The sequence below is a fragment of the Mauremys mutica genome, chromosome 4, assembly GCF_020497125.1.
Source record: "Mauremys mutica isolate MM-2020 ecotype Southern chromosome 4, ASM2049712v1, whole genome shotgun sequence".
NCBI lineage: Eukaryota > Metazoa > Chordata > Testudines > Geoemydidae > Mauremys > Mauremys mutica.
This window is the reverse complement of record NC_059075.1, coordinates 105673041-105961398: the sequence shown is the minus strand read 5'-3', so window position 1 is coordinate 105961398 and position 288358 is coordinate 105673041. Positions and strand designations below refer to the sequence as shown.

Genomic DNA, 288358 nt, shown 5'->3' with positions numbered 1-288358 from the left:
ACGAATGCAGAATATTCAGCAGAGATCCCAGCACAAATCCAACAGCAGAGATTTATATCATTTGGACTTGCACACAGGCAAGGAGAAAACTATGTCCAATTCAAGGGGTTTGTTAATTACATGACTGGCATATATACCTGTTGCTCTGCAGAAAAAAAAAGAATAAGAGCAGTACAATGGGTCTGGGGCCCCTAGGCACTACTAGCGTAACCTTATATACATCATCCACTTTCCCCATAGCCATGGGACTATACTTGTACTTTCAGGACTCAAAGGTCATTATTTCTGAGACCAGGAACCAGACTAAACTATGGGAAATATGTGACAATTAGGACTGTGGTTTCTGTCATAGCAACTTTCAGAAAAAGTCCTGAGGTGACTCATGGAAAAGTTAAGGAAACATAGTGTAATAAAAAGCAGTCACACAAGCCATGCTTGGTTCCCCAAATATAGCTTCATCATCATTGTTGTTTTATTTGTACTACAGTAGCATCTCGAAGAGTCATCCATTGTTGTGAGGCGCTGAACACAAAGAGAGGAAGAGACAGAACTTGTCCTAGGGAGCTAACATTTGAATAGACAAAACAGAGAAAGGAAGCATTATTATCCCCATTTTATTGATGGGAAACTGAGGCAGAGAGTGATTAAGTGATTTCCCCAAGGTCACTTGGGAAGTTTGTGGCAGAGCCAGAAATTGAACTCAGATTTCCTGAGTCCCAGCCCAGGATCTTAATAGTTTTTATTTTTCCCTTATGCTGTAAATAACACAAGTCCATCTACTATGGTACACTTTGTACATTGGAGCTGCTGTAATGGAGTTACTCTGTAAACAGAAACTGGCTCTCTAAGATAAAAAAAAAAGTCCTTTATCTCACAGGTGAGCGGAAACAACATCCCCAAGAGTGCACTGGTGTGGTCTTCTGTCAGAATTGGTCAGAGCCACCACTGACCTCATTGTCAGTACTTAGATGACTCACCAAAGTGTTGACATTGAGCTGTTGCTCTGTCAATCTCCCTTGTGAACCAGCTCTCAATGAACTCTATTAAGTTGTTATGATCACTCCTATCCTCATCCTCCTCCATAGGCCCTCAACACTTTTACAGGCAAAAGTCCCCAAATGTCTCAAGTCATGGCATGGCTCCAATGAGAGCTGTGAGAAAATCCAGGCTTATTTATAACACAAATATCAATATATACTTGCAACTAAAATGCATGTCCCTTGCAATTTACAGTGTAAATAGAAAGGAACAGAGTATTCAGGGTATTGAACTGGTGGTTACGCTTTACCTTCTCTAGGCTCTGTTTAAGCAAAAAAAAAAAAAAAAGATTTTCTTGCTTCCTCTTTGCCGAAGGTCACACAAGGCAGAGAGAACTGGCTTCATATTCAGTCAGCTAAAATCAGCAAGAGTTTAGCAAGAAATCCAGTGTCTGCAATTAGTCTTTTAGGAACCATGACTTGTATATGGCCTCACAGTAATGCAAGAATAAGCTTTCCTTCCCCATCACCTACATTTGCTGTATCACTGTGGGGTTACTGGATTAGCAAAGAAACCTGTAAATGAGGTTTGACATTTTCTGCAGAGTACTTATTTGGCTTGGCAGACGGGGGATGGGGGGGGGCGGGGAATCACAAGATAGAAGGAAGATGTCACTGCAAAGTGGATTCCCCTCAAGGTGGCCCATAAATCTTGCAGCGGATTAGTTTCCTTCTTGCTTGACTCCCCAAATGAAGGAATCTCACATTTCAGTAGCTAGTAGTGTGGAAAAGTCTTAGCAAAGGTCTGAAATCCTCACTTGAGCCCTGATCCAACGAATCCCTTAAGCACATAGTTAATTTTAAGCACATAAGGTTGAAGTCAGTGGAACTACTCATGCACTTAAAGTTAAACACATTTAAGTGCTTTGTTGGACTGGGGCCTTGAGGTATTCAAGAAAGCAGGAATCAGCCCCTCTGGCCTTGCCAACACTAGGGTTTTGCTACAAATTTCACACTATTGAAGTTCAGCTCCAGTGGAGAGGTAGCAATGGTGAGTTGTGTTTTGTTGTTGTACTTCTTGACAAAAAAGAGTATCTAGGACAAAATTTTCCAAAGCTGGACACCCATGGGAGGTTTCTGAGGTGTGTGGGTGGCCAATCTGCCCCACTACTGGTGGCATTTTCAAAATGGCCTAAGTAACTTGGGAGTCCAACTGCCATTGACTTTTAGGAACTTTTGAAAGAAGATCCCACCTCTAAATCCAAATATAAGTGGCTTGATTTTCAAAGATGCTGAGCACTTGCTACCCTTGTTGAATTCAGTGGAATATGTGGGTGCTCAGCACTTCTGAAAAATCAGGTCATTTCTATTTAGATGCCTAAATATGGATTAAAGATCCTAACTTTAGGCAGTCTGCTTTGAAAATGTTATTCCAAATATAGACACTTGCTCTAAAACATAGCTTAAACAGACTGTCCTTATTCCCATAATTAAAATGTTTGTAATACTCATTTATTTCTCTCCAGCTACAACAAGCAATGGCGTCTGAAAATGAGGACATGATTTTTCAAAAATGTAGATAAATTATCTACATTTTAGTTCTGAACCTTTTTGCAACCCCAACAATTTGGCTTTTCATGAAATGGCCAGTTTTGTCTTGTATGAAACACACACAAATCAGTGTTCTCGGGTTTTTTAACTCTGTCCAATGAAAATTTCTGAAGGTTTTTTTCCATTCAAAAACAGAACCATATATGCTTCATGCTCCCCTACCCACAGCTGTTAAAAGATATGTAAAAAAAAGTTATTAAACTTCCTCCTTCCTCCTGTTTTGCAATAACGGTTCAGAAGCATGTACAGATCATGATCATGAAAACAGTTCACTGCCAAATTGCTAATAAATCCTCATAACTGATAGGTTAACCTAAGTTTCCTGATTTTTTTTTCTTTCCATTCAGAGTATATTTGCATGCCCAGCTGAAGTGCCTTGCCTACCTACCCACTCTGAAATTTATACCCAGAAAGTACACATTGCCCATGCAAAATAGAAAAGGCTTTTTCTACCCTCTCTTTTTCCTGCCTAGTGCTCTCACTGGTTACTGAAAGTTGTTCAAGACTTTGATTGCTCAGAGTGCTCTGAAAGAACTTTTATTAACAACAGAGGCTAGTAGGTCAAGGCAGCACATAAACAAGAGGTTTTTTCTTTTAAAATCAGGGTCACTAAACAAAGGGAACTATTTATTGATCTTCTAAATTATAACAGAAGGCACTCAGTTTTCAGTAGCTTCAGAACAAAAAAAAAAATGATGCCTGGCTCCCTTTATGCATAACTCTAAAGAATATTATAGCTCATATGAAAACAGAAAATTTTATCAATATTATTAATAAACATTATCTTCACTTAATGAAAATACACAACCTCACAAGCTAATAGGAAGAGACTTCAGAACATCCAAACAGTAACTGGATTGTTTAATGATATATTGCAGGGGAATGAGATTCCAGATTCACAGAAAGGAGCAAAAATTGTGGTCATTCCTAAAGAAGGAAAAGATCTTACCAATTGTGCAAACAGACCTATTTCTTTAATTAACATCGATGCTAAATTTTAAGCCAAAGTGCTAGAAAACAGATTGAATAACGCCTTCCCAAATACTTTCACCCTGACCAGTCTGGGTTCCTTGCTGGAAAGCATGAATCTGACCATATCAGAAAAGCTCAGAATTTGATCTATAATGTTAATTCTAGTAATTCTTCCTGTGCACTGCTTTCTTTGGATGCTGGGAAAGCCTTTGGCCAGCTGGAGTTGGAGTACCTCCGACAGATTTTGGTAAGATTTGGTTTTGGAAATCAGTAGATGTATTGGCCCCATATACTCATCCTCAAGCATCTGCTTTGGTTAATGGCCTTCAATCCCCTCCTTTTAATTTGTCTACAGAGTACAAGACAGGGTTGCCCCTTATCTCCCCTGTTGTTTGCTTTGGCAATGGAGCCATTTACAATAAATGTGAAAAACAGCCCCTTGTTAAAGGGCATCAAAATGTCTTCTGGATGAGAACACAAAATAGCTTTGTATGCTGACGAGGTCTTATTAAATTTGCAGAACCCAGAAGTCTCATTAAAATGATAGAACAATTGACTTCGGAATTAGGACATTTATCAGGCTTCAAAATAAACTAAGATAAATCTGAAATTTTAGGAATTAATGTTCCTGAATGGGTCACACCAAACTGTCGTCAGTTACAAACATTTAAATGGGTAAAGGAATCTTTAAAATATTTAGGAAGAAACATTGTGAAGCAACACAAATCTTTTTAAGGCAAATTACTCTCCGCTGTAAAATAAAACAATAGAAGACTTGGAAAAATGAAACAAATATGAAATTTCTTGGGTAGGTAGGGTAGCCTTGGTCAAAATAAACGTACTCCCAAAGTTATTTTTGTTTCAATGCATCCCTATTGGTACCCCTGACATGACATTAAAGACATGGCAGAGTGTGTTATTAAAATGTGTATGGAAACATAAAAGACAAAGGGTGAGGTCTAAAATTCTCTATAGATCTACAAAGTGGGGTGGACTAGCTTTCCCTAATTTGGCTTATTATTAGACTACTCTAAAGTCCATGCGGGTTTTATACAGATTATATCACCTGTTACTGAAATGAGGCCTCCTTTAAGGTCCAACATAGAAGCTGTTTACCAATGCAGAGACATAGATCAGGAGATGTGGAAGAATACCAAATCCACTGCAGGTGTGATTTAGTTAGGGAGAATGTAATAATTACCCAAGTTGGAAATTCCCAATTTAGACAAATGTTAACTATTCATGAGATATGGCATAAGATCTTTTGTTATGCAGGAAGTCAGACTAGATGATGAAAACGGTCCCTTCTGCCCTTAAAAATCTATGAATCTTTAATGACCATAAGTCGTTAGTGTGACCAAATGCACCCTGTACTCCCACCCTACACACTATTGTAATACTCTTTGTACAAAATATGCCTTGTTAGGTATCATTTGAAAACACTGATCAATAGTGTTATGGTGAAATGGGTGTAACAACTTTATATATAAAATTATAAACATAAGCTGAAATTAGGTCTGAAATGTGTTTACCGGACAAGACTGGGTAAACGAGTTTCACAAAGACAAAGGACAAGCTGATGCCTCTAGCCATGCATCATCAAAGTTGACAGGCAATCACCTATCAAGTGGCCATTCTTCAGCAAGGAACAGGAGCAGGAACAAACAGATCTGCATCTTCGCAAACAGCAGCATGACATTTCTTAGACCACAAGACTCCATGGCTCCAACGTCACAGCAGGCATTAACTTTATCTAGGGGTAACCCTCAGGAAAATGCATTTCAAAAGGGGGGTTGGACTATAAAATGAGGGGCAAAAAAACTCCAAGGTATCTCTCCCTATCCATCGCTCTCTCTTTCACCTAAGAAAAAAAGAAACAAACTTTGGGAGCAAATCCAGGCCTGAGAATTTGGTCAGCAGTGTTACTTGGAACATGCGGTAAGGGGCTTCACCTTGAACCAAGTCTAGTTTAAGTACTAGAAATTGTTTTATCTTTATTTCTCTTGTAACCATTTCTGACTTCAGTGCCTTATACTTGTACTCTCTTAAAACCTCTCTTTGTAGTTAAAGAAACTTGTTTTATTCTTTTATCAAAACTAATCCAGTGTTGTGTTTCAACTGAACTATGTGGGTAATTCCATTTTAAAGCATCTAACTGTTGGGTACTGAGGAGCAATGGAACTAAAATATCTGAGCTGTCCGGGAGAGAGCTGGACAGTTCAGAACACATTTTGGTGGGAAATTCAGAACTGGAAGTGTGATGGGGTCACCTTCCAAGTGTGACTGGACAATGCTGACAGGTTGCAGTTACACACAGACGCTCAGGTTGTGACCGGCATGCTGTTTGTGAGGGGCCCAGGCAGGGAGCTACAGCAATAAAGCATTATGAGGCCCCCCCCGTTGAAAGGCAGGTGGTGACACAGCACCTCACTGGTCTGCATTGCACATCAGAATATCATATTTAAGACTTTGGTTTTCTCTCTGTTGTGGAAGAGTATATCTCCAAGACCACACATGGAAAACTAAATATTAATTAGATCGGGGGTGGGGGAGAACCCTCACTTCTCAAAAGTCTGTCAGACTTGTAAAGCCAGATTCACTTGATTAAAGTCAAAATAATTTTAAAACCAAGTAAATGGATAGGCTTAACATTCAGTGCACTGAAGGGAAAATTCCACCACAAGCTCTGTGCTTAGACCAGTGTCATTTGCCTCTCACACTCTTTCCTGCATCACTACTGTTTGGTCACCCTAAGAGAATCTGATAGCAAGTGTGAAAAATCAGGACAGGGGGCTGAGGGGCAGTGGTAATAGGAGCCCATATAAAAAAAGCCCCAACTATCAGGACTGTCCCTATAAAATTGGGACATCTGGTCACCCTAGAGTCTTGACAGATTCTCAGGGAAGAGATTTTTTGTGCTTGAGCTAAATGGGCACAAATGACACTGTAAGCTCTGGGCTTGGTTAGTTTCCTACTCTAGCTGTACTATTTCTAGCACAGCAAGAGGAGGAAGGAATAGTAAGACCTTTGTGGCATGCAGTAGTATATCACAACCTTTATTGCTTGGAGCCTGGCACCCCCAAGCATGTTTCAGTTGATAAGGCAATCACGAGGCATTCATCCTGATCTGAATAAGGTATTTAATCTTAGGAGCATTGAATCCCAAGTACTAAATTAAATTTCCTGCCAGCCCAAAGGCTGCAGTTTTGATACTTTGTGCTGCATTATACATGCTTTCCTTTCATAGCAAGAGATATATTCCCTATAAACATTCTGTCTAAACTTGACCAGCATGAGGAATAGTCCCAGCTGAAAGAACTGGGCTCAGCACATGGAACCACCAGCAGCCAACAGTGATTACAGTTTCACAGAATACAATTTGTTTACCAGTTAAAAAACCCCAACAACCTAGGAAATGGGGAGCACACAGAACCCCTGCCTGGGGGGAGACTGGGGTGTTGCAGGATGACCCTGACCTAGTGGGGGATAGGAAGGGGCACACAGGAAGGTTGGGGGAGGAAGAGGTCAGAAAAGTGTGGCAAGGCACTTCCTTCACCTTGCTGGGCTCAGCATGTTCCCCTCTAGCAATGTGGGAACAGGGAGCTTGGAGTAAGTCAGTCCCACTCCAGAGAGTTTTTATTCCTCACTGGGGTTTTATTTTCCAATATCTACAAGGTGGGCCTCAGGGGATGCCCAAGCAGTACTCCTCAGACAAACCAAAACAAAGAAACAAACCTGTAACACAACAAGGGAATACCTTTCCCTGCCCCTTCTTTGGGGGTTGTCCTATTATGTGGGTTCCAGTTCTTCCCCAAACACTGTTCACTCAGTTGTGTCCTCCACAGAAAGGAGCTCAGCCATCCCACCCCAAAGATGCTTCTTTTCCCTGCTGCAGCTTGTCTCTCACCTCTCCTCCTTCTCTTGCCCCAGCCTGGAGGAAGGGGTTAAAGGTCTCAGGCAGCCCTTAATTGGACTCAGGTGTCCTTAACTGACCTGAGGCAATCCCTTCTCAGCTCATCCGGAAAAGAATCTTTAGCATTCTAGGGCTAATATACCTGCCTTCTCCAAGTCTGGTGGCTGTCCGCTCTGACTTTGTCACAAATGGAGGTATTCACAAGAAGCCCCTGGTGAGCTCTGCTCATACAAGCTACAAAGTGTGCGCTAACCTAGTTAAAGACTGTACTAATGCATACACACAAGAGGCCAAATTAAGGTTGCATGAACATCATAAATCTGGCTTTTCCTAATTTTCAAGTGCTTGATTTCACAACCTAAATAACATTCTCTTAACATCATTTTTGTGTAATTATTCATGTTACAGTACACCTCCAGGCCTCCTCTGAGATTTGGGCCCCATTGTTCTAAATAATAAATACAGAGAAAGAAACATTCCTTGCCCCAAAGAACTTACTGTCAGAAGAGACAAATCACAAGAAAGGAAACAGAGGTGAAGTGACTTGCCCAAAGTCACACTGCAGTTCAGTGACACAGTTGGGATAAAACCCATTTCTCCTAGAGCAATGCCCTATCCACTAGACCCTGTTGTCTATCTCTTCAATACTGCACCTATATTATCTTTTCATGAAAACAAGTACTATGAGAGCTTTCTCAGGGAAAGTGTGTGACTGGGACTGGGAAGTACCCAGAACAGGATGGCTATTTAAGAAGTGACCCACAGCATGAAATAACTGGACAACCACAGTTCTAAGTTAACATTACTCTGCTTTGGTCTCGTTTTCTATTAATCTGTTCTTCAGAGCATATCATCTCGCACACCGTGTAACTTCAGGGCTTTGTTCTCTGTTTGGAAGGGATCACATATACCGGTAGCTTAAAATTTCAGTTGTAATTTAAAGAGACTTCCACTCTCCACACTGTGGATTTTGGGAACGTTTCTGCTCAGCTACCTATTCACGCTGAAAAGTGCTTGTCTATCATCTTCTCTTTTTGGTGCTTTATTTGGTAAAAAACGGTTTTGTCAATGGATCTACTGTTAAGTTGTTTAGCGTGGGGGAGAACTATATTCTTCACTCACTTCTCTTTCACACACACACATACACACACACACACACACACACACACACACACACACAGCTACCACTACCCCTGTAGATGAGGGGACAAAAAAGAGCCATCACTAGGCACTCTGTCAAAAGGATACTTGGCTGTTCATACACAAGGGGCAAAGAAGATGCACATGTGTTGTAATGATAGCCTGAGATAGGAGTGACCTGAGCAACTTCATTCTACACCTAACTGCAGGGCAGAATAGCCACTCTTAACTTGCACTCCTATTCAGCAAAGTGCATAAGCATGTGATTAAAGCTGAGCCCATATGTAAGGGCTTTCCTGAATTAGGCCTTAAGGAATAGACCCTACTAGGTGTGGAGAATCCTCAGTTCCCACTGATGCCTCATTTCAGTAATTACGACTGAAAAAACGGATAGTTATAGATCTCAGTTCTGAGCTTTTATGCCTGGATTCAAGAAGATCCCAGCAACATGGGTCAACTAAAGCTAGTCAAACTTTTTTTGCAATAAATAAATAAATTCTGATGCGCAATGGCCTTATTTAAAAAATGAAACTTTTCATATACACACACCAAAAAGAACATTGTTGTGTATTTGGTAGTCATGGGTTTTGTTACTATGGCAACTGAGTTAGACTATTAAGGGATAGCTCAGCCGGTTTCAACCGGCTGAGTGAGCTCTCTATGTCTGTAAATAAAATGGAGGTTTTGGTTAGCTGTCTGCTCTCTGGCCTCAAGTGATTGCTTCCTACACCGGCTGCCCCAAGGACATAACACTGGCGACGAGGATGGGATCCTGGTGCTGCTCCAGTAACAGAAGGAAGTAGAAGTCAAGGTAAAGACCAAACAAAGAAAAAAAGCTGCTTGTTTGCACTGACTGTGAAAGTGAAACTAAAAATCATGGCTACTCTGACCAGGCCCCTGGAGCCTTTTGATGATAATACAGAGCAGTGGCATGTGTATACTGAGCGTTTTGAGCTTTTTGGTATTGCAAATGACATTACAGAAGCGAAGAAGGTGCCAATATTCTTAACTGTTGTAGGGGCTAAAACCTACTCTCTGCTACGCAGCTTACTACACCCTGTTAAGCCTGAGACTAAATCTTACAGTGACATTGTGGAAATCCTGGGGTCTCATTTCTCCCCAAAACCACTGGTAATTGCTGAAAGATATAGGTTCCACAAAAGAGACCAAAAGGAAGATGAAACAGTTGTACAATTTGTAGCCATTTTAAAAAAGCTAGCAGAACACTGTGAATTTAAAGAGATGTTAAATGATGCCCTGCGTGACAGGTTAGTGTGTGGCCTCTGCAGTGAAGCTATACGGAAGCGCCTACTGACAGAGGCTCAGCTTACATTACAGAAGGCTGTTGATATTGCTGTCTCCATGGAACTGGCTACAAGGGAGGCACAATACATCGGTGCACCCCCTAGGGTGCAAAAAGTGTCACAAGAACCGACCCACAAAACTGTGCAGAGTCAAGAATGTTACCGCTGTGGTAAGCCAGGCATCGGAATGCTGGTGTAAGGACCTGGTGTGTCGACACTGTGGCAAAAAGGGACACATTGAGTGTGCCTGTAAACAAAAGAAAAAGAGGCCTGTGGTCTGGCCGACAAAAAGAGGAACCTTGCATACCCTAGAGCAGACCCAGGATGATCAAGGTGACACTGCCTCACAAGAGGAAGTGCCACTGCATGTTTTGTCTTTGGCAGCGGGCTCACATGAATACTGGGTAACCCCCTTATTGGAGGGCAAACCTATACGCATGGAACTAGACACCGGTGCAGCTGTCTCGCTGGTTCCTGAGACTGTGTATAAGGAAAAGCTACAGCATCTTCCGCTTAAGGCAACAAAAACTGTTCTGAAGACGTATACAGGTGAAGCTGTGCCCATGTTGGGCACTATTGATGTTAAGGTGGAGCTCAATGGACGGGCGGCTAAATTGCCACTGTTTGTGGTGAGAGGTAACTACCCAGCCTTAATGGGTAGGTCTTGGCTTGGGAAGATTCAGCTGAACTGGGCAGAAGTGCACCGGATGACTAAAGAAGAAACCAGTCTAACCCCTATACTAAGAAAACATGCTGCTGTTTTTGGAGATGATTTGGGAAGTATGAAGGGAATCACTGTGACATTGAACATTAAACCTGGCCGTCCACCAAAATATCTGAAAGCCCGAACTGTGCCATATGCCATCAGGCCAAAAGTTGAAGCAGACCTGGAGCGCCTGGTCACCAATGGAGTCCTAATACCAGTTACCCATAGCTCATGGGCCACTCCTATCGTTCCAATAGTGAAGAAAGATGGCTCTCTCCGGATTTGCGGTGATTTTAAAGTCACTGTCAACCCAGTGTTGTGTGCAGAGCAATACCCGCTTCCCCGCATCGATGACCTCTTCGCAGGCCTGGCTGGGGGACAAAAGTTCAGTAAGATTGATCTGAGTCAAGCATATTTACAGATGCATGTCGATGAAAAGTCCCAAGAGCTGTTGACTATTGTGACTCATAAGGGGCTTTATCGATACTGTCGCCTACCCTTCGGAATCACATCGGCTCCCGCCCTGTTCCAGAGGGCTACGGACCAGATCTTGTGTGGCTTGTCAGGAGTTCAGTGCTATCTGGATGATATCCTGGTCACTGGAAGAAATGAAGAGGATCACTTAAAGAATTTAGAGGCTACCCTACAAAGACTGGAAGAGTACGAGTTCGCAAAGACAAGTGTGAATTCTTCAAGCCCTCTGTTGAATATTTGGGACACATCATCGATTCTGCAGGTCTTCATAAGGCCCCTGCAAAAGTTAAAGCTATTGTGGAGGCTCCCCCACCTCGAAATGTAAGCCAGCTGCACTCATTTCTAGGACTACTGAACTATTATGGAAAGTTCATCTCACAGTTAGCCACACTGCTAAAACCACTTCATGAGCTCCTTGGGCAGAACAAGGCCTGGAAGTGGACTGAAGCCTGTGATGTTGCATTTAACAAAGCTAAGGATGCATTGTTAAATTCTGAAGTTCTAACGCACTTTGATCCATCCTTACCCCTGCAATTGGCCTGCGATGCTTCCCCTTATGGAGTGGGAGCGGTCGTGTCACACATTATGCCTTCGGGAGAAGAAAGACCTATTGCTTTTGCTTCACGCACTCTAAGCAAAGCAGAAACTAACTACTCCCAAATCGAACGTGAGGCATTAGGAATTGTTTTTGGAATTAGGAAGTTTCATCAGTACCTGTTTGGGCGAAAGTTTACTCTTCTTACAGACCATCGACCTCTGACATCAATTTTTGGACCCTACACAGGCATTCCCCATTAGCTGCTAGTCGTATGCAACGTTGGGCATTGATACTTTCTGCACACACATATGAAATCAAATATCGGAAATCCACTCTGCACGGCAATGCAGATGGCCTCTCAAGGTTGCCTTTACCGGTCAAACATCAAGATAGTGCCCAAAAGGAAATCTTCTACTTTGAACAGGTGGAGAATACACCCATCACTGCTACTCAGATAAAGAAGGCAACCCGCGTTGACCCAGTATTATCCCAAGTTATGGACCTGGTGATGCATGGAAAATCTCGACAAACCTCTCCGGTCACTGTGGAATAGTGCGCATGAAGGAAATTGCACGAAGCTATTTTTGGTGGCCTAGATTGGACAGTGCTATTGAAGAGAAGGCAAAAGCTTGTATGTCATGTCAGGGTGTAAGAAATGCACCCCAGTTGGCACCCCTACACCCATGGGACTGGCCTGAAAACCCGTGGCAACGTATTCACATTGACTTTGCTGGCCCCCTTAAAGGAAGCATGTTCTTGGTGGCAGTAGATGCCCATTCTAAATGGCCAGAAGTCTCTATAATGCAGTCCACTACTGCAGAGAGTACTATTCAAAAACTACGAGGACTCTTTAGTCGTTTTGGTCTGCCAGAACAACTTGTGAGCGACAATGGACCGCAGTTCGTCTCTCAGGAGTTTCAAAATTTTATGAAGGCAAATGGGATACACCACATCACGTCAGCACCATATCATCCGTCCACCAACGGATTAGCTGAAAGATTTGTGCAGACAATGAAAAACGTTTTGAAATCAGCAAAGGGACAACACTCCATTCAAAAGCGTCTGGATACCTTCTTACTTTCCTATAGAAACACACCTCATGCTACGACCCAGGCTTCCCCAGCCTTTCTAATGATGGGACGACAGCTGCGCACTTGCTTTGATCTGCTGAAACCTTCTGAACCCAGACAAACTGTGCAACATCAGCAGCAATATCAAGTCATCAGACGGGCACCCAGAGCAAAAGACCGAACCTTTAGCCCAGGACAGCCAGTTTTGGCTCGGAATTATACTTCCAGAGCTAAATGGGTCCCGGCCACAGTCATCACTCAAACAGGACCTGTTTCCTATACAGTCCAGACTGCAGAGAATCTTACCTGGCGGCGACATGTAGATCAGCTGTTGCCAGGTCATGCCAATCTTCAGGACGCATCTGCAGTTGAGGGGTCTGACTTCACCCCTCCTGGCGAGACACCGAATCATGAGTCACCTGTTCCTGACTGTTCTCCTCCATTACCGCCGGCAGCTGAGATACCCCTTTGCCCAGCACGAGCTGATACCACCTCCTCACCTATTCGTGCTGCGGACCCTGAGCCCCTAGTACTTTCGGGTGCAACAACACCAGAAGTTCGCCGTAATCCACCTAGAGACAGAAGGCCTCCTCATCGGCTGGATCTTTAGTTAGGGCGAACCCACGGTTATGGGGCAAAATAATCCACAGGGTTTAGCCGGGAATGGAGGCAGTCTACCCTCCTTCTCTAGTTTAGTGTGTGTTTTATTTTGGGGATGTTCTTATTAGGGGGGGAGGAATATGTTGTGTATTTGGTAGTCATGGGTTTTGTTACTATGGCAACTGAGTTAGACTATTAAGGGATAGCTCAGCCAGTTTCAACCGGCTGAGTGAGCTCTCTGTGTCTGTAAATAAAATGGAGGTTTTGGTTAGCTGTCTGCTCTCTGGCCTCAAGTGATTGCTTCCTACACCGGCTGCCCCAAGGACATAACAAACATAACATAAGAACATAAGAACATAAGAAAGGCCGTACCGGGTCAGATCAAAGGTCCATCTAGCCCAGTATCTGTCTACCGACAGTGGCCAATGCCAGGTGCCCCAGAGGGAGTGAATCTAACAGGCAATGATCAAGTGATCTCTCTCCTGCCATCCATCTCCATCCTCTGACGAACAGAGGCTAGGGACACCATTCTTACCCATTCTGGCTAATAGCCATTTATGGACTTAGCCACCATGAATTTATCCAGTCCCCTTTTAAACATTGTTATAGTCCTAGCCTTCACAACCTCCTCAGGTAAGGAGTTCCACAAGTTGACTGTGCGCTGCGTGAAGAAGAACTTCCTTTTATTTGTTTTAAACCTGCTGCCTATTAATTTCATTTGGTGACCCCTAGTTCTTGTATTATGGGAATAAGTAAATAACTTTTCCTTATCCACTTTCTCAACATCACTCATGATTTTATATACCTCTATCATGTCCCCCCTTAGTCTTCTCTTTTCCAAGCTGAAGAGTCCTAGCCTCTTTAATCTTTCCTCGTATGGGACCCTCTCTAAACCCCTAATCATTTTAGTTGCCCTTTTCTGAACCTTTTCTAGTGCTAGAATATCTTTTTTGAGGTGAGGAGACCACATCTGTACACAGTATTCGAGATGTGGGCGTACCATGGATTTATATAAGGGCAATAATATATTCTCAGTCTTATTCTCTATCCCCTTTTTAATGATTCCTAACATCCTGTTTGCTTTTTTGACCGCCTCTGCACACTGCGTGGACATCTTCAGAGAACTATCCACGATGACGCCAAGATCTTTTTCCTGACTCATTGTAGCTAAATTAGCCCCCATCATGTTGTATGTATAGTTGGGGTTATTTTTTCCAATGTGCATTACTTTACATTTATCCACATTAAATTTCATTTGCCATTTTGTTGCCCAATCACTTAGTTTTGTGAGATCTTTTTGAAGTTCTTCACAATCTGCTTTGGTCTTAACTATCTTGAGAAGTTTAGTATCATCTGCAAACTTGGCCACCTCACTGTTTACCCCTTTCTCCAGATCATTTATGAATAAATTGAATAGGATTGGTCCGAGGACTGACCCTTGGGGAACACCACTAGTTACCCCTCTCCATTCTGAGAATTTACCATTAATTCCTACCCTTTGTTCCCTGTCCTTTAACCAGTTCTCAATCCATGAAAGGACCTTCCCTTTTATCCCATGACAGCTTAATTTACGTAAGAGCCTTTGGTGAGGGACCTTGTCAAAGGCTTTCTGGAAATCCAAGTACACTATGTCCACCGGAACCCCCTTGTCCACATGTTTGTTGACCCCTTCAAATAATTCTAATAGATTAGTAAGACACGATTTCCCTTTACAGAAACCATGTTGACTATTGCTCAAGAGTTTATGTTTTTCTATGTGTCTGACAATTTTAGTCTTTACTATTGTTTCAACTAATTTGCCCGGTACCGATGTTAGACTTACCGGTCTGTAATTGCCGGGATCACCCCTAGAGCCCTTTTTAAATATTGGCGTTACATTAGCTAACTTCCAGTCACTGGGTACCGAAGCCGATTTAAAGGACAGGTTACAAACCTTAGTTAATAGTTCCGCAACTTCACATTTGAGTTCTTTCAGAACTCTTGGGTGAATGTCATCTGGTCCCGGTGACTTGTTAATGTTGAGTTTATCAATTAATTCCAAAACCTCCTCTAGTGACACTTCAATCTGTGACAGTTCCTCAGATTTGTCTCCTACAAAAGCCAGCTGAGGTTTGGGAATCTCCCTAACATCCTCAGCCGTGAAGACTGAAGCAAAGAATCCATTTAGTTTCTCCGCAATGACTTGATTGTCTTTAAGCGCTCCTTTTGTATTTTGATCATCAAGGGGCCCCACTGGTTGTTTAGCAGGCTTCCTGCTTCTGATGTACTTAAAAAACATTTTGTTATTACCTTTGGAGTTTTTGGCTAGCCGTTCTTCAAACTCCTCTTTGGCTTTTCTTATTACACTCTTCCACTTGAGTTGGCAGTGTTTGTGCTCCTTTCTATTTGCCTCACTAGGATTTGACTTCCACTTTTTAAAGGAAGTCTCTCTCTCACTGCTTCTTTTACATGGTTGTTAAGCCACGGGGGCTCTTTTTTAGTTCTTTTACTGTTTTTCTTAATTTGGGGTATACATTGAAGTTGGGCCTCTATTATGGTGTCTTTAAAAAGGGCCCATGCAACTTGCAGGGATTTCACTTTAGTCACTGTACCTTTTAACTTTTGTCTAACTAACCCCCTCATTTTTGTATAGTTCCCCCTTTTGAAATTAAATGCCACAGTGTTGGGCAGTTGTGTTCTTCCCACCACAGGGATGTTGAATGCTATTGTATTATGGTCACTATTTCCAAGCAGTCCTGCTATAGTTACCTCTTGGACCAGCTCCTGTGCTCCACTCAGGATTAAATCTAGAGTTGCCTCTCCCCTTGTGGGTTCCCATACCAGCTGCTCCATGAAGCAGTCTTTTAAAGTATCGAGAAATTTTATCTCTGCATTTCGTCCTGAAGTGAAATGTTCCCAGTCAATATGGGGATAATTGAAATCCCCCACTATTATTGTGTTCTTAATTTTGATAGCCTCTCTAATTTCCCTTAGCATTTCATCATCACTATTACTGTCCTGGTCAGGTGGTCGATAATAGATCCCTAATATTATATTTTTACTAGAGCATGAAATTTCTATCCATAGAGACTCTATGGAACATGTGGATTCGCTTACGATTTTTACTTCATTTGAATCTACACTTTCTTTCACACATAGTGCCACTCCTCCCCCTGCATGACCTGTTCTGTCCTTCCGATATATTTTGTACCCCGGAATGATTGTGTCCCATTGGTTGCTCTCAGTCCACCAGGTTTCTGTGATGCCTATTATATCTATATCCTCCTTTATCACAAGGCACTCTAGTTTACCCATCTTATTATTTAGACTTCTGGCATTTGTGTACAAGCACTTTAAAAACTTGTCCCTGTTTATTAGCCTGCCTTTTTCTGATGTGCCAGATTCTTTTTATGTGACTGTTTATCATCTGATCTGGCCCTTACATTATACTTTTCAGTCCTCTGCTCCTGACTATAACCTGGAGATTCTCTATCATCAGACTCTCCCCTAAGAGAAGTCTGTGTCTGATCCACACGCTTCTCTGCAGCAGTCGGCTTTCCCCCATCGCCTAGTTTAAAAACTGCTCTACAACCTTTTTAATGTTTAGTGCCAGCAGTCTGGTTCCACTTTGGTTTAGGTGGAGCCCATCTCTCCTGTATAGGCTCCTCCCATCCCAGAAGTTTCCCCAGTTCCTACACCATCCTGAACCCCTCCTCTCTACACCATCGTCTCATCCACGCATTGAGACTCTGAAGCTCTGCCTGCCTACCTGGCCCTGCGCGTGGAACTGGGAGCATTTCTGAAAATGCCACCATAGAGGTCCTGGATTTCAGTCTCTTCCCTAGCAGCCTAAATTTGGCTTCCAGGACATCTCTCCTACCCTTCCCTATGTCATTGGTACCTACATGTACCACGACCACCGGCTCCTCCCCAGCACTACACATAAGTCTATCTAGATGCCTCGAGAGATCCGCAACCTTCGCACCAGGCAGGCAAGTCACCATACGGTTCTCCCGGTCATCACAGACCCAGCTATCTACATTTCTAATAATCAAATCTCCCATTACTAACACCTGCCTTTTCCTAGAAACTGGAGTTCCCTCCCCCGGAGAGGCAACCTCAGTGCGAGAGGCAACCCCAGCACCATCTGGAAGGAGGGTCCCAACTATGGGAAGGTTTCCCTCTGCTCCCATTGACTGCTCTGCTTCTCTGGGCCTTTCTTCCTCCTCAACAGCACAGGAGCTGTCTGAGCGGAGGTGGGACAATTCTACAGTGTCCCGGAAAGCCTCATCAACATAACTCTCTGCCTCTCTTAGCTCCTCCAGTTCCGCCACCCTGGCCTCCAAAGTCCGTACATGGTCTCTGAGGGCCAGGAGCTCCTTGCACCGACTGCACACATATGCCACCCGCCCACAGGGCAGGTAATCATACATGCTACACTCAGTGCAATAAACTGGATAGCCCCCACCCTGCTGCTGGGCTTCTGCCTGCATTGTCTCCTAGTTAATGTAAGGGTGGTTTAAAGAAAGAGGTTTTGAATGTAGTTTGGTTTATAGGTTTTAGGGGGGGCCCACAGGGAAGGGGTTACGGCCGGCGAGGGACTCCCGCTCCCTTCCCACTCCCCTTCTAAACTCCCTTGCGAAACTCCCTGTTAGCAGCCCCTGGTCGCTTGTGCGCAGCTTTATAAAGCCCTGGCCTGAGTGAATGCCCTGCCCACTGATTAAGGCTCAGCCAATTACCAGAGGCTTCGAGCTTTCAAACCTGCCTCCAACTGCCAGCCAGAGCACACGGTCCCTCAAACAAACAAACAGACAAACAGACTGACAAACACAAGCTCAGCACACAGCAAGTAACCCCCAAACACAAACAAACACACACTACAGACAGTCACTTACCCCACAGATGCAGTATTAGCTCCTCCTTCACCTGGAGAACTCCCTTGTGAAGCTCCCTGGTCGCTTGTGCGCGGCTTTATAAAGCCCCGGCCTGAGTGAATGCCCCGCCCACTGATTAAGACTCAGCCAATTACCAGAGGCTTCGAGCTTTCAAAAAAGTCAACTTTAACATAATATTGTGTTTTTCAGGCAAGTTTCCACGGCGTTTTTGTTAATTTTGTAAATAAAATTTTAATTGAAATTGTGTATGAAATAATTAGCAAGATTTTTTAACCTGTTTTTTTGCTAAATGAAAATGTCCAATAATGATTTCGAACATGATTTTGATAAAACATTTGATTAAAAAAATCAATGCAATTGTCATGGAAGCATTAGGAAGGAAGAGAAAGGGGGTCCATTTAGAGCCTATGAAATGAAAACTGTTTCAGAATTTTGAAATTTCCCCCTAAACTGGTTTTGACCAGCTTTAGTCACAACTCTGTTCTATCCCAGCTCTTCTCAATGGACATAGTCTGTCTTGCATCAGCTGGAAATTGTATCATTGACTTACAGGCAAGTAACAGCATCAGAAGCTTGCCTTTTTTCTATTTAAATCAACTCAAAAATCTTTTACAGGTTAAGGTCTCTTCTCAGTTACAGCACTGCAACCTCTCCAGAAGGAAAGTTTGTCCCACAACCCTTAATTCTGTCTATTTCCCAGTGTCCCAACCTCTATCTAGCCTTCCCATTGATCATGGTAACAGAACATTCTGTTGGAAGAAGAGCACAAGTTGATATCAAAAGGAATTGACTAGAGTTTGGCAGAAAATCCCCTTTCCTAATCCGGTAGTGTGTTCCACAGTTACCACACAGCTCAAAATTTATTTTTATTAACACTGGAGAAGTTCATCTGATGACTTGCAAACAACAGAAAGCCCTAATGAGGACAAGAATACCATTTTAAAAAATCAGGCTACTGATAAGTCTAAAATATTTTTTGCTTGGAACAAATATTTGTTTAACCACCTCTTAGTAATTATGTTGATAGCGTTCCAAGGATTTATCATTTCAGTGTGGTGGGGAATTGTAATAATCCTTTCCCATCTACTTTGGGAACTTTTACTTTCAAGCACCAAAGATGATGCAATTTGGTGCCTTTCTGAGCTGCATTATCCATTTATCACAGTATTACTACTGTGCAAGCTATGAACATCAATAACATATGGCAAACGTAATGCAACACAACCTGCAATTGGAGATCTGCCTTTGTTAGAGATGTCACAGAAAAACAAGCAGAACTTCTCCAAAGAATGGCAACTGCCCCCTCTGTACCAGTGGGCATACGTTTCTGAATCACTGATACTTGTGTGGTTCTTTGCAGTAGGTATGCAGAGCATTTGATTTTGTTTATCTATGCAGGCAGTCATCAGAAAGGGTTGGTTAAAAGTTTTCCAGTGACACTTTTTTCCAACAAAAAAAGTGGGGGTTTTTTACTAAACAAAAATATTCACAGAAAATGTTCCTTCCTTGAAAATGTTTTGATTTTTCCTTTGAAAACCATTTTTTTCAGCTTTCAGTAGCTTTTGGCCAAAAATGTTTTGGGTTTGAGGTTTTTGTTATTTCATTGAAAAGTTGAAATTTTCTGTCAGGGGTTGTGAATGAGTTCCTCCTTCAGCTCCTGGAACTGGAAGCCCATGTTGGTAAGCCCTCTGGATGAATTAACCAGCATATATAGAGTATCTTCACTAAGCATCTTTATTATTGTTTATACTCCAGGTATATCATAACATAACAACAGTTATATAGAACTTCATCTTTTTGTGCTCCCTGGCTCAGCTTTTTATACAGCTTGTTTGCCTCTCAGAGCTATCTAAGTGGTGAGCTAATTGCCTTATTAGTTCATCATGCTCTCTACAGGTGTAAGTGATCTCTTCTACTCTTCCAAACCCAAACTACCTTAGTCCCTCCTACTCTAACTACACCCAGTGCCTTGAGTGTTCTAAGGGTACGTCTACACACCAGTTAAACACCCACCACTGGTTTGGGTCAGCTGACTCAGGCTGCAGGACTGTACAATTGGTGTGTAGATGTTTGGGCTCAGACTAAAGCCCAAGTTCTAGGACCTTAGTGGGGGGAGGGCCTCAGAGGGGTGGGTTCCAGCCCAAGCCTGAACATCTACACAACAATTTTTAGCCCCATGAGCCCAAGTCAGCTGACCCAAGACAGCCGCAACCAGGCCACAGGTCTTTTACTCCCATGTAGATGTACCCTAACTGACCAGCGTGTTTGCTTCCAAAGGGCTCAATTTGTAGTTGCTAACAGCAGCCTGTCACAGGGGGGAAAACCTACTTTTTGGGTAAATCTATATAAATACTCCAACGTATACCATGCTGCCTCCCTATTTTCTGCTATAAGGGATTCTTTGGGCAAAAAACAGAGATTGGAGTAGGAAATTATGAGTTGCAATAAATATATGAACATGACAACATGTGTGTGGCTGCAGAAAAGGCATGATTTGCTTTTCAGGTAAGGGAGCTTCTGCCTTTGTTCTCCCTATCAATCCAGGGTCTGCTAGAGAGGAATAACCCCAGGATATTTCATGGATAGCAGTGTCCTTATAGTGGAAATTCTGCTTCTAGTTACAATGAAACAACTACATTGATTTTAGCTGAGTTACATCAGTGCAACTCAGAACAGAATTTGGCCCACCAACTTTATACAACAAAATTTGGCATGATATATAATACAGTGTGAGAAGGTGATAAACTGCTAATCACAATTAAAACTGAAGCTTATAGTGTGATGGTAGAAGGTGAAGGGAAATTTGATGGAGGACACTGTGAAAAGGGACTGAGCAGACTCTTGAATTATTTTTTTCACTTTGAACAGATAAATGCTTGAATAAAACTCTGTAGCTGCACTAGGATTTTCTTCACAATATATCTTGGAACTTAGCATTTATAAAAGAATGAAATATATAGGAGCAACATTCTCTCATAAAAACCTTAAGCTGCCTAGTTTTGTAATATACTGATAAAAGGTACACTGCAGGATGTTTATATAAGAGAAATAACACAAATGTTTGAATTTGACTCATACTGAATATTATCATGATTGTGGAGGAAGCTCAAAGTTTCATTTCACAAGGGATAACTGATGCAGCCAAAAACCCATCTATTATGTAATAGTTAAAAAAAATAACTACTAGCCTCCTAGTTATTCCCAGAGTGTCCATCTAGATTATTCTCACCAGATGTCTGAAGGTGTGGTGTGCTTCTTAAGCCTAACCAGGAATGTTCAGCATACTGTAGAAACTGCAAGTGAAGACAGTACTACTGCGACAGTGCAAGCAAAGAGGGATGGAGCACATTGGAGTACTGGTCCTACTAGCCAGCACTGCAAAGGAAGTATGGCCTTCTGGTTATGGGTGTGGTTTAAAGCCTGTAGATTCAAATCCTTAATGTGTTATTGATTCTTTATGTGACCTTGGGCAAGCTGTTTTCTGTTCCCTGCTTGATCCAGGCACAGATTCTGTACCAATATAACTATTTTGGTCAAGGGTATTTTTTTAATCAAATAGTTATATCAGTACAATCCCCCCTAGTATGGTTGCACTTATACTGGTATAAAAGTGCCCTACACTGGTATAATTTATTCCTCTTCCCATATATAAATAAGCTGTACTTATAAAGGTATGACACCTTTATATTGCTATAACTGTGTCCACTCTAGGGTGGGGTGTTCCACCTTAACTATGCCAATATAGTTAAAGTGGTACAACTTTTATGCATAGAAAAGGACTGACTCTGTAAAACAAACACCACAAAATCCATTTTGAATTCTAAATCCACAAGTTGCATTCCTCTGCCTGAAAAAAGGATAGATGAGTAGCAGGAGAGTTAATATCAGGAAATAATAATAACACTAATACTTTGCTAATTACTCTTTTCCTCTGCACTCGATTGAGAGAGAGATATGACTGCAGTTCACTAAAAAAATAAACTCCAACAATTTATGTTAAGAATAAGAGGATACATCTGTTTCCTTTCTTCTCCAGATCAACTCACACTCGTCATCAGAGATTTGCTGTATTGAAACTTGAATTTCTTAAGATAAAAGCTGAGGGTCACTATGTTTTACACAATGAAGCTGAAGAATATGTATAACAACATTTAATTATGGCATCTTTGAATGTGACAATGCAAAAGGATTTCCAAATGTGGAAACTCCTAATGACAAAGAAACACAATTAAACGTCACTGCAACTGAGATACTGGGGCATTGGCTATCCAAAAAGTTCCTTTTTCCTCTAACACTAAAGTAAAAAGACAAGTGTACTGTGTATTTAATTAGCCTCTACATTGACATTTTACTTCAGTGAAACTATATTGATTTACAGCAGCAGAGGAGCCAGCCCCAGGAATCAAAGTTCAACTTCTACACCAGCAAGTCTTTTTTATATTTGGGGGTTGGGAGAGATTTATTATGATAAAGAAAAAAGAAATATTAGGGATCATTTAAAATGCCTATTTTTCACAGCAGACATACCTCCTCTCTATTAAATGTGTTGCAAGAACAACTAGAAAGGGGCATGCCTATCCCATCTGACAACTTATTACTTTTATTTTAATATTATTTAACGGTAATGCCTGAAGATGTAGGTGCTGTACATACACATAGTTAGAGACAGGCCCTGTACCAAAGAACTTACAGTCTAAAACAGAAAAGCTAGACAGATCCAAGATCACACAGGATGTATCTGACAGAGCAAAGAATGCGTCCAGATCTCCTGGTCCCCAATCCAGTTCCATAATACCATCCTTTCTCTCCTGTTTAATTATATTTGTAATTCTGTTCATGCAGTAAGAAAAAGAAAAGCACAGGATTCATCATTAGCAAAGTACGCACACCCCTTTAGTGATCTGCATTGATGCACATCAGGACTGTACAGACGTTGCAAATAGAATGAGAATATACCAGTTCAATTCGGGTGGAGTGCTAGCTGAAGCGGCCTTCAGTGTTCTATGGCACATACTATGCTACAGACTATAGAGATTTTGCAAAATAACAACAGCACGAGTGACCACTTTTCTTCAAAGAGAGTTGCTTTCTGTACAAGGCCTCATGTAATCTGTTCTGTAAGCAGTCACTTTTTTGATTCAGGAAAATCGTTGATCCAGTGAAGGACTGGTCTCTGATAGCTATCAGCAATGGGTGGCATTCACAAAGGCATTTTTTATATATATATGGAGATATACCTATCTCACAGAACTGGAAGGGACTCCAAAAGGTCAATGAGTCCAGCCCCCTGCCTTCATTAGCAAGGCCATGTACTAATTTTGCCCCAGATCCCTAAGTGACCCCCTGAAAGGCTGAACTCACAATGCTGGATCTAGTAAGCCAATGCTCAAACTGCTGAGCTCTTTCTCCACCCTGAGCTAGGCATCTAAATACCTTCCTGCAGTCCACCCTACATGTTTACTTTTTAGCTAGATACCGTTAAAATCATATAATAGACATTGGACTCTTTTTGGCCAGCTTTATCTACAAGAGGCAGAAAGCTTTGGCTCACATAGAAGAAGGTCCTGAAATATGCCATTCTTGGTTTCACAGTCCTTGTTCCAAAATATATTTGTTCCTGTGCGTTCCTAGGAAGGATAACAACGTGAAATGGCATGTTGGCTGGATCACTATTCGTTCGACATCTCCCTAATCCTGGCTACAGACCTTATGCATCTTTCTTTTGTTTCCCCGCCTCACAAAATGCTGTTTCTGTGGTGGTTGTGTAATACCGACAGATGCCCGTCATCAGTGGGTGGGACTGAACCTGGGACTTCTGGAGTTTAGTGCCTCAGCCTCTACTGCATGAGCTAAAAGCTAACTAAGTGTTAGCTAAACCTGTAAAGCAAACTCATTAATTGCTTTCTCTCTCTTTCTTTATGTGGTCTCAGTGCCACTAGATGGGACAGAACACCACACCCAGGAGGTGTAGGGGTTACAGTTGCACCTCTGAAAGAAGTAGAAGTATTTTTGGCAAACACAGTCCTCCTTCAGGGCTCAATCCTTCAAGGTGCGGAGCCCTCTGGCCTCAATCCAGCAAAGCATTTAAGCTTCTGATTAACTTCTCCATGTATTAACTTCAGTGGGACTGCTCCCATGCTTCAAGCTAAGATTATTAAAAAATACATTTCGGATCCTCTTCTTTGTTTTATTTTTTTTCCCTTCTGTTTTTTGAGTCTTTGGGTTCACATTTTCCAGTTTTTCTCCACAATCACAAGGGCTGGAAACTTACTCTTCGTTTCTGAATGAATGCTGAGGTTCCCATGCAAGCCTATCTCCATGAGCTGGGGCTTTTAAGAAAAACACCATATATTGCAAGACTCACAATGAAATCATGAGAATTGGCAACACTGTTGTAAGGAGTGCAAGAGCCTGGGTCTTCATCCAGCATAGCACTCAAGCACATGCTTAACTTTAAGCCTGTGAGTAGTCTCATTGAAACCAGTGGTATGACTCACCTGCAGAAATGCTTACCTGCATCAAATTGGGTCCCAGCACATGCTTCTATAAATATCACTTCCCATTAACTGACTGACAAAGGCTAATTCTGAGATTGAAACATCCCCTTTCCCAGATACCATATCATGTAACCTGGACCAAATATGCCTTATGCCCTGGCTTTAACCTCAGAGCCTTGTCTCCTTAATATCTTGACCCTTACAAAAACGCATTCCACCATACTGGGTTGTGTTTGCCTAATGACTTTTTTAGGAGGATTTCTGTGAAAAACTTTGGATCCACTATGTATTGTAGTGAGTTTATATCACACAACATGCATACTTATTTGTTAAAATGCTTCACTTTCCACTGAATGGGAAGATCAGTAATAATTTGTTCCTGCTGAAGTTTAGAACTCCAGACCCACAGTGTGCAAACATAAATAGAACTAGAGATAGCCAGCAGTGGGATAACTGGCTTCCCTAAACTACCTGTGGATACCTCAAGTACAGTATGTGAGGCTGCCAACTTTTATATCATTCCCAGCATGTCTTCTTCCATTTGAATGATGAGACATCACTGCCTCCATTCTGAATCACTGGTAAGTTCTCTACCATTCTATGACAGACTCTCAGGTCAGGAATTAGTCAAGCAGAGCAGTTTAAATTCCTGATCATTCCACAACAGCTAAACACAGAGCCAGGTTAAAATGCTAGTCCAAAGGGTGGCTGAACCACCGTTAGTATTAATGACTACTACGTAGCAGCAGCCCACCAAACATTAGACATTGTGTTGTTAATGTTGCTGGGTCACATTGCAACCTAGACTCATCACATCCTAACACAATGTCAAAACAGCAGGTTATTTTTGTGCATGCAGTTAGAACATAGTAAAACTGTCATCTCTCTCTCTCCCCCGCCCCCAGTTGAACTTGGACAGCAGAGTCTTGTTACTATTTGCTTCATTCAGTCAATTCAATATTTTTTTCACCCCTCTATAGCTGGCATTAACATGCTGATATTCTTCAGGCAGAGCAGCGTTAGATGAGGCTTGGCCTCCAGGCAAGGGTCTTCCCATTCCACCTGGAATAGCAAATATGGTATAGTAAGGATCCCTAGAGAGAGGGAAGGAGAACGTGAAGGGCTGTTTGAGAGGGTAGGTTAAAGGATGGTGTGGCATCTTAAAGCTAAGAGAAGGGAACAAGTTTAGTAGACCCTGGGAAGTTAAGACAGTTCAATGTCTAGCTTTGTTACTGTAGATGGGAAAAGCCTGGAACGATTAAAAAGTGCACAAAAATATCCAGTTTAGGGGCAAATTGTGCCCCTTTCTGCCAGCATACAAGACCCTTAAATTGACAGAGCTGCCATGGGGGCAGGCCACAGAGAAGCTATGTAGAGGGACTCCAGATACATGTGCAATTTGACACTATTCTGCATCACCTCTGTCCATATTAGGCAGCTGCAAGAGGGAGGAAGGGCAAGTGCTTCTCCCACAGTTCTGCAAACTACACAGATCTACCGCCTCAGTGTCCCCCGCCCTCCATAAGAGCACATAGTAGACCAAGACCACGCCTGTAATCCAAAAATTGTAGTGTATATTGATGCTCTGTCAACTGGCTCCAAGTTGGAGGGTAGGATTCCATCACTACCAAGCCCTGAACAGTAGTACGTCCCCCACACAAAGCCCATGTACTCAGGCTTTGCAAAGGGTGAGAATTTTTCCCCCAAGGTTTTATAATTATGATTTAGAAGAAAAAATGCAAGGAGTGACACACAGATTTTTGACAGCATGATTCTGGGTGTTTATTCTTGTCCTTTCAGTTAAAGTGATGCAATTAATGAAAGCCCAGCCAGTCCCAGTTTGCCAAACATGGGGAGACAAAATTACATCAGCTGAAGCATGTAAAAGAGCAACAGAAAATCAAAACTACTCCACAGTGTCTGTAATCTAGTGATGCCATGGTGACAGCTTTGAATTGTTTTGTAATATGTGAATTATTCATAGGCCTACAGTCTGATGTATAGGTCATACCACTACACTGATTTTTATTTTATAAATGTTTAACAGATGAATCCTTTGAATCAAGAAAACGAGACCAGGCTAAGAGAGATTTTGGCTTGTTTTGGGGTGGGTTTTTTCTAAAAAAAAGTCTGCTGCCATAATTTTGGCTATTAAAATAGGTATTAATTGTGCAGTTATTAATGTTATTGTTCGGCCTGCACTGAACTCTAGATTATGTTAAATTAAAGGAATTCCTGTTCCATGGTGTTGTTTTTGGCTGGTCCACTATTATGGGTTTAACTTCACATGATGCATTTTCTTTAGTGCAAATTTCCTTCAATTCATCAGCAGAGATGCGAGCTGCTCTGCTAAGTGCTTGAGGCATTTTTTTGGATGAGGTTATGAATGTGCCAACAATAAATTAACAGAATGTCATGGATATCCTCTCAAAAATAGTTCTTACTGGGTTTTTTTTTATCCCATTTCCCCCTGCAAGACTATGTCTTTCCAACTGTGCAGGACTGGTGTCTGGAGCCGCCTACTTATATACGATCCTAGACTGCTGCAGACCAACCCAAGCCAGGCAACAATGATCTAATTATATGACAGAATAGAGGCCCTAGGCAGCTGAGATTCAGAAGCCAACCTGTACTTAGTGGTTAACATATACTCTATTCCTGGCTCTCTCATAGACTTGCTGAGTGACCCTGGGCCACTCATGTAACTTCTCTGTATTTCAGTTTTCTTATCTTTAAAATGGAGGGGATAACAATACTTACCAGACAGGGGTTGTTTTGAGCTTTAACTCACTGAGGGAAAGTGGTCTTATGATTAAGGCACTGGACTGAGCCTCCCAAGACTGAGTTCAGGTCCTGACTGGGTTACAGACTTCCTGTATGACCTTAGACAAGTTGCTTAGACTCTCTGAGCTTTAGTTCCCCCCACCTCTGTGTAACCCTTCTGCCAGGTGAAGCCAGCTGCAACCAGGGCAGGGTTCAGTATCTAGGGGTTCCTTTTCAACAATACAACACAAAACCGGCTCAAGCGCCCACCCAGTCACCTGGGACAATTACACACCACTCCCTAGGCGCCTCTAAGAGGCAATACTTCCTCTCTTGCAAGACAGAATCTGAGTGTAGGAAAATCTTTTAATTAAAAGAGGGAAGTAACTCAGCATTAATTTGGGGAAACACCACAACTAGGGGACATAAACACAAACCATGAGCAAAAGAGTAAGTAAGCTGGGCAGTGTCCTTTTCCCCTCAGGGTCTTAAGTCCAGCAACCCAAAAGTCCCTTTAATGTTCCCATTCCTTCTCTGGACCCCACTCACAGTTGCTGCCCTCGGCCAGTGCAGCCCCAGAGTTCAGAGGTTCATCCGCAGAGTTCACCTCCCACCCTGTTTGGAAGGCAGGGTGGTGATGGTAAGGAGGCACCTTACACGCTGCACTGCTTGGGCTCTCACTCATCACCACAATGGCCGATTGCCACATGTCTTCAGGGCTCTGCTCTGGCCCTCTCCACCAGCTTCTCTGTTGGCCATGCATCTCCACCACCCACCCTGCTAGCTGCTCACCAAGATGTCTTCAGGGCTCCCTCCACACTTAACACAGCTCTCAGTGATTTCAGCTGTCACTGATTTCAGCTGTTAGTGGGGGAGGGGGTGGCTCACTGCTGGTGCACACTGGACAGTTTCCTGCAATAGAGACACTATCCCAAAGTATATCTAATACTTAGACCTAGATGTCAGTGATTTCAGCTCTGCAGCATGTAACAAGACTCTCAATTGAGTCTAAATTAGCTCTTTTATTATACCATGGAGAGAGGAAGGGTCAAACAGTGTCTAGGACCCTTAAAGAGGGCCCATACCACCAAGTACCCATACCCACCCTCTCTCAACTCATTGGACTTTGGAACCCATGTCCCCTGCTTAGTGAGTGCTGTTCAGTTGAGGGTGAGTCCCTCCATTGGGGTATGCCAGGTACAGTTCTTCTGCCCTCAGTTCACACAACAAGGATAGCAACCATTTATTACTCCTACCCCAATAACAAGGAGACTGGGGATCCAACAGCAGCCAGAAGTGATTTGGGCAAGCAGTCCCATCCTGCTGAGCACCTAGGCAGCATTGGTGCGTCCATGCAAACGAGATCACCTTCTGAAGGCTTTTTCTACAGCTCACCACTAGATGTCAGGGGAGAGCTCATCCAGATTCTGCTTACATCTGTAAAACATGGATAATAGTACTTCCTTACCTCAAATGGGTGATGTTCATGAACTTATCCTCAAATTTATGAGGTGCTCAGTGACATCAATTACTATGGAAGTATCTAGATAGCTAGATTTGTGAAGTGCTTTGAGATCCTCAGAGGGAAGCTGTAAACTATTATGCACTATTTTTATGAAGGTTCTGTTTTCCCCTTATGTAACTTGCTCATCCCTGCAAACTTGTCTTGAATCACTAGGATTCTCTTCCATCTGACAAAGATAAATTGTCTTGGTTACAGATGAAAAGATGTCTGCTTTCCTATTTTTGGAAGAGACTCCTCACTCAAAATTTTCAAATGCTGGTGTCTAAAGTCAGGCTCCTAAAGCCATAATTAGATACCTAAATAAAACTGGCTGGATTTTCAGAAGTGTCAAGCACCTACAAATAATACTGAATTCAATAGATCTATATAATCAACACTTTTGAAATTCAGGTTACATATTTACCTGTTAAATATGGATTTCAGATCCTAACTTTAGCCTTTCAGCTCCTAACAGATTAACCCTTTGATACCTATATGCCAAGAGTTTACAAGAAACCTCAGAGATTACTAGGATGCTGTAAACTTCAGGGTCAATAGCACCAGAAAGATGACACTAAATCAGGGATGTATGTAAGATGATATGACACAATGAGTGACACTCCGATCCATATATAGCATATATCATTCCTAGGCCACTAAAGAGGATAAAACAAAGTCCACTGCTGTCCATTGGATTAAATTAAGTTTTTCAGATACAGCCATAAATTTGAACAAGATGCCTCTTAAAAATAAATCTAGATGAACTAACTTTAGTGGTTGCATAGTTGTGAGATAACTCAGCAACTCACCTGTAGAGTTGTGGAGCCTAATAGAGACAGGACATTGCTAAGGTTTATGAAATCCAGGCAAGGTCAAGAACACACAGCAGGATTGGAAACAAATATGACCTTTAAGAATTAGCTATCTGGAAGAGTCAGCTACATCTCAGTAATAAAGTAGGCCTACCATGTATGTAGACAGAGGAGAAATAGTAGGTAATAGTAGGTGGGTAACACTGTAAACCCATTAATATGAGTAATTACAAGTAAAATACTGGAAGAAGATACTTTACTTGAATAATGTTTCCATTCTGGACAACACTGTTTTCATTAAGAGTCAGGAATGTTCTACTGTCCAAAAACTTGAAAAAGGGATTTTTGCGGCCTGACCCCATTCCCCCTGAAGCCAATGCAAGTCTTTCTATTGACTTCAGCTGGAGTTGGATCCTGCCCCTTGGGAGAAGATTGCACTCCATATGTTTTATGAAAATATGCTTATGAATGTGAATATAATATAACTGGAATATGCTTCATGCAAAAGGTCTCTTGTAAGGTATCATTACAAAGGTTATAACCTACTGAATATATTCATCCTATTTGTATGAATGTATCATTCTTGTATCTAAACCTAGAAATATGAAGTTTAACTCTGAGGTCCTATCGTAATTATGCAAAGTGTGGGCCATTAATGGTTGTTTAGAATCTTGATGGCTCCCATTGACTAGGACAATTGGTTGTAAATGGTTTATTTACCCGCAAGTCTTCTTGTTTATGTGTGGGCCAGTTCGTGGGTAATGAAGAATGAGGTCTTACAGTGACATGTGACCACATCACATAATACTAGAATCCATCTTAAATCAGGTACTTTTCCATTTAGAAGGAGGGGTGGGGACCCAGAGAGACAAAAGATTCCTGCCTTGTGCCAAAGCTGTAAAAAGGGGTAGAGCAGGACAAAGAGGGTCCCAGTCATGAGAAAATCCCTGCTTACCACCTAAGATGTCTGCTGGAACTAACAAAGACTGTACCAGGGGAAAGGATTGGGCCCAGACTAGGAAGGAGTCTAGTCTGTGAAAGAAGTTTATTAGAACATCTCTGAGGGTGAGATATTACCAGTAATCAGTTTCTTAATGTATTAGGCTTAGACTTGCATGTTTTGCTTTATTTTACTTGGTGACTTACTTTGTTCTGTCTGTTATTACTTGAAACCTCTTAAATCCTACTTTTTATACTTAATAAAATCACTTTTGTTTACTAGTAAACCCAGAGTAAGTGATTAATACCTGGGGGAGCAAACATATCTCTCTATCAGTGATATAGAGGGCAAACAATTAATGAGTTTACCCTGTATAAGCTTTATACAGAGTAAAACGGATTTATTTGGGGTTTGGATCCCATTGAGAACTGGGTGTCTGGGTGCTGGAGATAGGTAACCTGCTGCGCGGTTTTCAGTTAAAGCCTGCAGCTTTGGGGGCATGGTTCAGACCCAGGGTCTGTGTTGCAGAGGAGTAGTGTGTCTGGCTCAACAAGGCAGGATTCTGGAGTCCCAAGCTGGCAGGGAAAACAGGCTCAGAGGTAATTTCAGCACATCAGGTGACAGTCCCAAGGGAGTCTCTGTGTCGAAACTCATCACAGTCGCTGTCAGTAAAAGCCTTAAGAAGTGTGGAGAAAGGATGAAGGGAGGTAAAGGTGCTAGACGTACAAATGGAATAGATACCATGATGGATGACAGCTGAGTGCTGTATTGCTGCTACAGGTCCCTCGCAGTGACTCCATTCTGCCATCTCCGTGGAAATGCTAGAGCAGTTGCTGCTGAGATCCAGTGAGAATGAAGGGGTAAATAAAAGGGAGGATCTCAAACCCTTCCCCACTGTCACTTCTCTCGGGATTGACTCAAGATTTGAGTAGTGGGCATGAAGTAAGAGGTTCCAGCTCAGCAAATACCAGAGCAGGCAGAATTCTCTCACTGAGAGAAAGGGCGAAATCTAGGAATAAGCTTATCAGTAAAGCTAGTGTGTGCATGTGTTTTCATGCTGGGGATAGAAAATTTCACATGAAAAAATTTCATTTCCCCCCCCCCCTTTTTTTCCTTCAGATTTTGAAATTGCTGACCAAGCGGTACGGGTAGGTGGAGAAATGACATTAAACCAAAACTTTTCACAAGCTTTTTAGAATGTTTTTACTTTTCAAATTTTGATGACATTTCTAAATTCAAAAAGTTTCTACTGGCTCTACTTAGTGTGCAATCAGAAAAGTCTGGCATTACACAGAGAAATCCTGTCTGACCTATATGGAGTTATTAAAAATGTGCAGAGATAAAGCTGTGAAAAAAAATAGGATTGAGCTAAAGGGAGCTCATTATTTTACTTAGACTGGAAGTTCTTTGGCAGAAGGGGCCATGTTTTTATTCTGTGTTTGTACAGCACCTAGCACAATGGGCCCCTAGTCCATGATGTGGGCTCCTAGGTGCTTCCACAATACAGGTAGATAGATAGATAAATAGTTGTGTCTGAATACAAAAAAGGAGATAAACATAATAAACAGACCAATATAACTCACCCACAGGCGTCGACTCCGTGGGTGCTCTGGGGCTGGAGCCTCCACCAGGAAAAATTAGTGGGTGCGCCACACCCACCAGCAGCCAAGCTCCCCCCTCTTCACCTCCTTCTTCCCCCTCCCCCGCTCCTCCACATGCCACATCCCTGGTCCTCCTCCTCTCTCCCTCCCAGAGCTTCCTGCCCCTTGCCACTTAACAGCTGTTTGGTGGTGCTTAGGACTTTCTGGGAGGGAGGAGGAGGGGCAGGGACGAAGTGTGCTCAGGGGAGGAGGTGGAGAAGAGGCAGGCCAGGGGCGGGGACTTGGGGGAAGGGGTGGAATGGGGGCAGGAAGAGGGCGGGGTTGGGGTAGGAAAAGGCGGGGGGGCAGGGACTTTGGGGAAGAGGTGGAATGGGGGTGGGGCGAAGGCGGTGCAGAGGCGGGGTCAGGGGTGGAGGGGGGTCGAGCACCCACCGGGCAGAGGGGAAGTCAGCGCCTATGCTCTCACCCCTATTAATTCTTAGACAAAAATCCTTAGTTGTCATAAATAGAGCTGACTGAAAAATGGGGAATTTTCACAAGGTTTTTTCCACCTTGTTTTTGGGTGAGATTTTTTCATAAAATTTAACACAAATTAATCAAAATGCTACTGAAAATCTTACTTAATAATAATAATACATCATGAATAGCCAGCTTTGAAGAAACACATACATTAGCAAGGCCCATAAATTGCAGCTTTGAATCAGTTACAGGGCAAGAAAAAACAGTTAGGTGGGAAGAACATCATAGATATATAATTATCTTCTACAATGAAGTCCATAAAACAATTGCACTCCATTGTTCCATTTAATGTGACAATAACAGGAATATAAAAGCTTGAAATTCCCCTTTTATATGTTTAACCTCTGACAAAAAGGTTAAACACTTTTTACTTAGAGCTACAGTTTCCTGAGTCACATCAGGAAGTGCAAGAACTATACAACTCCAGATTAATGTCTTTGTTTGCTGACAGACTAATTGTAGAATGCATTGCCATCTGAACCAGAAAACTAAAATGAGCATTTCTTGGAATTTCGGCCCCAGAGTGGGTCAGCAATAGGTTCTGTGATCATCTGCACCTGTAGGAGAGGATAGAGATGCTGAAGGGAACTGTAACTCAACAATAAAGAAGCTCTTAATAGTGAAAAACAGTCCTCTTTGATTTCAAGCAGCTGAGATCCATTTTATGTCGATCAATGTTAGTTATTACAATTCCCCTGGCAAGGTAACAAGAAAGTTCTCAAAACAGAAAATGGAATATCTGTGAAAGTTTTCCTTTATTTTCCATTTTCAGGCCAGATCCTCAGCTGGCGTCAACAAGCATAGTTCCATTGACGTGGCTGATTACCACCAGGTAAGGATTTGGCCCATTACTACCTTAGGGTATGTCTATACACCATTTTGGAATGAGCCTCCCAGCCTAGGCTGACAGACTTGGGCAGGCAGGGCTCGCACTAGCGCTCTAAAAATAGCTGTTCAGACAGCACTTTGAAGTTAAAGGTTCAGGCGGGTAGAGCCTGATCTCCTGCCCAAGCTACAACTTCAAAGCACTGCCTATACAGCTATTTATAGAGCACTAGCATGAGCCCCTTTAGCCTGAGTCTGTTGACTCCAGCCCAAAATGCTGCCTAGACATACCCTTATTCGATTAGCGCTGATGTTCAGAAGTGCTGAGCACCCACAGTTGAAGTCAACTGGAGCTCCAGACACTCAGCACCTTTGAAAATGAGTTGCAGGGAAAAAGGAGATTTGGGAGTGATTGTACCTGGCCAAGATCCCTGCTACACAGGGGCAGTGAATAGTCTGTACAATCCAGTACAGACTGGGACAGTGCTAGTGTGCCTCCTATATGCTCCATTTGGGACAATGTGTGGACAAGGTGCCTGGAGGAAGCCGTCCCTGTGCTCCCTTGAGTACTGACGCACAGGGAAGGCTGCCACCTGTGAAGCCAACAGCTCAGTTTGATTCCCTTCTAAGTACAGTAATGGCACTGGCTAGTCTGAAAGCTAACAAGATGACAGCCAAGTTGGTATGGCTGCAGGCCTCACATCATATGGTGGTGCTGATGTAACATATGAACTGTGTCATGACACTGCAAGGGAAAAAGCCTGTGCTGAGGGAATTGTTATATAACGATGAAGCCAAATAAGATAATAAATCTAATCCTTGGATGTGATCTATCCAATATGTCTAAAGAATGAAAATACCTTATTATCCATAATTTCTAAGGCCCAGTGTAACCACCATTACACATGTGGAATAAATATTTCACTCCATAACTAGTCTCACTGAAATCAGAGAGACTGCAGTTAAAGTAAAGTAAGGGTTACAGAATCCAGCTCTGATTTAGTAAACATTTTCCTCCAATACAACAGAATCTGTGTTTGAAGAATGTCTGAAAAATAATAACCATGATTTCTGTGAGCTAAGCATTGGATTTAAAAATGGGAGTGGTGATTAATGAAAGGATTGAAACAGCTTGCACACTTTGAACTACTGAAAGGACCGAGCTGTAAAATTCAGATTCAGATTTCAACACCGCCCTCCCAACACATTAAAAAAATTTAAAAAACACATTCAAACAGTGAGTTTTATGTCAGATTCATCTCTAAAATTTACTACAGCAGTTGTAATAGATATATTGGATTTTCTGCAGAACACTCTGTGTTGCTACCAGCCACCAGGTATAATTAGTATAATAAATACTAATAATTAGTATAATTAATACTAATAATGTACATTATCTTGCCTTGTTAAAGTGATTATACTCCAGACTCTTGCATATATTTTATTTATATAAAATGACACATTTACTAATTCTAGCAACTGTATAACATTCTGTACTTGCTATTAGTCCTATTTGTGGGATTGCCTTTTGTTTTAAAGCCAAGATGTTGTTCTGGTGGATTATTTCAATGTGGGGGTAATTGACGCAGCATTAGTCTGCAAAGCAGATATTTTTGTTTGTTTAAGACAATAGGAATAGCTTGTTGTAGCGGAGTGATTACCCGCTCCTGCCCTTTGGGGCTTAAAACAGCCCAGAAGAGGGCTGGGGCTGGGGCAAGAAGCCTGGGCTGATTGGGGGAAAGCAGGCCCAGCTGTGGCCAGGTCCCAATCAAGAGCTCAGCTGGCCTCTATAACAGGCAGTGAGCCAGAAGCCCAGACAGTCTCCCTCTGCCTATAGAGGGAGAAGGGCCTGGCTGCAGGGAGCTAGACATAGGGTACTGGAGTGGAGCAGGGCTGGGGAAAGGCAGAGGAGCTGGGGAGCTCCTGCCTGGAAAGCCCCAGGCTGTGGCCTAGCATAAGGCCAAAAGGTACTGGGGGTGGCAGGGGTCAGCCAAGGGGTAGGCAAAGGCAGCATGTCCAAACCCCTTTGCCTATGATGAGTGGCTGATACTGCAGTCTGCCCCAGGGCGTGGGGTTAGATGGTGACTGGGCAGTAGCCATATTCTGAGGTGAAGTGGGGGTAGTGGGTTGGGGGTTCCCCAGGGAGGGGAGACCCAGATTGGTGGGGGTCTGCCAGGGGGCAGCACCCAAGTTAAAAGGGCACCGGGGTCCAGGGAGGGACATAGGCCAAGAGGACAGGTGGATCACTGGCCTGCAGAGGGCACTCCTGGCTGGAAAAGAGCTAATTCCCAGGAGGCGCCGCAGGGGTGAGTCCGCTCGTCTACACTTGTAAATTGTCAGAATGAACACTACTTCACCCCTGGCCCATCTATATAAATGAAAGTCCCCGTGCACCTTCTGGAGATCCTCTGTTGTGGGGAAGGGTACAACTGGAAGGATCCCTTGACCAATACGCCCAACAGAGGTCGCAATAAAACAGTGGTGGATATTCCAGCCTACTGGCTAGAATAGCATTCATGCTAAATGCACTTGTGTGCTCACCCAACTAGGGGTCAGAAACAATAGCCTGTAGCCTGTTTCTCCTCAAGTCAGGAGTAACTCGACTAAAGTCAATGGAGCCATCTCAATGGCTGGAAGTTAAAGCCATTCAAATTAGAATTAAATTACACATTTTTATAAGGGAGAGTGATTAAGCATTGGAACAAAGTACCAAGGGAACTGGTGGATTCTCTATTTCTTCATGTCTTCAAATCAAGACTGTATGCCTTTCTGGAGGATGTGTTTTAATCAAACACAAATTATTGGGCTCATTACATTGGTAGCTGGATGAAGTTCTATGGCCTGTGTTATATAGGAAGTCAGACTTCATGCTCTAATGGTCCTTTCTGACTTTACCTATGAATCAATCAAAACTGAGAGGAGATACCCTACAGTACTGTTTCTCTTCTGTGATTGGATGAGTGCACAAGTTCTTTTGATACAAAAACTTGCAACAAATGACTGGAATTCACTCTCCACAAACACTTTTTGCCAGTAAAACTCAAATCACTTCAATGTTCACATAACACACACACACACGCAATAAGATTTGATCAGTAGGTGCAAGAGGGAAAAGTGAGGGGTGATTAACATAAGAATGACCATACTGGGTGAGACCAATATTCATCCTGGTTTACGACAGTGGCCAAAGCCAGGCGCTTCAGAGGAAATGAACAGAACAGGCAATCGTTGAGTGATCCATCCTCCATGAATGTCTCTTTTCTTTTTTGAACCCCATTGTAGTTTTGGTCTTCACAACATCCCATGGCAATGAAGTCCACAGGTTGATTGTGTGTTGTGTGAAAGAGTACTTTTGTTTGTTTAAACCTGCTGCCTGTTGATTTCATTGGGTGACTCCTTGGTACTTTTTTATGTGAAGGGGTAAATAACTCTTTTTCTCCATGCCATTCATGATTTTATAGACCTCTGTCATATCCCCCCCTTAGTCATCTCTTTTCCAAGCTGAAAAGTTCCACTCTTTTAAATTTCTCTCATATGGAAGTTATTCCATACCCTTAATCATTTACCTTTTCCAATTCTAAAATATCTTTTTTGAGATGGGCAACCAGAACTGCATGTAGTATTCAAGGTATGGGCATTCCATGGATTTCTATAGTTGCATTATGATATTTTCTGTCTTATAGTTTATCCTTTTCCTAATGGTTCCTAACATTCTGTTAGCTTTTTTGGCTGCTGCTGCACATTGAGTGGATGTTTTCAGAGAACAATCCACAATGACACTAAGATAGAATGGTAACGGCTAATTAAGCTCCCATAATTTTGTATGCATAGTTCGGATTATGTTTTCCAACGTGCATTACTTTGCATTTATCAATATTGAATTTCATCTGCTATTTGTTGCCCAATCACCAGTTTAGTGAGATCTCTTTGTAACTCGTCAGTCTGCTTTGGACTTAACTGCCTTGCATAGTTTTGTATTGTCTGCAAATTTTGCTACCTCACTGTTTACCCGTTTTTCCAAATTCATTTGTACATGATCTCTTTCAGACATCAGGGCTGTGAGCTCATGTGTGACACAATTTTACACACACACAGACACAAACACCTTCCCAAATAAACTTTGAAGGGTCTGCATAGTTCTCTCTGTTGTCCTGTGAAGAAAATCCACACATTTACCACTAGTGAATTATGGCCTTTGATATGAGATTATTCTTTGAAGCTGTACTTATTCTACTGTAATAAGTGATATGCAAAATTGGATGATTTCTTGATGTTGGTTTGGAAAACTTCATCTGTTGGGTTTTGTAAAACCAGATCAGGTCTTGGATCTCATTTTATCCAATTTTAGGGAGGATAGGGGTTTCAAGCACATGGTTTTGATTTACAGGGGGGCAAAAAAGACTTCATTTTGATTTTGCTAAACCTTGTTCCTCTGCATTTTGTTTTGCAAAACCAGAACTGAAATGGTTCAGACCCAGACCCAAATGCATCAAGGCAGGGAAGTTTGGATAAGTGGTTTAGATTTTGACCAATCTCTAGTTATATTCCAGCAATAATGAACACACCACTAACCATAAAGTTCAGTAGTACATCAAGTAATCCTGATAACCTGCATAAAAGGGCTAAGATGTGTTACTTCCAAACATGACATTTTATTTTTGGTGTTTCATCATTATTCATTCACTATTCTATTCAATGAAGTTGATCTCAATTAATATATTTGACATTCATTTGGCTCTCTCTGTAGTTCAATTAAAATTGTGTTATAATTGACAATTGTTGTAACTAATTGAAACAATACTGCCTTTTTCAATCACATACCATATTCATTACAGAAAACATTAAATAGATTTTGTGTCTGTTCATTATTACATAAAATCCATGGAACAGAAGAGGGATTCCCTCTTTCTCTTGAAATAAGAGGGGGTTTCCCCCCTGCAGTTTGAATACATGGGGTGGCTTAGGAGTGTTATGAATTTAATGCATTTATAAGTGCTCACCTCCAAATGACACTCCTACTCTCATCTCCATTTTATGTGCTTTGAATGCCGAAATGGTGTCTGTCAGGTGACCTCCCTTTCTTCTTCTCAAACAAAATGTGTTTTGCATTGTATTTAATCAATAACTAAAATGCAACTACCTCCCCATTTTATCAACCTATTTTTTTGCATTTCTTTTCATGGAACATGACTCTTAAGCTCCAATTTCCAAAACATCTTATTTGATAAGATGTTGACCTGTACTGAACTTAGATTTCTAAATTCTCTGGTGCAGGACCTGTGATCTGGTCAACTGTCTACTGAGGCACATTAAAAGGAACAAACAATGCCTAGGTATTTCAGTTCAACTGAACCTCTAAGCTGTGTTTTCCTGGAAAAATATATTACAAAACAGTAACAAATACAGCTGCCTGGTTTTTGTTATGGCTCGGGAGGCAGGAAATATACCTGAAATTAGTTCAACCCACAGGATTCAAATTCTGAAGGAACAGAGACTGGTACTGGAAACTACCAAAAACGATATTATAGTATCTGTCCACTTTTCACTGCCTCCATGTTATCATCTTAGGGCCAGCTTCTACTCTCTGTTACATCAATGTAGATTCAGAGTAACACCATTGATTTCAGATGAGTTACTTTGGATTTATGCCCAGGTGTATCAGATCAGAACATGGGCTTTAGTCAAAAACAGAAATGTTTTGGACTGGGAGTCAGGATACCTGGGTTTTATTCCCAGCTCTGCCACTGACCTGCTGGATGACCCTGGGCAAGTCACATCACTTCTCTGTGCCTCAGCTTTCCCCCTCCCTTTGTTTGTCTTGTGTATTCAAGCCCTGATTTTGGAAAACATCACTATTCAGGACAATACTTAGCACATGCTTAACTTTAAATATATGCTTAAATCTCACTGAAATCCCGAGCACGGATGGAATTATGCCTGCGTGTAAGTGGTTTCCCGAAATAGGACCTATGACTGTAAACGTTTTGAGCCAAGGACTGTTTCTCACTATGAGAGTATCCAGTGCTTGGAGCAAAAGGGTCCCAGTCTCCGGTGGGCTTTGAAGTGCTACTGTCATACCAATAAATATAATAATTAATGCATGAGTCTGGTTACACTTTCAAAAACTCTCATCCAGCAGAAAGACTCCTGCTCACTAAATTGGTTCAACACCCGAATCAGCTAACATTTTGATGGTGCATTTGCATCCTTCACAAGCTTTTTCTTTTCAAAGCCTTTCCTGCCATTTTGCAGATTCAGTTCCACAACAGAGGTGAGAATGCTGCCTCCCTGATGCAGGCTTGCAGACATTGTGTGCACTTTGGATTTTAACATGTAAATTCCCAGAGAAGAAGTGTTGAAAATAAAACCCAGAAATCATTAGGGAATAAAGCTCAGTAAATGTCATATTGATTTAGTTGGCAATTTTCAAACAAACAGACATTCACACCGTGTTCTGACTATACGTGAAAGATTAGTAAGTTAGTTTGTTTGCTTAAGATGCAGTTGAATAAGTATGGTATTACTATTTATATTTTTCATATAGTATCCCCTGTCCAATCAAAACGAATTATTTGCAACTCTTAACTTGGATACTATATCATTCCGTCATCCAACAGTGAACAAAACAGCAGCCAGATAGATATCACAGAGAATAATGCCTCTTTGGGTGAAAGGATGGTGACATCTGCTGAAATGCAGTGGTACTGCAATTCCCCTTGCCCTACTGTATGCAGATTGAATTTTCAAGCTAAGGACAAATGGTAAAACAATAAATATATGAGTACCGTAACTCCTGGTATTGGTCCTTCCTCTCTGTAGCCCTGTACAACCTCGTACATTCATTTACACCAGTGTAGAGTGCAAAATGCTACTGAATCAGAATGATAGCTTTTCAAAAACACTCTGCATCAGCACATAAGAGTACAAATGGTGCAGGGCAATGACAAATCTGACCCATTCCGTGTAAATGAATAGAGAGCATTGGTTGGAAGGAGCAGACATCTTCTCTTCCGTAAAATCCCAACTTTCTTTTAAGCAAGTTTCAGGAAACTCATATTGTTATATCAGGCACTACATTTACCAACCAAACAAGAGATATAAAAAGGGCAGCATAATATATGGTCTACCTTTTCCTTGCTATCATCAGCTCTTGACATGCAGAATCAGACTGGAATAAACTGGAAAAAAGCAACACTCAGAACCCAAAATCACTGGAACCTGGCAGTTCATCATCACTCTCCTCCAAAAACTTCCAACAAGCTGAAGCAGGACAAAACACAGCTGTACGCGGAGGGTAATACAACATGAGACTGTATATCTTACCTCTGTGGTTTTATCTGAAGCAGATGTATTTGCCTGCATTCAAACCTATTTACCTGCTCCAATCTCTCAAGCAAGTATTTGTATCCTTCAATAAAAATTTGTCTTTGTCCTTACAAAGAGAAATCTTAAATTCTATGTAATAATTAGAGTCAATACAAACAAAGAATACAATACAAACAAAGAAAGTTAGCTCCCTAGGTTTTGGGAATCAGGTTTTCCTATCATTATTATTATTTGTAGTTATTTTCTAGAGGCCCGAACCAGTGCCCTACACATATATAATAAGAGACGATCTCCATCTAGAAGAGCTTACAGTCTAACTAGACAAGGCAAAGGATGGGTGAAAGGGGCTATTACATCCCCATTTTACAGATGGGGAACTGAGGCACAGAGAGGTTAAGTAATTTGCTCTAGTCATACAAGATGTGTATGTCAGAGCATGAAATTTAACTCAGTTCTCTCAAGCCCCTCCACTGCCTTAATCACAAAACCATCTTTCTCTAACCCAGTGAAAGCAATTTCGAGTTTCTGACAGATCATTTAATACAGTGGGCCTCTAAAGGCATGTCTATACTGCAATTAAACACCCATGGCTGGCCCAGGTCAGCTGATTCGGGCCCGTGGGGCTGTAAAATTGCTCTGTAGATGCTGGGGCTCGGGCTGGAACCTGGACTTTAGGACCCCACAAGGGGGAAGGATCCCAGAATCCGGGCTCCAGCCCAACTCCTAATGTTCACACTGCAATTTTTAATCCCACAAGCCTGAGGCAACTGACCTGGGCCAGCCACAGGTCTTGCATTCCAGTGTAAACATACCTTAATTAACAAGACTAGACTGTGCCCCCTCCAGAGAGGCCATTCCATGAACCAGGCAGAAGAGGCTGCTGTAAAACAACTGGAGGCACTTCTTCCTCTTGCTAGTAAGAGGAAGACTGGGAAAGTGGGTTTATTGTTTTCTAAATGTGTATTTTGGAATGGTTACTTATGCAGATTTAAAAGTCCATTTGTGACTGTTCAGTGCCAGTCCTGGGATTCACAATCCCTGCTGTCAAATATTTACAGTGTTCTTTAGATCTAGTGCCTTGAAGAGAGATATGTAGGAGATGAGGGGAGAACAGGCCTAGCTGTCTTTTTTATGGTGTATTTAATTTATTTATATTAATATAAACAGACAGAAAAGATACTCATTCAAAGCTCTAGGCACCTTTGACCAGCAGCAACCTCCACTGCATGCAGCAGCAACAAATTAGACCTTACAGCAGAAGGCGGGAAAAAGGAGGAAAATAACCAGCCCTCCAGAAAAAAATTAACCATTAAGAAATATCCACCTTCTCCAAAGCCTCCGGAATAGCTGAGTGTGATTGAATGTCAGCAAATCTGGGCTACTTTGGAGCAAGGTAGAGCAGGATCAAAAGGCAAGGAGATGTCATGGTGACCACCCTGCCAGCAGCTTCCTACCTATTCAGATGGTCCTTTCCTTTGCATTTGCTAATATATATCTAGTCTAGTGGTTATTTCAGCTGAGTCTTGAGCACTCAGGAAATCTGCATGGGGAGCTTTCAGAAAATCTGACTACCAAATGCTCAAGCAACTTGAATAGCCAAACATCAGCTTAAAAAAAAACCAGGACACTACATTCCCTCTTCTATCCTTAGATGAGCAACCATAAGGCTCTTGGCACCTGCCTGCGCTACTGAATATTATTGGTTTAGTGTGCAGACACTGCCCTTTCCTGCTTTCCATTCCACTTCTGCAACATTCAAGCACGGAATGTGAACATTTGTTTTACTGTCACTTTAAAAACAGTGACCAAATCCCTGTCCTTCCTCCCATCTCTGTTCAAGGCTTTTCTAACTATTCATGTGCAATTCAGGAGAGGTTACTGTACCCTCATCCCTCCTCTCCCATCCCTCACCCAGCAGGCCATGGCTGCCTCATGACAGGGTTCCTGAAGTGCCTTGAGTGACTTTGAGTGGCGGATGTGACATTAAGGCCTGGTCCACACTAAAAAGTTAGATTGGCCCAGCTATGTCGCTCAGGAGTGTGAAAAATCCACCACCCTGAATGACATAGTTAAGTCAACCTAACCCCAGTGTAGACAGTGCTAAGTCAATGGAAGAATTCTTCTGTTGCCCTAGCTACCACCTCTCAGGGAGGTGGATTAACTACAATGACAGGAGAACCCTCCTGTCGCTTTAGTGTATGTCCACACGGTGCAGCATTTCTAGTGACAACGTAGCCTTAGATATAGGCAGAACAGCAGTGAGGTTTGGAAAACTCCATTGGCTGGGTACCTTGCTGAGGACTGAGCACCCAGACAGTGTGGTCACCCCATGTCACAATATACAGAATGACAGGCCTTCTTGAAATTGCTCAGGTCCCAGCTTTGCCTCCCTTCCTTTACCAAAGAACACAACCTTTCTGGACCTTATCTAGCACCCGGGGACATCTATAAGCTAAACAATGTGCTGCAGGTAAATAGATACTACCCACATTCTGCCTTCAAATTTCCCCTGGTTTTCTGCCAAAACCAGCTGCCAAATGCTCTGTGCAGTCACAGGAGGTCCTTGGAAATCTCCCTGCATGTGACTTGGCCAAGGTTATCCAGGAAAGGCCATTTACTCATGCAGGCAGAGGTTTGTACAATTCACTCACCCCTGTGTCTGTGGGAGCACCTGTTCAGGGAAGTAACTCACTGCAGAAGAGGGCAAGCTGGCGTACTCCATAGACTACATGTTGACTAAGTGCAGTGTGTCCCCCGCTCATGGATAGTCCATATATAATAGATAACAGCCTACTACTGATAACAGCTAACAGAATTGCTCCTTTTATTCCAAAAGGAAAGGCTCATGGTTTGGAGTTGAAGGTCCAGGATTCTATACCTGCTGACAATATAAATTTCTGGAATCCATGTGACTTGGGTGGTGAGTCTTCCGGAGAGCAAATGATAGAACTCAAAACTTTTGGACCTGTACTTTAACCGTCCTTCCACTCCTGAGAAATGACCATTTCCTCCGTATAGCGCTGCATTTATTTTAATAATATTCTTTTACATTTTGTATTTTTTTACTTTATTCTGTCACTCATTCTGTGGGGTCCCTCATTGATTTCACTAGCAACTATGCCATATAAGAGTCCAAGGAATTGCTCAGATCGTCTGATGCTATGTGATCTGAGCATTGCTCCTACCCTTTGATACAGTAACATGTGATCATGATGTATTTTGAAAATCTGCTGTTGCATAGACCTACCCCAGAGTAGTTAATCATTTTCATCATTACATGATGAAGCTACTTGATTAGAGCTGCCGGGAATTTTCCATCAAAATGCATTTTCAATGGAAAATGCAGTTTCTATAACATTGAAAGTTCCCTCAACAAATTTTGATTTTACCAAAATGTTTCAATTGTCTATCAGGAAAACCAAAACGGAATATTTTGTTTTGGGTCAACCCAAATTGAAACATTTCAGTTTGTTGAACCAAATCTAATTGTTTTGTTGCTTCAAGTCACTTCAACATTAATTTGTTCTCTTGAGCAGTGCCTCATGGAAGTTACAGCTTGCATGCCTCATGCACCCATTCTCTTCTGTGCAGTGGGCTCTTTGGCTGGATTACTTCTCCCAGGACTCACAATGGTCTTGTTGCTAGTTGAACCAACATGATGCATCATGGGAAATGTAGTCCAGCACCTGCATTACAACTCCCATGAGGCACTGCAGCAGCTCAGGGTGACATTAATTAATATCAAACTAAGACAAAACAAAATCTTATGATTTGGTTCAATTGACATTACCAAACCAATATTTATTGGAAATTTCCATTCTACAAAAAAATTCAGTATTTTGACTTTTCATCCTGATTTTAGATTAAAACAAATTTTTAAGTATTGGAAGTTCACATGGGATGCAAATTCCGATTTTTGACAAGCTCTGTTACTGAGTTCTGGAGAGTGGGACTGAGTTCTAAGTATAAATAAGCAAACCAGAGTTAAGTATTGTTATCTCAATTTACAGATGGGGAAACTGAGGTACACAGAGGTTAATCTATTACCTGCCCTAGGACAGTCAGCAAGTAATTGTCAGAGCCAGGACTAGAAGCCAGGAGTTCTGACTCCCTGTCCAATGCTGTAACAATTAGATGATGACGCCACCCATGATAGGAACCATATAATAGGGCTAGGTGGGTGTTGGAACATTTGTAACTGGAGACAACTGAGCTAACAGTTTACAGTCTGTGTAATCAGAATATTTTAAAAAATACTTTTTCCAGCCCACACAGGAGAACTGTATTGCGCCATACTCCTACAACACATTGTATTGTATTTCTTCTTGTTAATACTGTGTCAACAGTTTGTATAACACTCCTACTAACACATCCTTAAGTTAGAAGTAGGAAGTGAGTAATAATGCAATCAAGTGCATCTCTTGTGTTATTTTTGTGTGTGCATGTAATACATTAGTGACATGTGTGACTGCTCTGAATCAATAAGAGAGATTAGATTGCTTGACTGCTGAGCAACATTACACAGAAATTAAAAAGTTGCCCTTTTGTTGCCGTCTTGCTTTCAGAGATATTTGTGTCAATAAATATAGGTTTCTGCACTTTATAAGCGAGCAAAGACCTATAGCATTGAAATTACAACTAGGGGAGCAAAACACATTGCAAACTTGTCAACCTTAGCAGAACTACTTTAAAGTACAAATTGACGCCTGCTTCACTGTTGCATTGAGTGGGCTCTTCTTCTGAGGCTGTGTAGAAATGAGAACTAGGGAAGGGATCTTTCAAATGATGGTTTAGAAAACAAACCAAAACGCTTAACCCTTCTGCTTCCCAAAAGCTAAATCTCCTCAATGATCATTTGAACACACCCAGCTACAACTGACTACATGAGGTGCATGACAGGGGATAATCAAGCCCTTAGGTAGGTCTAGCCTGGAATCAAAGACCAAAAGCATGGCTGCAGCTGGCCCAAGTCAACTGACTCAGGCTCGCCAGGCCCAGGCTGTGGGGCTAAAAATTGCTCTGTAGATTTTCAGGCTCAGGCTGGAGCCTGCGCTTTGGGACCCTCCCCCTTTGCAGGGTCCCAGAGTTTGGGCTCCATCCTGAACCCAACGTCTCCACAGCAATTCTACAGCCCCACAGCCTGAACCAGCTGACTTGGGCCAGATGCAGGTGTTAATTGCCGTGTAGATGTACCCTAAGAATCAACACAGCAAAAGAAATCCTGCAGCAGTGAGTCTCAGAGCCTGGGTCAACTGACCTGGGATCATGAGGCTTGCACAATGGGCTAAAAATAGCAGTGTTGATGATCAGGATAAGCTGGATCCTGGGCTCTGAAACCCGGGGAGAGGGGAGGGTCTCAGAGCCTGGGCTTCAGCCCGAGCTTGAATGTCAATGCTGTTATTTTTAGCCCCGCAACCCGAGCCCTTCAAGCCCAAGTCAGTTGACCTGGGCTCTGAGGCTACGCCCACGCAGCAATTACACACCCGCTGCTGGCCTGGTTCAGCTGACTTGGGCTCGGAGTGCAAGGCTGTAAAATTGCTGTGTAGACATTGGGGACTGGGCTGAAGCCCCAGCTCTGGGACCTCATGTGGGGGGAGGATCTCAGAACTTGGCTCCAGCCTGAGGCCAAACATCTACACAGCAATTTTTAGCCTTGCAGCCTGAGCTCCTGTCAGCTGACCCAATCCAGCCATGGCCGTGCCCCGGGGCTTTTATTCCAGTGTAGACGTACCTGAGACACTGCTAACGGGTTTTTTTGGCTGTGTAGACAGACCCTTAGAGCCAAATTCACTCCAGCTGTAAGTGGACACAGCTCTAATCAACTTCAAAAGGAGCTGCCCCTGCTTATATGCCCAGAATTCCCATGGTAAAATCATGAAAGCTGGCAACACTGCTTTGGACTTTGGCACACGGAGAGCTCTGAGTAATGGGAAAACTGCTTTATCTGTCTAGGTTCCCATGTGGCATTCATCACTACAGTATCTGAGCACCACACACATATTAATGTATATATCCACGCAACACCTCTGTTAGGCAAAGCATCATCACCTTTCTATATCTGCAGAAATGAGACAGAGATATTAAGTGACTTGCTTATGGTAACACAGCAATGCTGTGGCACTACGGGGAGCTCAAGCCAAGTTCCAGCATCCCAGTCAAGTGCCTTCACTAAAAAGAGATTTCCTTTCCTATTAGTGGTGGAAGGAAAAGTCTAACAAAGGCACCGAATATAAAATAGCCAGTTGCAGGATACTGTAGCTTTCTGCAGTGACATGAAACATATAATGATCCACATGATGAAAATTAAATGAGAACATGGCCAGATGCGGCTGTTTTATGTATGCTTCTGAATGTGCTTCCACTTGAGAAATTTAAAAAGGATAACGAGGAGTCCGGTGGCACCTTAAAGACTAACAGATTTATTTGGGCATAAGCTTTTGTGGGTAAAAAACCCACTTCTTCAGATGCATGGCATGAAAATTACAGATACAGGCATAGATATACTGGCACATGAAGAGAAGGGAGAAAAGACCAATTCAATCAGGGTGGATGTGGTCCACTTACAATAATTCATGAGGAGATGTTAATACCAAGTGATGGAAAATTGGTTTTGTAGTGAGCAAGCCACTCCCAGTCCCTATTCAAGCCCAAATTGAAGGTGTTAAGTTTGCAAATGAATTGTAGCTCTGCAGTTTCTCTTTGAAGTCTGGTTTTGAAGTGCTTTTGTTGAAATATGGCTACTTTTAAGTCTGTTATAGAATGTCCAGGGAGACTGAAGTGTTCTCCTTCTGGCTTTTGTATGTTACCATTCCTGATGTCTGATTTGTGTCCATTTATTCTTTTACGTAGAGACTGTCCGGTTTGGCCAATGTACATGGCAGAGGGGCATTGCTGGCACATGATGGCATATATCACATTAGTAGATGTGCAAGTGAATTAGCCTCTGATGATGTGGTTGGGTCCAATGATGGTGTTTCTAGAGTAGATATGGGGACAGAGGAGGCAACGGGGTTTGTCACAGGGATTGGTTCCTGGGTTAGTGTTTCTGTGGTGTGGTATGTAGTTGCTGGTGAGTATTTGCTTCAGGTTGGGGGGCTTTCTGTTAGCGAGGACTGGTCTGCCTCCCAAGGTCTGTGAGAGTGAGGGATCGTTTTCCAGGATAGGTTGTAGATCTTTGATGATGTGCTGGAGAGGTTTTAGCTGGGGCTGTATATGATGGCTAGTGATGTTCTGTTAAAAAGAATAAGTACACATGCCGATGTTCCAGCTGGGTTCTCCCCACCTCTGCAGCTTTTGAAATATCTGCAGCCTTCCTTTGTCAGATTGTTGTGTGCTCAGCAGATTAGAATGCATTTGCATTTTTGAGTACTGTATGTTAGATGCTTCTGTGATTGAGTAAAGATGCAGCAACATTGCTTAAAAGTTACTTAGAAAGGGGAACAAAGTAGGTTTATGATGTATGAAAAAGCCTGGATAATGGTAAAGGGTTTAAACTTTTCATTTGTTTTATCTCTAGAAATATCAAGAATATAAACTCGGGCCTTTCCAGTTTTTGCAGCCATTCTCCTTGGTGAACCCACAGAACTGGAGTGAGAGCTTTCTTAGCACGTAAGGGGTGAAGGACTGAACTGAAACCATTTTTTTCTCCCAACAGTTTATCAAGCAGTAAAAATTGCTTCCACTCGCAATTAAACAAGTTCCACTTCCCTGGAATAGTCCTTCTTTGGAATATGGTTTATTTGCCACCTGACAAAGTGGGAATTTATTGTAATACTTCTATGATTCCTGTGTCCTTCAGTTTGCACTGCCACTCTGCAGGGGTAGGGGGAAGAAGAGTTAAGTCTGATCTTGGGGGCAGCACAAAACATGAGATGCGGGGTGTCACCTTGCAGTCTGGGCTGCTATTAATAGGGCCTTTAAAGAGCTGGCTGGAACCTTCTGTAAGAGACTCATACCAGTGCAGAATCACAGAGAGACAATGGAAAGCCCCAATGACCAGAACGTTTACACCTGCCAAACAATGATGAAGAGGAATGAGGATTTCCCCCCACCTCTGAACAAGGAAGCTGAACAGAGACCCCAGCTCAAGAATAAAGGCATGATAGCAGGGGATAGTGTGGGCTTCTGGAGGAAGCTGGCTCTACTTTCTCCTGAGTAGATAAAAAAAAAGGAGAGAGAGAGAGAGAGTGTCTGAGATGGAATCCATTACAGCGTCTCTGGCTCATGCTCCGGCTTGGGCAGAATAGATTATGGCCTAACTTTTGCCTCTCTTTGCTAACTCAAGGACGTCCAGTTTCTGTATGCCCGGTGACTAACAAATTGTTAAGGCTGCTTGTGTCACTGCAAATATTCACTGAGAGCACTGCGCTCTACAGGGGTATAGTACAAGCCTCCTGCGGGGTTCTGGCCTGGCTGGATTCACTGCAGGGAGCCATGGAGAGAAACAGGCTTTGCTGGTGCCCAAAGGCCTAGTCTTGGGGTTTGTCTACACAGCAAATAAAAACCTGCAGCTGGTCCATGCGAACTGACTCGGGTTTGCGGGGCTGTTTCATTGCTGTGTAGATTTCCAGGCTCAGTCTGGCACCCAGGCTCTAGGACCGTGTGGGGTGGGAGGGTCCCAGAGCCCAGGCTCCAGCCCGAGCCCGGAAATCTACACAGCAATGAAACAGCCCTGCAGCCCGAGCCCTATGAGCCCGAGTCGGCTGGCACAGGCCAGCTGCAGGGTTTTTTTTTGCTGTGTTGACATACCTTTGGAGGCCAAGGGCCTGCCCTGTGTGAACGTTTAGGGTTTGGCACCCCAAAGGGTTCACTTCCAAGGGACTGGTTACAGGCTGCAGCATAGACCAGACCCTGTGAATCTGTGACACCACCATTAACAACCCTCACGCTTGTTTTCTGCTTTGTTCTGTCTGCATGATTTTATGACTGCCACTGGGTCAGCAGGGATCCTGCTGCAAGGCGCCAACTGAGACACGGTCAGTCTGTAGCCGGCCAGTCGCCGGCTGCCCCTGGGCTACTTCCTACCTGCCCGGGGTTTGGTACATCTGGCCTCCACAGGTCCTCGGGCTCCTCGGGGTAAACAGCCAAAGTTAGTCCCAGCAACACCTCATTTGTGTTCGTCTCCTCTGGAGGCAGGGCAAGCCAGAGCGCAGGTTCCACTCCTGGGTGCCGCAGCAAGGCAGAGGTGTTCGTCTCCTCCACTCACTCTGGGCCACCTGAGCTGCTGAGCCTTCCTTTTATACTTCCAGCCCCATCCTGGTACTTCCAGCAAAGGGGCGGAGTGGGTTTGGCTCCACTCACCAAGGGGAGTGTAGCGCTCCCTTGCTCTCCAGTCTGGAGGGAGTCCCCTCTGCCTCACTACAGGGACCCAGCTATTACCATTCTGGAACAGTCCAATGGTCCACCTAGTCCCAAATCCAGTATCCAGCTGTGGCATATACAGGACACTTCAAAGGAAAGCAATACATGAAATAAAAACAACTCCCCTGTGCCACTCCCCTCCAGTCCCATAATGCACTTGGTTATGCAAAACTTTCTGTCTGACCCCATCTGGTGATCAGGCTGTACCCTGAAGCATGAAGATTAAAAGCCTCATAACTTTTACCTAGAATAACTGCAGCTAATATTCTTCTTAGGCCTTGTCTACACTGCAAGACTATTGCGAATCTACTTAAGTCGAATTTGTGGATTCGACCTTATGAAGTCGAATTTGTGTATCCACAGTAAATACACTAATTCGAATTTCTGAGTCCACAGTAACGGGGCTGGCATCGACTTTGGAAGCGGTGCACTGTGGGAAGCTATCCCACAGTTCCCGCAGTCCCCGCTGCCCATTGGAATGCTGGGTAGAGCTCCCAATGCCTGCTGGGGGAAAAATGTGTCGAGGGTGGTTTTGGGTAACTGTTGTCATTGAACCGTCAATCACGCCCTCCCTCCCTGAAAGCTCCGGCGGGAAATCTGTTCGCGCCCTTCTCTTGTCAGTTACAGCGCGTACGCCACAGCACTGCGAGCATGGAGCCCGCTGCGATCATCGCTGTACTTATGGCCGTTGTCAACTCCTCGCACCTTATCGTCCACCTCTTCCACAGTCAGCTGCTGAGAAATCGTGCGAGGAGGCTCCGGCAGTGCGGTGAGGACAGGAATTCACAGAGTGGCGCAGACCTCTCACAAAGCAGGGTACGCCGCGCCGTGGAGATCATGGTGGCAATGGGTCAAGTTCATGGTGTGGAACGGCGATTCTGGGCCCGGGAAACAAGCACGGACTGGTGGGACCGCATAGTGCTGCAGGTCTGGGATGAATCACAGTGGCTGCGGAACTTCAGGATGCGTAAGGGCACTTTCCTTGAACTCTGTGACTTGCTGTCCCCTGCCCTGAAGCGCCAGGACACCCGGATGCGAGCAGCCCTGAGTGTGCAGAAGCGAGTGGCCATAGCCCTCTGGAAACTTGCAACGCCAGACAGCTACCGGTCAGTAGTGAACCACTTTGGCGTGGGCAAATCTACCGTGGGGGTTGCTGTGATTGAAGTAGCCCACGCAATCGTTGAGCAACTTCTCTCAAAGGTAGTGACTCTCGGAAACGTCCAGGACATCATAGATGGCTTCGCCGCGATGGGATTCCCAAACTGCGGTGGGGCTATAGATGGGACTCACATCCCTATCCTGGCACCAGCCCACCAGGCCAGCGAGTACATTAACCGAAAGGGCTACTTTTCAATGGTGCTGCAAGCACTGGTAGACCATAGGGGACGTTTTACCAACATCTTCGTTGGGTGGGCGGGCAAGGTTCATGACGCGCGTGTGTTCAGGAACTCTGGTCTGTTTAAACGCCTCCAGGCAGGTACTTTCTTCCCGGACCACAAAATAATGGTTGGGGATGTGCAGATGCCTATAGTGATCCTCGGGGACCCAGCCTACCCGCTAATGCCCTGGCTCATGAAGCCCTATACAGGCGCCTTGGACAGAGAGAAGGAACTCTTCAACTACCGGCTGAGCAAGTGCGGAATGGTGGTGGAGTGTGCTTTCGGACGTCTCAAGGGGAGATGGCGGAGCTTACTGACTCGCTCGGACATCAGCGAAAAGAATATCCCCGTAGTTATTGCTGCTTGCTGTGTGCTACACAATCTCTGTGAGAGCAAGGGCGAGACCTTTTTGTCCGGATGGGAGGTTGAGGCAAATCACCTGGCTGCAGTTTATGCTCAGCCAGACACCCGTGCCGAGAGAATATCCCAGCGGGAAGCGCTGTGTATCCGGGAGGCTTTGAAAGCAAGTTTCCTCGGAGAGCAGGGTAACCTATGACTCTCCACTTGCTTTCAAGAGAAACTGACCCTGGGCCTGTGTCTGTATGTGTCGATTTCGATCTGCGGTTACATACCCCGTTCTCAAAGTTTCCCCCACTTCCAAAGCACGTTTTAAAGCAAATTAATTGTTACACTCATTATTAATAAATCTTTGTTTTACTTTGCATTTCTGTTCAGGTGTTGAAACATGGACGCATACTGTGCTGGGCACGGTGTGCACTGATGTACAGACCGCTTGTTCCATAGAGGAATGACATCCTCCTGCTCCTACATAGGTCTCTGGGGTGGGGGACGGTTGCAAGTGGTTGTGCATGAAGGGGAGGGATTGCAGGAAGGGGTGGGTTTGCAGGAAGGGGCGAGTGGTGCCTTCTTTGGATAGGGGTTTGGATGACGGCATTGGGCTGCGGGTTTGGGCGTAGGAAGGGGTGAGGGGTGTGGGGGAAGGGTGAGTATCTGTCCGTGGATGAGGGCTCTTGTTGGGGCTCAGGGCAGCGGAGAGGATCGTTGCTACGGTGGAAGTTCATGGTAAGGGCAGCGTGCCTTAACATTAAGGGGGTGGCAGGCGCTAGGACCCTGGACAAGCATACACATCACAGAATGACCCGGGGCAGCATACACCACACAGAGTGACCCTGGTGCCTACTGACTGCAGTGTGTGTGTGCCCTGCAGTTGATCATGGCCCCAAGTCTGTACCCTGGTAGTGTAGGCTATACCGTGCAATTATAAATCCCCTCCCCACCCCCATACACAAAAAAATCCTCTGACACGAAAGACGTGACCGAAACAGTGAATAACAGCAAACAGCTTTTAATAATCTAATATACAGTGGGGGGATGAAACTTGGATTTGGGACTGGGTGAGCCTGTAAGGGAAGCACTTCTACAAATTTATAGCGTGAGAGGTGTGTGGTACATTAGCGCTATGCAGTGGTGCAGTGACAGTTCTCACGGCCCCTACCGCCCCTCCGTCTTGTACTTTTGGGTGGGGGGGGGCAGGACTTCTTGGCGGGGGAGGGCGGTTGCAGATACACTGCAGGGGGGCTCTGTCCTCCTGCCTGCGGTCCTGCAGAACATCAACAAGGCGCCGGAGCGTGTCCGTTTGCTCCCTCATTAGCCCAAGCAGCGTTTGAGTCGCCTGCTGGTCTTCCTGCCGCCACCTGTCCTCCCGTTCGATGTGTGTGCGATGCTGTTGACATAGGGTCTCCCTCCACTGTCTCTGCTCTGCCGCCTCGGCTCTGGAGCAGGCCATCAGTTCCGCGAACATCTCGTCCCTAGTCTTTTTCTTTCGCCGCCTAATCTGCGCCAGCCTCTGCGAGGGGGATGCCGGGGCAGTCCGGGAAAGAGCCGCAGCTGTGTGATGGGAAAAGTAACTGATTTCCTTGAACAGATACATGTTTGCGAACAGTGAACACAGTCTAGTCAGTTTCTCTGAACAAGACCATACAGGGCAACAAGTCTCATGAGATCTCGGGACAAGTTCGAGATTTCGGAATATGCTCTCATTGGCTGCGGCATTGCACAGGAGAGCGGACAAGTGGGGAGAGACAGCTGAATCTGTCTAGCAGACAGTCCTGGTAAGCCTTACAGTACATTCTGCTTATCAGTTAATGGATAGCTGTGCCCTCCTGTTAAAGGCAATCTGGAAATCATATACTCTGACCCTTTTCCAGCCACTCCCGCCAGTGCACGGGAAAGATCAATGTATGCTTTTCCTATGTGGCCTACAACACGTGGCTGTTAAGCGAGGGTCATTGTTATGCAAAGTAAAAGTCAACCATTCACAACAGTAACAATACACTAATTGCCCTAATTAGATGCAGCATTTCATGAACGAGATCACCCTGATGCGGGTCCCTCGGAGTCACAAAGAGCGGATGCTAAGGGAAGCCCTGCAGAGACCAGGACCATATGCGGCCATGCTTGTGGAGGCGATGATTCCCATCTACATAAGGATGTCCTGGCGCGGAAGAGTGTGCTTCCACGGAGCACCCAAAAGGCACCTCTCCCCAGGAACCTCCTGCGGAGGCTTTTCGAGGACCTAAATGAGACCTTTCTTGAATTGTCCCTGGAGGATTATTGTTCAATCCCTATATGTGTGGACCTACTTTTCATATAGTTTTTCATTGAAAATTTTATATATAGTATTTCTATTTTTTTATACCTGTTTTATAAAAAATAAATGTTTACATGTTTATAGCACTTACCGCCTGATCCTTCCCCTGATTCAGAGTCCGGGTTAACGTCCGGGGAGGGTTGGTAGGGGATCTCTGTGAGGGTGATGAAGAGCTCCTGGCTGTCAGGGAAAGCGGTATTGTGTTCGCTGTCGCCTGCGCCGTCCTCCACAGACCCTTCCTCATCTTCCCCATCGGCGAACATCGAGGAGGAACTGTCCAGGTTCACTATGCCATCCACTGAGTCCACGGTCACTGGTGGGGCAGTGGTGGCAGACCCACCTAGAATGGCATGCAGTGCCTCGTAGAAGCGGCGTGTCTGGGGCTGTGCTCCGGAGCGTCCGTTTGCCGCTCTGACTTTTTGGTAGCCTTGTCTCAGGTCCTTGATTTTCACGCGGCACTGCATTGCATCCCGGCTGTATCCTTTCTCTATCATTGCTTTGGAGACCTTCTCGAAGGTCTTTGCATTCCGCTTGCTGGAGCGCAGCTCCGACAGCACAGACTCCTCGCCCCACACCGATCAGATCCAGGACTTCCCGGTCTGTCCATGCTGGGGACCTCTTTCTATTCTTGGATTGGCCGGACTCCTCTGCTGGAGAGCTCTGCATCGTTGCAGGTGCTGCGGAGCTCGCCCCGATGTCCAGCCAGGACGTCAGGTTCAAAGTGCCCAGACAGGAAAATGAATTCAAATTTTCCCGGGTCATTTCCTGTGTGGCTAGTCAGAGAATCCAAGCTCCGACTGCTGTCCAGAGCGTCAACAGAGTGGTGCACTGTGGGATAGCTCCCGGAGCTACTAAGTTCGATTTGCATCCACACCTAGCCTAATTCGAGCTAGCCATGTCGAATTTAGCGTTACTCCACCTGTCGGGGTGGAGTACCGAATTCGAACTAAAGAGCCCTCTAGTTCGAATTAAATGGCTTCCTGGTGTGGACGGTTGAGCGGTTAGTTCGAATTAACGCTGCTAAATTCGAATTAAAGTCCTAATGTAGACCAGGCCTTATTCATACATGTCTAAATTTTAATCCTGCCTTTGAATTCATGTGCCCTCAGTCCATGACAACCAATTCCTCATTTTATTTTGATTAGTAAGTCTTATTAGTGGGTTGTAGTCATGTAGAGCCTTTCTTTATGGAATGAGGGTAAAGCACAAATGTCAGGTTAAATTCTGTACCGATTAACTTGACCAGCCCACTCAAAGTCCCTGTATTTGGCTCAGGGTTTTATAGCATATAATAAGAGTTGCAGGGTTTAAGCTACATATTGTGCAGTTCAAGTAAATGGTAGTTTTGAAAATAACAAAAGAAGAATTTCAAACCAGGGTATCAGTACAGTAAAAACAGTATAGTTCTACCAGAGAACATTATCCCGTGAAACGTTTGCTGTGTTCTTCATGAATATTTTATTGGCCACACTTAAGTAATCTTCTTTTTGTCCACTACTCTATAATATCCAAGCAGTAAGTAATATAATTATTCTATGATTCTGTCCATGGTACCATAAAAATCTGTTCTCTTTCTTGCAATATACTATGTATAAACTTTACTGAATGTAACATTTTGTTCACGCAGACATATTAAATTCAATGACAATCTGCTCTGTTAAAGAAAGGAAATGCTGTTATAACAGTGACCTACTGTACTAACATTGGTTGGTCTGAGTTCTGCTCCTGACCTTCACTTCTGAACTAACATTCTACATGTTTTTAATCTTAAACCAAAATAAGTCATAGTATATTATGGATATTTGTGCCAGGAAGGTTTTGTATAATCTTTAATAATAACTGAAAAGTAAAGATACTTGTATACATAATGAGGACTGAGGAAATGAAGAAATGCGCCCTGCAGAATGAGTGAAGTATTGTATCATGTATTCTTTGAATAGCACAGTGAGAAAGTGATCAGTTACCATACAGTCTGTGAGTTGTACCACTGCATTTTAGGCCAGGTAGTGGAGAAATGATACAACTGCATTAGTAAACATTTGACTGGGCTATGGCAAAGGTAAGCAATAGTTATCTTTTGAATCCCCTATTACTCTTCTATTGTTTATTGTTATTATTTTGTAAATAAGCAGAACATGAATTCATAAGCATCTGTAAACAAGAAGTCAGTATAACTTTTGAGCATGTCTTGGAAAACTGGGCTTTGACACCACGGTCACAAAGAAAGGGCACTCCTGCTGTTGGCAGTTCAATAATGCTGAGTGACAATGAGACTGTGACAGAATAGCAACCAACAGAATTCAAAGGGAAAGATCTAAGACAGTTTCAGGTGCCAGACAGAAACAGGCTGGAGAACTTATGCCAATCTTTTCTTACTATGTACAACATATAGGTCTTCAGTTTCTTGATCAATTAAATGCTTTATTGCAAATACAGGACTCCAAATATATTTGTGTCACTCACCCTGCCACACTAACTCATATGTATACAATAGCCTAAATTATGCACTGGCTTTCTCTCCCTGCAACCCCACTGATGCCAGAGCAAAATTTGATCTTCTTTCTATTTACTGGGGGCATTTAAGAGACACCAAGACATTGCCAAAACTGGGAGAATTCTATTCCACAGAAAATAAGCTATTACAATAAGTTCAGTGTATTGTGTTGACCCCAGAGCCCCAATCAGATCAGCTCCCCTGTCATTGGCAATGGCATTCTACTTGCCAGAAACTGATCCCATTGGAAGCAGTGTTGTCTCTATACTTGGTACTGTCCCACTACATTTGATAGTGGAAGCTGAGGTCAGTGAGTGATCCACAATACTGAACTCTATTTATCTGTCCAAGCCATGTGGACTGCTTGAGTAACATCACTGGAGAGGCTCTTTCCCAAATGAGTGACTATTGCACCCTTGAATCCATGCTTTTGTACAATTCTGGCTTCTATAGGAATGATCTGATTTTTATAAAAATATTGCTGTACTGGATTTATAGACCAAATGAACATGATGCCTCTTGCTCCAAGAGGCACTTACATTTTGGTTCCAGGGGTGGTTTTTGAAATTCATTATTTTTTCCATCCTGAACTAGGAAGAGAAGACTAATGCTTTTGGATACTGGATGGTTATAACCAGGAAAGCATCTCCAGCTATGCCCAGATGTTTAAGACTCAGCTGTCTGACGTGTCTATGGAATCTGCCTCATAGCAATGCATATTTCAAAATTGTTGTTTACTAATATTTGCAAGAATACAGCAGATGTGAAAAATCAGCTAGGGTGCAGTGAACATTACAGAAGGGCATCTGATTGCTTCTCTACAAAGGAAGCATTTGTTAGAAACACCTCTAGCTATTTGCTGGCATGGACATTGTTTATAATACAGAGGTCTTTTCCATAGTGACAGCCTTTCCATTATAACTGTGATTTTGACCCCTCGACCTCCTCTCTTAAATGTTCATGATTGCTAGCAGACAACAAATTTGATTGTATGGAGAAAGCTGGCAGAGGAATTATTTTTTGCCAAATCCTATCTAATTTGGCTATTTCTTTTTAAAATCTGGGGAATATAACAGGATACAGAGGCCCTGTAAGCCTAAAAGGGGCCAGAAGACTCTGTTCCAGAAACACTGGAATGAACAAAGGGACAGTAAATGGCCAAAGCCAGAAGAGAGGAAGCAGTCCCGGGGAATTAGTAGTTGGATGGGGAAAACCCAGGACATTGTCCCTTTAAGGGCCGAGGATCAGGAGCCCTGCTGTAGGGTGAGGCAGAAGTGCCCTCTCTCCCTGCCAATTGGGAGGAGCTCTCTGAAGGACAGCAGTATAAATGCTGCCTTCTCCAGCAGAAATGGGGAAAGTGTGTCCTGTCCTGTCCTGAGTTTGATTTGGGCTGAATGCTGGTATCTTGCTGAAGATGGTGAGGTGGGCTGAAGGAGCAGGATGGGTGGAGGCTGCAGCTGGCCCCAACTGCTAGCTGAACTTTGAAATTAACAAAGGAGACAGGGAAGTGAGAAGAGAAAGTTGCCATCGGCTCTGGAGGAGGAGCAGCAGAGGATGCGTAATGGTCTTAGATCATGGGGGGGAAAAGATTAGCTATATCAGGATTTGAAGAAGAAATGCATAGAAATGAAAACAAAAACAGGATAAAAGTCAACATTTTATATTTATCAAATCAGTGACAGAAGATGGGAAAATAGGAGATATTAGCCCCCTGAAAATGGCAGAATGGATAAAGTGAAGTGTTGGTGGCATGCAATGAGCTAAGAGAATGCAAGGTGGAGATCTACTGACAGAATGTACATACAAGAACCAAGCTGAAGCATTTTCTTAAAACTGTAACCTTAGAGAATATTGCAGTTACTTGTGAAGTGCCTGAATTCCTGATGGAAGCAAGAGAGGTTATGTATAGAGTGCTGCTAGGATTGTCTAAGGATGATATTTTAAAAAATGTAGGAAAATATATTGTTTGTTAAACATGTACGTTGTAGCAGAAAGGGAGAAAACCAGACATCTATGGCTGTACATATAAAACTTAGACATGGGACACTTCTTGATAGGATCCACATGGGGTATCAATCTTTGTGGGCTAAACTATATATTGCCCCCTTGTGAGGTACTATAACTCTCAAAGGTATGGACCTGTGGCAGTCATTTGTAAGAGAACAATGAGGTAGAGTAAACATGTTGGAAATCACTCATATGAGAACTGTGTAGAAGGAACAGAACCTAAATACAGCAATTGTAGGAGAAACCAGAATTCAGCATATAAAGGATGTGCAGTAGCAGAATGAGCTAGAGAAATACAAAAAAATAAAATTATTCAAAAAAAATTAACTGTGAAGGCTACCAAAAGGTACCCACTGAAGAAAATAGAAAAAGACAAAATACTCAAGTAAGAGAAAAGTACAGGGGCAGGAGAACACATCTCTGCTCAGGAAGGAGAATATGAGAGGAATGGGAGATAATGTATTGCTTGTGGGTAAAAAAGAAGTTTATAGTGTTCCTTATAGATGTATTTATCTGCCCCTTGCAGATGGGGGAAAAAAACTTGAAAGGATCAAAATCATAGCAAAAGTAGCAGAAAAATATTTAAAAATAGACAACTTCTCAATAGTCTACATTCACACAATTTTAAATGAAGGACACGATACAGCTTAAATAACATGGTCTTAATGATCATTAGCTGGAATGTGCATATTTTAATAATGCATGGACAGGAATTTAAGAAAGCCTTCTTTGAAATGGGAAAAAAGCCTGATGTAATATGCAGGGCCGGTGCAACCATTTAGGTGACCTAGGCGGTCGCCTAGGGCACTGGGATTTGGGGGGCACCATTTTCTTCGTCAGCGACCGTGGCGGCTGGATCTTCAGCCGCTCTGGTTGCCGCCGGCATTTAGGCGGAGGGAGCTGGGGCAGAGGAGCGCGGGGAGGGCCGCCTGCAGCAAGTAAGGGTGGGGGGCGGCACGCAGGGGAACTCCCCGCCCCAGCTCACCCCTGCCCTGCCTCCTCCCCGAGCACACCGTCGCTGCTTCACTTCTCCCACCTCCCAGGCTTGCGGCGCCTAAGCTGATTGGCGCTGCAAGCCTGGGAGGCGGGAGAAGTGAAGCAGCCATGACATGCTCGGGGAGGAGGCGGGGCAGGGGTGAGCTGCTTCACTTCTCCCGCCCCCCAGGCTTGCGGCGCCAATCAGCTTAGGCGCCGCAAGCCTGGGAGGCGGGAGAAGTGAAGCAGCCATGGCGTGCTCGGGGTGCTCGTGCTTGTGCACAGAGCAGGGATGAGCTGGGGCACGGGGGTGCCTCAGGGCGGAGGGTGGGGGGTGGGGAGCTGCTGCAAGGGGGTCACCTCAGGGTGGAGGGGGGAGCTGCCGTGGGGGGGGTGCCTCAGGGCGGGGGCACGGGGGGGGGCGCGCAAGGTGGAAGTTTCGCCTAGGGCGCGAAACATCCTTGCATCGGTCCTGGTAATATGTATGCAAGAAACATAGATTATAAGGAAACTTGTGTTCAATCTACTGAATACAATATATGCCAGAGGAATTGAGAGGCTACCGGGCGGTGGGAGGGACTGCATATTTATAAAAGAGGGACTTAGTTATGTCAAAATGAATGTGCAGATTCTACATTTTGACTATAAAGCTACTGAGATTCCCATGCAGAACATACCCATACATACAGATAAATAATGTTTATAATCCATATAAAAATAGTTATTTTAGAATTAGAAAAACTAGTTAATGTCAAAAAAACCATTCATAATTTGCTGAGACTTTAACAGTCACAATGAGCTCTGGGGAAGTAAGAAAACTAACCTAAACGGTAAATGTTTAGAATAATGTATTGATATGCATAACTTGAATATAGGAGCATCTCTTAGATTTAATTGAGTGGATGGATCCTTTTCTGTTTTGGATTTGGGAATTGCAACAAATAATATAACTAGTAAATGCATCTGGGAAATTCATAACGAAGATGGAATGGGAAGTGATCACCTCCCTATGCTTATTGAGTAATGAGGCAGAGGAAATGTGAAAAAAAACAAAACAAATTTCTAGCTTGAATTTTTGGCCTTTTCAAGAGTGAATGTGATGTGTATTTGTATAGTAACTACACAAATGGAAACTTAGGAGAATTCAATAATAACGTAATAATAAAAGGAATTACAGCAACAGCTGATGTGGCCATATACAAAACTGCCCCCAATTTACAAATCCTGATCTCTCATGGAATGAGGATTGAAAATTAGCAATCAAGAAAAGAAATAAGGCATACAAGCAAGCAAAATACATAATGAGTAATAAAGACTTAATGAGTTATAAAATATGTAAGTAAGGTGATGGCACAAAGTATTATTAAAAAAAACAATAAAAGGAAGTTGGAGAAATTTCTGTGGGAAATTTAACAAAGATTCAAAGCTTTCAGAAATATAGCAGCAAATTCAAAGAATGAATGGAATTTGAAGGAAAAGTAAATGTATACCTGGTCTTATCATAAACAATGAAACTGAGGTCTCCAACTTACGGTAGGCAGACATTTTAGCAAAAGAACAGTAGTGATATTAATCAAAGCAATGAGTTTTGTGAGGGGAAAATGGAGGTTTATTGAGGAAAACTGTGAAGTATTAAATGGCTGGACAGAATATACTGATGATGTGTTAAACAAAAATTTTAGTGTGCAGGAGCTTATTGCAGACTTTAGAAGGAGGAAAAATACAGATCCAGGTAAAGATAATATAAGTTGAAACATTTCATTACACTTGTCAGAAGGAAGTCCAAAGATTATATATATATGAAAAAGGACTTCTGCCCATAGAATGGAAACAACCACTGGTGATACCAATAAGGAAACCAGGCAAGCTATATACAAGACCTAATGCTTATGAGGCCTATTGCCCACACACCTTGTGTAGGGAAAATCATGAAAAAAATCATAAATGTAAGACTACTGGAATACTTGGAGGAAAATGATATAATAACTGAGGTACAAAGTGGTTTCAGAAAAGGAAGATGGACAATTGGCCACCTAGTGAGACTAGAAATGGAGGCACAACAAGCATAAGGACTAAGAATTTTATTATAACTGTCCTCCTGGACATTGAACAAGCATATGACATGCTATGGAGGGAAGGCCTCCTATATAAACTAGCCAAAATTGAAATAAAAGGGAGAATGTTTTGGGCGATAAGGGACTTTTAAAGCGACACAGCTACTGTAGGCAAGTCAAAATGGAAAAACTTTATCAAAAACTTACGTACTTACAAATGGAACACTCTACAGAGGAGAATTATTAGCCCTCCTTTGTTTTCCATTATGATAAATCATCTTCCAGTGTGCAGACAGGAATAGGTATGACTGTGCTATATGGACTAAGCATAAAAGACTTAAAGTAGCCAAGGAAAAGACAAATGAGACACTCTAGAGAATTTCCAAGTGGGGAAATGATTGGGGATTTAAATTCTTACTTGCAAAAACTAAGGGAATGCTTTTAATCAGGATGAAAATTATGGAAGACTGACACATTTCTTTATGGTGGAAAAATTCAGATAGTTCAAAAGTTTATGTTCCCAGGAGTAGTGTTTGATAATAAGTTAACTTGGACAGGTCAAATAGATACCGTCATACAAAAGTGTACAAGGAAGATGAACTTACCTAAAAGTGTAGCTGGAAACAAATGAGGTGCAGATAAGAAGGTATTGATGGTGACATATAGATCATTGATAAAACCAGTTTTAGACTATGGATACCAAGCCTTTGGTTCAAAAACAAACAACTTTAGAAACTGCTCCAGGCCCAAGCTCTGCATTTGGCATGTGGTGCAAAGATAACACCAGTGTGTGTTCTGCAACTAGCCATTGGAGGAGCACCTATTAAACTATTAAATCTAATCTTTTTGGCAAAGGTAAAAGGGAATCATGAAAACAGAAGTATACAACAGATTTATGAGACTTGCTGGGAGTTTAGTGGACAAAAGATATATGGATTGCCACGGACTTCCTCATACTTTCAGGGTCAAAAAATGGGTAAAGGACATACGTAAAAAGAAGAAAAAATTGTTAGTTCTCTCAATTTAAGTCATGGGAAATAAAATTACAGATGGACAGTTATTTCCCCACTTGTGGATTTGGAATTATATGAAAAAAACAAGGGAAGGGGAAAAAAACACATTAAACTAAATGAAATTTCTGAATTTATGAGAAATGGGGCCAGCTTTACCAAGTCTATACAGACAGATCAAAAGATGACAGCACACGTAGACTGGGAACAGCTTTCTGTGTTCCTAGTCTTGGAATCCAGAAATATAAAAGGCTATCGAATTATGTGACTATTATGATGGCTGAACTAACAGGGATAAGGTTGGCACTAACATGGCTAAGAGATGTGTGACCAGCTGCAGCTGTAATTTTATCTGATTCCTTGTCAGGTATTATGACAATCATAACAAGGACTTAGGAAAGCAGAAATTACATAATAAGTAAAATAATGTTCCTAACTATGGAAATAATGCATGCAGGTATCTGTGTAATAACTGCATGGATTCCAGCACATATCAGAATATCTGGAAATGAGAGGGCTGACACAGCAGCAAAACAAGCTCTAAAAAACGAGGAGGTGGATATTGAGATACTCTTAAGTAGAGAAGAATTTAAAAGTGTGGTCACGAAGGACAAAAGTTTTAAGATGTATGCTCAAAAATAAAAAATTAATATTCTACTCCACAGTCATGACAGAAAAAGTGAAGCAGGCATTTTTAGAGTGTTAGCAGGTCATTGTGCCTTAAATAAGTTAAACTTACTAAAAAGACATGAAGACGGGCTGTATAATGTGTGCAAACCAAAGAAACTGTTGATTCTGTTCTATGGCATTAAGGGTAATATTCTATGGAATGAAAGTTTCTTTATGAAAAATTGAATCGGCTTGGAATCAAAGATTTTTCCCTAAAGGGATTAGTGAGAATGTCAAAGAAATGGAATACTGAGAAAAACAAAAAAACAAAAACCTGACTGTTTCCTTATGGAAAGTAGACTGAGTGAAAGGATATTTATAACAAACAAAACACTTGGCTAAAAATGAGTGAAGAAAGGGGCGGTCATAGTCTGTATGATGAGGCTGCTGTAGCAAAAAACAAGCATAGGCAAAGAACGGCTGGATATGCTGACAGGTGAAGGAAGCCAAAGCTCCAAATAGAAAGGGCTGGGTCTAGTGGCTCTGTGAAGAGCAGACTGGAACACAAGAGCTCTGTATCAGGTAGAAGAGACAGAGCTGAGTATGAATAGTTGTTTATGGTGATGGACTTTATTTGTGGGACTTTGAGAATAATTTTTAACTGTTTCTATGATTAAACTGGCCCCAGCTGTGCGTTGGGGGGAGGCTAGCCACAAGAGAGACTGCATGTGGGTTGTAAAGGGCCCCGAAGTAGTGAAGAAGAGAACAGGTAGGTTGCTGTGGGACCACTTCTGGCCTTGTGGAGATGCTCAGAAGGCAGTTGCCTGGTTACGGGGCACTATGAAAAAATTTGCAAGGTTGACACTTCCAAACTTGGGCCTAGAAAGCAGCACCTAAATCCCCAGGCACCCTAATAGAAGTGATCTCACAGATGCCAATGAAATGCGAGGGCGTTCAGCACATCCTAACTCTGGCAATCTTCATTTAGATGCCTAAAATGGATTAAGGGGCTGCACTCTAACCACCAGGGATGAAGTCAGTGGTAAAACGTCCATTTTCACCTGTATTTTTGGCTGGCTTGATGAGTTTTTGAAGCCTTTTTTGTTTTTGTTTGTTTGTTTGTTTGTTTGTTTGTTTGTTTGTTTGGTGTGGTCATATTGTATCTACAAAAGGAGAAAGAGCTGACATTTTCAGTGTGATTTATGGTTTGAAATGATATATTTGCACATCTTCTGTAATAACAAGCTCATACTGCTCAGTTAGGATTGAGGCCCTGTTGTGCTAGGTACCGTACAAAACACATAGGATGATATAGTCCTCACCCCGGGAGATTACAATATAATTAAAAGCAAAATATGTCAAGTGACATTAACAAACAGGAGGAAAAAAAGCAGAAGGAAGCACAATAGAAGTGATAAGATCAAACAGTTACATAGGTTAACAGTGCATATAACTTGAATGTTTTGAATCAGTTAAATGGCATTATCTTTTAAAAAGAACAGGAGTACTTGTGGCACCTTAGAGACTAACAAATGTATTTGAGCATAAGCTTTCAGGGACTACAGCTCACTTCATCGGATGCATAGAATGGAACATATAGTAAGGAGATATATATACACATACAGAGAACATGAAAAGGTGGAGTTTCCCTACCAACTCTAAGAGGCTAATTAATTAAGATGAGTAATTATTCATGTTCTCTGTATGTGTATATATATCTCCTTACTATATGTTCCATTCTATGCATCCGATGAAGTGGGCGGTAGCCCATGAAAGCTGATGATCAAATAAATTTGTTAGTCTCTAAGGTGCTACAAGTACTCCTATTCTTTTTGCGGATACCGACTAACACGTCTGCTACTCTGAAACCTGTCATTATCTTTTAAATCGTCTATCAAACCTTAACTCCCTAATAATCCCTCTTCCATCATCTCCCTACCCCAAAAAATGTGTGTGTTGGTGGGGAGGGGAAATGACGTTGGGCTCATTGGCCAATTTTTTCAAAAGTATCTAGTGATTTTAGTTGTCTTGAGTTCTGAGTACCTGGCTTGAGACACGTTAAATGAGTCTGATGTTCATACCGTGCTGAGCATCTGCCCTCAGAAAATCAGACTTCCTTTAAGAAGTCTCAAGTTGGACACCTAAATATTGAGGCACCCTAGATCACTAGTACTTTTGAAAATGCAGGTGGTGATTTTTTTATTTATTTGTTTGTTCTCCAACCTAGTCTACACAGACTACCACTAACTCCTCTACCTATTATCAGCTTAAAAATATAAATGATTTTTACATCATGTGTCCTCCCTCAGCATACACATCCTTTCCCCGGGATGCCTGTCAATAGGGACCCAAGGGTTCTCCCATTCTCTCTTGTTATCCAGGGTTGTGTCCCTGCAAGTGTCAGATAACAGGGCTAGAAAGTCCACTGACTCACCAATGAAATAACAAAAGCACCGTTTTGATTTCCCCTGAGCAGCCTAATGCAGCATACTAGGATTTTTGCATCTGGGAAGCATCCTAAGGGCTGAAATCAAGAGCCATCTTCCATGCCTTCCTCCTCTGAAGGTGAGAGACCCCGTGGTGACTTTTAAAGCTTTAATGGCTTTATTTTCCACTTCTGCACAGATTGAGGTTTTTATCCCACATGAAAATTAAAACTTTTAAAGTTTCAGAAACAACCACAAGATCTTCAGCCTTTTGGAGTCTGTGCTCATCCCAAAAAGCTGCTGGCAGTGACAGAAGCTGAGAAAGGGGAAAGCTCAGGGATATACACTATATGTTGACAGGGACAGTACTGTAAACAGTAATTATGAGCTGAAATGCTCTTTCTTTCAAAATGTCCTCTCTCAAGGTGAACTGTGAAACAGAAACAAATGCTGGTTGGTTTTTTCCATTTACAGCTCTCTTATGCTGGGTAAAGATGTCACCTCATCAACTTCTTTAAAAGTTTTTTTCCTCCTGTTTTTTTTTTTAATGTTTGAAATATAAGGAATATCATGGTAACCATGGTATCCTCATGACATCATGGTTACCATGAGAACAAAGCTGGAATAGTGTCATCAGACTTCCTTCCCCCAGATATGTGTTGTGTTTTATATTTAATAGAGATAGCCAAACCCCTCGGCCAGCCTGCGGAAAGCAGCCCTGCTTCACTTCATCGGTAATGTCAGGAACATGTTTGTAGCTTATAACGGTAAACTTCCTTCTGTTGCTTCTTTCCACGTTAGCACAATTAGTTTTGGACTAGCGTTAAGGTACCATCTCCATTACAAATGATACTGTGAAATACCCAGCTGAGGAGACAACCATGTTGTAAGAGAGTCCCCGGAGACACCTGTAGATGTGATGCAGATGGGAGCCACTTGGCAGCATAGGTTTTGACACTGTTTGTAAAATGATGGTTTGGTGTGCACTTGCCAGGCAAACCCTGTTTAAAAGCAGTTTGACTAATCCAGCTTCCTTGCCAATGAGCATGATTCCTCCAAACCAAAGGCCCCAACCTGCAATGAGTGCTGCACAGGCTGAGCTCTGACCCTTCACATAGCTCCATTGACGGGAAGGGGGCTCCATGGGAGTGCAGAGACCCACCTGCACAGAGGTCATTGCGGGATCAGAGTCTATGTGCAGCAGTGGGCACTGAGACCTGAGAGTGCTGGGGCTAAAGCTGCACATGATTAATCTTCATGTTCTTTTTACAGCACTCTGTATTCAAAATAAAAAGCTGGTGGGAGGAAAGAGGAAGAAGTTCCATGTGGTCTGGTTGCTGTGAATGCCAGAGCGACACACTCCCCTGAGTACATCAGTATTGCAGGGCAAACGCTGCCGTCACCAGAATTGTGCCCTTTATTGTCTCTTTAGTTTATGTAATATCCAAAAGCAGGTACCAGCTATTTTAATAGCAAAGGATTTTACTTTATTACAATAGTCAGATATTACTCATTTCATTATAGATAGCAATAAGCAAACTGTAAACTCCCAACCACTAGTTTAAGTAGCTTTTCCCCCTTACAGACCTACAAAGTTCAAGTTCCCTCCTCCCAACACAATCCTTTAATTTTATATTTAACCTGAAGCAAATATGATACACTAGGTTTTAATAATCAAGCATTTAGATAATTGAATGGATGTATATGGCATTGAGAAGGGAATGATTTTTTCAGATCTAGTAGAAAAATAAAACATTTACAAAATTAACAAGCACATCCATAAGTGTTTTAAGTCTCACCCATGCACTTTTATACCTAAAAGCAGCAAAGAGTCCTGTGGCATCCGACGAAGTGGGTATTCACCCACAAAAGCTCATGCTCCAAAACGTCTGTTAATCTATAAGGTGCCACAGGACTCTTTGCTGCTTTTACAGATCCAGACTAACACGGCTACCCCTCTGATACTTTTATACCTAGGGGCTATCTTCACACCTTGTCTCTGTAGTTTTCATGGCATTTATATGCATCATATGAAGACGTATTTTCTCTTACAAATTCAGTTTGTTTTTGCCTCATACAACCTACTGTGGGTCTCCCTTCCTTTCCTTGTCTTGGCATAGGTGCCAATATGAGAATGGCAGTGCAGAAAAGGAAGACAGGCCAGATCCTCAACTGGTGTAATTTATCATAACTATTCACTTCTTTGAAACTACCCTGATTTACATCTGCTGAGGTTTTGGCCCAATGTGTAACAATGAAGAGTGAGGTCATGGGGGAAGATATGGGGGGTACTAGAAGCCACAGACAAAGTTTCATACAACAGCAACATTATTACACTTTCTTCAGCACTTTATTTAACACAACACAAGTCTTCCACACACTCCATTAATCCGTTCCTGAAAGCCAGTATCTCTCTGCCTGGCCTCTACCTAAAGTCTCTCACTTCTAAGGCTTCTATCTCTGCAGGTATTTCCTACCAGATCTTCTACCTGCCTGGGGCAGAAAGCTCGCCCTGCATCCTTCTCTTGACCCCACATCTCCCCAGGGCCAGTGCAAGGATGTTTTGCGCCCTAGGCAAAACTTCCACCTTGCGCCCTCCTCCGTTCCCGAGCCCCCGCCCTGAGGCACCCCCCCGCGGCAGAGTGGGGAAAAGGTAGGTGGAAGATGCCATTGCCTTTAGTCTGCTAGCTTTCCCCTGGGACCTCCCATTGGAGGTGAGCCAGAGATGTGGCCCTCTGATCACCCATGGGCCTGTGGAAGCATGCACTCACTGCAATTACACCCCTACCTGGCCAGGCATAACGTAGCAGCTCTTTCCTGTCTAGCATCTCCTACCAAAGGTCACTGCAGTCCCACCATGGTCTGCCTCTTCTCATGACTCAGCCCTCCAGCCAGGTCACATTTTAGTTCTGCCTCGTCTAGAGCAATAAAGAGTCCAACAAGTAAGAGTTGGAATGTGCTGACAAAAGGTCTTCAGCCTCAACTCCAGGCACTGTGGTCCTCATGCAGGGGTGAAAGTGAGCCGGTACAGGCCGGTACTCCGTACTGGTAAGAACCCTCACCGGCCCATACCCAGCCCACATTAAAGCGCTGCCGCGGCAGTGCTTTAATTTCCCTGCCCCTTTTGCCTCCCCTGTTGGAGGCCCTGCCGGGAATGTGCAGTAATTTTTGTTGTCAGTAGGAGGTCATGGTGCAGTGAACTTTGAGAACCCCTGATATATACTACTAATGCCCCACAGAGATTCCCAGCAAAGAACATCTAGCATATCGGGCCCAGAATTTCCTTTAACATTGGCTGAACCTCAAACAGACTCACATTTTAGAGTCAGTCCAAGTTGTTTTCATGCCATATTAGATATTGAACAATATGGAAGCTCCTGTGGGAGAACATTAATAGGAATAATTTATTAAGTGAAGATTCTAAACAGGGTACAAGTAGTGCATTATACACCAGTATCAGCTGTCCCGCTCAAGAAGGTTATTTAAGTTGGGACATTATTGGAGTAGTCCACTAGTAAAAGCCCATGCCTTTCTTATCATCTATGAGTCCAGTTTCACCCCCTATATCAAATCCTGACTCATGCTGCAGATACCAACTAGCAATTCATTCTTCAGTGGGAAAATCACTAGGATTGTACCGACTGCCAGAATCCTGTGTCACAAAGTCACTCTCTGACTCAGAGCAAGGTCTACAACAGCTGTGGCAGTGATATGTACTGTAGGTGAGTCATACTGAAATGTTAGCATGAACATAAGAACCTTATAACACCCGGACAGTATTACATTGACCCATCTACATTATAGTGAAGCATTTGTCATGTTATAGTAAAGGGCTTGTCAACATTTTATGATGTACTTTGATAATGACTACGTACTGCAAAACTTTAAAAACTAATGATAATAATATATTACTTTAGCATATGTCATTATATGAATCCCTAATTGCTTTATAAACTATGGATCAGAACCTTGGCTGATGTAAATTATTTGGTGTATATTGACTTCAGTGGAGCTAAGCTGATTTACACCAGCTGAGAATCTGGCGCTATATGACTACAGGGAGGAATCAGTTTACACACCACTGAATGCGGCTACCTCTGGGGTGCAATGTGGAAGATCACTCAACAACATTATATGAGCGTTTGGAAGAAAAAAATGCTATCTTCAATTTAAACTGTAGGAGAGATACAGGTAAATAACATTACTAGTGTTTCCATTCAAGGATTCCAAATAAGTATTATTCATAAATAAAAATGCTAAATTTTAACCCTAGGGTGCTTTACAAATATTACCTATACCTCATGGGCCAGATCCTTTGTTGGTTTAAATTAGTGTAGCTCTCTTGACTTCAATGGACCACACCCATCGAAGTCATAGCCCCAAAACACCCCTAACATCCCTAAACCTAGGTAAATAAGTGATATGCCTGAGTCAGAATCCTACACTATGCATGCCAAAGCTTTGGGGAAGTTCTGATCTGCAAGTTAGTCTTTAGCAAGCATTGTTACTTATATCCTTTTCAGAAATGGCTGAATGAAGAAATACAATAGTTAAGTGGCTGCCTAGGGTCACAAAACAAGTACAGGAGGTCACCAGTATACCGCTCCCCCTTATCCGTCATTTCACTTATTCATTGCTTATCAATAGGAGAACATGTTCCGATTCACGTTGGTCCCGATCCATGTATCCGTCGTTTGCAACTTACTTTCTTCACTTTTTGCATTGCTTTTCTGTGGAGCTTAGAACCCACTGGCAGCCAGCGCCCCCTTCCCCCTCCAACGCCTCCCGTCCTCTGGCAGCCATCAACTCTTCCCCCTCCCTCCCAGCGTCTCCTGCCTGCCACAGTCAGCTGTTCAGCGGCGTGCAGGAGGCACTGGGAGGGAGGGGGAGGAGCAGGGACGGGGCGCACTCAGAGGAGGGGGCGGAACTGGGTGGAAAGAGATGGGGCGGGGGTGGAGGGGGGCAGGAAGAGACAGGGTGAGGGTGGAGGAGGGGCGGGAAGAGGTGGGGCAGGCCGTGAGTACAGTACTGTACAGTATGGTACTACCCATCATGAGTGGAAAACAAATTCAAAGTGTTAAGAGTGGGCCTGTGTTTAAGAGGCAACGTAAAAGTGTAACATTAGAAGTGAAATTAGATGTTATAAAGCATATTGAAAGAGGTGAGTGTGCAGCCAATATTGCTCATATTCTCAGCTTGCCTGCTATGGCGGTACGCACAATTTTTAAGAGTGCTGATTGAATTCGTGAAAGCGCTAGGAGTGCTATGAAATTGTCATAGATGAAGACAACAAAACACAGAAGCAGTACAGTGGAGAAAATGGAATGTTTGCTGGCTGATAGGATTGATGACCTCCATCAAAAGAAAACTCCTGTGACTTTAAGCTTGATTCAGGAGAAGGCCAAAAGCCTGTATAACAATTTAAAGGAAAGAGAGGGAGATAGCTCAACAGCAGAAAAGGAGATCTTTAGTGCTAGTCATGGGTGGTTCCACAGTTTCCAGAAGTGTGCCAATCTACATAATGTAAAACTCACAGGAGAAGCAGCTACTCTCCAAAACAAGCTTTTAATGTAGATAAGATGGGTCTTTATTGGAAGAAGATGCCAATGAAGAATTATATTTCTCATGATGAGAAGCCTCTAAAGACCGCTTAACCCTTCTGCTTGGGGGAAATGCAGAAGGCAATTACAAGTTGAGTCATAGAATATGAGGGTTGGAAGAGACCTCAGGAGGTCATCTAGTCCAACCCCAAGACAGATTTTTGCCCTAGATCCTTAAATGGCCCTCTCAAGGATTGAGCTAACAACCCTGGGTTTATTAGCAAGCCAATGCTCAAACCACTGAGCTATCCCTTCCCCTGCCTGTCTAGCACAGTGAAAACCCAAGAGCAATGAGGGGCTAAGTCAAGTCTTGTCTCTCCATAATTTGGAAGTTGAACATTGCCTGGATGACATGCAATATTTTCCGTGAGTGATTTGTAGACCACACTGTTCCTGAATTTAAGGGTAACTGTCAGAAGGAAAATTTGGCCTTTAAGATTCTCCTTCTGCTGGATAATGCAAGTGCCCACAAAGTGTACTATGAAGCTCTCTGCCTGAATGTCAAGATCCTATTTTTGCCACCAAACACCACACCATTGCTGCAGCCTATGGACCAGGGTGTATTGGCCACATTCACGGCTTATTACCTATGGAGGATGTTCTCCATGCTGATTAAGGAGATAGCAGGTGAAGGAAAGTCCAATGTAAAGGAGTTTTGGAAGTCCTACAACATCCTGAATGGCGTAGAAAACATTGACATGTTGTGAGAAGAGGTCACTTCATAATATATGAATGGCATTCAGCACCATGCATGGCAGATGCTGTGCACAGCTTTGTGGGATTTGATGCCGTTCCTGCTCTCTGGCAAGAAATTGTCAAGTTGGAGAAGAATGTTGGCTTCGAGGAGGTAGAGAAGAAAGATGTAGAGGAGTTGTTGGAGTCTCACACTGAGCAACTGACAAATGAGGAACTGATTGAGCTGGACCAACAACGGATATCCGAAGAAAGCAAGGATGACGACGACAATGTGGGGCAGGAATCCAGGAGTCCGACGACAAAGAATCTCTCCCGTGTCTTTGGATTGCTGTATGAGATGATGGAACTCATACAGACCACTGATCCTTTTCGTGAACAGTCTGCCAAAGTCTCCAGGGCTCTCAATGATGCAGTGACTTGCTACAGAGAGATCTATCATTCAAAGATTCATGCAGGAGAGCAGACATCGATAAAATATTTTTTTAGGACTTCTGCAACTGAAAAGCCAGCTACGGAAAAGCCAGCCCAAGAAAACTCAGCCGCAACCCTACCTAAGGTACTGTATGCCTAATTGACACTGTTTTATATTATTTATTAAAATGTTCTGTGTTTGAATGGTGTTTGTAGGGTTCTACCTTATTTTATTCAATGTTTTATGTATAAAATTTGTACTGTATAACCTGTCATTGTAAAAAGGCACACTGTTTAGGTGAAAAGAGCATTGTCATAGGCAAGTGTGGCAACATTGTGAACTCATCCCCCCCCCCATTCCATTATTTCTTATGGGGGAAAATTCCCTGGTATCCATCGTTCTGGTATCTGTGGCCCTTTTCAAGAACGTAACCCTGACATATACTAGGGACCCTCTGTAAATCTCAAAGATGGAGAAAGAACCCCATCCTCATGGCCTATGCTATAACGTCTAGATAAAACTTCCGGATCAGATATTATGGGCCAGATCCTCAGCTGGTATTAAATGATGTAGCTCCATTGAAGCTAAGCAGATTTACATCAGACGAGGATCTGGTCCTGGGTGTTTATCTTAGACTTGGATCCTGCAATAGATACTGCATTGGTGGGCAGCTGTACTATGCAGAACCTCATAGACTTCAGTAAGGCTCACAACACAGCACTCCACTATTTCATTCGTTCGCAGAACAGGGGCCTTAATGTGTAACGTTTGTTTCTGTCTGTGTACCTGTAATCTTTTTGTCCATAGTGTATGTGTAACTGGTGTCTAATATTTGTGAATATGTCTGTCTCCCTCTGTGTTTGTATCTTTCTCTCTCTCTCTGCCAGTAATGTATGCATGTCTCTCTTTGTGTGAGTGTGTGTAATTTACATCAGGTATCTTTATATTATCTACATTTGTCTGTCTGTGTGTGTAACATGTCTGCGTTGTGTGTTATGTATGCATTTGTCTACGTGTATGTGCCGGCCTGTGTATGTGCTGAACCAGGACACACTACTGCAGTAGAGGCTGTTGCTGCTGGAAAGGGGGAGCTCCAGATGCTCTGGCTCCCTAGGGGGCTGGAGTCTTTTTCTCTCTGGCCGCCCCCTGCTCCTGGGCGCTCCTGCAGCTTGAATATTTCATTCATGCTTTCTCCTTCGCCATCTCTCTCTCCGATTCAGGGAAAACGTGTGTGGGCGGCCTTTGAAAGGCTCCCTGTCAATCAAGGCGGTGAGCTGAAAAGAAAGCGAGCGAGAGAGATGGGGGGAGAACAGCTTTAATGGGGGTGGTGGGCGGCTGTTGTTGCTGCTGCCGCCAGCCTTGCAGCTCTTCCCAGGGGCATCTGCATAGACAGGGGGAGTGATTCCTGCACCACAAACCTGCTCTGGGTGGGGGGGGGCACCACCCCACATTCATCACCTGCTGCGAAACCACCTCAAACAAGGAAGGGAGAAAACTTCCCTTTAGCGGGTGCTCTGGCTAGCTAACCCCCAGGCCCCCTGGCTGGCTGTCATTGTCCTCCATAGGGGAAGGTAGCTTTGCAGCATGCAGGGTGGGTTGGAGAGCTTTGCACGGTGTGCTGGGGCTTTGCAGGCTGTCGAGGGGCTTGGGGCGCCCTGGGTAGTGGGGTGGAGCTCTGCAGAGTCAGCATTGGGGTGCTTTGCAGTAGGTAGAGGGGCTGCAGTGTGTAGGGAGGCTTCCCAGTGTTGAAAGGGCTTTTGATTGTGTAGGGGGCTGGGGGTTCTTTGCAGCATGTAGTGGGGTTATGGAGCCTTATCCTGTGGCGGGCGGGGGGTGCTTTGTACTTTGTAGTGGGGTGGGGCTATACAGTGGGGCTTTAAAATGTGGAGTGTGGGTGCGTGGGTGCCTTGAAGCGTCTAAGGGGCTGGGGAAGTTTTGCATTGGGGGGATGGGGTCGGGGAGGAGGGGGGGACGAGTCAGCGTTTGGGGGCTGTGCAGGCTCGGGGGTTGCAATGGGGGGTGGAGCTCCGCCGTGTTAGGGGGACTGGCCGCGCGCGGCAGGGTGGGGGGCTTCGCCGCCTGCATGGAGCCGGGGAGGACGGGAGGAGGGGGCTGTGCGGTGTGCAGGACACACACATGCCCTCACGTCGCCTTCCTCTGCCTGCTGGGCTGCGCGCTCCTGCCGCGTGAGTGAGGGGGGCTCTTTCTTTGTGCGCCCTGCGTACCTGAGCGGGGCGGGAGGGAGGGATGGAGCCAGGTGGGGGGCGGCAGGAGGGGGCTGGGGGGCAGCATGCATAGCCGCGGCAGCGCTGCGGGGAGCTCTGGAGCAAGGCGGCGTGGGGCTGGGGGGGGGGGGAGAGGCAAGAGGAGGCTGGTTGTGCAGCGCGGCGGTGGCGGCTCCCAGGAGCGACGGGACCAGCTTGCGCTCGATGGTTAGAGCGAGGGGCAGGATCGGGCTGCACGGGTTGGTTCGGTTCGTGCGCGTTCGTCCGGGGTGTGTGTGTGTGTGTGTGTGGCCGCCCAGCTCCCCTGCATGCCTTTCCCCCCGCCGCGTCCCGGCTCCATCTCGCCCTGCTGGCTGCTCCTGCTGCTGCACGGGGAGCGATGCACCAGCAGCCTCGGCTCCAGGGAGGGCTAGGAACCTGGAGTGGGGGTGCGTTTGCTTCATCTTGGAGGGTGAACAGCCGCTAAATAAATAAACCCCGTTGGTGTTGGGGGGAAGAGAAACCCGGGGATGCAGGGCAGTTGCTCCGATTTCCATGCTTCTGGCTGTAAATCTGCAAGCAGCATTAAAGGCGGCCGTATAGATTCCGAGTGATCGATAAGACCCATTTTCTCCATCTCTGTTTACATCCCCTAGGCACGAATACCTAGGGGAGTCCGGTCTCCCCCCCCCCCCCGCCACCCCCGACCTTTCCAGCTGCGAGCAGGAGCTAGGCTATTGTTGCGATGTGTTGAGGGGTGGTGGTGGTTGGGAGTATTTTCAATAGAAAAATCAAAAGCAATGCGTTAAAAATACAAAACAAACCCAGGATAATCTAGTTGTTTAACGGATCTTGCTGGTTGAACAAAATGCAGCTGGCAGGACCCAGGGTTTGGGGGAAATTGGTTTCGAATCACGTACGGGGTGGTTAACCTGATAACTACTCACTGCAGTAAAATATTAACAATAGCAACAGCTTTGCGATGCTTTCCTGGAATAATGCTGCCTTTCGAGCTGATGTGACAGCCAACGCCATGGTAGACTATCACTTTCTACTAGATGGCAGTGCTGAGAGCAGGATAGTTAATGTAGGTCGGGGTCTCAAACTCAGTTTACCTTAGGGCCAGTGCCAGTCCTCAGATCCTCCCAGTGGGCCAATGTCACTCATGCTCCCAGAAAACGCCCCCCCAAAACTCCGCCCCACACCTGCCTAAGGCTCCAGGATGGAGTTTGGGTGAGGGAGGAGGTCTGGAGTAGGGGATTGGGGTGCAGGCTCTGGGAGGGAGTTTGGGTGGGGGAGGGGGTCAGGTGCAGGCTCTGGGATGGAGTTTGGGAGCTGGGTGTGTGGGGGGGGATGGGGTGCAGGCTCTGGGAGGGAGTTTGGGGGCAGGAGGGAGTATGTGGGATGGGGCTGCGGTGCTTACCTGGGGCTTCAAGGCGGGGTGGGCTGGGGGGCCTCCGTGCGCTTCTGCCCCCAGGCGCCCCCCCCACCTGCAGTGTCCCATTGGCCGCAGGGGTGCTCGGGGCGGGGGTGGGGCAGTGCATGGAGGCACAGCCCTGCCCTGCCCCTGGGCAACAGGGAGGAGCTGGCAGCCACTGGAGCAAGCAGGCAGACGCCACTCAGCTCCGCTGCGATGTCGGGGCCCCTGAGGGGGGAGCACCTGGGCCCCGGCAGGTGGGGCCAAGGGAGAGATCTGGTCCCAAAACTGCTGGAGCCCCGCGGGCCACATTGGGGAGGCTCGCGGGCCGCAGATGGCCCATGGACCAGGAGTTTGAGACCCCTGATGTAGGTAATGAAGTCCTGGGAAGCTGGGGACTTTTGTGCAACTGCAGGTCTGTGAGGTGGTTTGTTTGGAAGGGTTTTGGTGGCACAGAGCAGAGAGTGGAACAAAACAATGACTGTGTGTAGCCAGTTTGTTGGCTTGTTTACAGTTAAACAGTTATCTTAGAATATATATCTCCTCTTTCTGTGAAGGGGTAATTCTTACATTGCATTTGGGAAAGAAGAACAACTCAATATTTTAGGTCTCTGGCATTACACGATTATTACTACATTAAATTCCTTACATTGATTTCAGTAGAGCGATTCCGATTGACAGCAGCTGAGGATCTAGGCCCTTTGCATGTGTTAGATTAATAAACAATAGATTTCAAAGAAGTGTGTGAGCAATACCCTCTCTTTGTTTCATGTTAGCCATGTGTAGTGGGACAGCATTTGTTGGTGTGAGCTCTGCATTCAGATCAAACAGTTTGAGAAAATATTTCTTGCATGAATCATACATTAATGGTTACATTCAGATCTCTAATACCCACAGAGGTATCATAGACTAAAGCAGGAATTGTGCATATATAACTTAAGGCAGAATTTTGTCCTTTGTTATAATATTTGAATAAAAAAATTAACTTTTCCTACACTTGTTTTCTGATGACCCATTATGAATGCAGAGACGAGCATAGAGTGCAGCACTTTAAAATATATTTGTATCAGAACACTGGGACTAAAAGGTTTATACACTTCTACCCCAATATAACGCTGTCCTCGGGAGCCAAAAAATCTACCGTGTTATATTGAACTTGCTTTGATCCACCAGAGTGTGCAGCCTCACCCTCCCGGAGTGCTGCTTTACCGAATTTATAGCTGAATTTGTGTTATGTCGGGGTAGAGATGTAGTTAGGGTCACTTCCACTTATGCTTCAGGGGTCTGATTGTGCTCCAATTGCAATCAGTGGGCATTTGCCATTGACTTACTTGGGGGCCAGATTGGAACCCACAACCCTGATGCTCCAAACACATATGCACCTGATAAGTGCCACTCATTTCAATAAGTCTAAACATATAAGCAAAGTCAAGCATTAGGATCCCAAGTGTGCAACTTTGTTTTGCTAAAATGAAATATGAGTCATCTTTTTCAGTACTGATCTTTTGTTGATATCCACTGTCCAGGCTGAATAAAGCATTACTGCCAGTAATTTAGGGTCTAAACTTTTAAAGAGTGTTCATTCCTTTGTTACAATGTGTTCTGCAAGCTAGATGTCATTCGGGTGAAGCAAGAAAGTGTATTAGCCTTTAAACAGCTGCCACACACATTCATGGATACACTATTAGTCTAAAATGAAACATATATATTCTCCATCTAATTAAAATAAAGCCATATCCTTCGCTAAAATGTCACTGGTGCACTTTATTCTACTTTCTTTGAGCCCAATCCCTTATATTTCCATAAGACAAGGGCTACTTTGTTGGACAGAATTTAAAAAAAAAATACAAAGAAATAAAAGAAAGCCAGTCTTCATGTTTCTTAACTTTGCAAAGTGCCAGAGCTCGGTTGCTTGCCAAAAGGAGGGTTAAGCGCTAGCTATGGAAGACGCCTGTGGAGGGTTTGTACCACCCCTGCATGCTATCCTCCATGTATCATCTACTCCTGCAGGAGTGTTGCTATGACTATATACATGTGTTTTCAGTAGCATCTAAAGGCCCTTAGGGAGAGCTGTACCCCACTGTGCAAGGCACTGTACGGGCACATGTTAAGAGAGAGCCTGGCCCTAAATAATTTACAACCTACACAGACAGGACACAGGAAGTATGTTTATCCCCATTTTTACAAATGGGGTCTGAGGCGAAGAGAGGGGTGATTTGCGTGAGGTCCCATAAAAAATTCTGTGTGGCGTCAGCAATTCTACGCCTGAATCAGAGTCCAGTGCCTCAGCCACAAGATCAACCTTCCTCCCTGTTGACTTCTTGTCATGCCCATCCCTCCTTACAAAACTTTAGCATGGGCAGAAAGGGGCAGTGCTGGTGATATTTTGAAGTTCAGCACACAGATCCAAGTAGCTGCATCTTGTACACCAGGCAGAAATTGTCCTTAGACAATGTGCATGTTGGCAAAGCACCAGTACAGCCACTGATACAAGTAAATACAACTGGGGGCCTCAATAGATCTATTAGAAATACCTTAGCTAGGTACATACTGCTATGTTACAATTGGCAGAAAATATACTGGCTCATTGATTACAGGCAGCAGTCCAACAGTCCATAAGCTTCTTTCTCATATCCACTTCAGCAGCAATGCGCTGCTTTTACACCTAAGTCCTAGAGCTATGCATGACAAGAAAGAAGAGAATGGTGGTTATGTGTATGCGTCACTTGACTGTATGCCTCCAAGTTCCTGTGCCATAGCTTTGTAGTGTATAGGAGCTGTTTTTCCAGACTGGGAGCTGCAGTAAGTTCTCAGGATAACTTGCACTGCTGTGCAGCTGTTTCGCCAGTAGGGAATAGGGCATAGTTGCTCTGGGGCGTGGCCCAGTTCCTTTCAACACCTGAATGACAACTCTTTGTTCTCCATGGTGTGGAGCAGTTTGAGGATGTGTAAATGACAATGAATTGCAGTATGCCATGTGCATGTGAGTCGTGCCATCCCTAGGGATCTGCAGCATATTCCTGTGCAAAATCATGTACCAAGAGGGGCCCTTAATAATTAACTTGTATTAATCTCTTGAACTCATTTAAGTCATTCAGTTTTATTTGAAAATGCTTGTTTACTGCATATGCCTTATCTCAGTCTTGAAATGTAAGAGACTTTTATTTTTAATTTGATGTTTCCCTCTCTCAAACTGTTATTTGTGAAATCAGTTGTTCCTGAACTAGAGTTAATTAATCTTATCAATCGAGAATAGAATTTCATATCATAATATAGTGCACTTTCCAGGCAGATCCTGCACTGTGAAGAACTACACATACTGGAGGCTTACAATCATGAATAAGAAACCTCCTACCCATGATTTTGATTTATAACATCTCAAGGGATCAAAATAAATGTATTCCCTTCAGTCTTTGTTTATTAAATAGCATGTACAATGAGCAAAATTTGCTCTGAAAATGCAGGCCTTAATCCTCCACTACTCTCTTCTGCATTGCTGGGGAGGTGCAAAGCAGTCATAAAGCTGAGTTAAAACTACTCGCGCAGGCTTCTCTTTGAGTAAGGGGATTCTTGGGACGCTTTAGAGCTGTCATAGTGACTCCAAGACACACTCCCAGGCTGAGGCAACTTGAAACTGAGGTGAGTGGCACAGGTTCGGTGCATCTGCACAGGGACTCGGAGGCATCACAGGGTTGTAGCTACAACCGTTCAAACATTTCTACTATAAGTAGACCTCAGTGCAACACCTTACACGATTTGCAAGCCTTCAAATTAAGAATAAAAACAGTGGGTGTTTTGCTTGTTTGTCTCTGGCAAAGTTACTGAAATATTCACTGTGTAGATTGCTAGTTTGTGCAATCTTTCCTTACAATGTCCGTTCTTCAACTGTTTAAGAATTCTGCAGTAGATTTAGTTTTGTTTTACTCGGCGGAATTAAGACAACAACTCAGTAAGTCTAAGATCATATTGAATGGAATAGTAGACTCAAAAAGAAGCAACATATGGGCCATCTGACTTGCTATTTTCAGGGCCTGATCCAAAGCCTGTAGAAGTCACTGGAAAAAAAAATCCTCTCCTTGGCTAAAATAGAAACTTCTGTTCCAAAGTAAGTGTCCACACAGAGACTTGCACCAAACTAACGACATTGGTTTTAGAAAGCCAGTTTAATTTAGTTAAATCATTGCAAGATTTGTGTTACACTAGTTCACAAAATTCAAGAACTGGTCTAATTGGCCTATAGGGCAGATTGCAATTCCTGACAAATTTAATTCTCATTTACACTAAGGCCCCTTTCTGTCCAAAGGGGGCTTAATGTAAATAAGAATAAAACTGATACAGATGTGGGGCTTTAGCTGTGCAACTTCTTTTAGGATTAAGATGAGCAGTATTACTCTTACTGTAGACAATAAAAGGTCCAATGCTCCCAATTGACATGCAACAAGCTTTTTAAGCAATAAGACACAACAGGCAGTGCATTTTTGGATGATTATAGCATACGTCCATTGGTATTTGTAAGGCACAAGGCTGAAGGTCAAGGAGCTTTAATCACCTGGGAAGTGCTATAATTGCCTTTGAATGCAGTGTCTGGGATGGCTTGCTTCCATTATAAAATGGAATTTAGACATTTATGCAAAAATGGGTAAAGAAAAGAGAAATGCGAATTTACTGTGTATCTAGACCTGGAGGTGAATGACATTGACAAACTGTCCGAAATTCCATTGTGTGTCAAAACTTAGAGGTTTCCTAATCATTTGATCATGGAGAAAGTCAAGCCTTGTCTATACTAGGGACATGCGATAAGTTATACTAGTTAGAAACGTAAAGAAAAGGGGAAAAAATCAATTTTTCTTCATTATAACAAATGCTTGTTCCTGCCACTCTCCCCATTTGTACTGTCTTTTAAAGGGAGAAACCACTACTTTAAAGTTATGTCAGGTTGGAGGAGGAAGGTGAGTGTTGCTTTTTGCTGGTAGCTTAGCTCCTTTTAGTCTGAATCTCTCTCTTCTTAGGACAAATGTACATGGAGAAAAGAGAAAAGGATGGCAAGAGACAGGAAGATACAACTTCTGTCTGAGGCTTTAGGTGCATTGGAAGACAGGCACAGCATGGGACTCAATTAGCCACTCGTGGACTTTGGCTTCATTCCCCTGGCTGTAGAAAGTGTTTGGCTAAGTTGCTCTGATTTTCCTCTAGCCAGTCTGTTGGAGGCAAGTATTGAGGAGGCCAAGGTGCTCAGCATTGCTTTTGACTTGCCAAACTGGTCACAGCAAGCTGTTACAAGGCTATATTTGTCCTGGTTTGCTGCACTGGACTTTTATTCATCTTGAAAACTCGGGTCTGTTGCTGTATCAGTTTTGTATCTTCAGCATAAGTGTGAAAGATGTCCATTCTTTGATTCCTTTAGTCCAAACAAACCACAGCCCACCCCACTCTTTTTGTCCCACTCTGTTCTTTGTTTCAACAACCCATTTGACGTAAGATTGTATATAGTTTAAAATGACCTTCCTTCCACCTACTTTGGATGATTTGAAATGTTAACCAATAGTAGGGTTTAGAAAAACAATAAAACAAAACCAACCAAACAACAAAAGGAAATAAAAAACCCCAGTGCAACTCTTAATGTCAGTAGGCTAAAATTTGCCCTGGTTTATACTCCTGTGCCACCACTTGGCTTAATGGATCCAGGTGTGTGCATCTGAATGTTTGGAGATACTGGTTGACTGGAGATAATTGAGGCTTGGATTAAGGGGGTACAGTTGAAATGAATTAGTTAGATTAATGTAGTATATAGAAGAGGGTGCAAGAACTCCCCTTGCCAGGCCTAACCCTCACAGCATAACTTCCACTTAAAGTCAACGTAGTGGTTTCCTGTTTTATTTAGCCTCTCATCCTACTATGTAGGCTCTCTTTACTTCTCCTTTGTATTCTGCTTAGCTTCGCTCACACTCTGCCACTGCTTTTTGTTTGTGGCTGTGATGTGGGAGTCAAACTTGTCCCTTTCTTAACCTGTGGTACACTCAGTATAAGTCGTCATTTTGTTGCTGGAATTTGATTTTAGGTTTGAAGTGTTTCCATTTTACAAGATATTTGAAATCCCTTACAGCAAGGTACATGCAGGTGGAAGCATAGGTGCTTGTGGTGCTGCTGCATTCCCTGGCTTGTTTCCATCATATACAGGATTTACAGTTTAGTTCAATGGCTCTCAGCACCCCCACTATACAAATTGTTCCAGCATCCCCAAGTGGAAGTCAAACAAACCGGTAACTGACTCTTCCTCTAGGCCTATTTCAGTGGAACACGACATGAGGAAGGTACCAGACTAGTTGCCCTCATCAAGCCCCAATTTGCATTAAGCAACAGTTTTGTTTGTTTTAAATGTGTTGATTCAAAATCAAATAAGGATAGCAACGTGAAAAAGGGTCCGTTTTCCTTGACAATTTGTGCAGGTGTAATCTGCTGTCTTTCAGAAGTTTGGTAATCTGTTCTTTGCCATGCCAACTGCAGGATTTTTGGGGCAGGGACTGTCTTTTTTATATGTATGTAAAGGGCTTGCCACATTGGGGCCCTGATCCTGAGCTGAGGCCTGTACATGCCACTGCATTACAAATACATAATAATGTCTAGAAAAGGTAACAGTATTGTGAGTCACTGAGAAAGTACCGTGCAGTCTCACCCACTGCAGAGTACTCATTGGGTTAGAATAGTACAGTACTTGTTTTTTGCAGCACATTTGTCCCAGTTCAGACTTACGTTCCCATAATGATATGCAGGATGCAGCCAAATCCTGTCCCTGTGATTTTGAGTAACTCTTACAAGACCTGATATAGCAGTAATTTGCCCATTACATTTAATATTCTAAATGGAGTGAATTCTGGCATTAACACATTTGTTTTTGTATTCATCTTAGGTTAATTTACTTCTGATAGAAGGATCATTGCTAGCCTGATCTCAGACATTTCTAGTGTACCCATCACTATAGCATTTAGATAGTATGTATACACCCTTATTTATCCTCACCAAAAAATTTACACAGACACAGATATATACATTACCAGGAACTCCTGGTTCTGAAACAGGCTCACCCTAAGGGCATGAACAACACTCTTGCAATATGGATTGATTCTGGTCTGTTGCACAGCAGAAGCCAACCAGCACTTTCAGAATAGCCAAGTTAGTCATTGCACTGTAACAAAACTCAAGGCATTTTTCCAAAGGCAAGTGAGAATGTGCTTTGGGGCTGGCACAGCACATGGGGCTGGTACCCCTAGAACATAGTGGAAGTGCACATCCTTTTTATGGTCTAATACTCATGCAAACGCTGTACTCTGACATACCACAGGATCTGTGATTTGTTTTGAAAGCTACTATTAAAACTACTAGTGAGTGATGTGAAGTGCATATAATGCATCTTCAGAACACATTACCGTTTACAGACAACCTCTTTAGGTCTAACTGCTGCACATGGCCTTGCCCTGGAATTGTGCTGGTATCACTGGTATATACAGCCAGTAGGCTATTTAAACAAGGTGATGCAGACTGTAGTCCCTTTTGATACTCTGGTACACCACACTGGTACAGACCAGTCTAAATCTCATTGCCTATTACCTCCGCTCAAGTGTGTCCTTTATATGTCATTAGATTTACACTAGCACTCTCAGTTTGGCCCATGGACTTCTAATAGATCAACTTTCACTGAAAGCACTAAATAGCATTCACAACTCGGATGACAACAAGTCAGCAGTTTGGTGCAAGCTAAGACCATTTAAGTAATGGATAGAAGATAATTTCCCTGAAGTCCCAGAGCCTGGTGCTGCAAGCATAAGATGCTACTATAGCATTGTCTGAAATAGTAAGTCTTAGAATAACAACAAGATGTCCTCATATTTCCACAAGTAAAGGTATTAGATTTGAGGAAAAAAATTGATATTAGGCCAGATGCAGCTCTTATCACCTGTGCAATGCCATTGGGCTAAATTGCAGCCAGTTACACTAGTGTTAATACAGAGTAACTAAGTCAGCTTTGGTGGGCCAGATTCTGATCTTATTTATACTGATGCAGTTAGACAAACTGCCTTAAAAAAGTTCTAGGTTTACACTGGTTTGCCTAAGATCAGAATCTGGACCACTATTTTAAACATGTATTACATCTTAGGAAAAATAGTAAAAAAGCAAGCTAAGATACATGGATTTTTAAGGTTAACAATATAACAGGGGTTTGTTTCACCAGGGCAAAGAAATTCCCCTTTACAAAAAGTGAAACTTCAGGTGCAACAGATGTGTGTTGGGGCACGGGGTGGAATTGCAATTTCCCATAGTTACTAAACTGCCCATATCATGAAGAAACTATGTCAACTGTCACCCTGATCCTGCAGGCTGCTCCATGTGGATGATCGCTGCACAGTCAGATGTTAACATCAGTGGGGCTCTTTGCAGGCACCGGGAGCAGTTTGCAAGATTGGGGGCCTATGCCAACTGAAAAAGAAAACAGCTTACTGCAGGGTTGTAACTCATGTTAAATATAGAGTACAAAAATAACACCACACATGGCAGATTGCTAAGTGTTAAAGGAAAAAAATCAATGTTAAATACTTTCCACTGAACGTTCAACGTAGGTAGTGGGTTTAGAGTCAACCATTTTTAAAAGTGCAAGAATTACATCTCGGGCTTCCATTTCCTTTCATCTTCATCTTAGGGTTTATACACTAGACTCAACCATGAGGTGTGAATGCAGAAAAAAACTTTACAAAGCATGTTTCGATTTGTAAGTCAGCAAAGACCAAAATCCTCCCATTCTAGTCATAAGTGCCTATTACCCCAAGAGAGGCAGGAAGACAGATATATCTTGCTGGGAAACTTAGGCCTTGTCTACACAGGAATATTTACCAGCAAAACTATACCAGTATAATTATAATAATACAACTCCCTGTGGTGACACTGAGTTACTGTGATATATATTGTTATAGCAGTAAATTTCCTTGCGTAGATAAGCCCATAAATAGAATCTCCTCCTCAGATGGGGCAGTCATGTCTAAATCGAGAGAAGAACTGCAGGAGAGTCCAGCAGTAATACCAAATACTAGTATGAGAAAAAGGACCACCAAGACACAAATATCTTGTAAGAGGCATGTACATTGTACTTTGTTAAACAAGATACAAGAAATTTGGGGACCAAATCTCCACTGCTTTGTATGATGTATATTCATTTAACCATTTTGCACAACTGTAAAATACTCTCCAGTCAGAATGGTTGCAGTTTGCACAGATATGAATACACCTTGTGTTGTCAATGCAGTGGAGAAGCAGGCCCATAATATTTGCACATCCCTAGTGTGTAAAATTGAAATCAGCAGACTTAGAGCAAGGTAACATAAGAACCTGGCTTCATGTTTTGCATTTCCTTTTTCTGGATGCCAACCCCTCTATTCAACTTCAGGGGATCAAAATCAGAAGTGATGTGAATGGTAGTGTAAGTTACATGTCACTAAGGGTTAGAGATCCATCCTGCAAATGGATGTGTGAACTGCAAGATGTTCTGCTGGGTGCAGAATCTAGCCTTAAGTCAGCATGAATGTAAATTTGTTTTTAAATAAATGTTGAACGAGTAGAAGTGAGGGGCATGCAGAGGGATGTTGCAGGAGAAGCCACCAATGGGAGGCTGAAAGGAGATGTGGACTAACAGTGAATTTTTAAATAGAGCTGTTTAAAGATTAGAAAGTGATTTGCAGCTTTTGGCAAAGTCAAAAAGCATTTTTGTCCTATTCTTTAATAACTGTCCAGTATTTCTATTTGTTGCAGAATTCTTTTAAACAATTCTTTTTTTTTAAATGAAGTATTCGACTCCCCTTTACATTTCATAAATAAGAGTCCTAAAGTAAGATATATATACATATATATATATATTTGGAAAATCCCACTATGTGACTATGCTGACCCATCAAAACACTCACAGGTGGGGGGCACAACAACCCAAAACACAAGCGGAACCCTAAACTTTTAGCAGGGCAACCGACTGATTTTTTTTTTATTAAAAAAAATCATGTTTTTTAAAGTTTGACAACTTTTTAAAAAGTTTAAAGGTTTAATTAAAAAAAATTTGTTTTAAAAAGAGACCATATGTTGATTGACATTTTTCATCTGAAGTATTTGATTAACTCCAGTTATCGTATACCTTCTTGCACCTTCTGTTTGGGAGTTCTTGTTGCTGTAATCCCTCTTTTGCTTCTAAGCATGTTCCAGACACCAACTTAGAGCCTATCCTGCAAAGACCTATGCATGTGCTTAATTGTAAGCACACAAAATAGTTTCATTCAAGCCAATGGGACAGTCACATTGCTAGAATTAAGCAGATTTGTGTAGGATCAGGGCTGTAGTTGCTTATTGTACACTTGCTTACATCAGTCTTATTCACTTCTGAACTGGGCCCAAGTATATGGAAAGCCTTCTGTTACAAGTTATAGGTATTTGTCTTACCTCTGTGGTTTTAAGTGAGTTTATGCCTCAGTAGAAACTCTTCTGGGCTGCAGAATAGAGTAACTTGGAGCCACAACTTAGAAAGTGTCTCACATTTTTATCAACTTCCTGGTCACGAAGGGAGGGCCAGTCCAGCAAACACAAAACAAATTCTAAAAGGCTGCTGGAAACTTTGAGAGCCTTGAGCTGCTATCCCTGTTATTGATGCCAGGGGTTCGTTTTCTCCTTTCTGTGTGGAAGGAGAGCCATCCAGGTCTGATTTCTTACAGCAGTAGGACATCAGGCTTTTCAAACAATACATCATCTCTTCTCTAAAACAGCAGCCAGATATTCTCAACCAGTGGAGTGGCAGGACAGAGTATCTCTACAGATTCCTGGAAGGCAGTTTCCTGTGCCTTCTCTGTCTGCGAATGCCAAACAGAGACAGGGGAAGCCAAAATCAATCCATCTCACAGTATTCCTGACTCCAGCTAGAGCTGTTAGTAAATTTTCATAAGCATTTCAGTTCTTTCCCACCACCAATTGTGACACCAATGCCTTGCTTAGATATTTTAAACCAATGGGGCAGGGGCAAGACTGAGGCATGGTCTACACAACAAAGTCAAGTCGACGTAAACTGCCTTGTGTCGATCTAATTGTGCACGGGTCTACGCTTAAATTAGTCTCCTACTGATGTAAGTGAACCACTACAGCAACACAGTAACAGTACTATGATGTTGCACTCTGTATGCTTTATAAAAAATATGTTTATAAGTGTGAATATAATGTAACTGGAATATGCTTTGTGCAAAAGGTCTCTTGTAAGGTATCATTACAAAGCTTATAATCTAGTGAGTGTGGTCATCCTATTTGTATGAATGTATCATTCTTGTATCTGAAGCTAGAAATATAAAGTATTACTCTGAGGTCCTATTGTAATTATACAAAGTGGGGGCCATTAATGTTGGCTTGGAATCTTGATGGCTCCCATTAACTAGGACAATTGGTTGTAAATGGCTCTGTTTATTTGTAAGCCTTCCTGTATACCTATGTGCCAGTGAGTGGGTAATGAGGTCTTACAGTGACATGTGATCATATCACTTGAACTGGAATCCATCTTAAATCTTGTGCTTTTCCATTTAGAAGGAGGGGTGGGAACCCAGAGAGAGAGAGAAAGGATCCCCACCTTGTGCCAAAGATACAAAAGGGGATGGAACAGAACAAATGCTTCCAGTAATGAGAAATCCCCTAGTTACCACCTGAGCTGGAACTAACAAAGATTTTACCAGGGGAAAGGATTGGGCCCAGACTAGGAAGAAGTCTAATTTGTGAAAGAAGCTTGTTGGAACATCTCTAAGGCTGAGATTTACCTGTATTCAGTTTCTTAATGTATTAGGCTTAGACTTGCGTATTTTGTTTTATTTTGCTTAGTAACTTACTTTGTCTGTTATTATTTGGAACCACTTAAATCCTACTTTTTATACTTAATAAAATCACTTTTGTTTATTAATTAATCCAGAGTAAGTGATACCTGGGGGAGCAAACAGTTTTGCATATCTCTCTATCAGTGTTATAGAGGGTGAACAATTTATGAGTTTATAAGCGTTATACACAGTAAAACGGATTTATTTGGGGTTTAGATCCCATTGGGAACTGGGTATCTGGGTGCTGGAGATAAGTGACCTGCTGAGCAGTTTTTGGTTCAGGTCTGCAGCTTTGGTGGCGTGGACGAGACCTGGGTCTGTGTTTGCAGCTGACTAGCATGTCTGGCTCAACAAGGCAGGGTTCTGGAGTCCCAAGCTGGCAGGGGAAATGGACTCAGAGGCCAATTTGGCACATCAGGTGACAGCCCCAATGGGATCTCTGTGACCGAACCCGTCACAACTACCTCCCCAAGTGGCACTAAGCCGTGGTTGGTGTACTAAGGTTGACGCAGTGCAAGTGTAGACACTGTGTTACTTATGTTGAGCCTAACAGGCTTCAAGCAGCTGTCCCACAATGTCCAGTACTGACCGCTGTGGTCACAATTGTGAACTCCACTGCTCAGGGCTCATAGATATCAGAAGTCCCACACACCCACACACACTACTTTAAATCCCTATAAAAATTTTAAATGCCTTTTCTTGATTGTCCAGCTTGGCGAGCACATCTAGCAGTTCTTGTTTGTTGTGTGCAACTGCCTAACTGACCATGCTGGCTACACAGTTCACATGTGCTCTGACGTGGAGTAGAGAGGAGATACTGGATCTCCTGGGCCTATGGAGAGAAGAGTCTGTGCAAGTACAATATGGAGCAGCTGTAGAAACATGGACATTTACGAGCAGATTGCACGGGGGATGCAGGAGAAGGGGTACAACAGGGACCAGCAGCAGGGCTGCTTGAAAGCAAAGGGACTTCATCTGGCATATCAGAAGGCCAGGCAGCCAGTGCTGAGCCACAGACCTGCTGCTTTTACAAAGAGTGGCATGCCATACTTGGCGAAGACCCTACTACCACCCCGCAGAGGGCCATGGTGATGTGAACAGTGAGAACAAGTAGGAGGTGAAGGAGGAGGAGGAGAGCCTGCATCCAGGAGGTCCAAATATGCTGTGAGCCAGGACCTGTTTGAGACTCCACCGCAGTCCAGTCGGTCAAGCATAGGCAAGCCCGATGCAGTGGAAGGACCCTCGGGTAAGTGTGTAAATGTATTTCCCATTAGAGTGATGGTGCCCCCAACTTAACAGGTCACAGCTTTCGACTTTTCATTAATTTACTTGTACTAGAGGAGGTGGTGGTACAACTAAGAGAAGTAGCATTATCTGCCTTTCATTCTGCTGTACACTTAGGTAAGGGAGGGCGGGGCGTGCAGAACACTTTGTTTATGTACACTGGGATGTCCCTTGAATCCTCCTGGAAGATCTTAATGAAACTTTCATGGAGGTACTCTGCAATCCTCTCCTAAAGGTTTGGAGGGATGGCTGCCTTATTTCTTCCTCAGTGGTAGGACGCTTTCCCACTCAAGTCAGTGTTAACTTCAGCAGGCACCACTGCAGTAAACAGGCTAGCAGCATACACGCCTGCGTGGCTTTGGGACATCATCAGCAACTGTGCTCTCTCTGTCTTTATTACCCTGAGGAGTGAGATATCAGCTAAAATCACCACTGCCTGTGGAAGTGGTGCCAGCATTCAGAGCCATTGTCCTGTGCTCATAGTTTCAGGCAACCTAGCAATTTCTTCCTCATTTCCCTCACCCCTGGGTGGGCTATACTCACCACGGCTGGAGCTGTGAGTGGTGCCATGCACAAGCCGTCCGAAGCAGAAGTGTCAATAAGTATGTCTAGTTTAAAACTTAAGGGGAGCAAGGGAAGGGAGTTCTGAATCTTAACTTTCACTTTCCATTGTGACCATACTGACACTGACACCTGTGTTTATCTGCAGCTTCTGCGGCCTTGCGGGGTTTCCCCTCAACACCTGTGGAATGCCTGAGCCAGATAAGGAGGAGAAGGAAGAGGACTTGGGATGACATGTTCAATGAGATCCTGCAAGCCAGAGCTGCATCAGACTATGAGCAAAGGGCCTGGAGGGTAAACACTGCAGATAGGATGGAAAAGGAAAGAGCAGAGAGGACAAAGTCCCAGCAGGAAAAGAAGTGGGAGATGCATCAGGACATAATGGGGCTTCTCCCGCAGCAAACACAGATGCTGCAGACTCTTATGGACCTATAGGTTCAACAATCATTGGCTCGCCTCCCTTTGCAGTCGATAGAGAACTTCTTTGCAGCACCTCCTTACACCCCCCATAACATTCCACATAGCATCAGGGCCACTGCACTACCCCTACCACTCCACTCCAGGGGACATTATGGACAACAACAACAACTTCTCATACACCGACCTGTGAAAACCATGGTTGCTGTATGTATAGGTAAAATGGACATGAATGTTCTTTCCCCTTGTCAAGTTCTGTTCCATTAATATATTAAATTTTTAATATATTTGCTTTTGAATAGCATGGATTTTTCTGAACTGGTTTTATTAGTGAATAAATTCTATTATTTGGAAAATAATTCATCTTTATTAGTTCACAACATATGCTGCAGAGTGCCTACCAATTCTGCAAGCACCCACATACTTGTTACTGTACGGTGTGACACAACTCATAGGATCAGTGACAAACAGTGTAATAATCATAAATGTGCAGCAAGCACCTCAAAATTAATAGGTGCATTGTCAGTGTTATATTCATAGATTTACACCAAGCACCACACAATTCGTGACAGCCCCCAAAACAGCAAGGCCCTGTAAAGCACAGTACACCACAACACATTACTGTGACTCACACTTAAAGTGCTCTTTCAAAGCCTCCCTGAGCTATATAGCTCTGCATTGAGCTTTTCTAATAGCCCTTGTGTCTGGCTGTTCAAACTCAGCAGACAGCTGCTCCACCTCCACCCTGCATCCTGTCAAAAATCTTTCCCCCTTTGCTCCACAGATATTGTGCAGAACACAGCAGACAGATATAACCATTGGGATGTTTTATAATTGAGATCCAAATCTTGTGAGTAAACAACGCCAGCATCCCTTCTGTCTACCAAAAACTCATTCAATTGTCATTCAGCACTACTTGCTGACCCGGTAGTTGAATCTTTCCTTGGTGCTGCCAATGTGACTGGTGTACAGCTTCATGAGCCAGGGGAGCAAAGGCTAGGCTGGGTCCCCCAGGATCACTGTTGGCATTTCAACATTGCCAAGGGTAATCTTCTGGTCAGGAAAGAAAGTCCCTGATTGTATCTTTCTGTACAGTCCTGTGTTTTTAAAGATGCGAACGTCATGCACCTTCCTTGGTGATTTGCCAATGCTTGCATAACCATAGAAAAGCAGTCCTTTCTGTTGAAGTACTTTCTGGCAAGGTGGTCAGGTGCCAAAATAGGGATATGCATGCCATCTGTTGCTACACCACAGTTTGGGAACCCCACTGTTGCAGACCCATCCACTATGTTGAGCATGTTGGTGAGAGTTACAGTCCTGTGTAGCACGAGATGATTAATGTCCTGAATATTTGCATGACAACAGCCCTCACAGTGGATTTTCCAACTCCAAAATGATTTCCCACTAACTGGTAGCAATCTGGTGTTGCAAGTTTCTACCATGCAATCACCACTTGCTTCTTCAGTGTCAGTGCAGCTCTCATTGTGTTGTCCCTGTGCTGGAGGGCTGGCAAGCTTGGCACACAGATCCAGGAATGTGGCCTTGCACATCATCCCAAGCCTGCATTACAATGCGACCCCACGATCAGTGCTCATTTCTCAGGCCCTGAAGAGGCGCTCCACCATCTGCAGATTTGTGAACACCACCAACAACCTTGAATTGTTTCTCACTGTGTCCCACAGCAGTCTGTCATCCACGGAATTGTCACGTTTGGTTCTTCTTATGGCTCTGCAAACACTGGAGGTCCTGTGCTTGCAGTGCTTACAGCAGTAATGCAGATCTGTGCAGGCTCCATTCTTCTGTCATAGATGGTGGACAGCAAGGAGGGCAGCACGGGTTCGTGCAATTTTTCCAAAAGATGCAAAAATTATGGACTATAGATGACATTCTGGGATGAAGACCATTACATGCTAGGAAGTTGAGCCCTTGCTTCCAGTCACTCCTGCATGACTCATTTCTGCTCTATCATGAATTGCTAAAACGTCCCAAAAGACACTGCTATGGACGGTTGCACACTGGGATATGTACTGGACTGTGCATCGACCCAAGCTCTCCTGGTAAGTATGCCCAGCGCCAACACAAGAAGCCAAGTAAGCATGCGCACGAGCAATATACCAACTGTGGTGGCTTTGTGCTGACATAACTTGTGCCACCCAAATTTTGTAGAGTAGCATGGCCTGAGTATATGTCATCACTGCAGAGCTAACTCAGGCATTGCCCCTAATCCCTCTCCTGTCCACACACAAAAACCTCTCACCTGAGTTTGCAAGGAGGAGACAGGCTAAACCACATGGGTGCTGCTAGTCCTCCAGTGCCTTCCCATAGTTCCCCGTGTGTGCTCAGAAGGATATACAAGTTCTACCACAGGCCACTGGGAAAGAATCATGGAGTGGCTTGTCTTATTGCAGCACAAAGAAACATGGGATGTGCCCCCAGAAGTCCTTGCAGCACACATGGGTGAAGACACAATAACTCAGTTAGGGCTTTGCAGTGCAGCTGCTCATCCCTGGGGCAGGCTAACCTGGGTGCTTGGACCCGCTGCCAATCATTTGAGTTAACTCTGCACTGAAGGCATACCTGAATTGGATTATAGACTAGGATGTTATATTACAAGCACAGGACAGAGGTAAATCTTTTCCAAAGGTTGCCACCCTACTTGAAATTCACAGGACAATCCCTAAATTTACAGAACTGATTGAGGCCCTTTGTGCTATGAAACATATTGTTTTAAGTTGAGGGGTAAAATCCGAGCTCCACTGATGTCAGTGGCAAGATTCCCATCCAGATTCTTGATTTTCTACCAGCCCAGCTCAGTAGGGACGAAAATTGTTCCCATCTAGTAGATGTTTGGTGGCCCCTCAATGAGATGTATTTGGTGGGTGTCAATTGCAGTTCCCTCCGCAAAAGCCCATGTCCACACTTTGCATTAATTGACAGACTCAGCATAGACATCAGGAACTCCATGGGTTATAGAGACTGAACTATCCCTGTTACCACTCGAGGAAGATTCCCCTGCCACACGATCAGGGTTGTGGTATGGTGGCAAGGTCGGGGGGAGAAGCTCACCCTGTAGGTACAGCTAGGACTTCATTAGAAGGTTGTCAGGCTGACACCTTTTACTAGCACTAAATCCATGCATGGATTATTTTTACAACTGAACTGTATGCTCATGCGAAAATTACTGACAAATGTATTCATTAAGGGTATATCTACACTGGATTAAAAGACTGTGGCATAGCTGTGGCTGGCCCTGGTCTGATGACTCGGGCTCAAAGGTCTCAGACTGCAGGGCTAAAAATTGCTGTGTAGACATTCGGACTTGGACCAAAATACAGGCTCTTTAGCCTGTGTTCCTGCAATGAGATGCGTGCAGGTACACCCCTACACCTGTGCAGAACCCCATTAATGGCAGTGAGACTCCGTGGGCATCAGGTTCTGCTTGCCTGCTTCTATTGCAGGATCAGGGCCACTGGACAAGCCAAGATGCTTATAGCACCCCAAGCATCTTGGTTCCATCAGCTCCTGCAGGAGAGAAGATGTTTTGCCAGAAATGTTGATTACCTCTGTACCTTAGCTCCTGAATACATAAAGCTGCGTTTGAATGTTCTGCAGCCTCACAAAATTCTGCTCACTCGATTTTTTTTGTGGGTAAGTAAAATATAATTAATATTTCCTCCAGCATCGTCTGTCATTTTGATGAAGGGAGTCGTTTGGTGCCTGGGCTAGTAAATTTTCCTGATGGTTTTGCAAAGCTGATTTACTATTAAAACAAGAAGGATTTGCTCCCTCTCTCTTGTACATCTTTACTTGCCTTGGCTAGTTGAATATTGTTTTCTTTAGCATAGCATCTCCCATTCAGCACTGCAATAACATCTGTTCTATAATTTTCTGTTTCTGTAACAATGCACTCTGCTAGCCTGGGGCCAGGGATTCTCCATCTCATCGAGAAGCTGAGCCTTACTGCTGTCAGTACAAATCACTGCCACCATTCTGTTACACTCACTGGCCATTGTGTCTTGTTCTTTAACTTTGAGAATGGCAAGCAAGGGAGGTGGAATGGTTCCAGCTAATTGGCTTGTTTAAGTCCCCTTTAAACGTGGAAATCAGAGAACACGAATGTTTACAAGATGAAACTCTGGCAGAGCCATGAATTTCGTGAAGCTGTGGATGTGACTTTACCTTGTTGTGAAGCTGTGGGAGCTCCGTTAATAGCTGTGACAAATCCCATGACTGAAAAGCATATAACTACTTTAGCTTTAGTTTATTGTGCTGCAGCCATCCACTTATGCCTTTGAAAATCTTCCCCCTACTATTCTATTAAGCCCAGATCTGCAAATGTGCCTAAGCACCTAACCCTGGGGCTGGTCTACTTACTAGCTGTATGTCAATCTAAGTTACACTGCTTCAGTTATGTAAGTGATGTAATTGAAGTCGACGTAACTTCGGTGTCGACATAACTTCGCAGTGTCTACACTGCGCTGTGGCAACGGGAGATGCTCTCCTGACAACTTACCTTACTCTTCTTGGGGAGCTGGAGTACTGGAGTCAACCAGAGAGCGCTCTGCCATCAACCTAGTGGGTCTTCCTCAGACAGACCCGCTAAATCGACACCACTGCATCAGTCGCAGCAGTGGTGATCTAGTTGTGAGTAGCAAAGAGTACAGACATACCCCCAGACTTAGCCACTTAAGTCACGGTTTTAGGCTCCACTGCGATCCACAAAACTCCTGTTCAGCTGCTGCCAAACCCTATAGGTGCCTAAACTCACTCAGCGCCTAAAAGTTTTTGCAATAAATTTTCCCTGGGCTCCTAAGTTTCTGCCTCCTGGCATGCACACTGCTGCCTGATTGTATGCATTGGGGGGGGGCCCTCTCCCAACTAAGGTAATAAAAATTTAAAAAAAGGTAATAATTGGAGATATACCAACTTCCTAGAACTAGAAGGGATGTTGAAAGGTCATTGAGTCCAGCCCCCTGCCTTCACTAGCAGGACCAATGTTTGCTCCAGATCCCTAAGTGGCCTCCTCAAGGATTGAACTCACAACCCTGGGTTTAACAGGCTAATACTCAAACCACTGAGCTATCCCTCCCCTCCAAACTAAGCCCCAGACCAATCCATGAACTAGGGAAAGACAAGTGTTTGCCTGATCCAGTGGGGCCTGATCCAATGGGCATGCTCATAGGCTGCCTACTGCATTGGGTCTCAGTCAAAATCTGGCTGCTGGAAAAAGAGGAGGTAGAAGTAGTGGTCTTATAACTTTTAGCCTTGTGCTTGGAGCACTCATGGGATGTGATAGACTGAGGTTCAATTCCCTGCTTAAGCAGCAGGTGAGAAAGGATTTAAACAAGAGTGCTCTAACCCAGTGGTTCTCAACCAGGGGTACAGGTACCCCTGGGGGTATGCAGAGGTCTTCCAGGGGGCATCAACTCATCTAGATATTTGCCTAGTTTTACAACAGGCTACATAAAAAGCACTACTGAAGTCAGTACAAACTAGAATTTCATACAGACAATGACTTGTTTATACTGCTCTATATACTGTACACTGATATGTAAGTACAATATTTATATTCCAATTTATTTATTTATTATTATGTGGTAGAAATTATGGGGTAGAAATGACAAAGTAAGCAGTTTTTCAGTACTAGTGTGTTGTGACACTTCTGTATTTTATGTCCAATTTTGTAAGCAAGTAGTTTTTAAATTAGATGAAACTTGGGGGTACGCAAGACAAATCAGACTCCTGAAAGGGGTGCAGTGGTTAGAAAAGGTTGAGAGCCACTGATCTAACCACTGAGCTATGGCATAGTCTGATAATCTTGCCTGTTGAAGGTTAAAGAGTCATTGGGCCAAAAAAAGTGTGAGAATGGCTTTGTAGGCTGGTGGTTTGGGCATTGAGGTTAGAGATCCTGGGTCTAGTCCCCCTACTCTAACTGCTTTTTCATTATCTGTCCTCAATGGAACAACTTCAAGAGGAGAGACTGAGGGAGCCTCCCCCCACCCCCAATCAAAATGTCCCACACTCTCCTGAGAAGTAGATGATTCCTATTCATATCATTTTTCTCCCTCAGGCAGAGAGGAAACTTGAACCGGGGTGTCTCACATCCCAGGTGAATGCTCTAACCACTTGGCTAAAAGTTATAAGGTGGGTGATGTTACTGGACCCACCTCCTCCTCTTCTGGCCATTTGGGGTGGGGAGCATGAGGCAGGCACCTCACTCATTCTCACAAGAAAGGACTGAAGTGCCGAAGCCACCTGACTCCAGGAGAGCATTTCCGGTTTCACAAGCAGAGATAGGCATCTCCCTGCAGCCCAGACTTAGGCTTGTCTACATTACTCGCAGGATCCATGAGCAGCGATCAATCCAGCGGGGGTCGATTTATTGCATCCAAATCGACTGCCAAGCGCTCTCCCGTCGACTCCGGTACTCCACCAGGGTGAGAGGCGCAGGCAGAGTCGATGGGGGAGCGTCAGCTGTCGACTCACCGTAGTGAAGACACCACGGTAAGTCAATCTAAGTACGTCGACTTCAGCTACATTATTCACATAGCTGAAGTTGAGTAACTTAGATCGATTTCTCCCCCCACCCCAGTGTAGACCAGGCCTTAGGCTCCTATCTCCAATGAGAGGAATGGGGCTTAAAATGTACTCCTCTCCTGGGCTTCTCCTATTAGTTATCTTAGGCAGCAGGGTCACTGACAGCGGGGATTCCTTAGGCATGGTTGGGGGGCCACTGACACCTGATTCCTGCAGGCACAAGGTGCTGGAGGGGTGTTGGGGGAGGCTGCGGTCCTGGTGGGGCAGAACAGAGACCCCTGGCCAGGGCTGCAAGAGGAGACGGAGAATAGCCCCCAGCAGGAGCCATTCAGCAGAGGGGTGGCCTCCCCCCATAGTAATGGGCTCGTCCAGATCATTTGACACCCTGCAGAAACTTAAATTAAATTAAAATAGATACAAATCCAAAAAAAAGGTTAAATATAAAAATCAAATTTTCCATCAACATTAAAAAACTAAAAATCAAATTCTGACACGCCTGCCTATAACGCATTTTGTTCATCTTTTGTATTCTGTCCCTCCCAGTCACATGCAGTGTAATGTATTTTCGTCCTTTATCTCTTTCAAGTCCTAAACTTGCTGTACAATTGTGTAGTAAGGTTGGATAACAAGCGACTAGTAATGAGTTACAGCATGTTTCACCTCCGAATTGCTGGTGTATATCCAGCTCAGATTGTCAGTGGCCAAAGTTTGTTACCATCTGATGGATTCTGGGTGGTCTCTCAGTCCACTTCTTCAGTGGAGACATCACAAAACACCCCGGTTACAATTGGCCCCAATTGCCTCCATCTTGGCAGAGAAGGCCAAGGACCGGATAAGCTTGGAGACTAAATTAACCTCTCGTCTCTAGAACTGGCCCCTTCGGGTCAGGTTCAAGGCATGTTCATGGAGGTAATATGAGGAAGCTTTCATGCTGTCTACCTGTTCTGTGGACAAGGCCTTGACACAGCCCAAGTGAGTAAGTCATGAGTATTACAGTCAGACAAAAATCTCTGTAAAAATGTTTAAACAGACAAGTGATATGTAGCTGATTGGTTTGGTAATGGTATATTAACACAAAAATACAGGAGTGATGCATCCAAGGCATCACAGGGTGAACTGGCCCTTTAAGGGAGCTAAGGCTCAGCTTCGCCTGTGTCACGCTTAGCTCACCTCCCAAGATGAAGGCTGCAAAGATCAGATGATGCGGAACATAAGACCAAAACCCAGGTCTGCTAAGGTAGGAGCAGTCTGTGACCAGAGAGAAATAGAGCTAGGAAAAAGCTTCTCAAAAGAGCAAACCTGGGAATCAGTCTCTGTGAAGAGTGGGAGGCCTGTGAAGAAAATGCCTCAGTAGTCTGTGTTGGTCAGGGGAATTGCTTTGATGTTACTTATGAGTTTTGTGTCTGAACATAAAATTGTGCCCTGTGATAAGGGCCTGAAATGGAGTTGGGCTTACCTCTTTGGACTGGTGAGACAGTTATCAGCATTCAGGGGGAGGGGTAGCTCAGTGGTTTGAGCATTGGCCTGCTAAACCCAGGGTTGTGAGTTCAATCCTTGAGGGGGGCCATTTGGGGATTTAGTTGGGGATTGGTCCTGCTTTGAGCAGGGGAGGGTTGAACTAGATGATCTCTTCCAACCTTAATATTCTATGTGTTATCAAGAAGTTGTCTTTACACAAATAAATGTACATCTCATTGCCCAGCTCCCTGACTCTGGTTGAACTGTTCAGGGAAAGAAAAGTGGCTCTAATCCACCAGGGGTAGACCAGATCCTGGCATATCTCAGAGAAACCAAAGGCATGATCCCCTCAGGAACTTGGTGGCTAGCAATTTCCAAAGTGCAGTGCAGTGCACTACAGCTATAGAATATTAGGGTTGGAAGAGACCTCAGGAGGTCATCTAGTCCAACCCCCTGCTTAAAGCAGGATCAACACCAACTAAATCATCCCAACCAGAGCTTTGTCAAGCTGGGCCTTAAAAACCTCTAAGGATGGAGGTTCCACCACCTCCCTAGGTAACCCATTCCAGTGCCTCAGCACCCACCTACTGAAATAGTTTTTCCTAATATCCAACCTAGACCTCCCCAACTGCCCAGCTGGAGGCCTCCTACACCAAAATGGGGGAACAGGTAGATAGAGCTGGTTTTATACCACTCAGAAATTTCCCTACAGGAGGGGAATCCCCATTAGGTCCTATTAGGTCAGTTCTTTGTTCTTTGCACTGAATGAAGCCAGGAACCAGGATCTGGTCCCTCTCCAAAACTACTACATGGACCATACAGAAATACATATAGACTGTTCACTCGTGCCTGCAAATGCAGTTTTTAAAAATAATTGGATTTTCCCACCTAAGTATCTAAAAATCTACTGACTCTATTTCCTGGCCTTTCTGACTACAACTCTCTTCTATCTTTATTTTTCAGCTGCCACAGTTCTATCTCTCCACTCATCTGGCCATGTCTCTCATCCCTTCCATCTTCTTCTCTTATCCCCCTCTAGCCCCAGTTGTCCTCTCCACTAGCTATGTATCTCTTTCACTCTCACAAAGTGCAAAGATCCTGATAATACTTTGGAGTAAGGAAAATAGAGGATCTAAGAATTCCCCCCAAACAGAATTACAAAGTGCAGCCTTTTTGTCTCTCAAATCCTTTCCAATTAGCAACATGAGCAGCAGTAGCTAGTGGAGATGGTTTCAGTAAAGATGGATGTTCCCATCAAGTAAGAGGCAGTGTGAACCTAGATGCTTTAAAAGTACCGTACCTATATTCATGGCTTCTGGAGACTCAGACACAGCAGATTGTCCATAACCACAGTAATCAGCTCAGCTGTGAAAGGCCTCTGTTATGCAGAACATAGAATTAGTGGCAGCTGATGGTAGCAGCAGAAGCAAGTAGGTAGGCCAGTGTTTCTCAAACTGGGGTCGCTGCTTGTGTATGGAAAGCCTCTGGCGGGCCAGTCCGGTTTGTTTACCTGCCCCGTCCGCAAGTCTGGCTGATCGCAGCTCCCACTGGCCGCGGTTCGCTGCTGCAGGCCAATGGGAGCTGCGGGAAGCAGCGGCCAATACGTCCCTCGGCCCACACCGCTTCCAGCAGCCCCCATTGGCCTGGAGCAGTGAACTGCGGCCAGTGGGAGCCGTGATCGGCCGGACCTGCAGATGGGACAGGTAAACAAACTGGTCTGGCCCGGCCCTCCAGGGGCTTTCCCTACACAAGCGGTGACCCGAGTTTGAGAAACACTGAGATAGGCAAAGTCAAGAAGAAAAGTGGATATTAGGTATGCAGTTCAGAACCTCAGAAAAAAATACAATTATAGTTGTAAATCAGAGGTGTGGTAAGATGCAACATGAACACACGACTAAATAATGCAGGGCACTGTACAGGTGACCTAAGCCATGAAGAACTGCTCCATTTTTCAAATGTATAACATTACTGTTTAGCATAACAGAAAAATGATGCACGAATATTTTATCAGCAACCTCTTCAACTGATTCTTCTTTCAACCTACCATAAATCCAGCCACCAATGTGATATCATCTGCTGATGGATAAACTTTCATACACATAGAGTAGAACTGTTGCTATTTAGCAGCCTGATGCTTACACTTTTCAGCTATCTGCCTGTTTTTTGGGGAGGAAGGTGGATGTATAGTAAACTACAGTTTTTTCGTAGAAAGACTGTGAGTGATGTCCATGCCCTCTGACACTAATTCAGAAACTGAACTGTCTTCCTGATTTCTGAACTGGAGAGTAGAAAATTTGGGCTAGAAATTGGCTGTACAAGTGCTGCAGTGTGCAGTTTCTCTAGTGCTTAATTGGATTACGACATCTGTTGGTCTTGTCCTTCAACGGTTCATTCAGTGGGCGAGGAGTAGCAGGAAGGGACAGGTGCTGCTGGTGAGCTTTAGTAGTTATGATAATTTTTCTCAGGTAACCAACAGCATCTCATGTCAGCACGAGTAGAAGTAGTGATAGCTTGCCACACCTACTCAGATTTGGCTGATAAATGCTGAGCGTATGAGAGTGGGTGTTGTAGCAGTGTTTGTGGCCAATTTTGCTCTTGTTATTGCCTCTTTGTTATGTTTGACATTTTTGAGACTGATCTTTGTTACAGACTATGATGATGAACTGGGAAGCTGAGACTTTACTGAGATGTGGAAAACACCAACCAGTGGGAAAAAATGGATTTAGTAGCCAGTTCTTGAGGGACTTTGAGATGGGATAAAATGAGATTAATGGCTATACCAGAATAGTCAAACAACATTTTTCTCTGTGCCTTTCTTTCCTGTTCTACCACTTGAGGGTATGAATGTGACTTTTTCCGTTCTGATCATGAGATCAAAGCCCCAAACCAGTGTTTGGAAAAGTTTATTGAACCTGAAAGTATCAGTAGTGGGCTCTCAAAGTGATTCTAGCCAAGACAATTCATGAAGTGTTGACCTTTAAAATGGCATTTTACTGGATATGATTGTCATCTTACTTTCTTTCTCACTTCAATTGCTACATGATTTTAGCAGCTGATATCTCACAAACTGCCAGAGTTAGAGATTAATCCTTGTACCATTAGAAAGCTAAGATTTAGTGCTGCCATTAGATGATGTAAAAGCATTGCTTGCTAGTCCTGGTGATTTGTAAGATATTGGACGTTAAAACTGTCATTGGTCCTTCACTCTAGCAAGGTTTTTTGGCACTTGTCCAAGAATAAGTCTCAGCTTCTAAGTAGCTTAACTAAATGTAATAAAGGTAAGTTCAAAAGTGACCCAAAATGAAGCTTGACCCTGTTCTCATTGAATTCAGCGGTAAAACTCCCATTGATACGAATGGGAGCAAGATCAGGCCCCAAATGGTAGTTTGCAGATGCCAGGCCTTGCCATGTGTATTAGATACTTCCCTGTCTGAAAGGATCTTGAAACGTGGCCAACTGGCAAATCCCATTGTTAGGTAGTGATATGATTTCTAACTAGTGCCAGTATTTTTTTTTATTGCAGTCAGCTCACTTTGTTTCTGGTGCTACTGTTTTCCTGGAAAAATTAATCAATATTTAAAAAAACCCACAGTAACGTGAATAGACTATATGGATACAATAGTGATATGCTGATATTTTTATATATTGTATTAGTCAAATTAAGGGATCCAGTTCTGATATCCTTATTCATGTGCAGTAGCACCTTATTTTGCAAATTGATTTCAGGGGGGTCTAGCACTGATTGATTTCAGTGGGGCTCCTTGCTTGACACCAATAAGAGTTTTGCCATTGACTTCGATTTCAGTGGGCATTAGGTGTCTAAGTGTCTGTGAATCCGACCCTGAGGTGCTGATCCTGCGAGGTACTGAGCACCCTCATTTCCCTCTGAAGAGAGTGGGAAAGGAGGACACTCAATGCCTTCTAAGATTGGACCAAATGTTGCTTTTTATTTTAAAGTGTCAAAAACCAGTTAAAAATACTTTGTTGCTTTTTTGTTACTTAAGATAGAATTTAACGTGATTAAGGGTAGAGGAATCTGGCCCATTTGATGCAAATACTAGCGACTATTTGACAGATCTGATTACACTGGTCTACAATTTTTGAGAAGTCGTCTGCATCAGAGATAAAATGTGCTATTTATTATGTATTTTGATGTGCTGAATTCAAATATGACAATTAAAACAACTGATTGGCTACTATTTCTAAGATATTTAAGTTTTTACATTTTATGTCTATGTATATTGTGTAGATAGTAGAGTTTTAATCACAAATTGTAAACCTAGGTCTTTCCATGTGTTTATGGTTGCTTTACATGATAATATTTCACCTGTCCTGTTTATGTAACACTTTAAAAATCAGCAAAAGGGTTATCTAACTAAAATTTATTATGAAACAAAAGGCAAAAAACTATTATGTACATAGTTTAGTCCTATTCAGTGTCTACTCGGCGCTTCTTGGCTTGTCTCTTGTATTCATTAAATGGAGCATCTCTTGTCACTGTCCAGCAATAGTCTGCAAGCATTGATGGGCTCCATTTGCCCTGATAGCGTTTCTCCATTGTTGCAATGTCCTGGTGAAATCGCTCGCCGTGCTCGTCGCTCACTGCTCCGCAGTTCGGTGGAAAAAAATCTAAATGAGAGTGCAAAAAATGTCTCTTTAGTGATATGTTGCAACCAAGGCTTTTGTATGCCTTGAGGAGGTTTTCCACCAACAACCTGTAGTGTCTGCCTTGTTGTTTCCGAGAAAATTTATTGCCACTAACTGGAAGGCTTTCCATGCCGTCTTTTCCTTGCCATGCAGTGCATGGTCAAATGCATCATCTCGAAGAAGTTCACGAATCTGAGGACCAACAAAGACACCTTCCTTTATCTTAGCTTCACTTAACCTTGGAAATTGTCCACGGAGGTACTTGAAAGCTGCTTGTATTTTGTCAATGGCCTTGACAAAGTTCTTCATCAGACCCAGCTTGATGTGTAAGGGTGGTAACAAAATCTTCCTTGATTCAACAAGTGATGGATGCTGAACACTTTTCCTCCCAGGCTCCAATGGCTGTCGGAGTGGCCAATCTTTCTTGATGTAGTGGGAATCTCTTGCACGACTATCCCATTCGCAGAGAAAACAGCAGTACTTTGTGTATCCAGTCTGCAGACCAAGCAAGAGAGCAACAACCTTCAAATCGCCACAAAGCTGCCACTGATGTTGGTCATAGTTTATGCACCTCAAAAGTTGTTTCATGTTGTCATAGGTTTCCTTTATATGGACTGCATGACCAACTGGAATTGATGGCAAAACATTGCCATTATGCAGTAAAACAGCTTTAAGACTCGTCTTCGATGAATCAATGAACAGTCTCCACTCATCTGTATCGTGAACAATGTTGAGGGCTGCCATCACACCATCGATGTTGTTGCAGGCTACAAGATCACCTTCCATGAAGAAGAATGGGACAAGATCCTTTTGACGGTCACGGAACATGGAAACCCTAACATCACCTGCCAGGAGATTCCACTGCTGTAGTCTGGAGCCCAACAGCTCTGCCCTACTCTTGGGTAGTTCCAAATCCCTGACAAGGTCATTCAGTTCACCTTGGGTTATGAGGTGTGGTTCAGAGGAGGAGGATGGGAGAAAATGTGGGTCCTGTGACATTGATGGTTCAGGACCAGAAGTTTCATCCTCTTCCTCGTCTGACTCAAGTGAGAATGATTCTGGTGCATCAGGAACTGGCAGTCCTTCTCTGTGGGGTACTGGGCGTATAGCTGATGGAATGTTTGGATAATGCACAGTCCACTTTTTCTTCTTTGACACACCTTTTCCAACTGGAGGCACCATGCAGAAGTAACAATTGCTGGTATGATCTGTTGGCTCTCTCCACATCATTGGCACTGCAAAAGGCATAGATTTCCTTTTCCTGTTTAACCACTGGTGAAGATTTGTTGCAGCATATGTGTGGGGCCCACCTCTTGTCCTGATCTCCAATTTTGCAGCCAAAATAAAGGTGATAGGCTTTCTTAATCATAGTGGTTATACTGCGCTTTTGTGATGCAAAAGTCACTTCACCACAAACACAGCAGAAGTTATCTGCACTGTTCACACAAGTACAAAGGCATCTCTGCTCACTTTGGCTAAACAGAAATGTGTCCCTTTGCAAAATCAAACACTGACAAATAAGAGAGCACAACACTGTATGATTTCTAGAGCTGATATAGGGCAATTTGTTCAGCAGAGTGATGTAAGCTTCGTTATGATTGCATCATCCATGACTTCTAGGAATAACATGATGCAATTCATATCATGTATGATGCAATACCAGCTTCAGATTGCATCATTCATTGTTTTGCCTAAAAAGCAAGTACTGTCCAAACCCAGTCATAGATTTATTCATAGATCCAGTCAAAGATGTATTTTAGTCATTTCTGGTTTAAACTGAGATCACTTCCCTTTATAACTCACTTATCTTCCGCCATTCCCAAGTCAAGGGTCGTATATACTGACCCAATAGCATATCTTGAAAACTAGACCCAATCAACAATTTTAAGCATCATTTTCGTTCTCAGTGACCCAGAATTAGTAAAGTTTGACTACATTTATTTCAGAAGCATTTTGGCTGTAGAGCAGTGTTATGTCTAAATCTTAACCTGCTTACTGATTGGAGGTGCTACTTGAAATAAATTTATTCTGTTTATAAAGTTCGTCAATTTCAGGAAGCCTATTTATGGAGAGACAATTTACCAAACCAAGAGTTGAGTCAGTCTAACCACAATTTAAAGCCTGTCATGCATCAGGGAATGAAAGGAAGAAGAGTTTGATTTATAATATGATTTTTAGTCAATAATCTTCACTCTAGGAAGGCAACAATCCTGCCTTGCAAATGTCACTGGGTGCTGACTTTAAAGGGTTCTAAGGATGTGCAAGAATCCACTCTTCAAACCCAGGAATATGTAGGGCTGAGCCCTTCTCTCATTGATACGTCCTCATTACTGTATTGTCTGAGCATCACACACTTTTTATTATAGTTATCCTACAACACCCCTGTGAGGTAGGGCAGTGCTATTATCCCCATTTTATAGCTGAGGTACAGAGAGACTAAGCAACTTGTCCAGCATCACATAGGAAGTCTGTAGGAGAGGGCAGACCTGACCCCAGGACTCTTGAGTGCTAGGCTAGCCGCCCCCCCCCCCCAGCTACTGGACCAGCCTTCTTCTTTAAATAAGAAACTGGAAAAACTGTCACTGACTTCAGAGGTGCAGGATTGGGCCATAGAGTTCTTTCCTTGTCCTGTTGATATGTTGATAAACAATTTGAAGTGTTGGCCATGCTGCCCCCCCCCCCCCCCCCGAGCACAATGATGGATACTTGATGGGTTAAAGTGTTTAGGCAGTTAATTGCTTGCTGGGAGCCTGGTTCAGTAAAGTGCTTACCATTTCCTGCAAGGGACTGGGTGCCCTAAATTCTTATGGATGATGCTGGGGTGCTCAGCACCTTACATGCTCAGCCCTTGCCTGTGCATTTGACACTGTAAAATCTTTATTTTGCTGGAACCTCGATAGTATTTTTGTAAAAAGAGTATAGCCCATATAAATATTACAGACAGCCCAGTACCACTTTTGTCCAGTATAAAATACACCATGAATGCAAAAGACCCCTACTATGACATGGACTTTATATTTCATATGTCTCAATGGTATGCCGTGTATATGCTCTGATCCTCTCCATTGATGCCAATAGGAGTTTTGCCACTGACTGTGATTTCAATGGGAGTTAGACACCTAATTTCCTTTGTGAATCCCACCCTGAATGGCTGAGCAGCCTCACTTCCCTTTGAAGAGAGTGGGAAAGGAGGACACTCAGCGCCTTCCAAGATTGGGCCAAATGTTGCCTGTTGTTGTTATTATTATTATTATTTTATTATTATTTCAAAGTGTCAGAAACCAATTTAAAAATCCTCTGCTTTGTGCTATCCTCAAACAAATGAAAACCTGAATCAGAAGCTAGATTAATTTCAACCTTTTTTTTTTTAAATGTTATATAAAGACATTGCCTCCTGGACTAAAACCCTGTATCCTGTATATCGTGTATATCGTGTTTCAGGAAGTAATGAACTGTTTTGCTGAAGTATAATTAGGGATTTATAATGGAAACGCTGGTACAACCTTAACTATCCCATTGCAAATGTGACACTATTAATTAAGGGATCTCTGGGGTGCAGTACGCTCCTTGGTGAATTAGCCTGGTGGAAATTTATTGGCAATTTGCAAATTGGTTTCCAGTTTTGTTTTTAGTTTTCCCTCTTGTTACTGTACAAAGGAATTTTGATTCAGATAATAGGAGATTCTCTTTTACTTTACATTTCTCTTTCATCTCTGCTAAAGAGCACTCTCCCTCCCCTTTTTTCTTCCGTGCCTTAGGTGAGGGCTGTGGCATCTGATGATTCAGCTGGGGAAATCCTGGAGATGTGGTATAATGACTGTATTCTTGGTAAGTCTATTTAGTGCCTGTTTAGTATTGTAGGAATTAAGTAGGAAATTATTGCCCTGACCTCAACGACAGGCCAAATTCTGATCTGAACTCCACGTATAAATCTGGTATAACTCCTTTGAATTCAGAAGAGTTACTCCACATTTACACAGGTTTAACTGAGATCAGATTCGTGCCCGGTATAACTGGTACCTAGCATTTATTCTATTAGCGGACCCAGAGTAAGATATAAGTAGCTCTTTAATGCATGGGTGCGGGGGTTAGCTTGCCTTCTCCCATAGAAAACCCTCTGGAGGGGGATGAAGTTGGGGAATGAAAGACCACAACATTATTTTTGTGGCGTTTCCTCTGAATCAGCTTGTGAGGTGGTGACTGCCCTCTCCCATGTGGCCTCAGAATGGGTGCTGATACCGTGAGGTCCCCGTGGATCTGATGGAAATCACTGAAGGCCCAGGTTTATTTGTACACTGTCACTGTGCGTTCTCACTGGCTTTGGAGTCCCCAGCCCTCCCTCAGCACCCTGTCAGCACAGCTGCCTGCCTGCCATTTTCAGTCCTTCTACAGGGGGTTTGTATAATGTGGAGAACTCAATTTACTTTTAAGTAGATTCCCCACTGGGCTGGTGAGTGAATGCTGTCTGCAGCCCACACCATTCCCACGCATGGATTTCCTGACCCTATAGAAAGGTGGGGGTCATGCAGGAACAGTGGCAGCCCAACTCTGCTCAGAAAGGGAGCCATCCACTCTAAGGGAGGATCCTCTCTACTCAGCAATCTTAGCAGGAAAATCTGTCCCTGTGTTATTCTGATATACAATTAGTACTTTAAGGATAGTTTTATCATGATTTGAGCCAGTTTTTTCCAGACATCCTGTATCACCAAGAATTCTGTTTCCTTTTTCCGCATGATATGGGATTTTAATCATTCTACTGAAAATATTCTGCACCCCTCATGGCTTGCCTATGCATAGAGCAGAGGTGGGCAAACTACGGCCCGCGCGCCACATCCGGCCTGTGGGACCGTCCTGCCCAGCCCCTTCCCCTCCCCCGCAGCCTCAGCTCGCTGTGCTGTCAGTGCTCTGGGCTGCGGGGCTGCGAGTTCCTGCCGGGCAGCGCGGCTACGAGAGCCGCCAGGTGTAATGTATTAAATTGCTCCTGGGAGGAATGTGCTACTTACGGAGCACCAGGACTGGCAGCTGTAAGTAGTACACTGTAAGTAGCACATTCCTACGGTGAGCAATTGAATACACTACACCCGGGTAGGGGAAGCTGTGCCTCCCCAAACAGCCTGGCCCCCGCCCCCTATCTGCCCCCTCCCACTTCCCAGCCCCTGACTGCCCCCCTCAGAACTCCCGACCCATCTAACACCCCTCCCCTCCTTGTCCCTTGACAGCCCCCTCCCGGGACCTCCCACCCCAACTGCCCCCCGGGATCCCACCCCCTCTCAACCCCCCCCCCGTTCCCTGTCCCCTGACTGCCCTGACCCCTATCCACACCCCTTCCCCCGACAGGCCTCCCGGGACTCCCACACCTATCCAACACCCCCTGCTCCCTGTCCCCTGACTGCCCCCCCAGGACCTCCTGCCTCCTATCCAACTCCCCTGCTCCCTGGCCCCTTACCATGCTGCTCAGAGCACCAGGACTGGCAGTCGTAAGTAGTACATCGTAAGTAGCACATTCCTACAGGGAGCAATTGAATACACGACACCAGCCCTCCATACGCTTTTGGACCCCCAATGTGGCCCTCGGGCCAAAAAGTTTGCCCACCCCGGCATAGAGTTATTCTTGAAAAATATTTTAATCCACTTTGGAAGTTATTCTGGGATAGTTTTAAATTCACACCCTACCTTATTCTGGAATAAATTTAACGTGTAGACAAGGCCTTAGATGCTTATAAGCCCATGGAATGCCTTAAACCAGGGGTTCTCAATCTTTTTCTTTTTGAGGCTCCCCCAACATGCTATAAAAACCCCACATCCCACCTGTGTCACAACTGTTTTTCTGCATATAAAAGCTGGGGCTGGCATTAGGGGGTAGCAAGCAGGGCAATTCCCCGGGGCCCCACGCCACAGGGGGCACCACAAAGCTAAGTTGCTCATGCTTCAGCTTCAGCTCCTGGTGGTGGGGCTCTGGGGCCTCGGCTGCAGTCCCATGCGGTGGGGCTTTGGCTTTCTGCCCTGGGCCCTATCAAGTCTGATGTCAGCCACGCTTGGCAGACCACCTGAAACCTGCTCATGGCCCCCCAGGGGGCCTCGGACCTCTGTTTGAGAACCAATGCCTTAAACTATGACTGTACTGATCCGTGTAGAAGAAATTCCTCCTGCATAGTTGAGGTTTTGGTATTTCAAAAGAGCTTGGCTTCTATTCGGGCACCTAAATGAAGAGCCTAAGTTTTTCAACAGGGCTCAACACCCAGCAGTCACCACTGTTTTCAATGGGAGTTGTTGGGTGCTGAGCACTTTTTGAATACCTGATCGTTTCATCTCGCTGCCTACATAGGGAGTGAATTCTTTTGAAAAATCTGGCCATTATAATGACTGGCCTCTTTCTTGGAGATAAGTTAGTAGTGGCACCATTAAAATGTATCACTTCACGACTATCATACCTCCCCAGGCAGTTTTACAGCCCTCCGCCCCCTCCCCTGCCCCCAAGACAGGCAGAGATGGTCATTAGCCATGGAAGCTATTTTTATTTTTTTTATTTTAGCAAGTTACCCCAGCTAGGCACTCACTTAGGAATGGCATATCCTTTGCACTATGGGCACACCATGATAGGATCGGTTGCTACGTGGATAAACTTGACTAGCAACTCTTAAACTCAGCTAATGTTCTTTGGAAGCATGAAGGGCCGTTGGCTACCTACACTCCTGCCCCTCTGTTGGGATGTCACTGTTCACTCGTTTCAATAGGAAGTAAAAATCAAGGGATCATGCACCCACAATCATGTATGCTGGCAATAGAGTCTTCAGAAGGATATTTACATAAGAATCAGGCAACTAGTCCAAAGTATAATGGTGATCATTGCCACCCTCTCCCAGGGAAAGAAGAGGTGCTTTCAACTTGTTGATTTTGCATGAGGAAGCCCCTCATTGTGTAGAATTTAAAGACGTAATGAACAGGTTCTGGGCTCCTGTCAATAGTGAGTCCCTGCAAAGAATAAGATAGCAGGTAGCCCCAGCTGTGAACAGCAGTATGAAAATACCTGTTAGCAGAATGTAGGTAGGCAAGTAAGAAATGGGCAGGTTCCTTTAAAAGGTAGTCTTCTATGGGGGTGTGGTTAGTTTGCTCCGGAAAGCCCTTCCCACAGCTTACTTTGCCTGCTCAGAGGATGCTCAGAGACTTGAGCGTAAGCCAGTTGGTGGAGATTACTCACTGATGCTAAATGACTCCATGACTGCTTTGGCAATACCTTTGGCCATACACTGAATACAGAATTACAGGATTTCAGCTTCTGTACATGGACTAATGGGCATGCATTGCAGCTTCTGTACAATGGGCATGTGATCTGTTTTTATCCCTTGTATATTGTTTTCGATCATAGCCAATATTCGGGCTTCCATGAAAGAAACTTTTAGCTACTTGTGTCAACCTTGAATTTCATCAGGTGCACTGCAGAAGTTTTGCATATTAGGAGTGAAATTAACCTGGGGCTGAAGGCCCTCCATGCCGCTTAAGCCCAGTAATTGCCCTGAGTGACATGAGGTGAGGAAAAAGTGATTAGCTGCATGGGGCCCTGACCTCTACAGCACCTTTAGACAGGCTAGTGTGGAGTGTGGCATTGAGGATGAGCAAGAGGTAAGGCTACTGGATCTGCAGTTATGTGGATCTAGCTATCTTATTATTCCTCATAAGAGTCCCAGGCTGAGGGATGTGGTAATTTTGCTCCCCAGCCCTTATGCACTATATTCACATAAGGCCCAGCTAGATGAGCCCATCCTAGAGCCCTTAGATATTAGAGGTATTATTTGAGGATTATATTGTGACTTCTGCTACCACCTGGCACTGTGGCAAGAATTTTGTCCATTGTGTAGGAGCATGAAGCAGAAGCAGAAGGTTTCATTTCCTCTCACACACTTATTTTTCTTATGTTAGAATCCTGCAAAAATGTAACTGTACACTTTGCGCCATCCTCTTGAGAGCAGAGCTGCTTGGGTTGAGACAGCTCTTCCACATGGCTATGAGAACAAGGGCCCAGATTCTGATCTCAGTTATACCGGTGTAAATCTGGAGTAACCATTGTTCCTGAGATTGAATTTCTCCATTGGAATTACTCTAGATTTACACAAGTTGCATCTGCAATTAGAATCTGTCTTGGAGCTTATCGTACCAGACTTTTGTGCCTCCAGTAAATTGATTGCCAATTAACTTGAGGAAGTTAACATGTTTGTAAAGGCTGGTATGGATCCTCCACACGTTTGATCCAAGCTGTTTGTTTTTTACCTTAAACTGATCCCTTGGGTAACCTGGTAACCTTTGTATCTTTGATCAAATATGGGGGGGGGGAGCACCCACATTGGTCTTTACAAATGTGTTAACTACCTCAAGTTATTAGGCAGTCAGTTAACGCTTAGGCAGTCAATTAATGGGAGGTGCAACAGACTAGTGAAGATGTACCCTTGCTGTGTTTACTCTGTTGCTTCCATAGCTTAGGCCCTGTTAGGGCTCCCCTTATTTCCTCTCCTGCTGATTCCACTGCACACCCATTATCAGTGGCCCCAGGGGACACACACGGAGCATTCACATGCCCAGAGAAGGAAAATCTTAAAGGCACAAAACAAGCAACTTCTGGTGAGCAATTGAAAAGAAAATCAGTCTCAGTCATATGATGTTAAAAGAGTCTTGAAGATTCAAAGATCAGCCTCATTTGTACCAGATAGTAAGGGCTCGATTGCAAATCACATTATAGGTGTGGAGCTACAATGGAGAGATTGTGGCTTGGGTACTCTGTCTTCCTCCCTCTGCTCCTTGCAATATGTGTGTGTGGCGGGGGGAGGTAAATAGGGGAAAGCAGTCTGCTCCATTCATGGCTCTGCCTTCTCCTCTGTGCCCAAGGAGGAACAGGGGTGAGCAGTCCCCTGTACTCCTTAGAATGCAGGTAGCATAGGGGTTGCTATTGTGTGTAGCTCTTGCACAGCACGCTGGCAAGAAGGCTTCTTGGACGCTCCTCCAATCCGGCATTCCCATGCAAGGGCTGCAAACAAACTGGCCCTCAGTATTTTACAATTATAGTATAGGACATATTGTGGTGGAATCCAACGTACTTGTTTAGATTATATACATAGAGCACAGCTGAAATGCCAGCAGCTGTGTGTGGAGAACAGCAGCCAGCACACAGCCTGCTGACCAGTCATCTCACCATAACCTTGTCCTCCCCCTGTCTGTTTTCTACACATGCTGTCTCACATTTTACACTCAGACTATAAACTCTTCAGGATGGGCACTGACATTTTGTTGTGTGTTTGTACAATGGGCCTCTGGGCCCTTTTACCATACAAATAATACCTATGCAGGCGGTGCACACTCCGAGCTTGTGTAGGGTGGTCTTTTTGCAAGCACCAGGGTCCCCCATTCTCCCTGCCCCCTGGATGAGGTTCTCTGGGGGATCCTGGCATGGGGAAAAGGGAGGCACACAAAGCCAGTGGTGGGGGGAGAAGGAGGGCATGGGGGCAGACAGAGCCCCTGACCGGGGCGGGGAGAGGTAATGGGGTATGGGGATTCACACAGAGCCTCTGCTCTGGGGCAAGAATAGTGGAGGCACACAGAACCCATGGTTGGGCGGGGGGGGTGGGGAAATGTAGCATGGGGGAAGGGAGGCACAGAGGGCATGAGGGAAATTGGATGGGAGTGCACACATATCCGCTGGTGTTTGGGGCTGTAACAGGGCACATCTTTGCTCCTGTCTTGCCCCAAAGAAACTGTGCATTCACCGTGCCATTGATTTGAGTTCCCTCCACCAATACCACTACAGCTGTAGCGCTTCAGTGCCTGTCGGTTTAGGTGATCCACCTCCCAGCACAGTCTACACCAAGGGTTAGGTCGACATAGCTACATCTCTCAGGGATGTAGATTTCTTACACCACTAAGAAATGTAGTTATGCCAGTGTAAGTTCTCAGTGGAGACTGGCCCAAAGTGATAAGCGTGCCAGCTCACCTGTTTGCAACCTGCACTCTGTCACGCGGGGAGAATGGAGGCACACAGAATGGGGAATATGAGAGGAAGTGGACTGGGAGACATACAGAAGTCCTGGAAGGCGGGTGATTGGGGGGAGTTGCAGGGAGTCCTGAAAAAGAGGGGTGGCACACAGGGAACTTGTGGGGGCAGCAGGAATGGAGGGATGCAGGAAGCCCCAGTATGTGCAATGAACTTGGCCTACACAGGTTTTGAAGTGTGTGAGCCCCTAGTCCAGAGGTCCCCAAACTGTGGGACGTGCCCCCCTAGGGGAGTGCGGAGGAATGTTCAGGGGGGGCGCAGCTGGGGCCCAGCTCTGCTCCTGGCCTTGACTGCTGCCCCTGCACTCAGGGCCCTGGCTGCTGGCCCCTGGCTGCTCCCAGCTGTGGCCCCAGCCTCAGCCCCCTTTCCCCGGTCCACAACCCTTCTCCTGGAGCCGTGGTCCTGCTCCCAGTTCAGGGGGAGGCACAGACAGAGGTGAGGGAGGGTGCGAGGTACAAAGTTTGAGGACCACTGCCCTACTCTATAGACAAAGGCAGAGGTGCTTAAGGCTGTTGTGTGATATAGGGATGTAACAGTTTAACTGATTAACCGATAAGCATCAGTCTTATTGGTTTCAGTTAACGATTAAACTCTGCTGCTAGCTGGAGCCCAGGACTCCACTGCCGCCCGGGACGGCAGCCCAGAGGGACCCTGGGTGTGCGGCTGGTAGCAGAGTCCCAGGTGCAGCATGGGACCCTGGCCATTGCTGCTGGCAGCTGGGACCCCAGCCAAGGGGGCCAGCAGTGGGGCCCTGCATAAAATGTGGGGGTGCTACAGAACCCTCCCACACCCATAGTTCCCCGGTTAAATGTTTTACCGTGTAACCGATAAAATTTTAATCGGTTACATGGTTACTTTTTTAAACTGCTATTTACATCTCTAGTGTGATAAAGAGGTGGCAGGGACTTTATGTGTCCCCCATTTCCCCTTAGTTTTTCAGTTTTCGTCAAGTCAGTTGCCTAGAACATTTCCTGAAATCTTAGAATTGATCAGATGCAGTGTTCGAAAAGTTACTCCATTACAGACAGACAGAAATGCCTTTGAGTTGAGTATAAGGCCTTCCGGGCACAGCCAATAACTAGATGACATCAAAATGATAACAAGCAAAAGGAATCTTTTGGCCTAGCCCCTAAACTTTATGAAATATGGTCCAGAAGCATATGTTCATACAAAGCCGAGAGTACCTTACTGTTTTAAAGTCTCATCTGAAAAGGTCACACGTGCATTAAAACATTAAGGTACTTAGTTTATATAAATGGGAAGAATGAAGGCTGTGTTAAGCCTGTTGAGATTAGGGATGCCAACCCTCCAAGATTGTCTTGGAATCTCCAGGCCTAAAGATTAATCTTTAATTCTGTCATGTGATGAAACCTCCGGGAATACCTCCAAACAAAATTGGTAACCCTAGTTGGGATGCCACATCAAATTTTATTTATGCACGGCCCATTATGCCATCCCTTCCATTGTACCAAAGTATGGGACCCCATTGACTTTAAAAAGGACATGTTATGTGTCTGATACGTAGTGACTTCAATGGGACTCTGCAAAGGCACAGACGTCTGTCAACCCATATGGATTCTGTTGCATTCTTGGGACCTAAATCTACAGTGAATCTATAGTTTTACTTCAAGCACTACATTCAGCCACTGTAGCTTTGTACAAAACTGAGAGCAGGGTATTCAAAGCAAACAAACTGAGGGCCTGAGCCCAAACCCACCAAACGTACTGGAAGGATTCCCATTGACTTAAACGGGCTTTGGATCAGAATTTAAATTAGGCTCCAGTACAGGAAAATATCCCTATTTGTGACACCCTTAAGTAGATGCTTAAATCCAATTGAAGTCAATGAGATTTCGGTGTATGCTTAAAGTTAAGCATGTGTCTAAGTGCTACCCTGGAAAGAGGATGGATTTAAGCACACATTTAAGTACTTTCTTGAACTGGGACCTTACTGTAGACCAGTCCAGCTTCCACCAATGTGTAGTTACAGCCACCTTAACCTGAGTGTAGTTACAGCCACCTTAACCACTCTGACTGACTGAGTACGTAATGAAGATGTAAAAATACAATAAATTGGTGATCATCTTTCTCACCATGTGAGAAAGCAAAGGGATTGTGCCAATCAAATATGCGCATTAGATGACTAAGTGCTCCCACACTTTCAGTGTAGGCAGGGAATATGCTATGCTGCCACATATGTGCACCAGACACATACCAAATGCTTTTTATTCTGAGTGTTTTGTTTTGGGGTTTTTTTTTTAGATGAGAGTTCAGCTCACTGAGCAGGATGTTTATCTCTGTGCCTGGAAAACAATATTGGTCATAATTTTTAAAGTTTTTAAAACAGATAGCCAATAGGGATGCCCATCCTGAGTGACAGCAGTACCTAAAGTGGTTGCTATAAATGTTCCTCAGGAAAGATTTGAGCATCACGCTTAGCATTTGAGTATATTACTAACTACTGAATGAACTTTTTTTTTTCTGTCAGAGGTGTTGCTGGAAAAGGGAAATTTTCACACGTAAGCCATATGATTTGAGTTTGATTTTGTTTCCTTGATAAAATATGTGTGATCAAAAAAAACTAACAAACTTGTATCAAGGAAATTAATTCCATCTAATTCTTGCTCAGATATGCATATATGTGACAAAATATGCATTCAGACACTACTGGGCCTAGTGCCAAAGAAATTGCTCTTAATAAATACCCATACGTGGTTACAGTTATTTGAATTACAGTAGCACCCACAGGCCCAAACCAAGATCAGGGCCCCATTGTGCTAGAATCTGTACAGGCCCATAGTAAGAGACAGTCCTTGCCCAAAGAGATAGTTTAGATAGGCAAGGCAAATGGGGCAACGGGGACCCAGAGAGGTGAAGTGACTTGCCCAAAGCAGTACCACAGGTCTGTGGCAGAGCCAGGAATGGAACCCAGGTATCCTGTGTCCCAGTCCTGTGCCCTAGCCACTAGATAATAATGCCTCTTAGATAGATAGATAGTTTGATCTGGTCAAAATTTTTCAAAAATCTGAAATTTGGACAAAATTTTTCACGAACATTTTCCACCATATTTTGACCATAAGGTCATATGATGGGGCGCATGTGACTAAAAACCAGGCCTCCTGGGATAAAAGAGTAGTCTGTGGTCAAAAGGAGGGCAGATCTGAGAGAGACTCTAGGAAGAGCAGACCTCGTAGTCAATACTCCATCAAGAATGTCTGGGTCAGTCAGTGGTACTGGAACCTGAGGGTGCTGCCGCACACCCTGGCTTGAAGTAGTAATAACAAACACCAAATACACGGTTTCCATCATCAACACCACACTATAAAAAATGTTCCAGCTCCCCTGGGGCCAGTCAAGAAAGCGCCAGTGAGGAAGCCAGGCATGGAGTGTATAGAGGCCCTTGGAGGGAAAGAGAGGGAAATTTAGGCTGCATGGCAGACAGGGCTGGGAACCCATAGTAGAGTGTGTAGGTGGATTCCCTATATATTGCCACACCGTGCAGGGCTGCCCAGAGGATTCAGGGGGCCTGGGGCAAAGTGGGGGAGCTGCGGCACTTGTACTCACCTGGCGGTGGTCCGGGTCTTCTGTGGCATTTCGGTGGCGGGGGGCCCTTCAGTTGCTCTGCGTCTTTGGAAGCACTGAAGGGCCCCCCGCTGCCAAAATGCCGCCAAAGACCCAGACTGCTGCTGGGCCAGGGCTCGTGGGGCCCCTGCAGGGCCTGGGGCAAATTGCCCCCTTGCCCCCGGCAGCCCTGACACCATGAGGTGGTGGAGTAACCCCGGAGAAGGAACTGAATAGATCCCAGCGTGGCTGAAGACAAGCTGAAAGAGGACAGACCTTCAGAGGGAGGGTTGTACCCTGTAGAGGATCCTGGGGTAGAAAGTTTGGTTTGGAGTTTATATTGGACTTAAACCCCTGGAAGGGGTGGACTTTTGGACTTAACTGGAGTGCTAAATAATTGCAAGGACCTGACAGCATTGGGAGCTGGTGAATGACTGACACGAAGGGAAAACTGAGGCAGAGAAGGGGTCTGATGCGTGGTTTAGAGAGATCCTGCTGCACAGTTCCTATCCACTAACACACCTGACCGCACACTTATAACCCATTTACTTCAGTAGGACTTACCATGTGTTTAAGTGCTTTGCTGATTCAGGGCTTCGAAGGAAAAGTGGGAGAATATTTCCCCAGCAGCATCTTGTGCCATAGTAGTGGTGATGGTGATGGTGATATGTATTATAAGCCCCACAGGGCTGTTTCCATAAGTTGCCTGTGCAATGACTGTCTTCCAGAAATGAAGATTTCTCTGTTTTTTCCAGCAAAGGAAAGAAGAAGAGTAGCAATTTCTAATTCTCCGCTGCCTTCTCACTTTGTGAAATGTTTACTCTTTGCTAGATTTGTATTAAAAATCTATGTAGCAGTGCCTGCAGGTGTTAGTATCTCTCAGCTACTCCTGCAGGGCCAGAGCATGTGTGCAGATGGCTGCATGTACAATTGTGTATGTGGATAGGTAGAGACTGGACCTATGTCTACACTTAAACCTCTGCAGCTGCAGCACTGTAGCACTTCATTGTAGATACTCATTACAGTGATGGGAGGGGTTCTCCTGTTGCTGTAGTTAATCAGTGTCCCCAAGAGGCAGTATCTAGGTCAGGGGTGGGGAAACTTTTTGGCCTGAGGGCCACATCGGGGTTGCTGAACTGTATGGAGGGAAGGCTGTGCCTCCCCTAAAAGCCTGGCCCCCGTCCCCTATCTTCCCCCTCCCACTTCCCGCCCCCTGATTGCCTCACTCAGAACCCCCAACCCATCCAACCCCCCTGCTCCTTGTCCCCTGACTGCCCCCTCCCAGGACCCCTGCCCCCATCCAACCCCCCTGCTCTCTGTCCCCTGACTGCCCTGACCCCTATCCACACCCCCGTCCCCTGACAGCCCTCCCCCAAGACTCCCACCCCCTATCCAACCACCCTCTGCTTCTCATCCCCTGATCACCCCCTCCCAGGACCCCCTGCCCCTAACTGCCTCCCGGGATCCCACCCCCTTATCCAACATCCCCTGCTCCCTGTCCCCTGAGTGCCCTCTCGACCCCTATCCACATTCCAGCCCCCTGACAGGCCCCCTGGGACTCCCACTCCCAACCCTCCCTGTTCGCCATCCCCTGACCGCCCCCCTGACCCTCCGCCCCATCCAACCACCCCCTCCTCCCTGACTGCCCCCCAGGACCCCCGCTCCCTTACCCAACCCCCGCGCTCCCCACCAGCAGCAAGAGCTCACAGCCGTGACACCTGGCTGGAGCCAGCTGTACTCCCCATGCTGCCCAGCGGGAGCAGTGGGCCAGAGTGCGGCCCACACAGTGGTGTGGCTGCGGTAGAGGGGGGACAGCAGGGGAGGGGCCAGGGACTAGGCTCCCCAGTCGGGAGCTCAGGGGCTGGGCAGGATGGCCCCGCGGGCGGGCTGTAGTTTTCCCACATCTGATCTAGGTCAATAGAAGAATTCTTCCATTTACCTACCGCTGCCTATGCCAGGGGTCAGATCAGTTTAACTATGTCACTCAAGGTTGTGGATTTTTCACACCCCTGGGCAACATTGCTGGTTGACCTAACTTTTTGGTATAGACCTGGCCTGAGTTGAAGCTCCCAGCTCAGATCTTAAAATATGAATTTGTACTAATACAGTGCACTGGGTGAAGGTAGTTCTGCTTCTGTGAAGTACTCTAAACAGTTTAGTATTTGGCTGTCACTATGCTTGAGTCTTGCAATTCCTTAATAATCAGTTCTCTGTGACTTATCCTCAGAGGCTTCTAATACAACAATAGAAAGTAGGCTGAATTTTTGTCTAACTTGGAGCCTGACCCTGCAAACACTTATGCCCATGAATAACTTTTCTCCTATGTGTAGTTAGAACTACTCACATGAGTATGGTTAAGTACATACAGAAGAGTTTTAAGACATTGTGCCCCTGTTTTTTAAAATCACTGGCTGCCTTTAAAATTCCGTTCTGATTTTAATAGTCGTCTCATACTTACAGGCACATAACAATAGCAGCTTGGCATATCTTTCTGATTTCCTGCTACTGTGGGAATGTCTGCTCAGGAAAAGCCGTGTATGGACTAGCCTACCAGAGCTAGCCCCAGTCCAGCTAGCATGGGTAGCAACAGCAGTGAAAACAGAGCAGTGTGGGCTTCAGAGTAGGCTACTGAGCCAAATTCATACCCAGGGTCCATGCTGGGCTTGTACTATCCGCACTGAAGCCCATGCTGCACTGTCATCACGGCTGTTGTTACCTGTGCATATTCCACATGTGGGTACGCAGGTGTTCCATACACTTGAGACCAGAGATTTCTAGCAAATAGCATCTGTTGGTCTGCTCCTGCTCAGTTGTTGCTCTCATGCTTCGAACCAAGGGTATAAGGGCAGGCGCCTCTATAGTTCTTCTTACTGATGCCTGGCCAGAGTCAGAATCCTCTGTGTCCAAAAGTGTCTTTGCACTGTCTTCATACCTTTAAATATAATTGTATATAGTTTCTAGCGTTTTTAGTCTTCTGACTAGTTAGTGAACTGGGAGTACTCATGGCCAACCCGCTATACATCAGATTTCATAAGGAGAAGGTTTTCCTTTACCTCCACTCAAAATTCATCCCTAAGGTAATTTCTGAGTTTCACATAGATCAGTCTGTTTATTTAACGATATTTTTCCCTTAACCTCATGGTTCCAATGACGACAGGAAACTTCATCCTCTGGACGTCAGATGAGCATTAGCGTTCTACCTGCAAAAAACTAAACCAATTAGGAAAATGCCTACAATATTTGTTGCTATAGCAGAGCAATTGCAGCACAAACGTGATCTGCTCAGAGGCTCTCTAAGTGGATCTCCGGCTGTATCACCTTTTGTTATCAGTTGGCGTGTCTGCTTTTCCCAGATGTGCTGAGGGCACATTCCACTAGAGCACAGGCAACCTCAGTAGCTTTACTTCAAGAAGTTCCTATATTGGAGCTCCAGTCATACCTTCACCAAGCATTATGCCTTAGCCCAGGCCTCTTCTGCAGATGCAGCTGTTGGGACAGCAGCATTGCATAGTTCTATACCAACTGCACCTCACGCCCCTCTCCTGTTTGAATACCCTTTACTAGTCACCCACATGTGGCACACACACAGGGACCAGCATTCGAAGAAGAAATAGAGGTTACTTACTTTTAACTAGAGGGTCTTTGAGATGTGTGGTCCCTAACTGTATTCTACTACCTACCTTGGTTCCCATCTCTTCTGGATCCTCTCTGATTCATGGTAAGAGGAGGAACTGGAGAGCTGTTGGTCAATGCCACACTTTACACCCATGCTTTGAAGCATGAGGGGAACAACTCTATAGGTGTGGACCAACAGACTCTACTTGCTAGAAAATTCTGGTTTCAGGCACATGTGGAATACAGATAGGGACTACATATCTCAAAGAACCTCCAGTTACAGGTCGGTAAATTCCATTTATCACCCCATAATATTTCTTTTCATGCCTGATAATGTAATAAATCCCACTTATGCCTGAAAGACTTAGACTTTAATTTTTTTTCTTTTAGGATTCTAGAGTGTAAACCTCATAAGGACATAAACTATCATCTCAGAGGGCCGTGTGCCCATCAGACGAGTCCTGGAGGAGATTTTGCAAGCGTTTACCATGTGACTAAAGGCACTCACTGCATGTCAGATGGTAAGTACAGAGGTTAATGGTTCATTGCATCACTATGACACTACAATACTGGAGGGAAAAAATTTCGACAATATTCTTTTTGAGAATTTGTCCTAATTTTACTGTGGAATAAAGGAGACAGGTAGACAGGAAAGGGAAGAAAATGAATGCAGGTTGTACACGTCTTCCAAAGCCCAGTTAACACAGAAAGAGCCCTTGTTGCTTTTTTTTCCACTAAAGGACAATATTCATTAACAGATCATCAATCTGTGACTGGTCCCAGATTTCAGGAAGTGTCTGTTCATCTTTCATATTAATACTGGGATTTTCAAAGGCGCATAAGGGATTTAGGCACCCAGATCCCATTGAAATTGGATGGGATCTGCATGTATAATTCTCTGGCCTCCTTTGAAAATCCCAGCCTAAATGAACTTCTGGGCATCCAGTGGGTTTTTAGACTGTTTGTCTTACTTGTTAACTGTTCTGAACAGTTATTAAATGACTTAGGACCCGGTCGTTTAGTTGTTTGGCATTTCTCAAGTGGCATTGGAGTCAATGGGAGCTGAGGGTGCTCAGTGTCTCATCAGACGTGTTTAGCACCTTGCAGGATGAGAGCCCACTGAAGTCAGTGGGCTTTGAATCAGGCCCTTAGTGTAGTAAATCTTTTTTTTTTAAAGTATTAAATAGAAGGTTGATTTTATTTGCTGGAAATCTGATATATTTGCCTTCCTGTTGCATCATAAATATGCTTTTGTAATTCATTTAATCAGCTTTTTATAGTACTCTGTAGGCAGAGCTACCTTGTATTCAGTAATCCATGGCTGTTTTTATGGTACAAAAGTACTTTCAACCTATGTGAATATGCAATCTGAACGTAACTCCATGTTGAAAATGAAGCTTCTGGAAAAGGGGGTGATGAAATACTATACTGGAAGACGTTTGGCGGGAAAAATAATTCCCCTTATGAGAACAAGCTGGTTAGGTAAGTGGATTATTCTACCCACATTCTGCTTATCTCATTTCAGAGGTGATCTTTTGCAAGAGGTGCTGACCTCTCTTTTTTTAAATAAGAATCCTGAGCAAGAAGAAGATAATTTCTCATGCAGATATGTCTGATGGGTCCTCACATTCTCTGCTGAAAACTGGGATCAGGTGACAGCTTGGCCAGTTGAAGATCAGTGTATTCAGTGTTCATTTGAGGGCAGGAAGGAAGTATCTCATAATGTCAATTCACATCACCATGCTAAGGCCTGCGCTTTGCAGCCTTTGTGCAGTAAAGACCTGATCCAAAGCCCTTTTGAAGCCAATGGAAGTCTAGGCACTAAAACCTCACATTATTACTGTTCAACATTTATATTGTGGTAGCACCTAGAAGCGTCAAATAGGTGGAGGCCCCATTGTGCTAGGTCCCATACAAATGTATAGCAAATGGCAGTCACTGCTTTAAAGAACTTGCAGTCTAAATGTTGGCATCTTTGTTGGTTTTGCTGAGTAAGGTTGTAGGGTTTGGTGTTGTATGTTCTAAACATCCTTAGATTATTTTGTGTTAATTTCAGAGAGTGGTATACACAGTTCTGCTCACTACTCAACTCCTATAACAAACAAAATAATACTTAAAAAGCACTGTGTAAATTCATGTCTGGTTAACTACACTGAAATCAATTGAATTGCACCAGGGATGAGTTTGGACCATTGCCTATACAAAACTCACATATTTAAAAATAAATATTCCTGCTTTCCTTTCTTACTTATAGTACCTTCGATTATTAAAACAAAAAGATTTTTAAAAAATCAATTATCCAGTCCTTTGAGCCATTTATGATGTATGTTTACTTTTTGCATTTTTTTTAGCTTGGACTATAAAATGAAACTGGCCCGTTTCATTTTTATGTTCCAGTCAATTTCACTTTCTCCTTTTTTGCACCAGCATAATGTTGCGGGTTTGGGGCTCATAAAACTGCATAAGGAATAGTTAAATGAAAATAAGTCTTAATTTCATGAAAACCCTTCTGTTCATATGAGGCTTTGTTTCCCCCTCCATTTTTACTTGACATAAGTTAATTTTTTATCCTGAATTAAGAAGAGAAGTGCCCCATATGTGGATTCTGTTTGTCCTAATTAATTTTTCTACTCACTGTGGACCAGATTGTGATCACCAATGGGAGTAAGGGGTCACACAGATAGTCCTATTAACCGTAGCGGAATTTCTTGGATGAGTAACAGCGTACAGTGAGTAAGGATTTGTCAATCTGGCCCTATGTCCTTACACTATTTCTGTTTCAGAAATAAAATATAGCAAAACACACTTTGGAAAGAATGCTTGCAGCTTGGTGGAGCAAAGAGGAAGGAAAATCATTTTTATTACTCTGTAGTTTGATGAATACAAATACAGGGACTGTTCATTTAAAAATGAGCTTTCATTACATGCACATTCCATGATTTCATTATGGCAATTGTAAACAAGAGTCAGCATTTGTAATGAATGTGCCATTCAAAAAGACAGGTTCATGCTTGTGAAATGTGTTTGCATAGTAACGTATCAGTGGAGTTTGGCTAACCATATGTTTGCATATGGAAGTCAAATAGAACCATGGAAAAAACTTTTTTGCCATGAAGAAGAAAATCAACCTGTTTTAATGCAAGATTTGCACTTCACCATCATCATCTTCTTTTTTTTTTTTTTTTGTAAAAACCAGTCATGAAGGAGCAGCATCCATAGCATACCATGTGATACTAGTGGAAGTTCTAATGAGAACAAAAATGAGCATCAGGACTCAAGAGGAATAACTCCTGTTGGCAAGCTTAATGTTTGTAACATGAGGATGACACACCAACAGTGAACATTGTGCATTTGTCAAGATTTTGAAGCAGAAGTGGTGACACAGTGGTTAGTGCATGAATCTTAGGCTCCTGTGTGGGAATGAGAGCCTCCCCTGTGGTATACTGGTGAAAAGAGTTGGAGAGATTATGAAGTACCCCCTCCTTTCTATGCACAGCCCCTTTCAGGGTATGTCTACACTACAAGACTATTTCAAATCAACTTAAGTCGAATTTGTGGAATCGACCTTACGAAGTCGAATTTGTGTATCCACACTAAGGACACTAATTCGACTTTGTGAGTCCACATTAACGGGGCAAGCGTCGACTTTGGAAGCGGTGCACTGTGGGAAGCTATCCCACAGTCCCCGCACTCCCCGCTGCCCATTGGAATTCTGGGTATAGCCCCCAATGCCTGCTGGGGGGAAAACTGTGTCGAGGGTGGTCCTTGGTAACTGTCAGCATTCAACCGTCACTCCCGCCGGCGGGAAATCAGTTCGCGCACTTTTCCTGTTATAAGTGACAGCGCGGACGCCACAGCACTCCACTGCGATCATGGAGCCCGCTGCGATCATCGCTGCACTTATGGCCGTTGTCAACTCCTCGCACCTTATCGTACACCTCTTCAACAGTCAGATGCTGAGAAATCGGGTGAGGAGGCAACGGCAGCGCGGTGAGGACATGAAATCTCAGACTGGCACAGACCTCTCAGAAAGCACGGTACGCCGCGCCGTGGAGATCATGGTGGCACTGGGTCATGTTCATGCTATGGGACGGCGATTCTGGGCCCGGGAAACAAGCACGGACTGGTGGGACTGCATAGTGCTGCAGGTCTGGGATGAATCACAGTGGCTGCTAAACTTCAGGATGCGTAAGGGCACTTTCCTTGAACTGTGTGACTTGCTGTCCCCTGCCCTGAAGCGCAAGGACACCCGGATGCGAGCAGCCCTGACTGTGCAGAAGCGAGTGGCCATAGCCCTCTGGAAACTTGCCACGCCAGACAGCTACTGGTCAGTAGCGAACCACTTTGGCGTGGGCAAATCTACCGTGGGGGTTGCTGTGATGCAAGTAGCCAACGCAATCGTTGAACTCCTGCTCTCGAAGGTAGTGACCCTGGGAAACGTCCAGGTCGTCATAGCTGGCTTCGCCGCGATGGGATTCCCAAACTATGGTGGGGCTATAGATGGGACTCACATCCCTATCCTGGGACTGGACCACCAGGCCAGCCAGTACATTAACCGAAAGGGCTACTTTTCAATGGTGCTGCAAGCACTGGTGGACCATAGGGGACGCTTTACCAACATCAACGTCGGGTGGCCGGGCAAGGTTCATGACGCGCTTGTGTTCAGGAACTCTGGTCTGTTTAAACGCCTCCAGGCAGGTATTTTCTTCCCAGACCACAAAATAACTGTTGGGGATGTGCAGATGCCTACAGTGATCCTCGGGGACCCAGCCTACCCGCTAATGCCCTGGCTCATGAAGCCCTATACAGGCGCCTTGGACAGTGAGAAGGAACTCTTCAACTACCGGCTGAGCAAGTGCAGAATGGTGGTGGAGTGTGCTTTCGGACGTCTGAAGGGGAGATGGCGGAGCTTACTGACTCGCTCGGATCTCAGCGAAAACAATATCCCCATTGTTATTGCAGCTTGCTGTGTGCTCCACAATCTCTGTGAGAGCAAGGGGGAGACCTTTATGGCGGGATGGGAGGTTGAGGCAAATCGCCTGGCTGCTGATTACGCTCAGCCAGACACCCGTGCCATTAGAAGAGCACAGCGGGAAGCGCTGTGCATCCGAGAGGCTTTGAAAGCTAGGTTCCTCGGAGAGCAGGGTAACCTATGACTGTCCAGTTGCTTTACAGAGAAGCTGAACCTGCCCCTGTTTCTTTACCCAGTTACTGTTGACTCTCCTCTGCAGTTTCATACCCCGTTCACCCTGTTTGCCCCCTTCCAACACACGTGTAAAAATAAAGTTAATGGAGCATTGTTATTTAAAAACCTTTTCTTTAATAATGATATCGCGTTAAAGGGTTGAAACAGGGATGCGGACTGTGGTGGGTAGGGTGTGCAGTGATGTAGAGACTGCTTCTAGACTCTAGGAATGATAGGCTACTGCTCCTACAGCGGTCTCTGGGGGAGGACGGTTACAGGTGGGTGTGCAGGAAGGGGTGAGGGGTGTAGGCTTTGGGACGGAGTTTGGGTGCAGCCTCTGGGCTGGGGGTGGGGGCGTAGGAAGGGGTGAGGGGTGTGTGGGAAGGGGGAGGAGGCGTAGGGGGTTGCGTGCTGGGGTTGGGGCTGAGGGTTTGGGGCATTGTAGAGGCTCAGGGCTACGGTAGAAGGGCAGGGTGAGGGCAACCTGCCTTGCCATTTGTGGATGGCAGGCGCTAGGACCCTGGGGCAGCAGACAGCATTTCTGCCGGTAGCCACTCTACTGTCAGGTAGGGACGCAGCGCGGGGGGGGGGGGGGAAACGACACGCCGGGGGAGGGGTTGCAGGGGGCGCTGGGACCTGCTCCAGGCAGGGAATTGACAGGGCGGGGGGAGACCCGCGTGGGCCAGGGCCCGATCCAGGCAGGGCCAGGGGAGAGACTCACCTCAAAGTATACCTGGAGCAGGGCACCTGCCGCCTATGAACAGAACATTAAAAACACCTCACAGACTGACCAGGGTGCCTAGTGACTGCACTCAGTGAGTAACCTGCTGTTGATCCTGCCCCCATGTCTGTACCCTGTTCATGGTGAATGTCCTATGCAATTACCAAACCCCTCTCCCCCCTTCACAGAAAGTCTTCAGCAAATAAACATGACAGAAACAGTAATTAACAGCAAACTACTTTTAATACTCGACAACACAGTAAAGGTGAGAACTTTTCAAAATCTAGGGACTGTGAACTTTTGGGTAATTTAGCAGTCCGCTGTGGTGCAGTGACAGTTTTCACGGCCCTTGGTGCCCCTCCTTCTTGTTATTCTGGGTGAGGTGGGTATTGGAGTGTGTGGCGGGGGAGGGCGGTTGCAGACACAGTGCAGGGGGGCTCTGTCCTCCTGCCTGCGGTCCTGCAGAACATCGACAAGGCGCCTGAGCGTGTCCGTTTGCTCCCTCATTAGTCCAAGCAGCGTTTGAGTCGCCTGCTGGTCCTCCTGACGCCATCTGTCCTCCCATTCGCTGTGTGAGCGCTGCTGCTGTGTGAGGTTCTCCCTCCACTGGCTCTGCTGGTCCGCCTCTGCTCTGGAGCAGCCCATAAATTCAGCAAACATCTCGTCCCGTGTCCTTTTCTTACTCTGCCTAATCTGCGCCAGCCTCTGTGAGGGGCATGGTTGAGCAGGTCGGGATACTGTTGCAGCTGTGTGATGGGGAAAAGGGAGTGAATTGCTTACAAAGATACATTTTCTCAAAAATGAAACATAGTCTACTCATTGTCTGTGAACCAGACCATGGACGGCACCTATCTCATGCGCACTCACTCAGGGAAAGTTCGATTTCTCTGCATTCGCTTTCATTGCCTGGGGTATTGCACTGCAGACCAGACAAGCGGGGCAGGAAAGCTGAATCCGTGGAGCAGCCAGGCATGGTAAGCCAAAGGCTTTTGGCTGCTTAAAAGTCAATGTCCAGCTCTGTCCTCTTGCTGCAGGCAATCCTGAAAGCATAAACTCTGCCCCTGTTCCACCCCCTCGCGGTTTTCCCTTGGAAAAGATCCCTGTATGCTGCCACTCTGTAGCCTCCAGCATGTGGCTCTAAAGTGACGCTTCTTGTTGTTCTAAGGAACAGTGAAGCACTACCAATACTAATAGTACACAAATTACTCTACTTACATGCAGGAGTCTGCGCGCGAGATCACCCTGAGGAGGGTGTCACAGAGAGAGAGAGAGCGCATGCTGAATGAAAGCCAGCACAAGCCAGAGCCCTATGCTGCGATGCTCGTCAAGGCACTGGTCCCGGAGTACCAGCTGAGAGTGTGGCGCGGAAAAGTGTGCTACCTCGGAGCACCCAATAAGCCAGCTCTCCCCAGGAACCTCCTCCATAGGCTTTTCAACTACCTCCAGGAGAGCTTCCTGGAGATCTCCGCGGAAGATGCCAGTTCTATTCCCCTGTATATAGACCTTCTGTTCACCTAGTCTGTTTTCCTGTTCTTTTAAGAAATAAATGTTAACATGTTTAAAGCACTTACCCACTGATCCTTCTCCTGATTCAGGGTCCGTGGTAACGGCTGCGGAGGGTTGGTAGGGGATCTCAGTGAGGGTGATGAAGAGATCCTGGCTGTCAGGGAAATCAGCGTTGGAAGCGCTGTCGACTGCCTCCCCCTCCTCATCTCCTTCCTCATCTTCCCCATCTGCGAACATCGACGAGGAACTGGCCGTCGACACTATCCCTTCGTCAGAGTCCACGCACACTGGTGGGGCAGTGGTGGCAGACCCACCGAGAATGGCATGCAGTGCCTCGTAGAAGCGGCATGTCTGGGGCTGGGCTCCGGAGCGTCCGTTTGCCGCTTTGATTTTATGGTAGCCTTGTCTCAGCTCCTTGACTTTCACGTGGCACTGCATTGCATCCCGGCTGTATCCTCTGTCTGTCATGGCTTTGGAGACCTTCTCGTAGGTCTTCGCATTCCGTTTGTTGGAGCGCAGCTCCGAAAGCACAGACTGATCGCCCCACACACCAATCAGATCCAAGACTTCCCGGTCAGTCCATGCTGGGGACCTCTTTCTATTCTGGGATTGCCTGGACTCCTCTGCTGGAGAGCTCTGCATCGTTGCCTGTGCTGCTGAGCTCGCCCCAATGTCCAACCAGGACATGAGATTCAAAGTGCCCAGACAGGAAAAGGAATTCAAATTTTCCCGGGTCGTTTCCTGTGTGGCTGGTCAGAGCATCCAAGCTTGGACTGCTGTCCAGAGCGTCAACAGAGTGGTGCACTGTGGGATACTTCCAGAGCTACTAAGTTCGATTTGCATCCACACCTAGCCTAATTCGACATAGCCATGTCGAATTTAGCGCTGCTCCCCTCGTCGGGGAGGAGTACAGAATTCAAACTAAAGAGCCCTCTATGTCGAATTAAATGGCTTCATGGTGTGGACGGGTGCGCAGTTAATTCGAATTAATGCTGCTAAATTCGAATTAAAGTCCTAGTGTAGACCAGGCCTCAGAGAACAGTAAATAATAAGGGAATTGACTCAGTTTTCTTCTCTTTCTTTATCCCAGGCATTAATCAGTTTATTTCTAGTTTTCTTGCCATAAAATATTTATTCTTCATGGGCCTGATCCTTGGGTATTGTAGACTGGCATAGTTCCATTGATGCCAATTTAGGAACATGTCCCCTATGTGTTCTTATTGTTTATCCAACCCTTAATTAGTGGCAATATAAGTATTACACTTAAATATTGTCTCTGTTTGATGTCTAACATCATCATACCATACATACCAGAGATAGTGCTACTGGCTGTGATTTCCAAAGGAGACTAATGGAACTGAGTGCCAACTCCCATTAAAATTCAATGGAAGTTGGGAACCTAACTCCTTTAGACACCATTGAAAATGCCAGCCACAGTGTTCTGCACTGAATTGGATTCATTTTACTGACAAACCATCCAGGTTTCTTTTTTTTCCTTTAATAATAATTTTCTTTTAGATCACAATGAAGAGACTCCAGCTTTTCACATCATGCCACTGAGAAGGAGACCTATGGTCAGACAATTTCAGAAAACCCTCTAGAGTTACTATAATAATTCCTTTGGAAAAAGGGGTGAACTTGGCTTGTTCTGTGCAATGCTGGCATTTTACTGCCAATGGTGTCTTTGCACTTTCGGATTCCAAGCTGCACTAAGAACTTGCTGCTGTGCGAGAAGGCGAACAGCAACTAACAGTTTCTGTATTCGAATCCTCCCAATATACCTGTTGAAGATGGTCCTTTTCTTTCCTGCAGGTGCTTCCTACCCTGCCTCTGTCTTATTTCCCATCACAACAGTGGAATCATTAACATTTTTTGCTGTGTATTTTACAAGCTTATTCAAACTGATTAAAAGAGCAAGTGGTCTCTTGTCTATTTGATAACGCTGTCTTGTGTCTACGGGAGAGGGGTTACGGCACGGTGGTTGCTATAATGAACTGACATGGAAGGCTGATGAGCAGCACATTGGGTTTATATGTTCACATTCACTGATTGCACCAGTTATTCCTTTTATTTTCATTCTTTGTACATAAACTGAAGAATATCAATAGTACAATTAAAGATACATGAAGAGGTCAAACCTTATCCTAAAAAGGGAATTGAGGCAAACATGCTTGCTTATCAGGGAACTTTTTAGATGTTAGCAGAAGGAGGTAATGTATTTAAAATCCTGATCTTGTAGTCATGTCTCAGGCAAAACTCTCATTGGTGCCAGTAAAGACTAAAGGATCTATGTTCAAAAATAAAACAAAACAAAAAACCCAACAATATTTGACAGCCTCTCAGGGAAAGGCTGCAAAGATGCAGCAAAATAATCTTTTCTGTTGTGCATCCAGGCTGCCACAGCTCTCCAGAGATTCTTCAGGGGCCAGCTCATCTAAGTTTCTCTCGGCATTCATAAGGCACCCTTGACATTGTCTCCTGGCTCTCCACGGGTCTCCCAGTGCAAAGCTTTATCTTCAGAAAGGTCAGTCATAAAGATAAAAGATATCCAGGACACAGCACAAGCCAGAAATCGGGGTACACCATGCCATGGCATATCTAGTGAAAACTTTTTCACTAGGAGAGTGGTGAAGCACTGGATTGGGTTACCTAGGGAGGTGGTGGAATCTCCTTCCTTAGAGGTTTTTAAGGTCAGGCTTGACAAAGCCCTGGCTGGGATGATTTAGTTGGGGATTAGGTCCTGCTTTGAGCAGGGGGTTGAACTAGATGACTGCCTAAGGTCCCTTCCAGCCCTGATATTCTATGATTGGGCCTAGATGTGTCACCTCTTTAATAGCACCATGGTCCACCTATGTGGGAATGTGATAGAATTTGTATCATCCCCAGTTCTGGGTGGCTTACATGTACATAGGAGTTGATATTGTGCAAAGAGACCCTTGTCCCTTTCTTGTAAATGACGTGAATAAAGGCTCCATGCCTAGCAACGGCAACACAGAGTACATATTCTGCATGAATGTGCCCCATTCGTAGATGTGCCGCTGAAGAAAATGAAAACATATAGCAAGTAAATATTTCAAAAGTGCCAAAGTGACTTAGAAGCCTTTGTCCCTTTTTCAAAAAAGACAGGCATGAAGGAGTAGAGCTGGGTGAATAATTGATTTTTCTTTTGGTGGTTGAACCGAAAAATCTGAATTTTTTGTTTGTTTGTTTGTTTCGGATAGACCTGAAATGACAGGGTTTTTTTTTTTTTTGTGAAATGAAAAACTGGAAAAAAAATTGATTTTGGTCCAAATGAAACATTTTGTTTCATTTGGGGGTGGGTTTTTTACCCTTTTTCTATTTTTTAAAAATTACATATACTAGGTTTGGCAGAATTAAGTTTTAACTTTTTTATAATTTCCATGTATGATATCAATATTTATTTTTATTCATTTAAATTTTCACAGTTGCTGGAAATTATGGGATGGTCAAATAGAGGGAAGGTCAGATAATTCATTAAAGGCTGTAAAAGTTCAGATTTAAAAAGTTTAACCATTTAAAATACAAATTGTCAACATCACGTCAAAATATACAATGTAAAGATCCTTAAATCAAATTCTAAGGAGTTCTCAAGCAGCATTTTTGTTATTTTGCCTATCTGGAAATTTTGATTATTATCAATGGAAATATCTTTTTTTGTTTGTGTGTGGACAGTGAAATTAACCCTTGCAGACATTTACAGATAAAAAACGAATCTTTCCAAGCCCAAATATAGCTAATTTTAGAAACAAAATGTCATTTCAAAATGAAAAGTCGAAATATTTCATTTTGAAAATGTTAAAAGGAAACATTTTTGACTTTTTCAGAATTTTGTTTTTTCCCCATTTTATTTGGCTGAAACTATTCACTGAATTTGATCCAAATTCACAAATAGCTTTGTTTGACTGAAACGTGCATTTTTCGGTGAATATACTATTTGCTGGGAAAAAATATTGCCCAGCTCTACTTAGGCACCTGTGTCATGTTGACTTCAGTGTTACTTAGGGCTTCTAAGTGCCTAAGTCACTTTTGAAAATTGAACTTATGGCCAGGTTCTCAAAAGCATTTGGGCACCTAAAGATTCAGGCATGCGCCTAGTGGGATGTTCAAAAGCACCTAAGCTATGTAGGGGCTTATATCCCATTAGCCCTTAGTCTTCTAAGTCATTTAGGGGCTTTGGAAAATTTTACCCAACATCTTTTACTTCCATTGGTGGATGCAGGGAAAAAAGGGGAAATTGATTCCATTATTTCTAATGCAAATTGCCCATGTGAAGCATACAAGCATTGAATGGAGAATAACACTGCCCTATCTAGTTCTTGCTATACAAGGGGTTAACTCCAGCTTCCCTTGAACAAGTGTTCAGGTGAAGGGCTGCTAGAGACATAGACATAGGAGATGGAGGCAGGGCTTCTTACTGAGGCTCTGAGATCAGGCTTGATGCAGGAAAGTTCTTGTTTGCTGGGCTTCTGGCTGATGTTTGCTTTGTGTGATATGAGATATTGTCTGTTGCTGTGTTTAGTTTCTGCTCTGGTTATACCTCCTCTCTATGCTTGTCTTCTATAATGTCTTTTTTCTATTATTTTCCCCTCTCTTCCTTCCCTTCCTCTGCTCTGTATCACTAAGCTTATCCTCTTTTCCTCATTCCTCCTTTTTTTTCCTGAGCCTCTCCATCTTCTCTTGTCTTTTTCCTCTGTCTCATTTTTTTCTTTTGCTTCTATGATTGTTGCCATAGTCACTTTTTCCTAACACATGCCCTGTTCTTTCTCTTTTACCAGATCACATCATTTTTGTAGTGCTCGGGTTAGTGAAAGCATAACAGTGACCACCAAATGTTAGTAGAAGGAACATTGTAGACTTTGAATAAGTAGCCAGTGGACTGTCTTTCAGGCATGCAGCTGCACACACTAAAAGACCTGATCCAAAGCCCATCGAAAATAATGGGCAGACCCCCATTGACTTCTCTGGTTATTAGACCAGGCACTAAAATGTAGCATACCTAATTTGTGTGAGTATTCATCACTGTTATGTATTTATTGATCGACTGGCAAACTGGTTAATTACATGCTGAAACTAAGAACACAACTGTGTACCAAACTAGACTTAAAAATATATTAGTCATTTTTAAGACACGGGTCTTGTCTACATGGGACAGTTGCACCAATTTAATTTAAATCATTTTTAAACCAAGTTAGTTAAACTGGTGCAAAGCCCTGGTTGGAGCCTCTTATTCTCATTTTGGAGTGGTTTATTTCAGTTTAGCTTAAATCTATTCTTAAGCAATTTAAGCTAAACTGCAATGGGCCTGCTTTAAACCAAATAAGAGTGTCTACTCAGACTTTTGCACCAGTTTAACTATTGGTTTCAAATCACCCCTTTAGTTAGACTGGTGCATTTTCCTCATGTTGACAAGGCCTAAGCCCAGAGAAATGTAATCTCTCTTCACTTTTCTCACAGATTGACAGCTCGAGATTTCATGTTTTCCCTCTTGAGATCTCAGCACCTTACAGCGTAGGGAAGGATAAAATCTCAATGGGAAGATACATTAATAAAAATTGTATTGAGAGGAGGGTGGGAGGGGAAGGCCTCCCCAAGAACGAGAGGTTTTAATGATGGAACATTTTCCTCATTGTATCACAGCTGTAGAAGAAGAGGAGGAGGAAGCCAGAGACTGCTCTATATTTGTGCAGATTCTTATCTCCTTCCTCCCACTCGTGATCAGTGACTATTGCTAATCGGGATCTGCTACATACATTCATGGGGAAGAAGCTGATCAAAAATATCAGTCAGCAGTGGGAGGCCAGAATGTGTCTGGTTCTGCACAAGCTGAGAAGTGGGTGAAAGGAGCCTTCCCCACTTACAGCAGAGGCCAGCCACAATCTGGAGCGGGAGTGCAGGCACTGAGCCTGCCCAGTGCCATCGGTGGTGCTAAGCTGCCCAAAAGGGGCAGGGTAAAGCCATCTGTCCCAGAGGAGCTGACAGGGTATGGAGGGGGAATACATACGCCACATTAACTTCCTGGATGACAGACTGCCCGTTGCAGCATGCACTCTTTGGGAGCTCCTCCCGTAGCACAAAGATAGAGCAATCTCCTCCTTTGAGCCACAGTTTACCCCAGTAAGGCAAGGCATGTAACTGAGCGGAAGAACAGGTGGAGAACTCTGCCTTGGTGCACCTTTCCCAGGACAGATAAGGTTCTGACTGAGTGGTCAACCAGGCATGTAAGCCATCCAAAATTCCCATGGCTTTTGGGAGAGAATGTGACCCTGATACTGGACTAGAAGAACCTTGAAAAGACAGAGCCCTGGGGAAGTCAGTAAACGCTACAGAATCTGATTCTGCGTACCACTTTGTTTCAGTCTTTGTCAAATGCTGCACAGGAAATGTGATATTTTAGGAAAAAAATATCAAAATTCCTAAGAAACCTTGCAGGCACCATTAAGGGTTTCACATTTTTATTTCCTGCAGTCAGGAAGTGGCAGCTTAATTTCATGAACGAGTCCATGATACCTTTGCAGTCACATTTGCATATGTGGAAATAGATAAGCTTATCTATTGTGCGGTGTGTTTGTTCCATGGCATATTCTATTCTAGTCAAGTTCTGCTATCATGCCACTCAGTGTAGTATTGAAACCTCTCTATACCGTATTCTGTCCTATTCATGTTTTTGTGTTACACTCATCACTGTGGTGTTTGAGTGCCAGTGAGCAGTATACTACTCTGTTCAGGTTCTTATACGGTGCCCACCACTGTGGTATGTCCTATATAGTGTATTCTATTCAGGTTCTTGCACCATACCCCTCACCATATTGAGTGGCTGTATACTGTACTCTATTGTATTCAAATTTCTACATGCTGCAACTCTTGCTGTGCTAGCCAAGTGCCTGGGTACTGTATTCTATTCTGTTCAGATTCTTATATGTCTCCACAATATGCAAGTGACTATCTAGTGTCCCAAATACCTTGTTTTAATTTATTTTCAACTCAGATTTTTAGCAGCAGAGAATTTATTTTAAAAAATAGCAATTGCACCTGGAAGTGAATGACCAAGATGATTTTTATTTTGGCCTGACAATAGAGGCTACACGTCTTTGGCAATTGCCATTATTGAGCTCTTTAAGTGAGAACAAACAGAATACCCCCCTCCAACACACGCGTGCACGCCTCTTTTTATAACATATTTATTCATTAAACATATGTTTCTTTTTGAAAGACGAAAGCTATTAGCACTTTAAAATAGAACCCTTTTTTCATTGCTTTTCATAGAAACAGTGCCACGGTGTTACAGAAAAAAACCCATTAACACGCCAAATTTAATTAACTGACTAAATATTCTATTAAAGCTCTTTTCTGCTCCATCAGTTTTGACAATAGGTATATAAATACAGTATGTTGATGACTGACCTTCAAACTAGTGTTTTTGCTTTGTGAAGTCTATGCTGGGGTTTGAATACCATTGTCCCATTTGCACAAAAAAGCCTCTTACCTACGGAAGCTGGATGTATGCTAGATGGGTCAAATGAGGGGGACCAAATCCTGACATTCTTACTCAAGCAAAATATCCTCTGATGTCATTTGGGATTTTGACTCGGTGAGGATGGAGGTGTCAAGCTTGCAGGAGGCTGGATAACTCCTCCAAGGTGCTGGATACCATCAAATCCTATTGGTACTCTAGGAGTTGACGGTTATTATAGTAAACTCTTCAGAGCAGGGAATGTCTCGGTATGGGTATGTTTCAAGCTGGGGGGTGTGATTTCCAGCTTGAGGAGACATGTTCACACTAGCTCTCATCAAGCTAGTGCACTGCCGCAGCTATCGCCTGTTTTGAGCACGCTGGCTCAATGAGAGCTAGCATAAGTATGTCTCCCTGAGCTGGGAATCACATACCTGTTGTTATGTGTTTATATGGTGCCGTAGAAATGGTTACTTTTGTATCTCCCTCCTGAACTTCGCTGTGCTTTCCGTGGTGGTCTGGAGGATCTAGGCCTAGGTCTTCTCTTCATGACATTAAAGATCCTATGGCACTTCCATAAGAGCTGGGGTTTGCTCAAAACTCATTGGTGAAGTTCTCTTATCCCAGGCTGGTTCTGTGTGCCCTTTGGTTGCCATCCCTGTAATCCAGAGGCTGCTGCATTTTAGTGGTGCTACATATATGTAGTTTGTAAGGCCTGCTGGTGTCTGCTGAGGTGAAAGGTGGTGCCTTTAAGACAATGTTACATTTGCCTTAAGCAAAAGGACTTGGTATTTCCCTGATGCATCTCACTTTTCCTGCTTCTGGCAGTCTGAAACAGGCCATGGTACTTTTACAAGAAATAAACAGTGGATCTTTATTGTTCATTTCTCTCACAGGGTAACTGGACCTTGAAAGGGAAATAGGTTCAGCCTCACCTGTGGGAGACTTAGCTTACCTCCTCAGGTGGAGAAACTGAGCAAAATCACATAACAGGCAGGCCATGTAGCTAAATCAGAGTGTAGATAAAAGAAGCCTGTGAAGAGTGATGGGGGAAAGAAAGACTCCGCAGAGGAAGCAGTGGGAGTTGCTGATAGATAAAGAGTAGTGAGTGGTTCAAGGAACCAAGGAGTGGCATGGGGCTGAGAAGAGAGACTCTGAGGAAGAAGGGGCTGTGACCAGCTTGTTTTGTGCTTATTTTGGAGTTTTCTTTCTTGTAACATAGTCACAGGGCCCAGTAATTGTAGCAGGTGACTGCAGCAACCAAATCAGACTGGGAGGTTGGGTGATTCAGAGTGTGGGAGGAGAAAAGGAGGTAGAGGTTAGCACAAAGCCAGACCAGATAGGCAGTGCTGTTACAATTTCCATGATGATGTCACTAATACCAGTGATCCTACCTTTGCTGCAAAGGGCCCACCCAATTGGCTGAGCTCCTCAGCCAGTGGGAGTTGAGGGCACTCAGGAAAAATTGGTCTAGAGGTTTCAGGACTGGGCCTCAACTAAAGAAGAAAGTGTGGGGTGGGTTGTCTGAAACTTCTATTTAAGCACCAAGGTGAAGGATGGGATTTTCAAAACCAGTTAGTATTGGCCTAACTCAGCTCTTATTGAAGTCAACTGTAAAGCTCCCACTGGGAGTAGGATGATGTTACTGCCTCAAATGTCTGTCCATGCAAATAGAGCATTCTGGATGGAATGACAGGAATAGTTGTACTGGTGAGAAGTATAATTGAAAGATGTCCTAGTTCCCACTGATACAAAACTGTCACCTGGACAAAGCAAGTAACAGCCCACCAACACACTAGCAACATGTCAAGATAGCAGATGAGTTACATATGCTTAAAAATATAATACACTTTAAATAATGCAAAAACTTCACAGGGAATGACTGTAGTGGTGTTTTGAGGTGGGAGCAATGAGCTGGGACAGCCATGTACACATAAGAATGTGATCTGCTGTGTTTGGAATGAGATGACATGTTGAAATCAGGTGCTCCTGAAAATAAATTAATTAATCAAGGAGGCCTGAGGAAAACAAAGGCACTTACCAGCAGTCCCAGTCTTGCACTAAGAAGATAAAGCTGAGCTGATAGATTCATAGAGAGATGGCCATAAAAGCTTATTCTGGTATCTAGCACTGTAGTAGCTGAGCATTGCTTCTTGAGTAGTATGAGCAGTTCAAGGACAATATTTCACTTCTGAATTCTCAGGAAGAAGAGAAACATCCATTCTTTGGACAATACCCTTGGGGCTTACACCTTACAGATGATTTTAAGGATTGGTTCCCATAACCTGCCTTGCTCATGAAAGAATATCTTTGGAGTTAAGGTATTTTTTTATGGTGACTCACTAGTGCTTCTATAGGTGGCTTCAGGGAGTTATAAGGCATTTAGTAAGCCAGTTTATATCCCCAACAAAAAGGTCTATTTTCTCAGCAAGGTGAGAGACTGGCCTATCACACATGTGCATTAAAGTGCAAAACCCACTACTTCCCAACAGCAGAAAGCTGCTTTCAGGCCTACTGACCACTAGGCAAATAAATCACTAGGAAGTTAGAAACAGGTGCAATTTATCCTGTATCACTGCTTAAAAGGAGAGTTTGTTTTTTATAAAACACTTCCTTTTCATCAAGCAAAATCACAATAGTAACAAATACAAAAGACACTTAAATTGCAGTCTTTAATTTGCGTGAATGGGCTACTGTATTACAAAAGGTTGTTTTTTAAAAAAATTATTCCACACTTTTGATTACATTAAATATACCCTTAAATGTATGTCTGCCAAAAGGATAAAGGTATAAATAGTATTTTATTTTGGGCTATCCTCTTCTAAGAGTAGAACTTAGCCCTGTGCATCTAAATCTACATCGGTATTGTTGACAAATCTCAGTAACATTATTTTGTCTCCATGAAGCTGATTTGTGGACAGTCAAAGCTATAGCTCTTTATTTTAGCTATAGAATTATAGAGCTTTTCTGTGTGTTTCCATTTTCAGAATTAAAAAGAGAGGTTGCTAGCTGGGACTGGTGTGGGAAAAGCAACACAGCTGAAAGCCATTTATTGTCTGTTAACAAAGCTCAGCGCACCCACAAATTACTTCTATGTATTCCAAAATCTTCACTGAAAAAAAACAGGGTAACAAAGAGAGATGTATTTTTTTTTAAATTAGACTGTAGTTAATTGTTGGTCAATAATCAGAAGGACTCTTTGTGAGCTGTTGAACAGAAAAGGGAAGGAAGGTCCTTGTGCAAAGACAAAAGAAGCTTTGAACAGAGCTCTGATTGAAAGATGGCAAATGCTAATTATGTGTGGGTGTGATCCCAGTTAATATTCACTGCCTCTGCCCACCAAGGGTCTACATTCGCTTTTTTTAAGAGCTGTAATTTGACACCACATTTAATATTTTTATTTTAACTTTTTTAAGCAAAACTAACTTGAGGCTCCAGCTGTTAGAAATATCATATGCTCTAATCTGATATGGTTTCCAAGGGGAAAAAAACAGGACAGCCCTTAGCAACATGTCCTGCGTTGAAACCTGTAAATATTAACAGATCCTATTAAGAATAAATCTCTTGCTTACAGGATTTGAATAATCAAAGTACATTTTATATATGTACACATGGGGCTTGATTCTGTTCTGCTTGCACTGGTATAAATCAGGAGAGACTCCAGTGAGAACAATGGAGTCATAACAGCAGACCACCAGCGTGGGAGGCGAATCAGACCCACAGTATATGAGGTAATGGCTAGTCTATCACTGCTGTTTTCTGACTGGGTTTTACTGCTGCTGCTCTTACCATTAGTATCAGCTAGTGGAGTTTCTCCTTTAGCCTCAAGTGGGAGAAGCCTATACTTTTGGGGCAAAAAGCCTGATGAGGGCCTGACTCTTCTCACACAAGTATAGCCCCCTCACTTGTGGAATTACTCCTGATTTACAGTGGTGTAAGCCAGGCTCAACATTTCACACAGAGTGCTGTCTGTGAGTAGTGTAACTGCTGACCATGCTGTCTGTACAGCATGCATGATGTGCATGAATTTGTTACAGATGGGCAACCTGGTAGGCTGATTTAAATAATTTACTTCATTACTAAATGTGCTATGGATATTAACTACTATGAATGCCATCTGGGTGGGAGCACTCAGTGTAATTTTGAGGGGGAGTGGCCCGTTTAGAAGGACTAGGCATGCCCAGGAAGGACATATTCAGCAGTATCTAGTGCCATCAGCCCTAGGGGGGGGCTAGCTGTGTCTGTTATTCTCAACCTTTGGTGGAGCCAGGTCTGGGGGCATGTGACCCTGGTAGCTACATCCTTCCCCTCCCAGGAAGACTGTGTGGGTTAGGACCTGTAATACCAGATGCAGTTTTGCAGATAATCTGGATTGTTTGCAATGGAAGAACAATAAGAGGTTTAGGGTGTTGTCTTTCAGAAATCATGTTTTTGGGTTTTTTTATATACAATCTGCTAAACAACCTGAAATGATCCCTTTAGGGAAAAAAATAGGTGAGGGTGAAGGCATTTTAGGGCTTGTCTATAGTGGGAGTTGTTCTGGAATACCTATTCCTGATTAATTCAGTGTGTGAATACTCTTATTCTGAATTAGTTTAATTTATTGGAATAAGAGCATCCACAAGTTAATCAGGAATAGTTCATCTGTTTTAAATTCATACCCTTGTTTGTTCTGGATTAATTTTCATGTGTAGACACACCCTAAGTGTAACGTTGCCAGACAGAGGATCCTAACTGAAACACTTTGGGTCAATAGAGCCCAAGCATACTTTCAAGCTTGTAGGCTGCACAAAAAGCAATACTAAGCCCAGAGTCTCAGCATTAGCTCAGAATAGATTCACTTTCCCATGGGGAGGAAAAGCACACTCTCTTTTGAAGTACTAATTGTGCTAAATAACACACATTCATTATCCATATTTTACCAACCCCCCTCCCAGTTTTCCCTCTAAATACAAACAATAATACTAAGTTATGAATTACTCTGAAAATTAATCAGAGTTGTTCTGGTTCAATATGAAAAGTCAGGCAGTTTCACAAGTGATGTTTCAGAACATTGATTAATAAAACTAGGAAATGTCTGGACACTTTTTTCCTCAATGACCTACAAACTGTATTCTCAAGAAATCTCATTTAAAAAAACCAAACCACCTACTGTCTTAGTAATTTCATGAAATGTATTTTTCTTCTGCACCCAAAAGGAATTGAATCAAGAGAGACCTAAACCTGACCGAAAGCCTCTCCGTAATGATTTTGATTCCAAGTTCACCCTTTTGGCTTAAACTGGTATGTGAGTGGAAAGGGGATGGCCCAACAGGTCATTTAATATCTCATTGTGATGTGATATGCAAGACATGAAGATTTGGAAACCGCGCACACATCTTAGGCTAAGTCTTCACTGCAAAAAAAGGGTGTTTTTTGCAGCAGTATAACTAACGTGTGTTAGCAATCCTGCTGTGAAATCCTGTTGTAGACAAGGCACCTGTATTTTTAACCATGAGGTAGCTAGATGAGGTCAGCATTATGCTCCCCCTGACCCCCCAATCTATGGTTGACGTCGTGGTAAGACTACAGTGCCTTGTTGCTACTAGGATATTACAGTGAGAGGCTAACATGCATTAGTTGCGCCTTGGTAAAAACATACCTTTTTTGGCAATGAAGACGAAGCCTTAGAGTGCCTAATTCTGCCCTCTAAATCTGCAAGCATAACTCCTGTGGAAGTCAAGAGGGAGCTATGTGAGCACATCTAATGGCAGCATCTGGCTTTGAAGAATAGCCTCTGTCAAGTTCACTTCCCAAGTTGTTCCCAGTGAACAAAGGGTTAATTCTTAACTCTACTTCCTCCTTCTGTCACCGAGGTGTGCAGGGAAAGGGCTCTGAGAATGGCAGCTTGACAGAGAGAAGGATGAGAATGCATTTTGGAAGTGGAGTGCCACACCCAGGCCCTATGGAAATGGGATGTACCTTGAGTGGGGAGCAGATGATTCTGCTTCCTTTCTGGATGCGTTGGCTTATTTTACTGTCTTGTCATTTAACACTGTTCCTTGCAGAAAAGACCTTGCTGAATGCAGTTGTATTTTGTTTTAATCCTCTTGGGTCATTCCACTGTCCTGCTGTGATTTATTGCCCTGTAAAATATTCTGGATAACCTAATTCTATTATGCCTGTGGGGGTTATTTCAGGCTGGTGAGAATCTCATTCAGCTCTTTGTAAAATGTTACTCCATTTCTTTAGTTTCTCATTGAAGTGGCTCATCAAAAGGAAGAATATTATGGGCCTGATCCTCATCTTATGAGTGCAGGGGGCTGCCCCCATGGCTGCATATCTAAGCTAGGAGCCTTAATATTCTCTCAGTGTAGTGTAACTTACAGAATTATATTTCACTGACAAGTAAAAAGGATCAGTTCCAATTCTATTCTGTATGTAGAAATTTTCCAACCAGCTCTAAACACAAGATAAAACTGTGACCAAAATAAAAAATGAACATTTTGAATGTTGTTCACAAAAATTGCTCCTTATTTTCCAAACTCATCTGTGTCATATGCTCAGGGGGACATATATGGCCCTTATATATGCCTGTGTAACTTCACTGAAGTGAGTGGAGTTGCATGGATGTGTCAGAGGGCAAAAATATGTCCCACTGTCTGTCCTTTGAGTCTAGAATGGTGACACTAATGTTCTTCAGTGCCTCAAAAGAAAAAATACAAGTAGATCTTGCTTGTAAGCTAAAGTGCTCTGCCCTGCTCTATGAGTCAATTTAATTTCACCCTCCTGTCTCAGCCAGTGGGAAGTGTAATGAATAGAAGACAGTCTGCTTTGTGTGTGTGGCTAGAGCTTTTAGTGGGGTTCCTCCCCCGGTCAGGACTCTTCCCTGTTGGAAAGCACAGAGCAACAGTTTGGGGAGCATTATTGTCTTCGGTTCTTGCAGTCTCCCAGCTAAACAAATTAGAAACAGAATATTTTTACACTTGCTGTGTCATTTGCTTCTGTGCTGTAAAGGAGATAAATGCCATTTGAAAATGACAGAACAAAATTAAATCTTTGTAAGTCTGTGTTAACTGATACTGCTCTTAATTAGTATTGGGTGAAATGTTGACGTGCTTTACTCAGTTTTAAACAGGAAAACTCCCATTGGATTTCAAAGGCTGAGTAGAAGGTCTCAGGATTTTACTGTTGGGGCCAGATTTGGTCTTCTACTCCATTTGCTTTGTGGCAGCTGGAAAGCCATTTTTAACTGGTTACCTGGGAAATCCCTTTGTGTAAAGGGAATCTTTCCATCTGGCCCCGGTGTGTGAGGTGTTATCCAGAGAACCTCTGTGTTCTGGCTACCAGAACAGCTCCTTGGGGCCATGAATAGACATAAAGCAGAGAAGCCTTTGGACTAGGGCTGTTGATTAATCGCAGTTAACTCACATGATTAACTAATAAAAATTAATCGCCATTGATCGCACAGTTAAACAATAGAATACCAATTTAAATTTATTACATATTTTTGGATATTTTTCTACATTTTCAAATATATTAATTTAAATTACAGTATAGACTACAAAGTGTACAGTGCTCACTTTATATTATTTTTATTACAAATATTTGCAATGTAAAAATGATAAACAAAAGAAATAGTATTTTTCAATTCACCTCATACAAGTATTGTAGTGCAAGCTCTTTATCATGAAAGTGCAACTTACAAATGTAGATTTTTTTTGTTCTATAACTGCACTCAAAAACAAAACAGTCTAAAACTTTAGGGTAGTGTGTCTCAAACTGGGGTCGCCGCTTGTGTGTAGGGAAAGCCCCCGGTGGGCCAGGCCCCCGGTGGGCCAGGCTGGTTTGTTTACCTTCCCCGTCTGCAGGTCCGGCCGATCGTGGCTCCCACTGGCCGTGGTTCGCTGCTTCAGGCCAATGGGAGCTGCTGGAAGCGGCACAGGCCGAGGGACTTACTGTCCGCCACTTCCCGCAGCTCCCATTGGCCTGCAGCGGCGAACCACAGCCGGACCTGCGGACGGGGCTTTCCCTACACAAGCGGCGACCCCAGTTTGAGAAACACTGCTTTAGAGCCTACAAGTCCACTCAGTCTTACTTCTTGTTAAGCCAACCACTAAGACAAACAAGTTTGTTTACATTTATGGGAGATAATGCTGCCTGCTTCTTATTTACAATGTCACCTGAAAGTGAGAACAGGTATTCACATGGCACTTTGCAAGGTATTTACGTACCAGGTGTGCTAAACATTCGTATGCCCCTTCCTGTTCGGCCACCATTCTAGAGGACATGCTTCCATGCTGATGATGCTTGTTAAAAAAATAATGCATTAATTAAATTTGTGATTGAACTCCTTGGGGGAGAATTGTATGCCTTCTGCTGTTTTACCCGCATTCTGCCATATATTTCATGTTATAGCTGTCACAGATGATGACCCAGCACATGTTGTTCATTTTAAGAACACTTTCACTGGAGATTTGACAAAACGCAAAGAAGGTACCAATGTGAGATTTCTAAGGATAGATACAGCACTCGACACAAGGTTTAAGAATCTGAAGTGCCTTCCAAAATCTGAGAGGGACGAGGTGTGGAGCATGCTTTCAGATGTCTTAAAAGAGCAACACTCAGATGCGGAAACTACAGAAGCCGAACCACCAAAAAAGAAAATCAATCTTCTGCTGGTGGCATCTGACTCAGATGATGAAAATGAATATGCATTGATTGGTCCACACTGTTTTGAATCGTGATTGAGCAGAATCCATCATCAGGATGGATGCATGTCCTCTGGAATGGTGGCTGAAGCATGAAGGGACATATGAATCTTTAGTGCATAAATATCTTGCGATGCCAGCTACGACAGTGCCATGTGAATGCCTGTTCTCATTTTCCAGTGACATTGTATACAAGAAGCGGACAACATTATCTCCTGCAAATGTAAACAAACTTGTTTGTCTGAGCAATTGGCTGAACAAGAAGTAGGACTGAGTGGATTTGTAGGTTCTAAAGCAGTGGTGAGCAACCAGCAGGGTAATCTGCTGGCAGGCTGTGAGACAGTTTGTTTACACTGACCATCTGCAGGCATGTCCGCCTGCAGCTCCCAGTGGCCATGGTTCGCTGTTCCTGGCCAGTGGGAGCTGTGGGAAGCGGCGGCCAGCACATCTCTGCGGTCTGCGCTGCTTTCCGCAGCTCCCATTGGCCGGGAATGGCAAACCGTGGCCACTGGGAGCTGCAGGCAGCTGTACGGTCAATGTAAACAAACTGTCTCATGGCCCGCCAGTGGATTACCCTGAAGAGCTGAGTGCAGCCCACGGGCCGCAGGTTGCCCACCACCGCTCTAAAGTTTTACATTGTTTTATTTTTGAATGCAGGCCTTTTTAATAAACAGTTCTACACTTGTAAATTCACCTTTTATGATAGAGATTACACTACAGTACTTGTAATGGGAGAATTGGAAAATACTGTTTCTTTTGTTTTTTTACAGTGCAAATATTTATAATAAAAATAAATATAAAGTGAACACTGTACATTTTGTATTCTGTATTGTAATTGAAATCAGTGTATTTGAAAATATAAAAAAAATCCAAAAATATTTAAATAAATGGTATTCTATTATTGTTTAACAGCGCGATTAATTGAACGATTAAACATGATTAATTTTTTTAATTGCTTGACAGCCCTACTTTGGACTGGTCTTATTTACATCAGTGTCACAAGCCGGTCCTTTACAGGGAGTTAGACCGAGCCTCACTTGTGATGGCTGGAGATTAGATGGCCTTTTTTAATTATTAGACCCAGCTGGGAAGGGGTCATGGGATGCCTACAAAAGTCATTGAGAGCTCAACTGGGGAGAGGAAACAGCTGAAAGGTGCTTGGGTCCTCTGGCAGGTCCTGGAAAAGGGTGGTCTGGTGGGGAACTGTAGGGCATTGTAGAGTTACAGGAAGGAGGATGGCGCTTATGATTGGCCCTGGGAGAAAGGAGACTCCCAGATGGGGAAAGCCCAGAGTGAGTGCACTGTAAGAGAGCACCAGGAAAGAACTGAGAGCTGAGCCCCAGGAGAACTGAGAAGATCTTTTTGTTTATGTTGTACTTGGAACTGTTGTCTACGTTTTTTACCAGCACCTTGCCAAATGAAGCAGAGAGACTACTGCCTGAGAGAGTTTTCCTGGGTGGAAACTGAGGCAGGGTGAATAGTGCCATGGTGATCTATAAGGGGGTGTTGCTAAGGCTGACACTACCACACAGAGATTGGATCAATCTCAAACTTGTCCCCAAATCTGGGGACTATAAAGGTGGTGAATAGACACTGTTCCCCCAACCCCTACTCAAAGCTGCTTTCAATGAGATTTAGGCTTTCAAGTCATATTGGAAATTTTTATCCTTAGTGTCTCAATTCCCCATTTAAAAAAAATGAAATAAGTGCTTCCCTACACAGAGACTGTTGTGAGAATAAATGCATTAAAGATACTGTGGTAGTGGAGGCCACAGAAGTATGTAAGGTAGCAGGGCCACACAGAGAATTCCGGGGGCCTGGGGTCTTCGGTGGCGGGGGGCCCTTCTGTTCCAGGACCCGCCGCCGAAGTGCCCCGAAGACCCATGGCGGGGCCCCCCCACCGCCGAATTACCGCCGAAGCGGGACCCGCCGCCGAAGTGCAGCCCGTTCTTCGGCGGTAATTCAGCGGCGGGAGGCCCCGCCGCGGGTCTTCGGGGCACTTCGGTGGCGGGTCCCGGAACGGAAGGGCCCCCAGCCGCCGAATTACCGCCGAAGACCGAGCTGAACTTCGGCGGCGGGTCCCGCTTCAGCGGTAATTCGCCGGCGGGGGGGTCCTTCCGCCCCGGAGTGGAAGGACCCCCCCCGCAGGCGAAGACCAGGAGCGAAGAAGCTCCTGCGCCCGGCCCCGCAAGAGTTTCCGGGCCCCCCGGAGCGAGTGAAGGACCCCGCCTCAGGGGCCCCAAAAAACTCTCGTGGGGGCCCCTGCTGGGCCCGGGGCCTGGGGCAAATTGCCCCTCATGCGCCCCCCCTCTGGGCGGCCCTGTAAGGTAGGTAGAAAGAGAGACTTGGTGATGACATAACAAGTAATCACTCTGCACACCTATGGGTGACAGAATCTGGCCCTTAATTATTGGGCCAAGTGATGTCCTCTGTAACTTTAGAGGGATCACATAGGTGTAATTGAGGGTAGAATTGGGGCTATTATGTTTTAATCCTAGTCAGCCCAACACTGTCTGACTCCTGCTCAGTCTGAAGGTTCAAATGTTCATAACTGCTTGCCCCTGATAAATGGTGAAATGTCTCTGAAAGGATGGTGGGTAATTGCTGTTGTCATTTTGGAACCTTCCTTAAAGCTTTAAAATGAAACCTTTGCATATAGCCTCCAACAATAGAGAACACCAGGTTGCCAGTGCAAGTGTATTCCCTTCAGTATATCTTCTAGCATAGTTAAGGCTCTGAAGGGGAACTCAGGAGCTCTAGATTCTATTCCCAGCTCTGCCACAGACTTCCTCAGGCAAGTTATTCGTGCTCTGTGTCTCAATTCCCCATCTGTAAAATAGGAATAATAATACTTCCTTTCTCCCCCCTTTCTGTCTTGTCTACATTGATTGTACAATGGTTGGGAAAGGGATTATCTCTTACTATGGGTGTATATGTAGTTCCTAGCACAGTGGGGCTCAAATCTTGGTTGAGCACCCTTTAGAACTAATACTACTAATAAAAAATAGTGCTTTGCTCCAGGCTGGAGTTTCTGTCATTTCCCTTGAAAGATTTCACAGCTCTATCAATTTCAATGTCAGGAATATTTTTCCCAGGTATCTATACTAAAAGTTACCGTTCTCTATTGCATCCTTTTACTCCTAGTTATTCCCTCTTTGTATCAACCTAATCTTTAAATCTTTATATATTGTTGGGAACATAGAATTGTCAGACTGGATCAGACCACCTGCTTCATCTAGTCCGGGGTAGGCAACCTATGGCACAGGTGCCGAAGGTGGCACACGAGCTGATTTTCAGCGGCACTCACACTGCCCGGGTCCCAGTCTGGGGAGATCTGCATTTTAAAAACCTTATTTACTTTACATACACCAATAGTTTAGTTATATATTATAGACTTATAGAAAGAGACCTTCTAAAAATGTTACAATGTATTACTGGCACGCGAAACCTTAAATTAGAGTGAATAAATGAAGACTCAGCACACCACTGCTGAAAGGCTGCTGACCCCTGATCTAGTCCATTATCCTGTCCCCAACAGTGGTCAACACCAGCTGCTTCAGAGGAAGGTGCAAGAAACACTGTAGTAGACAATTATGGTAAAACCTGCCCCAAGGAAAGTTTCCAACTAACTTCCAATCCTTAGAGTTTGACTTATGCCCTGGAGCCTGAAGATTTCCATCCCTCCCAAAACTCTTGTTTATTTTTTTAATATTGTATACACTGGATATTTTCATTATCCATATAAACGTCTGATCCTTTTTTTAATCCTGCTGCGCTCCTTGGCCTAAGTGATGTCCTGTGACAATGAGTTCTACAATGACTGGTGTGCATGTGTATTGCCTGCCTGTTCCTGTTTGTTTCCTGGTTCCTGCTCCCTAATTCAGTGTTCCAGTGCATGTGTACGTAGCATTGGGTTTGTGCAGTTATTCAGGACCTGCTGCTACGTATCTGCCATTTGGACATTTATGATTTGTTCAGACTGTTGCTGAATTAACTGGTTCATGGTTATTACATGTTTTGATTGATCACTTCCTTGCTTGTCTGCTTCTGTTTCCTCGTGTTTGGGGATTGCTGTCCTAGGGTGCTTCAGAGCATAACAGGCTAATAGTGCACTGTTCGTAAAAATATTTCCATCTGTGGGTTTTGAATTTGCCCAATTTCAAGGACTGTCCCCTGGTTTCTGTATTGCCAAGCAGGGTGAATAGCAGTTCCTGATCTGCCTTCCCTATACGATTCATTCATGTCTCCTATCTAAGGTAAACACTCCCAGTCCTTTCAGTCTCTTTTCACATGAAAGCTTTTCTATGCCCTAGATCATTATCATCACCCATCTCCTTCCTCTGCTGCTGCCCAGTGAAATGGGTAGCTGATGCAATGGAATAAAGGGTCACAATCTGGCTCTGTTAGCGGTTAGAATTGTACACCTGGTGGAAGGGTGTGTGTGTTTATTGAAATCTTGTAGGCAATCCTATAAAGTGGACCAAAGCTAGGTCTACACCAGGGGTTGGCAACCTTTCAGAAGTGGTGTGCCGAGTCTTCATTTATTCACTCTCATTTAGGGTTTCGCGTGCCAGTAATACATTGTAATGTTTTTAGAAGGTCTCTTTCTATAAGTCTATAATATATAACTAAACTATTGTTGTATGTAAAGTAAATAAGGTTTTTAAAATGTTTAAGAAGCTTCATTTAAAATTAAATAAAAATGCAGATCTCCCCAGACCAGGACCTGGGCAGTGTGAGTGCCGCTGAAAATCAGCTTGCGTGCCGCCTTCGGCACACGTGCCATAGGTTGCCTACCCCTGCTCTACCCCATGAGGTAGGAGTGTGATTCCCAGCTCACGTACATATATGTGGCTCTAGCTTTTGTTGAGATAGCACGAATACAAATAGTAGCATAGCTGCAGTCACATGGGCAGCGGAAGATTGGCTTAGCTATGCTAAGTACGAACTTGCCTGAAATCAGTAGGCATGTTCTTGGTATGGCTAAGCCTTATCTCCACCGCCACTGCCCATGCTACTGCAGCTACACTTTTATACACATGCTAGTTGCATGAGAGCTAGTGTGAGTATGTGTATGCAAGTTGGAAATCACACTGTTAGGTTGTAGTGTAGGCGTAGTTAAGGATTACATTTTCAAATGCACCTGACTTAGGCTCCTCAGTCAGTCAGTTTTAAATTTTTTTACCCAAATGATTTTATGTATTTATTAGCAGCCAGAGTAAGGCCCCCCAATCCTTACTCACTTTGAGTAGCATCTGGCTCTTGGGAGGAAGTGCCGCTCACCCTGAATACGAGAGAGAGAGTGTGGCCCTAGCTGTAAATGAAATGCAGGCTTTAAGGCCTAAAAAACGGTTATTGCAAAAGTGCAGCAACTGCCTCTCCTCAGGATTTGTACTAAGCATTGAATCTGTGCATTATGAAGGAAATGAAAGGTTTGCTTCATTCTTTTCAAAGGAGTTTTGATGTGTGCAGGAGTTGGCTGTGTTAGAAGAGCATACATTATGTTCATCAAAGTGTTCATCAACAAATAGGCAATGTGAAAAATGTTCATTATTAGCACATATCATTGCTACTACGGCTCTTGAGAGGAGGAACCATACTCAGCCATAAAAATCTGCTCTAGGCTGACAATTTACATTCACTTCAGTTCAGCCCAGAAATGAATAAATTACAGATTCAGAAAGAAATTAATTAGGCTGTTTTAACAAAAGATGACCCCACCCCCCAAAAGGAGCACCTTTGATCCATATACTATTTTGCCTTCCCCCACCTTAAAAAAAAAAAAAAAAAAGGTTGCATTGAAAAATGTATGGCCCATTCACTGTTAATCAACGACTGAAGGACCCGATTTTGCAAACAAATTCACACATAATGAGATTATGCACATCCTTAACATTAAGTGACTTCAGGAGAGCTACTCACAAGCTTAAAGTTAAGCAGGTGCATATGTGTTTCCAAGATCATGGCAACAGTGAAGATGTGCCATAATGCATTAATAACCATTATTATTGAATCATTCTGAATAAAATATGATGTTCTTTATCTGTTTACTTATCTATTTGGGTACAAAACACATTTGAAAATGTCTTTTCACCAACCAAATGCATGTAACTGGAATTTATATAGCTAATGAATGTGTAGCTTCCCAGCAAAAGTGCAGGATGGGTTTGTGTTTACTTCTAAATAAAAATAATTGTCATTTGCATTGACATCAGTGCAGATTTACAATAGATTAATGCTATTAAAATGTAGAAGAAATTATTATATTCTGGTTTTTAATTGTTTATTTTGAATACTAAAAAGTTAACTCCACTTCTAACTATGGTATTTTATAATCAATTGCATTTCTTGGAGGAAAAAGTATGGCTCATTTCAAATAAGATCTTGTAGAAATCAAGTGACATCCTGTGATAAGGAACTAGAACTAGTGGTGCAGGAAATGAAATATTACAGTGGAGTAGTAATCATGACTGGAATACACGTATTGAAGGGTATGTGCTGTTCAGGAAAGACAGAAGTAAAGGTGGTGGAGTAGCATTGCATATTATTGATTAGGTAGACAGTAAAGAAAGTAGAAGTGATGGAATAGATAAAATGGAATTTGTTTGGGTCAAAATCACTTTGGGGAAGAACGGTAATATACAGTCCACTGGGATAGTCCTTGGGGTCTACTACAGACTCTCAGGATCCAATTTGGATATGGATAGAGATCTCTTTAATATTTTTTAGTGAAATAAATGCTACTGGGAATTGTGTGATTATGGGAGACTTTAATTTCCTAGATATAGATTGGAGGAAAAGTGCTGCTAATAATGGTAGAGATCTTATATTCCTGGAGGATATAGCTGACAGATTTCTTCACCAAATAGTCACTAAACCAATAAGAAGTGATGATATTTTAGATTTGATATTGATAAGTATCAAGGACCTCATAGAAGAACTGGTTGCAGAGGTCAACGGTGGTTCAAGTGATCATGAGTTAATTCTATTTAAATTAAATGGAAGGATAAACAAAAACAGGTCTGCAACTAGGGTCCTTGATTTCAAAAGGGAAAACTTTCAACAATTAAGGAAATTAGTTAGGGAATGGACTGGGCTGAAGAACTCAAAAATCTGTATGTGGAAGAGGCTTGGAATTATTTTAAGTCAAAGTTGCAGAAACTAGCTGAGGCCTGCATACCAAGCAAGGGAAGGAATTCATAGGGAAGGATTGCAGACCAAACTGAACAAGCATCTTGAAGAGGTTATTTAGAGAAAGCAGAAAGACTACAAGCAATGGAAGAAGGGATGGATCAGCAAGGAAAGCTACCACTTGGAGGTCAGAAAGTATAGAGAAAAAGTGAGACCTGCAGAAAGCCAAGCAGACCTTGCAAAGGAAAGTAAAACCAGTAGTAAAAGGGTCTTTAGCTATATAAATAAAAAGAAAACCAGGCAAAAAGAAATAGGACTGCTAAACATTGAGGACAGAGTGAAGATTAAAGATAATCTAGGTATGGACCAACATCTAAGTGAATACTTTACCTCAGTTTTTAATGAGGTAATGAGGAGCTTCAGGACAGTAGCAGGGTGGCTAATGGGAATAAGAATATGGAAACAGAAATTACCACATCCGAGGTAGAAGCCATACTCAAACAGCTTAATGGGACCAAATTGGGGAGCCTGGTTAATCTCCATCCATGAATATTAAGGGAACTGGCACAAGAAATTGTAAGACCAATAGCAAGGATTTTAAATGAATCCATCAAATCTTGATTGTGCCATATAACTGGAGACCTACAAATATAGTACCTACATTTAAGATTGGAAAAAAATGATCCAGGAAACTACAGGCCCATTAGTTTGACCTCAATTGCATACAAAGTCTTAGAAGAAATTTTGAAAAAGAGAGTAGTTAAATGGTAAATGGTAATTGGGATAAAATATAACATGGTTTTACTAAAGATAGATCATGCTAGACCAACCTGATCTGTTCTTTGAGAAGATAACGGATTTTCTAGACAAAGGAAATGCAGTAAATCTAATCTACCTGGATTTCTGGAAAGCATTTGATACAATTCCACATGGGAAATTAATAGTTAAATTAGAGAAGATGGGGATTAATATAAGAATTGAAAGGTGGGTAAGAACTGGTTAAAGGGTCATGCAGAAAAGTGAACTGTCCTGCTGGAGAGACGTTACTAGTGGAATTTCTGAGGGATCAGCCTTGGGACCAATCTTATTTAACATTTTCATTAATGATCTTAGCAAAAAAAGTGGGTGTGTGCTAATAAAATTTGCAGATGACATAAAGTTGGGTTGCAATGTTGTCGTAGCTGTGTTGGTCCCAGGATATTCGAAAGACCGGGTGGCTAAGTTAATATCTTTTACTGGACCAACTTCTGTTATTGAGAGAGATGAGCTTTCAAGATTATACAGAGCTCTTCTAGTATTCCCAATATGGAGGAGGACTGGAATATCATACAGGAAGATTTGGACAACCTTGAAAACTGGAGTAAGAGTGCAAAGTGCATGGTCATGCACTCGGGGACTAACCACAAGAATTTTTGGTATAAACTGGGGACTTATCAGTAGGAAGAGTCAGAGGAGGAGAAAAAGTTGGGTATATTGGTCAATCACAGGATGATTGTGAGCCACCAGTGTGATGCATCTGTGAAAAAGGCTTATGCAATCCTAGAATGCAGCAAGTGAGGTATTGCCTGTAGAAACAGGGAAGTGTTATTACCACAATACAAGGCACTGGCGAGACCTCATCTGGAATACTGTGTGCAGTTCTGGTCTCATATGTAAATTTTGCATCTTCTTGCTCAGTGTATCTGGACCCCGTGTTGCTTCAGAGTCACGTAATTATTTTACAGATTAAAATAAGCATTTACTAGTTTTTAACACCTGTTTAGCTCTTCCTCGTCAATGAGCTGGATTCTTTACGGGCTCATAAGTGTCCACAAAATTGTTAATGGAATTCTTATCTTTATTTTTGGAAGAAGGATTCTGGGGGCACTTGGACATTTTAGTTATTGTAGGAGTGCCTTTCCATAAAGATGACCTTAGTCAGGGCCGGCTCCAGACCCCAGCGCGCCAAGCGCGCGCTTGGGGTGGCGTCCCAGCGGGAGGGCGGCAGGCGGCTCCGGTGGACCTCCCGCAGGCATGCCTGCGAAGGTCTGCTGGGACCGCGGCTCCAGTGGACCTCCCGCAGACGTGCCTGCAGAGGGTCCGCTGTTCCCGCAGCTCCGGTGGAGCATCCGCAGGCATGCCTGCGGGAGGTCCACCGGAGCTGCGGGACGGCGACCGCTAGAGCGCCTCCCGCGGCGTGCCGCCCTGCTTGGGGCAGCGGAAATGCTAGAGCCACCCTTGACCTTAGTGGGGATGTGATCTGCCCAAAGATGGTATTTTTAACCTGTCATCAAGCCATCTTCATGCAGCAACAGTCAATTACTAGACAGTGGCTCAAAAAGTTTTGGAGTGTAGAAAAATTACAGCATAGTGGAGAGCTTTTGTGATGCAGAGAACACAGGGACAAACTCAAGGGCTGAGCCAAAGCTCATTGAAATTAATGGACAGACTGCCCTCCCTTTGGAATAGGCTCTCAAGCACTAGCAATTAAAATGACTGGTTGGAAATCTGCTCAGGCCTGCAACATGTTGTCTGGGACTGGAAGAAGAGGGGGAGGCTGTGTGCCATGCCATCTGATTTTTTTTTTTCAGTACCCCTCTCTGGCATCTTGGACTCCTGTTCTTGCTTGTGACCCGGCATACCGTAAGAATGGGCATGGGTGAATGAGAATATTTCTTCTGACTTGCCTCTTTTTCTCCCCTCCCACCCTTCCCATATGAAATGGCAGGTGGACTGAGTGGGAGCAGTGTGAAAATGAAGTGGAGAGAGTGTGTGACTCAGCGGTTGAGCTGGGAACAGCTGAGTAGAAAGTCAGCTAACTGGGCTCAAACACTCAGGTGCAAGATTCCCATTCAGTTCCTCCAGAGATTAGGATAGGCCATTATGGATGGGGCTGTTTGTTTTTCTGCAGACCTTATTTACAGTAGAGAGGAGGAACACAGAATGGTTGGTTTGTTCTCGGAGTTTGTACAGAAATTGACAGAGCAAAGGAAGGATGTCCTGGTGATTAAGGCACAGCCCTGGGTCTGAGGAAATCTGGGTCCAGAATTTATGCTCCTTTCTATTATCCTCAGTAAGGATTTGGCTTCTAATTTTTAAAAGAAGTCTTTTTGTCTCTAACTGCCTCTTTTACGCTGTTGTTTAGCCATGGCGGCATTTTTTGGTGCTCTTACTCTTTTGTTTTGGTGAGGTTTTTTTTAAAATTTGGAGTATACAGTATGACGGGGCAAGGCCAGATGGTATAGGAAAGTAGTGAGGAACAAGTATGTTAGCCCCAGGCTAAACAAATCCTTGGTACCAGGGTAACCAAATGGCAGTTGCTCCAGGTTAACCAAGACACCTGTGGCCAATTAAGATCCTTCTAGAAAGCAGTGGAGATAGCTAGGTTGATTGGGATACCTGAAGCCAGTCAAAGACTTTCTGGAACTAGTTAAAAGCCTCCCAGTTAGTCAGTGAGGTGTGTGTGTCAGGAGCTGTAGGAGGAAGCTGTGCTGCTGGAGAAATTGATAGTACAAACCCTGTTTGGCACAAGGAAGGAGGCCCAGAGGAAAGGGTGCTGTGGGGAAGTGTCCCAGGGAATTTTACTCATCCTGTTTCAAAAGGTCAGCTACTATGGTTGCATTTCACTAGGTGGGAATTGATTCCTACAGTATAGACAGCTAGAGCGATATGTCCAAACTTGTTTCTTGGCTGCACTTGCACATTTCCAATTGAAAGCCCATAGTTAACTTAATAAACTCATTTGGGCTTCTGTAGAATGAAAGGCTTTATTAAAATGTAAGAATTCCTTATTATTTAATTTTTTCATGTGGTTTTTGATCTCCTGTTAAATGGCTTCTGATTGTTCTGTGACTTCTCTCTGCGAAGTCCCTCTGCATGGTTTACTTGAAAGGACTCTCAGTTCATTTTGATTCTTGCTTTTGTTTCTCTTGACGTTTTCTTTCTTTGCTAGTCATTAGAGATGACCTCAGAAAGCAGCCTCAAATTCTAGCACCACTAAGTTTGAGAGGTGGATTGAGATCTGATCTTTGTGCCTATCCTTATTCCCTACATTGCAATTTTTACATCTCCCCAGACATCACTTGCCATCCGCGCTACTGAACCTCTTCCACAGTCTGTAGACTATGCTGAGGACAAAAACCTACCAAGTTAAGTTTGGATGAAGCTAAGTCTGGGTCATTTAGCTTCGTCCAAACTGCCACTTATACGGTCGCTTAATAGCAAGGAAGGCAGTTTTAAGGATGAGCACAGGTATCTCTGGGTTGTCATATACCACACCAGCATCTGGCCAAGCATTTGAAATCTTCATTTTTGGAGCTAAAAAGAGATTTTTGTTTTTTGTTTTCCTTCCAGAAGGGAGGAGGGGATGAGATAGATATTGCTCCAACAGTAGACTGAAGAAAAGTAAGTGGGCACTTTCTATCTATAGGTGCATTTATGTAAGACACTGGAACCTTGAATATAGGATATCACAAAATTCCACACCTGCAGAATTGTGTTCTAAGTCTGAACTTTAATTTTAAAAGGTAAAATCTTTCTAACCCTTTCTGATGGCATGGAAAAGGGGAACCAAGTCTAAGCAGATTGAGTGATATCTTCCTGAATTTGCAGAGAGCCTGAGGCAATGGTTCTGAAAGATATAACCTTCCCCATTCCTCTCAATTAGGGTGTTAACCCTGAAACCTAAAAGTGGTAGATTAAATCCCAACATTGTTAGTTATTTCAGCACTGATCATTTTAGCAGGAACATCTAGCTAATATGCAAGCAGTTTCACTGAGTATTGAAAGTCTCAACTGTACCCTACACAACTATCAAAACTTCCAGTTTCCTTCCACCCTCCAACTTTTATGAGGTATTAGGTGTTTTCAGTGCAAAAATGTGCAGTATAATGAGGACCGTGTCAAATAAACAGAATTTAGTCTCAAAACAAATACCACAGGGGACTCAGCACCTCTGAAAATCAACTTCCTGGTATACAGATTGATTCCTTTTTGGGGAACTTTCTCTTCTTGTTTAAAATAATTATCATTGTCCTATTTTATTTCTTCTTTAAACCCTGTCCCCTCACCTTTATTTTAGGCTCCAGCTGAAGCAAAGTGTTGTAGTTAACATTATAAATTGCACAGAGGAGCCTTGGGGGAGCTCCATTGGCTTTCAGTTAAATATCAAACTGGCTTAAGAATTGCTTTGATGACTTACAGCATAAAGTGATGGATAAATCCGTATGTCCCAATTTGTGCAAGTTGTTTTCAGTGTTTGAATCGAGCTGTCTGATCTTCTGAAGCGGATCTCTTGGTGGTTTCACATGACAGGCTTACTGAGCACATGCTTTTGGGTGCTGTGTATGCTAAAATTTGGACTTGCTCCAGAGAGGATTTAAAATGTTGAGTCGAGTTCATTTAAGTCAGAGAAAATCCTCCCCTCCCGCCCTGAGTCTTACATTTGGGAGGCTTATTTACCCTATTTACTGTGTCACTCTGTCTTCTGACACAGATGCTTTTCAGAACCCTGGCCTATTGTTTCTCTTGGCCAACATTTTATCCAGCTGCTTGAAGGAGACACCCATGTCAGACTACTTTGAAGACAGCTGGTCAAAAAGATGCAGTGGTGCCCTGGTGAAGCAGAATGGAAGCAGCCAATGCCGGATTGTGGCCTGTAGTTTAGAGAAGACTTGGAAAGAGTTGGAGAACCCAAAGATCAGTTATCAGCATCAAGGCCACAGTAGAAATCAGACAGTGCTGCTATATTTCTCAGTGTTACCTATTAGATCTTGAAACAATGAGCAGGCAGCACAAAGGCCATGAGAAGAAGTGATTTTCTTGGACAAATCAGACCCATGTATAAACAGCAACAACAGGGCATATCTTATTTAATGGCCTGCCCACTGGGCATAGGACCAGTATAAGGACATTTAATTTAGCTATCTTGAGCTGTGAGATAGCGATCCACCAGTCAAATTCCAAGGGAGACAGGAATGAACCCATTTGCTATGTAAAAAGCTCTTTGTGACACATGAATATGACAGCTGTCCTCTTTTGATGCCCCATCCCAAGAAGTCCACAAGTTTCCCACACCCGTTACAGACCGTGGAGAGATTCAAGGTGGCAAGGTTGATCGTTGGCTTGCAGGTTAGTTATCTCATTTCCATTCTTCCTCACCTTACTGCATTTGAGGTAAGAGAGAATGATGCAATCTCTGGACAGTATCCTTCTAATGTTCCTAGATCCATTCCTAGCACTGATTATTTGCCTCGTTTACCTTTCTCTGTCTGGCTCAGGCTGCTCTTCCATTATGGAAAAATTCTTGAAGTTGCCAACACCTGACAGACATCTGTGTGCTTATTGAACTGAACCTCATCCCCAGCCATCTCCCTTGGTTACTTGAAGACTTGAAAGGGGTTTCATTAGAGTTGCAAAGGGATAGTGCCAGTGGCTCTCACCTGCATACAGAATGAAGATGCATGTGTCCATAAGTGACAGGCCACTATAAATAGTGTAAATGTACTGAGTATTCTCTATTCTATCACAGATTTACCAAGCAGATAGCTGGAGCTCAGTGACCATGATTTCAACTGGTGGCTGAATTTTAACATCAGAAGATGTAGGTGTCTTGAGTGGGTCTAGGATGTTTATCTAAAACATCAGTAATGTTCCTGGCATTAAAATACTGCCAATATGTTCATACTTCAGAATGCTTCCTATTATTGGCCATCTCTCTATAGGGGAAATTTCCCTCCGTCCTCGCACCCCCGTCTCCCAGAAAGCAGGATCAGTGGCTTGTGTAGAGTGTGGGAAGGGCATGGAATCTTTCCATTGACAAATGGGAGTCAAGGCACAATGCAGCCAAGCTGCTACTGTATGGTGGCTGCAGCTGCCTCAGAGCAGTAGTAGCAGATATGGCCCATTACTCACTTCCTATGCTGAGGTTTCGGCAAGTAGATCCGTTTAGTTCATGGATCCTCTGGCTGTACCTCTTGCTCTCCCACAAAGGTCCTTCCTTCAGCACTGTCCTAGAGTGAACCTCCATGGTATGAAGCATGAATTGGAGTTCCCCCTGTTTGATCAATTTGGTCTTCTTGGTCCCCCTGCTTGGTCTTTGGCTGCTTTACAGGCTTTCCAGCTCACGGAATGGGAAGCAAGGTTTTCTTCTATGTGCTTAGGTCTTAAGGGGAATTTAAACCCAGTCTTCCACTCCCTCTCAGGACACCAGCCCTGATATAAACACTGTCTTTATGTTGCTTTCTAAATGCTGTTTTTATTAGGGGGTCTATATGTTGCATAAATACAGTACACCATTGATCTGAGAAGTATCACAGTCACAGAAGTTTTAGGGTTTTGGATTTTACTGATTAAAAATCCCTTTGTAGGATTTCCCAGATATAAGATTCCCATATGTACAATATATTGGATATGAGTAAATGTGTAATGATTGTGTAAGTGTTCACATTTTTATTGGTATAGTACATTTTTTCCACCATTAGAAACGTTGTTGTTGTTGTTGTTGTTTGCAGGGGAAGGGGTCTTTATTCCCAAAATAAATGGTAAAATCTGACTATAAATGGGGCTGTAGTAATCTCTTGAGCATTAGCATCCATCCACTGGAGAGGGCACAAGGTTCCTGATGACATGGAAACTACAGCATGTGTGGCTCTGTAGTGGTTTCTGTGGAAGAAATACAAACCCTCATGTAAAAGATGAATGTCAGACCCTGGGAGTTCCCTGCTGATTTGTACACACTAATATAAGCCCAACACTGAACATCTGAAACACTTATCCTCTGAATCATGGCACATATGTTTGTTGCTCCGAGGCATCATTATCTCACTCATCATTACTATAGCTGCCCTTTAGCATGCAGTCAGGATTCTAGTACTCTAAAGATTCCGAATACTATATTTTTTTTTCTCTTTTTCCTAACTATCATCTTTTCTGTCTATCTACATCCATGCTTGGAGAGAGTGCTACAAATATAGGGGGAGCAATAATGAAATCCTCTGGGTATATGCGTTAGGGCATAAACTGACCACTAATTGGTGAGGTGAAGAAGAAACATCTCCTATTGGGAGAGGATCCGTTACGGAGTTTCTTGCTACTTCCTCTAAAAACATCTCATGCTGGAAGCCACTTTCAGAAGCAGGATAATGGACCAGGTGAACCATTGGTCCGATCCAAACTGGCAATCCTTTATTTGCAAACTGCAGGGACAGTAGGTTAGATTTAAGCATAGGACTGCTTGTAAGGGCATTGGACTGTGACTCAAAAATGATTTTTTTGCCAGAGGACTTTGGCAGTGACTTTTATGGTGTCTGAACCACAATCTGTGTGAACCAGGAATCCAGGATGATTATGGATTGCTGCCAAAAACAGCCAAATGAAAATAATAGGTTTTGGTGGAATATGTTTTACTAACATTGCACACAAACTATGTCAAAGGAACAATCAAGTTTCAAAGTCCGGCAAAGTAATTAGGGAATGCCACAGTTAGATTGACTGTGCACCCTTAATCATCTCTTTTGTATTCATGCATTATAATAGTCTTGTCAAAAATCACATAGGTAGTCTGTGGCAGAGCCAGGAATAAAACCAGCATTCCCAAGTCCCAGTCCAGTGCCTTAACCCTGACATCCTTTCTCTTTTTGCAGCTCTCTGACTCATTCACTGCTCTTTCTGTTCACTGAATGAGGCAGGGGTCCTGTAAAACAGGCGTTCTCAGCCTTTTTCTTTCTGAGGCCCCCTCAACATGCTATAAAAACTCCATGGCCCTGCTGTGCCATAACAACTGGTTTTCTGCATATAAAAGCCTGGGGCAGAGTTACGCGTAGCAAACAGGGCAGTTGCCTGGGCCCCACACCACAGGGGGCCCCCCCACTAAGCTACATTGCCCAGGCTTCAGCTTCAACACCGAGTAATGGGGTTCAGGGCCCTGGGCTTCAGACCCACGCGGTAGGGCTTTGGCTTTCTGCCCTGGACTCCAGTGAGTCTAATGCTAGCCCTGCTTGGCAGACCCCCCGAGGCCTGCTTGAGGCCCCCCAGGAGGCCCCAGACCCCTGGTTGAGTACCACAGCTCTAGAACAAATGGAATGAGACTGTAATTAAAGACTGTCGTCACCTGGTTAACACACAGATTTGCACTGGGTTAATTTAAGGTGTGTTTTAAAATGGATATAGTTAAATCAGCACAGAAGCTTGCATGGACGCTTACATTGGCTTATATAGGTTTATTTGCATTTGGTACACTTTTTCAAAACTGATTTTAATTAGAGTGTGTAACTTCTTTGCATAGATAAGGCTGGCCTTAATTCTGGAATTTCCGAACATCTGACTTTTTGACTTTGAAGTCATAATGTTATTTTAACATACATTTTGTATGTAACTTCCTAGGTTTTTATGTAGAAAACTGGAAAATAAAAATATCCATTTTCTGGTACCATATTGACTCCCTACATAAGTCATCAGCAGGGTTTGAACCTATGAGTTTTAGATGCATAGCACAGACCCAGGGCGGCTCTACCGTTTTGGCCGCCCCAAGCAGTCATGCCTGCGGGAGGCGCCCCAGAGCCGCGGGAGCAGCGGACCTCCCGCGGGCATGACTGCGGAGGGTCCGCTGGTCGCGCGGCTCGGCTGGACCTCCCGCGGCTGCGGACGGTTCGCAGGTCCGGCGGCTCCGCTTGAGCTGCCGCAGGCATGCCTGCGGGAGGTCCAGCCGAGCCGCGGGACCAGCGAACCGTCCGCAGTCATGCCTGCGGGAGGTCCACTGGAGCCGCGGGACGAGCGCCCCCTCCGCAGTCATGCCTGCAGCAGGTCCGGTCGTCCCGGGGCTCCGGTGGACCTCCCGCAGGCATGACTGCGGCAGGTCCGCCGGCCCAGCCTGCCGCCCCCCCGGGAAAGGGCCGCCCCACGCGCGTGCTTGCCACGCTGGGGTCTGGAGCCGGCCCTGCACAGACCTCTACCACTTGAGGTATGGAGGGTGGGGGGGAGATATGGCAGTAGTACACTATTATCTTTCATATGTCTAGCTTCTTGAAGGGGAAGTAACACACTACCAGTTGCTTGCACAATATTGCTAGACAGCAATGGAATGTTAGGAGTCAGGATTCCTGTGTTCTGTTCTTGTCTCTGATTGCGTTCTCATGGTCATGGACACCACAGCCAAGCACATAGCTTTGAGCCATTCATTCTGATAGGCAGATTAGCTACCTGAATGAAAAGTCGTGTCTGCCATGTTAGAGGCTGGATTCTATTTCCAACTTTGCCAGAAGTGACCTTGTGCAACTCCTCAGCTGTTCCTTCTGTAAAAAGGGAAAAGGTGCTTTGCTGCTGCTTTGCCTGTGTCCTGTCTAGAGCTCTAGCCAAATAACTTCCATGTAGGAGGCTCATTATGGTCTAGGAGCATACTTAGTGCAGTTGGCATGCAGGAAGGTGTGTGGGGTCTAGGAGAATTACTCAATACATATGAAGAGTCAGTGAGGCTGGGGGCATGCTCAGAGCAAATAGAATATTTAGAGATTTTAGGTACAAACTGTAATAAGATGTACTGACTATGTGCAAATGGAAACTTTCAGAGGCTTATAACTCAGCTAGATCTGAGTATACTTTCACTGGAAAGCATCTCGCATCTCAGGATTACTCCTACCAAATTTCAAGTTCCTGCTCCAAAACAGAGAGAAACTAGAACTCTTCAACAAATGGTAGAGAAAATTGTTTACTATTGGCAAAGCTATTTCTTTTAACCTAGTCAAGTCCTGGGAAATGACTGTGCTGTTTTTTGTTGAAATAAAATTAAAAAAATCAACCTGAAGCTGAGAGCAAGCATGGAGAATTTCAACGTAAACTGCTAAAGTTTGGCATAATTATAAGCAACTGGGCTTATATTGAAGGCATTTTAGATAAACTTAACTATAGTGCTACTATTAGCTCTGCATACAATAGGACCAGACTCTGCACTCTTCTTTAGTCGAGGAAACTTTTCTTAGGCCTAGCTGTATGCAGAAGTTATACTAGTAGAATTAATTGTGATGTAAGTAAACCAATGTCAGTTGTGTGTGCCCACGTTGCTGTGCATACTCTGCTCTGTGCTGCTTCCCCTTTGAAACCTTGTGTCCACAGCACTGCATCTGCAGAAGTGTGTTGTACTGTGGGTACCTTTGATCTGGGCTCATCTCTTGTTCTCTCGAACAGGGGCACCATTGACCTTCAGTTGAATAGGAGCAGAACAGCCGGAAAAGGGAGAATAAGAAGCTTATGGCTCTGTCCATCCACACAGTATTCTGTTTAAGTAGAGAGATAACATGCTTCTATAAAGTCTTATCTTCTGTGTTTAAGGTCAGATCCTCAGCTGATGTAAATCCACTGTTCTATTTACTTTAGTGGAGCTATGGCCAGTGAACACCAGCTGAGGATCAGTCCCCAAGTTTACAGTTTTTTGGATCTTTAGAAAAATAAATGACGAACAATGATGCATCCTGAAGAAATCTTACCTCAGCAAACCACAAAGATAGCCCTTCTGTGGCCATTATCCTATGCTGGTGTGCTTGGTTTAGGATTTGTTGCCATGGCTATGGTCTTGGTCACAGGGCAATCTCTGGGCTTGATTCTCTTCTAATGTACACCAGTATAAATTAGGAGTAATTTCATTGACGTTAATGGTCTGACTTCTTGCTGCCTCGCAGCCTGTGAATTCAATTACACCTATACAAAGTGGGGGTAAAATGCTACTAGTCTGTGGTTAGACAGTCAGCTGGTGTAAATTGGCGTAACTCCATTGACACCAATGGCACTGCACCAATAGTAATCAGCCATCAGAGCAAAATCAGACCCGTCTATTTATTACTTTTACTACATCTAGAGGTTGCTACCAAGATCAAGGTCTGTGTTGTGCTAGGAACTGTACAAACATATAGTAAGAGACTGTCTCTGTCTCGACATCTTGCAGTCTAAATAGACCAGACTGGCAATGGGTAAGGGGGAAAAAGGCAGAGAGATTAAATGATTTGCCCAGCATCATACAGCAGGTGAGTGGCCAGAGCTGGGAACCAAACCCAGGGCTCCTTAGGGGAAAAAAAGAAGAAAAGAAAGATGCAGCAATGTAAATGAGAATTTATTAACAACAAAGCCCCAGGTTCTGTTACTACAGAAATAAAAGAAAAATAATTTATCCTCCCACGCTTACTTTTTCTGACGAAGGTAAGTGAATACTGCTGTACTAATAGAGTGTGACGCTTGAATCTTGAGCTGCACTTACTGATGCAGAACTGAGAGGTAACCAGCATCTTTACAAAAATAATATTCCTCACAGCCTCTGTGACGGCTTCAGAGTTACACTGCTTTTCATTCCCTGCTCATGTAATTTGCATTTGAAGGTCTCTCCAAGCCAACAGTGATGGAGTCAATTGATGAAGCTGATGGACAGCAAGGACAGCAAAGTGGGAAGGAACAATCTCAGAAAGCCTCACCGAGAACTCTGCAGCATGGCTGGGCTGCCTGGTGGAATGGATTAACGACAGGAGGCGGTGTATATTTGTTCGCTCTCTTGCAGATATTGGTAAGGCACTAGCATACTTTATAACTAGCTCAAAATGAAACCCTAGTTTTTAAAACTGTTGTTGGTAGAGATTTCGGTTGTGTATTGTCGTGTAATTTCCAGCGGGTGTCAATTGGCATAGCTGCATTGAAGTCAGTGCTACACTCATCATTACTACAACTACTATGCATCACAGGCCACCCATCGCAACCTTAACTCTGCTCCTTTGCATATGCTAGCCTTCTATCGCCCCCTTTAACCACCCTTCTGCAAACACCCCTTTGCCGGAGTGCCTTCTCCCAACACAACCAACTGCTATACCAAGCATCCATAATGTTGGGGAAGGATAATCTGGTTAAGTGTGCGTACAGAAGGGGGTGGGTGGAGGTAGATTGAGGTGCATGGTAAATGATATGGTAATGATCAGGTTTGTGCCTCTGGGTGGAGGAGAAAGCGTATGTACATGTAGGTGGCTTAACTCTTCATTTTCTTGTTTTTGGTGCCAGCCATGTTGTGAGTAGCAATCCTAACTGCTTGAAATGAATTTTTTTGCATATTAACATACATGTGTGTGTATCTGTATGTATATCTGTCTTGATGTAGCTATAGCTTTATACATTTATAAGAGTTGTGTTGTAGTATGCTGTGCATTTTATGCATTCTAATAACCTTCCATTAAGAATTCAAGAATAAAATGCTATCTCTCTTTATAAATTCTCTTAGCCAGAGTTTTGCCGGTGTAAATCAGCGTCCCTCTTTTGAGCTCAAGGGAGCTACACTGGTTTACACCAGCTGAGCATCAAGCTCTCTGTCTTTTTATTCTGGTTAAGCTGAAGCATAGAAAATACCTGACTTCTTAAAGTGAAAATGATGATCAACATAAAATCAATGAGAACTAAATTAGTTAATTATGCAGTCTTGAAATGAAAATGAATGTTTGGTTAATGAGGAATGCTTATTATGTATTATCTGATTGATTGTACAGCTTTTCTGCATGATGATATGGTACAGCGGTTTTGGGACAATCCCAACAGCTCAGAATGCCTTTGACCTGCTGTCCTACTTGCTAACACCATTTGAACAGTTCATCTCAGATCCAGGAGAGGTAAGTTTGCTTGTTTCTCTATTTAAGTGCAGGACTAAGGTCAATAGCCTTGGGTAATAATTTTGGTATCTTCTTGTATTAAATGTATAAAAGAGATGTACTGTATTAAAACATAGTGATTGCTGTACTGTGTATCTGCTCTAGAATAGAGAAGAACTCCCCCCCTCCCCCGAAACAAATGTATATTGAATTAGTCTTCCAAGGCCAAATCTTTTTGGCCCTGCTATTAAATCAGAATGTAGACCTTTGCACCTGCTTCACAGAGGAATAAAAGATTACATAAGGAGCAAAGCAGTGCAAATTCAAGCTCATAAGGTTTACTTCACCATAAGGGCAGGACTAGAACTCAATTTCTGAAGGCAAATAAAATATCTTAGATTCTGCAGAAGCTGATGGAGGCTCACAAGACTCACCAGAACAGTTTACCAGCTCAATTCCAGCCCTCATTGAGAAACATAGGGGGCCAGATTCTGTCCTCGGTTACGCCCATGCATCCACACTGGAGAAGATGAGTGTAACCTATGTAATTTCATTAGAAATGTGTTTTAAATCATTAGCCTGATGATAAATAAAAGTAATTCTCCTGATTTTTCTTTTTTTTAAGTTTTAGTCTGTGTCTACATTAGAAACATTTGCATTGGCAGAACTATATGAAACTTTCCTCGTGTGTGACACCACTCTAATGCAGGGTTTACACTAGTGTGACTTAATCTGGTGAGTTACCGGTATAATTACATCTGTGCAAATGTCTCTAATGTAGACAGAGCTTTAGGGTGTGTCTACGCTGCAGTCAGAGATGTGATTGCAGCATGGGCTAGTATACCTGCACTAACATTAGGTAGCATAGCTAAAGCACAGGCTAACAATGAGAGTATGTACCCAGGGTCCCTAGTGTGCTTGTACAGCCCACGCTGAAGTCCATGCCAATGCATCTTCGCTGCTATATTTAGCCATGCTGGCTATACCAAAGCTAGCACAGGCATGTCAACTTGTGCTACAATCACACAGCCAATTGCCATATAGTCACCTCCCTGTGGGGCTACAATGATCAGCACCTTTGAAAATCAGGCAAAAATATTTACCATGTGAGTTTTTGGAGTCGTGGTGCATAACTTTTCCAGTAGTAGCTGTGCAGTGCGTATAGGAGATCTGACTGCTTATGTCAGGTGCTTAAAGTATAGCGGAGACTGCTTTCAGTGTTCCCTGAACAGTGTTTGTGAACTTGGATATTACCTGTCCTTTCGTTTATTATAGACAAGTGCTTTTTATATGACTTTTTCTCAGTTGGATTCATTGTGCATAATCAATACTCCTCCTGCAGCAGGAGGCATTAAATTATCTGCATGTTATTTGCAGTGTAATTTGTCAATCACAAATCAGTTGTTCAGCCCAGAAATGTCCTGACTTAGATGACTTGAAGTAAAAGAAAACATGAAGCAGGTTCAGTATGGAGGAGTGTGATTCTCAAAATGCAGCACAATAAGACAAGTCTGAAAGTACATTGACCCGCAAAAAAGCCCAGCACACCTTTCCAATTTTTTAATATAAACATTTTGCAGACATACCTCATCTGTTAAATATGTGTATATAGAGATTTCACTCAATTTAATAAAATCACTGGAAATGACATAGATAGTGTAATGATGCTTACTTTGTAATATGGTAACATCCTGTTAAATAGAAAGATCTGATGACTATATTCCCATATAATGTCTCTAAACAAAAGCTAACTTTTGCAATGATTGTTTTGTTTCTGGTATTTACACGGCAAGAATTTGTAAACCTGTTGAAACTTCCTAAATGGTAGTATTTTTTTAAACTATTTAATCTGCATTCGCACAGATGTTCATGCATATCATTGGTTGTTGTTTATTACAGCACCATTCCTTTGCAAAAGAAAGCTTTAAAATGGTAAAGCGGAAACAATCTGCTGAAGTTCAAGAAAGTGACTCTTCAACATGGATCTCTTTAGCTGTACTTAATGAGCCAATTTTAAAGGCCTGGCTTTATTGAAGTCAGTGGGAGTTTTGCCACTTGCTTCAATGGGGCCAGGATTTCACCTTTGATCTTTTTGCACTTCCGTACTGGGCCAAATCCTGCAGTCCTTACTCAAGCAAAACTCCTGTAGAGGTTAATGGGAGTTTGGGATTTTGTTCCTATTATTGACTATCATATTGAGTGAAAATCACCCCTGTGCTGAGGGCCAGCGCGAGGCCTATGCACTACTTACTGCCAAGTTAAGACCTGCAGATAGCACATCGTGCATAGGCATGGATTTCGCTCCCAGTGCTGTAAATAGACATAGCACTTTACATAACATGTAAAAAACCCCCAAGGTTTCTGGATCATAGAATTTATGCTAAAGAAACATGGCAGTATAAAAAAACTTGAGAAATGAATTCCAGGAACAATAGGTAGAGTTTCTCACATGTTCCCTTATGTCCTATCCCTTAATCGCTCTGTGAGTTGTTGTCATTTCTGTTGTTTCACAGGACCTGACCAGAGTTGGAAGCATTGCGATGTTATATTTCCTGCTGTCTTTAGTTTCACTAGGAGTGTTACTCATAGGAACTCTGGTAAGCTACCGTATTAGAAATCCAATGTTCTTACTGAACAGCGCTAAATGGATTCACACCCTCTTGCAGTGTGTTCTTACAGGGTGTCTCATTTACTCTGAGTTGTTTGATTTCAAAATAATACCTTTGGGCTATTTCCACATAATTACTGCACACTTTATGTAGCAAAAGTGTGGAGTGCACTTTCCCTTGTTCGGTTTCCTTGATGAATGGTGATTCATCAGATCCCTTTATTTCCTCCACGCGCAGGTGGAGAATGTATTCTTACATTGAACAGGAGGGTGGAGTCCAGCAAAAGAAGGATCTAATCTTACTGCCTTAGCAGTCAAGTGCAAAGCACCCATTAACTCCCGTGGCAACAGGAGCTGTCCTATAGCACTGAAGAGATTTGGGACTGTATACACCTATGTATGTAGGCCGAGGCCCTACTTGCTTAGCAAGATCAATCAGGCCCCTATTGTTAATGTTCTGTTAGTTCTCAGGCAGCTGGAAACAGAGGGAGAGCACCCTGCCCATCTCCACTGATGGTGTAGCTGGCATGAAAGCACAGCGCTGCCTGGGAAATCTAGGAAGAAGTCTTTGTGATTCAGGGGACTCCAGTCACACACCTCAGGGTGCCAAGGCCCCAGTATATTTTTATGTTGGAGATAGGGAATGAAATTCTTGAAAATAGTTTACAAATATGGAAATGCTGATAAGACTGTGATCTAGTGCCCTTTCTGTCATATACCTTCTGACTGCCCAGGAGGTAACAACAGTTAACATGCATGTGGTGTGCGTAAGTAAGCATTGTAATGCAGTGTAGACCATCATCAGTTTCACTCTGGGACAATATACTGCTGAAGGGTTCTGCTTAATGTATCAGGCTGAATGTGCTTTTTAAAAGCATGCACAACGCACAGTAAATTTGTGTTAATACCTCCATTATTCTGATCACTGGTGTGGGCAGTGAGGATAGCCTGGCTGTGTAATTTTCTACTTTTTTGATGCTGCTGCAGTTTAGCCAGGTGTATTGTGTGATCAAATAATAAACTTCTGATGAGTGGTGTAATTGCACTTATTAAAGTACAAGAATTGGACTTTTCATCTTCTCTATGAACTGTGTGAAGTTAAAGCAGTTTTACAGGGAAACACTCCAAGCTGCATTATGAGGTAAATCAGAATAACAAGGTTGTGATTTCCCTAGGGAAATGTATCTAGCCCCTTTGTAGGTGTGTTAGAATGTCATGGGGCTCCTTTATAGTCAAGTCATTTATATCACATGAGTTAACTCTAAGTGAATGTCCACTATGGGCAAAAAATCTGTTCTCATTTTTACTGCTGTCAATCAGGAGTGACTCCATTTAAGCTTAGAGTTACTCCTGCTTTATACCTGTGTGAAGGAGAGCAGAATTTGGCCCAATGCAGTCATTGTAATGTGTTGACGTGATCTGGGACTTTCATGTAACAAAGCAATTTAAAAACAGAGTCTCCTGGTTTACTATATAGCCTATAGTATAGATGGGAATCCTACGAGTCTGCTGTGAATAATGGGCAGTGCATGGTTACTGCACGGGGCTGTATTTCACTGTGTGCTCAGAGCAGTCCACAAACTCAGACAAGTCACAGAGCTGCTCTACCTAATACAACTCCTTCTCATGCTAGGTCACACGGGTTTTACAGTTTGAACACATCTGCTGTTACAGGCATTTGCAGAACAGCATCATGGAAATAATAAGCTTACTTACCAAGAAATTTGAAAATAATGCAAACAGTGGAGCTTGGCAGTGTTCCTAGAACCCCAGCTTGTAGGAGAATGGACAGTTTTATCAATTGGTTTCTCTCTATTCCCCCCAGTCTCCTCTCAAACTAGGCTCTTTCGATTGCTTTTTCTGGTTCTTTAACCATGTCTCTGCCTAGAAGGGATTTGCATAGGAAGACGGCTAGAAGGTGATGTTTTCTAGACAGAGAAGTGCATTTATGATGAGATTAGTTTTGACCAAAGAAAGAATCCTACATTCTGTTCTCCCGAGAAAGGGAAAGCATGAGGATCTTTAACATTCTGGGGCCTGATCTATCCCTGTACTGATGCTAGTGTCAAAGTACAGACAGAGGGGAGGCAAATTATGCATCCTGTATTCAGGGGCTGCCCTAATTTATGCCCCTGCTTCAGTGGTGTAGGCAGGGGTGTCATATTGCCAGAGTGCAGGTCCTCCCCTGACATGCCTCCTCTTGCCCTCCATCCAACCTTCCCACCTCCAGCCGATGCTTGCCCTGTGGAGGCAACGAAGATCTGGCAAAGCTGACTATGCACCTGGCATACAGGTTCCCTGCGCTGGGGGTATTCCCAGAGAAGGGCACCTCATGTCTGCCCTGCGGCCTCTTTGTAGCAGCACATCTATAGCACAACAACAAATTGGGGCACCTAGATTCTCTTGAAGCAAGGTTTACACAGCTCTTCGCCCTCTGCAAGGTGGTAGATAAACTGAGTGCAGGCACCTGAGTGTGTGTGTGGGGGAGTGTCTTACAAATTACACCTTCGAAACTGAGGTCCTGTCTGCTCTGTGTGTACATTAAAGATTGCCTGAAATCCAGAGCCCAGCTCATCCCCATGGAGTATTAGAGAGTTCATAATGCTTGAAAACCTGCCTTTATTCATTGTGAAAGTTATGACGCCCTTTCCTGGGAGTCCTGGCTGTGATGGAATGTTACTGAACACAGTGATTTCCAGCCGTGGACAGGGACCAGCTCTAGCCTAGTGAGTCATGACGGAGGTTTTTGTAACTGGTGCTGTAGGCTTCCCTCACTCCCTGAGGGCTAGATTGTGCCCTGATGCTCACCCCTCCAGAACAGGCCAGCACAAAAGCCTCTAGCACTTAAAACCAGGGTTACGATTTTCCAAGCTGACTAATGAATTTATCATTTATTTATTTATTTAAAATTCTATTTAATTTTAAATGTAATGTAATTTCCTCCAGTCTCTTCATGATCCTTATTCCCCACATGCCTTTTCAGCCGAGAGGAAAGCGCCTTTGTTTCTAAAGCAAGTCCTGTGTTCCTTTGGGTTTCCAGCCTACTGAATCACTGACAAACTCACCCCTATCTGGTAGGTCAGCTCTGCACAGGAGTCCATAGTGCTTAAGAGTTGCCTAGGCCTTGTGCAGGGCCCTCTGCACAGAGGTGAATTACAGACACACGCGCACACACACACTGCCTCTGTGCAGTGACAGGGCACGTTCCTGCTTCCTGCAGTGCCTGCAGCCTGTGAGCAGCTCCATAGAAATGCCCTGGCAGAGACATCCCAGCAGGACAGGTATGCAGCAGAGAGCAACTAAAAAGTTGTAGCGGTGGGTGGTCCGGGGGACTCAGAGAGGAATTTTGGCTTCCTGAATTGGGCTGGCTCCACATCACCTCCAACATGGGTTTAGGGAACTGTGGAGAGCCCTTAGTGTTAAGCTTGTGACTGTGGAGTTTAGGCTGCTCATTAGCATATGGAGGGCCACAGCTCCACAAATGGGTTAGAACATGCACAGTGGCATCAGAGGTGACAGGCACTGACTGGTACACAGGTACTGTTGCCCAAAGCAATCCAGAGCCTCTGGTTTAATAGGCTGTGTGATGGGGCTCAGTCACCATGCTGGTGCCCCCTGCTGGCCATCTTGGGGATTAGCTCCGCAGGTTGGTATGCCCTCTTCCAATGGTGCTTCTCTTGCTGTCACATCTGCTCTCTGACCTGTGTCACTCCAGGGTGTCCTCTTCATGACACAGCCTTCCAGCTGTGTCACCATCTGTGCTCTCCCCTTGTGGGGTTTAGAACAACTGTCCAGCCACTTCCCCAATGGTGAGTGGGGGAACTGGGACTGCCCACTACTCCAGGTCCCGACCCAGGGACCCTGTAGATGGCAGCCATGTGTTGTGTCCCCTCCAACTTCTCAGTACATTTTCCTGGGCCACTTCCCCACAGCCCCAGAACCTTCTTTACCTCAGGGCCTCAGCATGTCAGTCCTACCAGTCAGCCAGGAGCTCCATCTCATTCCCCGGTTCCCTGCCAGCAACTGTTCTGTCCGTGGTGGCAGCTTCTGTCCACCTGCTAGGAACCAGTCCTCCCTCCTTATGCTCCAGGCAGTGACTGATCCTGCTCTGCCCTGTGGCTCTTCTTATATGGGCCTGCTGGGCCCAGATTGACTGTCCCATACAGCCTCTCTCCTATTGGCTGCTTCCCGTGCAGCCTCCCTAGGAGTCTATTAACCCCCTACATGCCAGTGTGGGGTGGATGCCCCATCACACACCCTCATCCTCAAGCTTGCTACCCTTGGGGGTAGGGATGCCTCCTGCCCTGCACCTGCCTGAGCTGAACCTGCAGGTTATCCCTCTCTTGCTCTACTCCCCGCAAGAGGAAACACATATTTTCCTTCTCTTCTTTAGCATACCGGGCCTAGTCCTTTTGGAACTCTGAGTTCCTCTCTGTTATTTGCAGGGCCTCCTTGGATCTCTGCAGAGTCTGCTCAGTAGCTACCAGTCTCCCCTGTAGCTCTTTTTATCTGCCACCCAGATCCCCAAGCACCCACTCATCCAGAGTCTGAGTCCCTACCACAGCCTGTTCTGCTTCAGTGCGGTTCCCTTATTTGTCTGGGCCCTCTCTGTCCCAGTCATCTTATCCACTACCTCTTTATCCTGCCTTGCTGAGTGTGGGAGATGACTCCTTGCCAGGGACACATGGGGATGGGCGGAAGGGAGCTGTAGGGACACATGGGGACAGGGTAGATATGCCTGACTGATTGGAAGAGGCTAGGGGTCTGCATGGGTGAGGCTCCCCTACTCCCTAACAATAACCCTCCTCAAAAATACTGTTCTTCAAGTGCTTGCTCATGTCCATTCCATATTAGGGGTGAGTGTGCTTGCCACATGCGCTGGTGCCAGAAGTTTTTCCCTCGGCAGTATCCGTAGGGGACTGGCTCTGGTGCCCTCTGGAGTGGCACCTGCATGGTGCAGTATAAGGGGCGCTGCTGGCTTCCCCCACCCTCAGTTCCTTCTTGCCGCCAGTGACAGTGCTGGAACGTCTGCTGCTTCGGCTAGTGCTGTTCTGTTCTCTGTTCTTGCGAATTTTGAAAACCTGTAATATAGTTGTATATAGTTAGTAGTTTATTAGTTACCCTTAGTAGTCATTCTCGAGCTCTTGGTTAGTCCTGGACGGAACCCAGTTGGGGCATGCCCTGGTCTCCAGGCTTTAAGCCATGCGATCGCTGCAAACGGCCTATGCACATCAGTAATCCACATACCAGCTGCCTAAGGTGCTTAAGTGAAGGGCACATGAGTGACAAGTGACGTATCTGCAAGTCCTTTAAACCTAGGATGAAGAAGGAGCACGATATCCGTCTAAGAGAGCTCCTAATGGAGTCGTCACTCACTCTGGCACCGGAATAGCGGTCCAACTCCACACCAAGCACTGCGGCCTCTGTGCGCATAGCAGGCTGCATAGCAGCCTCCAACTTTCCTTGATTAGTAGAGGCTGAAGTCATCTCCCCTCAGTCCCTGTGCATCAGTGAATTTGCTCCTTTCTATCCCCCCGGCCCTTTCTGCCTAAGGCTGGAGCATTTTTGATTAATATATTCAGTTTACAGCAGACCCTACCCCAGCATAACAATCTGGGCTGTCAGTCAATTGAGAGAGGAAGGATGATCTATTGGTTGAAGTGCTAACCTAGGACATGGAAGATCTGAATTCTATTTCCTGCTCCGTCTCTGACTTCCCTATGTGACCTTGGGCAAGTTGCTTAGTCTCTCTGAGCCTGAGTTCCCTATCTCGCAGACAGGGATAATATCCCTGCCCTACTCGCAGGAGTGTTGTGAGGATAAATACATTAAAGATTGGGAGGTGCTCAAATATTACACACTGATGGGGGCAATAGAGGTCCATAGAACTGTGGCATTTGCAAGTTCCAAAAGCGAATTTTGGAAATAATAACGAGCTCAGATCTCTAAAGTTCATGCTTCAAGCCAAACTTCAAAGGGCACCATCGACTCATATTTGGCCCAAAGTTTTTCTAAAACATAAGGCCAATAGAAATGTTTCCATAATTTTTCTTTTGAATAATTGCAGTGTAAACAGATCTGTTTAAACAGATGCCTGTTCCTTTTCAGTATTTGTAACCCAAGCATTGCTGTGCGGTGCTAGTGCATGGGAACCTAACACTGAAGCTGCCTCTAAACAAAAGTGAAAACTTGTTTCATTAATTTTCATTGTTCAAGCTGAGAGAAATGCCAGAAATAAATGACAAGTATGTCTAGTGACAAGAAAATTGGCTTTTAAAATCCTTTCTGAGTTAATATTCTAGGTCGCTGTTTATAACTTAAGGAAAGAAACTTGACTTTTTGACAGTGCACGACTTTCACATTTGACAGTGTCCCTTTAAAATTAAAAAAACAAGAAAGGCTTTATCCTGCAAGATGCTGAGCGCTTTCAAACTCCCACTGGACTCAAAAGGAGTTAAGGGCATTCAGCACGTGAGAGGAGGAGCGCAGTGCTTTGCAGGACCTAGCCCCAAATTAGTTTGAGTTAGATTGTTCCTAGCCCTGTGCAGTAGAGACAGGCTCAGCCAAAGACCCCAGATCCAAACATCTCAGCACTGTGGTAGAATTCAGATCTGATCTCGGACTTTGCCACTAGGGCCTGTTGCTAATTGGAAATAAATCCAACCTAATGTTCTCAAACAATATAATCTGCCACAGCATCTGTGTAAACCAGCATGGCTGGGGTTTTCAGAGGGGCCTAACTCCCACTGAAAGTCAGTGCACTGGGGGAACTAAGCAGTAGGCTTAATTTAGGAGCAATGAAATTTCATTAACAAAACATATTAGCAATAATTGGTGCCTGTGCATCAGTCAGTATCGCTCAGAGGAAAAGGCTTGATGCAAGAATTATGGGTGAAATTCTACGGTCTGTACTATGCAGGAGGTCAGATTAGGTGATCATAATGTGGTCCTATGGTACAATCGTTTTTAAATTTGTGTCATTCTCGATCCTTCATTTTACTATAGACATTTAATTTAAGACATTTGTTTCACATAATTTAACAATTTATTCTACAGTTTATGTCTTGTTTAAATCAGATTATTAGATTGCAGAAGAGGTTTTATCACTGAACTGAAAATGGGTGCAGGTTTTATGAAGCGCTTTATGAAACAGGGGTTTCATGAAAAACAAATGTGAATTTGGATATGAATTTGGGATACGGTGCCAGATCATCAGAGATTTGAGATTTGGGAAACTGGTATTTACTTGTTATAAACCCAACCAAATCCCAGATGGGCAGCATCTAAATCAGGGAAGGTTGTAATCTGTAGATTAACAGAGTTTTGTTAACACTCTGTGAAAGATGATCAATTAAACAAAAGGACAGTGATTTCACATTGGCTTCTATGTAATCGTCACAAGCACAGAATGCTTCTACGGTGTTCCAGAGCGAAGCCTGACAGGCTACAGGGAACCCTCTGTGCCTGGAAGCAAGATTAGAATAGGAAAAGGTGTATTCTTGTGATCTGTACAGGAAAGCTCCTCATGTATTGAACTCTCCTGTTCTCTTTAGTCCAATTCCATTTTGCTGGGGTATAATGAATAAGATTATTGCTCAAAAGATGTATCTATCTTTAGAGTTTACAGAAGATCTGGAAATACATAGATAGTTTTTAAACTGTTTGTTTCCTCCAGATTTGGTATCTTGTGAAAACCCATCCGGATCCCCCCTTTTGCCTACCAGAGGACAGGCGTCAGTCTGTGAGCCGCCAGCCTTCATTCACATACTCAGAGTGGACAGAGGATAAAAACGAGGATGATTTTCTAGATTTGGATCCTGTGCCAGAGACGCCGGTCTTTGATTGTGTGATGGACATCAAAGCAGAGACGGATCCAGCGACTCTGACAGTTAAATCAGTGGGATTGCAAGAAAGGTAGGATAGTTCTGACGGAGAGCAAGGCATTTGGCACAAGTTGTGTAGAGTTCAGAAGTTCTGAATGGACCAAATTGGTAGTTTCACTGCATTAAATTAATGTATTTTGTTTTAAAACATCAGTTCTAGACTGAATGATTATTTAATTTGCTCTTTGTTTCCAGGAGAGTCACAACTATGAGATATATAGTGACTTTTTGTTTTATCATTAACAACTTTCAGTACACGTGTTACCAAATCTCATTCGTAATCTGTGTTTGTTGCCTTTAGAAAACCTATTTGTATTTGGTCAGACTCTTATTTTTATCTGTATGTTTATTTTGTTTAGATTCCGAAAATGGTAACTGTATATTATAAAATCTCTTTGATCCTGATATAAGGCTCTCTGTCATCTTTTCTACGGATAGGCTCTCCCATACTTCATTTCTTCATTTATTTCTTCATTGTTGTCAGACTGGTCTTTTCCAAAAATAAATTGTCACACATCTGGCTATGAGTAGTAATTGTTTTATAAATGGGCCATTCCGCAAGTCAGTAACCTTCTTTGGATTGTAAGCTAATAGACCCACTATGGATTAATTTACTCCTTGCATCAGCTGGGGAAGTTGTGTTTCTGCTGGAGGGGATTCACGCCTGGGGAAGGGCAACTTTACAGTGGAATGAAAGAGGAGTATATGTCGGACAGCGATTGGTCCAGCAGGGGTTGATTTATCACGTCTAGTCTAGATGCAATAAATCGACCGCCGAGCGCTCTCCCGTCGACTCCGGTACTCCACCAGGGTGAGGGGCGAGAGGCACAGGCGAGGGGACAGTGTCAGCCATCGACTTACCGCAGTGAGGACACTGCGGGAAGTCAATCTAAGTACGTCGACTTCAGCTACATTATTCACATCAGCCACACCATCATATGTCATTACATAATGCCTACATCTGTAACTTTCACTACGCGCATCTGAAGAAGTGAGGTTTTTTACCCACGAAAGCTTATGCCCAAATAAATCTGTTAGTCTTTAAGGTGCCACCAGACTCGTTGTTTTTTTTAATTTTGATCGATTTCCCCCTTCTCCCGCCCTCCCCCGTGTAGACCAGGCGATAGCTGACTAGTTGCTGGAGGTCTTGTCTACAGTAGAAAAATTACCCATTCCTGACCAGTGGGAGTCAGCAACAAGTGCAGTGAACCAGTGCTTCACATTTGTCTATGCCTGCTGTTAAACTGTCTTAGCACATTCAGCTGCACCTATTGCTGGTACCTGTTGTCAGGAACATCAGTTGTTTCTAGTCTAGATGAGCTCTGAGAGTTCCAAAATTTTCATTGCACCCTCAAAAGCGCCATTGTCTCAAGGAAAGCAGATAAAGGCCAAATGGAAAGACATGTTTTAATTAATGCAGAGTGTTTCATATAGCCTTCATAACTGATGTCTTCACCTGGGGCTGTGTTTTGCAGGAGAGGTTCAAATGTTTCACTCACGCTGGACATGTGTACCCCAGGCTGTTCCGAGCAAGTCTTCGGCTATGTCATGTCACCAAGAGAACAATCAGCCCGAGAATACCTACAAATGGCATCGAACATTCTTACCGCAGAGGAGCTACACAAGAAAGCATTAGACCCTTTCATACTCCAGACAGAGTTTTTTGTGAGTATTTTGACTTCTCAAGTTGAGAGAAGAGTTTGTGGCATCTGAAAAATGGGACATTGCCACCTCCTGTGACTCTCACTGGAATTTTCTATAAGTTCTTCTGGAAGACCAAAATAAATAAATACCCACTCCAGTTCCTTCAGTGAAGCACTTTATTAAATCCCCAAATTTGTTACACTTGGAAATAGCTGAAAGCCTTCAAATTCAGTCATCTTTTCATTTGCAGACTACGGTCCTAGTCCTGGTAATGAAGATCTAGCTTTGTTTTCAGAAGCCTTTTTCTCAGTATGTTACTTCTTAACAAAAATTTCACAGTTTCGCACTAGACTAAAGAAAAAGAGTCAAATTTGCTTTGGGTATAACTCTTGAATCCCAGAGGGTTACACCAGGCATGACTTCAGCCTAGTATATCCACATTCCTGGTGGATACGCTGTACAGAGCTGCTCTTCTGAATTGTCTGAAAGTTATCCAGAGGGTGAAACATAGGGTGTTTGTCCCACTTAACAGATGCCACAGAGTTTGCACTAACTATCCTCATCATCCACTTAAAAAAATGTTCATTAGATATTAGCTGTTTTTTCAATTGACAGTATGAATCTGAAAGTATCTTTCCCTCACTTCATGTATACACTTTTATTTTTGGGGAAGCATTCTGACTCTGCTTTTGGTGGAAATACAAGCATCATATACAAATAGAATTGGATTTTTTGAGCAGCTTTGTGAACAGGCTGGCTACGTTTAATTGCAGTTAGCACAATGGCTTTTCAGTTGCTCTGCATTTTAACCAAGCTTCTGTCCTAACTGCTTGATTCTCCACTGTCACGCACCTTTTCATTTGTACCTGGGCAAAGTGAGCGCAAAAGGATAGTACAAGTGTGAGTGAGTGGAGAATTCTGATTTAACAGTATGGTTTAGGGCTTGTGTTACTACGATGATGGGAGAGTTTCTTCTGTTGGAGTAGTTAATCCAGCTCCCCGAGAGCTATCTACATGAGGTATTAGGTTGGTATAACTACATTGCTTCAGGGTGTGGATTTTTCACACCCTTGAGTGACGTAGTTATACCAATATAGCTATGTGGTATAGCCTTGGCCTTATTTTTTTCTCATGCAAGCAAATTCCCTTTGACTTCAGCAAGAGTTTGCTGGATTAGTGAGTGGGTAAGTAAAACCTGAGGAAGAACCTCAGGGTCTGGCTCAAAGAGAGTTATGAATGACTAAATACAAAGTAAAACCCGAGGAAGACCCTAAATTGTACCTCTGAAAAAGGTGGAAATTAGCTCCATGAAATGTTGTATAACAATTTATTGTTTGTTAAGTGTGCTCAGCGCTAAACAAGACACACAGTGCATACAGTTTTTGTCCCAAAGAGATTAGAATCTAGCCGAGAAAACAGAGAAGCACTGAGGTGACTAGAGGAAGAAATAGCATGGGGTGGGAGTAGATTTGGAATTGCTATTCTTACTTCTTTATCATTGTTTGTGGCCCTTCCTGTGAATATCACAGATGAGGATATTCAGTGCAGAGATGAGGTGGGTGGAGGGTGTCATGATGAAACGGGAAGAGAACACTTCATTGATAATGTCTGCCATCTTGGCTGACAGACCAGAGATAGTGTGGAAAAAATCATGGAGACTGGAAGGAGAGAAAGAAACAAATGAGATTCATAAATGGCATCATCAGCAGAGTAGAGATGGATAGAAGTGGGGAATGAATGTAGTAAGAGACAAATGGGTGGTGTCATCCAGAGTGGAATTTTATAGGCTCTTCAGAAGGCAAGGACAAGAAGTTTAAACTTGGTGCAGCATACAAGTGGTGGGAGCTAGTGAAAGGATTTGCACAGTTGGGTGACCGTCAGTCTGACTAGCAAGGAAGGCATTTGAGCAGCTGCATTTTGACTAGTACTGTGGGCATCCAGGAGGCCAGAGAAAAGGAGATGGTAGGAATAAAGGTGGGAGATAATCAGGGCGAGGACAAGTGTATCCTATTGGAACAGAAAAGGGGTTTAATTCCTTTTCCCATGTTTGAGGAAAATTGTTATCAACAATGACTTACAAGTTGTCAATTTTTCCTTTCATTTGACAGATTAAGAGAGTGTTGATTGTAATAGGGATTGGGGAGACAGAACGTATGATTATTTTTCTTTCAGTCTTTTTACAGCTAATTCTTGGATACATTATAAACAGAATTCTAGCTCATAAAACTGACTGCAAGAAGAGACCCTGGGTCAGGTGCATTACCAGTTCTAACTTGCTCATCTGTCCATCTGTCAAAGTAAACACCTAGACCTCTGCATTCAGTTCCCTATGGGACCCACTAGGAACTGATTTATGAGGGCTTTTTTTCAAAATTAAATTGAATAAAAGCATATAAAAATGTGGCCTTTCTGGGATATTCTGGGACATCATCTCCTCAAAATCACTGATGATAAGGGACAGGGAAAGCAAGGAAAACACATGGCTAAATACAAAATAATTAGGTAAAGCAAAGATCAGCAAAATTTCATATGCAAAGTAGCATCCACCACAAAATATGACTTCCATTCTAGCAATTTATTAATTTTTTTTGGTTGGGTGCTTGCTAAAGTGGAAGATTACTAATGCTTTTTCCACCATGAATTTGGGTAAGAGGCAGGCTGACAGCACCTGGAGTAGAAAATGCAGTGTTTAATTTTAACAATCTTCTACCTTTTGTTTACCCACAGAACATATTAAACAAAGAACCAGAGCAAGCTCTGCCTTCGTGCCTCTATCCCAGGGGTGGGCAAACTACGCCCCGGGGGCCACATCCGGCCCTCCAAATGTTTTAATCCGGCCCTGGAGCCCCTCTGGGGAGCGGGGTCATGGGCTTGCCCTGTTCCAGCGCTCCAGCCGGGGAGCGTGGTTGGGGGCTTGCCTCGCTCCATGCAGCTCCTGGAAGCAGCGGCATGTCCCTTCTCCAGCTCCTATGTGTAGGGGCAGCCAGGGGGCTCTGCACACTGCCCCTGCCCCAAGCGCTGCCCCCGCAGCTCCCATTGGCTGGGAACCGCGGCCAATGGGAGCTGCAGGGGCAGCGAATGTGGACAGGGCAGCACGCAGAGATGCCTGGCTGCACCTCCATGTAGGAGCTGGAGAGAGGAACATGCCGCTGCTTCAGGGAGCTGCGTGAGGTAAGCGCCGCCCAGAGCCTGCACCCTGACCCCTCCCACGGCTCAACCCCCTGCCCCAGCCCTGATCCCCCTCCTGCCCTCGAACCCCTCGTTGCCAGCCCAGAGCATCCTCCTGTACCCCCAACCCCTCTCCCGGCCCAACCCCAGAGCCTGTACCCTCAGCTGGAGCCCTTACCCCCTCTCGCACCCCAACCCCCAATTTCATGAACATTCACGGCCCGCCATACAATTTCCATACCCAGAGGTGGCCCTCAGGCCAAAAAGTTTGCCCACCCCTGCTCTGTCCTGTTCTGAGGGGGAAAAATCAGGGTCTGAGGGGAGCTTAGTCTCTGTGATCACATTCACTCCTTGGTCTCTCACCTGCGGCTGCTTTACGTGGCTACGCATCCACTATGAATTGATCAACTAATTTCACATGTTGTAGCCCACTGAAGAGCAATCAAATGGCTCCTAATGTAACCAGCCTGAGCTCTGAGATTTGAATCTGTAATATAAATGTGAAAGGCTCCATAACCCAGTGCAAATTCTCTAGTTATTTCTCCCCGTGGCTCTTTCTGATAAAGAAGTAGCCCTGTTAAAGCTTTTTTAAGAAATTACTATTGTTATGTAATATTTATATCATGGGTAGAGCCCACTGAGGATCAGGGCCCTGCTCTGAAGAACTCACCCTCTAAGGGCCAGTTAGTGACTTGGCCTGCACACCTGTGTAAGGGAGTAAGAACCCACCCCCAACAGCCCTGGACCTTGGGTCTATTTGTGTAGGACAGGTAAGTGCACACACAGTACCTACTTACTGTCCCCCCTCTCAGAGAAGGTGGATGGGAAGGGGCAAAAACCGGGTGGTTCCTTGTCTCCACCCCCCATCCCCATACTACCCGGCCCGTGCAGTTGAGCTGTGATGGCCAGCAGCAAATTACTGCCCCAGTTTTAACAAGGAGGAAGAAGGCGAAGAATTGTGACTCAGAGGGGCGTGTCTGAAGTACTGTGCTTCCTGGGATGATGCAGCTTACGCACCATCCTTGGCTTACATCTATGCCTCAAGTCACAATACACTTCTAATAATATTAGGAGCTGAAATAGTGCCATACTGTGCACCACTCACGGAATTAGTCATCCAGAGCATTTTTTTATATTCATGATTTCAAAAAAGAAAACCATTGACACAAAAAGGAAACCATCAGTCATGCTTTGGTGGTAAATTGCTAGAACTACTATACCATATGTCTCAATTGACTTCATCTCTGCTACTCCTCCACAGTCAAGATGTAATGGGTTTTTTTCCCTTGTGAATCTATTAATATAGTCTATTGTACATCTTCCAACAGGAAATCCCAATGAACTTTGTTGATCCAAAGGAATATGATATTCCAGGATTAGTGCGGAAGAATCGCTACAAAACAATTCTCCCAAGTAAGTTCCAGACCTATTTTGTAATTCTGCAATTCGATGATGCAGTGTTTAGTGAAGTCTCAGTATCTAGTATTTGCTTAGTTTCTTGCTTTCGATGAAATGCCTTTCACAGATCCTCTCCAGGATACTCCTGCGAGGCTAAATCTAACATTGAGCAAGAGTAATATTTTCAAGAGTACTCATGTCCCATTTTCATTAGAGACTTAGGTGCTTAAGTCTTATGGAAAGCCAATGGGATTCAAGCTCCTAAGTCACTTTTGAAAATAGGAATTAAGCTCCTAGAATTACCTAGGTGCTTTTGAAAATTTTGCCCAAAATCTTGATGCCTTTATTCGGATTTTAGTTTGTTTCCTCTGGTAAACTCATGTTTAAGGGCTAAATTCTGACACCCTTACTCATGCTGAGCAGTATTTTACTATCCGAGTGTTTCCTTTGAAACGAGTGGGACTACTTAGGTCATAAGGTGCCACTCAATACGCCTTATTTTAAAAGGTACTGAACATCTCAACTCTGACTTAATTCTTAATGAAGGCATTGGTCCAATGCCCTTTAAAGTCAATGACAAGATTCCCACTTACATCAGTGTGTGCTGGATTTGGGCCTAATGTGCTTAGCATTTCTCAGGATAAGGCCCCAAGTGAAAAATGAATAAGGGTCTCAGGATTTGGCCCAGTCTCTTTAAGAAAATATAATACATCTTTCTTTCTTTTTTTAAATGTAAGTTGCTTTATTACTTATAGCCAAGAATGGAAATTTTGAGAAACATTTTGCTTGGGATTGATTTTATAGCCATTATCGTGTTCCCCTCTGTCACACTTAAAGATAGTTTGGAAAGTGATGCAATTATAAGATGTCGTGTCTGAATATTAATGTTTTGACAGATCCTTCTCTTTTCTCTAAGCCATTGTCAGATAGATGCCACCATCAAGCTCTGTTGCAGCTTTGTTAGGGAAGCCCAAATGGTTCAGAGTGCTAGTTAGGCTCCGATAAGTATCCAGAAAGTAGAATCTGATCAACTGTGCAAATCATGTTGGTTTACAAACCTGGAGTGGAAATCTGGCAAGAATAGGCTTTCTCCTGAAACCTCCAACTCTCAAACTTCCAGTCTTGGTCAGAAATCCCATGTATCCCTTCTAGTGATGTTTTGACATTTCCAGCTGGGACCAGAAGTGTTAAAAACACTCAGCCAAACATTTCAGAACCTTGGTCCTAAAACATGCTAACGGTTGGGTGCCTTGTCATTTCTTTCAAGCTTTATGTTAGTTTGGACATTACAGCGATGATTTTCAAAAATTACTAGTGATTCTGAGTGCCTCCATTTGGGCACCCAAACTGATAGACCTTAAAGGAGCCTGATTTCCAAAGGTGGCTGTCCAGCACTTTTTTGAAAATTGGAGTTCTTTAAGGTATCTCAAGTTAAACATTCAAAAATGGAAGCATACAAAATTGCTAGCCACTTTTGAAAATCTTGGCCTATAGCTCTTATTCAGGTTCCTGTTAGCTTTTCCCCTGTGCATTCAGTAGCTACTTGGTCATTCCTCAGCTAGTTCTCTTGATGCTAACTCCACCTCGGTTTTACAAAATCTGGTAATACTCATTTCCATTGCTGTGAGCCATCTAGATGGGAGGACTGGCTCCCACTCTAGACTGACTATAAATGTTAACAAGGAATTTATCCAGAGGAAAGCAGACTTTTCCACTGACGGGAATAAAAATCAGGAATTTTAAAACCATCCATCTCTATGAAACATAACCCAGTGCCACTTGGTTGATGAGGATCGCAGGCTGCCACATGGGAAACCAAAGGACACACCATAATCACTTCTGTTGGAATTATTTAAGTTCTGTCCCTGGAACACACCCAGTTCCAGTGTAGGGGTGGGGAACTGGTACATCACACAGGGGTATTGTGTACTCCCTTCCTGCCATAAAGCTGTGCTCTTTAGCCATTCTCTTCACAGTACCATGGAGGAGAGAGCGTTCGGGGCACGACGGGGTGGGCTGAAGAGGTGGCCAGTGGGTTCATGACTATGTGGCTCTCCTGGCTCTTTAGTTTCCAGATTAACCAATCACAGCCTATGCTGTCTGTGTCACCACGGGTGTCTTCCTAACTGTTCGCTTGCACCAAGCAATTGTGGAAGGAACGGCTGACCATGTTACACAGCAAAACCTATGCTGATCTATTTGCCAATGGCAGACTCAGCCAAATCTGACCTCCAATCTAACATTAGGGAGCAGCAGGCACTTCATTATAAAAGTGACATCGAAACCAAAAGTATACCCTGAAAATTAAAGAACAAATAAAAAACTTAAAATTCCCTACCCAGCTGTGTACTCCAGAAGTATTTGAGGCGGTTACCATTGAAAGGTAAGCAGGCACTTAACATAATGATTAGTTTATGTGCAACCCTAGAGTTAATTGTAGTCAGTGAGGAACATGATAATAGGCTCTAATTCAGTTAATTTATATTTCTTTTGTAGTAAATTTCTTTTGCAGATTCCCAATTTTGTTGGTGGTGGTGAAGATGGTTTTGGGGAGTCTTTTTAAGGGGTGAGGATGTGTTAATTTTGGAGACGTGCCAAGCTAAGCAGATTAATTTGGCTGTTTCAGAAACTGTTAAATTTGCATGTTGACAGAAAATCTGAAACCTCTTCTCTTCTCTTATGGAAAAGTCCCGCAGAATTTAATAGAAAATTATCATTTTTCTATATTTTTTTGGATTATCTTGCAGAATGTAATAGAAAATTTTATCCTTGCTATGGAACTCCATAGATGGGTCAAAATCTAAAAAGGAAAGCTATTATATATCATTCTCTTTCAGTCTTTTTGGTTCTAAGCAAAATTTCTAGGGAACCTTATTTAATTGTATAGAGCCATATTGCTTTCACTCCTTATTAAATTTTGTAAGACTTTTCAATAAGTGTTATTGTTAGGGAGGCAGTGTGGCCTAGCAATAGAGTACTGCAATGGGCCTTGGGTGAGCTGGGTTCTATTCTTGGCTCTGCCACTAAAGCAAGTCACTTCATCTCTCCAGACCTCAGTATCACCATCTGTAAAATGGCACTAATGATACTAACCTACTTTGAGATTTACTGATGAAAATTTGTGTCTATGAACTAGGTATTCTTATCTATCACTTTCATTTAACAAATCTCAGCCTGGTGAGATCCTACTTCAAAACCTAGTATAGGCTCAAAACACTCTTAAAAAAGACTGTAGAAAAATAACTAACATTGTTTTGCTTCTTTGTGGTGTAAGTGTATGACAATATTTTAAGGAACACTGTCAACTTAGGCGTGGTCTGCACACTGTTTTTGTACTGGTATAACTATTTCAGTTAGGGCAGTGGTGGCCAACCCGAGCCTGAGAAGGAGCCAGAATTTACCAATGTACGTTGCCAAAGAGCCACAGTAATATGTCAGGAGCCTCGCATCAGCTGCCCACTCCCCGCTCCGCTCCCAGCACCTCCCACCCACCGGCAGCCCCACTGATCAGCACCTCTCCCTCCCTCCCTCCCCGCACCTCCCGATCAGCTGTTTTGTGGCATTCAGGAGGCTCTGGCGGGGAGTGGGAGGAACGAGGGCATGGCAGGCTCAGGGGAGGGGGCGGGAAGGGGTGGAGTGGGGGCAGAGCCAGGGGTTAAGCAGTGAGCTTCCCCTCTCCCCCCGCACATTGGAAAGTTGGCACCTGTAGCTCCAGCCCCAGAGTCGGTGCCTATACAAGGAGCCGCATATTAACTTCTAAAGAGCCGCATGTGGCTCCGGAGCCACAGATTGGCCACCCCTGAGTTAGGGTTGGTTTTTTTTTTACCAAAATAGTTATACCAGTATAACTCCTCCTGATGTGGATGCACTTACAGTGGTATAAAAGTGCTTGTGTTGGTATGGCTTATTCCCCAGTGAATAAGGCCTGGTCTACTCTAGGAAATTAGGTCGGTATAATTCAGGGATGTGAAAAATCCAGTGAAACTGACTTAACTCCTGGGATGGAGAGCACTACATTTATGGGAGAATTCTTCTGTCGACCTAGACACCACCTCTTGGGGAGGTGGATTACCTATGCTGACAGGAGGGGTTCTCCTGAAGTGCTAAAGCAGCACCCATGCAGAGGTGCTGCTGTAGCGGTTTATGTATAGACAAGCCCTAAGATATATCAATATAACTGCATCCACTCTAGCAGGGGTTGTATAGCTTTAACTATACCAGTATAGTGAAAATGGTGCAATTATTCTGTGTAGTCAAGGCCTTAATTTAAGGCCAAAAAATAAGGTTAGGGATAGAGTTTATAAAACCGAATGGGGCAAATCTTGAGGTCCTAACACAGTTTTTACTCAGTCCTTACTCAGGCAGAAAGCCACACTGAAGTTATTGCTTGTTAACAGTGTTTGCTAAATAATACTTTAATGCATGAAAAAATGAAATTAATGCAAAAGGAAATTACGGTAATGTCGTGGGCTTGCATACATTACATAAAATTAAATATCTCAAAGCTTAGACATAGACAGCATAGTCAAACGCCAAGAATCATTCAAATGCTATTACAATCATAAATGATGAACTACCCCTCTACTTAGAGCAGTAATATTAATTTAGTAAGATAATTAATTTTTTGCATGCAAATATCTGTTGATAGTTGCACACTGAAAGTAAATGCAGTGATATATACACACATTTCAATCAGAGACTCCCCAGTGCCCCCTTTAGAGCATCGCAGGTATCTGTCGTGGCTACTAATGAATATGCCTGAGTAATTAGCTGTATTACTAAAGGTTAGAAAATGATCTTAAAAACCTTTTTCTCCTCTTGACTGATAACTATTAACTATCTCTTTACACATCGTAGATCCTCACAGCAGAGTGTGCCTTACCTCAACTGATCAGGACGATCCTCTTAGCTCATATATCAATGCTAACTACATCAGGGTAAGAGCTCAGCAGTCCAATGTATCTGCATAGACTGTTAGAAACTAATCATTTAAGAATAACCACAACGTCCATTGGCTTCTAAAGACCATCTTGTTTTGGTTTCTTTTTCTTTCGTGTTTTTGTATTATCGGAAACAGAACCTCAGAGCGCAACTGTAAAGGTCCTGGTCCAATAAAAACAAGATATTTGCATTTTTTGACATGAAGTTCCCTGCCTCACTGGCCTGATGCAAGCAAAACTCCCAGCAAAGTCAATGGGAATTATGCCTGCAAGATTTGACCCAGAGTTACCACCAGGCTGTTGTAGCATGAATCCATCCCATTGCCGTAGTATTGCCTGCTGCTTGTATAACCTGAAGTCACACCTTCTACCTTGCCTGTGTGTGTGTGTACGTATGTACGTGAGGGAGAGAGTGAGTGAGCACAATACCTCTTGGATTGATAACTGTTAACCTGATACTGCAGTCTTTACTCAGGCAATAATCCCATTGTAGCCAATGAGAGCTTTCCCTGGGTAAAGATTGAAGTGTCCAGGCATGTGCGTGTGTGCGCACACATGGTTTGATAGTGATTTATTGTTGCTTTGTTGGCAGGGCTATGGAGAAGAGGAAAAGGTATATATTGCTACTCAGGGACCCATAGTTAATACTGTCAGTGACTTCTGGAGAATGGTGTGGCAGGAGCGTTCTCCCATCATTGTCATGATTACCAATATAGAAGAGATGAATGAGGTAATGATATTACGTATGAGCTATGTCTCGATCCTCTATCGTAGCGGGTATTTCAGGCACAGGTGCCAGACCCATTGAAATAAATGAGTTGGTTCAGTGACCAAAGTTTATAGTGCATTGCAGTTACCTTTTTTGAAGTCTTTTCTGAAGGTTTCAAAAGCAACATCCCACCAAGTTCAAGTCCTATTAATTTTTGTATATGAATACCTATAAACAATAGAGTAACGGAGACTGAACCTCTTTATCCTGTATTTATTTTGGCTTCTCTTCTGCATCCTTTTTCCATTAAGCCGTCCCTGCTTCATTAAACATACTATGTCATGTTATAATGCTAGTTATGACTAGAAGCAGTTAAAGATGATTTGTATGTGGAGGACTGCCCCAGTTGTTTAGCATTTTGGGGAAATGTAGTTAAAATATTGCAACTATTAAGATGTTCCAAACTTTTTTGAATCTCCCCTTGCTAGAATTGGTATTTATGAGAGTTAACGGTCTGTGGTTATTGAATGTATTTCTGCCAATCCATCCCATACAATTCTATCTGCAAAGTCCCAGGCTTCCAGAGTTTGCATCACCACTGGTTTGGGATTCTGTGGCCAGTATCATAACATTATTCCACAGGATCCCAAAACAGTGGTGATTTAAGCAGCTGAAGATGCAGAAAGGTGCCTAGTGGGAGTACCTATGTGCCTAACTCCCATTTAAATCAATTACCTTTAAAAATCTGGCCCTAAATTCCTAGGTTACTTTAGAAAATGGGATTTAGACTTCCAGATCACTTCGGTCCTTTTGAAAATTTTACGACCATACACTTGAGAAGGAAGAAGAGACCAAGAGGCAATCATGTCCTTCATTGTCTTCTCTGCTCTGAAGGTTTCCCACTGTTGTTTTTACATCTGGGTTGTACCACTAGAATGCAAAATAATCTTTTCATCAGTGTTTCCTGTTATTCAACACTAACAGACTATCTCACCTGTCATGTCAGCCTCAGGAAACATTGCACAGCCATGCTACCATCACAGTAGTGACACTGGCTGCAGCGTATATCTAACATACAGAGATATTGAGTCTTTCCTGATACCTTTTGTATCAAAAATTCAATCATTCTGTGAGACTCAGACATAAATATAGGGTAAGCTCTTCCATGCTAACGTCTTCTATATTCCCTTTTTTCTAATACATATTAATATATAAATACCAGGTCTCCACAGTGTGTAGATTCAGAACTAAAACCTTTGTTCTGCCATGATGCTAGTAAGGGAGTCTTTGTGCTTCTGCTATACACAGTGGCTTTCCTAATGTGAGGATGAACAGCTCAGTATCCCAGCCCTCTGTCACGTCTAATCCGAACTGACAGACAGCCCACAGAAATGTGTGGGCGATCCTACTCCACTCATTTCAGCAGCATAGCGTCTCTGCTATTGATAGATGCTGGCGCATTTGACGCTTTTTACAATGGATTCTGCAATTTAGGAGGAGGGAAAAAATTCAGTCTGCGTTTACAGTGACACAATGGGCCATAGTCGTTTCTAGTGTGAAGTGGCACAGCTCCATTGTGAAAAGAACAGGAGTACTCATGGCAGCTTAGAGACTAACAAATTTATTTGAGCATAAGCTTTCGCGGGCTAGAACCCACTTCATCGGATGCATAGAATGGAACATATAGTGAGGATATATATATACACCTACAGAGAACATGAAAAGGTGGGAGTTGTCTTACCAACTCTGAGAGGCTAATTAATTAAGAGAAAAAACTGTTTCCTTTGTGGAGCAGCATCCATTTACACATAAGAGAATTTGGCCCAGCAGCTTTTCGAGACACTTTTTAGTTCTTGGCCCTTCTCTTCCAGCAGTTTTTTTTTTTAAACTTGCTCACAGAGTTTACGGTTAAGGGCCAGATTGTGCTGGACTTTGCAGAAGGGACGGCTTGCAAGAATTCTCTCTCCCTTCACTTATGTGGGTGCACAAAGACCTCCCAGAATAGCAGCCCCTGTACTCTGGAGAGCATGAGGGCTGCTTGCTCTCTGTTTTATCCCTCGGGAGCCATTTGTTCAGAATTGACACCCCCCCCCCCTCCACAGTGGTCTCTGGAATAGGCTTACAAGGGGAGCAATCTCTGCTGATGTGCAGAAGGCCTACTGCACTGAGCAGCCCCAGGAGAAATTGTGCACTGAGCAGCCCCAGGAGAAATTGTATAGGTGAGAGACAATCTTTCCCAGTACTTTCCCTGGGAAGCGTTGCTCTCCATTACCTCTCAGGCAACATTGTGGCACAAATGCCACAATATATCCTTAAATGTGGATTATAGCTTCAGTTATTCAGACTGTATCAGTTGCACTGAATGAACCCATGGATTTGGCCAAAGTGATTTAGCAAAACTAAAATCTGTATTCTGACACTTTCTTCCTTTTAGTTCCTTTGCTTCAATGTAAGATCTTTTTCCATTTTATAGTGGGGTTTTGAACACACTCTATATTCCAAAGTAATTTCCAGTCATGTCCTTTTGTAGGGAAAAAATGCAGATTATAATTTCAGATGAAGAGAGCAGTGGTTCTTTATTAGAGACAGAAAAGGTGTACTGTACATTTCCATATCGGTTTGTGCACAGCACAGAAATATTAATGATCAAAGAGCAGATTATTAATGAATATCAATCATTATCATAATAAAAATGAATAGAATATTAATAAACACTGCCACATTTCTTACCGGCTTCCCAAATGAAATTTAAAAATGTGCAGATAGATCACATTGCACACACACAAACGAAGTTTTATGCATGTGAGTGAGGGAGGTAATTGGACACTGGATTTTAACCAGAGTGACTGCAGAGAAGACTATCTGAAATTTTGGCCCCTATATTTAAAGTAAAAATTTGAGTTGCATCCTGTTACAGAAATATTCAGCATCCTGATTCATCTAAGCATACACTTGGCACAGTTTCTGCATAGTGAAGTGAACCACCATTGGTGTCTCCTTAAATATATTTTATGTTGCATGCAGAAATGTACAGAGTACTGGCCAGAGGAACAGGTCACCTATGAAGGAATAGAAATCACAGTTGACCAGGTCATACAAGCAGATGATTACCGATTAAGACTCATCACCCTGAAGGTAAGATTGCTCAGATGTATTTACAATAGCAGAGAAATTCAAATCCTTAAACAGGACTGTTCATGGAGAACTGAGTACAAAACATATCCACTGTGCAAATATCACTTGTTGCTACTGCATTCATGATGCCCTTGATCGGATCCCAAAAACGTAACAAATGCAATAATAAAAACAGTTGGAGATGTAGACTGAATGCGTACAGTCTAAAGACTTTCAGGCCACTTGTAACAGGAATGTGTTCATTCACTGGAAGAGACCAGTGAGTGATTCTGTGCAAGTGTCTTCTGTTGTGACGTGCTAGCTTGGGGATCGTGTCTTACCTAACTTTGAACTGGCTTTTATAAGTCATACTAAAGACATTGGCTTTAAGTTAACATCATGAACTTTGTGATGATGTTATATGGAGTACAAGGAATTTCGTGCAATGTGAGTCAGTTCCTCGGCTGGAAATTGGCTTCGCTTGATTGGCTTCCCTGAAGCTTTACTGATTTACGCTAGCTGAGGATTTGGCCTTATGTGAGGTTTTACATTTTCTAGGTTGTGTAGAGATCTCTAGCAGCCGTTAATCTTGGAAAAGCTTAAACTGTGCTTCTAGTCTTCATATTAACATTATTAAACATCTTGTATACTGTTGGGTTTCTCAAATTGTTGGGTGCAAAATGTTATATAGAAAGCTAAGATGACTTTTGTGCCACTGAGAATATGCAGTAAAGCTGGGAAAGGAACTCAGGAATCCCAATCTAATGTCCTGTCCCTCCTAGACCATCTGTTCTACTCCTTTAGCCTCTGTGTTGTCTCCTCCCAGTTTTCCCTAAGTAATGTGTCTACCAATCTATTTAGCAGTTGCTGATGGTACAGTAACTCCACCACTGCTCACTGCGGCTAAACCTTTTCTGATACGTATCATCCTTATTATTCTATTAAGCAGTTAGGTGAACTAGCACTGAAACTGCTTAAAGGAAACATGCTACAGTAAACAGCTTGTTGAGCACTTTTCCACCACTACATCCCAGTGTTAACTTTTCTAATTATGGTATCCTTCCAGTTAACTGCTTGAAATAAAATACTTAGATTTCCAAATGAATAACAGCCATGCCACCCTCTGAATACTGAGTTCCAGCACATACTTATTTTATAAATACTCTATTGCTATCTGGTCCAGGATATCACCATCCTATGTAACAACTCACTAGGTTCCATGGTCTCAAGACATATACTTAAATAGGAAAAGTCTCCTTCGCATAATCTTCACACATCTTTTCATCTATCAGATCCAGCCCTGAACTCAGTATAACAAAGCAGAATTGCTTCCCAAACTGCGAACAAGCCTCCTTTCACACAAGCAGCTTTGAGTCTCACCAGCCATGTGCTAATATGCAGAGAGCCAGCATACAAAACCCTGTGTCTGGATCAAGAGCATGGAAAGTCTGTCAATCATGCTTTTGGCGCAGAGGATGCGTTGAAGATCACACTCTGAGACAAATGGGAAGGGGGAGGAAAGATTACTTCCATGAATGTGCAGACTTGCATAATCCTTAAATACAACCATGTCTCAGACAACGTGACACAACAGAGAGAATAAAATTGAGCCAAAGTCCATTTGAGTCCCCTTGTCTCACAGACGAGGCCTTAGTTAATTTCACTCAGCTACTGAAAATATCTCAGTGAAATTCACAATCCCTGCTGGGGTGTAGTGTGGACACGGTTATTCAAGAATTGTTGGTAAATGCAGCAGTTTAATACTAGTGATCAGGGCTGATCGAAATTTTCCTGTCAGAACTGTTTTTTACAGAAAATTGAGTTTTCAGCCAAATAAATTTTTTTACAAGACATGGCTGTCTGTTTTGCATGGAAAAGTTCAACACAAAAAAAACCAAAAGCACAAAAAGTTTTCAGTTAAGAATCACCAGGCAGACTGCTTGGGGGGCTGGGAGCCCCAGACTTCCAAAGTCCAAAGCTCCAGGTCATCCCCACCAAGCATACTGTATGGGGTCACAGCTCTGGGAAAGCTCCTTCATGTGCACTGCTCCTGGGCTGGGGACTTTACCAGGGTCCACGACTGCAGGGCAGCTCTGCCATGCCAGGGGTATCAGAGTTTCCAGACTCCCTACCATGGAGTAGAGAGCCTGAAAGTCCTGGGAATCCTGGCTCTAGCTGGGGTTTGGCTCCTGGGTCTGCACAAGAGAGCCCAGAAGCCATAAGAATCCTGGCAGTGAATTCTTTTGGGGATTTCTGCTTTGTGAGAAATTTCAAAAAAATTGGTTTTGTTTGGCAATCCTGATTGCAGCTAGCTCTACTCAGATGTGCATTTATTGCAGGGGTAAATCTGGCCCCTTTTATGTATATAGTTATATAGGATTCTACAGGGGGAAAAATAGAATTTTAAAACCAAATTGTTGGTTGGGGTCATGCATGTCTTATAACACCAGCCCCCCAAGGCAGATGAAAAAAGGTGGAAAGAGCAGACAGCAGATATAAAAGGAGAGAGGACTAAAAACGGTTTAAATTTATAATATATATCCCTTCAGGAAATGAGAATGTTATGCTGACACAAACGACACTGAAGCTTTGATTGGCATTACACGTTTCCAAGCACATCGTTTCTTTTCCATACAACCTGTTCCCTCCATTCATTTTAAGGTCACATCCCCACTTGGTTATTCAACTAAGCAACACTTCAGCTTTCAGCATCAGTGGGGCAGTACTAAAAAAACGAAACTGGTAGGTGAATGGTTCCAAGCTGCCAGAAGAGAAATAAAGGAGCTGTTTATTGAGATGCCATTGTCTGGGACTGTTCTTTTATCATATAATGGCAATAATGCCTGTCACTCTGGAGTATACTTACAATAAATGGCATGGTAATGAAAACCACAGAAGCCATTAATTGCGTCACATTCTACAATGCCATGGACATTCTCCCTTAGCTAGAGATAGGATGTTGCAGCATCTAAACTGATTAGAAATTTAATGCAATCCACCAGCTGCACTGCAGAGACTGATGTACATTTCTCAGCAACAAGGTTTGAGGATGGTTTATCATAATTCTTTCAGGACAGGGGTCAGGCCTTAGCAGGCTTTGGGAATTCAGAAAGGAATAAAGCAAAAGGGAGAAAGAAGTCTTTTTCGTTTTCAAAGGAACCTAACAAGGGTCTAGCCACTGATTGATTATCCCAGCTTTAGCAGTAATATGATTCTGGGCTTTGAACCACCAATTAAACCTTGTTTCTTCTCAACCTAACCCCACGCCTCCTGAATCTCAACAAAGCATAGATAAAGAGTATTTTCTTTTCAGTAGTAATGAATGTATACAGTGTCACTGAATTCAGGGTTCTCTGATTGGGAAGTATAAAATCAGTAACACTGTAAAGAAAACTAAATGCGTCTTGAACTAGTGATTATTTTTTTCCTATCCCCTGGAAGAGTAACTTCACATAAGTATTCTTGTTTCTCTTCTTCTTGCATTTGTGTTTTGGAACCACTGTTTTTCATAATATTTTGAATCTGTTTTCAAAATGTAGTTCTAAAACTAGTGCTCTTGACTGCCATGGCTTGGTTCTCAAGGAATCCTACATCTCATTTTCAAAAGTGACTCTGGGCCCAGATCCTCAAAGGTATTTAGGCAACTAACTCCCATTGATTTCAGTGGAAGGTAGGAGCCTGAATACCTTTGAGTATCTGGACTTAAGGAGCCTAAATCCCACTGAAAGTCAATGGGACTTAGGCACAGATTTTAAAGGTATTCAGGTGTTTCTCTGCTCAGCTTTGCAAATCCTAACTGACTTGAGAGCCTCAGTCTCATTTTCAAAGGTGACTTTAGAGTTTCAAGTCCCTGTAGCGAGGAGGCATGGCCTCCCTCGGAAAGTGACAGGGAGAGACCATGACACGCCCTTTGGTGGGCAGAACCAGGGGAGCCACGTCTGCCCCGCCATAAGCAGAAAGGCAGAACAGGAAGCAGAAGTTGAGCTGGAGCCGCCACAGGAGACAGACGCATCCCACCTGCTGCTGGAGCCTGCAAAGGAGCTGCCGGGGCTACCTCCTGAGGACTGGCCAGAGCTCCACCAGCTGACCGAGATGCCAAGGAGCTGCTGGGGGCTGGGGCTGCCACCTGAAAACTGGCCAGAGCTCCCTGAGATGACAGATGATCCCCACGGTATAGAGGTACCAAACCCCAGGGACGTAGGAAGTAGCCCAGGGGAACTAGACGACTGTCTGGTTGAGTGTTGGCCGGATACAAGGTCAGCCGGGTACAAGGTTGCGGGCAGATCCCTGCTGACCCAGTGGCAGAATACTCTGCCACTATTGGTGCCTTGGGTTGGGACGTGGGCGAATTGGGTGGGCCCGCATCCCCTACAACCCCACCCTTGGGGTGGCAGCATCCCCATCTTAGGCCAGGAGGCCTGTGGTACCCTACTGTTCACCCCTGCCCTAGCCCCTAGACTTTGTTGGTTCTCAGCTTTATCTGGGGCTCATAGACTGCAAAACCGCTCTGACCTGATTGCAGGTCATAGCCTACTAACTGTTTGCTGCCCTGCCCTGGCTGACAGCCTGGGGCTCACAGACTACCATCCTGCTTGGAGGGCTGGAGCACTAGGTACAGCTAATTCCCCCTTTTGAGCTCACCTTTACAGGTACATGGCAGCGAGGAGGTGTGCCCTCCCTCAGAGAGTGACGGCCATTCAGCCTACAGTCCCATTGACTTTCAGTGAGGTTCCTTAGTGTGTCCGTCACTTTTGAAAATAAGACTAAATTAATTAGGCATTGCTATGCTGAGCAGAGCAACACCTTTTAAAAATCTGGGCCTTAGGAATTTTTGAAAATGTTACTCCTAGTTCTTAGTCTTAAACCAAAATTGCTCTCCACTGCTTCCTTAAAACTCAGTCAAGTGTTTAAAGGAGGTCCGTGGAAGCTAAAGGTTACTTTCCTTGGACACTTTCCTGCCTTTTGAAGAGAATTATTCAGCCGAATGCTGGCTGCTCCAGACAGTCTCTACAAGGCTAAGGCCAAGACTTTGAGGATCGCTAGCTCCACTTAGCACCTCTGAAACTTAGGCCTACGGTGGATTGTGTTGATGACTAAAAACTGAGGCATGCAGAATGTCGAAGAAAAACTTAGTTCTCGCTTTTTGTTTGGGTGCAGCAAAATCAAACACTTTATTATTTCTCCAGTAATTACAATGGAGGGAGAGAGTGCCATAGGACACAGGGTCCTGGACAGGTCTCTCAACTGGTAAACAATTACATCAAGCCATTATACCTTTGTTACAGACAATTTCTAGCAATCATGGAGACAGTAAAAAGCAACAAATACATTTTGTTTATACATAAGCTTTTCTGCTATCTTACTAGAAAAAAGCAAGACTGCATATTGCAAGGTCGTAATAACTTTCACACAGTTCACTCTGTCTTACATTATCTTGCTTCCACAAATCTCACGTCACCAGGGTCACAGCTAGCCTAACTCATGCTAACTAACATTCATTAAGATCTCTTCAAATCCTTGTTAATTATTTACTGGCTTCCACAAGAACAAACGAGCACATCTGAATATTTGGTGGCATGTTTGGTGATTTCATAATGACTCAGACATTGAAGAAAATGGAAATGTGCCTCAAGATAAACTTGAGGCCATAACTAGAGGCACAAATCTCACTTTCCTCTGAATGTCTTGCTGTGTGTGTGTGCATATTATTATTTATATAAAATACACAAACAGCAAGGGTAATGAGTCAATCTATCGGAGAGTCTATCAAATACTTCAGTAAAACAATTGTGTTATAAACCACTGTAGTCTTACTGAATGACTCTATCAGGAGGAGAGGGAGGCCTGGTCTACACTACGCGTTTATACCAAATTTAGCAGCATTAAACCAATTTAACGCTGCACCCGTCCACACAACGAAGCCCTTTATATCGATTTAAAGGGCTCTTAAAACCTTTTTCTGTACTCCCCCCTGACGAGGGGAGTAGCGCTGAAATCGGTATTGCCATGTCAGATTAGGGTTAGTGTGGCCGCAATTCGATGGTATTGGCCTCCGGGCGCTATCCCACAGTGCACCATTGTGACCGCTCTGGAAAGCCATCTGAACTCAGATGCACTGGCCAGGTTGACAGGAAAAGCCCCGCAAACTTTTGAATTTCATTTCCTGTTTGCCCAGCGTGGAGCTCCGATCAGCACGGACTGTACGGGAGATACTGGATCTGATCACTTTATGGGGAGACAAATCTGTTCTATCAGAGCTCCGTTCCAGAAGACGAAATGCCAAAGCATTTGAAAAAATCTCCAGACAGAGACCAGAGCAGGGACTCAACACAGTGCTGCATGACAAGCGTAACGGAAAGCCAAAGAATCAAATGGACGCTCATGGAGGGAGGGGGGACTGAGGACTCCAGCTATCCCACAGTCCCCGCAGTCTCTGAAAAGCATTTGCATTCTTGGCTGAGCTCCCAGTGCCTGAAGGGTCAAAAACATTGTCCCGGGTGGTTCAGGGTATAGCTCGTCAATTTACCCTCCCTCTCTCCCGTGAAAGAAAAGGGGAAAAATCGTTTCTCACCTTTTTTCAGTGTCACCATATGTCTACTGCATGCTGCTGGCAGATGCGGTGCTACAGCGCTGAACAGCAGCATCCCCTCCCCTTCCTTTCCTGATGGCAGATGGTACAAAATGGTGGAAAACCATCCTCATCATCCCGTGAGTGCTCCTGGCTGGCCTCGGTGAGGTCGGCCGGGGGCGCCTGGGCAACAATGGGAATGACTCCTGGTCATTCCCGGCAGACGGTGTAAAAGGATTGAAAACTGTCCTCATCATAGCAACTGGGGGCTGAGCTCCATCAGCCCCCCCTTTCATGTCTAATGAAGATTCTGTACTGCCTGCACTATCATAGCAGCGGGAGGCTGCCTCCCCCTCATTTTATCTCACTAAAAAGTCAGTGTTTCTTATTCCTGCATTCTTTATTACTTCATCACACAAATGGGGGGGACACTGCCACGATAGCCCAGGAGGGTTGGGGAAGGAGGGAAGCAATGGGTGGGGTTGTTGCAGGGGCACCCCCTAGAATGGCATCATCATTTCTGCGGGATCTCTGGGGCTCTGACACGGAGCGGCTGTGCTCTCTGGTTCTCTAGTACACTTGCCCCATATTCTAGGCAGGACTGACTCTATTTTTAGGCAAAACATAAAGAAGGGAATGACCTGGGGAGTCATTCCCATTTTTGTCCATGCGCCCCCGGCCGACCTCAGCGAGGCCAGCCAGGAGCACCCATGACAGCAGCAGACGATACAAAAGGACTGATAAACATCATTGCCAATTTCCAGTTGCAGACAGTGCTATAGCTGGTAACTGTCTCTGCTACCTTGCAAAGGCAAATGAATGCTGCTTTGTAGCACTGCAGTACCGCGTCTGTCAGCAGCATCCAGTACACATACAGTGACTGTGACAAAAGGCTAAATGGGCTGCATGGTTGCCATGCTATGGCGTCTGCCAGGGCAATCCAGGGCAAAAGGGCGCAAAATGATTGTCTGCCGTTGCTGTCACGGAGGAAGGATTGAGTGACGACATTTACCCAGAATCACCCGTGACACTGTTTTTGCATTGGGATCTCAACCCAGAATTCCAATGGGCAGGGTAGACTGCGGGAACTATGGGATAGCTACGGAATAGCTACCCACAGTGCAATGCTCCGGAAATCGACGCTAGCCTCGGTACATGGACGCACACCGCCGAAATAATGTGCTTAATGTGGCCGCGTGCACTCGACTTTATACAATCTGTTTTAAAAAACCGGTTTATGTAAAATCAGAATAATCCCGTAGTGTAGACATACCCTATGATGGCTGTAGACTAGTATAAAAGAGACATTGTTTTGCACACAACTCTTGGCACTAATATAGAGGAGCTGGGAAAGAGAACTCCGAAAAAGAGCATGAGAGTTTAGCAGGGTTTTCAGTGAATTTTTTTTTTAACAGTTTGCTCAAGTGCAGTAGTGATCCTTGAAATCAGAATTTCTGTGGTTTGTGACTTCTTGTGTGGATGCTCATTTTTCTTTAGCTTTGGTTTACTTCCGTTGTTCTCACAGAGTATGTCTACACTGCATTTTGAAACCCACAGCAGCAATTCTCAGAGCATGGCTCTATAGACTTGGGCTTGCGCTGCGGCACTAAAAATAGCAGTGTAGACATTTTGGCTCAGGTTCTGAAGCCCCACCATCCTCCCTGGACTTCAGAGCCTGATCCCGAACATCTACACAGCTGTTTTTAGCCCTGTAGCACAAGCCTTGTGAGCCCAAGTCTGTCGACACAAGCTCTGAGACTCACTGGTGTAGATATGTCCAAAGAAACAGATTGTCAGTTTATCAGTTTTAATGAAGAATCTTTGAAAAATTTTACAGTAGTGTACTAATTTTCTGTATAACTGGATCACAGAAAGGTGGTGAAGTAAGAAACCTGCGACATTACTGGTATACATCCTGGCCAGATCAAAAGACACCAGATCAAGCACCAGCCCTCTTACAACTGGTGCGGGAAGTGGAAGAGGCCATGCCATGTGCAGAAGAAAATAATGCCCCAGTCATTGTCCACTGCAGGTAAGTTAATGCTGCATTACATCTCCATGGAGCTCTGTGACAGAGTGTCTTAAATACATAGCAGAGAAAAGAAAAACTTCATGCAGTTGCAAGGAAACAGGATGAGCAGCTCCTTAAATGTTTATTTATAATGTGTAAAAAGAAAAACTGCTTGATCATAGGGAAATGCAGTCTGGGAGACATATGCTGGAGGTCTCATGCAGCCACTAGTAAAATATCCGTGGAGTTTCTAAAAATTATAATTACAGTTTTCTAGCACAAAAAGTATTGCAACTGACTTGGAGAAATTCTAAATTCTATAGATCTCATGCTGATGCATAAATAGGAATTGATCACTGAGCTAACAACTGATGGTGCCCAGGTGCAAGTAATCAGGATCTAATTTAATTTGGTATGTGCAAACAGAAGATAGTCCTGACCAATAATCTATATTCTTGGTGCTTCAAAAAGGTCAATTTCCCAAAGTTAAAAATAATGACGAGTAAAACTGAGTGGAGGGAAATCTTTGAACATAAAAATGCAAATAGTAATTGGGAGTTGTTGGGTCATAGTAGATAACCAGTTGAACTTGAGGGCCTACTGCCGTGCTGTAGTTAAGAGGGCAAATGCAATCCTGGGATGCATGAACAGGAGAATATCAGGTAGAATAGGGAGCTATAACCTCTGTATATAATAAATTGGAAAGGGTTCTGAAAAGAGCTACAAGAATGATTCATGATAATCATAATGTTCCCCTTTGGCCTTAAAATCTGTGAATCCATGTGTGTCTCACTGGAATCTCATGGTAGCTTTCACAGGCAATACTGACCCCAGTCCATAGCTTTATATTTTGCTTTGCATGCTTGTTTTACTCTCTCGCCTACTGCTTTGTCTTTCCATCTCCAGTAGCCTAATGGTGATTTTTGGAAATGCAGGACGTTTGGTCATTTTTCTTACCTAAGTATTAACAGACAGGGTAGCAGGCTTCTAGAGAATTTTAAATGACAGCTGGTGACTAGAGCAGTGTCAGATTTTTTCAGATGCTCTTTTGGATAAAATATATTCTGTGAATGGAGTAAACTGAATGTATTCAAGATTAGGAAGTGTACCAAACCATAGCCCAAGCCCTAAGATGTGCTGAATACCAGAGTTCCCATTGGCTTCAGTGGAAGGTGCAGGTATTCAGCAGCTCTCAGGATCTGACCCTCTAGAAGAGCGTAACCACTGCAAAGATACTAATACTGTCAGCCCTCTTAAATACAAAATAGTAAACCTTTTAAAAAAAATCAAACATGATCCTAATCCTGAAAGTATTCTTAATAAGAAGTACATGTTAAAGGTAGGCTGTCATTCCTAGCATAGTCCTGTGGGTAAGGCACTGGACTCAGAAGACCTGGTTTCTATTCCTGCCTCTGCCACTGACCTACTGTGTGACTTGAGCAAGTAACTTTACCTCTCTCTGCTCAGTTTTCCAGTCTGTAAAGTAGGGGGTGCTACTTGCCTTCTTTTGTCAAATGCTTTGACATCTATGGTTGAAAAGCACTGTAGAAGATCTGTATATTATTGGTTATTTGTGTCTGTGTAGCACCTAGAGCCAACCAACCTCTGGGCCTCAGTGAAGTAGGTGTTGTACATACACCTAGTAAGAGACAGTCCCTGCCCTGAAGAGTTTCCCCTCTAAATAGACAAGACAGACAAAGGATGGGAAACAGGATGCAACATGGAGGTAGAAGGTTGGGAATTGAGGTACAGAGACAGTGACTTATCGAAGGTCATACAGGAAGTTTACAGCACCAGAAATTGAACCTAGATCACCCTAGTCCTGGTCCATGCCTGAAAAGTAAGATCATCCTTCTTCCTTTGTAGTGCCTGCATTTTGTCATTTTAACCCTGTTCCTGCTACAGCTTAACACCGTTTAAGCACAGTTATTGCTAGGCCCATTTTCCTAATCAGCTTGGCCAGGAATTTCTCCCTGAAAATTTAAATAATGTGGTCAAAAACCTGTCTTTAGTGGTCAGGGAAACCATGCTGGAACTTTGCTAGCCCCAGCCATATGTAAGTCCAATTGTTGCCTGAACAGTTGTTGCCAGTATCTTTGCGCTATGACTTTAACACTGTTTAAATGGATGGAGTTTCTCTGGAGATTGTGTAGGGTAATTATTCCTGAGACTGCTCACTTAATTAGTTAACATGCGGAAGTGTTGTCAGCTTTGCTGCTCATTCTTCATGGAGGTGGTAAGAGGAGTTCACAGCTTCTCTTTGCCACAATAGCATAGCATATGTGAGAACAAAATCCTCTCTAGTCATTAACCAGGGCCTGAAACAGATACACAGAAAAATGTCTTTGCATTGATAATGGAAGAGAAAAATCAGTGGTTTCTTTAATGGTGAATTGTTGTATCCTGCACAAATCCAGAGAATTGTGAGATTCCAGATCTGAATGACTTTGGAAGTGGCATCAGACTTACTGTGTGTATTGCTGTTAGTCAAATTATTTCGGCAATATTTGTCACAGCATGTATGAATGAAAACTCATCTTGAGACTTGCAAGCCTGGGAAATGTTTCAAACTTAATCTGACCAAGGAATAATGGTTATTCTTCTTCGAGTGATTGCTCGTGTGTATTCCACTATAGGTGTGCGTGCTCAGCCCGTGCCAGAAGTTTTTCCCCTAGCAGTACCTGTAGGAGAGAGCGCCCCCGCGACCGCTGGAGTGGTGCCTGTTTGGCACGGTATAAGGGGAGCTGTGCGCTGCCCCCACCCTCAGTTCCTTCTTGCAGCCAGTGAAGGTGCGTCGGAACAGCTCTGCTCCAGCTTTGCTAGAGCTCGTCCCCAGAACTGTTTGTTCGTTTAGTACCTGTAGTTAGTTAGCGTAGTTCGTTTAGCTAATCAGTGAGTCTGGGCCGGGACATGCCCTGAGCCCCGGGATTTAAGTCCTGCAGTTCTTGTCGGCGTTCTATGCCAAGAAGTGACCCACACACACTGTTTGTGCTGCTTGGGAGACACCCATATCAGCGAGAGGTGCAAGATTTGCAAATCGTTTAAGCCTTGGACCAAAAGAGAAAGGGACATTCGGCTCCAAGCCATTCTGATGGAGTTGGGGCTGACCCCAACCACGGCATGCCGTACCGGGTATCGGTACGCGGCGATCTGCCGGTGCCATCGACCAGTCGGCACCGCTCCCCATCCACGGGGCACACCAAGAGTGCCAAGAAGACTCCCTATTTGCAGCAGCACCGAGGGAAGTCTGAGACACAGGCTAGGCCCATGTCGGGTAGCCCTCGATCCCCACCGGGCCCTAGGCCTCCAACTCTCGTAGAATGGAGTAGCCCGGCCCCTTCAGAACAGGCCTCTCCAAATGTCCGGATGCTGTCCATACCCGAAGCCCTCCAGGTGGCCCGGGACGTCTTGTCCATGCTGGTGCCCAGAGCGCTGCCGATGTCGGCCCCATGCTCCAGCGGCAAGCCGCCGCTGGGATCTCCACAGTCACCCTCAGCTCGGTACCGGTCTCGGTCGAGGGAACATTCCCAATGCCGATCACTGTCCAGCATCCGCTCGGGGCAGAGTCCACGTGGATCACCCTCGATTCTGACCAGACTCTCAGGATGGGTTCCGTCCATCCTGGACTTGCGGCACCAGTCCTCCTCAGAAAGCGGACATCGATGGAACCGTGGCAGATGTCGTCATCGGTCCTTGTCCCAGAGAGGGTACCACAGTCAGTCACAGTACGGTCGTCAATGCCGTTCCCACTTGGGTTCCTGCTCCAAGTCTCCGCCAAGGCACCACAGCCCCGGGCATCAATTACCGACGCCTCGCCATCACAGGTCCGCCCGTCAAAGCTCTGTTCACAGAGGAAACAGATACAAGGCTGCATGGTACGAAGAGCTCCCGCACGACCCTTTAGACCAGGGGTCGGCAACCTTTCAGAACTGCTGTGCCAAATCTTCATTTATTCACTGTGATTTAAGGTTTCACATACCAGTCATAAATTTTAACGTTTTTAGAAGGTCTCTTTCTATTAGTCTATAATATATAACTAAACTATTGTTGTATGTAAAGTAAATAAGGTTTTTTTAATGTTTAAGAAGCTTCATTTAAAATTAAATTAAAATGCAGAGCCCCCCTGGACCAGTGGCCAGGATCCAGGCACTGTGAGTGCCACTGAAAATCAGCTTGCGTGCCACCTTTGGCACACATGCCATAGGTTGCCTATCCCTGCTCTAGATCCTGGTCTCTATTTCCCGGCTCCGGCAAAACCTAAGTTCAAGCCGCAGCAGATTCCGACCCCAGCCGTCCTCCCAAGGCTGCCCATAAGAAGCAACGGGACTATAAGAGATGCCCTAACAGGCAGTCTCGGCCTGCCCCCCAGCCTGGACCCTCCAAGGGCAAGAAGGCAGGGAAAAGGTGATTTTGACCGGACACTCGGGGGCAATAAAGCTTCCCTTCTCCGACCGGTTGTGTGCTTTCCTTCCGGAATGCTCTCTGCTCACTTTGGACTGATGGGTCCTCAACACCATCTCCCGGGGTTACACCCTCCAGTTTACCTCCTCCCCACCCAACCACCCCTCCACCCCCCATCGCTCCTAGGGGACCCCTCGCACGAAGCTCTGCTTGAGCAGGAGGTGGGGCGGCTCCTAGGACTAGGAGCGTTGGGCCACGCTGCCCTACACCAAAGGGGGCGCTATAGACTTTGGTCAGGCCACGCCGCCCTGCACCGGAGGGGGCACTATAGACTCTGGCCGCTAGGCCAAGCGGCCCTGCGCCGAAGGGCTGCTTTGCAAACTGTGACAGATAGCCCACGCTGACCTGACCCTAGGGGATGGACCGTCACAGGGGGATACAGATATTTCCCTATCTGGACGATTGGCTTGTCAAGGGCACCTCCCGGTCACAGGTGAGGAATCATGTGGCACTCCTCCTGCCCACGTGCACCACCTTGGGCCTACTGGGAAATAACACCAACTCCACGTTAGTTCCAGTCCAACGCATAGAGTTTATCGGGGTGCTCCTGGATGCAGTGTTGGCCAAGGCCTCCCTCCCGCCAAAAAGATTCGAGACCCTGAAAGGTCTCATCGACTCGGTCCCAGTGACAACAGCCAGGGTTTGCCTGCAGCTCTTGGGTCATATGTCGGCGTGCACGTACATGGTCCATCACGCCAGACTCAGGATGAGGCCCCTCCAGCTCTGGTTGGCCTCGAATTTCTCCCAGGCCACGGACAGGATGGACAAGGTCCTTACCGTTTTGGAAGCCGTGATTACCTCCCTGCGATGATGGTCCACCCCGAACAACATGCTCCAAGGGGTCTCGTTCAGGGACTGGGCCCTGTTGTTAGAGCTGGTGTCCAATGCGTCAGACCTGGGTTGGGGGGCCCATGTGGGGAGCTTTCAGACCCAAGGCCTGTGGTCGGCTCAGGACCTGACCCTACACCTAAAAGTCAAAGAGCTCAGAGCGGTGTGGCTGGCGTGTATGGCCTTCCGCTTGCACCTGGAGGGCAAGGTAGTCAGGGTCCTCATGGACAACATGGCCTCGATGTTCTAGATCAACAGGCAAGGTGGGGCCCGCTCCTCTGCTCTCTGTCTCGAAGCCCTCAGGCTGTGGGACTTCTGTATAGCCCACGACATTCACCTGAAGGCCTTCTACTTACCAGGTGCCCTCAACGAGAGGACGGATCGCTTGAGCAGGGATTTCTCGCAACACAAGTGGTCCCTCCACCTGGAAGTGGCCCACTGGCTCTTCCGAAGGTGGGGAACTCCCCAGGTGGACCAATTCACGACTCGGCAGAACCAGCAATGCCCTCGGTTCTGCTCCGGCGAGGGCCTGGGGAGGGGCACTATCTCCGGTGCCTTTCTTCTGTCCTGGTCAGGCCGGCTTCTCTACGCCTTCCCCCTGTTCCGTCTAATCAGCAGGGTCCTAGAGAAGAAAAAGTTTGACAAGGCCCGAGTCCTGCTGATTGCCCCGGCGTGGCCCAGGCAGTATTGGTATGGGACCCTCACGGGCCTGATGGTAGCTCCACCATGGCCGTTGCTGCTCCGCCCAGACCTGCTCTCACAGGACCAGGGCCGCATCCTCCACCCCAACCTAGCGGCTCTTCACCTTACAGCGTGGCTGCTCAGTGTTTAGGTAGAGAGGAAAGGACGTGCTCAGAGCAAGTTCAGCATGTCCTCCTCGAAAGCAGACAGCCCTCCAGTCGCCGCACTTATTTGGCGAAGTGGTCCTGGTTTTCTAGGTGGGCGGCAGACCAAGGGGTCTCCCCAGTGACCGCCCCGATCCAGCTTATCCTTGATTACCTCCTCCACCTGAGGGCCCAGGGCCTGGCGCCCTCGTCTGTCAAGGTGCACCTGGTGGCCGTATCAGCCTTCGATCCGCCGGTGCAAGGACACACGGTGTTTTCCCATGCTACGATGGGCAGGTTCCTTAAGGATCTAGACCCTCTTTTCCCGTATTCTAGACCCCTAGTTCCACAGTGGGACCTAAACCTGGTGTTGGCTCGTCTCATGGGGTCCCCGTCTGAACCACTGGCCACGTGCTCCTGGTCTCACCTCTCATGGAAGGTGGCCTTCCTGGTTGCTAATACATCGGCCAGGCAAGTCTCGGAGCTCAGGGCCCTGACTTCTGAACTGCCATACACGGTCTTCATAAGGACGAGGTCCAGCTCCGCCTACACCCCGCGTTCCTCTCGAAGGTGGTCTCCACCTATCATATGGGTCAGAAGAAGCAGCAAAGAATCCTGTGGCACCTTATAGACTAACAGACGTTTTGCAGCATGAGCTTTCGTGGGTGAATACCCACTTCTTCGGATGCAAGTAGTGGAAATTTCCAGGGGCAGGTATATATAAGCAAGCAAGAAGCAGGCTAGAGATAACGAGGTTAGATCAATCAGGGAGGATGAGGCCCTGTTCTAGCAGTTGAGGTGTGAAAACCAAGGGAGGAGAAACTGGTTCTGTAATTGGCAAGCCATTCACAGTCTTTGTTTAATCCTGAACTGATGGTGTCAAATTTGCAGATGAACTGGAGCTCAGCAGTTTCTCTTTGAAGTCTGGTCCTAAAGGTTTTTTGCTGCAGGATGGCCACCTTAAGATCTGCTAATGTGTGGCCAGGGAGGTTGAAGTGTTCTCCTACAGGCTTTTGTATATTGCCATTCCTAATGTCTGATTTGTGTCCATTTATCCTTTTCCTTAGAGACTGTCCAGTTTGGCCGATGTACATAGCAGAGGGGCATTGCTGGCATATGATGGCATATATTACATTGGTGGACGTGCAGGTGAATGAACCGGTGATGGTGTGGCTGATCTGGTTAGGTTCTGTGATGGTGTTGCTGGTGTAGATATGTGGGCAGAGTTGGCATCGAGGTTTGTTACATGGATTGGTTCCTGAGCTAGAGTTACTATGGTGCGGTGTGCAGTTGCTGGTGAGAATATGCTTCAGGTTGGCAGGTTGTCTGTGGGCGAGGACTGGCCTGCCACCCAAGGCCTGTGAAAGTGTGGGATCATTGTCCAGGATGGCTACCCCTCTGATACATATGGGTCAGGACATTTTTCTACCAGTCCTCTGCCCCAAGCCTCACGCATCCAGTGAGGAATGCCGCCTCCACACGCTTGACTTGCGGCAGGCTCTGGCTTTCTACATCGAGCAAACTAAGCTGTTCAGAAAGTTCTCACAGCTGTTTGCCACCTCGGCTGAGCACGTGAGGGGACAGCCGATTTCCACTCAGCTGCTTTCCAATTGGATCACTTCATGCATCCGTTCCTGTTATGAGCTGGCGGGTGTCCCCCCGCCGCCCATTGTGAGGGCACACTTGACCCTGGCACAGGCCTCATCGGCTGCCTTCGTGGCCCACGTCCCCATCCAGGATATTTGTAGGGCCGCCACGTGATCGTCGGTTCACATGTTCACCTCACACTATGCGATCATCTCCCAAACCAGGGATGACTCCAGGTTCGGCAGGGCTGTCCTCCATCCTGGGAACTTGTGAACACCTCCAACAGATATAGCTTGGAATCACCTATAGTGGAATACATATGAGCAATCACTCGAAGAAGAAAAAACAGTTACCTTTTCCGTAATTGGTGTTCTTCGAGATGTGTTGCTCATGTCTATTCCACATCCCACCCTCCTTCCCCTCTGTCGGAATTGTCTGGCAAGGAACTGAGGGTGGGGGGAGCACGCAGCTCCCCTTATACCGCTCCAGGCAGGCACCAGTCCAGGGGTCGCGGGGGCGCTACCCCTATGGGTACTGCTAGGGGAAAAACTTCCGGCACCGGTGCACGTGGCGAGCACGCACACCTACTGTAGAATAGACATGAGCCACACATCTCGAAGAATCCCAGTTATGGAAAAGGTAACTGTTTTTTTTGTGTCTCTGTTATTTAGGGTATGTCTACACTGCAATAAAACACCCCTGGCTGGCCTGTGTTAGCTGACTCAGGCTCACAGGGCTCAGGCTGTGGGGCTATAAATTGCTGGGTAGACATTAGGGCTCAGGCTGGAGTCTAGGCCCTGGAGTCATCCCCTGCACTTGCAGGGCTAGGTTCTCTTGAAAAAATATGCTCATGGTTGCAACATGGTTTGCTGTGTGTGACTGTCCACTCCACACATTAGTAAGTAATTGCTTCTCAGGGGAGAGGGCGAAGTACCTACTCCCACTTTATTTTCTAATCTCTTGTACACAGAGGCCATCTCTGTTCCACCATGAGACATTCTCAGCCGACACCAAGTTTCTGTACTTGGCTTGCCCCATCAACAGTGAACTAACCAGCTCCTAGCTGGTGAGGGAAGGGGCGAAGTTCAGAGTCATGGCAGGCGTCTTTCAACCCTGTTTCACTGAGGCCCTGCATCCCATTTTACATCAGACCCCTGCCGCAGTGGCATCACTCCCAGCCGCAATCAGATGTGCTGCTTCCCAACCAAACTGAGCGATGGATCAACCACTGGCATGTACCTCAAGCATGCTTGTCCTTCCATCCTCCCATGTGCAAAATGGAGGACCGTACTTGGGATTCAGACTCTGATCCCCTGTTTTGTAGCATGATGCACCAACATGAGGTCATATCTCTTTTTCTTTATAGTGTGCATCACTGAAATTCCTTTGCTGCTGAATACAGCCTTTTGGGGAGCGTACCTGTTATTTTCTTTTCATAATCATGAAATATTAGCTACATCTAATACTTTGAAACATGTCAAGAGCGTGAAACTACCATCCATGAGATTTCAACAGACACCACCTTAGTGCTTAGAGGCTACAGTGATGGTGGATGGATAGTAAAGTGGTCTTCCACTTTAGGTCTATCTTGTACAGTACACCACTGAAGCTAACTAGAGCCATGCAAAGCTTCCCTAGGCAACTATGGAAAGGTAGCTGAGCCTAGTGGCTAAAGCACTGAACTGTGACTCTGGGGACCTGGGTTCTTCTCCCAGCTCTGGCCTACTGGGTGACCTTGGGCAAGTCGTGTCCCCTCTCTGTAACTCAGTTTCCCCATTTTTAAAAGGGGGATAATGATACTGACCTCCTTTGTAAAATACTGGGACATCTACTGATGGAAAGTGCTGTAATGAAGCTAATGTCTTTTATTAGTAATTAGTAATGACTTTTCCATACACACACCCCAGGGATGATGGGGGATTCTGTTTATTTCACACATTTGACAGCAGCCTCTGTACATTATAAATGAAATTTTAACATTTTTCTTTCTGGGTTATTTGCCTACACCCTCCCCCCTTTGTCCTCCCCAGTGCAGGGATTGGGAGGACTGGCTGCTTTATTGCCACCAGCATTTGTTGTAAACAGTTGAAGTACGAGGGAATAACTGACATACTGAGAACAACCTGCCAGTTACGGCTAGACAGGTAAGAGAATCTTCTTCCTTTCAAAAATAATTTAAAAAAATATTTCCACATGTTTGAGGGGGAAAAGAAACATGAGGGGAAAAAAAGATAAACCTCAGGTCAGTAGGTAAAATTTTCAAAAGTACCTGAGCCTAAGTAATTGCTATGAATCAAGTCCAATTGACTTTTAGTACAACTTAGGCTTCTAAGTTACTTGGGCCTAGATGTCAAAGGTATTTAGGTGCCTAACTCCCAGTGAAATCTATGGGAGTTAGGTGCCTCAACACCTCTGAAGAATTTGAGCCTTAGATACTATTGAGAATTTTAAATATCACCTCTCATCTGTGCTATGGAATTAGCCTGTGTTACCAAAATTATCAAATCCCAGCAGCAGATGACAACCACAAGAAGTCACAATGGGGCCAGATTTTCAGCTGGCATAGCTGCCTTGATTTTAATGGAGTTACAGCTGATTTATTTTAATGGAACTACTGCTCATTTACACTAACTGCAGATCTGGCCCACAGTTATAGCTAAAAGAATAAGGCTCAGAGGCCCATTGCTCTCAGAATCACAGACAGGCACACAGCTGTAAGGATGGAACACAAATGATGAAGAAAATGAACGTAGTCTAGCTAGAATTGCAAGCCTCAGTGGAAGAGCACTGCATTATAGAAGCTGCCGATAGTGTAGGCTGGAGGATGTTGCTTTACGCACAGGCAAGAGATGTTTGCAGACATGCGAAAGGAGATGCAAAGCTCTTCACAATCAAAAGGTTTCTATATAAGAGTCTCTCATCACACCAGCTGCACTTGATTTTGACTACAAAGTGGACGGACTTGAGTTTTGCACCAGAGAGATTATTTTTCTTCTCCCGTTGGTTTGAAGCTCTGTCAAAACGTGTCTCCATGCTCTCTCTAACGATAATAATAAATGGAGTGAGGGGAAGAAATGTCATGAAAAAGATACCAAAGTTTTTTAAAAAATGAATGAAAAACACAACCCCACACTGAACCTTATTTCAGACGAGTAGTTCTGCTCAGTGGGAGGCAGAAAATGAAATGCTTTTCACCCTGCTGTGGTCTTGATAGGCAGAGACCTGCAGAGGTGCTGGTGGTTTGGCTGCTTCAGTGAAGGTCAACCCAGACAATGAACGTTCACAAAAGAAAAAAAAACATTGAATAGAGTATTGGTTTGTCCTAGCACAGAGAGAGTCGCTGGATCTGAAATGCCCTCTACTGACTTCTGTCTGACAGTACCATGGGGATGCATTTCACAGCCTGATAGCCACAGAAATGAGAGCGAAGGGTGTCCAGACAAACAATGTGCTTGCTACAAGAGGTTTATTTTTTAATAATAGCCTGCAGGGATGAGAGTTCAGAAGAAGAGGAGGGCACAACAGGGCCTAATACCTACTGCTTCATCAGAGGGGGAACAAGTCCAGGCCCTGCAGGAGCCCCTGATACATTGGGAAAAATCAGGCTGTGAGGTCTGCCTCTCCTCTGTCCCTTATGGTCATTAGTGGGATGGGATAGGAAACAGCATTATGAATCACGTGAGAGAGACCTGATGGCCAGCAAGGTCCTGCTGCTTCCAGGGAATGGGGAAAGGGGCTAGCATCCCCTTTGAAACCATCTACGCATATGTCTGTCTGCTGCCACTACCGCTCCCCTACCCCCATGTCTCATTGTGGCCCCAGGAGCAGCACATGTAAGGAGGCAGCCATTGCAAAGGAGCATAGCAGATAGTGACTTCTTTGACCAATCACCATTGTACAAGGTTAGTAGGCAGAGAAAACAGGTTGAGCAGGGGTGGAAGAGCCTTCAGGTACATGGGGGTGAGAGGTTGGAATGAACATGTTGAGCAAGGGAGATGAAAGTAGGAAAGCACTACAAGACATGCAGATCAGTAGCGCTATGATGAGCATTGGCACTAAGAATCCTCCTCTTGCTTGTGAACAGTAGGGAACATCTTCAGATAGTCAGTGTCATATCCAATGTACAATATCAGGTTTGGGGAAGCTAATTTTACTAACATGAAATAACAGACACCCACGCTGGGCAGGGAAAACCTTTCTCAGGTCCATTCTGGAGACTGGCATTATAAGGTAAATGCGATAAAAGAGTCGTGCGGGTGCCATCCTCCTGAACTTTTGACCTTTGCTATCTGCAAAAGAAGTGCTCTCTTTTGACATTTAGGGAGAAATCCTTTTGCCACAATAGCTGCAGAAGGCCCTAGATGGCGTTTCACTACACTGGTGGTTTGTCTGGAGAGAGACTGCTTAGAACCCCTGGTGGGTAGGGGAAATATACACCTCAGTGTGCTACTGCTAAGCACTGCTCCATGGAAGAACAAATACTTTGGGGTAATGTCATCCATGGATCTGTGACTACACAGCAGTAGTTCCTATTAAAGCCAGTGGGGTGTTTTTAAGCTTGCTGTCAGGTTAGTGGGACAAAGAGTCCTTCTCCCTAGGTCCCTTGCACAGGGCCTGTGTATTGGACTTTGTACAGGAGTCCAGCATTTGGTCCTAAAAATAGTTGATGTGGCAAAGGAAAGGCTGAGCGATGCTTCCTGCATCCCTTCAGCCAGTGTTCAGGGATGTTGGGTATCTTCTGTCAGTGAAAAAACTTGTATTTGAAAGGTCTCTGTGGCAAAGAAGGGTGAAAATGTAGATTCTCGAGTCTTTGCCAAAGCTTGGACAGTGAACTCATGATGTGTGGGGGAGGGGGAGGGAGGAGGGAGGAAGCAGCAGCATAGCAGAGAATGAGATAAAAGGAAAATCATTTCCTGTGGTCTGAAACTAGATGGCCACCCCACTGCTTCTGTTGCCACAACGTCAGGGTCCAACCTAGCTGTTAATGGAATTGCATGGGGAGTAATCACCGGATATGACTAACATTCCTTGTGTGTCACAGCCTGATGGAGATACATTTTCAGTGCTGTGTGCGGCAGAAATGCAGTGCACAGAAACACTCTGAAACAGATGAACAAAGATGCTGTTCTAAATAGAGCAGATTGACAAATAGATATGCTCAGCTGGCTATGGGGTTTCTTTGAAGGGGTGCTGTGTGTGTTCCCCATCCCTGCCAGCTGGTGCAGGGGTTGTGGGGGGACACATGACACCACCATCTTCCTGCCAACTTTGGAGCATCTGCCTCATGCAGTGATTGCAGTCCTTGAGCTGCTTGAGCAGAGGAACTGGGATTGGGCCCAGCCACTACGCAGGGAAGTAAGGGAGGAGGCCACTTACGTACAACCTGGCCCTATGATTACAATGGGTGTATTTTTAAAACATTGGGCCAGTTTTGCTGAAGCTGAAGCAGATACATTTACCTCCTGGTGCCAGTGAGACCTTTTGTGTCACATGGGCAACTTGATGGGAACACCATCTGCTCTCCCTTGGGTCAAGAAGGAGCAGCTTTCACTAACCTCTTAGGGAACCCACTGCTGAAGGAATGTGCCAAATAAGCAGTTACCATGCTCCTTCCAGACCAGTGCAACCCATGCTACTAGCTAAAATAATAATTACTTACTACATGATGCATAGAACAGCAAATCACATTTCTCTTCTTGCCTAGTTATATTATGGGTTCAGGTGAACTCAGTTTTCATTTCAGGTTTTCAGTTCACCTTTTGAAGCAGAACAGCAAAGTTAGACTGAAAGCTGAGTGAAGCCCAGATTTCTATGTCGAAAGTCCTTACTAATCAGGATGTGGGTGGCAGTCAGCTCAGAATATGAGCTATTCTCTGTTGAAATGTCTTTGCGTAGTCTGAAATCCTGCTGGCACTTCCTGGTTCACTGGAAGTATTCCAGAATGCATCATCCTATGACATCAGAGATGCGGGGGGGCGGGGAATCTCATTTACTGCATGGGAGACAGTGAGGCCCAGTTGATAGGGCACTGGTTTGGGATTTAGGAGACCTGGCTTCTATTCCCAGTTCTGCCACTGACCTGCTGGGTGACATTGAACAAGTCCCCTAACTTGTTTCCCCTCACACCTGTCTTGTCTATTTAGACTGCAAGCTCTTTGGGGCAGGGACTGTCTGTCTATGTATTTATACAGTGCCTAGCATGACTCCTGTAACACATCATAAATGATGATATTGTCAATGAATTAGGGCCTCACTGAGAGAAAAGCAAAGGTAAAACTGATTTCTGTTCTGAACACCTCTCATTTCCTGGTTAGCAGAGGCATTTGGGGCCAGATCCAAACCCAGCGCAGTCAGTGGCAGCTTTTCCATTGACTTCAGTCAGTGGGCTTTGGAATAGGCTCTTGGAGCAAAAGGCCATTTCATTTTAGCTGTGCCATTCACCATTAAGTATACTGTTTACGTATAATACAAGGACTGTTTCCCTCCCCTTTTCTTCTGCTTTCCTTTTCAGGGGAGGAATGATCCAGACTTGTGAACAATATCAATTTGTCCACCATGTCATGAGCTTGTATGAAAAACAGCTCTCTAGAGCAGCAGAAGAATAAGCATTCATGATATTCCTAGTGGTTAAAACCAAGAGAACTCTTGAGAGGAGTCAGCTATATTATAGATCTGATAAGAGACACATGGTAACTTGGCAGTCTTTGTTGAAGATATATATACATATATATATATATATATACATATTTGTTTTACTTTGATATTGCTTTCTTTTATGCTCTTGTTTGCATCAACATTTAAGAGCTGAGATACTGCTTGTCTTAAATATGTGGCAGAACATAATCACCAAAAAAATGGCTTATTTATACTGTAAATAAGAATAGTAGCTCATTTGTTACAAAATCAAAAAAAATTCACTAGCTGTCTTGAGTTTGCTATTTTTAAAAAATGATTTAATTGCTAATAGATCCAAATACAGTGTGGAACTCTTTGAAACTGTCATGCTGAAATATGTACCGTATGTTGACTAAGCTTGAAATTAACTTTTTGCCTTTTTCTGATTGTTTTTACATTTTAAACTACCGAATACTGTGTATATCATAAACCTTCTGAGCCTCTGCATTAAATGATTCAAGTTGATTCATATTGAAATCATGTTTCACACCTCATGTTTGCTTGTGAAAAAAGAAAAATTCCACAAAATGTAGCAGAACCAAGGGAGCCGGGGGCGGGGGGGGGGAAAACAATTCATTGACATGAGGAATTGCCACTTCTTTATCTCCAATATACTATGGAATCAAGAAAAGAATGGAAAAGTTTGGAGACTATTAGAGATGAGACTGAACCAAACCCTGAATTCAAGCATCCCCCGAATCTTTGTGAGCATTATGAAATCTTAACTTGGATCCAGATCTGAATTTGGCAAATAGCTACTCTCTTTATGAGCCAGACCAAAATCCATGATACAATTTCCCATGAAAGTTGGGGTGTTTTAAACACAGATTCTGAATTTTGTGACTTGAGCTCTTCTTCTTTAATGAATACATAGTAAAGGAGGTCACTCGTGCACTGTGAAGTTAGATTGAGATTTTCAAAGCTGGCTGAGGCCTGGTCTGCACCAGGAAGTTAGGCTGATATAACTACGTTGCTCAGGGGTGTGAAAATTCTACACCCTCGAGTGACACAGTTAAACCAACCTAAACCCCACCGTAGACAGCACTAGCTCAATGGGGGAATTCTCCCATGAACCTAGCTACTGCCTCTCAGATGTGGAGTACCTGTGCCAATGGGAGAAGCTCTCCCTCTTCACTGAAGAGCTACACTGTGACACTGCAGTGTTTTATGTATAGACAAGCCCTGAGAGAATGTCTCCGCTGCACTTAGGTGTGTGATTGCAGGATGTTTGGACATGCTAGATCAAAGGTAGCAGCGAAGCAGCAGCAATCACCTCCTGGTTGCAGTGTAAACATACCTTAATTGATTTGAGTGCCAAGTTCCCATTACAGTTTATGGGAAACGGGCATCCAAATCCTACAGGAAGTTTTGAAAAATCTCAGCCTTAATATGTTGGCCACTGTTTAGAGATTTGCCTTTGAAAGTAAATTTAGACTGTCACTCTCTCTGGTTCCTAAAACCCCTGATCCATGCAGCAGTGGTTCCCTTTAGGCAATAGAGACTCTGCTGATCTTGGTTGTGTTCTAGGCCTCGATTCAGCAAAGGACTCCAAGTATGTGCATCGTTACATACGTGCTTGAGCACTTTACTGAACATGGATGGACTTGACTATGTGAGTGAAGTGCTTTGCGAACTAGGGCCCTAGTGAGCAATTGAAGATCTCTGCAATTTTTTTTTAAACATTTCTAGGAAGTGCTGAAAATTCTGAGAATTTATGGCACTTGTTGATCAAGAAGGGATCAAACAGCATTCAGAATAATCAGGGGCGGCTCTAGACATTTCGCCGCCCCAAGCACGGTGGCATGCCGTGGGGGGCACTCTGCTGGTCGCCGGTCCCGCAGCTCCAGTGAACCTCCCGCAGGCGTGCCTGTGGAGGGTCCGCTGGTCCTGCGGCTTCACTGAAGCCATGGGACCAGCGGACCCTCCGCAGGCACGCCTGCGGGAGGTCCACTGAAGCCACGGGACCAGCGGACCCTCCGCAAGCACGCCTGCGGGAGGTCCACTGAAGCCACGGGACCAGCGGACCCTCCGCAAGCACGCCTGCGGGAGGTCCACCGGAGCCACAGGACCAGCGGACCCTCCGCAGGCATGCCGCCTTCCCGGCGACCGGCAGAGCACCCCGCGTGGCATGCCGCACCAAGCATGTGCTTGGCGTGCTGGGGCCTAGAGCCGCCCCTGAGAATAATAAGGGCTTGAGCCTGCTCCCACTGATGTTCTGCACAGGCCTGAAGAGCTGTGCATACAACTTGCTGTGTCACTGTGGGGAAAGCTTTCCCAAAAGTTCAATACATGTTCTTCTGTTGGTTCAGTACCTGTGTTTACCTTGTATCATGCCTCTGTAAAAATCCTGTCAGCAGGGTTTGCATGAATGTGGCAAAATGTGTTATCTTTAAACCACTTGATTTTATTGCTGTATTTAAAATATTTGCTTCAGTGATACGCTAACCAAGTGAACTGGCGTTCTTTTTTAAAATACTGCTGGTCATCATTAAATAGAGCAATAAACTTAAGCATTTTGAGCATAACATGACTGTTAGTTTTATGTAAAACTTACCAGCTATCCTAACTCTCCTTGCTACCAACTTTTTATAAGAGTGACATTATAAATCTAATTACCCCCCATCTAATGACCCTTTCTTAGAAACAAGCACCACTGATGGTCTGAATGGCATTGTAAGTGGAAACTGCCCCCCCCAATAATGTTTTAAGATGTTTGGTGCCCTTCAGTGTCAAACCAAGTAAGTGAAGAAAACGACATGTTTTTGCACGATTTATGCCATGTGTCAAATAAAGACTATTTGTTGCTGAAGGATAGTGATGTGGGTATGGGACAGTAGCTGAATCGAAACATTTTATCTCTTTTCTGAGAATTCCTAGTAGAGAATCATCCCACAGCAAACAAAGTAGGAACTACTATAAATAGTGGTCCATAAGATCAACACAGAGGCTTAGATGCTCAGCTGCTGTAAATCAGTGTAGCTCCATGGACATCAACTTAAGGAAGACTAGCCTGCTGCTCACTCCCATTTTGCATTAGTAGCATGCTCTGAGGGGCTCTTGAAAATGTACGGCCAGTTTCACCAGTGCATTCTCATGGCTTTGCATCCATTCATTGATACAAAGCAGCCATAAACCTGGCTTAACTGACTGGTTCAAATGGCTTTACAGCTGCTTTGCATCACCACAGACAGAGCATTCTAGTTACTCACGCTCAAAATGTTCAAATGCCTTGTGAGATGTTATTTTGTTTTACCAACTTGGCACTAATCCACCTACTTATTGCTTGGCCGTCCCATAATTAACATCATTCACATATTTCTCTCTCCGTTTATAGAGTTTAAGAACTGAAGGGACTATTAGATCATCTTGTCTCACCTCTTGTGTGATCTTATATGGTGTTTAGAATGGGCGGGATTACTTCTTTCCTGCTACTTAATAGGTTTAAATCTTTAACTGCCCTGCTAAGGACGGGGGAACTACGCTGATAGTGGGCACTACCACTTTCATTATTGGAGACTCTTTATCTAGTGAAAAAACACAGGCCTAGCACACTTTTACCTCCCCTCTCCACAAAGCTCAGCAGATGATCCTATACCAGAGACCTCAGTTAGCGTCTGTAGTGCAAAGTGTTTCCCATAGGACCACAACAAATTCTTGTGTCCAGTGTGTGGTTTTGTAACACACCAAAAATTATTTTTCTCAGCATAATCAGTTATAATCTTCCTTCTGTCTCGTCATGTGAGCAGTTCCATGCCTCACTGTGTGAAACATGCTGTGAATAGGGCACCACGACTGGTAGTGAGAAGGGATCTGTGTTGTGCTTGTCACTCTCTCATTGACTTGCTGTTCGACTTTGGGCAAACCACACCTCTTGCTTCAGTCCCCCCCAGCAATAGAATGACAGTGATGATGCTTCCCATCCTTTGTTAAGTGCTTTGAGATCAACAGATGAAAAGTGCTATGTAAGAGCTAGATATTCCTATTATTGTTGTTGTTATATGAACACTGAGACCAAGCTTAACTCTTAGGCCACAATCTACACTACCCACCGGATCAGCGGGTAGTAATCGATCTATCGGGGATCGATTTATCGAGTCTCATCTAGACGCAATAAATCGATCCCCGAATCAATACCTGTACTCCACCTTGGCAGGAGGAATAAGCGGAGTCGATGGGGGAGCCGCGGCGGTCGACTTGCCGCCGTGAGGACAGCCAGGTAAGTCGAACTAAGATACTTCAACTTCAGCTACTCAAATAGCGTAGCTGAAGTCGCATATCTTAGATCGATCCCCCCCCCCCCGTGTAAACCTTAAGCACATTCAGAATCAAAGTCTAAGTATTGTGTTTATTCTTATTCTGGCAAACTATTCGCAAAATACTCTTGTCAGTCACCTAAGAGCACTCCGAATTCTGGCCAAGGTTTTCAAAAGTAACTATGAACTTTGGATGCCTTAATTTTTAGGTGCCCAGTTTGAGCATTTCCTGAAAATCAGGCACCTTTAGGTTGTCTCAAGTTGGGCACCCAAAATCACTAGATGCTTTCGCAAATCTTGGCCATAGCTGGTGAATATACTGTGGTGAAGTGGCTCCAGTTATTTTGGGATTTATTCCTACACCTCAGATATTTATTTAGAGTAAAATGCTTGGGACTGAAGAGGTCAGAAAACAGCAGCTTTATCCAATTCAGTACCCTGCAGTTTCAGGTAGAGACAGGAGGGGGAGCAGAGGGACTGTGGGCTGGTCCACACTAAGAAGGGGGGTTGAACTAGGGTACGCAAATTCAGCTACGTGAATAATGTAGCTGAATTCGAAGTACCCTAGTTCGACCTACTCACCCGTCCAGACGCGGTGGGGTCGAACTCCGTGGCTCCCCCATCGACTCCACCACCGCCGTTTGCAGTGGTGGAGTACCGGAGTCGACCGCGGCGCTTCCGGAATTCGAACTATCGCGTCTAGATCAGACGCGATAGTTCGAACTCCGTGAAGTCGAACTCACCGCATCGACGGGGAAGGTAAGTGTAAACCTACCCTTAGTAACTTGCACATGGACAGTCTTATGAGGTGCATGTCTGAATCTGGATTGGGTTGTAAGCCTGAGAACTGGGATTTTGATGTTATGGCTGGTGGCAATTTTATCAGGGAGAGATGTTAAACAGAAAATGAGAGGTTAAATTTACAACTTCTTAATCATAACTATTGGTGTTTTTAAGTGAAACTAATATTCATTGGTGTTTTTAAGTGAAACTAATATTTTGTATTTTTGCTTGGAAAAAAATTAAAGCATATTTTCTGTGAGGTTAAACTCTCTTCCCTACCCTGCCAATCCTAAATATATGTGTGTAATTTCTGACATTTGTGATGGTAAATGCGAGTATATGGTAATAAGGGGCAGCTCAGGATTCCCAGAGAGAAAAATAGTTTTGCAGCATTCAAGAGAGAATTAGAAATGCAAGTGAGTGAAAGTAACATTTGCAGCTGTACTTGTGAGGGCAAAGCATTCTAAGGGCTGACAGTCCTCATGCTTCAGTGTGCACGCTGTTTGCCTTCTGAGGTCAGGAAGGGATTCTTCCCCTACCCCAGACAGTTGAATGCATTATACTGCGGTACAAGGTGGTGGTCACTTTCCTCACAGACTCCAGATACATTAGTACAATAGACTCCACATTCCAAATGGAATTCAGCAGCTTGGTGTGAAGTTCACTTCCATGTAGATGGCCTACACAGGCCATGTACGGTACATCTACACTGGAATAGAAGACCTGCGGCACAGTTGCAGCTGGCCCAGGTCAACTGACTTGGGTTTGGGCTGCGGGGCTAAAAATTGTTATGTAGACATTTGGTCTTAGGCTGGAGCCTTGGCTCTGGACCCTCCCTGACCCCAAGGTCCCAGAGCTCAGGCTCCAGCCCACACCCAAACATCTATATCGTAAATTTACAGCCCTGCAGCCCCAGCCCTGCAAGCCAGAGTCAGCTGACCTGGGCGGGCCACGGGTGTTTAATATCTGTGTAGCCATACCCATAAGGCCTGCAAAGGCTACTTAGCATTATGTCCATTTTCTTGATGGGGAAACCTGAGAAGCAAAGAGAGGTTAAGTGACTTATTCAGAGCTATGCAGCAAGTTAGTTTCAGTGCTGGCAACATGGCTTATAGTATCTAAAAGAAAGCTATTATGTTGATGGACTGCTGTACAAAGCCCGAAGATGGATAGAATGCCAGTATCCTGACTTCCAGTCCTTTGTTCTCTCCAACCATGTTGCTCAGGTGCTGCTTTTCTTTGTCTCATCTCTCTCAGGCTTCTCAGAATGCAAACAAGGAACCACACTGCACCATTATTATTCTAAAATGTTCATTGTCACCATTTTCTGGGAATCGTTCCTGCCCTCTAGAGTGTGTCTTGCCAGTCCCCTTCTGATGTGATCAGTTTCCTCTGCTTCCCCTTTAACTTCAGCACATCTTTGAGTCCATAGGACAGAGAATTCCTGTAGCAGCATCTGTCTTATTACAAAGATTTCTCCTTTGAGAAGCTGTAATGCTTCCCTGAGTCAAAGTTTTATTATTATGTCTGACTTTAGTTCCTCTGGTCCCAGTGGCAGCTGCATGTCTTCTGCTTTCTTCTTATAAGGCAAAGGCTTTTTGCAGCAGTACTTCTCTCCGGGGATCAAAAGGAAAGAATCCTGCACAGCCCCTCCTGCTCTAATCCTTCTCCTTTGCATACTTAAATTGTGTGCCCCTGGACTGTGCATACGAAAATTGGATGGAAGAATTGAGAAGAAGCTCTGGTATATTGGTAGATGTCTGTAGAGCAAAGGAAAGGGTAGCTTAGTGGGGGTTCTTACATTGTAGGGTGACCAGATGTCCCGATTTTATAGGGACAGTCCAGATTTTGGGGTTTTTTTTCTTATATAGGGACCTATTATCCCCCCGTCCCGATTTTTTTTACACTTGCTGTCTGGTTACCCTATTATATTGCCCATATAGGAGGGAGAAGAAGGGGAGGGAATGTGTCGGAGTAGTTAGAGCAGAGGACTTGGGAGTCAAGTGACTGGGGCTCTATTTCTAGATTTTATACAATGTTCCAGATTTTTCAAAGATAGGTAACTAAATATGTATTCCGGCACCTAATTAAGTAGCCTGAATGTTTAGGTACTGAGTGCCTAGTGCTCCTATTGGTTTACTCTTCTGCAGAATGGGGGAAATCATCCTTACCACAGCTCACATGGGTATGCGGGGGCTTAATTAATTAGATCTTTCCATGAGCTTTGCTCTGTCCTCTACAGACAAAGGACTGCTGCTGTAGTGACTTAATGGGGCCTGCAGCTGTCATGAAAATAATTCAAGGAAAAAGCAGAGCTTTGCAGCCACAGCTATAATGCGTAGAGTAGGGGTCCCCAGGGGATGGAGCATTTCACAATTTTAATTCTCATCCTGCCTTTAAATATGACCTGAAACTTTAAAAAAAAAAAAAAAAGAGAGAGAGAGAAATCGGCAATATTTTTCAGCTAACTATCCTCGGGTGGTTGGTTGGTTCGTTTGCTTCAGGGTGTGACCATACACCAGGGGATGGATCTTCATTGCCCTGTCCTAACATGGTAGCTGAGAATTCCCCTTGCCTCCCAGGAGTGGTAAAGCTGGCTCTCCCCTCCCTGGCTGGTAGACTCCTCTACCTGGTAGACAGCTCCCAGCGACCACCAGGATTGGTAGAATGGAAAAGTGGCTTAGAGCCACATTTGCCCCTGCACTTGTCAGATGTTATGCTGAGCACGGCTCATGCAAATCGAGAGAGAGAGAGAGAGTGTGTGTGTGTGTGTGTGTGTGTGTGTGTGTGTGTGTGTGTGTACAAAAAGTCAGGCTAGAGCCCTAAGTAGGAGGAGTGGAAAAGATGGGGAGAACAGTATTTAAACAGGATTGTGAAACAAATATGAAGGGATGGCATTAATCTCAACTGTTTCTATCTACCTTGGTTGCTTGTTTCTGCTCTGGAATTTTGAAGGGGCAGAATGTGAAAAGTCATGTCTTGAGGGATTTATTAGTAGCAAGCAACAAATACTACCATAGACATTTGAAACCAGGACCAATGCAGTTTACATGCTACTCCATTTTGATAAAGGCATCTGTGTTAGTGGGAACACCAGGTTTCAGAGGAGTGAGGGAAAATTTACAGAGCTGAGCTTTTATAGTAATTGAATCCCATTTTTATCCAGCAAACACTACTGTGGGTGTTAAATTATGCCCGGCATATGGCTCTTTTATGCTCTGTGGAAAAATACACATTGTTTCAGTTTCTGTATATTTCATTATTGGGGTTTTTTTTATCTTCTCTTTCTGCTAGGATATTAGAAATCATCACATAGTTGTATATTCCATGAACTTCCCATTTGAAAGCTTTGGAGGTTTTGCATGCAAATCATTTCTCTCTGATGACCTTTGGAAACCAACTAGTGATGGAGATTTCTTTGCATTCAGGTCTTCATTTTGCTAGGCTCCTATACTTTTTAAAAGTAATGGTAGATTATTTCCCAGAGTCATCCTGGGCCAGACTCAGCTCTCATTTACACCTAGCATAAATCCAGGGTAATCAGTTTAACTGCACTTTGAATGGCCATCAAATGAAGATGAACAATGTGTGGTCGCTACTTCAGCCACGGCACAAACAAGAGGTCAGGTCTGGATCCTTTGGAATGGAAAGTGCTATATAAATTTAAGGTGGTGGTTGTTGTTGCTCTTATGCATTTATTATTTTAGCATTACTTTATGTCAAATAAAATGAAAGAGCTGAATGGTCAGATCATGCTACCTTTACTCATGCTGAGAAGTACCCTGTTCTGTGAGAACTCCCATTGATTTCAGTGGGACTATTCCTTCAGTAAAGTACTACTCCACATGGAAGGATGGCAGAATCTAGAGTTTATTGCTGAATATAAAAGGGTAGATTTTCAAAAAAAGCTCAGTACCCATTTTCAAAAGAGCTCTGTTCCCATTTGGAAACTTAAGTGGACAGATCTGTGAACAACAGAGACTGCTAAGTGTTGAGCATTTTTTTTTTAAAATCTGGCCTTTTCATTTAGGTTGTTCGATGAGTGCTGAGCTTTTTTGAAAATCAGGTCTCTTATTTAGGTGCCTTAACAGAAGCTCTTGGGTGCTGAATTCTTTTGAAAATCTGACCCCAAATGTTTTATATTTGAAAACAAACAAAATAAAACAGTTAAGTTGAATATAAAAAGGTACCAGAGCTTGGTCAAGATCTTGAAATCACACCCTGATATATCTTGAGAAAAGCTGCAAGAAGCCATCTCTTTGACCTTCAGACGGGTTATTTTTGTTATATAGTCATCCTTGCCCTTAAGATTTTATCATCCTATTCCTCCAAGCATGTGAAACTGCTGAAGTCAGTGTAATGAATGTAACTACATAGCCCACAAGAGGCCAGTATGTATTTAAAGTTTGAACTGCTTAGATCCATATTTGTCCTGTGCTGAGGGACCCAGCTGTCTTCCTGAGACTGCAACTGTCTACAGTGCTTCCCATCAGCCAAAGGATACAGAAGGATCCACTGATGGTCTGAAAACTCATAGTAGGGCTCAACCAGGATCGTGACAGCTTGAAGAGAAGGTAAACTTTACATGAATAAATATTCCCTATAATGTTAAATCACTGGATATTCGCTAAATGTCTTTTCTGTGGGTATCTGGGGTGGAAAAGTGTTCTCTGACATGTTTTTAGCTTTATTTTAATTTTTGTTCACTGTTTTGGGGTGGGAGGATTGACAGTTAAAAACCAATGAACCTCATGAAATACCACCTTGAAGCACCATTGCTGGAGGCATTTAAAACTAGGCTTAAAACGCTGTAGAAAATACACTGTAGGGAATAATCCTACACTAGCTTGAGGATGGACTAGACAACCTTTTCCATCTTGATCTTCAGCAACTGGCACAAAATTACCATTCTTCACACCAAATCTTTGTCACATGTACTTTAATGGTGTTGACCATCCATTTCTCAAGACCCAACTTTACTTGCAGATATTTAATAAGATGCAATCAAAATAAATATGGTGTAGTAATCACACAGGAAAGAACAGGTGAAAATCACCTCTGTGTGGTGGGGTCACCCAATTTATATATGTTCTCCATGATTTATCTCTGCCCCTGAGGGGAAAAGATTTGCCTACACTGTCATTTTGTATTCTTTCTTGCTCAAAGACCTAGGTACAAATTGGACCCTGTTGATGGGCAGCAATATATGACAGTAAATGCCTTATCTTTAAAGTCCAATATTTTGGGCCTTTGAAGCTCATGCTAGTCCCACAGGGAAGCAAGTAATCTCTAATGGTATAAAGCTCTGTGCAAAGTAGCAGACCTTAAGCAATGACATTTTTATGTATAGAAAAGTTGTCGCTGGCCCAGGATTGAAACTTGCTTCTTCTTTGGCTCAGGCCAGGGTAATTTGGAGGGAGAGGCAATTCCACATTTGGGAGGAGAGGAAGAAGCATTCCTGTGGAGGCTGATTTTTAAACAATGGCAACTGTGTGAAGTTGCTTAGGGTTTCGAAATCTTAGAGTAAGTCCCAAGCCGTATGGCTTATGGGGCAGAGGAGCAGGTGAGGTGATCAAAGGAGTGTGATAAATACATTTCTCCCATTAGCACCTGCTTCCAGCATAGGTGCTGACACCTTGGGTGCTTTGGGGCTGTAGCACTCACCAGCCACAGCTATTGGGCGGCACCCTCCAGTCAGCTGTTTGTATGCTCAGGGAAGGGGTTGGGGGAAGGCGGAGAGCAGCGGGGGTCTTGGGGAGGGAACAGAGTGGTGGCGGGTCTCAGGACGGAGTGGGGGTGAAAAAGTAAAAGTCGGCACCTATGGCTTCCAGTGTAAGTCAGAGCAAAATGTGCTTCTTCCCAGTGTGTTTGGTATTAGAAAGAATTTCCCCTCTCCTGTCCTTTGCCCAGTCCCACCCATGACCATCACCTGTGCCAAAATATATCGTATGCCAGGGAGGAAAGGGTGAGATAAGAACAAGAGAGGTGAGGGGAAGGAAGACATTTAAGGTGGTCTGTGAAAGCAGAAATCTTCCTTCACCTCCCTCTTAGCAAGCTTATTGTTTCCAGATAGTCACAACTTTTCCAAATCCTATCAGTAAGATGAAGTCTGAGTGGAACAGAGAAAGCCACAGGGACCGAGGGAACTCTGGGGATGTACCGGGACTGGAACTGCACCTCCCCACCTATCCTCTACCCACAAGGAGCCAAGGGAGACTTCCTTCCAGTACAGGCATAGGGATGCTAAACTGGCCTCCCTCGTACACCCTGGTTTAGGGGACAGGGTGGGAGGGGTCATGTCAGTGATAGGATGGGGATTCACTCTTAGCACATGATGCTATGGAGATTCTGGACTGTGAGGCAGCCCATGGGAGGCTGCCATAAATTAGAACACCCCTGGAGAGGCTCTCATTTATTCAGGGAGCCATCTTGTCCCCACTGGCAGCCCAAAATCTCATGCTGTGGTGGGGTATATAAATCCTGCACTAGAACTGAAGAGGTTATGGAGCAGTTCTGGTCCCAGCAGGGACCCTGCCCCTTCCCCCCAACCATCAGAGCATGCTCCCACTGGAGGAAGGATCTTAAAGGGAATCAGACAATGGGGGCAGATGGGGGAACAAAATATATATACCCTGACAGCTCCTGACCCAAGCTGCCACAGAAGCCTCCACTGGGGAACAAGGGACTACCAGCAGCACCCAGCTGGGCTGAAGGATCAGTTACCCTTTTCCCCCACTGCTACTTTAAGTTGGACTTTGAGCCTGCAGAGGGGTGGATGGTAGAAAGCGGCCCAGCAAGGCAGTCTTGGGGCGCTCCCTGGTGCCTGTCATAGTTTGCTTCACATAGTGCCCTGGGTCAAAGCCTGGTGGAGTGGAAGGCCTGGACTCCACTTCCAACCCCCCAGATAGGAGCATAAACCTCACTTCCACCCCTCCCAGGTGTAAAGAGAAGATAGACATGCTGAAAGCCTCGTGGCAAGGATAAGCCACCTACGCAGGCCAAGTGATAGAGTGAGGGTCCTTCCCAGTTGTAAGGATGCAAGGCCCTCTACAGTTCACTGGACAATGCTACCCAAAGGGTTTGAATTGATGACCCAGACAGAGGTCTGAGTTGCCGCCCACCAAAAGGTAGGCCGTCCCACTACTAGAGGAGTTGCCGTCAGGTGGCATCAGAGACTGAGAGGAGGAAATTTGAGTGCCCAACAACATAACCACTAGGCGATGCCACCAATAAGCCTGGCCTTCGGTCACAACTAGTTGCCTAGAGGCAGCATCAGCAACCGAGGGGAAATTGAGAGCCCAATGACCTCATCACTAGGCAACATCACCAATAAGCCTGGCCTCTGGTCACACACAGTCATAAAGGTGGCTTAAAGTTCCCCTTCCCCATGGATTGTGCCTTCTGCCCTGCATCCCCTGGAGGTGTAACACATAATCTCAACCCACACCAGACCAGGTCCTTGTTACAGGAAAGCTGAGTAAGAGGAGATCAGGTTCCAGATGATGGTTCTCTGCTCTGACATGATTTTTTAATGCCACAAGAGTGTGTCAGGGACTCATGGATCTATGTTCTAGTCTTCATTGTATATCAGTTCCCAAAGAGGACTTTTAGCACTAGGGAAACAAAATGTTAAAGTGTTAACGGTACCCAGTCTTTGAGCAAGCAGAGGGAGAGTCAAGCATCCTTTCCACTCCTACAGTGCACTGAGTGGGCATGACCAATACCCATTGTGATCGCACTAGTGCAAGGGTTACTGGGTTCTAACACTGCTGTTGGTATGAGTATTGCTAGAGGGAGCAGAAAGAGGGTTTGGCCTCCTCCTCCAGCCCTGCTGAGGAGGAAGTGAATACTGCACACTGTTCCAGGGTAGCACAGTGGGTATGCTCCTTTCAGAGGTGATGTGCCTGCCTGAGACACACTGCTTCCTGCAGCTCCACCCAAGGCATATGGACCTGCCTGTCCCCTGCTGCGAGCTGTGGGATGCACCCAGAGTCGAACTTTCTGCTCTGGGCCTTGCTTAGGGAAATTCTGTCCCTCCTTCTCTGATTCACTCTTTAAAATTAGTGGATTAAAAAACTCTGAGTAAAATAGAATGAATAGGCATCAGGGGCCTGCTCCTGCTCTCGTGCACATCAGTGGCAAAGCTCCTATTGACTTTCATGGTGCAAAATGAGGGCGTAAGTGTCTAATTACACAGAAGGGTCTTTGTTTCAGTGAATGGGCTTCAGTGAGATGACTCCGGTTAGTAAGTGCTAGTTACATGAGTGAAGGTTGCAGGGACACACCCTAAAACCTTTTAATAAATGATCAGAGCTGATGCAGTGCAGAATATTTTATGGTCACAGCCAGCTCCTCAGCTGGTGTAAATCGATCTAGCTGAAAACACCAATTACGCTGGTTTACACCAGTTGAGGAGTCAGTCCTCAAACAATAAATAGCTAAAAGCACTCCTAGTGAGGGGAACAGAGAGGAGCACAAGCTCTGGCAACTCATGTGTAAAAGTATGAGAAGTCAGGCCAAGAAAGAATTTGAAGAACAGCTGGCTAAAGACATTAAAAACTAACAACAAGAAAAAAGTAAATATATCAGAAGCAGGAAGCCTGCCAAAGAGTCAGGGGGGCCAGTGGACAATCAAGGTGCTAAAAGAGCACTCAAGGACAAGGCTGTTGTGGAGAAGCTAAATTAATTTTTTGCATCAGTCTTTACTGCAGAGGATGTGACGGAGGGCCCCACAGCTGAGCCCTTCTTTTTAGGTGACAAATCTGAGGAACTGTCCCAGACTGAGATGTCAATAGAGGAGGTTTGGGAACAAACTGATAAATTAAACAGTAATAAGTCACCAGGACCAGATGGTATTCACCCAAGAGCTGTGAAGAAACTCAAATATGAAATTGCCAAACTACTAACTGTGGTATGTAGCCTAGTGCTTAAATCAGCCTCTGTACCAGGTGGCTGGAGAGTAGCTCATATAGTGCCTATTTTTAAAAAAGGCTCCAGAGGTGATCCTGGCAATTAAAGACCAATAAGCCTAACTTCAGTACCAGGGAAATTGGTTGTAACTATAGTAAAGTACATAATTATCAGACTCATAAGCACAATATGTTGGGGAAGAGTCAACAGGGCTTTTATCAAGGGAAAACATGCCTCACCAATCTATTAATATTCTTTGAGGGTATCAACAAGCATGTGGACAAGGGTGATCCAGTTAATATATTTCAGGAAGCCTTTGACAAGGTCCCTCACCAAAAGCTCTTAAGCAAAATAAGCAGTTGTGGGATAAGAGGGAAGGTCCTCTCATGGATCAGTAACTGGTTAACAGATAGGAAACAAAGGGTAGGAATAAATGGTCAGTTTTCATAATGGAGAGAGGTAAATAGCAGGGTTCCCCATGGACCTGTACTGTACTGTTCAACATATTCATAAATAATCTGGAAAAAGGGATGAACAGTAAGGTAGCAAAATTTGCAGATGATACTAAATTACTCAAGATAGTTAAGTCCAAAGCCGACGGTGATCCCAAAGGGATCTTACTAAACTGGGTGATGGGCAACAAAATGGCAGGAGAAATTCAGTGTTGATAAGTGCAAAGTAATTCACATTGGAAAACATAATCCCAAATTTAAATACAAAATGATGGGGTCTAAATTAGCTGTTACCACTCAAGAAAGAAATCTTGGAGGATTCCTGGATAGTTCTCTGAAAACATCCGCTCAATGTGCAGCAGCAGTCAAAAAAGTGAACAGAATGTTAGGAACCATTAGAAAAGGGAGAGATGATAGGACAGAAAATATCGTGCCACTATATAAATCCATTGTATACCTACACCTTGAATACTGTGTGCAGTTATGATAGCCACAACTCAATGAGGATATATTAGAAATGGAAAAGGTGCAGAGAAGGGCAATGAAAATGGTGAGGGGTGTAGAACAGTTTTTGTCTGAGGAGAGATGAAAAAACTGGGACTGTTCAATTTAGAAAAGAGATGAATAAGGAGGGATATGCTAGAGGACTCTAAAATTATGAATGATATGAAGAAAGTGAATAAAGAAGTTGTATTTACCCATTCACGTAACACGAGTACCTGGGGGGGTCACTTGATGAAATTAATAGGCAGCGGGTTTAAAACAAATGAAAGGAACAACTCAGTCATCCTGTGGAACTTTTTCCATAGGATGCTGTGAAGACCAAATGTATATCTGGGCAGGGGCGGCTCTAGCCATTTCGCCGCCCCAAGCATGGCGGCATGCCACAGGGGGCGCTCTGTCGGTCGCTGATCCCGTAGATGTGCCTGCGGATGCTCCACCGAAGCCGCGGAACCAGCGGACCCTCTGCAGGCACGCCTGTGGGAGGTCCACTGGAGCCACCTGCCGCCCTCCCGGCGACCGGCGGAGCGCCCCCCACGGCATGTCGCCCCAAGCACGCGCTTGGTGTGCTGGGGTCTGGAGCCGCCCTTGTATCTGGGTTAAAAAAAGAATTAGATAAATTCGTGGAGGATAGGTCCATCAATGGCTATTAGCTAACATGGTCAGAGACGCAACCCCAGGTTCTGGGTGTCCCTAAACCTCCAACTACCACAATATGGGACTGAACAACAGGGGATGGATCACTCAGAATTGCCCTGTTTTGTTCATTCCCTCTGAAGCATCTGGCAGGGCTTTGGAGCGGAGCCCGGAGCTGGAGCGGACCAGTAGATTTTTGCCCGGAGCTGGAGCGGAGCCAGACTGGAGCAATTCAAAAATTTGATTGTTCCAAATCCCTGGCATCTGGCACTGGTCACTGTCAGAAAGAGAATATTGGGCTAGATCAGTGGCTCTCAATCTTTCCAGACTACTGTACCCCTTTCAGGAGTCTGATTTGTCTTGTGTACCCCAAATTTCACCTCTCTTAAAATCTACTTGCTTACAAAATCAGATATAAAAATACAAAAGTGTCACAGCATGCTATTTCTGAAAAATTGCTGATTTTAATTATAAATTATAAAATAAATCAACTGAAATATTGTACTTTCAATATATAAGTATATAAATATTGTATTTACATATCAGTGTATAGGACATAGAGCAATATAAACAGCTCATTGTATGAAATTTTAATTAGTGCTTTTTATGTAGCCTGTTGTAAAACTAGGCAAATATCTAGCTGAGTTCATGTAGCCCCATGGGTACATATACCCCTGGTTGAGAACCACTGGGCTAGATGGACCATTGGTCTGACCCAGTATAGTCATTCTTACATTCACTAATTTTGATCAAAAAGGCAGCATCTTGGAGCCTTCTGAAATGAATATTTTCAAAATCTTATCCTTTTAGCCCTTGGGTTGATAAGTGCTGAAATTGTTATTCTGTGATAGTCCACCACAGACCATTATCCTGATTTGCTGAAAAAATACAAGTGCAGAAATGGCACTGGAAGGCCTTATGTCTGAGTGGATCAGCTAGGCATGTTTTTTTTTAATTCTGAATTCCATTCTGTCTCCCCTTTCTCCCCACCAAAGTTCGCACACATACTGAGACCTGCAGAAGTCAAGATATTTTCATCATGGCAACCACAGTCATGCAAATGGAAACCATGGTCCAGCAACATCACTCCATTAAAGTCTCCAGCTCCCAGATGCAACATATGTCTCAGACCACCAAGATTGTGGGAGGCAAGTATCTTTTCAGTCTCTGGAAGCTGATACAACCTCAAAGGGTGTTGTCATGGCTTTTAGATTATAAATCTGGCTAACATAAAGAGTGGTCTTTCCTTGTAATGCTTGCATTTCTGACTGCATGGAAGAAGATGATTGATGCAAATCAGTCCATGGACCAGTCTAGATATCACAGGCAAAAAACAGGGCTTAGGAGGCTAAAACCCAGTGCAAAGTCCATGACAACTGCAGTTATTGAAACCTCTTCAAGGGACTTATCTTTTGATAAGCAGGTTTTCTATCTAAAGTACTTAAATAGCCCTCATTTTCATAGTATATGAGTGCCTCACAATAGATGATGTATTTATCTTCACAACAACCCTTGTGAGGTAGGGAAGTGCTATTATACCCATTTTACAGATGGGGAACTTAGTCTCAGAGAGACTAAGTGACTTGTCCAAAGTCACACAGAAAGTCTGTGGTGAAGCAGGATCTCAAGTCCCCAGGCTAGTGCCCTGTGCACTGAGCCATCCTTCTATCAGGGTTTCAGATGATCTAAATAATTTTCAGTATAATTAATGGACATTGGGGAGCCCTCCCCCACAACAAATAAACACCTCAAAAGCCACATTTCTGTTCCTCCTGACTAACATATTTTTCTTCTAATAGAGGAAGTTGTTTCTAGGAAATCTTCTACCACTGTGGAGTCCTTCAGCATGGTGACACGCTCCTTTGAGATCCCTTTAGGAGAAAGCATCCCTGAATTTGTGGAGAAGCCTCATCCACTGACAGCCCCTGAGGGTAAGCAGCACCCCATTCCACTGAAAAGTCACCTCATTACCAGGACACTAAAGATATAATATTTCAAAACAGGTGTCTGAAATGGACACACCAAACCTGCACATGTGGATGCAAACAGGGCATTGCATGTGCAAACCATGTAGTTGAACACACAAAATGGGTAACTGTTAGGGCTGTCAAACGATTAAAGAAATTAATCGCGATTAATTGCGTGATTAAAAAATTAATTGCGATTAATCGCACTGTAAACATTAATAAAATACCGTTTATTTAAATATTTTGGATGTTTTCTGCATTTTCAAATAAATTTATTTCAATTACAATACAGAATACGATGTGTACAGTGCTCACTTTATATTTTTTTCATTACAAGTATTTGCACTGCAAAAAAAACAAAAGAAAAAATATTTTTCAGTTCACATAATACAAGTACTGTAATGCAATCACTTTATCATGAAAATTGAACTTACAAATGTAGAATTATGTTCCAAAAAAAAACCTGCATTCAAAAATAAAAGTGTACAATTTTAGAGGCTACAAGTCCACTCAGTCCTACAGCCAATCACTCAGACAAACAAGTTTGTTTACATTTGCAGGCGATAATGCTGCCCGCTTCTTATTTATAATGTCACCTGAAAGTGAGAACAGGCATTCGCATGGCACTGTTGTAGCCGGCATCGCAAGATATTTATGTGCCAGATGCACTAAAGATTCATATGTTCCTTCATGCTTCAACCACCATTCCAGGGGACATGCATCCATGCTGATGACGGGTTCTGCTCAACAACAGTGCAAAGCAGTGTGGAGCGACGCATGTTCATTTTCATTATCTGAGTCAGATGCCACCATCAAAAGTTTCGGTTTTTTTTCTTTTTTGGTGGTTTGGATTCTGTAGTTTCTGCATCAGAGTGTTGCTCTTTTAAGACTTCTGTTTAGCATATCCACCACCTAAATACCTTGCAATGCTGGCTACAAAATGCCAAGCAAATGCCTGTTCTCACTTTCTGATGACATTGTAAATAAGAAGAGGGCAGCATTATCTCCTGTAGATGTAAACTAACTTGTTTGTCTCTTAGTGATTGGCTGAAAAAGAAATAGGACTGAGTGGACTTGTAGGCTCTGAAGTTTTACATTGTTTTGTTTTTGAGTGCAGTTATGTAACAAAAATATCTACATTTGTAAGTTGCATTTTCATGACAGAGATTGCACTAGAGTACTTGTATGAGGTGAATTGAAAAATACTATTTCTTTTGTTGATCATTTTTACAGTGCAAATATTTATAATCAAAAATATACACTTTGATTTCAGTCATAACACAGAATACAATATATATGAAAATGTAGAAAAACATCCAAAATATTTTATACATTTCAATTGGTATTCTATTGTTTAACAGTGCGATTAAAACTGTAACTATTCGCAGTTAATTTTTTTAATCACCATTAATTTTTTTGAGTCAATCGCTTGAGTTAACTGCAATTAATCGACAGCCCTAGTAACTGTGCATGCAAATGCCTGATTTCATTTGCAAATGCCTGCCCTGTATACTCATCCATTTGGTCAGGTATATATCAACTTTTATTTTTAGGGCCTTGCCCTGCTCACATTGAAGTATAAGGCAAAACTCCCGTTGACTTCAAAGGTGCAGATCAGTCCTCAGTGAGAGCCAATTAATCATGCCTGCCTTCCTCAGGCAAACCTCCCATCTGGGGAAGTTTTGCCTAAGTAAGGCCAGCAGAACATGGCCCTTGTAAATAAACGTGTAAATAAATAAGTTCTCCAGTCATCCATAGTGTCTTCCAGGAAAAGCAGAGTATACAAGATATGAATGTCTAATTTAAAACAGAAAGAAAGACTTTTCAAGTCTTCAGTGCCCATCTTTCACATAAAGGGGACAATCCCATTTTTATGTTTTCCTAAAAGTGCAGATCACTTTTAATGAGCCAGTATAACCCCCAGTATAACTCCACTGGAATCAATATAATTACATTAATCTGACCTTTTCCAAAAAGGAAAAGCGCTTATACTGTTAAGATGACCCCAAGTAATTTAGGTGAATGTAGAGAAACTACATAATGGATAAATGTTGTTCCTTTTCAATTCCTCACTCTAATATTTCTCCTCCTTGAATTTCAGGAGACAAAGCAGTATTTCGAGCTAAAGTGAAAGGTAACCCCAAGCCCAATGTAACATGGAAAAGAGAAAGTGGGATACCAATAAAAGAAGGTTCAAAAATGTTTTTTGATAGTATCAATAAGGAGTTTGTGCTAAAGGTAATGCATGTCTTTCACTATTTTTGGCTTGTAATTGATTGTGTTATCATTATCTCTATAAAAAAGTACTACAGCATTCTTCAGCAATGGTCTAAGATTCTGTAGTTTGCCATAGTCCTGCTGTAGGATTTGCAGGGATTGCTTATGATGTATAGATGATGACATTCAGCCCTGTACTGAGCACAGGGCCTTGATCATGAGCACAGACCATTTTCTATGGTACTTATTTGTACAGGGTCTAGCACTCTGGGGCCGTCATTTTTCACTGGGGTTGCCAGGCACTACTGTAATGGAAATGATGATACTAAATAATGCCGGTGGACCACTTATGTCCCATTTCAGCCCTATTTCGTATTTGAGGTCATTTGCAACAAAAGTTCTGCCCTTATGTCCACCTTCCTTCATCTCTCCCATCAGCTCTGTTCTTGACCCTATCCTAATTCATGTCATCTTCAAGGCAGTCCTTTATGCTCACCAGCCTGCCAGCTGATGCATCCCAAGCTCCTTCCCTGTACTCCTCCACAAAGCTCCCTCATGAAAACCCATCTATTCCATGGGCCTCAAACCCAGTGCCTGGTAGCTGTCCTGTTCTTTGTTGGATGCTGTCCATGCATGGTTTGGGTTACATTCATCTCTGCACAGAGGGCCTTCCCAGACCAGGGAAGAAACTCAACTGTTTTTGCTGATAATATATCCCATTTCAGGGCAAGAATCTCTAAATATAGGGCCTGATCCAAAGCTTATTGGAGTAAATTTAAAGACTCCCTGCCCCAGATCCTTAAAGGTCATTAGGCACCTAAGCTCCACTGACTTCAGTAGGCTTTGGATCAGGTCTCTAGTGCTTGACCTTAATTTCCTTAATTTCTTGAGTAGGGGGTTGCAGGATTGGGCTCCTAGGTTCTCCCTCAAGGGTTTCTGTTATCAACAGATGATTTCATAAACTCGTGGAAAAATAGGTTTAAAAATAAATACATAATGGAATTCCTGAGTCCACTTCAATACATTTGAGCCACTAACACATGGACAGAGAGGACGAAAGTGTTTCTTCTTCCAGCTGGAATCCCTCACCGCGGATGATGCTGATAACTACAAGTGCATCGTTTCCAATGACCATGCTGATATTATCTACACTGTGTCCTTGATTGTGACTGAAAGTAAGTGCCTGGGGTCCAGCTTGATTAATAACTAGACTAATCAATTAAGAATGAGATTTGGAAGGATCCAATTAGCTCCGTTTAGGAATGTCAGTGAATGATGCTAATGCTTACTTCCATGTGAGTTTTCACTACCAGGTGAGGAAAAAACTACCCTGGCGTACTACTTTTTATTTGTGCAAGATGTAATGACTGTAATAGTCGAGATTAAGCAATCAAATCAGGATATTTGACATTTTAATATTTCACAGCTTTCTTGCTATCTAATTTCTATCTGTGATACTTATCTCCCCCCTTCCCCATTACCATATTGTCTGAGTGCCTCACAATCTATGGTGCATTTATCCCCACAATATCCACAAGAGGTAGGGAAATGCTATTAACTGAGGCACACAGAGACTAAGTAACCTGCCCAAGGTCACACAGGAAATCTGTAGTGAAGCAAGAAACTGAAATTGGTTCTCCTGAGCTTGCAGCTAGTATTCTAACCACGGGACCATCCTTCCTCTCAGAGCAGGAGTGAGATTCACCCCACACAGAGGGTTCACACAAGGTCTAAGAAGGTTTGAGGTGGTGCAGAGGACTTGTGAGGGTGCTCTGAACTGGAGGAAATTTCACCTCAAGCACTAAAAAGCAGACGGATCCCAACATATCTACTGTCCAGTTGGGCCATCAGGTGCACCTTTAAACTCCTCCACTTCACCTCTAATGTGTTCCTGTGCACAGCACTGGGACCCTTGTTAGCCTTTCTGTAGACACACTTGTCACAGTCCCCCTTTGTTCATTTTGATTATTAACTATGACAATTTTCCCATCATTTTCGGGTGGTGGGAAAGTGATGCTTACTGACATATACCTGTGAAAAGCCAACGTTTGCATGGCAAACATCTTGCACTGCCATATGGGAGTTCTGGGTTTGGCAATGAGTTCAGCACTCTCCTTGCCTTAGTCCCTCCCTTCCCCAAGGGTAAGAGTGACACGGGGCTTTTGGTTAGCTCCATTTTATTCTTATGTTGGCTTGTCAAGACGCAGCAAGGAGATGTAGTAGCCCCAGAGCCCTGACAAAGCACACACAGCTGGCACTACTAGGAACCAAGCGTCTCCCACAAAGCTGTAACTTCCACGGGGCATCTTACCTCAGAAAAGGCTGTACGGTCATGCCCACAGAGGAGCAACAGCATTTCCCCTCCACTACACAGTTTGACCAGTGGATCCACCTAGTTACATATCGACAGCCCATTCCGTGCCTCCTACTGCAAACTTGTAGACAGCTGCTGTCAAGCACTGCTCTATAGAACAGGGTTGGGATGGTGCTCAAATCTCCCTGCATGGCGTTTTCATGTCTTAGGCCTATCCAGCAGCTTTTGAGACTTGCTGCAGGGCATCAAAGCCAAGGAATCCCTCATGGTGTTATTTGTGGTGTTGTTTATTATTATGCTTCAGCTGACTGAATACAGTTGTTTGCTTTGGGATTTTCTAATTTTTTTTCAGGTCAAGAAAAATTGGATTTCAAAAAAATGCTTAAAAAAAGGTGAGGAGTTTTATCTCTGGGGGATTTATGTATTAGTTCTTTATTTTTATTTCTATATTTCAAAAAGCTGAGTGGGCGCTGAGAGACACTAGGCCATTTCTACAGAGCCACTTTACAGAGCAGAACAACAGTACAAGCAGTGCAGGGAACTGCTCATGGCTCCCGGCTTTGGGACTGCCATGTTCAGAGTCAGTAACTCACAGGTCAGCCCGCTTTTGCCCTCTGGTCTCAGCACTAGAGGAGAAGGCAACTCCCAGCAGATTCTATGACAGCGGTGCCGGGGAATTCTCCCCTCCCTCCTTCCAGTAGTAGGGGAGACTAATTTCCTGCCCCTTTTTCCCACAAGCGGGGAGCCCCATTCTTGTTTGGAATCCTATCAATAGGAAGTCTGGCCCTACAGCTTCCACAGGCAGGAGCCCTGTTACATCCAAAGCTGTAGAGGTGAGAGAAGCTTTCGTCACTTTGAAATACACCCTGAATTATATGGGGTCTATGCACAGGGGCCCTCCTGCTCCAAAGAAGAAAGCGAAGAAGGTGACTGATGAGAAGGAAATGCTTGAAATCCTCTCCAAAGTGCCGAAAAAGGACTTTGAGAAGGTCTGCATGGAATATGGCTTCACCGACTTCCGTGGGCTCCTCAAGAAGCTAAAGGAGATGAAGAAGAAAGTGGAGGTTGAGGTTAGTAATGCCGTCAGCTTTCAGAACACCTTGAACATACATTTCTATTTTTGTGTCTATAATGAACAACACTCCTACGCATAAACCACACTACAGTAATGGCCTTCAGAGGCAGCATTGCTAAACACTTTACAGAGAGTCAGCTGTAAACCAAGGAGAAAAGGGTTTCATTAGAGATGGGCCTGGAAGAAAATCCAAATCCAAACAAATTAGCGGGGAAAGGGCAGTTCAAAATCCAAAACTGGATCCACATCCAAGTTTTGAATCTGGTCCTCTGGCTTGGATTTTCAAAGGGGCATAAAGTTATTAGGTGTCCGAATCCCATTGAAATTCAGTGAGGGGAATTGTGCCTTCAGCTCCTTAGAAAATAATGAGTGTTGTAAGAAGAATTCTCATTGTAACAAAAGACTCCACTTGCTCAGCCAGAAGCTTTCTGTACTGTTGTTTATTATCTGTATTATGACAGCACCTTGAGATTTTATCCAAGATCAGGGCCCTATTGTGCTAGGTGCTGTAAAACATAGACAGACCCTGCTCTAAAGCATTACCATCCAAATAGAGAAGGGAGCCAAGGGACATATTAACATCCCATTTGCAGATGGAGAGCTGACACACAGAAAAATTAAATGGCATGCCCAAGGTCATACAGGGAGTCTGTGGCAGAGCCAGGAATTGAACCCAGCTCTGCTGTGTTCCTATTCAAGTGCCTTAATCCCAAGGCCATCCTTGCTCTCTACAGGCACAAAAAACAATACCAGATGTCCAGAAGATGGAAACTGTTGCTTTTTGAGTATCACAAATTCCAAGAACCAATACGAAATAAAAATAATAGTAAAAAAATCTATTAGTAATGGGAACAAAGATCTAGTCTACTTTGAGTTGTGGGAAGTAATACAGATTTCTGTTATATTTCTTCATAAACTGATCTTGCAGGCAGTTAAAGTTCTAAAACCTCTTGAGGATGTCTCAGCTAAAGTGGATTCCACAGCTATATTTGACACCATTCTGGAACTAAGGGACCCCAATACTAAGATGACATGGTATAAGGTAACCTCCCATATTTCCTTTGGTTTGACTAACATAGGTGGAGGTACTGAGATTCAATCTGCCAGTGTTACTTAACTGAGGGCTTAGCTATTCTAGCTACACGTTCACTCGTGGGTGGGGAAAGGTGGTAAGAATGCTCTGTATTATTCAGTGTCCTGTCTGACAGGGTCTGTTTGAGGGGTGTACAACTAGTCCTACTCCTTCCTTTTGCTTTAGGTAAAGACACTGGAGTGCTACATCTTTGGTAAAGACTCTCTCTAGCACAGATTCCCCTATTTTGGTTTCTTTTCTTTTTAATTTTTACTAATCCCTCCAACTGCTGACCCTCCATTTATTTTGCCTGCAGTCATGATAGGCCAACTAACTCCTGATGTTTTACACAGTCCGCATAAAACCACAGCAAAGCCAGTGCCAACTAAGGACTAAGCAAAAATGAAGGGCCAGATTCTGGCGTCCTTTCTCACATTGAATGGTACTTTACATCGCAAATCAGTGCACTGATTTCAATGAGACAGTTTACAAAGTCAGACATAATGGGAATAAGAACACCAGAATATAGCCCTGAGTTACTATGAGTTAAAGATGCCATGTTCTCGGTCACAATAATTACCCCTCTCAGCACTACATGATGTATTTTTCTAGTAGCCTATTACAGCCTCTGAAAGGCTGGCCTGCCTGGGCAAAGCATCATTGCTGATCACTGATTTCTATCTGAAACTGGCCAGTGGGCACGTAGATTGAGGACAATTATTGTAAGGTTTTTTACAGTGCAGCCCCATTGCTGGCTCAGCTGCTGGACAAGCCTCTTAAACGTGGTGTTGTACATATTCCACATGCACCTGTGTCTCTTGGAAGAGCCTTTCACAGGTGCAGCATTGTCAAAGATGTCACTGTTCTCCTTTTCAGGGTAATGATCCCTTGCGTATTCAGTACTGCCTAGGAAAATATGAAATAAAGCAGATGGGTACAAAGTATATGCTGTACATCTTAAACGTGAATGAAAAAGACTGGGGCACCTACAGTCTAATTGTAGCTGACAAGAAACTCTCAGCACAACTGAAAGTGATAGGTAATCTTTTATTTTTAAATGCATGATAGTGCGTATGTCGTGATGAAACTGAAGATTTCGTACTTAAAAGGACACTGTCAAGGTTGGTGAGTCAAACTGGAATCTATGTATCTTTTCTTATATCTATTTGCAACATCCATGACTCACTGGTCTTTCTATCCTGAAACAGAAACCCACTACTGTACATGTCATGATCAACCTCACAATAACCACTGTGCACATACGATCAAGGGATGTACGTCTGAGATGGTAAATTTCAGCATGAAGCTCAGTTATTATACACAATAGGCCAAATTCCCCACTGACATCAATGGGGTTGGCTGGGATATGAGTCAGCAGAGTGAAAGAGGGAAAGATGTTTTTCATCATTTACACCTTGGCAGTGTCCTTTTAATGGAAGTGAACCGTGCTTACACAAAATCACCGGGAATGGAGGGGAATGTACAGGCCCAGAGAAGATGGGAGACCTTTCTCCGTTGTTAGTCCTTGCTGTTACAGGACAAGTGTGTGATTGCAGTTTCTCAGGAAATCATGGATCCTGTCCATTTTGCATACAGCAACAAAGCTGCCTTAAATTACAGCCCAAATCATCAGGATAAAGACTGTCGCCTTCCTTACCCAGAGTACTCCTATTACTCCCCTTATCTGCCAACTCTTTCTGTTGTAGCTGGCCCATCTCCTGGGGATATGTTCCGCCACTGTTACTCGCGGTGGGAAGTATCTTATTTTGCTACTTGTTTTCAAGGGGACCACAGGAAGAATAATGTCCTCCTGGAGCTGTCAGTTCTCATTCTTTATTCATGAAAGTAAAATATTACACTATGTGGCAAATGCAAGTAGATGGATTTGACACGGAGTATCCAGTAGGGTGACAAACTCCTCCCCTTAGGCCACAGACTGATCATGGAACTGCTCCCTTTCTGATACGGCAGCCTCAGGGGTATCTGACCTGACTGCCGTCTCTCTGTGTGGCAGAAGGCTCCAGATGAAACTCCAGGAAGGTTTCTGGATCTCGGCTGCACTGACCTGAGGTCATTTGCTTTACGGTGACTAGAATAAAGGGGAGAAAAAGAATAGGAGTAAGGCAGAAGAACTGGACTAAGAAGCAGTGTGTGCACTGGTGATCAGCTTTGTAGGAAAACTTTCAACTTTTATTAAGTCCCAGGGACCATGATCAGCCATAGCAGAAGTGGATGCAGGTCTCTGTGAAGTTAATAAGAGGTGTGCCAGCTTATATTAAGGATGAATTTGTCCCTGTTATCTCCATGCAAAAGAAATCAAAATGGTAGGGCCCAGTTCTCAGGTGGTGCAAATCAATGTAGCTCTATTGACTTCATTGGGGCTATGTTGATTTACTCCAGCTGAGGATCTGGCCCAACACGGTGTAGGAAAAATCCCTACATTTAGGAACAAATTTAAACTGTTAGCATGACTGTTTGTCTGTCAACATTTTAACAGATGAGCCCCTAAAGTTCCTGGCAGAACTGAAGCCATTGAAAGTGACAGAAAGGCAGACAGCAGTGTTTGAAATCCGCCTGTCCAAAAAAGTGCCCAATTTCACCTGGAAGTTCAATGGGAAGGAGCTGAAGCGGGACGACAAATATGAGATCATCACATCTGACGATGGATTAACCCACACATTGAAAATTAAGGATGTTCGGCCCAGTGACATTGGAGAGTTTAGTGCCCAGGCTGGGGATCTGGTGCAGAAAGCGCCACTCTTCATTGAACGTAAGTGATGCAGGGATGGCATGCCTGAGCAGTATGTATGTAATCAAACCCTTCACAGCAGCATTTGAATGGGGGACCTACAGAGATAAAAAGCACCACTAACTCCATTAGCTGAAAGTAGTAGCAGACTCATCAGGTGCTTTTGTGGATCAGTCACTGAAGAGGACAAAGACCATATGCTTCTGTTGTGGGTTCCATAGACTGTAGGGAATTTTAGAAGAAACCTCTCATTAGTGCTACCATAGGTTCAGAAGGCACAGTCCCTACCTCATGGTCATTTAGCTCTTTATCATTGTCAAACTGATCTGATTTAAAACACAGAGGGCAAATGCATAGGGATATTTGATGGGAAAGGGAGGAGGTTATCATCAAAAGCACAATAAGACATTGATTACATGAAAATAGAGATCAATCAAAACGGAGCAAAGAAAAAAAACATGTATTCCACTCAGAATCTGCTGTATTTCAGCAGAAGAGGAGATGATCCCATGTGTATGCTTTGCATCAGTTTAAGGCTGCAAAGCTCTTCAGGAATCTTGTGCAAATGTAAGATCAGTGCTATCACCAGTATTGTGGTAACCGTAACCAACACTACAATACCTTGGATTCCTTTCTAATATTGTTTTTGGTGAAAGAGCTATCTCCATTGCCCTACTCATGTGGCCCCAGTACTTTACCCTCCCAATCTCTCTGTGATTCCTGTCCATGCTACTCCGTGCCCTCAGGAAAGGTTTTCAACCTACCCTTCTCAGATGTGTCCCAGAATTCTTTGCAGTCATTACCAAGGGGCTTCAAATAGAATCAGCATCATTGGTTTGGAGGTATTTGAAGAAGACTGGTTGAAAACAATTAAGCAAGTCCTTTTCGGTGGAACTACAGAGTTAAGGAATAGGAGCCGGCCTCTCACGTTTCAGTTTAGGTCTCCACCCAAAGACTATTACATGAGGCACCAAGGTTTTACTCAGACAGCAGTGCATGCTCATTGGGGAAAATATGTCACATACAGAAGCGGCAGCCATCTTGGAAGTAAAGTTCCAAGCTTGGGATCTTTCTCCCCCACAGCAACATATTAATACCCTGCTGAGGCGATGCTAACAGACCCTCTCTAGCCTTGATTTCTAAGATTATTCCCCAAATATGAAATTTCATACTGCTGATCTCTTTACCCTCCCTCTTTCTCAAGGAATTCCAATTAAATTTGTAAGCAACCTGAAGAATGTCCGAGTCAAGGAGAAGGGGAAAGCTTGCCTGGAGTGCGAGCTGACCTCTAAAGATGTTACGCTGAAGTGGATGAAGGATGGGAGGGTGATTGAGAGGTCTGACAAATACAGCATGACACATGAAGGGAAGAGGGCAGAGCTGATCATTGACGATGCTGAGCTGAGTGACTCAGGAGAGTACACAGTGGTTGCTATGCAAGATAATGACCCAACGGAATACTACAGCACTTCCAATGTAACTGTGGAAGGTAAGGGCAACTGGGTCAAGAGAGTGGTTTGAATTGAGAAAAGAAACAAACTTTAATCATGCTGCACTGATCTACATTACAGAGATGCTGTGTTGTCTAGTGGTTACAGCAGGGGACTTGGCATCAAGTGATTTGGGTTCTGTTCCTCACTCGGCAGTGTCCTTGCTGTTTGACATGGGGCAAATCACTTCACCTCCTAGTGCATCTGTTTCCCTATTTGTAGAGCAGAGATAATAGATAACATTATCTGCTAAGTGCTTTTCTTTGATCCAAGATGCTATATAAGCGTAAAGCAGTAGATCTCAACTTAAGACCTTGCATACGGGCATCTGAAACTCACAAGTATTCAGTGTATTGTCTTTGTGATTTTAATCAGTGTGAGCATAAGGGAGTCTTATCCTGATGCTTTAAAGTGTCCCACGCAGTGTCTGATTGCCTCCCACCTAGTACTAGTAGTACATAGGCCACAGTTTCAGGCGATCACTGGCGTAAATATTAATGATCATTATTGTTGCATTAACAAATATAGTAATATTATTATTAGTTCTGTAGAATAAACTGCTGTCTAGAAAATTCAATGGAAAGAGACAAAGCCAGAAAGGGGGAAAAAAATCACCACAACCCAGTTGCATGCACCTGGCACTGCAGCTTAAACCAGAGTCAGATTTTTCCTGAGCCACTTTCTGAGCTCTAGTGGCCTTTACCATATTCAGGTGACTAATGGTGGAGGCAGATTGGCTTTGATTTATACCGACCTTCCTGCCATAAAAAGTGTTGTCTCATAGAAGCCCAGCTTAGAAGAACCGGCCCACCGAATGAATGGATAAACACCCATTTCCCCGCTTAAAGCCAGAAGGTGTGGCAGGGCAGGGGCCGTGCACAGACCTGTCTTTCAGGAAGGACAGGCTCAGGATGAAGCTCGGTGTTCATAATTCCGGGAAGGATGGAGAGACCAAATGCAGCACAGGTTTAAACAAGGCCAATTGGGGGCTTGGGTATACTCTGAGAGGGAGGTTTGACCCCACCCCCACTGTAACCCTGCCCCTGCACCAGGGCTCCACCCCTGCATGGGGTGGCAAAGACAAGGGACACCCACACAACAGCTGGTCTGGACACACCACCCTTTCCACAGACCACTGCTCCTCATCTCCAGGTGAACTGCGGTCTGTTCTGAAAGAGGGAAGGACTCTTCCCCACCCACCTGAGCAGAGGACTCAGGGTGGCGGGGAAGGAGACTCTGCCAGTACCACCTCAGCAGAGCCAGGGTGGGGTGGCAACAAAAGCTCTTGGCAATGCAGTCTTCTACCAGAGTAGTTTGGCATGGGTCCCCCGTCGTCCCCCGCCTGCGCCCAAGATCATGGTGTTTCAGAGTTAACAGCCCTTTGAAATGAATGTGGCGATTATTGTTTCAGGCTCCCTGCAGACTCAGGCAGAGGTCACTGCATGGGTTACACATGGGTCACATTTTCAGCATATCTTTGTGCAGCCATGAAGGCTATGAAGAGAATGGTTTTAAAATGAAAACTCAAATTCCTGTGCCATCATGTGCTTAGAGAGACTATCCCTTAACCTGGCCCTGGGTTTGTGGAATGTGCCTGTTCATGTCAGGTTGAATTTGGTTCTTGGTCTTCAGGGGGAGGGAAGAGGCCAACACAGACTGATATATGAGTGCCATCTACAGGCCACTTGTTAGAATGACATAAACGGCCAGTGCTTTTGAGCTTGATAAATTCATAAAGTTGAACTTATCAGTTAGAGACCGGAGCCAGTGTTTGATCCTAGTAAGTGTCTAGTTGTTTATCCCAACTGAACCAAACACTTTTATGGTATGAGGTTTATCCCTTGCTAATTCTGTGCTTTGGTGCAGAAGCGCTCGGTGAGTCAAAGTTCTTTTTACTCATTGTCCTTATTCACTTATTCCTTACTCTCCCTGGGATTTTTTTTCAGAGAGATTTGCTACAGTCAAGAGCGGCATGTCTGATGTTCAGGCTCCAACTGGGAACCCAGCAGAGCTCTGCGTTGTCCTCAATGATGAGAAGGTAGAGGGAGTTTGGCTGAAAGACGGAAAAGAGGTAAAGAGTTTATATTGTAATTAGAAAAATGAAGGGCTGGAAAAACTTAGTGGGATTTTTGCCTGAGTTAGGACTGCAGGAATTGGCCCAGTGTTGATAACTTGGAAAGGAACCTAGAATAAGGACAGACAAACTGGTTTAAGTCTTCCCAACACAATTGGAACCTCAGTCTTCTTTATGTTTTGAAGCCCTTTAGCTTGGCACCCACCCTTTGTTTGTTTGTCAACTATCTTCCTCTGCCAGGCACCCCACAAGTCATTGGATCACTCCCTTCCCACACCTTCTAACCAACCTTCTCAGCCTCTCCCTCTCTCTCACAGAATCACATCCTTCCCCACAGGGTCAGCAGGTCTCCCTCCCCCCAGGTCATCAGCAAATTTGGCAATGTATCCACCGGACACCAAGGTGCTGCCCCACTTAGATTTCATAGGCAGAGTGGCTCCCCCCAGTGAGAAGCACCGATCATTCAGATCCTCACAGTGAACACGTAACACTCTACACTGACACTCTTTTCAGCCAAGAATCACAACGCATTTTACAAGCATACAAGCCAGGATTCCTGACTCTTTGTCCCTTGTTCTAATCAGGCCCTTATACTCAAGAATCTCTGATTAGGTCTTTTGTAAGCTGCCTTAATCTTCCTTTCAGATCACGGATATGACAGGGATCCAGATAGTCAAGCAGGGAGCTGTCCACAAATTGATCATTGACAAAATGGGAGAGGAACACGAAGGGAAGTACACGTTCAGAGCCAAGGGGGCAGAAAGTGAGGCCACCGTTGCCATTGCAGGTACTACCGCCTTACCTTGACGCTACTCACTAATCAATCACTTGCAGGTGTTGGATCAAATTTCTAACAGGCCTCCTTCCTGGGGCCTGCCACGTTTGCAGGCTCATCCATTTGTGTGTGCAAAACCCCATTTCTTGATACACAAAAGGGCATTTCCTCACACTTTAATGAGAGTAAATCAGGAAATAATTTTAATTGGCTAGATTTAGGGGCCTATCTTTAAGCATCGCAATTTGAAAAATGTGGCCTGAACTATTTTTTGAGTATTGCTCCTGTAGGAACAAGAAGAAAAATCTTCTAGTAGGAAAATATTTTTTTGCTTAACTCTTGGCAGACAGATGGCGCTAATTGAACTCATCAAACTCCCTTCACTTTTAGCACAGCAGTCAGCCTGCCTCTGTCCTCTAAATGAGGGGGGCTCCTCCTGGTGATTGCTACTGAGACATCAGGCAGAGTTTATCACAAACTAGTTATTAACATATGAACATTCCAGATTGAAAAAAATGTAACTGAACTCTGTTTAACTAAAAACCCACATTGAACAATGGGTGGGGTTACAGGTGGTGCCTTTTTTTGTTCAAAAAACGATTTGTCGACAAAAAGTGGCCTTTTATAAATGACATTTTTCATGGAAAAATTTGTTTCTAAAAGTTGAGGGTTGTGTGCACAAAAAATGAAAACAGAAATTGTTTAATGGGGGATCAGTTTTTCATTGACAAACAGAACAATTTCAACAAAATACATTTTTTAAAATTATGATATCTTTTTTATAAAAAAATTGGCAGAAAATACTGTTTTCCAGCCAGCTCTAGTGGAAGCCCTATTCTGCAACACTTACTCATAGTGCACAATACTTTACTATTCCCGCAGTACCTTACTCTGCAAGTAGTCTCACTGGTTTCATAGAACCAAAGGGTTAGAAGGGACTGCCAGGGTCATCTCGTCTAACCCCCTGCCAAGATGTAGAATCCCTATGGAACCGCATTTGAGACCTCCTTCCAATCTAACATCACTCCATGAATAATTACTCGTTGTTTGCAGTTGCTTAAGCAATTATGTGTGCACTTAATGGATACATAATTTCATAGTACTCAGGAGAATTTGGCCCTTGGTCAGGAGCATCACAGGGACTTAGCCATGTGCCTTGCAGAGCTTAGAATCACCACGGAATCTTCTGCCCTCTGGAACTCGGGGAATTCTTGAGACTGATGCTCCCTGGAGACCCCTTGTCTCCTCTTCTGCTGAGCTGGACCATCTTGGGCAAGCCACACAGGTCTCTGTACAGTAATTGGGAAAACTGGAATATCTGAATCCAAATGTAGTGAATATACTGGGTGCCCTTCAGGACCTTCATAAAATCAGGGCTTCTACCATTAAAGAAATTTGAGGGTGAGGGAGTTAAGGCCCTGAACAATGCCACCATTGCAGGGGAACTCACTAATGCATTAAAAGCACCAAAGTACCTTTGTGGCTACAGTTATTCATGTGTCTTTTCCATTTTTTTCCAAGATGTTCCTGTCATTGACCCATCTGTGCTGGAGCTTTTGGCTGCACACCCAGTGACTGTGAAGGCTGGGCATACAGCATACATCAAGATCCCATTCAAGGGAAAGCCACTGCCAAAAGTCACCTGGTTCAAGGACGGTATTGAGGTGACAGAGGAAGAGAAGGTTGTGATGGAAAAAGCCAGTGACTATGCAACGCTCACAATAAAAAAGTGTGTGAGAGAAGACAGTGGAAACATTATGCTGAAGCTGAAGAATGATTGTGGTTCAGCTGTTGCTAATGTGTTTCTCAATGTTGTTGGTAGGTCCTGAACAAATCATTTATAGCAATTCACTGGTTCTGTAGATATGTAGAGTTGTAAAAGTGCATTCTGAGCCCACTGTGGGTCCAAAGCTCAGAAGTCCCTGCATGGGGGACAGAATGTGACTCAGAAGATCAGCTGATGTAAATTGGTGTAACTCCAACACCGATTTACACCAAATGAGGAGATAGCCTTCTAAATAATGGCCATCCACTCACTGTTTATCTCCCAATGTTGCAGACAAACCAAAACCACCTCAGGGTAAAGTGGAATTGCTAGAGCGTACGGGGAAATGCATTAAAATGAAATGGAAAGCACCCAGGGACAATGGAGGAAAGCAAGTGACCCACTTCATCATTGAAAAGAAGATGGCTGGGAAAAAGTCATGGATCAAAATTGGGGAAACTGACAGCAAACACACCACATTTGCCACTGATAAGGTTGAGGAAGGTAAAGCCTATCAGTTTAGAATCATTGCTGTCAATGCAGAAGGTCTGAGTGATCCACTGGAGACGGAAGAAATCTTTGCTGGAGAACCTATTGGTAAGCACCTGAGCATGCCAGAGCTGCCATTTTTAATGTGGTTTTATTTTTGCTCCTTCCCCCCCTCAAGAGGGCATTGTCTCTTTTTTGGCTTTCTGCACTTTAGGGCTGAAAGCTCGAAGAAGGGCAGGCCCTCTGTAACCATCCCTTACTTGGTCTGACAGCAGGGTTTGAACCAGGGACAATGTCCTTTGACGGCAAGCAGTAGGGTATTCAAAAACTGCTCCTATGGACTAGCCGCTAGAGGGAGCTAAGACCCACACTCGCCCAATGTTGGTTACCAGACTTAACAGAATACCTGTCTTATTTGTGTTGTCTTAGATCACCCTCTCAGAGCTGAGAGATACCCAAAACAAAAATAAGGCGGGTGGAGATTTTGCACCATTTGCTATTCAATGTTGTTAGGTTTTTTTTTATACAAGGGCAGTGTTTTTTATGGTAGGGCTGCTTGAAATTTGAAATTTTTTTGTCAAATCCATTTTTTGACAAAAATGGAGAGTAGAGGGGGCAAAACTATTTTTTTAAGTGTCTACTTTCTATGAAAAATTTTAATTAAAAAAATGAATGCTCAGAAACAGTTTTTTAGCCAAAAACTGAAATATTTCAATTCTGAAATGCTTTTCTAGTGTCTCATGATATTTGTAATGTAGGCACCTTATGCTCCCATTCTCTTCTATGGGCCAGGATCCCCAGCCAAACTACACCTCCAATGATGCACCACACCCATCTGACTTGCTATCATTCACAGTCGTAGTGCATCATGGGAGATGTAGTCCAATCACGAAGCTCAGACAACACAAGAGATTGAGAGCCTGAGGTGCTGGAACTACAGCTTCCAATAGGCCCTATGGCAGCATTTCAGAATACAAATATTTTATTTTTTGAATGAAATGTTTCCATTTTTTATTTTTCACTGAAAATGTGAAATTTCACTAAAAATTTTTTTCCACATTTAAAAAAAACAATTGGCCAGTTCTCTGATGGAACTTCCAACCTTGGTTATTCTTCTTCAAGTGTTTGGTCATGTCCATTCCATATTAGGTGTGTGTGCTCACCACATGCACCGGTGCCTGAAGTTTTTCCCTCAGCAGTATCTGTAGGGGACTGGCTCTGGTGCCCTCTGGAATGGCACCCGCATGGCGCGGTATAAGGGGTACTGCTGGCTCCCACCCCCCTCAGTTCCTTCTTGCCACCAGTGACGGTGCTGGAATGTCCGCTGCTTTGGGTAGCACTGTTCCGTTCTCTGTTCTTGCAAATTTTGAAATCCTGTAAAATAGTTGTATATAGTTAGTAGTTTCTTAGTTGCCCTTAGTAGTAGTTCTCAAACTCTTCGTTAGTCCCGGACGGGACCCAGCCAGGGGTCAGGGCATGCCACGGTCCCCAGGCTTTAAGCTCTGCGATCACTGCAAATGGCTTATGCCCATCACTGATCCACATACCAGCTGCCTAAGGTGCTTAGGCGAAGGGCACGTAAGTGACAACTGCCATATCTGCAAGTCCTTCAAACCTAGGATGAAAAGGGAGTGTGATATCCATCTAAAAGTGCTCCTAATGAAGTCAGCACTCACTCTGGCATTGGAGCAGCGGTCCGACTCCACACCGAGCACTATGGCCTCCATGCGCAGTGCTACCCTGGCGCAGTCCACGAGCCGGCACCGGTCTCACTCCATGGCTCTGGTCAAGAAGCCGAAAAAGACTGTGATGGGAAGATCTCCTACCTCCCGCAAGGGAAAGGAAAGGGCTGGGGAGAGCCAAGACCTGTGTCAGGCAGCTTAACATCCCCCTCAGGAAATTGGGCCCCAGATCAGGTCGAGCGGTGCCGCCCATCCCAGTGCCTGTGACTCCAGATAGCGGTGCAGGCCCCGGCCAGCCTCAGGTGTTGTCGACGCCTGAAGCCCTTCAAGCAGCTCAGGAGATCCTGACGCTCCCGGTGCCACCCTCATTGGCTCCTGTGGTACCCCAGTCTCAAGGAAAACCCACGTTGGGACCTATGCGTGTGTCCCCGCCTCAGTGGTACCATTCCCCATTGAGAGGGACATCCCACCAGCATTCGCTCGCCCGCAGCTGCCACACCTCAGGACTGCAGAGGCAGGCTCAGCGGAGCCGTATTGGGGGCACCAATCCAGGGACTCGAGGTGGATTGGCACAGACCCTCTGAGGCACACACCATCCGGCAAGAATTCTGGGACCGGCCCCAACTGTCTTCAAGGACCCAGGACTGATCCTGGGACCGATCGGACACCAGAGACCGCTGATCGCCGGGCCGTCATCGCCTGTCTCCAAAGAGAAGGTCGCCCTAGTCAGGACAATCCTCCCAGCAACCGACTAGTAGTAGCTCCCGTTCCAGTTCGATGTCCCGGTTCCAGTCGAGTAGCATGAGGCATGGATCACCAGGTATCCAACGCAGATCTGCCAAATGCCATCAGTCCCCAAGAGCCCAACCAAGACAGTCTCGCTCGGACAGGTCGGCTTCAGGACGCAGCAACCAGCACCGGTCAGACAAGAGCCCGTTCCTGGTTGCCCGGTACCAACCACTCCATTGGTAGCTCCAGCTCGGAGTGAGGTTCCCTGACTGCAGGACAAGCCCCGGTACTGACGGTGCTGAATACATTATCAACACTGAAACCTGTCCCATGGCCCCAAGCGCAGTGGCCGGTGCCATGGAACCCTTGGGGGTTGACCCAACCTTCCCAGGCTGCCCGGTTGGTGTTGGGAGCCTCAGAGAGGCCAGCGGCCTCAGTATCCCGTCCCCCTCCGGTGCTTGAGACTTCAGGGGGTAAGACCCCTACATGTCCAGGAGGATCCAAGGGAGCAAGCTGCTGAACCACCAATGGATGTGTAGGTTCTCGCGGCACCAGCATCATCCTTGTCATTGCCAGACAAGGCTATCACGGGGCCCCCTCACCCAGTTCCTCAGGATGACGCCAAGGCGCCCCAGCAACTTTTGAAGAGGGTCACTTCCAACCTGGGGCTTCTGGCAGAGGACTTGGAAGAGCCCTCAGACTCTATTCAATGTCCTCTGCTCCTCGGCTCCTGCCAGGGTGGCTCTACCCCTTCATGAAGGGTTTTCCAAGATCACTAATGCCCCGTGGCAGACCCCTTCTTCCCTGGCCCCTATCTCTAAAAGGGCCGAATACAAGTACTTCGTGCCAACCAATGGGTATGAGTACTTATACTGCCACCCAGCCCCCAATTCCCTTGTAGTCAAGGTGGTTAACCACAAAGAGAGGCAGGGACAACCTGGGACCACCCTCAAAAATAAAGACTCCAGGGGGCTGGATCTTTTTGGATGTAAGGTTTATTTGTCTTCGAGCCTTCAGCTGAGAGTAGCCAACCACCAAGCCCTCCTTGGCTGATATTACTCAACATGTGGCAAGCCACGGCCAAGTTCGAAGGGTTGCTCCCCGAGGCTTCCAAGGAATTCCGAGTGATCCTCAATGAGGGCACGACTGCAGCCAGGGTGGCCCTTCAGGCAGCGTCAGACACTGCTTATGCTTCTGCCCGCACCATGGCTTCCGCTATCTCCATGCAGTGAGCCTCCTGGCTGCTCCTCTCTGGGTTGTCCACTATGCAGGACCTCCCCTTCGATAGCCGGGCTCTATTTGCAGAGCAAACAGACCGCAGGTTGCATGGCCTCAAGGACTCCCACACCACCCTGAAGACCCTGGATCTCTACGTCCCAGCCACAGCACGTAAGCAGACACAGGTCCAGGGGAGCCAGCATCAGCAGAACCAGCCCCATAAATGAGCCAAGGGCTACAAGCGCCGTGTGAGCCACCCGCCTCCACCTTCTGCCCAGTCGGGCTCGACCCGGAATAAGCAGGGGCCAAACGGTCATTTTGAGGGTGCACCCAAGGGTGACCTACCAGACTATTCCCCAGATCCATCCTTCCCTGTGTTCTCCAACTGCCTTTCCCTCTTCCTCCCTGCCTGGTCAGCTATAACCTTGGACCAATGGGTCCTCAGCACAGTGGAGCAGGATTATACCCTCCAGTTCCTTTCTACACCCCGCTGCCCACCTGCCTTCCCTGTCCCTCTTCAGGGACCCCTTCTTGAGAGTCTTCTCGCACAGGAGGTAAAGGGGTTGCTACAGTGGGTGCAGTGGAAGAAGTTCCTCTCGAGTACAGGAACAAGGAGTTCTATTTCCGGTACTTCTTAATCCCAAAGGCCAAGGGTGGTCTATGGCCCATCCTGGACCTGCGAGACCTCAACAAATACCTAAAGAAGCTAAAGTTCTGCACGGTTTCCCTGGCTACTATTATCCCCTCCCTGGATCCGGGAGACAGGTATGCTGCCACGACTTGAAGGATGCATACTTCCAATAGCGATCTTTCAAGGACACAGACACTTCCTCCAGATTACGGTGGGCCTCCACCACTATCAGTTTGCGGTCCTCTCGTTCTGCCTGGCAACAGCACCAAGAATGTTTACCAAGTGCATGTCGGTGGTAGCAACTTACCTCAGGCACCAGGGTATCCAGATCTACCCGTACCTCAACGAGCGGCTCATCAAGGGCAGCTCTAGGTCTCAAGTCCAAAAGGATGTTTCGGAGCTTCAAGCTATGTGCTGCTTTCTGGGCCTACCGGTGAATGACAAAAAGTCAACGTTAGTGCCAGTGCAGTGAATAGAGTTTGTTGGAGCAATCCTCGACTCAACCTGCACCAGGGCATTCCTGCCACTAGAAACGTTCCACACATTGACAAACCTCATTGCGGAAGTCTCCGTGTTCCCTCTGATTACAGCAATGGTCTGTCTGTGCCTCCTGGGTCACATGGCAGCGTGCTCTTACGTAGTACGCCATGCCAGGCTCCGGATATGGCCCCTGCAACAGTGGCTGGTGACGGTCTATTCCCAGTCCCGAGACCCCCTGGAAAATATCATTACCATTCCCCAGGTGATACTTACCTCACTGTGGTGGTGGACACACTGCAGGACAGTCCTGGCAGGGGTTCCATTCAGCAACCCACCTCACTTCATTGACTTGGTGTCAGATGCCTCGGACCTCAGCTGGGGGCACATATCAGTGTCCTCCAGACTCAGGAAATGTGGTCCCTGGACTAATCGCAGTTGCACATAAACGTCAGAGAGCTCCGAGCAGTCTGGCTGGCATGAGGAGTCTTCTTGCCCCATGTCATAAACAGACAGTTAAGGGTTAATTCCTCTTTTACCTGTAAAGGTAGCTGACACTTGACCAGAGGAACCAATGGGGGGACAGGATGCTTTCAAAGAGGGAGGAGGAAAATCAGTCTTTTGTCTATTCAGTAAGTTTGTGCTGGAGTGAAGGATCCAGGAATCAGCCATCTAACATTTCTTAAAAGTAGTAAGTATTTAGAGAAGGAATGTATTAGATTATTTTTATTTTATTTTGTGACTTCTTTTGCATAAGAGGGAGAATCAAATTGGGTTTCTTTTGCGTAACTGTAAGTTTTTGCCCAGAGGGACATCCTCTGTGTTTTGAATCTGTTGTCTGTGAGAGTAGCTTGCATGCTAATCTCACAGAGGTATTCCTTTCACCCTTTTTCTTTAATTAAAAGTCTTCTTTTAAGAACCTGATTGATTTTTCCTTGTTTTAAGATCCAAGGGTTTTTTGGATCTGGGCTCACCAGGAATTGGTGGGAGGTGAATCAGTCTCAATCCTGCCAGGAAAATGGGGATAAAGACTGGGGAAATATTTGGGGGGAAGACAGAGTTTCCAAATGACTCTCCCATAAACGTTTGTTTAAACTATTTGGTGGTGGCAGCTACTAGATCTAAGATGGTAAATAAGCTTAGGGGTTATCTCATGCAGGTCCCCACATATATACCCTAAAGTTCAGACAGGGGGTGACACCTTGACACCCCACCTGTTGGGCAAGATGGTACGAGTCCTGATGGACAGCACAGCCTCGATGTTCCACATCAACAGGCAGGGGGGAGTGCGCGCGTCGACTCTCTGTCAGGAGGCGCTCAGTCTATGGGACTTCTGCATCAGCCACGAGATCCACCTGGAAGCTTGTTACCTTCCCGGTGTCAGGAATACACTGGCAGACAGCTCAGCAGAGACTTCTCCTCCCGCCATGAGTGGTCACTCCAGCCAGAGGGAGCTGGCATGATCTTCCAAAGGTGGGGAACTCCCCAAGTGGACCTGTTCTCTACCAGACAGAACAAGAAATGCCACCAGGTTTGTTCTTGGCAATGTCTGAGCAAGGCCTCCCTCTCCTATGCCTTCCTCCTGTTGTGGTCAGGAAGCCTGATGTACGCGTTCCCTCCAATTCCACTCATCAGCAGGGCCCTGGCAAAGGTCAAGAGAGACAAGGCGCAGGTCATCATGACTGCCTCGATGTGGCCTCGCCAGCAATGGTTCAGAACACTCATGAGCCTGTCAGCAGCCCCTCCCTGCCCCTGCCCAACCGATCGGACCTTCTGTCACAGGACCACAGGTTGGCTCCTGCACCCCAATCTCATATCCCTTCACCTCTCAGCGTGGAAGCTGCGGACCTGTTCAGAAGGAGTCCAGCAGGTTCTCCTGGAAAGTAGGAAGCCCTCAACTAGACTGATTTACCTGGCCAAGTGGATGAGTTTTTTCCATCGGGCATCCGAATGGGGCATATCTCCCTCACGTTCCTTCATACTGTCCACTGTCCTGGACTACCTGCTCCATTTGAGGAACCAGGTCCTGGCACACTCTTCCATTAGAATGCATCTCGCAGCCATCTCTGCTTTTCACCCGCCGATCCAAGGACAGATGGTGTTTTCCCATGACATGATAGTCAGATTTCCTGAGGGGGCTTGAGAGACTCTTCCCACAGGTGCGGGCTCCCATCCTTCAGTGGGATCTTAACTTGGTCCTCTCTAGGCTTACTAGCCTGGCCTTTGAGCCACTGGGTTCCTGCTCCCTTTCCCATCTGTCATGGAAGGTTGAGTTCCTGGTGGTGGTGATGTCAGTGAGACAGGTCTCTGAGATTAAAGCCTTGACCTCAGAACCTCTGTACACGGTCTTCTACAAAGATAATTTTCAGTTGTGGCCCCACCCAGCCTTCCTGCCAAAGGTGATCTCCACCTTCCGTATGAACCAAGACATCTTCCTCCCGGTGTTCTGTCCAAACCACACAAGACAAGTGAGGAGAGGCATCTTCACGCCCTGGACGTCCGGAGGGCCTTGGCTTTCTACTTAGAACATACCAAGCCTTTCCAAAAATTGACTCAACTCTTCATTGCTACAGGAGATAGGATGAAGGGTCACCTGCTGTCCTCGCAGAGGATTTGCAATTGGATTACCTTGTGAATAAGGATCTGTTACGACCTGGCGGGGGTTCCACTGCCACCAATTGTCAGAGCCTACTCGACGGGAGTGCAGGCGTCTTCGGCGGCCTTCTTGGCACACATCCCTATCCAGGAAATCTGTAGAGCCTCAACGTGGTCCTCCATTCACACGTTCACCGCTCATTATGCCATCACTCAGCAGGCCAAGGATGATGCTGGGTTCAGCAGAGCTGTGTTGCAATCTACATGTCAATGAACTTCTACCCACCTCCAAGGGTACTGTTTGGGAGTCACCTAATACGGAATGGACATGAGCAAGCACTCGAAGAAGAAAAGACAGTTACCTTTTCCGTAACTGGTGTTCTTCAAGATGTGGTGCTCATGTCCATTCCATGACCTGCCCTCCTTTCCCCACTGTCAGAGTTTCCGGCAAGAAGGAACTGAGGGTGGGGGGAGCCAGCGGTGCCCCTTGTTCCGTGCCATGTGGGCACCACTCCAGAGGGCACCAGAGACAGTCCCCTACAGATACTGCTGAGGGGAAAACTTCAGGTGCCGGTGCAGAGCACACACACCTAATATGGAATAGACATGAGCAACACCTCTTGAAGAACACCAGTTACGGAAAAGGTAACTGTCTTTTTATATGGCACCTCTTATATTCAAAATACTTTGCAAAACATTATCTAACTAATCTGTACGGCACCCTTATTAGGTAGGTAATAAGTATTAGTATCCCCAATTTATAGATGGGAGAAATGAGGCAGAGAGGGTAAGTAACTTGTTCAAGTCCACACAAAAATCAATGTCAGACCTAGAATTAAAACTCATGAATTCCTGGGTCGCAGTCCTGTGCTTTTAGACCACTAGGTCAGTGGAGATACACAGTATTATCTTAGGAACAAAACATAAGGGATTGATATTTTCAGGTCTTTACTAATGATTACTGTCCACTGCTGAATCCTAAAAATGAGCTGGGGAAATAGATAACAAAGCAAAAGCTTTAGAATAGGGTTTTTGGCAATGAAGGAACTTAGAGGTCTAGATCGCTCTTCCTGGCCTCTTGCTATCTGTTGTTCTTACCAATAGAGGTTTTGCAGTGGAGCAGTAGGTGATTCTGATTCTTCTGTGCTGAATCTAACTCCGTCTAGAGCCCCCTGGACTGGCATCGCAACCTCAAGTTACAGATGTTACTAAGGAAGCTGTCACCATCACCTGGAACCCTCCAGCACAGGACGGCGGCTCCCCAGTACAAGGGTACATTGTGGAAAGAAGGAAGAAAGGCAGCAACCTTTGGGTCCCAGTTACCAAAGAACTAGTCCAAGGTGAGATATCACTTCCCTGCACCATGCAAGGGCAAAATGAAAGCTAGAGAGGACATGAGATGAGAAGCTGAAGTTTTGATCACTCAAGCAAGGGGACGATGTTGTCTAGACATAGCACATTGTTTCTGAAGACCAGCTATAGATATTAAAGTCCAAATTTTCAAACATGGTTGCCTGAAGTTTGGGACCTAAATCTACGTTTAGGCACCTAAACAGCTATGGTCTGATTTTCAGACGTGCTGAACATTAGAACAAATGGGAGCTTTGGATACTCAGCATCTCTGAAAATAAGGACATTTTTATTTATGTGCCCACATATGGATTTTGGTGCCTAATTTCAAGCAGACACATTTGAAAAGTTTTCCCTGATTAACCGTACTACTTTCTTTTGTTTTTGACCAAACTTGATTTAAATAAGTAACTGAGCTTGTTAAATAAGTAACTGAGCTTGTTATGGTGATCATTTACGATATATGTAAATTGCAGCCTATATAACACATGGAAACATTTATTTCAACAACATCTGAATAACAAGACTTTTGGTCTTAGTCATCTTTTATTATCATGATTCTTTCTTGGATTCTTCTATCTGATTCAGCATTTTGGATTTTCTTATTAATTAAATGGCAATCAATTGATTGATTGAAGGACCAAAATTAATTGCGGTAAAGGGTGGAAGCTGTGTTAATTTTAAGACAAAATATTTGGTTCCAGAGGTTTTGACCAAATTGAATGGAGGATCTAGCTGATGAGTCTTTGATGGCCAGATTCTGATAGTCTTACTCAAATTGATTAGTACAATGGGACTGCTCATGGAACAAATACTACCTAACATGAGTGAAGGCATCAGACCCTGGCCCTGAATTGAGTAGAAGGAACTATACTGGCAAATTATACATTTTTCCTATGTTATACATGTTAAGGCCAAATCGGTTCCTGTGTTATACATTTAAGGCACATTTGTGTGTGCCAAAGGGGTCCCCCTTGGAATCCTTGGGGTTCCATTGTGCAAGTGGGGTGCATGATTGGATACATGGAGACCATCATCATTCATAATGTTCCCCAAAAATGTTTTTGAGCTGAAATGTCTTGTGCTTAGTCTCAGGCCAAAGGTGATTTTTATGTATTTGTTTGTTTTGATACTCACTTGGGAATTCTTTTATGCGTGAAGGAACTTTCCCTAAAAATTATGAACCATCTACATACTTGTAACATTTCCATCTTTAGATACCAAGTTCAAAGTGGATGGATTGCTGGAGGATACAGAATATGAGTTCCGTGTTACAGCTGTGAACCGTGCAGGGCCTGGACAACCCAGCGCAGCCTCAAACTCTGTTGTTGCAAAGGACCCCATCAGTATGTTTTTTATTACTTATTCCCTAGTTTTCTTAAAGCTGTTTCCCATGACAAGACCCATATTATATGCAGACAGCATGCCCAGATCAACATGATAAGCATGGTAGCAACTTAGGTGCTTTCTGTACTGGGGAGGGTTTCATTCACTTCCTGGTATCTGTACTCTGCCAAAAGTCATCATGCAGTCGTTTCATACCAGTGTGAATCATTTCTGTTTAATGGACTTCAGCATACCACAAAACTGTGCTCCATGGGGTAATAGCCTCCTCCCCTCCCCGCAACCCCCCTCGCCTTGAACCTTTGGTAAAAGAAAGATAAACTTCTACAGAATTAGTAAAAGATGATTGAGCAAATTTTCCAAAGCTTAGTTTACAAATCTGTCTTTTCATTGGCAAAAATGTGGGCCTAATCCTGCACCCATTGAAGTCACAGCAAAACTCCCTATAACCTCAGTGAGATCAGAAATGGGCTGTGTAACCAGTTACAATGGGCCAGCAGGCCCATGTACCATCTCTGGGTAACATCCATTCCATACAGCCACGTAACCAAACCCATTTTTAAACCAAGTGGTTGCCCAGTACCCAGTGTAGACTGCGTAGGGAAGGGGGGAGCTTCTGTAATTGTTGCAGGAAGGGATGTCAGTAGCTGTAAGTAGTTTAGAAAAACACGGGGAAAATAAGAGTCAGCAGAACTAGAGGGGAGATCATTCTTCCACCTACGTAGAGCACTAGGTTAAATAGCTCCCCAAATCAGAAAACCTTTCGGTTCCTTCATATCAGAGAGCCACACTACAAAATGTCACAGCCAAAGATATAGCTCCCTTCATATTTAAAGATTCATATTATCTCAGACAAGAAGCTAGAGGACGCTTCTTGAACATTCCCATCCAATCCTTGTAGCCCACTGTGAACATTTATTACAGGGGTTCTCAAACGGTGAGTCAGGACCCCAAAGTGGGTTGGGAGCCCATTTTAATGGGGCTGCCAGAGCTGGTGTTAGACTTGCTGGGGCCTGGGACTAAAGCCGGAGCCCCACCGCCCAGGGACAAAGCCCAACATCTTCAGCTCTGGGTGGCGGGGCTCAGGTTACAGGCCAGGGCTGAAGCCATTGGGCTTTGGCTCTGACACCTCCCTGCCAACCCGGGGTGATGGGGCTCAGGCTTTGGCTTTGGCCTTCCCTGCCAGGGCGGCAGGGCTCGGGCACTGCTTGTTACTGAAGTGACGCATCATGTGCTGTGATGTGCCTCTAAAACTCAGCCTTACAGGGAACAGGGTATAGGAATGTGCTCATAAACCGCAGGAGCAGCACCTTGTGACAGTGCTCAGCACTTACTGAAAATTAGGTTCCTTTAAGGCATATCGAGTTGGGCACCCCAAAAAAGGATTTGGCTGAAATCACAAATTGCTTTTGAAAATGTAGGCCTGAAATATGGGGTTGGTGCAGAGATAAGGGTGAGAATCCCTGGTTTCGGTACACTGCATTCATCACCAGTGTGCTGTTGCTGTTTCAGAGCCTCCGGGAATGGTGAAGGGGATCCATGTGGTTGACTCTTCCAACTCCAGCATTTCCTTGGCGTGGGAGCAGCCAGATCAAGGAGACTTGCCCTCAGGATACATACTCGAGATGCGCGCAGAGAACACCAAGGAATGGACAAAATGCTCTAAAATCCCAATCTCCGGCACCAGCTACACTGTGGGAGGCTTACAGGAGAGGCAGAAATATTTCTTCCGAATCCGAGCAGTGAATGAAGCTGGTGTGGGAGAACCAGCAGAGCTAGATGAAGGAGTTCTAGCTATGCCCCCTCCAGGTAATCTCCAGGATATCCTGTCTGGCTGCAGGTCACTTCTGTCATTCATTCATTCATTCATGAGTCAGTGTGTTTATTTTAAAAGCCATGGTTCACAAAGCTTCAAAGAGTGACTATTAATTAAGCTCGTACTCTTTGCAGGTAATAAAGCTTTTGTTAATGGCTAGATGAACATTAGCATGTAATCCAGTTGTCCTCCCTGACAGTCTGCCAACTTGACTGGTTTGTAATGTCCACAAAAGCTCACGCCAAATACATTTTCACTAGGGGCTTTGCCCATCAGCAAAGAGGATCAATTAGGGATCTGATTTTGCTTAGAGAAAACCAGCTCAAATGTATAGAGTAAAATCCAGCATGTCTAGCCTTTTCAGACTCATAATAAAGGTGAATTAAATTAAATGAATGAATTTCTCCCAGAAAAGGCTATTATTAACAAATGCTCTTTCTGTTCTGTGCAGTGGTTTATTCCAATATAAAGGGACACCCGCAGTGCTACGGGTCTCATATCCTCAAGTAAATTTCACTTAGAATTTGCAGATAAGATGTTGGCAAGTGACATTGGGCCACAGAAACTCTTTGTAGAGTCTTGGAGCTGGACTGATAGCTATTCTGGCACACTTCCTGCTAGGGCTGAGCTATAAGAATCCTTCACAGCAGTTCCCGAAATCTCCAGCTACAGCTCAATTGGCTGCAGCTTCTTCTGTCATCAATAGTCTCTCATGTCAGCTATGTGATTGCAGAGGCAATTCTCAGGGAATTCTCCCTGCTGCCAGTGATGCTGTTAGATGGGTAGATAATAATGTCTCCTGATGGGAGAGATGGGTAGATAGTATACTGATCAGTAGCAGGTAAGCTATCATAGTATTGGTAGTGCCCATCTGCCATAGAGACTGGTACTCAGACACAGATTACTGTTTTTCCAACTGGGTAGCGAAGAGTGACAGCCTGGGTTCAAATGAACAATCAGGTGGCACTGTGATAAACAGACAACATGGAGGTAATTGTATTGTCAAGGGGAGACATTGCCCATCACATCTTGAGAATAACAACTGAGGTAGCTGACCTGTCATTAGTATCCCTTTGGAGCCCTATTATAAGAGCCCTATTCAGACTTTTATTGGCTAGCGCGCATGGGTAGTGAATTTGTTTTTACTTTGCTAGTTAGGAAATTCAAACAGCTTGTCTCTGGGACGCAGAGCTGCCTGAAGAGGTAGAAAGACTAGCAAGGTAAGATACAGAACTCATGAGTCATGCTACATTGCAGTGATTTCCATCAGGAATAAAGACATCTGGCACTGTCCTGGGGAATGTCAGAAGATTACATCCAGCAGAACAGCACAAAATTAGAGTATCTATTAAAAGCAGCTTTTCCTTTAGGTATTCACTTCAGAATTGCAGTAATAATCTTGATACTAATTATTACCCCTCCTAAAAGAGAAACACCAATCTAACCTCAGATTTACTGTATGACCAAAACAAAAAAAACTGTGGTAGGAAATAGGAACATGCAGTGCTGTCATGAAGCGCACATGTAGTTTGATGGGAAACAGATCTGCTATCAGTGTAGCGGGAGTAAGCGGCGGACAGTTATTTTTAAGTCGGTTAAAGTGGTGATCTCAAGCAGCATAACTTTTTTGGCCCACAATCAGTTTTCTCAGTTTTAAATGGTAATACTTCCTCCCCCTTGCAACTTGGTTTAAAAGAATATAATTGACTCTTCTGATTGAGACCTTGAGTGCCAAGGGATAAATATTCCTCGCCTAGTTGCGTGCCCCTGGAACCTGAGAGGGCAGGAGGTAGTGGTGTTAAATGCACATGGTGATGGCCCCCTTACATTACAGGACAAACAGTGCAGTAGTAATTCAAGGCTCGATTTTGCAATCCTCGCGTTGATGAACACCTATTCACACAAGTTGTGCCATTACCTTCAGTAGGAGCACCTGTGTCAGTGTTGCGCTAACAACCATATCCTAACACTTGTTCACCCAGGCTTTGGCTTCTGTTCAATTTAATTACTGCCTTGGTGGTTTGAAGAGAAGGGCAGCTCTCATTAAAGTGTATTACTTACTCACTCTTATTTCTCAATTTCTTTGATAGCAGAGGCGCAGCCTTTCTTTAAAAATTGCATGGTAAAGGTGTGGCTACTAAATAGGAGTGGCTACTAATTGGCAGCAGCTTCAAAATAAAAATATACATTGTTTCCTTTCCTGTCAGTATGTATGTATGTATGGTTCCCTCTAGCACTAATGAGCTCATCACTGCAGTATCTGTACATAATTAAGAGTAGCTTCATTTCCACCTGTAAAAGGACCAGATCCTCAATCCCATTCCCATTTTATGATGCAATTACTAACTTAATTTCTTAGCTACCGTCTGCAGAAGCTAATTTCAATGACTGCTTTTCTTTCTCCCATCATGCTGTTTTCACTGCACAATGCTTAAAACAGCAGGCCGACAGAGGGGAAATGGCTTTGCTCAGATATGAGGCCTCTAAGATTTTAATTATTCTCTCTCTCTCTCTCTCTCTCTCTCTCTCTGTGTTGTGGTGGTGTTTTGTGTTTTAGCCCCTCCTAAGTTTGATCTAAGTGCCAAGCTGAAGAGTCATATGGTGGTTCGCGCTGGGACAGCCCTCTGCATTCATGCTGCTTTTACTGTGAGCTTCCTTCTGCCTTGCTCTACCTCAGGGAAAGTCTGCACTGAAAGTTTTGTTTGGCGTCAGAGTTTTATCACCATTTTCCTCCTTTCACAGATGTGGGGCCTGGTCCCACAAGATGATTGGAACATCCACTAAAATTCCCCGTGGCCTCCTCACATTTCCACTGTAGGTGCAGTGGAGGAAACAGGGAATAAGTACCCAGTATATCCCCACACTGCAGGTGGGCAGGGAAGCAAATGGTCAAATCCTTAGCTCAACCACATCAGTGTACTCACGAGCACGGCTGAACCAGTGTGGGAGTAGGTGAAGCAATCTGCTGCTGGTCAAGACTAATGGCTGATTACTCACTCCCATGAGAATGAGGGAACACAGAAGGCATTATGACTCTCTGAGGCACAGTTCCTTCCCCTGGGCTTCTAAAGTGGTACACATACATGCCTCAGGGCTAGATGTAAAAGGATCATCTGGCCCTTTAAGGGACAAATGCGTCTGCTGGCCTTCCTCGCAAGTACAATCACACTGACTTAAGTGGGACAGTTTGCTCGAGTAAGGCAAGTAGGATTTGGCCTCATGGCCGGGCAGCACTTTGGATCTGTGAAGCAGTGTGTAAATGCTGACTGTTTGTAGGGCTAGGTTTTATAAGCCTTCCTCACACTGGTGAAGTTGGAGGGGCTATTCCCAGGAGTAAGCACCTACCAGCATGAGAAAGGGTTGCACACTCTAGCCTTCAGTAGTGTGGCTATGGGTAGGGAGTTAATATCAACCCACCCAGAATAAGCACTAACAATTACTAGGAGAGACCTAGCATTAAAATGTGTGTGACTTCTGTTCAGGGGCGGCTCCAGGCCCCAGCACGCCAAGCGCGTGCTTGGGGCGGCAAGCCGCAGGAGGTAGTCTGCCTGCCGTGCTTGGGTGGCAAAATCCCTAGAGCCGCCCCTGCTTCTGTTTCATTAATTACGGTAATGCAATGTTACCTGATTGAGATGCCACACTCACCAGAGCTTTATGAATCCTGTAATCTGTTCTGCTCAAATCCATGCCAGAGAGCGAAGCTTTACAAGCAGCATAAAGAAGTGTTGTTATTAAGGGTGCACATGATTGTCACATGGGGCCAGGAACGGGTTTTTTTTTTTCAACTCAGTAATTGCACAGGATACGACTTGTGGCTGTTACATAGTCAAGCCTTTCCCAGTTGTTCCAATGGCTACATCACTGTGATGGTCTTGAGATATTTTATTGTATTGTATTAAAGCTCTCAAGAATGTTCCCTGTTAGGAGCTGAGAGGCACGGCGTGCTTTGTAGTGGGGACTTAATATGGGCCACGTATTTATTAAAGGAAACATTACGGTTTGTGGCATCTAAGGCCAAGCACCTACAAAGCTTTGAGCACCCTCGAACTCTACTGAGGGTCGTTAAGTCAGTGGGTGCTCAGGGTGCTTGTACCTCACAGGACGTGCTCAGCACCTCACAGGTTTGGCCCTAAAGCCAGAGTAACTTCACTGGTGACAATCAGTGGTTATAGTAGATTGGAACAGAACAGGGAGCTCTCCCTGCACTGGCCAGGGAGGAGGAAAGGCTGCTCAGCCAAACCAGGAGCCCAGAAGAGAGGGCTCACCGGTAGAGTTATACACCATCACCTCTCCTCCTAATTTAACTCCTGATTACAATTCAGTTGTTCTTGATTTACACTAGACTAACTGACAGCAGGATCTGGTCCCCTAAGGGATGAATCTTGCAGTCCTGGCTCTGTCCTATCTCAGATGCAGCTCCCACAAAAATCAATGGGAGATTTGACTCAACAGGGACTAAGTGCTCAATCCTGTCCCTTCAGCTCTGAGAGTCATCACCACAGGCACAGAAGGGATGGCAGGAGCCGGCCCTAAGGCAGGACTGCGGGGTCATCTGTTCTATGCCAACTTGAATTCACTGCAGTAGAGGAGCTGCAGTTTCCCCTGGGGTAACCTCTTGGTGCACTGTCTAGAGCTGAGGTGTTATCTCTATTGCACCAGCCCTTTCCTCTGCTTTTAAAAAGTGCTTGGAGAAGATTAAACAGGGATAAACTTTAGCCTCGAGGTAATGTTGGAATCCCTCCTGCTGAGTCAGTAGAGACCACTGCATCAAGTGTAATGCTGGGGGAAGTGTGATTTTTTTTTTTAATCTGTTTGAGAATCTTGGCAACATCATCATCTTGAAACAAAACTAAGGGTCAGAACTGCAGCTGGAGTAAGCTCAGTTGGCTTCAGTGGAGTTATGTCCATTTACATCAGCTGAGCATCTGGCCTAATACCAGGAGAGCATACATTCCCCTTGAATTTCTACTGCCAAAATTCCCTGGGAGTGCTCTCCTTGGAGTATTTTGGGTGATATCAAGCTGCTTGCATCTAAGACACTGTTATTTTAGGTTCAGAGTTATCTATTATATCCTGAAAGTTAAGACCACCATTAATTTTTACACATTTATCTCGGACAGGGTTCCCCTCTACCAACTGTGACCTGGCAAAAAGATGGAATTCCCACAAAAGGGAGAGAGATCATCACCAAAGGCAAGAACCACTCCCAGTTCCTCATCCACAGCACCAAGCGCTTTGATTCTGGTGTGTACAGGATCCTCCTTAGAAACGACTATGGTGAAGCCCATTATGACATCCAAGTACATGTGGCAGGTACAGTATAGCAAAAGCTCTAGCTTCCAGGCTACAACTGGGTTTAGACAGGGAGCCAGTTAGTCTGCCGGGGATTCCAGGTTCTTTGGTCTGGAAAGGTCCAAGGGAATGAAATTTAGGAGTGCATGTGCAGTACCAGAATTTGCTAGAGCCCATTATGACATCCAAGTACATGTGGCAGGTACAGTATAGCAAAAGCTCTAGCTTCCAGGCTACAACTGGGTTTAGACAGGGAGCCAGTTAGTCTGCCGGGGATTCCAGGTTCTTTGGTCTGGAAAGGTCCAAGGGAATGAAATTTAGGAGTGCATGTGCAGTACCAGAATTTGCTAGACGCACAGTGATATGCATAAGCAATTCACAAGGCAGCAGCTGGGTTGAAAAGGGTTTGCTTTGAGAGAAAAAAATAGAGGGGTGCTCCCAAATAAGAGAAACAAATACCTAAAGGTGTTTCCTATTTGTTAGATTTCCCACGGCCACCAAAGAATCTGCGGCTGGTTGAGGAAGTGCCAAACACCGTGACTCTGAAATGGGATCACACCCCAGATATAATGGATGATGGGCATGCCCATTACGTCATCATGAAACGTGACGCTAGAACTGCCACCTGGTTCACTGCAGCTGAGAAAGTCTACAGTAACAAGTACACTGTCACGGCCCTGGTCCCAGGGAGGAAATACTTTTTCCGAGTTATTGCCCGCAACGACATTGGAGACAGTGACCCTCTGGATTCCAAGGAGCCCTGGCACATCTCTAAAGACAAAGGTAAATATTAGAATAGATGCATGTACAGGGAGGGAAAAGGGTGCTCTTATAGATAAGACACTAGACTGGGACCCAGGAAGTCTGGCTTCAGTTCCCAGCCTGGTCACAGAAGTCCCTTAACCTCTCTGTTCTTCAGTTCCTCATCTATAAAATGGAGACAAAAATATCTCCTTTCTCCCACGCTTTGTCATCTCATTTATGAGCATGTAATCACACTGGGGCCTCTAGATGCTACCTAGAGTCATATGCATAATAATGAGGATAATATATTCTCTCGGTATGTATGTGTAAATAGAGAGTAGTTGTGTCTTGACATGAGTGAGTTCTCGTTTTTTACTACTAGGTTGCCCTCCAATTCATCGCTGGCTGAATTCAGACAGTTCCCAAAATGAATAGCAAAAAAATCTGTGAGGCATAACTTTTTTTTTTTTTGTAAAAAACATATAAGCTGTAGGGTGTAAAAGTTCCTAAAACTTGTGATATCCACTAGATGTGGTGCTTATTTAACATTCTATCTTTCTTCCTCTCCCCCCCCCCAGTTTGTTTCCCTCCACTCTTACCTGATGTGTTCAGGCTTAGCGGATGAGATGATGTCCTCATTAAAGATGGGCCCGAAACAAACCCCCAAAGCTGAACATTCCCTCACTCAAGGGACGCTCATATCAGGATCATAAGTGGTCCGTATCCCCACAATGGGCCAAACCAAAACCCCACATCCAGACACTTGGAGATAGTTAGGATCCAGATCCAAACTTTGTCATGCAAGACTATGTCTAGTTTAATAAGCAGGGCATTAGCACAAAACAACCAGGCAGGTTGGACAGCTGCAGATAAATTTTCCAAGGAGCATGTGCACATTTTGCTATAACAGTTCCAATCTTGTTAGTACTGTAGATGCCACACAGATGGTTTATAGTCATATGTGTATTTAACAGCAGTCTTTCTTGTGCCATATAATCTAGACACAATCATGTCACTTCTCTTAAGGTGTTTCCATTGTTTTAGGGTGTCACCAAGAAAGAAAACTTCCAACTATAGCCATCATAGTGTTCTTTTCTTGGGGCCTGGTCTACGCTAGGACTTTAATTCGAATTTAGCAGCGTTAATTCGAATTAACCGTGCACCCGTCCACACCAGGAAGCCATTTAGTTCGACCTAGAGGGCTCTTTAGTTCGAATTCGGTACTCCACCCCGACGAGGGGAGTAGCGCTAAATTCGACATGGCTATGTCGAATTAGGCTAGGTGTGGATGCAAATCGAACTTACTAGCTCCGGGAGCTATCCCACAGTGCACCACTCTGTTGACGCTCTGGACAGCAGTCCAAGCTTGGATTCTCTGACCAGCCACACAGGAAACGACCCGGGAAAATTTGAATTCCTTTTCCTGTCTGGGCACTTTGAATCTCATGTCCTGGTTGGACATCGGGGCGAGCTCAGCAGCACCTGCAACGATGCAGAGCTCTCCAGCAGAGGAGTCCATGCAATCCCAGAATAGGAAGAGGTCCCCAGCATGGACAGACCGTGAAGTCCTGGATCTGATCGCTGTGTGGGGCGATGAGTCTGTGCTTTCGGAGCTGCGCTCCAACAAACGGAATGCAAAGACCTACGAGAAGGTCTCCAAAGCCATGGCACTCAGAGGATACAGCCGGGATACAACGCAGTGCCGCGTGAAAATCAAGGACCTGAGACAAGGCTACCAAAAAGTCAGAGCGGCAAACGGACGCTCCGGAGCACAGCCCCAGACCTGCTGCTTCTACGAGGCACTGCATGCCATTCTAGGTGGGTCTGCCACCACTGCCCCACCAGTGACCGTGGACTCTGAGTATGGGATAGTGTCGAGGGGCAGTTCCTCGGCGATGTTCACCGATGGGGAAGATGAGGAAGGGTTTGTGGAGGACGACGCAGGCGACAGCGCTTACAATACCGCTTTCCCCGACAGCCAGGATCTCTTCATCACCCTCACAGAGATCCCCTACCAACCCTCCCCGGCCGTTAACCCGGACTCAGAATCAGGGGAAGGATCAGTCGGTAAGTGCTATAAACATGGAAACATTTATTTTTTTTAAAAAAGGAATAAAAAATATGTAAAAACTATATAAAACCTTTTGCTTAAAAAACTATATAAAGAGAAGGTCCACACAGATAGGGATGGAACAGAAATCCTCCTGGGACAGTTCCACGAAGCTCTCGGAGAGCAGCTCGAAAAGTCTCCGCAGGAGGTTCCTGGGGAGAGGTGCCTTATTTGGTGCTCCGTGGAAGCACACTCTTCCGCGCCAGGCCATCCTAACGTACAGCGGAATCATTGCCTCCACCAGCATTGCAGCGTACGGTCCTGGTCTGTGCAGGGATTCGAGCAGCATCCGCTCTCTCTCTCTCTCCGAGTGACCCGCCTCAGGCTAATCTCGTTCGGCGACTGCTGCATCTAATTAGGGCAATTAGTGTACTGTTACTATTGTGAATGCTTGACTTTTACTTTGCATAGCAATGACCTTCGCTTAACAGCCACGTGTTGGAGGCCACAGAGGAAAAGCATACAGTGATCTTTCCCGTGCACAGCCGCGAGGGGCTGGAACAGGGTCAGACTTTATGCTTTACAGATTGCCTTCAGCGGGAGGGCACAGCTATCCATTAACTGTTAAGCAGCCTATAGTGTAGTGCTTACCAGGCCTGGCTGCTACACGGATTCAGCTGTACCGCCCCGTTTGTCCGATCTCCTGTGCAGGACCGCAGCCAATGAAAGCGTATTCCGAAATCTCGAACTTGTCCTGAGAGCTCGTGAGACTAGGTGCCCTGTATGGTCTTGTTCACAGAAACTGACTAGACTGTGTTCAGTGTTCGCAAACATGTATCTTTTCAAGGAAATCACTTCCTTTTTCCCATCACACAGCTGCGGCTCTTTCACGAACTGCCCCGGCATCCCCCTCACAGAGGCTGGCGCAGATTAGGCGGCGAAAGAAAAAGACTAGGGACGACATGTTCTCGGAACTGATGGCTTGCTCCAGAGCCGAGGCGGCCGAGCAGAGACAGTGGAGGGAGACCCTATGTCAGCAGCAGCGCTCACACAGCGAACGGGAGGACAGGTGGCGGCAGGAAGACCAGCAGGCGACTCAAACGCTGCTTGGGCTAATGAGGGAACAAACGGACACGCTCCGGCGCCTTGTAGATGTTCTGCAGGACCGCAGGCAGGAGCAGAGAGCCCCCCTGAACTGTATCTGCAACCGCCTTCCCCCGCCACAAAGTCCTGTCCCCCCCTCACCCAAAATCACAAGAAGGAGGGGTGCTAGGGGCCGTGAAAACTGTCACTCCACCCCAGCAGAGCGCTCATGTACCAAACAGCTCTCATTCCCTAAAGTGTGAGAAGTGCTTCCCTTCCTGGATCACCCAGTCCCAAATCCAAGTTTCATCCCCCCACTGTGTAGTTGAGTATTAAAAGTAGTTTGTTGTTATTCACTGTTTCCGTCACGTTTTCCTTGTCAGAAGACTTTGTGTGAAGGGGGGGGAGGGGTTTTTTAATTGCATAGGACAGCCACCATTACCAGGGTACAGACTTGGGGGCAGGATCAACAGCAGGACACACACAGACTGCAGTCACTAGGCACTAGGGTCATTCTGGGAGGTGAATGCTGCCCCGGGTCAGTCTGTGAGGAGTATGCTGCCCAGGGTCCTAGCGCCTGACATCCACAAATGGCAAGGCAGGCTGCCCTTACCATGCCCTTCCCCCCTAGCCACGAGCCTCTCCGATGCCCTGAGCCCCAGCAAGAGCCCTCATCCACAGACACATACTCACCCTTCCCACACACCCCTCACCCCTTCCTACGCCCCAACCCCCAGTCCAGAGCCTGCATCCAAACTCCATCCCAAAGACGGCACCCCTCACCCCTTCCTGCAAACCCACCCCTTCCTGCACACCCACCTGCAACCGTCCTCCCCCCAGAGACCACTGTAGGTGCAGGAGCCTGTCATTCCTCTAGTGTAGAAGCGGTCTGGACATCAGTGCACACCGTACCCACCACAGTCCGCGTCCATGTTTCAACCCTTGAACAGGAATTCATAATTAAAGAAAACTTTATTAATAATCAGTGTTCCATTAAAGTTATTTTAAAACGTGTGTTGGAAGGGGGGAAACCTGGAGAACGGGGTATGTAACCGCAGATCGAAGTCAACAGTCACTGAAACAGGCTCAGGTTCAGCTTCTCTGTAAATCAACTGGAGAGTCATAGGTTACCCTGCTCTCCGAGGAACCTATCTTTCAAAGCCTCCCGGATGCACAGCGCTTCCCGCTGGGATCTTCTATCGGCACGGCTGTCTGGCTGAGCGTAATCAGCAGCCAGGCGATTGGCCTCAACCTCTCATCCAGCCATAAAGGTCTCGCCCTTGCTCTCACAGAGATTATGGAGCACACAGCAAGCAGCAATAACAACGGGGGTATTTTTTTCGCTGAGGTCCGAGCGAGTCAGTAAGCTCCGCCATCTCCCCTTGAGACGTCCGAAAGCACACTCCACCACCATTCTGTACTTGCTCAGCCGGTAGTTGAAGAGTTCCTTCTCACTGTCCAAGGCGCCTGTATAGGGCTTCATGAGCCAGGGCATTAGCGGGTAGGCTGGGTCCCCGAGGATCACTGTAGGCATCTGCACATCCCCAACCGTTATTTTGTGGTCCGGGAAGAAACTACCTGCCTGGAGGCGTTTAAACAGACCAGAGTTCCTGAACACACGCGCGTCATGAACCTTGCCCGGCCACCCAACGTAGATGTTGGTAAAACGTCCCCTATGGTCCACCAGTGCTTGCAGCACCATAGAAAAGTAGCCCTTTCGGTTAATGTACTCACTGGCCTGGTGGGCCGGTCCCAGGATAGGGATGTGAGTCCCATCTATAGCCCCACCGCAGTTTGGGAATCCCATCGCGCCGAAGCCATCTATGACGACCTGGACGTTTCCCAGGGTCACTACCTTTGAGAACAGTTGCTCAACGATTGCGTGGGCTACTTGAATCACAGCAAGCCCTACGGTAGATTTGCCCACGCCAAAGTGGTTCGCTACTGACCGGTAGCTGTCTGGCGTTGCAAGTTTCCAGAGGGCTATGGCCACTCGCTTCTGCACAGTCAGGGCTGCTCGCATCCGGGTGTCCTGGCGCTTCAGGGCAGGGGACAGCAAGTCACAGAGTTCAAGGAAAGTGCCCTTACGCATCCTGAAGTTTCGCAGCCACTGTGATTCATCCCAGACCTGCAGCACTATGCGGTCCCACCAGTCCGTGCTTGTTTCCCGGGCCCAGAATCGCCGTTCCACACCATGAACTTGACCCATTGCCACCATGATCTCCACTGCGCGGCGTACCCTGCTTTGTGAGAGGTCTGCGCCACTCTGTGACTTTCTGTCCTCACCGCGCTGACGGAGCCTCCTCGCCCGATTTCTCAGCAGCTGACTGTGGAAGAGGTGGATGATAAGGTGCGAGGAGTTGACAACAGCCATAAGTGCAGCGATGATCGCAGCGGGCTCCATGCTCGCAGTGCTGTGGCGTCCGAGCTGTAACCGACCAGAGAAGGGCGCGAACAGATTTCCCGCCGGCGCTTTCATGGAGAGAGGGCGGGAGTGACGGTTCAATGATGACAGTTACCCAAAACCACCCTCGACACATTTTTCCCCCCAGCATGCATTGGGGGGAAATCCCAGGATTCCAATGGGCAGCGAGGAGTGCGGGAACTGTGGGATAGCTTCCCACAGTGCACCGCTTCCAAAGTCGACACTGGCCCCGTTACTGTGGACTCACAAAGTCGAACTACTGTATTTAGTGTGGATACACAACTTCGACTTCATAAGGTCGATTCCACAAATTCGAATTAAGTTGATTCGAAATAGTCTTGTAGTGTAGACATACCCTTGGTTCTACTCCAGGCCTGATTTGAATCTCATTTACACTGCTGTAAATACGGACTAACAGTGGAGTTAGAACCACGTTAATCAGGGGTCAATAAAAGAACCATTAGGTTTTCTGTGCCTTAGAGCACTTGATAACCATTCTTTATGCAGGATAGCAGGACACAGTTGCAGCAGAGAACTACTCCCTATCTCCCATTGAAAATGACAGTCAGTCTTCAACTTGCACATTTTGGAGAGAAAAGTAGACGGCCTTTGCTTTATTGTCACAGCCTAAGGGTCATGAGAAAAGCAGCAAACTGTGCTCTGAGAATGAAGTCGGTGTAACTGAGAGCAGAATTTTGCCCTTTCATATTAAATTTTAGGTTCAAGGAATTTTACCCAGCTGGAGCTCCTACTGGTGGGAAAAGTAGATATATAAAAAAGGAAGTTTTTTTTTCAAAATGCTTTATTGGTTATGGCTGAAAAATGTAGCACAATCCTGCAATGCACACTGCCATTTGTAATAGTCTCCTTGGCTCTCTGCAGCATTCTGCATACTGCCAATCCCTCAGTGCCAACTATGCAGAGATGTAATGCTTCTACCCCAAAAAGGTTTACATACTTCAGTTGACAATCATGTGTAATAATTTATTATCATGATTTTCATTTCTAACATACCTTGTCATCCAAAGATACCACACCTTTTTTCAAGGTAATGACATTAACTAGAGAAATTATGCATCGCAACATCTACATGAAGCAGAAAAATCTGACACCTTTTTACAGATGGGGTACAAAGAGGTTAAGTTACTTGCTTACAGTTGCATGAGAAGTTAGTGTTTAAAGTTGGAAATAGAACCCAGAGGTCCTGACTCCCAGCCCCCTGCTCTCCCCACCAAACATGCTGCTTCCTGATTTGTATTTATAAATGAAGAGGGCTGGTGGAGTGCTAAGAATAATCATGTTGAGACATGCTACTCGTTCCCTCTGCTCTTCACCTAGTGTTCCCTAGCTGGGAAAAAGAAGCTCGGGGCCTGAGTTTTACACCAGTGTAACTGAGTTGATTGGAGTCACTACGTGTGATTCATACCAGTGTGCAAGGAGAACCCAGAGCCCAGCGGGGTACGGCTATCTCTCTGGAGGTATGCACGGCTGGTTTACACATTTGGAAGCAGTGGTGATCCCTTTGTTTCCTTGTAGAGCGCTTCAATGGCAAGTTGAAGGAGTATCACGAGAGAGACTGGCGCCAGGCCCCCCACTTCATTGCTCCGCTGAAGAACCATGCAGTGCACCGGGGCCAGGACTGCACCATGAGTTGTGCTTTCCTGGGCAACCCCCGCCCAGTGGTGACATTGTACAAAGGCAACGTGAACATCACGGCCAATTCTAAGTTCTGGTACAACTCAACAAGTGGCGTCTGCACGCTGATGATCCCCACCTGCAGCTCCAAGGACAGCGGAGACTACACCGTGGCCATTGAGAACGAGCTGGGCCAGGAGAAATGCAGCTGCGTGTTGACTGTATATGGTGAGTTGAGTTCTCAGCCTCCATCTTTCCTTGGCAACGATTCTCCACCAGCCATGTAGCTGCTGATTTGAAATCTCTGACCACAATATACTCCCATGATCTCTCAGCGTAGGCGTGCTTACTGCACGGGGTGAGCCAATTTCACCTGGCCCCAATGAATTACACCAGCTTGACCCCCTGCACGCACTCCACTTGGGGACAGAGGCTATCTCCCTCTGTGGGGATTTCCTGCCAGGGCAGGATAGCTTTATGTTATGCTGGGAGCTTCACCAACAGCATTTATTAAGGGAACACACTGAATGGGCACTGGCCATTCCCTCCTCACTTAGCACCATAGGTTTCCGAGCTATGCTGTCCCCCATCATTCCTCACTTCAACCTTCCCTCTTTGTTGAGTTCACTGCCAGGGCACTGCATGGACTGTATGCCAGTTTCCATGGGTGTAGGCCCTGGGCTGAGTCAGACCCATTATGATCATCAGCAGAGCAGGTGTAGTTAGCTACAGATTTCTATGCAGTGTTCACGAAAGAACTGACCAAGAGCAAAAATCATTTTGCCAGTTTCCATACAAAGAAATTAAAGCCATGTTTACGCTATGGGGACTACAGCGGTATACCTGCGGTGCTGTCGCTATCCTGGCCTACCCCCATAGTGTAGACGCATCCTACACCAACGAAAGTGGGTTTTTCCATCCGTGCACGAACACCATGACTCTGAGCAATGGTAGCTAGGTCGATGGAAGCATTCTTCCACCGACCTAACTGTGTCTACCCTGGGGGTTAGGTTGGTATAGCTGCATCGCTCAGGGTGTGGGTTTTTCGTACCCTACATTTTAACATCATGTTCTGGTGCACGTGACCTTTCTGCACCCATGCAGGGACTGGCAGCTCGTGACAAAGTTTAGCACATGAAGTCAGTAGATGCATCCGATGAAGTGGGTATTCACCCACGAAAGCTCATGCTCCAAAACGTCTGTTAGTCTATAAGGTGCCACAAGACTCTTCGCTGCTTTTACAGAGCCAGACTAACACGGCTACCCCTCTGATACTTGAAGTCAGTAGAGTTACTCTGGATTTACTCTGCTAGAGCCAAGAGCACAATCCAGCCCAAGATTTTTATTTTCCAGATTTGAATTTACATGGCAGGTAGGCCACTGGGACAGATAAGAGGCCTGATTCTGCTGTGCTTTGCACACTGTGTGGGCATTTTCACAGGTGCAAAGTACATGTAAAACATTTCCAAATCAGAATGGTAGTGTTTCACTCCCACTTTGCACTTGCTTTGCGTAGGTGTAAATGGCTTCCCAGATTGCAAGGCACTGGAGAACTGGCCCAATCTGAAGAACATATTTTCATATCTGGAAATAGGCCTACTTCTACCTTAAGTTAAAACAGGTGCAGCTGCCACTGAAGTCAATAGGAATTATATCCAGCCAACTGAGGGCAGAATCAGCCCCTTTTAGGTACTGTAGCAGAGCAGTATGAAATGCCATACTTTTGCTTGGTGAATGGAATCGTATTCCTTCAAGAATTCACACAATGGATCAAGGGCAAAATACGCCTAGTTCTGGGAGATTTGCATTGCACACGTGGCAGACCTCCACCTTGGAGCAATTTACTTATGTGCTCTGAGAATGGCATCTTGCCATTTTCACAGGGTTTTGCCTTCATTTTCTGTTGTAGAGAAAAATTCAAGGGAAAGGCACGAAGCTTAAAATGTTTTCCCTCTTTTTGCACAATCGTCTCCTCAGCTCCCTGGCTATTTCTCTCTGTTTTCCCTGGTGGTGAGAATGCTCTCCATCTCAATAGGGCTTTTACCTTAGGTTGCAGCAGGATAGTTTGGCTGGGAAGGGGAGGGTTCCCATTGTATTTATCCTGTGGGACCAAATAATTCTATTTCCATGTGGTAATGTTGCAGCACTAGGCCCTAACACCACAGCGTGGAGATGCAGCATCATTGTGTCATGGTCCCCAAATCTGGGGACTATATAATTGCTGTGCAGGATGACCTCACAGGGACACATCAGACCCATGAAAATCAGCTGAATCTCATTTCAGCACAGGTGGCAACTCTCCCAGGAGGGTGCTCCATGTTGAGCTTGACACTTCTATATATCACCATGGGAGAATTTAAGAAAATTGAAGGGATGCCTCAAATAGGAAATATTTAAAATGAATAATTCTCCATCCCATGGCCTTTGTCTCAGTTATACTATGGAATCAAATGCCTTTATTTTAATATGGGGCTGAAGTGGCTTTCTCTTGAGCTCTGTTCTCTCCAAGCATAAGCCCTGATGCCTCATGGCATGTCATTGCTCTCTTAAATGAAAGCTGAGAGACACGTTACCCGGCATAGAAATTGATACACCAATAAGGAGAGGCTATATTTGGATGGATCTTTCAGTGTTATTTTTGTAGGTGACTGTTGCTTCTCACAGCTGGCTGACAAGTGCAGATGATATCACTCTGACGTTTCAGTTCTTTCTTCTCTATTGCTAATGGAGAAGTAACTCAACTTGGTACGATGGCAAAGAGTGATGGTTACTCTCCATTTGCTGTTCCAAATTAGAATTTTATTTTCAGTTAGATGTATTTATTTTTTATATATATAAGTGTGTGTGTATACAATATACACACATGGAGCACTCGCTCAGTTAAATCTGACCACTGCCGACCTCACAATGAAAAGAACATTTGCTCCACTTAGGTGAAAAGTAGAAGCTGTTTGCAGCTCACGACTAGTTTTAGTAGTATTTTGGAGAATGATATAATTCCGTGCAGAAACCACCATCACTGTTAACATTAGTTAGCTGCCCCCTGAGGAAACTCAGCAGAAAAAAGGAGTCAATGTGCTGTGGAGGCCAACCTCCCCCACAACCCACAGAGGGGCTGTCACTGCAGGTCAATGAGGAAGCACATTGGTGGGGAAGTGTGCGAGAACCTAGAACTGCTGCTGCCCATGATGTACCTCTTCTGCAAATATATAGGAGACTTCAGAGCTGTCAGTCTGGCCAAGAACATAGCCCTCCTAAATAACGCTGGTCTCTCTGATTGGGGGAGAAGGGAGCGATCCTGGAGGCCTCCCACCTCACACTCCATCCTCTCATGAATGTTTCCTCCTGAGGTCAGGTGTTAAAATAGTATTAAAACTCCTTAATGAGTCTGAAGGAGAGATTAGAAAGTAGAGTCCAATTGCAAGGTTGGTTTCTCCCTCTAATTATCCTTATCTAGGGTTAGGTGTCAGTGGAGTTTTCAGTGGAAATGGGAGAGGTCACAGTGTCTGCTCTGGCTGTGAGATTCCATTTTGGGAGCAGGGGGAAGGGGCTGATTGGCCAGAATATATATATATGGGGGGGCCTAGGGAGATTGGGGGGTGTTAATATAGCTCAGGAGTTCACCACCACCTGAGAGTGTGACAGAGCTGAGAAGCTTACTCTCCAGCTTGGAAGTTTGGTGTGACTCAGATGCTCCAGCCTGGCAATTGAACTTAGCTTGGGAGCTTGTCCTACTTTTTGGAGTTTACTCCAGCCCAGAGAGCCCACCACAGTTTCAGCACCTTAGTTTGAGTTATAAGTCCAGCCCAGACTAGGACCTAGAGCTGGTAAGTTTCCCTTGTGGGTTTCAGTTTCAGTTGTCTTTACCTGTGTGTTCCGAACATTACAGATCACTCTAGGATAAGGGTGGCACCCAAGAAGAGAAAACATTCAAATGCACGTGTGAACACACTGATCTTAACTATTCATGGAGCAGACCCTCGGAGTATAATTTCTATGCTGACCAGTAATGAGCCTGGCCAGAGCCAGATTAATGCAGGGGCTTTAGGGACTGCAGCCCAGGGCCTCGGGCTAAGGGCGGCCCCACAGGCTCACAGGCCAGATGCAGCCCACTGCTTCTTTTCATCCAGCCCACGGAAAGTCTCCATGCCGCAGGCCGGACACCAGTCCCTGAGCCTCGGCGCCCTGCCCCTGGGGCTGGAGCCACAAGTGCTGGCTCACCGATGTGCCCCTGTGGCCCCAGGTGAGGGGCGTTCAGGGAATCTCTGTGCGCTGCCCCCACCCCCAGTGCCAGCTCCACAGCTCCCATTGGCCAGGTACCAATTGGCTCCTCTGCCTAGGGATCGGACATGCCAGGCACCTCGGGGAGCAGCGTAGAGCCAGGGCAGGCAGGGATCCCGCCCGAGGTAAGTGCCTCCCGGCCAGAGCCTGCACCCCACGCCCCCTCCTACACCCCTACCCCAGCCTGGAGCCCCCTCCTGCACCCAAACTCCCACCCAGAGCCCGCACCCTGAATCCCTGCTGCTGAGTTCATTTTGTTCAAATTTCTAGGGGGTGAAATAGCTTTGGACTGAGACAATGCCCAGAAAAATTCAGCCCCAAAGTGGTTTATTTGAGACAGTTATGGGAAACTAGGAAAGAGGTTTTAATGGAAACTGGAACTCACTCAACTGCCATGTTTGCGTCCCATGAAAGTCATGATAAAAAATATTTTGCATTTATGTACTGGTGTGTTTTAATCGGGGAATCTCTCTGCGCTTTCCAAAAGTACCATAGTAAACAATACATGGTTAGTCAGTTGTCAGTGGTTATAATGATGCCCCCCTCTCTCTCTATCTCTCTCTTTTCTTAAAGATAAAGATGATAAAAGCCTCCTGGACTCAGTGACTGAAAGTCTTCAGAAGTCAAAGCACATCATGTAATCAGCAGACCCGGATCCAAATTCATCCAGTCCAGCATTCGGAATAATTCAAACATTTCTGTGTAATTTGACTTAGATATGCATGGCTCAAAACAGCAACTGCACTATCTTCTATAGTGATCAATGAAATCAAATGCCAAAAGGTGGGGCCTGTACAAGGGCAGTTTTGATGTTTCAATACTTTCTTCTACATAGGCAGCTTCCAAATGCTAGTGTGTGTGAATGGCAATATTTCCAATATTGGATGAAAATGTATCTTAAAAATAAAAGGAGCCACAGTCAGTGAGAGTTCTGCTTTGACTTCAATGCGAGGAGAACTGGGCTATATCTGCATTAGTCATTGTTACTTTACTGCAGTACTTAGAGGCCCCAGCTAAGCTCCGGGCCTTGTTGTGCCAGACACTGTACAGCCACACAGTAAGAGATCGTCCCCATCCCTAAGAGCTTACCCTCTAGTCTAAACAGACAAGACAAAGAAAGGAAGTATTATTGTCCCCATTTTACAGATGGGGAACTGAGGACCAGAGAGACTGAGACTCACCCACGATCACACAAGAAATCTGCAGTCGAATCAGAAATAGCATCCAGATCTCCTGAGGCCCAGTCCAAAGTCTTAACCATAAAAGGAGAGGTTACTTATCTTGTACAGTAACTGGTGTTCAAGACATTTTGTCCCTATGAGTGCACCACATGAGGATATATGTGTGCCCATGCACTCCTGAGTGGAGATCTTTTTGTTAGTAGTGTCCATGGGTCTGCACCTGCACCATACATTTCCTTGTACTCCAGTACGAGGGCGTATAGGGAGTAGTGGACCCACGCCACTCCAGTTCCTTCTCAACCTCAGAGCTTGGTAGAACCCCAAAGCAGAGGGGAAAGAAGGTGGATGGTGGAGCTCCAATAGGGACAAAACATCTCAAAGAACTCCAGTTGCTTTACAAGGTAGGCAACCTCTCCTCCTCCTTCGAGTTATTGTCCCTGTGAGAGCTCCAAGTCAGGAGACACCCCCCCCCACCCTGAGCAGTTCCTCAATGAGCAGGAGGATGCTGAGGAGGCAAATTTAGTACAGAGTATAAATCAGCTTCACCAAAGGCTGCTCTGGAGACATATACTCAGGCATAATGTTGAAAGAACATGTGAACAGAGGGCCAGTTGGCTGCCTTACAAATTACCTTGATGGGTACCTTTCTAAGTAGGGCTATGGAAGTGGGATTGAACCCTAGTTGAATGAGCAGTGACTTCAGGAGGGGGGTGCATTCCTAAGGATTCGTAGCATGCAAGAATATACCTGAAACCCATTTAGATAGCATCTAGGTGGAAATAAAGTGACCCCTCATCCTCTTGGTGGAGGAATTGAAGAGCCTGGTGGAATTCCTGAAGGGTTTAGTCCTGTGTAGGTAGAAAGTCAGAGCTCTTCTTACAAGCAGAGTATGGAGGCTGGTCTCTTCCCTCAAAGAGTGAGGTTTGGAGTAAAAGACCACTAGTTGAATGTCCTGATTGATATGGAACGCTGATGAAACTTTAGCAAGGAAGTGAAGGTGGGTCCGCAGGATAAGACTTTGAAATCATATGCATAGAATGGCAGAGAATGGTTGCCTCATGTAGGGATGAAGAAGGTGGTAATGTCGCCTCCTCTATTCTCAGCTCCTGTTCTTCTGGTGGGATGAGGAGGAGGGCCCTGAAGTGTTGGTGGCTGAGAATCTTAGTGAGTGCTCTTGTATGAGGGTAATCTGTAGACTTGGTCCCCAAAAAGCCCATTGGGGAAGGGCGTAAGGAAAAGGAGTAGGGCCCCCAGGGTGTTCTTGCCATGGCTGATGGGCCACCCATTGGCTGGTTCCTGGGATCTTGTCCCCAGGGAACACCTGGAGGAATATAGGGTGGAATGGGTAGGTGATGGAGCCTTGAATGGATACGTCTGAATAAGAAGTATCCTCTTCCATGTTCAGTGGTGGAACTAAAGGAGTCAGTACCAGGGGCTCGGATTGATATCCGGAGCCAATCCAGCAATCATGATGGTACTGGTGGAGTCTTTATTTTAGGATGCAGCAGTACCAGTGGATGTTGGTTCCAGTTGGTACACAGGTGCCAGTAGGAAAGTCCTCCCAGTACCCCTCAGCAGGGGGCAGTCAGGTTCCTCCAGGACATGATGGTCCTCATGAAGGAGGAACCTGGAAGTCACTATGAGACTGATGATTGCATCTATGGGTGAAAGCCCTCCAGTCATACTGGAGATGGTACTGATGATAAACTCACTCTGGAGAAATCTGGGTGATGGTAGATGGTATCAGGTGAGATGATTTCTTCAAAGAGTCCATGCTCTTTGAGGAGTCCTTCCAGGTGGAATTGTCCAGTTCTGGTACTGACGAGACCACTATTTGCTGTTTGGCGGTGGGTTTCTTGGTCCGTGGCTTCATGAAAGGAGTCTTCCTTGGTGGTGCCGATGCCTTGCTACTGTGACTGATAGGAGTCTCACCAGTACCTGCTTTGAGATATGAGGTCTCCTTGTTGCTCCCACATCTAAGTAGAGACTTAGCCTGTCTGTCAGGGAAGTGGGATCTCCTACATTTGACAGTCTTTTGAGAGATCAAAGCTGTCCCCTGATTTCTGGTAGATGGAGCCAAACCTAATGAAATCTCTGGAGCACTCTCCATGGCTGAGGCCAGTGTACTGGGGGGAGAAAGGGACCCTCCATGTCTAGGGAAGCACTCATAGAATCATAGAATCTCAGGGTTGGAAGGGACCTCAGGAGGTCATCTAGTCCAATCCCCTGCTCAAAGCAGGACCAAACCCAACTAAATCATCCCAGCCAGGGCTTTGTCAAGCCTGACCTTAAAAACCTCTAAGGAAGGAGATTCCACTACCTCCCTAGGTAACCCATTCCAATTCTTCACCACCCTACTAGTGAAAAAGTTTTTCCTAATGTCCAACCTAAACCTCCCCCTCTGCAACTTGAGACCATTACTCCTTGTTCTGTCATCTTCTGCCACTGAGAACAGTCTAGATCCATCCTCTTTGGAACCCCCTTTCAGGTAGTTGAAAGCAGCTATCAAATCCCCCCTCATTCTTCTCTTCTGCAGACTAAACAATCCCAGTTCCCTCAGCCTCTCCTCATAAGTCATGTGCTCCAGCCCCCTAATGATTTTTGTTGCCCTCCGCTGGACTCTCTCCAATTTATCCACATCCTTCTTGTAGTGTGGGGCCCAAAACTGGACACAGTACTCCAAATGAGGCCTCACCACTGCTGAGTAGAGGGGAATGATCACATCCCTCGATCTGCTGGAAATGCCCCTACTTATACAACCCAAAATGCCATTAGCCTTCTTGGCAACAAGGGCACACTGTTGACTCATATTCAGCTTTTCATCCACCGTAACCCCTAGGTCCTTTTCTGCAGAACTGCTGCCCAGCCATTCGGTCCCTAGTCTGTAGCAGTGCATGGGATTCTTCCGTCCTAAGTGCAGGACTCTGCACTTGTCCTTGTTGAACCTCATCATATTTCTTTTGGCCCAATCCTCTAATTTGTCTAGGTCCCTCTGTATCCTATCCCTACCCTCCAGCGTATCAACCACTCCTCCCAGTTTAGTGTCATCTGCAAACTTGCTAAGGGTGCAGTCCACACCATCCTCCAGATCGTTAATGAAGATATTGAATAAAACCGGCCCCAGCACCGACCCGTGGGGCACTCCACTTGATACCGGCTGCCAACTAGAAATGGAACCATTGATCACTACCCGTTGAGCCCGACCATCTAGCCAATTTTCTATCCACCTTACCGTCCATTCATCCAGCCCATACTTCTTTAACTTGCTGGCAAGAATACTGTGGGAGACTGTATCAAAAGCTTTGCTAAAGTCCAGAAATAGTACATCCACTGCTTTCCCCTCATCCACAGAGCCGGTTATCTCGTCATAGAAGGCAATTAGGTTAGTCAGGCATGACTTGCCCTTGGTGAATCCATGCTGACTGTTCCTGATCACTTTCCCCATAAGGGTCAGAGGGGTAGCCGTGTTAGTCTGGATCTGTAAAAGCAGCAAAGAATCCTGTGGCACCTTATAGACTAATAGACGTTAGTTATCGTTATCGTTATCTCTAGCTTGCCTCTTGCTTGCATATATATACCTGCCCCTGGAAATTTCCACTACTTGCATCCGACGAAGTGGGTATTCACCCATGAAAGCTCATGCTGCAAAACATCTGTTAGTCTATAAGGTGCCACAGGATTCTTTGCTACTCCATAAGGAGCAGTTTTAAATGGTCTTTCCTTAGTTTTTAAGCTCTGCTTTTGAAGCCAGAGCAAATCTGACACTTGGACAGGATGTGAGCCTCTCCAGGGCATCAGAGACAAAGTGCCCATCGCTGAGGGGAAAAGACCTGTGACAGGTCTGGCAAGGCTTGAATCCTGGGTCTTGGGTATAACCCACCAGGAAAGCTGCTGGTCAAGAGGGCCCAAGGAAAAAAGGGGGCTCTGACCTCAAAGCAAAAAGGCAGGGGAGCCCCCCAAAGCATAAACTGTGCTAATAAAATAAAATAGGAAATAATAGGGAAACAAAAAGAGTATAAAAGGTGCTGCATCAGCAAGGTAGCACACCTTAGAGACTTCTGAGAAGGAACTGGCGTGGTGCAGGTCTTCTTCCTATATGTCCTCAGACTGGAGTACAAGGTGGCGTGATGCAGGCGTGGACCCATGGATGCTGCTAACAGCAACAAAATATCTCCACTCCAGAGTGCACGGGTGCATGCGCATCCTCATGAGGAGCACCCATAGGGACAACAACTCCGAGAAGACTTGTCCTTCCTCTCTGTAATATATTATAACATTGTTTATTCTTACCTAACAAAAAGGCTAGATAGTAATAAACAAACAAACAATATTTATTGAGACACAGGAAAGGTTTAAAGATGAACACATCTGTGAAGCTGATACAAGATAGAAAGTGGTGGAAAGGCTTCATTTGGCCCCATCATCACTGTTGAGCTGACAAATGGGAATCAAACAAAGTTTAATATCTAAAGGCCTGTTCCTGCAACTAGTATAACCCATGTATAACTCTATTGATGGGAAGAGCCCCACAGATTTCAATGAAATTACTCCTGGGTTGGCTTCAGTGTTTGTGTGATCAAGCCCTAAGAACTAATAAAAAAACACGATGGCTTCAGTCACTGGCATTTTAATCTCATTATATGCAGCTACCTGCCACTGCTGCTGCTGCTGGTATGGCTAAAGCCAGATTAAGCATTATAATACCGATGAACTGCTTGGATTGATTTTGTGCCTATTCTTCCAGTTTAGCATTAATCTTTCCAGGAAATTGTTGCGAGATAAACACGATGCTGACCGGTCATGTGCTCCAACTTTCTCTGCAGGCTGAGAGTATTTTACATTCCATGTGCCACCTGGAGTGTGCTGGTGAGTGGGAAGGGAGCCCAGCTGAAAGGGGACATACCATCCCAGTGGGGCTGGAAATATTTTAAACAGTTTGCAAATGAAAAGGCATGGCACCTTCTGATGATGCTAAATGATGTGACAGCTACTTTGGAAACAATGCAGCAAAGTTTCTTATCACTTCAAAAAGTTTTTTTTCCTCCGGCTAACGATAGCTCATCTCAATTGATTAGACTCTGCCTGTTGGTATGCATACTTCCACCTTTTCTTGTTCTCTGTATGTATAAATATCTCTTGTCTGTGTGTTCCATTCTATGCATCCGAAGAAGTGAGCTTTAGCTCACGAAAGCTCATGCTAAAATAAATTTGTTAGTCTTTAAGGTGCCACAAGTACTCCTGGTTTTTTTTTGTGTGACAGTGGTTCATTCCCCAATGATGGGTCACTTTATTTGAGGGAGGGAGGACGTTGGAAGGGTGCTCACAAGATTTATTTTGCTTAAAAGAGATTTGAAGAAAAGAAGACATCTCAGTGTTAATTTTTTTCTGCTTTTTCCCAAATTGACAGGGAATTTTCACATGGGTTAACGTGGAAGTCTTTAGGCCTTGATCCTGCAAAGAGTTATGTATGTGCTTAACTTTTTAAGCATCTGAGTAGTCCCCTGGAATCAAATGGGGCTTGCATGCTTTAACTTTACAAACATAAATCAGTGCAATATTGGGGCTGTGTTGTACCAAAAAAATGGTTCCCCCAAATGTGGCATGTTCATAGGTGATAGAAAGGATGGTTAATGAGGCCAAACTAGCTATTTCACTGCATCAAATATGGCTAAAAAATACTGGGCCAAATCCTCAGCTGGAGTAGAATGGCATAGCTCCACTGGATAGAACTACAACACTGGACATTAGCTCAAGATCTGCTCCATCCACTGGAGTTATACTTGGGTTCGATTGAAGTAGCACAGTGTTGACTCGGAACCTGTATTTCAAGATGAAACTGTCATGGAAAGAGGTAAACAAGCAAAAAGTAGTTTCAGCTCTGCAGTAAAAATATCAAGTAAATTAATATTTTAATTACTGGTACACATACAAGAAATTAGAGGAAAAAATACATTAAAATGCATCAAAGATAGTATCAAGTGTCCATACTGCATGTGGTGACCTTTAAATTGATGGCAAAAGAGATTAGTTAAGTGCTAGTAACTTTAAAACATGGCTAAGTGCTGAGACTGTGAATGGAGGACGGGAGCGGCTTGATTTGTGTATTAAAATCTTTAAATACGTTTTGCCTTTAATTCACCAGAACACAGGAGGTTCAGTTCATATAGGAGTCATTGAGTTTAACAGGTCAGGACTTGTAGCCTGATCCTGAAGTCCTTACCCAGACAAAACTACCACTTATCCCAATGGGATTTTTTCACTGAGGGAAAGATTCTGCCAACCTTCCCAACAGCAAATAGCACCGTACTCCATGAACAGTCCTATCTGGGAAACAAAATAGGCCTATTTTTGCATAGGCGCTGAGTAAGGATGGCAGGTTTGGGCCCTGGATTTCTAAATTGTCCTGATTCAACAAAGTAACCAGTGTGGGAGGGTTTTGGTTTTGGTTTTGGTTTTTTAATTAGGTTGCCAAGATAATGGTTTCCTTATTGGTGCTAAATTTCCTGATGGTCTCTCTATTTTAGTGCCAGTAGGAATATAACCTAGGCCCTGATCTTGCTCCCACTGATGTATCGTTGGAGCAGAAGCAGGCCCTAAAACCCCTCTTTCAAGGAGTTAGTTGCAAGGGTTCTGAAGTAGCAAATTATCACTAGCCACAGTACATCAAGCCTGAACTTCATCCACCTTTTCTTTTAATGAGTTTATTTCTACAGCAATTTGGTGTCACCACGACACAATACAAGCCACTAAAAATTTTGGCATTTCAGCCAACTGGCCACTTTTTTAATTTTTTTAATCTATAGGTATAGAGACATAATTTTTATATTTTTACATTAAAAGGAAAAAAAATACATCGTCAACGGAACTTCCTCCAAACTAAGAAAACAAATTTCTATCAAACATTTAAAACAATAAAGATTTGCATTGTATTTGCCTTTGAGTTCATAATAATGTAAGTTTAACTGCGTGAGAATTATGGTCCATTTCACAGGTGTACACACATTTTTAGAATGTAAGTGCTTCATCCTTCATTTGTGTTTGTACAGTACCTAGCACATTGTGGGTGCTACTGGAAAAAATAATTTACAGTTTGGGAGCCTGATTTGAAATCAATAGAGTTATGCCAATTTATTCTATTTGAGAGATCCAATCATATTTTGGAGCCATAATTCTGTTCATAGGTTTGTTCTAAGTCCAGTAGCTGTTTATACAAACACATTCTCATCTGGAAAATCTTATACATCCTACATACAGTGAGACAGGAATTAATTCCAAAATGGGCATTCGCTCTCCACTGGCTTTAAAGTCAATAAAGTTTATGATCAAAGAAAATTAAATCTCTCTTTTGTAACTCAAGTATCAGAGGGGTAACCGTGTTAATCTGGATCTGTAAAAAGCAACAAAGAGACCTGTGGCACCTTAAAGACTAACAGATGTATTGGAGCATAAGCTTTCGTGGATGAATGCCCACTTCGTCAGACGCAATTCACCCACAAAAGCTTATGTTCTAATACATCTGTTTGTCTTTAAGGTGCCACAGGACTCTTTGTTCCTCTTTTGTAACTCGTTCCTTAAAATCTAGTTGACTTTCTGCATGAGAAAAGGTGAACAGAACCACAGCATTTTCAACTTCAACATTTTCAGCAATAATCAAGTTAGAATTAGGATATTCTGTTTTGGCTGGATCAGGCTTATTCTTGCTCATTCAGAGATGAGCCTGAGTTGCAAAATTGGGATGTAGTGCTCACATCTTGGGGGTTTGCTTCTGACTTTTAGAAAGACTAAAGACCATTTGCAACTTTGGGATCCGAGTTCAGACTTGTTAAAAATACACTTCCCTTTAAGTCTGGGTGTGTCTGGGTCCAGAGCTTGGGCTCATCCCTAATAGATAATGCAAATGACTATTTTGCATTTGCTTTCCATCTGATGCAGAAATCTAACTGAAACATGAAAAGGCATTTATTCGTGTCACCTTTTTTCAAGTGAATTTCTGCAGGTTCCTAGAAGCATTTTATGTTGAATACTATAGTATAATAATAATACTTAGCACTTATCTAGTGCTTTACACCTTTCAAAGCACTTTACAAACATGCACTAATCCTCACACCACCCCTGTGAGGTAGGTAAGCATTTTACAGATGGGGGGGGCGCCGGGGGAACAGACACAGAGAGTTAGGTTCTCAGCTGCTGTAAACTGGCATACCTCTATTGACTTTAATGAGAATTACATCCTTTCAGACCAGCTGATTTAACCAAGGCCCCAAAAGGAATAAGTGTCAAAGCCAGGCTCAGAATTTAGGAGTTGTAGACATCCTGTCCTGGGCTCAGAACACTCAGCTCTGCTGCCTCTCCAGATAAAAGAGCGTCTCTCTCTCTCTCTCTCTCTCTCTCTCTGCCAAAACTAGGCAATTCGGCACTCCCATGCACCCAAACTAGAGAAAGAGACATCTACCACTGAGCTTTATATTGGCTCTGTTTTGACCACTTTCCCCTCCAAGGCCAATAGCTACGTTAGAAAGAAGGGGCGGGTAGTGAAAGCTTCTAGTCCTTCTTCTAAACCATCTATTAAATACTAAGGGCCCACTTAACCCAATTCTGATCTCACGCTGGTGTAAATCAAGAGTGGCTCTGCTGAAGTCTCCTCTACACTCCAGTTTTACACCAGTGTAGCTCCACTGACTTCAGTGGTATTGGTATGGTCCAGCCCAGCCCAATGGAGTTACAGGAGTATAAAAATGGTGTGAGGTGAAAATCAGGCCAATTGGCTTCAAGAGGAGCTTTTTGTGAGCAAAGGCGTTCAGAGTTGGGTCCCATATATGGTAAAGGCTAGGCAGATCAAGTAGACTCAACACATTCTTAGTCTCCCTGAATAAGGAGTTAGTGGATCTGCTGGCACTTAATGGCTAGTACAGTAGTGGAAGATATGGTTTGTATTGTATATATAACCTCAATTAACTACACACAAGAATTTTGAGTACAAAATCCTTAAAGATTTTGCTTCTAAAGGGAAAGTCTGTGTATGTGTTTGGAGTGGGGGGAAGGGAAGGAGAACAATACCTTCAAATGTAAAAGGCAAAGAGAGACAATGGGAGAGTAAGGAAGGAAGTGGAAAAGACTCAGATGGACATTTATGTGCTCTCCATTCCTACTTTGCCACCACCTTTCAAATCCCAGATTGCTTTCACCAGTGTTGAACTGTTTTTTGTCCCAGGAAACAGTATCGAACACAGACGCCCACCTCCCCCAGCAACTAGTCAATGTTTCCCAGGCTTAATCAGAAGAATTAGAGCTGGCTGTGTCAAATCTGTGCTCATAGCAGCTGGCCTCTTCCCAGCAAGAAAGGCTCTCTCAGGAAAAAGGGTTTTGTTCAAGTAATGTGGATTAAAGGGATGTGGAGAGGGAGACAGGCGAGAGACCAGGGTGAATCTCTCTAACAGCCTGAGCTTGTGACACCCCGGGCAACCCTCGACTGGTTCTCTCGGAGTTCTCCGGCACAGGCCCACAACAAACGCAGTGCATTTTACAGTGCCCATGCTCAGATTACATTAGCTCCCTCATGTCAAAATGACAGATCACCTATTAACGCCCACTGAATGCCCTGCAATCATCATCAGGATCAAGGCCTGAGATTGGCAGATAGTAAAATAAACTGAAATGAAAAAAATTACAGAAAAATCATTAAAACTGCTTCAGGAAACTGAAGAATAATACTCTCTGGAGGTGAAGAAAGTGACACCCTACTAACTCAGAGAGGGGGAGGTTATAACATTAAATGAAGGTAGCCTTTAGCCTCTTTACTTAGCGTGTCAGTCTTTCTTACAAGAGGGGGGAAAAATCCTTGAAGAAGCTAAGAATAGATATGCCAAAGTGACATAGTCCAAGAGAGAGTTAAATAAATCTTAAATTAGCCATTCACTCTCATCCTGCTCGCACTGGCCCCAGCCGATGGTTATAGCACTGAACATGCATATTTTCTCTAGCTGGCTCTATGGCAGGAAGAGGGCTTCATCCACAAAGAGCAGCAATGCAGGGGCCAAGCTGGGGATCATGAGATAAGCAAAACTGATGAATGGAGGTGCTGTACACCTCCTATAGCTGGTGACTGTAGCAGAAGCAATCCCTTGAGTGAATGAATACTGGCAATACTATGCAACAGCATTAGAGGGAGGAGATTACAGGGGCTTGTGCTATTTACAATGCTTTCCCCCTCAATAATGCAGTTAAACTTTCTGGTGTATGTTTATAAAGCAGCAGACACTTCTGGAGGGGCACTATTGTTAACCCAGCCTTTTGCAATGGTACTTACATTTTCTAAAATATGAAGAGTCTTTGGAAGGAAGGTCCAGATCCTCACTGAACTCAATGGAAGTCAAAAGCCTAAATAGTACTATTGTGCTACTGATGGGTGTGAAAACTACTCAGTAAAGAAAGTATGGGGTGGTCTCAGTGCCAGGAGCCTATTGTGCACTGCTGCTAATACTGCCCACTGGTCCTGCCAGCCGTGCTCAGGTAGAATAGTGCATTACTCTGCCAGTCATCCCGTGGATTCAGTGCTACTCTGTGAGCTAAATTGTAACACAGGAAGGAGCGCTCTTTGCACCAGCCAAGGAGAAGGAAGGTTTGTGGGAGCATCACCAAGCCAAGGAGAGGTGCAGAAGCTGTCCTCTGTTGCTAACACTCACACAGGAGGCATAATCAGTGTTCCCTTATATCATGGCAGCCCTCAGCTGCCAGAACTACGGCACAGGACCACTGGCAACTACCATAGATTAGAATAGCTTTCAGGCCACTTCAACTTACACTAGAGCCTGACCATGTGGCCAGAAGGCGACAGATTTGGCAAGGTGCAAAAGTCTCTTCAAGAGATCTTTGCCCCCTCTCCAGCCTGTGCCAAGCACTCCTTGGGTGCACCAGAGTGCACATATTTTATAGGAGGTTAAATCAAAGTGGAATTATATTTTCCTAAACTGCAGCATTCTTGGGTAAGAGTCCAAAACAATGCCACCGCATCAGTGTGCTTGGCTCCGAAGAGTTTGTGTGTAATATAAAATCGGGGGGCTGGTTGAAAGACTCTGGGGTGCTCACCCATGTAGCTCTCTAACTAAACACTAACACTGCAACCTGGTTTGTTCTACCAGTGCCTGTCTCTCTCCCAGCATCTCCCTTTGATACAGACACACAAGAGAAGAGGGTGTCAGGTGGAGGTGCTGCACTTAGGAGATGCTCACCCATCTAGTATTTCCCTGGCACAGGTGGTATGTTCACCCTTGCAACCAGTCACTGATAAAGACCGTTTTCCTTCAATTCATGGACTTCATGCACAGATTAT

At 44.4% G+C, this 288358-nt stretch overlaps 1 protein-coding gene across 1 annotated transcript; it reads left to right on the top strand.

Annotated features, from left to right (window-relative positions):
- Nucleotides 1-66579: 66579 nt before the first annotated feature.
- IGSF22 (immunoglobulin superfamily member 22) lies at nt 66580-277031 on the top strand. Its single transcript, XM_045012353.1, is given in 38 exon segments — nt 66580-66685; nt 106816-106885; nt 120660-120790; nt 163312-163493; nt 164458-164577; nt 167070-167153; nt 174840-175078; nt 176523-176712; nt 181188-181272; nt 186115-186194; nt 186790-186927; nt 189931-190041; nt 198460-198620; nt 208330-208443; nt 222461-222584; nt 227292-227298; nt 229505-229657; nt 230309-230440; nt 232578-232714; nt 233769-233868; nt 235360-235399; nt 235900-236077; nt 237011-237124; nt 238031-238193; nt 239652-239924; nt 241108-241392; nt 243340-243464; nt 244113-244254; nt 245764-246060; nt 246302-246604; nt 254995-255168; nt 256396-256524; nt 258035-258331; nt 260896-260984; nt 263459-263651; nt 264114-264413; nt 271469-271795; nt 276422-277031. Coding segments are annotated over 36 exon segments (5664 nt in total). The 5' UTR covers nt 66580-66685; nt 106816-106885; nt 120660-120780; the 3' UTR covers nt 276490-277031.
- The last annotated feature ends 11327 nt before the right edge of the window (nt 277032-288358 follow it).